At 38.9% G+C, this 248,061-nt stretch overlaps 2 protein-coding genes and 1 non-coding gene across 4 annotated transcripts; 2 read left to right on the forward strand and 1 right to left on the reverse strand.

The window, feature by feature from the left end:
* Positions 1-23,381: 23,381 nt before the first annotated feature.
* Positions 23,382-58,129, forward strand: RAB39A (RAB39A, member RAS oncogene family). The gene is made up of 2 exons (XM_069554945.1): positions 23,382-23,769; positions 55,375-58,129. The coding sequence occupies exons 1-2, from the start codon at positions 23,543-23,545 to the stop codon at positions 55,799-55,801; spliced, it is 654 nt and encodes a 217-aa protein (XP_069411046.1). The 5' UTR covers positions 23,382-23,542; the 3' UTR covers positions 55,802-58,129.
* TRNAY-GUA (transfer RNA tyrosine (anticodon GUA)) lies at positions 54,586-54,657 on the reverse strand. Its single transcript has one exon. It is a non-coding gene; the product is annotated as a tRNA-Tyr (tRNA).
* Positions 58,130-116,990: 58,861 nt separating the features above from the next.
* CUL5 (cullin 5) lies at positions 116,991-243,334 on the forward strand. 2 transcript variants are annotated; one of them, XM_069554946.1, is made up of 19 exons: positions 116,991-117,522; positions 136,747-136,856; positions 169,374-169,473; positions 182,591-182,767; positions 184,026-184,167; positions 185,695-185,840; positions 185,923-186,003; positions 202,554-202,647; positions 203,899-204,029; positions 204,239-204,346; positions 207,110-207,174; positions 221,689-221,821; positions 223,698-223,829; positions 232,498-232,621; positions 232,925-233,100; positions 233,654-233,815; positions 234,547-234,665; positions 236,111-236,234; positions 240,007-243,334. In XM_069554946.1, the coding sequence occupies exons 1-19, from the start codon at positions 117,499-117,501 to the stop codon at positions 240,199-240,201; spliced, it is 2,343 nt and encodes a 780-aa protein (XP_069411047.1). In that variant the 5' UTR covers positions 116,991-117,498; the 3' UTR covers positions 240,202-243,334. The 2 variants fall into 2 exon arrangements, with proteins under 2 accessions (XP_069411047.1, XP_069411048.1); XM_069554947.1 differs by lacking the exon at positions 136,747-136,856 and having other exon boundaries at positions 117,070-117,522.
* Positions 243,335-248,061: the final 4,727 nt, after the last annotated feature.

A 248,061-nucleotide genomic window follows, 5' to 3' on the forward strand; every position in this document is an offset into this window, starting at 1 on the left:
GTCCAAGAATACTGGAGCAGATAACCCATCCCTTCTCCAGGGGACCTTCCCAAACCATTAATCAAACTGGGGTCTCCTATATTGCAGGTGGATTCTTTAACAGCTGAGCCACAGGGAAGCCCGAAGATTTATAATCATTCATGTCAGTTAAAAACCCAATGGTACATCTTGCTTTAGCTATAGCTTGATGTTGGGGATCAGATTGACAAAAGAGCTGTTTCTTTTCTGAGTTTAAGAGGCTCTGTTTCCTCAAGATTGGTTCCTACTCTCAGACAGGATCTCTCCTCTTGATGGCAAGAAGGCTGCAGTAATTAGCTTCAAAAATCCACATCTAACTGAAACAAAAACTCTCTTTATTAGTAGCTTTCAATAAAGTCCTGGGACTCACTTAAAGTCATTTGGAGTATGCACATTCTACTTCTCCCTCTTCTGGCTTGCTACAGCTTAGATATGATGGCTGGTACTTAAGCAGCCGTTTTGAAGGTGAAAGCCAAATGTAGAGGATGGCAGCACAGCAGTAGAGACAGAGCCTGGGTCCTTACCTTTGTAAAACTGCTCTAATAGTTCTGGAGAATCCAACTACATATTTCTTTTACACAAAGATAAATAAATTTCTACCATATTTAAGGAAATGTTATTTTATTGTTTTTCTTTTTTATATCACTCACAACCTAATCTAATCCTCATCCATGCAAAAACCATGGTGCTGAAATAAACCGTGGCATTTCAGGAGCCACATATAGTACAATAAATGAAAAAGCAAATATAAAGAAATAGGAAAAAAAAAATAGGAAGTGAAAGAAAATCCAAAGGTGACCAAAGTATGTATTTTCTATCATAATCCAGTTTAGTTCGGTCACTCAGTCGTGTCTGACTCCTTGAGACCCTGTGGACTGCAGCACGACAGGCTTCCCGGTCCATCATCAACTCCCAAAGCTTGCTCAAACTCATGTCCATCGAGTCAGTGATGCCATCCAAATATCTCATCCTGTCGCCCCCTTCTCCTCCTGCCTTCGATCTTTCCAAACATCATGGTCTTTTTCAATGAGTCAGCCCTTCGCATCAGGTGGCCAAAGTATTGGAGTTTCAGCTTCAGCATCAATCCTTCCAATGAATATTCAGGACTGATTTCCTTTAGGAGGGACTGATTTGATCTCTTTGCAGTCCAAGGGACTCTCAAGACTCTTCTCCAACACTACAGTTCAAAAGCACCAATTCTTCAGTGCTCAGCTTTCTTTATAGTCCAATTCTCACATCCATACTTGACTACTGGAAAAACCATAGCTTTGACTAGATGGACCTTTGTTGGCAAAGTAATGTCTCTGCTTTTTAATATGCTGTCTAGGTTGGTCATAACTTTTCTTCCAAGGAGCAAGCATCCTTTAATTTCATGGCTGCAGTCACCATCTGCAGTGATTTTGGAGCCCCCAAAATAAAGTCTGTCACTGTTTCCACTGTTCCCCCATCTATTTCCCATGAAGTGATGTGACCAGATGCCATGATCTTAGATTTCTGAATGCTAAGTTTTAAGCCAATATTTTCATTCTCCCCTTTCACTTTCATCAACAGGCTCTTTAGTTCTTTGCTTTCTGTCATAGGGTGGTGGTCAACTGCATATCTGAGGTTATTGATATTTCTCCCAGCAATCTTAATTCCAGCTTGTGCTTCATCCAGCCCAGCATTTCACATGATGTACTCTGCATATAAGTTAAATAAGCAGGGTGACAATATACAGCAGTGACTTACCCCTTTCCCTATGTGGAACCAGTCTGTTGTTCCATGTCCAGTTTTAACTGCTGTTTCTTGACCTGCATACAAATTTCTCAGGAGGCTGGTCAGGTAGTTTGGTATTCTCATCTCTTTGAGAATTTTCCACAGTTTATTGTGATCCACAAATTCAAAGACTTTGGCATAGTCAATAAAGCAGATGTTTTTCTGGAGCTCTCTTGCTTTTTCAATGATCGGCAATTTGATCTCTGGTTCCTCTGCCTTTTCTAATCCTGCTTGAACATCTGGAAGTTCAGCATTCATGTACTGTTGAAGCCTGACTTGGAGAATTTTGAGCATTACTTTGCTAGTGTGTGAGTTGAGTACAAATGTGTGGTAGTTTGAACATTCTTTGGCATTGCCTTTCTCTGGGATTGGAATGAAAACTGATCTTCCAGTCCGGTGGCCACTGCTGAGTTTTCCAATTTTGCTGACATATAGAGTGCAGCACTTTCACAGCATCATCTTTGAGGATTTGAAATAGCTCAACTGGAATTGCATTGCCTTCACTAACTTTATTTGTAGTGATGCTTCTTAAGGCCCTGTTGACATTGCATTCCAGGATGTCTGGCTCTAGGTGGGTGGTCACACCATTGTAATTATCTGGATGATGAAGATCTTTTTTGTATAGTTCTTCTGTGTATTCTTGCCACCTCTTCTCAATATCTTCTGCTTCAGTTAGGCCTACACGGTTTCTGTCCTTTATTGTCCTTTGCTTGAAATGTTCCCTTGGTATCTCTAATCTTCTTGAAGAGATCTCTAGTCTTTCCCATTCTATTGTTTTCCTCTTTTTCTTTGCATTGATCACTGAGGGAGGCTTTCTTATATCTCCTTGCTAGTTTTTGGAACTCTGCATTCAGATGCGTATATCTTTCCTTTTCTCCTTTGCCTTTAGCTTCTCTTCTTTTCTCAGCTATTTGTAAGGCTTCCTCGGACAACAATTTTGCCTTTTTGAATTTGTTTTTCTTGGGGATGTTTTTGATCACTGCCTCCTGTACGATGTCACGAACCTCCATCCATAGTTCAGGCACTCTATCGGATCTAATCCTTTGAATTTATTTGTCATTTCCACTGTATAATCGAAAGGGATTTGATTTAGGTCATACCTGAATTGTCTTGTGGTTTTCCCTACTTTTTTCAATTTAAGTCTGATTTTGCAGTATGGGGATCATGATCTGAGCCACAGTCAGTTCCCGGTCTTCTTTTTGCTGACTGTATAGAGCTTCTCCATCTTTGGCTGCAAAGAATATAATCAGTCTGATTTCAGTATTGACCATCTGGTGAGGTCAATGTGTATAGTCTTCTCGTGTTGTTGGAAGAAGGGGTTTGCTATGACTAGTGGGTTCTCTTGGCAAAACTCTGTTAGCATTTGCCCTGGACCATTCTGTACTCCTTGGCCAAATGTGCCTGTTATTCCAGGTACTTCTTGACTTCTTACTTTTGCATTCTAGTCCCCTATAGTGAAAAGGAAGTCTTTTTTGCCTGTTAGTTCTAGAAGGTCTTTTACATCTTCATAGAGCCATTGAACTTCAGCAATTTTCAAATTCAACTTTTGTATCATAAGAATAAATTTAAAATGTATTCTTTAAGCTGTGTGTGTGTGTGTAAATAAAGAGGGGATATGAAATAGTTTGGGCTAGGCATAATATGATAAGATTATAGTATATGTTAGAAAGATTCTTTAAGTGACATGGCGGACATTTCGGAGGTGGACAAGATCAGAGGAACTGAACTTGTAGCAACTCTAGTGAGAGATTAGGATTAAAACAAGGGCAACAACATTGGGGATAGCAAAGAGGAGACAGATTTGAAAAATGTTTAATATATACAAGAAGGAATTGACCAAGTCTAGTCAACCTGAATAACTTCTAAAGCTCTAGAAGCAAATTTTGTTGTTGTTGATTTAGTCACTACATCATGTCTGAGTCTTTTGTGACTGTGTAGACCGTAGCTGGTCAGGCTCCTCTGTCCATGGCATTTTCTATCAAGAATATTGGAGTGGGTTTCCATTTCCTTCTCCAGGGGATCTTGCCAACGCAGGGATCAAATTTGCGGTTTCCTGCACTGGCAAGTGGATTCTTTACCACTGAGCCACCTGGGAAGCCCCACTAGAGGCAAATAGACTCTAATATAAGACCACAATCAGCTAATATGAGATTCAAAATGAGCATTTCAGAGAGATGGCATGAAAAAAAAAAAAAAGCAGTTCTTCATGTCGTAGATTTTTCACTCCTCACATATTTACCACTCACAAAAGCCCTTAGAGTCACACGCATGTTGTGTCTGAATGAATGTGCCTAGGTGTTGGAATGCACACTTATTTAAACCACTATTATTTGTCAGTTTTTATTTGGATCAGTTCTTCCTCTTTTAGCAAACAAGATGTCTTCAATTTATTGCCTCAGGCATGCAAGTAACTTTATCTTTCTGCAACTCAACTTAGTCTTTATCTTAAGCTTCCATTCCACCTAATAACCTAATGTAGTTATTTAAGGTTTTTTCTTTGTCCCAGTCATTGCAGACTTAAACTCTTGTCAATTCACAATTTTTTCCTCCCTCCCTATTTTAGTTCTGCTGCTGCTGCTACTAAGTTGCTTCAGTCGTGTCCGACTCTGTGCGACCCCATAGATGGCAGCCCACCAGGCTCCCCCATCCCTGGGATTCTCCAGGCAAGAATACTGGAGTGGGTTGCCATTTCCTTCTCCAATGCATGAAAGTGAAAAGTGAAATTGAAGTCGCTCAGCCGTGTCCGACTCTTCGCAACCCCATGGACTGCAGCCCACCAGGCTCCTCCGTCCATGGGATTTTCCATGCAAGAGTACTGGAGTGGGGTGCCATTGCCTTCAGGGCATTTAAACTACCAGATGCTTGTATGAGCTCTTTGTACTGTAGACGGGGAGTAGAATTGGTCATTGGTCCAACTGGGAGATAACATAGTGAAGGTCTTCACATTGCAGTTTTATCTCTTAAATACAGAGCAGCACACAGAGGAAATTCTAACACTCAGATGCCCCCCACTGCAAATATAACAAAATTAAAATAATACCTACACAAGTTAGAAAATTTTTATTCTATTTTTCAAGTGTAAGTTGACTTGTGCTTCACTTTGGAGAGACTGTCATATTCAGAAAATAATTGTAAAGACAAAAATAATTTTAAGTATTGAGAATGGCATGAACATACATTCCAAGCTGACTTCTAATTTTATGCAATTATTTTTATCCACACTATTCATACTCTGGGAAAACTTCACTTGATTCAGTCTCTAGATAGTTAAAGGAGAGTTTAAACGAGACTGGTTAACTATTTCAAATCAGAACTTTGGTTCCAGTTTAATCAGTCCCTGACTGTGATCAGGATATTGAGGATACTGAATATCTTACTCACTTCATACATACTCCTCAATGGTATATTTCATGACTTTATGGTGAAACCACTAGGAAAAGATCCAGTTTTCACGTCAAAATTAATCATTTATCAACTTAATCCTTGGTAGTAAAAGGTTATGAAACAGTTCATAAAACAAAATTAAAAGTGATAATACAGTCTGTACTCTCCATATCTAGAATTTTCTTCCTTTAATTTCCACCCGAAGTCTTCAGTCTCCATGTCTAAAATTAAATATCATTATCTGTTTAAAGGCCCCTATCAGTTATCCTGATTTTGTCTTTTAGACAAAAGTTATGGAGACCTTAAATTTACTAACAAATATTTATTGACTGTCTACCATATTCCAGGTATTATGCCAGGCACTGGGATACTGCTGTGAATAAACAACAACAAAAAATCCATACTCATGGAGCTTGCGTTTTCCTGTGCATGCTAAGTCACTTCTGTGGTGTCCGACTGTTTGCATCCCTATGGACAGTGGCCCACCATGGGATTCTCCAGGCAAGAATACTGGGTGGGTTACCACGCCTTCCTCCAAGGGATCTTCCTGACCCAGGGGTTGAAAATGCATCTCTTTGTCTCCTGCATTGGCAAGCAGGTTCTTAGATAGCATTTTCATGTGGGATGTGGACAAAGTAAAAAATGCCATATTTTATTACATGCTGATAAGTACTATGGAGAAAAATAAAGCAGAGGGGGTAGTTTTACACTGTAAGGAAGGAAAGCCTCATGGAAACATTTTAGTGAAAACTGAATAAAGTAAAGGAGCAAGCCGTGCAAGACAAAGGGGAAAAGTTATTCCAGAGGAAATGGCAAATTGAAAGGTTCTGAGGTGGCAGCCTGCCTTGCATATCTGAGAAATACTGAGTACATTTGTTTCCAGTATGTTTGTTGTGGAGATATTAAAAGGACAGTAGAAGGTGAGAGCTAAGAGGTAAAGACTGAGGACTTTGACTTTTGCTGTGAGATTTGAAGCCATTTAGACATTCTTGAGTAAAGAAGTCACACGATCTGACTTATAATTTAACAAGATCATTCTAGCTGCTAGGTTGAAAATAGCAATGGCAATGCCTAGTAAGACACTTTTACAGTAACCCAGACTACAGATGATGGTAGTTTGGATCATGTTGGTAAAGGTAAAGGTGGTAAGAAGTGGTTAGAATCTGGATATATTTTGAATATAGCCTATCAAATTTCTTCAGTTCAGCCACTCAGTCATGTCTGGTTCTTTGCGACACCAAGGACTGCAGCATGCCAGGCTTTCCTATACATCACCAACTCCTGGAGCTTGCAAAAAACGCATGTCCATAGAGTCATGCCATCCAACCATCTCATCATCTGTGGCCACCTTCTCCTTCTGCCTCCACTCTTTCCCGGCATCAGGGTCTTTTCCAATGAATCAGTTCTTTGCATCAGGTGACCAAAGTATTGGAGTTTCAGCTTCAGCATCAGTCCTTCCAATGAAAATTCAGGATTGATTTCCTTTAGGATTGACTGGTTTGATCTCCTTGCAGTCCAAGGGATTCTCAAGAGTCTTCTCCAACACCACATTTCAAAACTATCAATGTTTCAGCTTTCCTTATGGTCCAACTCTGACATCTATGCATAACTACTGGAAAAAACAGCTTTGACTAAGTGGGCCTTTGTTTGCAAAGTAACATCTCTGCTTTTAAATATGCTGTCTAAGTTGGTCATAGTTTTTCTTCCAAGGAGCAAGCACCTTTTAATTTCATGGCTGCAGTCACCATCTGCAGTGATTTTGGAGCCCTCCCGAAATAAAGTCTGCCACTGTTTCAACTGTTTCCCCATCTATTTGCCATGAAGTGATGGTACTGGATGCCATGATCTTAGTTTTCTGAATGTTGAGTTTTAAAAGCCAACTTTTTCACTCTCCTCTTTCACTTTCATTGAGAAGCTCTTTAGTTCCACTTTGCTTTCTGTCATAAGGGAGGTGTAATCTGCATATCTGAGGTTATTGATATTTCTCCTGGCAATCTTAATTCCAGCTTGTGCTTCACCCAGCCTGGCATTTCACATGATGTACCTTGCATAAAAGTTAAATAAGCAGGGTGACAATACACAGCCTTGACGTACTCCTTTTCCTATTTGGAACCAGTCTGTTGTTCCATGTCCAGTTCTAACTGTTGCTTCTTGACCTGCATACAGATTTCTCAGGAGGCAGGTCAGGTGGTCTGGTATTCCCATCTCTTTCAGAATTTTCCACAATTTGTTGTCATCCACACAATCAAAGGCTTTAGCATAGTCAGTGAAGCAGAAGTAGATGTATTTCTGGAATTCTCTTGCTTTTTCAATGATCCAGTGGATGTTGGCAATTTGATTTCTTGTTCCTCTGCCTTTTTAAAATCCAGCTTGAACATATGGAATTCATGGTTCATGTACTGTTGAAGCCTGGCTTGGAGAATTTTGAGCATTATTTTGCTAGTGTGTGAGACGAGTGCAAATGTGTGGTAGTTTGAACATTCTTTGGTATTGCCTTTCTTTGGGATTGAAGTGAAAACTGACTTTTTCCAGTCTTGTGGCCACTGTTGAGTTTTCCAAATTTGGTGGCATATTGAGTGCAGCACTTTTACAACATCATTTTTTAGGACCGAAATTCTAGCTGGAATTCTATCACCTTCACTAGCTTTGTTCATAGTGATGCTTCCTAAGGTCCACTTGACTTTGCACTCCAGGATGTCAGGTTCTAGGTAAATGATCACACCATCATGTTTATCTGGGTCATGAAGATCTTTTTTGTATAGCTCTTCTGTGTCTTCTTGCTATTTCTTCTTAATATCTTCTTCTGTAAGGTCCATGCATTTTCTGTCCTTTATTGTGCCCATTTTTGCATGAAATGTTCCCTTGGTATCTAATTTTCTTGAAGAGATCTCTAGTCTTTGCCATTCTATTTTTTTCCTCTGTTTCTTTGCATTGATCTCTGAGGAAGGCTTTCTTATCTCTCCTTGCTATTTTTTGGAACTCTGCATTCAAATGGGTATATCTTTCCTTTTCTCCTTTGCCTTTTGCTTCTCTTCTTTTGCCAGCTATTTGTAAGGCCTCCTCAGACAACCATTTTGCCTTTTTGCATTTGTGTTTCTTGGGCATGGTTTTGATCACCGCCTCCTGTACAATGTCAGAATAAACTTTACTCTACCTTAAATGTTATTCAATTTTTTCAGCTTTACCCAGAAATTTGAAAGTTGACTGGTCATGCTAGTTTCCATGTAAGGACGCTATAGGCCATGTGATGAGGAAGGTCACAGGTCCTTTTACCCACACCCAGAGTCTCTACACAAAGGGGTAAATTGTCATGTTTTTACTGACTCAAACACCACCATTCCTGATTAGCATATTTTTGCTTGTTATTTTATCCCAGCAGTCAACTTATTTAAAACATTACCCTTCTCATTTTTTAAAACATACTGAGAATGTATCTAATCACTGGGGGGAAATGTCAGAATATCTAATATATCCTCACAGGATATACATTTTCCAAGAAAAGTGGAGGAATGAACTCACAGACAACCATTTTGCCTTTTTGCATTTCTTTTTCTTGGGGATGGTCTTGATCATCACCTTCTGTACAATGTCATGAACCTCTGTCCATAGTTCTTCAGCACTCTATCAGATCTAATCTCTTGAATCTGTCATTTCCACTGTAAATCACAAGGAATTTGATTTTGGTCATACCTGAATGGTCTAATAATTTTCTCACTTTCTTCAATTTAAGTCTGAATTTTGCAATAAGGAGTTTATGATCTCAGCCACAGTCAGCTCCTGGTCTTGTTTTTGCTGACTGTATAGAGAATATAATCTATACTATCTTCAGCTGCAAAGAATATAATCAATTTGAGTTTGGTACTGACCATCTGGTGACATTCATGTGTACAGTCTTCTCTTGTGTTGTTGGAAGAGGGAATACGTTGCTATGACCAATACTTTCTCATGGCAAAACTCTGTTAGCCTTTGCCCTGCTTCATTTTGTATTCCAAGGACAAACTTGCCTGTTACTCCAGGTATCTCTTGACTTCCTACTTTTGCATTCCAGTTCCCTATGATGAATCGGACATCTTTCTTTGATGTTAGTTCTAGAAGGTCTTGTAGGTCATCATGGAACCATTCAACTTCAGCTTCTTTGGTATCACTGATTGGGGCATAGATTTAGATTACTGTGATATTGAATGGTTTGCCTTGGAAAGAAACAGAGATCATTCTGTCATTTTTGAGACTGCACCCAAATACTGCATTTCAGACTCTTTTGTTGACTATGAAGGCTACTCCATTTCTTCTAAGGGATTCTTGCCCATAGTAGAAGATATAATGGTCATCTAAAATTAAATTCACCCATTCTGGTTCATTTTAGTTCACTGATTCCTAAAAAATCGATGTTCAGTCTTGCCATCTTCTGTTTGACCACTTCCAATTTACCTTGATTCATGAATCTAACATTCCAGGTTCCCAAGTAATAGTATCCTTTACAGCAATATTTTTCTTTCTATCACCAGTCACATCACAACTGGGTGTAATTTTCACTTTGGCTCAGCCTCTTCATTCTTTTTGAATCTATTTCTCCACTCTTCTCCAGTATCATATTGGCCACCTACTGACCTAGGGATTTCATCTCTCAGTGTCATATCTTTTTGCTTTTTCATACTGTTCATGGGGTTCTCAAGGTAAGAATACTGAAGTGGTTTGCCATTCCCATTCTCCCTCCAATGGACCATGTGTTGTCAGAAATTTCCACCATGGCCCATGCATCTTGGGTGGCCCTACATGGCATGGCTCATAGTTTCATTGAATTAGATAAGGCTGTGATATATGTGGTCAGTTTGGTTAGTTTTCTGTGTTTGTGGTTTCCTTTCTGTTTGCCCTCTGATGGGTGAGGATAAGAGGCTTGTGGAAGTTTCCTGATGCGAGGGACTGGCTGTGGGGGAATCTGGGTCTTCCTCTGATGGGCAGGGCCATGCTCAGTAAATCTGTAATCCAATTTTCTGTTGATGGGTAACTCCCTGTAGTTCCCTCCCTGAGGTCAAACTGTGGTAGGTGTAATGGCAGTGATGGCTACCTCCTTCAAGGTCTTATGCCAGCACACCATCCACAGCTCCCAGGACTGTTGTATTCAGTGTGCCTGACCCCGCAGCAGGCCACTGTCCACCCACACCTCCACTGGATACTCCTGGACACTCACAGGCAACTCTGGCTCTGTCTCTTGTGGGGTCACTGCTCCTTTCTCCTGGGTCCTGGTGGGCACAAAGTTTTGTTTGTGCCCTCCAAGAGTCTGTTTCCCCAGTTCTGTGGAAGCTCTATAATCAAACCCCACTGGTCTTCAACATCAAATTCCCTAGGGGTTCTCAGTCCCTTTGCCGGATCCCCAGGTTGAGGAAACTTTTGTGGGCCCTAGAATTTTGCAACAGTGCAACTTCTTTGGTGTAATTGTTCTCCAGTTTGTGGGTCATCTGCTTGGTGGCCCTTTGGTGGGGCTAATGGCGACCTCCTCCAAGAGGATTTATGCCACACACAGCACCTCCCAGGTCTACTGCAGCCAGAGCCACTGTCCTATCAAACTTGTTAGTGGAACACTTATGGGAGACATAAAAAGTGTGGCATCAAGCTGAGATTTCTGAACTGAGCAACTAAAAAAAATGGTGTTTCCCTTTACTTAGGTGGTGAAGACTGAAAGAAGAGCAAAATTTTTGTTGTCTTCTCACTTGTAAATCACAGCACATGTGTATAGATTTAATGTAGCAAACATGGATACTGCATGGAGAATTCCTGAGCATTTTAAGAGAATCTCAAAGTCAGAAGCTGCATTAAAAATCACCTAGCTTTAAAAATTTTTTACTTTGACCCAAAAGAAATAAATTTTACATCTTGACCCAGTACAGACAAGTATGAAAATACACATACAAACACACACACACAACACACTCACACACACACACATCACTGAAAGAAAAGTTTCATGCAACAAACATCCCTATTATGTATGATGGACTCTGGAGTTTTGTTTTGAATTCTGGTAGTTTCCCACCAGGTTGATTTTACAACCCCTAGCTTGAAAAATACTAATGCAACTCAACTCTTTTAGTGTCAGATGAGGACACAAAGATCCAGAGAGAGTAAGTGATTTATAAAAAGTCCCCCAAACTTAGTGGCAATGCTGGGATCAGAACACAAGTCTCTTAACTCTTGGTTAATAAACAACAGAGTATTCTCCTTTCCAGCATTTTCCATTTTTTCTCAGCAGAATGCCCTGAGTAGCAGCTTAAGAAGTTTTCTTAAATTAAATTTTCCCTACTATCTGCCTTATTTTCTAAGCTTAAATGTCTACAAATACAAACATAACAATGTATTTTATTAAAGTATTAAAGTATTTTTACTCAGCTTACGTAATTCAAATGTACTTTAAAGTTATTCATGAATTATTCAAAGACAAATTTTAGCAATTATGAAATTAATCAATTCTAATTCATTATGAACCTCATCGTATTGTGTGCACACTGCATATGTTTAAAAGTTCAGGTTCATGATAATTATGGCTGACAATTAATTTTCACTCAATGAGCATTTATAGAGTACTACTATGTGCCAGCTCTGTGTGTGCTGGGGAAATAGCATAAAATTAAGGAGTCCCTCTGGCCTTAAGGAACTTACAATCTAGCAAGAAATAGTCAAACTATAGCCATGATTCAATGAGATATTTTATAGAAGATATAAGAGATATTGTATAAGCACAGAATACTCTCTGCTTACCTGCTTTAGTAACACAGATGAGAGACAAATTGATTCTCTTTGAAGGGCATAGATGGTTTAGAAAGACTACAAATGAGCCTTGGAAGATAAATAGAAATTTGCTAACCATATTTTCATCTGGTAAAAAAGATATAAGGAAAGAGAGAACAGCAGGGGCGGGGCGGAAACTAGTATAATACAAATTGCATGTCATGTAGAGGAATTACTGATTAGATTATAGACATCACATTATTGTTGGTCATACATGATGCTATTAGGTATTTAGATTTTACCCTAGGAAGAATAAGTCATTCAGTTCAGTACAGTCGCTCAGTCATGTCCTACTCTTTGCGACCCCATGAATCACAGCACGCCAGGCCTCCCTGTCCATCACCAACTCCCAGAGTTAGTCACTCAAACTCACGTCCATTGAGTCAGTGATGCCATCCAGCCATCTCATCCTCCGTTGTCCTTTCTCCTCCTGCCCCCAATCCCTTCCAGCATCAGAGTCTTTTCCAATGAGTCAACTCTTCGCATCAGGTGGCCAAAGTACTGGAGTTTCAGCTTTAGCATCATTCCTTCCAAAGAAATCCCAGGGCTGATCTCCTTCAGAATGGACTGGTTGGATCTCCTTGCAGTCCAAGGGACTATCAACATTCTTTTCCAACACCACAGTTCAAAAGCATCAATTCTTCAGCGCTCAGCCTTCTTCACAGTCCAACTTTCACATCCATACATGACCACTGGAAAAAACATAGCCTTGACTAGACAGACCTTAGTTGGCAAAGTAATGTCTCTGCTTTTGAATATGCTATCAAGGTTGGTTATAACTTTTCTTCCAAGGAGTAAGTGTCTTTTAATTTCATGGCTGCAGCCACCATCTGCAGTGATTTTGGAGCCCAAAAAAATAAAGTCTGACACTGTTTCCACTGTTTCCCCACCTATTTGCCATGAAGTGATGGGACCAGATGCCATGATCTTGGTTTTCTGAATGTTGAGCTTTAAGCCAACTTTTTCACTCCCCTCTTTCACTTTCATCAAGAGGCTTTTTAGTTCCTCTTCACTTTCTGCCATAAGGGTGGTGTCATCTGCATATCTGAGGTTATTGATATTTCTCCTGGCAATCTTGATTCCACCTTGTGTTTCTTCCAGTCCAGCGTTTCTCATGATGTACTCTGCATATAAGTTAAATAAGCAGGGTGACAATACACAGCCTTGACGTACTCCTTTTCCTATTTGGAACCAGTCTGTTGTTCCATGTCCAGTTCTAACTGTTGCTTCCTGACCTGCATACAGATTTCTCAAGAGGCATTCCCATCTCTCTCAGAATTTTCCACAGTTGATTGTGATCCACACAGTCAAAGGCTTTGGCATAGTCAATGAAGCAGAAGTAGATGTTTTTCATTGGAGGTGTTTAATAAAATGGAGCCATCAGGGAAGCCCCAATAAAATAATTTTGGAAGAAATGTAGACACAAAATGGGGGCCTGCTAAGGAATAATTTGTTTTGAAGTTCTAACTTCCAGTACTTTAGATGTATATCTTATTTGTAAACAATCTTTACAGATGATCAAATTAAGATGAGGTCTTTCAGTCCAGATGGTGCTAGCGGTGAAAAACTTGCCTGTCAATGCAGGTTTGATCCATAGGTTGGAAATATCCCCTAAAGGAAGGCACAGAAGCCCACTCCAGTATTCTTGCCTGGAGAATCCCATGGACAGAGGAGCTTGGTGGGCTATGGTCCATAGGATCAGAAAGAGTCAGATACAACTGAAGTGACAGCACACATTCAGTCATAATGCAATATGACTAGCGTCCTTATAAAATAGGAGAAATTTGGAAACAGACACAGGCATGTACAGAGGGAAGATTATGTGAAGAGATAAGGGGGCAATGACCTGTGAAGGTGGAGAATTGGAGTGACACATCCACAGTCCAAGTAACTCCAAACAAAGATCACCAGTAAACCACCAGAAGTTAAGAAGGATGGAATATAGTCTTGTTCACAACCCTAAGAAGGAATCAAGCTGGGACTTCCCTGGTGTCGAGTGATTGAGAACCCACCTTTTAATGCAGGAGACGTAGGTTCCATCCCTGGTCAGGGAACTAAGATCCCATATGTTGTGGGGCAACTACTTAGACCACTCCCTGAAATGAAAGATCCCACATATGTCAATTAAGACCCAACACGGCCAAATAAATAAATAAAAATTTTTTAAGGAAGCAACCAATTCTACTGATATCCTGATTTTTTATTTCTAGCACTAGAACTATAAGCCCATAAATTTCTGTTATTTTGTTGTTGTTCAGTTGCTCAGACATGTCCAACTCTTTGCAATCCCGTGGACTGCAGCACCCCACTCTTCCTTGCCCTTCATAATCTTGCAGAACTTGCTTAAACTCATGACCACTGAGTTGGTGATGCCATCCAACCATCTCATCCTCTGTCGTCCTTTCTCCTCCTGCTTTTTATCTTTCCCAGCATCAGGGTCTTTTTCAATGAGTCAGCTCTTTGCATCTGGAGCTTCAGCTTCAGCATCTGTCCTTCCAGTGAATACTCAGGATTGATTTCCTTTAGGATTGACTGGATTGATTTCCTTGCAGTCCCAGGGATTCTCAAGAGTCTTCTCCAACACCACAGTTCAAAAACATCAATTCTTCCATGCTCAACTTTCTTTATAGTCCAACTCTCACATCCATACATGACTACTGGAAAAACCATAGCTTTGACAATACAGACCTTTGTCGGCAAAGTAATGTTTCTGCTTTTTAATACACTGTGTAGGTTTGTCATAGCTTTTCTTCCAAGGAGCAAGTGTCTTTTAATTTCTGGCTGCAGTCACCATCCACAGGGATTTTGGAACCCAAGAAAATAAAGTTTGTCACTATTTCCATCATTTCCCCATCTATTTGCAATGAGGTAATGGGACCCAGTGCCATGATCTTTGTTTCTTGAAAGTTGAGTTTTAAGTCAGTTTTCCACTCTCCTCTTTCACCTTCATCAAGAGCTCTTTAGTTTCTCTTCACTTTCTGCCATAAGGGTGGTATCATCTGCATATCTGAGGTTATTGATATTTCTCCTGGCAATCTTGATTCCAGCTTGTGATTTATCCAGCCCAGCATTTTAAACCATTCCTTTTGTGTTATTTTAAGCCACTCCTTTTGTGGTATTCTTTTACTTCAGGCCTAGGAAACTAATAGAGATGCCTTTGAGCAGTGTAGCCTAAAGTGATAAGAGAATGAAATGAACCGACAGTGATAGTGGGGAGTTCAGAAATGTCATAAATCTATAAGATACTGTTGAAGTAAATGCAACAAGACTTAATGATTGGCAGAATACAACAAAGAAGAGTGAAGATTCCAAGATAGATGAAGTTTCTATTCTATCTTAATCAACTGAATGTAGTGTCTAAATCCTTAGTGTCCTCATTAGATCTCTCCTGAGGTTGAGGACCTTATAAAAAGTCCTATGCTTTTCCTCTGGCTTGTGGTGTCTAACCAAGCCATATTCTGATATTTCATACAAACCTTTCTTTGGGATGGATTCCCCAGTTTTCACTCTGGTAGCTTACAGCTATATCTGCTCCTTCTACCCATTTTTTTCTAAGGCCTGCCTAAATTCCTTTCTGTTTTACTTTTGTTCTGGATACTATCTATCAGATTATTAGCTAATAATTAGCTCTACATTCTGCCACCTTTAGACCAATTTCACCTCTCCCCTTTATGCAACACAAACTCCCAGCCTCCCAATTCAGTACCAAAAACTTTCATGTGTCTTAGGAGCTAGGGTAGATACTAACGCCATTAACCAAATTGTAATACACAGCAAAAGAAAACAGCAAGAAAGCCACTGAATTCATCTTCATCAGCAAATATGGAAAACTCAGCAATGGCCATAGGACTGGAAAAGGTCAGTTTTCATCCAAATCCCAAACAAGGGCAATGACAAAGAATGTTCAAACTACCGCACAATTGCCCTCATTTCACATGTTAGCAAAGTAATGCTCAAAATTCTCCAAGCCAGGTTTCGACAGTACATGAACCAAGAACTTCCAGATGTTCAAGCTGGATTTAGAAAAGGCAGAGGGACCAGACATCAAATTGCCAACATCCACTGGATCACAGAAAAAGCAAGAGAATTCCAGAAACACATCTACTTCTGCTTCATTGACTACACTAAAGCCTTTGACTGTGTGGATCACAACAAATTATAGAAAATTCTTGAAGAGATGGGAACACCAGACCACCTTACCTGCCTTTTGAGAAATCTGTATGCAGGTCAAGAAGCAACAGTTAGAACTGGACATGGAATAACAGACTGGTTCAAAATTGGGAATAGAGTACGTCATGACTATATATTGTCACCCAGCTTATTTAAATTATATGCAGAGTACATCATGAGAAATGCCAGTCTGGAGGAAGCACAAGCTGGAATCAAGATTGCCAGGAGAAATACCAATAACCTCAGATATGCAGATGACACCACCCTTATGGCAGAAAGTGAAGAAGAACTAAAGAGCCTCTTAATGAAAGTGAAAGGGAAGAGTGAAAATGCTGGCTCAAAACTCAACATTCAAATAAATAAGATCATGGCATCTGGTCCCATCAATTCATGGGAAATAGATGGGCAAAAAATGGAAACAGTGATAGACTTTATTTTCTTGGGCTTCAAAATCACTACAGATGGTGGCTGAAGCCATGAAATTAAAAGACGTTTGCTCCTTGGAAGAAAAGTTATGATTAATCTGGATAGTGTATTAAAGAGCAGAGACATTACTTTGATGACAATGGTCCATCTAGTGAAAGCTATGGTTTTTCCAGTGGTCATGTATAGATGTGAGAGCTGGACCATAAAGAAAGCTGAGCACCAAAGAATTAATACTTTTGAACTGTGGTGTTGGAGAGGATTCTTGAGAGTCCCTTGGACTGCGAGGAGATCAATCCAGTCAACCTTGTTTTGGCTGCAAAGGAAATCAATCCTGAATATTCATTAGAAGGACAAATGCTAAAGTTGAAGCTCCAATACTTTGGCCACCTTATGTGAAGAGCTGACTCACTGGAAAAGACCCTGATGCTGGAAAAAATTGAAGGCAGGAGGAGAAGGGGACAACAGAGGATGAGATGTTTGGATGGCATCACTGAGTCAATGGACAAACTCCAGGAGATGGTGATGGACAGGGAAGCATGGTGAGCTGCAGTCCATGGGTTTGCAAAGAGTCAGATATGACTGAGCAACTGAACAGCAACAACAAGAGTACTCTGTAATGGCCTATATGGGAAAAGAATATTTTAAAAAATAGTGGATACATGTATATATATATTATAAATATATACATGTATATGTATAACTGATTCACTTTGCTGTACATCTGATACTAATACAACATTGTAAATCAACTATACTCCAATAAAAATTAGAAAAAAATTTTTTTAGCTACTGAGTTCATTATTGGACATTATAGAGAATATATTTTGAGACAAAAGGAAGGCACTGACCCATCCTTTCTCCAGGACTGCTAATATCCCACACACCCCATACAAAGTGATTGACCTGCTGCATGTTCCTCTTCCCCTGACCATATCTCTTTGGTATGAACACGTATTCTGAACTGGGTCAACCAGACTGTCTCTACAGAAAAATGGAAATTGGTTTCCATATGTGTCTAAATATATATCTTGGAAACTGAAGCAACTACAGTCTTCCATATGGACTAAATAGCAGGGAAAGCTGATTTGCAGGGAGATAAGGATTAAGCAGATGTCAGACAGAAAGAAATATAAGAGAGACAGGGACACATGCTGCCTGGGTTCTTCAGATCTTTCCCTTTCCCAGTTCCAACCCCTTCCTGATAACAGCTGCACACCAGCCTGTGGACTCTGTGAAAATACCTCTGTACTCTTGTGATAAGCACACTTATCTTTTTATATCACCCTAACTAAAACTTCCAAGGCCAAATTTGCCTGTTACTCCAGGTGTTTCTCGACTAATAGCGTTTTGCCAAGAAAATGCATTGCTCTTAGCAAACACTCTCTTCCAACAACATAAGAGAAGACTCTACACATGGACATGACCAGATGGTCAACACCGAAATCAGATTGATTATATTCTTTGCAGCCAAAGATGGAGAAGCTCTATACAGTCAGCAAAAACAAGCCCAGGAGCTGACTGTGGCTCAGATCATAAACTCCTTATTGCCAAATTCAGACTGAAATTGAAGAAAGTAGGGAAAACCGCTAGACCATTGGGTATGACCTAAATCAAATCCCTTATGATTATACAGTGGAAGTGAGAAATAGATTTAAGGGCCTAGATCTGATAGATAGAATGCCTGATGAACTATGGAATGAGGTTTGTGACATTGTACAGGAGACAGGGATTAAGAACATCCCCATGGAAAAGAAATGCAAAAAAGCAAAATGGCTGTCTGGGGAAGCCTTACAAATAGCTGTGAAAAGAAGAGAAGCGAAAAGCAAAGGAGAAAAGGAAAGATATAAGCATCTGAATGCAGAGTTCCAAAGAATAGCAAGAAGGGATAAAAAAGCCTTCTTCAGCGATCACTGCAAAGAAATAGAAGAAAAGAACAGAATGGGACAGACTAGAGATCACTTTAAGAAAATTAAAGATACCAAGGGAACATTTCATGCAAAGATGGACTCGATAAAGGACAGAAATGGTATGGACCTAACAGAAGCAGAAGATACTAAGAAGAGGTGGCAAGAATACACAGAAGAACTGTACAAAAAAGATCTTCATGACCAAGATAATCACGATGGTGTGATCACTCACCTAGAGCCAGACATCCTGGAATGTGAAGTCAAGTGGGCCTTAGAAAGCATCACTACAAACAAAGCTAGTGGAGGTGATGGAATTCCAGTGGAGCTGTTTTGAATCCTGAAAGATGATGCTGTGAAAGTGCTGCACTCAATATGCCAGCAAATCTGGAAAACTCAGCAGTGGCCACAGGACTGGAAAAGGTCAGTTTTCATTCCAATCCCAAAGAAAGGCAATGACAAAGAATGCTCAAACTACTGCACAATTGCACTCATCTTACACGCTAGTAAAGTAATGCTCAAAATTCTCCAAGCCATGCTTCAACAATATGTGAACCGTGAACTTCCTGATGTTCAAGCTGGTTTTAGAAAAGGCAGAGGAATCAGAGATCAAATTGCCAACATCTGCTGGGTCATCGAAAAAGCAAGAGAGTTTCAGAAAAACATCTATTTCTGCTTTACTGACTATGCCAAAGCTTTTGACTGTGTGGATCACAGTAAACTGTGGAAAATTCTGAGAGAGATGGGAATACCAGACCACCTGACCTGCCTCTTGAGAAATCTGTATGCAGGTCAGGAAGCAACAATTAGAACTGGACATGGAGCAACAGACTGGTTCCAAATAGGAAAAGGAGTACGTCAAGGCTGTATATTGTCACCCTGCTTATTTAACTTCTATGCAGAGTACATCATGAGAAACGCTGGACTGGAAGAAACACAAGCTGGAATCAAGATTGCCAGGAGAAATATCAATAACCTCAGATATGCAGATGACACCACCCTTATGGCAGAAAGTGAAGAGGAGCTAAAAAGCCTCTTGATGAAAGTGAAAGAGAGTGAAAAAGTTGGCTTAAAGCTCAACATTCAGAAAATGAAGATCATGGCATCTGGTCCCATCACTTCATGGCAAATAGATGGGGAAACAGTGGAAATAGTGTTAGACTTTATTTGGGGGGGGGGGGCCCAAAATCACTGCAGACAGTGACTGCAGCCATGAAATTAAAAGACACTTACTCCTTGGAAGGAAAGTTATGACCAACCTAGATAGCATATTCAAAAGCAGAGACATTACTTTGCCAACTAAGGTCCGTCTAGTCAAGGCTATGGTTTTTCCAGTGGTCATGTATGGATGTGAGAGTTGGACTGTGAAGAAGGCTGAACACCAAAGAATTGATGCTTTTTTTTTTTTTTTTTGAATTGATGCTTTTGAACTGTGGTGTTGGAGAAGACTCTTGAGGGTCCCTTGGACTGCAAGGAGATCCAACCAATCCATTCTGAAGGAGATCAGCCCTGGGATTTCTTTGGAAATGATGCTAAAGCTGAAACTCCAGTACTTTGGCCACCTCATGCGTAGAGTTGACTCATTGGAAAAGACTCTGATGCTGGTAGCGACTCGGGGCAGGAGGAGAAGGGGACGACAGAGGATGAGATGGCTGGATGGCATCACTGACTCGATGGACGTGAGTCTAAGTGAACTCCGGGAGTTCGTGATGGACAGGGAGGCCTGGCGTGCTGCAATTCATGGGGTTGCAGAGTCGGACATGACTGAGAGAACATGACTGAACTGAACTGAACTAAAACTTTTTTCAAAGAATCCTAATCAACACAGAGTGAACTGTGAAATGTCTATATGACATCTTAGAGGAGAGGTAGTTTGAAATATGAATCTGAATACAGAGCAAGCATTGGGGGAGGACATTTGATTTTGGTAAGGGAGTAACTGAAGTCACTAGATTAGATTAAGTCATGAGTAACAGCCTAAAGTGAAGGAAAACAGGGGAAAAGGGTAAAGGAAAGACAGACCTCTAATGAACTTTAATATGTAAGATATGGTTCAAAGGAACAAGAAACTAAGAGAGAATGCTTCTGTAGAAACCAAGAAATAAAAGTATTTAGGCTATACTTATGGCTTTCCTTGGTGGCTCAGAGGTTAAAGCGTCTGCCTCCAATGCGGGAAACCTGGGTTCAATCCCTGGGTTGGGAAGATCCCCTGGAGAAGGAAATGGCAACCCACTCCAGTATTCTTGCCTGGAGAATCCTATGGATGGAGGAGCTTGGTAGGCTGCAGTCCACGGGGTCGCAAAGAGTCGGACACGACTGGATGACTTCACTTTCACTTTCATAGAAAATTCAATCACCACTGGCTTAAACAGGTATTGATTAATTTATCTCAAACAAGAAGATGTCCAGAACTGGTACCACAGATCAACAAGCCCATCAGGGTCTCAGGTTGTTCCTCTCTCTCCTACCACCATCTGAAGCATCTAGCCTTCACCTCTACGGTCACACATGGCTGTTACATCTTCCAGGTAGGAAGGAAAAAGAAAGGCAACAAAGTGATGGCCAGTAAGGGTTTTGTTATCAGGAAAACAAAAGCTTTATGTCTCATTGATTACACCTCTGTCATTTGGCCATCCCTAACTGGAGAAAGACTAGAAGAAAGAAGACTATGGTTTTAAGAGTTGAGTCAGCCAATTAGCTTTCAGCCAAAGAGTTTAATCAACAAAAACTACAGAGGGGTCAAGAATAACTAAAGACAAACGATGGGGTTGTTACCAAAAGGGTGTGGTGGGGTGGGGAGGCATCAGGTCTGGCTGATGCTCAACAGCTCAAACGCCGAGAAATAGGCCAGCTTGGTGGAAAGGAAAGTTTGCTTTATTTCAGACGCCGGCAACTGGACTGGTGGAGGGTGGTGGACACATCTGTCCAAAGGTTGACTATCCTCCCCACTCCCGACAAGTAGTGGGTGAGAGCTTTTATAGAGAGATAAGTGTCTAAGGCAGAAACAGCACAGTCATCTCTAACAGTTATCTTCAAATCGGTCATCAGTGGTCTGACTAGCATCATCTTGGTTGTTTTAGATACAGTTAATCTTTAGTTCCGGGTTCATTTGTTCCCATTTCTTTGCGGCCAGTTCTTGGAATTGTGGCAGGTCATGTCCTGGGTACAGGCTGGTCATCATGTAGCTAACTTCTCCATCTGGAGAAGTATCTATAAGACAGCTCACAGGATATGGCTCATAATATTATCTATAGCCCTTGAGAAAGAGCTAAAAGTCCTTGACTATGCTTAATGACTACATTATTATTATTTAGTTTCCTTTGTTTTCCTTTGTTTCAGCATTTCTCACTTCTCTGATTAAACTTACTCCTTGGCTAAAGTTTTCCACAGACAACAGGCAGGCAGAGGACTTGATGCGGCAGGCACAAGGACCACAGAGTCCTGCTCCCTTTCAGGGTGAGGAGGATTTGGTAGTTGGAAAGTCCTTGGCAACCTTATCAAAAGCAATGGTCAGGTACATATTGGTCATGGAGAGGGCTGGAGACTAACTGGTGGCTGAGAAATGGGAATAGATAGTTCTTTTTTAGCGTTTGAAAAGGAGAAAATGGACACAGCAAAAATCTAAAGAAAAGACAATAGAAAGATATTTAGCTTGGTTTCAGGATTGTGATTGCTCAGATGGTAAAGTGTCTGTCTACAATGTGAGAGACCTGGGTTCCATCCCTGGTTTGGGCAGATTCCCTGGAGAGGGAAATGGCAACCCACTCCAGTCCTCTTGCCTTGCAAATCCCATGGACAGAGGAGCTTGGTGCAGGTTACTGTCCATGGGGTCGCAAAGAGTGGGGCACGACTGAGCGACTTCACTTTGGAAGTACAAACAATTGGAAAGGGGGAGATTTGAGGGATAAATGGCATGAAATAAAGACTACTTTCAAAACAAAAGTTTTAAAAAGAGGATTAAACATATCCTTGAAAACAAAACTTATTCCTCCTAAATAAGAAAGGAAGTAAAGCTGAATAACAAAAGTATAAGTTTGGATGTGGACAAGAAAAAAGTTGAATTGTTAAAATTCTATTTTAACAAAAATTCACTTTAAAACTGCTTAACTTTTAAAAGAATTCATTATTAACCAGTTTGAAGAAAGGCATGAGAATCTCGCCAGAATTCAGGTGTGCTTTGTTTACTCAGATTCCTGACCAGAAACAAGCTAAGTAGAGACCACTATGGGATTTTTTCCGACATATAGAAGAGACTGAGAATAGGAGCTTTTATGAACATCTCACCGTTTCATTTTCTTTCCTTCTCTCCTTCCCCAAACAAAAGGGCCCTAGAGACGATGGAGGCGATTGGCATTTTTCTCATTCTTCCGTAGTAATGAAGGCAGTGAGGAAGAGACGGTGGTGGCATGAGCAATGGCCAAAGTCCTTGCTTGAAGCATCCAGAACTTGCTCTGCAAATTTATTTCAACCTTGCTCTCAACTCCTTCATCTTAGAACACCTGGGAGGTGGCAGTCAACAAGGATGGAGAGCAGAAAGCCGCGAAAAGATATCTGGTTCAGCAACAGTGGTCACAGAGCTGGTCAAACCCGATGAAAGTGGAAACCACATTTTCAAAAATCAGAGCCGGAATCTGACGAGCCCGCCCTGACGCCTGTAAAAGAAAATGATTTTCACTTTTCATTGGCTGACCCTCCCAGAGTTGAGACCTTTTTTCATTTTCATTGGTCATTGCCTCTGTCACGTCCTTTCACCACACCCAAAGCGCCCAGTGAGCTTTGGGGAAAACTGATTTACAGAGGTCGGGGGCGGGAGTTCTCAAGCAGCTAGACTATACCGCGCCCCCCGCCCCAGTCCGCCCCGCCGCTTCCTCCTCACGGCCCTACCCCGCCCCCTGGCCTGAAGCCACGCCCCTTCCCCGGCCGGGCCCCGCCTCTCCCTCCAGAGAGGGCGGGGACCTGGTGGCGGCCGCAGCCGCAGGAATATGCTGGAAGCCGACTGGCGGGCGCTGGGGAGGTGCTGAACGGACAGTTCCCGCCGCTTTATTTGCCCGGCGGCGGGTAGGAGGGTGGGGCGGCCTTAGAGTCCGCTGGGCACGTGAGCGATGGAGACCATCTGGATCTACCAGTTCCGCCTCATCGTCATCGGGGACTCCACCGTGGGAAAGTCGTGCCTCCTGCACCGCTTCACTCAGGGCCGCTTTCCTGGCCTGCGCTCCCCCGCCTGCGACCCCACCGTCGGCGTAGACTTCTTCTCCCGCCTGCTGGAGATCGAGCCCGGCAAGAGGATAAAGCTGCAGCTCTGGGACACGGCGGGACAGGAGCGGTTCAGGTAGGACCCCGGGCGCTGGGACCCTCCCCAGGGACCGCACCGCCCCCTCCGTCCTCCTGGGGCCCCCTCCCTAAGCGTTGGCCGCACCGGCCCGAGTCGGGAGCAGCTCTGGCCCTTCCCTCTCGAAAGTGCAAACACTCCATTCTCGCTTCCCCTTTGCCCCTCCTCTTCCAGGGACGACTTCCTCCTCCGCAATTTCTCACTTCTTTCTTTGGCTTCTATTTCCTGCGCCCCCTTTCCGTTTTTCCTTTCCCGCCTGAACCCAGGTCACCCTCACCAGCTCCTCTTACCCAGCGCTCTGGCCCTGCTGGCATTTTAATCCCCAACTCTTCGGCTCTCCTGCTGCCTACTCCCCAAACTCAGCGTCCCTCGCTGCGCACGCCCTGACCTGGCCACCCTTCTCCAAGCTCCGCTTTTCCTCCTCTGACCGAGCAGCTTCCCATCTATGCGGCCCCGGAGAACTGCATAGAAGGATTCCCAGATTCATGATTGATCCGTTTAGCTTCACAGCAAGCAGTGCTCCAGCCCAGATTACAGCATGAGCTCATTGGGCACCGTGCAGACGGAGATGAATGCGGTAATGGTCTGAACATCTCACAGCACCGAATGTGGTCATCAGAAATACAGGGCCAGGACCCGTGAGAGTGTGTCTTGCACAGCAACCAAGGACATAGACACAACTGAGGAGTTTTTGTTTCATTGATATTGTTTTTTAAGGATTGAGTTGTCTTTAGAAGTTTGTCATCACTGGTGCTTTGATGGAGAAAAGAGAGATGTACATACTGAGATTTGTTAGGAACTTTTCCTTTAATTTATTCATAATAAGTACTTAACGTTCCAGGGTGATAATAGATCAGAAAATACTTTTCTACTTGGAGGAGGAATACAAATAAATAGTCTCATTCTACATGCTCATTGAAACCCTGAAGGATTTCACAAAAGTGACTGCCAAATAAAAACTAAATGTAAATTGTATGCATTTCCTAGATATTTAAGATGGAATCAGATATGAGGCACATTTAAAATTTTTAGGATTCAAGAACTTTTTTTTTAGAGAAGGGTAAGGGATCTGATATACTGTAGTGTTTGGGACTCTTGTAAGGTTCTGTTATCCAATGGAACTCATTAAAGCAAACATTTGGTAGTCTTCTGCTTTTGGAATTGGTACTTCTTAACCATACTTCCCAAACATGGCTCCCCCTCACCCCATCCAACACCCATTCTGAGTGAGATCAGCGTACTTCGCTGAGAAAAAGAGAAAAAGCCTCCTTTAAAATAATTTGTCAAAATCTAATTCCTCATCTGTAAAATGGAGTCATTATGATCTCTAAGATTCATTACAGTTTTACCATTGTAAGGTTGACAGCAAATTCATTCACTTGTGATCTCAGTCAGAGATGAACGTTAAGATATTTCATGGTCAGTAAAAAGCATTTACTATAGCTCTTGCTCTACCCTCTAAAGTGAAGTGAAGTTGCTCAGTCATGTCCTACTCTTAGTGACCCCATGGACTGCAGCCCGCCAGGCTCCTCCATCCATGGGATTTTCCAGGCAAGAATACTGGAGTGGGTTGCCATTTCCTTCTCCAGGGGATCTTCCTGACCCAGGGATCGAACCCAGGTCTCCCACATTGCAGGCAGACTCCTTACCCTCTGAGCCACTAAAGTGAATATAGTGAAAACATGTTCTTTATACTTTAACTTCTATACCGTAACTTTATATCTTAAACTTCTAGCAACTACTGATAATTAAGAAGTATAGGTAGTAAAATCTTCTTGAGTCTAAAACACTTTCCTTAAAAGTAACTTTTTAAAAAAATTAATTAATTTATTTTGTGTTGTTGTGTTAGTCGCTCAGTCGTGCCCAACTCTTTGCAACCCCATGAACTGCAGCCCTCCAGGCCCCTCTGTCCATGAGATTTTCCAGGCAAGGATACTGGAGTGGGTTGCCATTTCCGTCTCCAAGGGATCTTCCCAACCCAGGAATCAAACCTGGGTCTCCTGCACTTCAGGCAGATTCTTTACCAACTGAGCTACAAGGGAAGCCCCTAATTTATTTTATTTTAACTGGAGGCTAATTATTTTAAAATACTGTGACAGTTTTTGCCATACATTGAATCAGCCATGGGCGTACATGTGTCCCCCCATCCTGAACCTTCCTCCCACCTCCCTCCCCACCCCATCCCTATGGGTTGTCCCAGAGCATCGGCTTTGAGTGCCCTGCTTCATGCATCGGACTTGCACTGGTCATCTATTTCATATATGGTAATATACATGTTTCAGTGCTATTCTCTCAAAACATCCCACCCTCACCTCCTTCCACATAGTGCAAAAGTCTGTTCTTTACATCTGTGTCTCTTTTGCTGCCTTCCACATAGGATTGTCATTACTGTCTAAATACCATATATATATGTTAATATACTGTGTTGGCGTTTCTCTTTCCAACTTACTTCACTCTGTATAATAGGCTCCAGTTTCATCTGCCTCATTAGAACTAACTCAAATGTGTTCTTTTTTTATAGCTGAGCAATATTCCATTGTGTATATGTACCATAACTTCTTTATCCATTCATTTGCTGATGGACATCTACGTTGTTTCCATGTCTTATTTATTGTAAAGAGTGCTGCAATGAACAGTGGGGTACATGTGTCTCTTTCAATTCTGGTTTCCTCAGTGTGTATACCCAGTGGTGGGACTGCTGAGTCCTATGGCAATTCTCGGAGAAGGCAGTGGCAGCCCACTCCAGTATTCTTGCCTGGCAAATCCCATGGACAGAGGAGACTGGTGGGCTGCTGTCAATGGGGTCACAAAGAGTTGGACACAACTGAGCGACTTCACTTTCACTTTTCACTTTCATGCACTGGAGAAGGAAATGGCAACCCACTCCAGTGTTCTTGCCTGGAGAATCCCAGGGACGGGGGAGCCTGGTGGGCTGCCGTCTATGGGGTTGCACAGAGTCAGACATGACTGAAGCAACTTAGCAGCAGCAGCAGCATGGCAGTTCTATTCCCAGTTATTTAAGGAATCTCCACACTTTTCTCCATAGTGGCTGTACCAGTTTGCATTCCCACCAACAGTGTAAGAGGGTTGCCTTTTCTCCATACCCTCTCCAGCATTTATTGTTTGTAGACTTTTTGATGGTGGCCATTCTGACCTGTGTGAAATGATACCTCATTGTGGTTTTGCTTTGCATTTTTCTAATAATGAGTGATGTTGAGCATCTTATCGTGTTTTTATTAGCCATCTCTATGTCTTCTTTGGAGAAATGTCTATTTAGTTCCTTGGCCCACTTTTTGATTGGGTCATTTTTCCAGTATTGAGCTTTATGAGCTGCTTGTATATTTTGGAGATTAATTCTTTGTCAGTTGTTTTGTTTGCTGCTATTTTCTTCTATTCTGGAGGCTGCCTTTTTACCTTGCTTATAGTTTCCTTCATTGTACAAAAGCTTTTAAATTTAACTGGGCCCCATTTGTTTATTTTTGTTTTTATTTCTGTTACTCTGGGAGGTGGATCATAGAGGATCTTGTTGTGATTTACATCAGAGAGTGTTCTGCCCTTGTTTTCCTCTAAGAGTTTTATAGTTTCTGGTCTTCCATTTAGGTCTTTAATCCATAAAAGCAGCTCTTATTGTAAGGGATGGTTAAATTGTTAGATTTTAAAGATCTTTTCTGCTAAATACATCATTGTTTTTTATTGCCTTAAGAAAAATGTACATTTATTTTATATATACTATTTAAACTGGCTTCCCAGGTAGTCCAGTGGTAAAGAATCCACCTGCCAATTCAGGAGACAAGGTTTCGATCCCTGGGTAGAGAAGATTCCCCTGGAGTAAGAAATGGCAACTCACTCCAGTATTCTTGCCTGGAAAATTCCATGGACACAGGAGGCTAGTGGGCTATAGTCCATGGGGTCACAAGGAGTCGGACATGACTGAGCACACACACACATTTAAATCAGACAGTAACACTCATAATAATGCAAGGACATTTAGGGAACACTTACTGACAGTGAGTCATACTATATTTTGTTTGGCTCTTTACCAAAGATGTATTCCTAAATTCACATATATATCAGTAGCTGCCTCCAAATACTTGCTTTTCTCTCATTTAGCAGAACAATTTCTCCATAAAATTGCATTAAAGTTATTGTTAAATCATTCTGTACCTTCCTCTAAGAAAATACAGATACTTATTTTGAGTAAGTGCATGTACTATTTAGTTCATGAATGTATACTCCTGTCATTAGTTATAATCATACTGTTTAACTGTAATCAAGAATTTGTGGGAAACATTCCATTTACATTCTATTTGAAGGTTGATTGGTGATCAGATATAAACAAAAACAAATTGGTTTTAGACAGTTCAGAAGATAGCTTAAAAGCATAAACAAATGTGTTAGAGGACAACAAAATAGTGAGCTGATGATTATGATATAAATAGCTTTAAGTTATCTTTTTCATGTTGGGGGGGTGGGGCGGGGGCGGGCTTCCCCCGTGGTTCAGCTGGTAAAGAATATGCCTGCAATGTGGAAGACCTGAGTTCAATCCCTTGGTTGGGAAGATCCCCTGGAGAAGGGAGAGGCTACCCACTCCAGTTTTCTGGCCTGGAGAATTTCAGTCCATGGGATTGCAAACAGTCAGAACAGGACTGAGCAACTTTCACTTTCACTCTAGGTCATTTTTTTAACCCCGGTTTATTAAAGTAATAATTGATAAAGCCTTAGTGTTTAAAGTTCAGAGCATATATTAATATGCTTGTAGCCAGTAACTAGTCACAAAAAATAAAAGAGAACAAAATCAATGTGAAGAAAGTTTAGAAAAATGATGAATATGTGAGCATCTTTAAATTGTAGCATAATACTCAGTTGTTACAGTTTTTGTTATTAACACTGTGTTTTAGTCAGAATAAATGTTAAATTACTGTATTCAGTTCAGTTCAGTTGCTCAGTCGTGTCCGACTCTTTGCAACCCCATGAATCGCAGCATGCCAGGCCTTCCTGTCCATCACCATCTACCAGAGTTCACTCAAACTCACGTCCATTGAGTCTGTGATGCCATCCAGCCATCTCATCCTCTGTCGTCCCCTTTTCCTCCTGCCTCCAATCCCTCCCAGCATCAGAGTCTTTTCCAATGAGTCAACTCTTTGCATGAGGTGGCCAAAGTATCAGACTTTCAGCTTTAGCATCATTCCTTCCAAAGAACACCCAGGACTGATCTTCTTTAGAATGGACTGGTTGGATCTCCTTGCAGTCCAAGGGACTCTCAAGAGTCTTCTCCAACACCACAGTCCAAAAGCATCAATTCTTCGGTGTTCAGCTTTCTTCACAGTCCAAGTCTCACATCCATACATGACCACTGGAAAACCCATAGCCTTGACTAGATGGACCTTTGCTGGCAAAGTAATGTCTCTGCTTTTCAATATGCTATCTAGGTTGCTCATAACTTTTCTTCCAAGGAATAAGCGTCTTTTAGTTTCATGGCTGCAGTCACCATCTGCAGTGATTTTGGAGCCCAGAAAAATAAAGTCTGACACTGTTTCCACCCATCAGTGCCTTATTTAACGATAGTTCATTTCTCTCCTGTTTAACAGTCTCAAGGTAAGTGGTCCGTCATTCAGGACCATCATTCAGATGCCTTCTCTCTTACTTTCCTACCATCCCTAGAACATTACCATCATCTCTGTGGACAAAGCTGGGTTGTAGGCACACTTTGTGCCTGTTCAGGGAGAGGGGAAAGAAAGGATCTACATCAAGGAATGTTTCCTTTAAGCAGGTGAGGCCAGTGTGGTGCAGATTACTTCAGCTCTCAATTCACTGAGGAGAAAGAGGTCATAAGGCCACACTTCCACAGGGCTACCACACTTATGCAGCACTTCCCCAGCACTCGGGGAAAGGGGAAGATTGATTCAGCATTGCAGGCACTGGGTGAAACTAACAATCACCACTTCTATTTTTTAATCATCATAGTGGAAGAAGTTTAGCAGGAATGGAAATAAAAATATTGTTTAACAGTATTAATAGGGATAAATAAGTGTAAATATGACTAGACATATAGAGAGCACCAAATGTAAGAACATAAATTTTGAATTTTTCTCATGAAAAGCATATAAGGCAATCTGAAGATAAAATGAGTTATAGCAACATTAGCTGTGGGGATAGAAAATCTGAAGCTTCAAGCCAAATTTGGCCTTTTATTTCATGTTGTCTGGCCTTTGGGGTATTACAATTACAGCCAGAGGTTGTAAAACGTGACTGAAGTGAACTGAACTGAATGCAGTGCTTCTCGAAGTGTGTTCTGCAGAACACTCAGACCATGTGATTCTTTTTAAAGGATGGGTTCTCTAATCAAATAAGTTTGAAAATCCTTGTATTCCATTTCTCTCTTACAAAATTCATATCAAAGACGCCAAGAAGTCTTGAGTAAAGAAACCTATTTACCTTTGATTAAACTAGCATTTTCACCATTTATTTGAAGGGCTATTCTTAAAATATGAAAATCTATGATTGGTAGTGTTCTAACTAGTATAATTTGGGGGAAACTCCTTTGATGAATTGCTTTAGTCACATTCTTTGAGCAGAACCAAGTAAACTTTTGAAGTTTGGAACAATGGAAAACCTGCAGATATTAGTTAACCTTTTCCTCTAGCTCCTCTTCTACTGTGTATCTTTCTCTTCCTTATGTGTCTTACCCTTCCTTAAACTCCTTATTTTTTAATTTTCCTTTAACCTCTTCATCTGTCAGTTTCTACTCGTAGTTTCCTCCCACCTTCTCGTTTCATTTTAATGTGTCTTTTTTGATCTCATTTCTTTTTAGCTTATTTCTCCTTATTTATCCCTCTGCCTCCCTTATGTCTCTGTTTCCTCCTTTCTCACTTCAAAACATTCATATGAAGTAAATATTTAAAAGTGGTTTGTTTTCTGTTCATAATTTTAAAAGTAAGCATCATGAACATTTTTATTTTTCCTTAAGAGATCATTTAAGATTTCTAAGCTAAATGGGTCTTTCTTTTGTTTTTAATTAATTGTTTAGTTTTGGCTGCACTGGGTCTTCACTGCTTTGTGCAGGCTTTCTCTCATTGCAGCAAGTGGGGGCTACTCTTCATTGCAGCGGACTTGCTTCTCATTGTGGTGGCTTCTCTTGTCGGCAGGAGCATAGGCCCTAGGTGCATGGGCTTCAGTAGTTGTACCACTCCAGGCCAGAAGTTGCCGCATGCAGGCTATAGGGTGTGTAGGCTCTGGGGTGCATGGACTCAGTAGTTGTGGCGGCATGGGCTTAGTTGCTCCGGAGCATGTGGAATCTTCCTGGACCAGGGATCAAACCCATGTCCCCTGCATTGGCAAGCAGATTCTTTACCACTGCACCACCCTGGAAGTCCTGTTTTTGTTTTTTAAGGAAACTTTATTTGATCTCCACCCTCCTTACTGTGGTTCATGATTGTCAATAGAGATTTTCTGATAGTGGATTGGTGGGCTCATAATTACATAGGTAACAGAACAAAGATTGCTTGCAGTTAAGTGCTATAATCATTGCAGTTTGCTGTAGTTTCGAGTTATTAGAAGCAATAGAAAGCTGGGCTTTATTTGTATTGCGTGATCAGATAATACAGTGTTTTGATTAAGATTATTTGTGTTGTAAATAACAGAAATAAAGCCATATTAGATTAGATATAAAGGATAAATTATAAATGATACCGATTTCGTGAGAAGCAAAATCTCAGTGAACATACAGGTGTTCTAACATGTGTTTGTGGATTTTCTCTCTAGTCTATTTCCATTATCCAGTGCTGTAAGCTCCCGACTGTGTCAGTCCCTGAGCCTCTTATTCAAATTCTTAAAAGAAAAAATATCATTGATTTTTGATTGGCCAGTGAGTCAGCTCCCCTAGGGTTGGGTTTATTAAGATAATATCCACATAAAATACAAGGAATTATACAAATATTGAGATATGTTTTATGAGTCATACAAAGCAAATGAATCTGTAGGAGTCTACTTTTTGGGAAAGAGAAATTCACAGAAGAAAAAAGTGAGCAGTCACCCCAAAATGTATACTTTCTCATGTTTCAGAGTAAAATGATATGTAAAAAGAAGCCAGCATCATTTCTAACAAGTATAGCAGAATGTGGAAAGATGACCCTTGTAGCCAAGTGTATTTTTATATGCTGAAATTTATTTTCGCTGTCCATTCAGAACATTCAGACCATTTTGAGTGACTGCATACTCAGCACAGTTAAGAAGCTAGCCATTAAAAAATAAAAGAAGCTAGCCATTAATTTCAAAAACCTGTGATTAGTTTTCTTAATTTCCTTTTTCTTCAGTGAATCAATTGATTTCTCCTATGTAGCCATAACCTCAATGACATATTGGTATATGAAGGTAATTATACATCCTCTTTAGTAACTAAATATTGTAAATAAAGTAGACTAAATATTGTACTTCAGTGTTTGAAGACCCTAGGCAAGCAGTAGGCAAAATTGCAAAGTAGAATGCATTCTTGGGGCCGTTGGTGCTTGCCTACTTTTTCTTTCCTACTGTTTTTGAATAGTAAGATCTTGACCAACTCTTCTATTTTCCCTCACATCTCAGTTGAAAAGCCATTCCTTACTTCTCCATCCTAGCTTCAGAGAGAAGTAGCTGGAAGATCAAGAGATACAAAAATATTAAAAGAATAAGGGTTCTTCTAGGGGTATTTCTGTTCTAAAAGAGAATGACCACCTTGTATCATCTTGAGGTAATGTTTCCCTGTTGGTGGAGTTGTGAATCTGTGGCTGAAGGGTATTGGAGCTTCCTCTCATCATGCTGTGTCAATGACCACCTATTCTGACACGCTGGCCCCACATTTAGCTTTCAAGGAAACGGCTAGAAAAAAAATTAGTAGTGTTGTCAGTATATGGATCACTCAGTAAAGTTTTCCCATGAAGAAAAGTGCTTTGCTTAGTCTCAGAGAAAGAGAGAGAATAAATTTCTACCTATTGTTGGTCAGTTTTGATAGCATATAAAGATCTCTTAACAACTTATCCTCCATAGCCATTTTACTTAAACTTCAAAGAGCAACTTCTTGGAATGATCTGAGATTATTTATTTTGATGTTTCAAAGAGCCAGTTATTCTCATCCTAACTGAGTTAGAAGAAATCTGCATTCTTCCAGTCTGTTCTGTGAAGTAGTGGAAAAGAAAGGTGAACCACTCAAATAATACTGAGGTACACACACACACACACCAGAGAACATCAGATTTTACTTCAATAAAATATTTTCATTCTTTCTGAAGTGAAATTCTACAAAGCCTATACTTTATGATACTAATAACTCTGCCTCCAAATGTCAGTAACTTTTATTCAATTCTGACAATATGTAATTCAGAGTTCATTTAAAAAATTATTACCCAACACAGTCTACCTCACTTATCATGAAACAAATATCATTAAAAACCCATTGTTTTCTGAAAGGAATCACTTCATGTAATGAAGTACTATTCTGAGCTATAGGAGTTCCAGAAAATTGTGAAACAGAGGTCCAGTACACTTCAAAGTTAAAAGTATATTTTTAGTTTAAGCTGTGAAAATAGCTTAGTATTCTTACCTGGAGATATTTCCATGAACAGAGGAGTCTGGTAGGCTACATTGTCTAGGGTCACAAAGAGTTGGACACAGTTGAAGCTATTTAGCATGCATGCATATGCCTGTTTCTTCCCCCTCCTTTTTATGTAATTGGTCAGAATCTCTGTCTAAATTATCTTCCTGTATCAAAAGTGGTTTTTCATCTGATTCTTCAGCCTTTCCAAATGTATCTCTGTTTTGTAGGACATAGTATGATATGGCTTGAAACAGATAAGGCTAAAGAACAGCCTTAATAACAGACTCCTGCCTCAGAAATACAAAAGAATAGTGTGTGGCCCGAACTGAACCCTCTTCTCTGAGGAGAGATCAAGAGAGAATACTGCAAATGGGAGTTAATAGATATTATGAACTTCTTGGCTATAAGAGAAGACATTAAAAAAATAAGAGTATAGATTATCAAATTCTAGGCATTGCATATCATTTTTCTTCCGAGTAGCATTTTTCAAAGTAATAAGTATAATTTAAGTAAAAGTTTCCTTGATCAAATACTGTTAAAAATGCTGGGATTGTGCAAGATTTTTCAGAGCTTTAATATAATATTAATATTCTAATATACTTTGTAAACACCCAAGATACACATGGTGTTTCCCAACCCAGAGTCCCATTACATAGAATGGGAAAGACTAGCGATCTCTTCAAGAAAATCAGAGACAACAAAGGAACATTTCATGCAAAGATTAGCACAATTAAGGATAGAAATAAAAATATGGACCTAACAGAAGCAGAAGATATTAAGAAGAGGTGGCAAGAATACATAGAAGAACTATACAAAAAAGATCTTCATGACCCAGATAACCAGGATGATGTGATCACTCACGTAGAGCCAGACATCCTGGAATGTGAAGTCAAATGAGCCTTACTTAGGAAACATCACTACGAACAAAGCTAGTGGAGGTGATGGAATTCCAGCTGAGCTATTTCAAATCCTAAGATGATGCTGTGAAAATGCTGCACTCAACATGCCAGCAAATCTGGAAAACTCAGCAGTGGCCACAGGACTGAAACAGGTCAGTTTTCATTCCAACCCCAAAGAAAGGCAATGCCAAAGAATGTTCAAACTATCATACAAGTGCCCTCATTTCACACACTAGCAAAGTAATGCTTAAAATTCTCCAAGCCAGGTTTCAATAGTATGTGAACCGTGAACTTCCGGATGTTCAAGCTAGATTTAGAAAAGGCAGAGGAACCAGAGATCAAATTGCCAGCATCCACTGGATCATTGAAAAAGCAAGAGAGTGCCAGAAAAACATCTACTTTTGCTTTATTGACTACACCAAAGCCTTTGACTGTGTGGATCACAACTGTGGAAAATTCTGACAGAGATGGGAATACCAGACCACCTGACCTGTGTCCTGAGAAATCTGTATGCAGATCAGGAAGCAGCAGTTAGAGCTGGACATGGAACAACAGACTGGTTCTAAATAGGGAAAGGAGTACGTCAAGGCTGTATATTGTCACCCTGCTTATTTAACTTCTGTGCAGAGTATATCATGTGAAATGCCTGGCTAGATTAAGCACAAGCTGGAATCAAGATTGCTGGGAGAAATATCAATGACCTCAGATATGCAGATGACACCACCCTTATGGCAGAAAGTGAAGAGGAACTAAAAAGCCTCTTGATGAAAGTAAAAGAGGAGAGTGAAAAAGTTGGCTTAAAGCTCAACATTCAGAAAACGAAGATCATGGCATCTGGTCCCATCACTTCATGGCAATAGATGGGGGGGGGAATGGAAACAGTGTCAGACTTTATTTTGGGGGGGCTCCAAAATCACTGCAGATGGTGAGTGCAGCCATGAAATTAAAAGACGTTTGCTCCTTGGAAGAAAAACTATGACCAACCTAGATAGCATATTCAAAAGCAGAGGCATTACTTTGCCAACAAAGGTCCATCTAGTCAAGGCTATGGTTTTTCCAGTGGTCATGTATCGATATGAGAGTTGTACCGTAAAGAAAGCTGAGTGCCGAAGAATTGATGCTTTCGAACTGTGGTGTTGGAGAAAACTCTTGAGAGTCCCTTGGACTGCCAGGAGATCCAACCAGTCCATCCTAAAGGAGATCAGTCCTGGTTGTTCATTGGAAGGACTGATGCTGAAGCTGAAACTCCAATACTTTGGCCACCTGACGGGAAGAACTGACTCTTTGGAAAAGACTGCAATGCTGAGAAAGATTGAAGGCGGGAGGAGAAGGGAACAACAGAGGATGAGATGGTTGGATGGCATCACTGACATGATGGACATGAGTTTGAGTAAGCTCCGGGAAGTTGGTGATGGGAAGGGAGGCCTAGCATGCTGCAGTCCATGGGGTCGTAAAGAGTCAGACATGACTGATCGACTGAACTGAATTGAACTGAATTAATAGAGAGAACACTTCAAAGAAAAAGTGTAGGCAATTCCTTAAATTTTAGAATATATTTGAGAACGTCTCATGGTTTCTTCTCTCATTTGATTCTCTCTTTGTAAAAATTATTTATAATTTTAGTTTTGACTGTGCTAGGTCTTTGTTGCTGCACAGGTTTTCCTCTAATTGCAGTGAGCAGTGGCTGCTCTGTGGTTGTGGTGCCCAGGCTTCTCATTGCGGTGGATTCTCTTGTTGCAGAGCACACGGTCTCGGGTGTGCAGACTTTAGTAGCACCTGGGCTCAGTAGTTGTGGCTCCCAAGCTCTGGAGCACAGGCTCAGTAGTTGTGGCACACGGGCTTAGTTGTTCCATGGCATGTGGGATCTTCCTGGGTCAGGGATTGATCCCATGTCTCTTGCACTGACAGGCGAATTCTTTAGCTGAGCCACCAGGGAAGCCCTCTCTCTCTTTTGCTAGTGCTTCTGGATGACTTCGTCAGGTCTCTGTTTCAAAATTAAAAGGTTCCTTCACTTGTTTTGAGGGCTACAGAAAGGTTTGGGGAGTAGGAAATAAAAGGTTAATGAAGCAAATATGAGATGAAATTTAAGACATATTTGATAGGACTGGAGGATAGACTCTGAAAAGAGAATTAGAAGTGGAAGAGAAGGTATAACTAATTGTATAGGAGAGATCTATTGGAGGCAAGGTAAATTAGTGAGAGTTGAATTGAAAATAAAATCCAAGAAAATTCCATGGACTGTATAGTCCATGGGGAGGCAAAGAGTCAGACATGGCTGAGCGACTTTCACTTTCACTTTTCGGCTTCCCGGATAGCTAGCTGGTAAAGAATTCGCCTGCAACGCAGGAGACCCTGGTTCGATCCCTGGGTTGAGAATATCCCCTGGAGCAGGGAAAGGCTATCCACTCCAGTATTCTGGCCTGGAGACTTCCAGGGACTGTTTGGCCATGGGTCGCCAAGAGTCGGTCATGAGTGAGTGACGTTCACCTCAGCTCCATGTAGTTTCTCCCCTGAAAAATATTTTGTGTACAACCCCACCCCACTCCCATCTCTATAGATCCAAGTTAATTACTGTGTCTACTCAAACTGTTATTTTTCTGCTATATTCAGAAACAAAAGGAGAAATAGCTTTACATAATAGAAGTGGTACTGATAACTGACAGCAAACACTTGTGGCCGCAACAGCAAATCAACTCTCCCCTGCATGCTGTGCTCAGTGTCTGCACTGCCACACTTAGAAACAGGAATGAACCCAACCCACTGCAACAGAAGAATATATATAAAGTTTTTTGCCTTGATAAACAAGGAAAGATACTGGGTATTAAGCAAAGCCAAAAGCAAATACTGGCTATGGTGTCCTAAAATCTCAAAAGTACTATGAACTAGCTTTCTATTTTTTTTTTTTTTGAGAGAAACTGAAATCCATCAGGATGATGGTCTCCTGTGGAAATCTATGCATCTATTTATATTAACTGGATACAAGGCACTATACAAAAATAGATGTAAAAATAAATAAGATGTAGTCTCACGTTCAAGGTCCATGTTGTCTCTATCCTGGATAGAGTACAAACTACATTGCAATCCAGAAACTGGCCAAATATGGTACCTTAAATGATACAGAATTTTGTTTCTCTCTCCCCTGTGTTAATGGTCCAGCATGAGCAGTTCTGGACTATCTAGGTGACTCTTCCTCAATATCAGTTTCCAGAGTTTTCCAGTCATTGCCATTCCTAACAAGCAAGAAGGAAAAAGAAGCAGCCTAGGGCAAATGGCTTCTTTAAGCAGATGAACCTCAGACTGCACATGTAATTTATCATGTTCCATTAGTCCAAACTTAGTGATATGCCAAAACTAACTGTAAGAAAACTGGGGAAATATAGTTTCTATATGAGTTGCTGTGTGCAAGCAAAAACTCATGGAGTTCTGTTACTAAAAGAAGACAGGGAGAATAGACCCTGGAGGGACAATTAGAGATCTTTCTCACAGACTCATAGCAAAGAAAGATAAATAATTGGAATAAAGGCTGCTAAGTACTAAAATAAGTTCTGGTGGCAGAACAAAGGGAGAAATTGTCTTCTGTGTGTAGGGTGAGGGCTTGTTTCAGAGGATGCATCTGAAAGAATGTGGTCCTTGCTGCTGGGACATGAAGGATATGTCAGTAGTAAGAGAAATAACAATAGGAAGCAATGACAATAAACTGGAAGAAGTGGCTTCCAGTAATGACAGCAGATTGAGTAATTATGCCTTTTTTAGCTTTTTTTCTGAAACCTCACTAAAGTGACAGTTTTGGTTTTTAACCATAGATTCTAGCAAGAATAGGTAACAAGACAACAGGAAAAAAAAAAATTGAAGTAAGGAAGCAGATGGAGGAATGATACATGAATTAGCAATTTAAAGAAAATTAGCTTCTAAGCCAGGGGGTGGGAAAAGTGAAAAACCAAACCAGTATATATCATTGAGTCCTCTAAAGACCCAGGAACTGGTGATACCAGATACTTCTGAATTAGGGATACTTCTGAATAGGGATCATTGATTGTCAATCTGTTTAAGAAAGATTGGGTCCTCACATCCCCACCACCATTCCGTGCAACAGTTGACTTCCTCTTCCTGCATATTGGCAAAAAACTAGAAATTTATTCTTTGAAAAAGTTAAACATAGAATCTCTTACTGAAATGATCAGGCATAATTGAGGTTGAGATCCCTTATTAAAAGTAAGGACTTTAAGTGAATATATGCATGTTCCATGCTAAGACTGTCTAGCTTCCTTCCCTGTCTTAGCTTCCAGAATGCTGACAATCAGACCTTCACCCTTCAAACAGAACATTGGTGAAATCATTTCAGAAGAATTTGACCAGGCCAAGAAGAAAGACTTAAGATACCAGCATTAGCAGTTCCTCAACTAAATGATCCATCCTGATCATCTTATGAGTTAGGCTTTTAGTCTCAATGAAAGATTACAAGAAATATTAGGAAATCCAAAATATGAAATCTAGAAACTGAAATAAACAGAAGCCAAAAGCAACCAGAAAAACAAATTTGATAAGGGAGAAAGGAATGTTTCAGAAGTACAACCCCTCTGCCCCCCAAAAACCCTGTCTTTAATTTTCTCAGAGGGAAAATAGGAAAATATTGAAATCATAAAAGAAGAATAGATACTGTTTTTTCAAAAGAATATTCTGAGAAAAAAGCTTTTGGAAACACAATAGAAAAAAGTAAAACACTCAATATAAGATTGGGGAATTCTCTCAAAAAATAGGACAAAAGGAAAAAGACTTAGAAAATAGGAAAAAGAATATATATATATATATATATATATATACACACACACATTTTTTTTTTCCTTAGAGGACTGTTCCAATAGGTTCAGTAAAAACGCAACAGGCATTCCAGAAAAATGGAGCAGAAAAAAACAGGAAAGAAATGATCAGTGAAGCAATTTTAAAAATATTTCCAAGATGTAGGGACCTGAGTTTTCAGATTAGAAGAGTCCAGCACAATAGATGAAAGTAGACACATTCTAAGGAACATTGTCATGAAATTCTAGACCCTGGGGCCACAGAAAAGTTCCTACAAACTTCTGGAGTAGGGCAGGGAAGGGATATGGATAATAGGTAATAGGTCACATAAAAAAGATCAGGAATCAGATTGACTTCATATTTCCTATAAACAACAATTGAACCTTGAAGGCAATGGAAAGCCTTCAAAATGCTGAAAGAGTTCTGTGTCTGACCATTCAACTGTGAAAACAGAATAAAAACATGCAAAACTTCAAAATACTACCTCATGCATCTTTTTTTCCTCATGTATCTTTTTTTTTTTTTAAGCTTTTTATTTTGTTTTAGGGTATAGCCAATTAACAATGTTGTGATTCAGGTAAACAGGAAAGTGACTCAGCCATACATATATATGTATCCATTCTTCCTGAAACTCCTCTCCCTTCCAGGCTACCACATAACACTGAGCAGAGTTCCCTGTACTGTACACTATGTCCCTGTTGGTAATCCATTTTAAATATAGTGTGTGCACATGTCCATCCCAAACTCCCTAATTATCCCTTCCTCTCATCCTTTCCCCTGGCAACCATAGTTCGTTCTCTAAGTCTGTGAGTCTGTTTGCGTTTTGTAAGTTCATTTGTGTTATTTCTTTTTAGATTCTACATTAAGGGATATCATATGATATTTCTCCTTCTCTATCTGACTTAATTCACTCAGTATGACAATCTCTAGGTCCACCCATGTTGCTGCAAATAGCATTATTTCATTCTTTTTAATGGCTGAGTAATATTCCATTTTTTATATGTACCAAATCTTTATCTATTCCTCTGTTGTTGGGCATTTAGGTTGCTTCCATGTTTTGGCTATTGTAAACAATGCTGCAATGATCATTGGGGTGCATGTATCCTTTTGGACCATGTTTTCTCCAGATACATGCCCAGGAGTGGGATTCTTTGGTTATAGGTTGCTAAAGTATTGTAGCTTTAGCATCAGTCCTTCTATTTCTAATTTCATAACATTGTGATCAGAAAAGATGCCTGACATGATTTCAGTTTTCTTAAAGGCTCACTTTGTGGCCCAGCATGTGGTGAATCCTGGAGAACCTTTCTTGTGCACTTGAGAAAAATGTGTAGCCTGCTATTTTTGGATGGAATGCTCTGTAAATACCAGTTAAGTTCATCAGGTGTAAAGTGTGTTTCCCTATTAATTTTCTGTCTGGATGATGTGTCCATTGATGAAAGTGATCCACTATTATTGTATTACTGTTGATTTCTCCTTTTATGGTTGTTAGTATTTGCCTTACATATTGAAATGCTCCTGTGTTGGATGCATATATATTTATAATGGTTATATCTTCTTGGATTGATCCCTTGATCGTTATGTAGTGTCCTTCAATTCTCTTATAACAGTCTTTGTTTTAAAGTCTATTTTGTCTGATATGAGTATTGCTATTCTAGCTTTCTTTCGATTTCCATTTGCATCAAATACTTTCTCCCATCCCCTTACTTTCAGTCTGTAAATGACCCTAGGTCTGAGGTGGATATCTTGTAGACAGCATATATAGGGTCTTGTTTTTGTATCCACTCAGCCAGTCTATGTCTTTTGGCTGGTGCATTTAATCCATTTACATTTAAGGTTCAGTTCAGTTCAGTTCAGTCACTCAGTCGTGTCCGACTCTTTGCGACCCCATGAATAGCAGCACGGCAGGCCTCCCTATCCATCACCAACTCCCGGAGTCCACCCAAGCTCATGACCATCGAGTCGGTGATGCCATCCAGCCATCTCATCTTCTGTCGTCCTCTTCTCCTCCTGCCCCCAGTCCCTCCCAGCATCAGAGTCTTTTCCAATGAGTCAACTCTTCGCATGAGGCATCAGTCCTTCCAATGAACACCCAGTACTGATCTCCTTTAGGATGGACTGGTTGGATCTCCTTGCAGTCCAAGGGACTCTCAAGAGTCTTCTCCAACACCACAGTTCGAAAGCATCAATTCTTCGGCGCTCTGCTTTCTTCACAGTCCAACTCTCACATCCATACATGACCACTGGAAAAACCATAGCCTTGACTAGATGGACCTTTGTTGGCAAAGTAATGTCTCTGCTTTTTAATATGCTGTCTAGGTTGGTCATAACTTTCCTGCTAAGGAGTAAGTAAGTAAGTAAGTAAGTAAAGTCACTCAGTCATGTCTGACTCTTTGTGACCCTGTGGACTGCAGCCCACCAGGCTCCTCAGTCCATGGGATTCTCCAGGCAAGAATACTGGAGTGGGTTGCCAAGGAGTAAGCATCTTTTAATTTCATGACTGCAGTCACCATCTGCAGTGAGTTTGGAGCCCCCCAAAATAAAGTCTGACACTCTTTCCACTGTTTCCCCACCTATTTCCCAAGAAGTGATGGGACCAGATGCCATGATCTTCGTTTTCTGAATGTTGAGCTTTAAGCCAACTTTTTCACTCTCTTTTACTTTCATCAAGAGTCTTTTTAGTTCCTCTTCACTTTCTGCCATAAGGGTGGTGTCATCTGCATATCTGAGATGATTGATATTTCTCCCAGCAATCTTGATTCCAGCTTGTGCTTCTTCCAGTCCAGCGTTTCTCATGATGTACTCTGCATAGAAGTTAAATAAGCAGGGTGACAATATACAGCCTTGATGTACTCCTTTTCCTATTTGGAACCAGTCTGTTGTTCCATGCCCAGTTCTAACTGTTGCTTCCTGACCTGCATACAGGTTTCTCAAGAGGCAAGTCAGGTGGTCTGGTATTCCCATCTCTTTCAGAATTTTCCACAGTGTATTGTGATCCACACAGTCAAAGGCTTTGGCATGGTCAATAAAGCAGAAACAGATGTTTTTCTGGAACTCTCTTGCTTTTTCCATGATCCAGCGGATGTTGGCAATTTGATCTCTGGTTCCTTTGCCTTTTCTAAAACCAGCTTGAATATCTGGAAGTTCATGGTTCACATATTTCTGAAGCCTGGCTTGGAGAATTTTGAGCACTAGTTTACTAGCATGTGAGATGAGTGCAATTGTGCGGTAGTTTGAGCATTCTTTGGCATTGCCTTTCTTTGGGATTGGAATGAAAACTGACTTTTTTCAGTCCTATGGCCACTGCTGAGTTTTCCAAATTTGCTGGCATATTGAGTGCAGCACTTCCACAGCATCATCTTTCAGGATTTGAAATAGCTCCATTGGAATTCCATCACCTCCACTAGCTTTGTTTGTAGTGATGCTTTCTAAGGCCCACTTGACTTCACATTCCAGGATGTCTGGCTCTAGATGAGTGATCACACCATCGCGGTTATACATTTAAGGTAATTATTGATATATATGATCCTATTACCCTTTTCTTAACTGTTTGGAGTTTATTTTTTCTTTCCTTCTTTGTGTTTCCTGCCTGGAGAAGTGCCTTTAGCATTTATTGTAAAGCTGGTTTGGTGGTGCTGAATTCTCTTAATTTTTGCTTGTCTGGAAAGCTTTTAATTTCTTCATCAAATCTGAAGGTGAGTGTTGCTGGGTAGTGTATTCTTGATTGTAGGTTCTTTCCTTTTATCACTGTAAATATATCATCCTATTCCTTTCTGGCTTAGAGAGTTTCTATTGAAAAATCAGCTGAAAGTTATGGGAGTTGGCTTATATGCTATTTGTCATTTTTCCCTTATTTCTTTTAATAGTTTATCTTTGTCTTTAATTTTTATCAGCTTGATCACTATGTGTCTCAGCATGTTCCTTCTTGGGTCTGTCTTTCCTGGTACTCTCTTCACTTCCTGGTCTTGGCTGACTATTTCTTTTCCCATGCTGGGGGAGTTTTCAGCTAATTATCTCATCAAATATTTTCTCAGGTCCTTTCTCTCTCTCTCTCTTCTCCTTCTGGGACCCCTATAAATATGAATGTTGGTGCATTTAATGTTGTCTCAGAGGTCTCTTACGCTGTCTTCATCTCTTTTTTGGTTGTTGTTGTTGTTTATTTTGTAATATTCTGTTTTGTGGCTGTGATTTCTTCATTTTATCTTCCAGGTCACTTATCTGTTCCTCTGCCTCAGTTATTATGCTATTGATTCCTTCTAGTATTATGCATCTCTGTTCTTGATAGTTCTTCTGGGTTTTTGGCAAACATTTCTTGCATCCTTTGCATTCTTTTCCTGAGATCATGGGTCATCTTCACTATCATTATTCTGAATTCTTTTTCTGGAAGATTGCTTATCGCCATTTCATTTAGTTGTTTTGTTGCTTCATGTGGGACATAACTCTCTGCTTTTTCATCCTGATTAACTTTCTTTAATGCAGTTTTTGTTCTAACCATTGTGGGATCATGGTTCTTCTGGCTTCTTCTGTCTGCCCTCTGGTGGATGAGGCTAAGGCTGGTGTAAGCTTCCTGATGGGAGGTACTGATTGTGGGAAAAACTGGGTCTTGCTGTAGTGGACAGGGCTGTGCTCTTAATCCAATTATCTGCTAATGGGTGGGGCTGCACTCCCTCCTTATTAGTTTGCCCTGAGATTATCCAGCCCTGGAGTCTAAAAGCCCTTCATGCTAAGTCACTTCACTTATGTCCTACTCTTTGCAGCCCCATGGACTGTAGCCCGCCAGGCTCCTCTGTCCATGGGATTCTCCAGGAAAGAAAACGAGTGGGTTGCCATATCCTCCTCCAGGTGATCTTCCCAACCCAGGGATCAAACCCATGTCTCTTCTGTCTCTCTCATTGGCAGGCAGGCTCTTTACCAGTAGAGCCACCTGAGAAGCTGCCATGGTAGGACTAATGGCAGCCTACAAGAGGGCTCACACCAAGGGGCACCTCCTAGGACTACTGCTGCCAGTGCCCCCATCCGTGCAGCGAGCCACTGCTGATCCACAACTTTGCAGGAGACCCTCAAACACTAACAAGTAGATGTGGTTCAGTCTCCTGTGGGGTCACTGCCCCTTTCCCCTGGGTCCTGGGGCATGCAAGATTTGTGTGTGTGTGTGTGCCCTCCTAGAGTGGAGTCTCTGTTTCCCCTGGTCCTGTGGGAGTCCTGTCATCAAATCCTGCTGGCCTTCAAAATCAGCTTCACTGGAGACTTCTAGTCCCTTTGCTGGATACCCAGGCTGGGAAGCCTGACATAGGGCTCAGAACCTTCACAACAGTGGCAGAACTTCTTTGGTAATATTCTCTAATTTGTGGGTTTCCCACCTGGTGGGTATGGGATTTGATTTGATCATGATTGTGCCCCTCCTACCATCTTGTTGTGGTTTCTCCTTTGTCTTTGGTTATGGGGTCTTTTTTTGGTGGGTGCCAGCATCTTCCTGTTGATGGTTGGTCAACAGCTAGTTGCAATTTTGGTGCACTCACAGGAGGACTTGAGCACCCATCCTTCTACTCCGCCATCTTAAACCAGTCTCCCTCATGCATCTTTTTTAGGAAGGTGCTTGAAGATGTGCTCTATCTCTCTCAATGTATATAAACACAGACAAGCACACACTTGCATGTAAAAGAATGAACTATGAATGAAGACATGGGCTACAAGGCCCAGGAGATTTATTTCTAAAGAAAAGCAAAGGAAATGCCCTAGAAAATGGTGAAGGGAGATCAGGATGCTTTCTCTGCCCCAGATACCAAGGACAACCAGGCCAGATTGATTGAAGCAGGGCAGAAGATTGTAGGAGAGAATCCTCAAGAAGGTGAAATTGACAGATAAGCTAACAGGAATGAACTTTCTAAAAGATGGAAACTGGCAGAGTTTGGGGTTGGATTATTGAGGCCTGCATGGAAGTTTTAGCAAAAAAAAAAAAAAAAAGAAGAAGAAGGGGAAAAAATGTGGTAGAGAGGGCTCACTCATTATCTGATGTGTCTTTCCCTCTGGACACATGGGAGGAATATATTTCCTTTCCCTCTTGCACTTAGAATCATATGACTATTTCTGGCCAATAAATTTGAGCAGAACTCACATATGATAGTTTTAAAATACAGCCTAGATTTTTTTTTTAATCTTCTTCCTATCAAGAGGTGGGTTATTTCTTACTGTAGCATAGTCTGGTCTATCTTGATTAATATGCAAGGTAATTATTGGGAAAAGAAATCATAGTTTGTTTCGGGGCTCAGCATTGAAAAGTTTACATGGTCAGAATAACCAAATGCCAAGAAATGATCTTTCTATAATTATGATATAATGATACAGTATTGGCGGGTTTGGGGAATAGGAAAAATAAGGATGTTCTATAAGTATGCAGTTAACTTTGATGAAAACATGAATTTAGAAAAAGAATAGAAAAGAACAACCTATTCTAATTTCTTGAAAATAAAAGCTGCATAATTTCAGATATAGAATGAAATGAGAAAAGGATAAACACCAACATAAATTATAAAATGTGGAGAGATATACAAAGTCACATGAAATGAAGCAATATTGAGAGAGTCGTATGGAAACAGAAGTCACAAAATGGTAGGAGGATTATAACCCAAGAGAAAATGTTCTTTACTTACATTAAATCACATAATGCATTATGTTACACGGAAGATCAAACATCACGAGACGCTGTCATCATCTCATTTTTGTTCTGCAAAAGGATGCCAGAAAGTTTCAGAATAAGTGCTAGTCTTTTCTACACTTTCTGGTACCGTACCAAATGGAAAATAAGCATCTTTCATTATTACCTTATAGACACATGGTGAAGCTAAAACATTCCTCATTAATTTCTAAATAAATTATTTGGATTTTCACATGACATGTCTACCATCTAGAATCCATTACAGAGGACAATTTGAATTACTACCAATTTAAATACAGTAATTCTTTAGAAAAGGTGAATTATTTCACCTATATGTTTATAGTGTGTGCTGTTATTCAGCCCTCTTCTCCTCTGTTATTTGGCCTATTTCATGAATCCCCACTATAAATATCAAAAGGAGATAAGCTCTTTTATATTTGCCTCTGTTAGTCTCCCATTTGCTTATTATTTGCATGCCGCCTGGGGATAGCCTTACAGAGTCTGAACTTACTAATTCAGTTGTTTATTTATTTTCAACTCGCAATAGGCCTCACACATGCCCATTTTTGTTTTAGACACTAGGATACAATGTACCAAAGACTGAAAAAAATCTTTGCTCTTGTGCAGCTTATTTTCTAATGAGGGGAGATAGGCTATAACCAAATAAGTTGGAAAAATTATATAGACATTAGAATGGGTTAATTACTACAGAGGAAAATAGAGGATACAAGGTGAACAGACCATTCTGGGGGGGAGGGTGATAAGAAAACCTCACTATCATAAAATGATGATCTGTGGTAAAAGGGGGAAAAAAAAAAAGATGGTCACAGGGGAATTAATTCCTATATTCAAAGAGAGAATGTGGCCATTGGGTATTGTCAATATTACATATAGCCTCCAACCACAAATTTGATTTTTGATGAAAAGACCTTGGAATTATACAAAGAAAGAGAATTTTAATATTTATATGTATGAAAAAAGATATCCTAAGTTATAAGCCCCAAGTTTCAGAAGTCATCCCTGGTAACTCAGACGGTAAAGAATCTTCCTGTAATGCAGGAGAACCTGGTTCAATCCCTAGGTCAGGAAGATCCCATGGAGAAGGGAACGGCAACCCACTCCAGTATTCTTGCCTGGAGAATTCCATGGACAGAGGAGCCTGGCGGGCTACAGTCCATGGGGTTGCAAAGAGTTAGACGCTACTGAAGCAACTTAACACATTTCAGGAGGCAAGAGCAGGGACGATTAAAGTCAGTAATAATAAGAGGAGAGGGGGAGATGTGTTTTGGTCTCTTGAAAGCAGTCCTAAGGGCCTGGATTACAAGGCAAGTGAAGCAGGTAAATAAAGCATCAACACAATGACTATTCCCAGAAGGGCAATAGGAATGTAATGTCATGGTGAAAAAGGCACTCCCAAAGCTATTGCATTTGTAGGCTGCTTGCTGCCAACAGTCTTTTGACATCAAAGTACTTCCATCTTCCAAATGCCTGTTCGGCAGTTGGCAAAGCCGCAGGAAGGGCCTTTCCAGAATGGAACAACTGGCTCATTTTACCCAAGTAAAGTCAGCAAGTGTTCTATGTTTTGTTGCTTTTGCACAAATAGAATGAGGCTAGTGCACATCCTATAAAGTTCATAATAATAAAATATAAGATCTCATTTACACTTGGTTGCATTGCCCATATATTAAGTAACTCTATAAATGTAAGCAAACTCCAGTGCTCTCAATTTAATTTGTCTATATATATTTCAGGAAAAGAAATTAGAGAGAATGATTAAACACTTTAAAATGTTTACATAAACAAGACAACCTTTTTCCTTTTCTATTCTAAAGTAAATATACATGTAGGAATAAATTTTGAGATGAATGGATAAAGAAAATGTGGTATATACATACAATTGAAAATCATTCAGCCATAAAAAAGAAAAAGAAACCTTGTCATATGCTACAATAAGGATGAATCTTGGGAGCATTGTGTATTAATATATGAAATTGAGACAGGAGAGAAGTAGGCAGGTCACAATCTTTAAAAGAATGACATAGTCATTGAGGAGATGACATAAACTGGTTAGAACCAGCTAGGCCCAAGATTGCAGAAGATTTTACTCCAGTTGACTTTAAGCCTCATTTTATGCTCATTGTTATATAGTAGCATGCTAAATCGGAGAAGGCGATGGCACCCTACTCGCCTGGAAAATCCCATGGACGGAGGAGCCTGGTAGGCTGCAGGCCATGGGGTCTTTGAGGGTCGGACACAACTGAGCGATTTCACTTTCACTTTTCACTTCCATGCATTGGAGAAGGAAATGGCAACCCACTCCAGTGTTCTTGCCTGGAGAATCCCAGGGACGGGGGAGCCTGGTGGGCTGCTGTCTATGGGGTCGCACAGAGTCGGACACGACTGAAACGACTTAGCAGCAGCAGCAGGAGCAGCAGCATGCTAAATGACATACCCACAGGTGCCATGAAAATTCCCAAACTGATCATAAAAGACCAAAAAGTGGGCAGTGGTCCAACTCCTGGAAATCCTTGTCCCTTCCCTGAAAGAATTGGAATAATCCTCCTACTTGTTAGCATATGTAATTACCCAGCCCATAAAAACTAACCACCCCATTTATACAGGGCCTCTTGACTTTTTAGATGGCCCACACTTCATCTCTGTAGTGTGTATCTCCCAGAAAAACTTGTTTTCACTTTATTATGGCTTACTCTTGAATTCTTCCCTGCCAAGGACACTTACTTGGTGGCCTGTCTCAGGGGCTCACCTGAGACCTGGGACATGACTGACCTCTTGCTCCCCATTTTCCTGCAGCAAAATAAGCCAGTCACACAGGGACAAATACTGCATGATTCCACTTATATGAGGTATTTGCAGAAGTCAGACTCACAAATGCAGAAAGCAGAATGGTGGTTGTTAGGGCTGGGCATGGGGGAGAGAGTAGGAAATAAGAAATAGCTATTCAATGAGAATGGAAGTATCAGTCATGCAAGATGAAAAAGTTCTAGAGAATCTGTTGTACAACATTGTGCTTAGAGTTAACAATACTGTATACTTTAAAGTTGTTAAGAGAGTAAATCTCATGTGTTTTTTACCAAAATTGTTTTTAATGAATGAATTTTGGCTTCATAAAGCTATGTTGAAAGTTTATGTTTGTAACTTTGTTTTGCATCATTCTTTCCTACAAAATATCTGTGGTATCTATCAATCAGATCTTTGGTTGCCAGCAGCAAATCAATTTGAGGACTTTAATAAAAAACAAAAGCTACTGGAAGCATGTCTGAGTCACAGAGCCTTGACAGGATAGCTGGGGACCAGGCTTGGAATGAACCCAAAGATCCCAGGGCGAGAACCATAAGAGGCCAGTGTGGTCCCCATGATACTGTTGCCGCTTTTTTTGCCTTTTCACCCATTGCCATAAGAAACCCTGAATGGACAGTTGGCAGTCTCAGCTACAAATTCAATAGAAGTGTCACGAGGTTCTCTAGCGAAAGCGTTTCTCCCTTGGATACTAAAACCTTTATATCAGCAGAGTTCAGAGTCACAGAGATTAGAAGCAACAAAAAATGTTAGTGACTCATTAAGTGTAATTGTAAAAGGTACCGTCACCCCACTTTTACCCTTTGTTTCCCACACCACAGCATCTTTTTATGGGGAAAAAATCACTACCTACTGTATTCCTCACTAGCTTAGAACATATACATCCTGAAGGATCATGCTAAAATTTTACAGGGTGTCAACTCCTGGGCATGAGCATAACTGAATCTTTTTTTTAATTAAAGTTGATTTACAGTGTTAGTTTCAGGTGTACAGCAAGTTGATTCAGTTTTTTTATGTGTGTGTGTCGGAAGGGGGTGGGTTGGGGGTTGTGTATGTGTTCTTTTTCAGATTCTTTTCCACTTAGATTATGGTAATGCATATTGAATATTTTGTTTACTTTTGGCTGTGCTGGGCCTTTGTTGCTTTGCCCAGGCTTTCTCTAGTCGTGGCAAGCAGAGGCTACCCTTTGTTGCAGCACACAGGCTCCTCATTGCAGTGGCTTCTCTTGTTGCCGAGCACAGGCTCTAGGTACATGGGCTTCAGTAGCTGTAGCATGTGGGCTCAGTAATTGTGGCACATGGGCTTGGTTGCTCCTCGGCTTGTGGAATTTTCCTGGACCAGGGATTGAATCCATGTCCCCTGCATAGCAGGCAGATTCTTATCCACTGTGCCACCAGGGAAGTTTATCTAAACAAATAGATAAACTTTTTATTTATCTATTATATATATGTGTGTGTGTATATCTGTTAACATAATTGGGTCTTAATAATCCATTCCACAGTTTTATAGGTGTATGCCTCTAGGCGATAGTGACATAAGATCATCAAATCTTGTGGAATCAGCCCATTTCTTCCTCTGTTAACTGAAACCTTTTGGTCTGTAGCAAAGTGTGAGATATCATGACTTTGTATAAGGCATTCCATAAGTTCATGGATGGTGGTGCTAGCAAGGCTTGAGTCCATGTTAAATGTCTTTTACAGTGAGAACATATCAGTGTCCCCTTTTTGATGGTTTTCCCAGGAAAGGTACCATATTCAAGATACCATTAACTGCTAGAAAATTGAGTATTAAGCTATTAAAGTTGAGATACAAGAAAGTCTGTGTTGAGCCCAGTCAGCCTGCTACCACGATCACTTTGAGTCCAAAATAGGATAAAAATACTGACTGATGAGTGCAGGACAGGACATTTTGTTTAGCCGATTATTAAGAACTCCTTCACAGAGGAGGCTTTTGGTAAATATTCACATTGGATACAGTATTTGCATACTCAAAACCCATCCACACTTCCCAAATATCCTTATTATCAATCTTCTGATTTTGTTTTTTCCAACATACCTAACCCTTAGCCTCTGCTCATGAATTGATGTAGGTCCTTAACATACACCTCTCCATCTCTTCCTCTGGTAAAAGTTCCTCTTTATGGAGGATTTCTCCTTTGGAAGAAATGGAAGGATTTCTTCTTTCCAGTATTGAGTGGAATTGACTGATGCGAACATATTATTTAGAGCCATCTGTAAGGCAGACTTGAATTTTTTTCCCTCTGATTATAGGGGAAGTCCACATAAGCCCATAGGTTGAGAGGGTGTTGCAGAAGTAGACATGCTGGATGTGTGAGCCGTGTTGCTCCAGGTCCCCTCAGGTTCCACCTCTATTCCTGCCTGTATATATGACTTGGGTTTGATGACATAGTTCCTGCCTATGAATCAGAACACCTGGCTCTTGATGAGCACTCGGATTGCACAGACACCTGTTGTTTGTTAATCTCTATCAAAGCCAGGTTTTAAGCCAAGAACTATTTCTCAAAAGCATAATTGCTCTTGACAAAGAGGACATGTCTGTATTCTAAAATGTCATGCCTGTAATTGTCCAGTGAAACCTTCCTCAGGCTTTCTTTAAATCATTTATTCATTCAATGAGACTTTCAAAGCTCAGAAGGAAATAGATATAAAATAACATGCAAAAGATGTTGCTTAAAAAAAATTGTTACTCTTCATTCCTTACAACTCTTGGATTCTTTACAGGAAGACCTATCTACCTAGTTCTTTTAGGGTTTATTCCCTGCCTCCTTAAAACACCTTTAAGACATTCTGAAGACCTATGTGTCTCAACCTAAGAGAGGAACTTCCAGAGAAAGATAGATGCCCCCTCATCATCTCTGTAAGACCTGGTTCTCAAGTTCTGTTTTTCAGTCTTGAGGCTTGTCTCTTCCCCTAAATAATTGACAGCAGGGATACCCAATTATTTTAAGGAAAACCCTACTTCTCAGGACAACTAATTCTGAATTTGAAGCCTAACTGTATCAGAATTCTAAAACTAATATCCAGATACAAACTGGAGATCAAGTTAGTATATTGAAAAAGGCAGATGTCCTATTGAGGCCTTTTATTTCAACTAATTATTAATAAGGGCTGTTTTATAGAATATGTTACATATATTTTGCTATTATTTTATTCTATGGAATGATTTGCCAGCTAGTATTCCAAATATGTTTTCAAAATTAAATACAGAGTGCTAGAATATATAGCATTTCCTACAGTGTAAGACATGCCTCTGCCTAATAGACAAGAATTTCAGTGTTGAGTTTTTTTAATTAATTTATTTATTTTAATTGGAGGCTAATTACTTTACAATATTGTGGTGGTTTTTGCCATACATCAACATGAATCAGCCACGGGTGCACGTATCCTCCAATCCTAAACAGTGTTGAGTTTTTAACCACAAAAGCATGTTGGTTTGGGCTTCCCTGGTGGCTCAAAGAATCCACCTGCTCACTGAAGAGACATAGGTTTGATCCCTGACCCAGGAAGATCCCACATGCTGTAAAGCAACTAAGCCTACGTGCCACAACTATTGAGCCTGTGCTGTGGAGCCCAAGAGCTGCAGCTTCGGAACTCACATGCCTCAACTACTGAAGCCCATGTACCCTAGAGTCCATGCTCAGCAACGAGATAAAACACCACAGCAAGGAGCCCATGCACCGCTCCAGTCCCGACCTGCTGCAACTAGAGAAAGCCACATGCAGGAACAAAAACCCAGCAGAGTCAAAAGTAAACAATAAAAATAAATAAATAAAATTGTTTTTAAAAGACATATTGTTTTAAATTATACTGGTAGTAAATTAATTGGCAAATGGAGAGTAATACAGACTTGGTTCTGAGTAAGTGAAAGCTTTCAGTCTAATATCAGCCTTATTTAGGTTTCCCTTAAGATACTACGTGCTAAGTCACTTCAGTTGTGTTCGACTCTTTGCAACCCTATGGACCTTGACCTGCCAGGCTCCACTGTCCGTGGGATTCTCCAGGCAAGAATACTGGAGTAGATAGCCATTCCCTCCTCCAGGAGATCTTCCAGACCCAGAGATCAAACCCCTGTCTCTTAGGTATCCTGCATTGGCAGGTGGGTTCTTTACCACTAGCGCCACCTGGGGAGCCCTGCACATCTGCCTAAAGTCCAGTGTATATAGATGAGCAGCAAAACAATAACAAATTCGTTATCCCTCAAAATTAAAAAAAGAACAGCACCAACTTAAATGAACTGCATTATTTATAGCCTGCCAGTGGTAATAGGAGTGTGCTTCCCAGGTCGTGCTAGTGGTAAAGAGCTCACCTACAAATGCAGAAGTTGCAGCTTCAGTCCTTGAGTCTGGAAGATCCCCTGGAGAAGGGTATGGCAACCTACCCCAGTATTCTTGCCTGGAGAATCCAATGAACAGAGCAGCCAGGTGGACTGCAGTCCATAGGGTTACAAAGAATTGAACATGACTGAAGCAACTTAGCACTCACACAATGATAGGGGAAGTTTTTTCTTACTGTTTCCAACTGTATGGTACAGTAATCCTTGAAAGAGGTTTTTTTAAGGAGTCACTTAAGAGCCTCTCTATTAGGAATTCCAAGGAGAAGGGCAGGCAGGAGATATGCAGAGGGGAGGTAATCTTTCTTCAACAAATTGTGCTTGTGGTATCCAGACTCTGAACTGAGCTGTGATTTCAGCAATAAGGATAAAGAAGGTATGTAAAATTACTGACCCTTCACAAATATCTTTGGTGCCTCAGGCAAGTAATGGGAACACTTGCTTAAGGATGATCTGAATGCTTAAGATCACTGACAACTTGGGTAATTCCCTAACGGTGCAGTGTTTAGGACTCCATGCTTCCACTACAGGAGTCCCAGGTTTGATCCCTGGTCAGGGAACTAAGGACTTTCCAGGTGGCTCAATGGTAAAGAATCTACCTGCCAAGCAGGAGATACAGGCTCAATCCCTGGATTGGGAAGATCCCCTGGAGAAGGAAATGGCAACCCACTCCAGTGTTCTTGCCTGGGAAATCCCATGGACAGAGGAGCCTGGCCCAGCCACAGTTTGTGAGGTTGCAGAGTCAGACACAAGTTAACAACTAAACCACCACCACCACGAGGGAACTAAGATTCTGCAAGCCATGTGGCTTGACCAAAAAAAAAAAAAAAAAAATCACTGACAACTTGGAAGCTGAGACACTTATGTGATCTCTAGCTCATACAACATTTAACATGTTCCCTCTCCAATAAGATTAATTAATCCAGTAAAACAAATATTAAAGTACATCTATCACTTGTTAGGCAATTAGATACATAGATGGAATATGTTTAGCCCTCAGGAAAACATATTTGTTGTTATGTCTTCATTAAGTAGAAGACATACCAACAAATCCAATCAATACATTATGAAAATTGATAAATAATGGCAGTGTGCCAAAGGTTCAATGGAGTTATTAGACAAATACCTAAGAGAGGTAGAGGAGGAGAAGACAGTGACAAGGAAGGCTTTTTATATGATAGGATTTTTTAACTGACTCTCTAAAGAAGAAATGGGAGTTTGCTAGGCAAAGAAAAGTGTAAAAGACATTCTAGGTAGAGAAAACAACATACATAAAGGCAAAAAATATAAAATGTATGGCCTTGCCATCTTGCCTCTTGATTTAGTTAGGAAACAAATGGCACACTTGAAAGGTTAACTGCAAAGAGTTTAATGAAGATGACTATTTCCAGAAATGTGGGCCAAGTCAAGGGCACCAGCAAAGAATGGTGAAGCATTCAGTGGGAAGCTATAATGACCTGGCCAGAGGGGCAGGGAAAGGGAATGAGACTGCCAGAACCTGCTGAGAGGCAGAGCCGTGGGAGAGGGACTACCCAACAGCGACCTCAACCAGAAGCAGAAGAAAACAGCCACTACCAAATCACAGCCTGGCAGAGACAGAGTGAAAGTGAAGTCGCTCAGTCGTGTCTGACTCTTGGCGACCCCGTGGACTGTAGCCCACCAGGCTCCTGCGTCCATGGGATTCTCCAGGCAAGAATACTGGAGTGGGTTGCCATTGTCTTTTCCAGGGGATCTTCCCAACCCAGGGATTGAACCCAGGACTCCTGCATTACAGGCAGATGCTTTAACCTCTGAGCCACCAGGGAATCCTGACAGAGACAAAGGGAGGGGTAAAGACCCTGTCCTCCCTTTCCTCCAGTCTCCAGCAGATCCCCCCTCCTGCTAGCTGAAACCCACTGCAGCCCAGAGGGCACAGGGTTTTGAGAAAGCTTCTGTAAAGGTTGGCCTTCTGAGGCCGGGAGAGCAGAGACTAGATCTGTAGAGGCCAATAATCATTAGTACATACATCTCAGATTCATATCCCGTGTCTGAACAATTTCCTGCTTCTTGAACAGGTATGGCTAACCCAGGACTAAACCTCTAACTGACATGACGAGTTTGCCCTCGTTTCTTCTTCCTTGACTGATATAAGGAGTAGCTTGTTGACCTAAATGATAGGAAAAGATTCTTAAGATCATTGCAACCTCTGCCCTGAACCAAAACTTTCTGTATACATCCTTTTAATCATGGTAATGTAATAATTATCCTATCAGATATTTAAAAATAAGTAATCCTGAGTGTGAGATGACATATAAGTGCTTATTTGTCTGTCTAAAAATATCTACTTTCATATTGTCAGTGGATGAAACTGGCTTGCATATTAGTTTCATAGAGTTTTTTTGTTCACTTGAGACACTGCATATTTGATTTATAAACTCTAGTTAAATCACATTTAAAGTATCTTCAGATTTTGTTATGGTGCTACATTGTTTGAAATAGAACAAGTTGTCCTTTTACAACCTTTTTTTCTATTTATTTTTCAGATCAATAACTCGATCTTATTACCGCAACTCGGTTGGTGGATTTTTAGTATTTGACATTACTAACCGACGATCTTTTGAACATGTGAAAGATTGGCTGGAAGAAGCAAAAATGCACGTACAGCCATTTCAGATTGTATTTCTGCTAGTGGGACATAAATGTGATTTAGCTTCACAACGTCAAGTTACAAGGGAAGAAGCTGAAAAACTGTCAGCAGACTGTGGTATGAAGTATATAGAAACCTCAGCAAAAGATGCTACGAATGTTGAGGAATCCTTCACTATCTTGACAAGAGACATATATGAACTTATTAAAAGGGGAGAGATTTGTATTCAGGATGGCTGGGAAGGGGTTAAAAGTGGTTTCGTTCCAAATACTGTGCATTCTTCTGAGGAAGCAGTAAAGCCCAGGAAAGAGTGCTTCTGCTGACTTCAAACATGCCAAAGAATTAAGAACAGATTGGGTGTCATTTCAGGATAAATACCAACATTAACAACAGAATGATATGATGAAAGCATTTTAAAAAGTTATAAACCCATGCTAATGCTGTTTTGTAAGGTATTTAATTCAGAGCAATATGCTAACTTGTTAAACTACCAGATTGGTATTTTGCTAAATTATCAAGCAAAGCAGACAACATTTTCTGGAAACTGGAGTGTCTACATAATTGCCTTCATTCTCATTTTGTTAGCATATAACTGACCATAATATCCAAATATGTCAATATTACTCGTGTTTCTTGATAGTTTGAAATGGATGTTTTATGCACACATATAATCTATTGAAAAGATTTTATCAGGAATTACATTCTCTAGCATTAATTAATATTAAATAGTAAAGTGGATTTAAAAGTGCACTGTTCATTTACAAAGTAAACAATCTCAGAGTTATTAACTAGGCCTAAAATAACAATTTCTTGCTTAAAGTGGCAGGTTTTTAACCATTCTCTGAAATATTCTCCCTTAATTTTGCTTGAACATGAAAAGATAAGTTTTATATTAATTTTTGTTCTCTCATTTATTGCTCCTGAAAATTTTATGTTTTATAGAGACATCTAAGAATCTCAGCAAAATATTTTATTATAAATATTTGTAAAAATCAAAATGAAGGCTCACTATCAGCAAATGTTTTGTTTTTGTAGTATACTGTCCTTAATAAGATAAGAAAAATGAATTTATATACTGATGACATTTTCAAAGAAAGTAAATCCAGTCTACCTTGAGCTATTGTGAAAATTATCAATATAGGTAAGTGTAGAATATTTTTAATAATTGCTTTTTATGTTCAAATGAATTTCCAAATTTCCCCATTTTCAATACAAGGAAAGTGTAGAAAATATTTTAGGGGGCAAGAAAAATTGACTAGATGTTTGAAATAACATTCATCATCAGTAAAAGTAAAAATAAAATAATGAGTTAAGGCTATAAGATAATGTTTGAGCTTCCTAATTTTTAACTTGTTAATTAAATCCCCCTCCTGAAAGGGACATTTTTATGACAATGTCAAATATTTTATAGTATATGTTTCTATTCTGTTCTGTAAACCATTCTTGATCACAAACTGCTTTTTGGGATCATAAGGTCTTTACTGTTTAACTGTAGTTGCTTCATTTGTTTGAAAACCAAATTTGTATAGTAGAAAGAATATTTAATGAGAAATCAGAAAACCTGGTTCTAAGCTTGCCTTTGCTTTCCAGCATTCATACATAAGTAAGTAACAACTTCTGTTAGTTTTCTCATCTGTAAAACAAGGCTAATGACCTCATTAATTGTATTTCATGGAATTATTATGGGAATCCAGTGAATCATGCAAAAAAGTTTTGTGAGTGGAGAAAGAATTATACAAATGTGAGATCAATATCAACTGCTGATGGGCATACTATTATATTTACAATGGATGAGAATTTTTCCCATGTTATCTTCCTTCCCTCCCACACAGAAGGAGCAAAGAAGGTGTATGCTTTCATGGACCTGGCGCAGTTCTTGGCTTGATATATTTCTGTAGACTGTTACCCTGAAACTCCGCTCCTCTAAAGTGGAAATGTTAGGCAAGAAAATCCCACGAGACTTAATTCAGTCAAAAGTCATGTTTGAATGTGGTTTTGGTGCCTCTTTGAATGTTTAAATACTAGTACCTTTCTAGATTAATGTAAGTATTTTTATAGTGCCTGTAGAGACTATGAATTATACCATTGCTATAATTTTTTTAATATATTGTAAATGTTTTCTTGGTATCCTTGGATTAATTTTACCTGAGTAAGTTCAAACTATAAGTGGGCAGATAAGACAATACTGTCACCCCAAAAGTGAAGTAGTCTCGTTTTATTGTTATAATTTAAAATCTTATAATTTTCATCAGTTCAAAGTAGCATAAACTCACATAGTGAATACTTAACAGTAAAGTACAGTTATTTGTGGCTATTTGTAAAGTTAAACAACTAAAATATAAAATGTGATTTAACTTTCAGTGGATACCCTTTGTAATACTAATGTTGGCACAGCACTTATGTTTGCTCAAAGCATATGATGTGTTCCAAGATTTAGAATCAAATTAAGAAATCAAAAGAAACAAATGGGAATGCAGGGCCCCATAAAGCTGATACTTAGCAGAATCACATATAAGCAGAAGCAAGCATCAAAGTGTAATTCTTATATCTTGGTTGATATTCTTTCCATAATCATGCTGTGTCAGGGGGTGTGTGTGTATGTGTTGAATAAAAGGGGAAATGTCATCTAACGGAATCTACAAAGTCTAAAATTGGGCTAAATCGTTATATTATAGAGGAGCTGAAATTTTTGAGTTCTTATACCAGATTGCCAAATATCTTTATAACCTTAGCCAGATATCTTTATCTATTTATCTGCCTATCTCCCTATACATATAAGTAACTGACCTATTTTCTTACACATCATTATGTAGCATATGGATAATAATGCCAATGTAGTAAAGATATTAGCTCCAGGCAAAATACTTTGAGTAAGGTTCTTATAAATCAAAAATACTCGATTTTACATTAGAATTATATAATTTAATACTTAATTTAAACCTTACTTAAATTAAAATCTTTAAAGTGAACAATGTAGCTAATTTAATAATTAGCTAATTATTAAATATTTTAAATGTGATTAAAAAGAAATGAAAAACTATCCAATCATATAGCAAATTTGTCCCTGACAGAAATTGCTCATCTTGAGTATTATTAACACTTTCAGGCATGTAGTGATATGTTTCATTAAATGGTAAGCTTAAGCCAAAATGATTATGTAATTGGAGTGTGGAGTGTGTAAATGTGGCCTTTATATACACGGTAGTAGCAAACAAGAGTTTTTGAGCCTGGAAACTTGGGAGTTTACTCTAGGTTTCCCAAAGCTTCAAAGCAGTTTCGGTTTGTTTGTTTGGTTGGTTAGTTGGTTTGATTTGGTAGCAATCAAAGCAGTCATTTCTATTATTGTTAAGATAACTTTGGCAGTCTTTTTATCCAACTTTACATCATGAAAAAACTGAATCTGTGAATTAATAAAATCATCTTAGTGCTGCTTTTGTCAGATTTTATATTGCCATTGGTTAAATTAAGAACAAAGCTTCAGGCTTCCTTGGTGGTCTAGTTGGGTTAAAAGTCTGCCTTGCGCTGCAAGGGACACTGATTCCATCCCTGATCCAGGAAGATCCCACATGCCGCAGGGCAACTAAGCCCATGTGCCACAACTACTGAACCCACACTCTAGAACCTGCGAGATGCAATTACTGAGCGCAAGCTCCTCAACTTCTGAAGCCCTTGCTTCCCAGAGCCTGTGCTCCACAAGAGAGCTACCAAAATGAGAAGCCCACACACAACAGCTAGAGAGTAGCCCCTGCTCACCTCAACTAGAGAAGGCTTCATGCATGGTAATGAAGACCTAGCAAAGCCAAAAATAAATACGTAAATGAAATTATAAAAAGAAGAACACAGTTTCCTTTGACTTTGTGAAATAAAATTCACAGATAAGGCAAGATAAGAAAAATCTAAACAAAAGAATTCTCTGCCCTTTGGCCTCCTCTGTCCCCCACTGTGCATCAACCAAATCTCTTTCATCAGCAGGAATACCTGCTCAATCATTAAGAGCACCATTGGCCAAGCATCAAAAAGACAACTCCTTAAAAGATAACATTCCTTCTTGGTCTTGTAAAGGATCACATTACCTACCATGATGACACTTAGACCTGGATTATGTAAACTGTCACTAATGATATGTCATTTGATGTACAGCCTTCTGTCTCAAAAAACTATATAAACTGTGCCTTGACTTATGACAAGTAGAATAGTTCTCAGAGCTTTCTGAGATATACTTCCCAGGTTTTATTTCTCAAATTCGGCTCAAATAAAAATTTCCAATTCTTTCTTAGGTCGACTGAATAGTGTTTCTTCTACAACTTAAAAGAGTACACTCTATTTCCTTAGTTATGACATAGAAGCATTCAAAAGACTAAAGACCTGTTTGATAAGCTAACTCATTTGTTCCCCAATAACTGCCTGAAGAGATTCAGTTGGAAATGCAAAGGAAATCATTAAGAAAAAATAAACACTATTAAGGCTTTAAAGTTAGATTCTTAGTATTTTAAAATAGTAGAATACATTCCCAATCAGAACCTACTTTTGGATATTCCACAGCTGATAAACAGCCATCTCTGCTTCAGAATCTTTCTAAATTCGTTTTCTCACTAAACTTTCCTGAGCAACTGATCTTAAAATAACTAACAAACTGTTCTCCTGAACCTGAATGAACTGCTACATGACTTGGTATTTCCAAAATCTTAATAACGCATGAGTGATGAGCTATGACAATCTAATCAATTACTATACAATCTAATTCACATCATTATGATATAGAATAAATATTTTTTAAAAAATTTAAAGATATTAAAAAACTGGTGTTCCTTGTTGGTATGTCTCTGGGTACATTTTTCATCATTTTTTTAATAGTGCCTAAAACATTATCTATGTGACATTCAGTGACTATTAATTGATGATTATTATGCTGAGTTAATCCTATTTAATGTGGGATCCGTATACTTAGTTTTAGTTTATATATTCCATGGAGGAACAAACATGTTTTGCTACAATTTCTCTTGCAATTTTTTCAGAATGACAGCCAATGGAAGAAAGATATGGCATAAAGTTTTTGAAGTATGTTATTTGATTTTAAATAATGAATAAAAAGAATGAGAATGAGAACTCATTGTCACGATTGTTACATTATCTATTTTTCATGCGCCATCTTTAGCAGTGCTTTTAAAGCAGAAGCAACTACTAAATACATGTGTGTATTTATTCACAAGTGAAGTATGAATAAGAATCTGAGATCTGAAGTCTCTAATATATTACAGAATACCTTGATGGAGTGTGGGGTAGAACAGTATAATCAAGCATTAATATATATGCAGCAAGATGTATGAATATTCACACTAAAAAGTCAAGTTTATCAATAACCAGGTCAGGTCAAATTTTTGTTGCCAAATGAGTTATCAAAAGAATTTATGATTTTCAGCGTGTTTTGGATTTCAGAATTGCAGAAAAGGGATCATGATCATCCACCTCACTTTAACAGATATTTCAGAATTTGTGACTTTTTTGTAGTTGGTTCATCTTTGTCATGCTTCAGCCTCTCACGTAGTAGGAACTTATTAGATTTTGAATTGAGCTGTTAAACCACACAAAATTTTCTTAACTTCAGCATACATAAACAGTTTTACATGTAAAATATTTACAACAATGATTGGTACATAGTAAGCACTTGATAAATGTCACCTGTAATTTTTATTTTATTTTTAGGATAATTCTTTTAACTACAAACTTGCCATGAAGCCAGTTTTAATCCCTGTGATGTGCCAGGAACTAATTGTTAATAATGGCTATCTTACTGGTCTGATTCTTGGAGTCAGGGAAGAACGCTCTAACAAGGATTGTTGGCGATCCCAGCATCTGACCAGATGGACAGGTGCTTGAATGATCAGAGGCCGTCATGTCTCTAAAGCAGTTCTGGGAAGTCATCACCAGGAACAGTACACATGCACTCTGTGCTAAGAGCTGTAGGTCAAAGGATTGGACTTCTTAGTTATATATAAAATGGTTATCAGCATTGTTTTTTAAAAGATATTTTGGTAACAGCTTTACTGACATAGTTTACATACAAAACCCACTTAAGATGTACAGTTAAATGGTTTTTAGTACACTCAAAATTGTGCGGTCATCACTGCAATCAGTTTCAAACATTTGTGTCACCTGAAAAAGGAAATTCTGTACTCTCTAGCTGTCACTCCCAATACCCTCCCCACCCCACACTACCAGAGTCCTAAACAAACACTAATCTACTTTGTGTCCCTATATTTGGCTATAGTGTACATTTCATATAGATGGAATAGTATCATATGTGGTCTTCGATGACTGACTTCTTTCAATTAGCATAATATTTCTAAGGTAGTACCATCATTTTGGGCTTCCCTGATGGCTCAGACTGTAAAGAATCTGCCTGCAATGTAGGAAACCTGGGTTTGATCCCTGGATCAGGAAGATGCCCTGGAGAAGGAAATGGCAACCCACTCCAGTATTCCTGCCTGAAGAATTCCATGGACAGAGGAGCCTGGCAGGCTGTGGGTTTGCAGACAGTCAGACAGATTTGACTGAGCGACAAACACACACACATTTTAACAGAAGTGTTCCCATTATGTAATGAATACTAGCTAATTGTACAAAATTTGGAAAATATAGAAAAATAGAGTGGTGACAGAAGAATCACTGTTAGACTCATTTCTGAAAATAATTACATCAATATTTAATTTATTTCCTCTTAGTAATGTAAAAAGAAATATATATATATAAGAAGGGAGATAAATAAAGTAGAAAATGAAAGACTCCTTTTATCCTAGGTCAATTCCATTCTTGAAGAGAAAATAACTGTTCACAATTTTATGTGTATCCTTCATGTCATTTTCTTATGTATTTACACATGCTATACACACATATACAGTGGAGGAGGGACTACATAAATGAAATTCACTTAAATTATTCTGTTACTTGCTTTTTACACATAATAAGGATCTTGGAAATCTCTTTCTGTTGACATACATTGATTTTTCTCTTTGACAGCTTCATAGAGTACCACAATATAAAGGGAATTATATCTACTTTTAATAGAAATTTATATTACTTCCAATTTTTCTTCTATAAATAATGTTACAATGAACATATCAGTGAACATATTTTGGTGCAAATGTGTGGGTAGTTTATATGATAGATTCCTAAAAGTGTCCTTGCTCGGTCAAAGGGCATTGCACATTTTTCAGTAGCTGTTGCCAAATTTCATTTAAAAAGAAGTCAATGATAGTCTCAAAAAAGAAAGTAAAACAACATCTGTTGGTAATTCCCTGGAAGTCCAGCGGTTAGGACTCAGCACTTCTGCTGCAAGGGCCTAGGTTCAGTCCCTGGTTGGGGAACTAAGCTACATGGCACAAGCTGCATGACACAGCCAAAAAAATTTGTTCCCCTCACATCTTTATTAATACTAAATAGTGGAAAAAAAATTTTTCTCATTTTAATTTGCATTTTTCTGTCCTGAGGCTGAGCAGCCTTCATAAATTTATTGATCATTGATTTTTTCTTTGGTGAATTACCTACTGATATTCTTTTTCAATTGGATTATTAGAATTTTTCTTACTGTTTTTTAAGTAAAGCTTTCTTTAGAAAAGAAATTATAGGAATAGAAAATTAGAAAAAATAGAAATTATTTGTTTTTAATTGATTTTGGCTGCTCTGGGTCTTCATTGTGGCACACAAACTTCTCTAGTTGCAGGGCACGGGCTTATCTACAGTATGTGGAATCTTAGTTCCCCAACCAGGGATGGAACCCAAACCCCCTGCATTGGGAGCACAGACCCTTATCCTGAACCACCAGGGAAGTCTTCTGTTTTGTATGTTAAAGTTACTTTCTTCCAACCAGTTACTACTTGCTTGTGGTATCTTTGGAGAAGGAAATGGCAACCCACTCCAGTACTCTTGCCTGGAAAATCCCATGAACGGAGAAGCCTGGTAGGCTGCAGTCCATGGGGTCACTAAGAGTCAGACACAACTGAGTGCCTTCACTTTCATGCATTGGAGAAGGAAATGGCAACCCACTCCAGTGTTCTTGCCTGGAGAATCCCAGGGACGGGGGAGCCTGGTGGGCTGCCGTCTGTGGGGTCACACAGAGTCGGACACGACTGATGCGACTTAGCAGCAGCATGGTATCTTTTGTTGTAAAATTTTTGTTTTCTTTTGTGTTTTCTAGAATTTCTGTCTTGGGTAGGAATTTCTTCCCTGACCCCAAGTTATAAAATACTCTCCTACATTTTGCTTTTGATGTTTATTCTTTTACATATCTGAACTTAACCTATACATGATGGTATGACATAGGAATTTATTTCTGAATATTTAGTCTAAATAATCCATTGTTCCAATGTCATTCCTTCCTTTGTCCAAACATCTGAATTGCCATCTTTATCACATAGATTTATATTTCTGTATTTTAGCACTGTCTATGTCTATATAAAAGTTGTTTCCAGACTTCAGTTTCATTGATTATTGTTCTATTGTTGAGCTTACCACATTTTCATTTACTGAATTTTTAAAATATAGGTGTCACAATGACTAAATCAGTTGCTCTCAGTCCTTCCCACACCCACCAACATCCAGAATCTGGTGTCTAAGTACTATTTTGCACTGAAACGAGCCAGGGCTCTCTTATGACATGCCTGATTCTTGGTCTGGAGCCGAAAATGAACAAAATGACCCTGGGTTGTTGTCACATCAGAAAGTAAAAAAGCTATCAAAGAATACTGTGGACATAGCAAAGAGACTTGGAAGCAAATCTGAAGAGGCTAAAACTAGGACAATATGAGTGTCACCATGAATAATAGTGTAAGTGAGTAAGTGAAGTCACTCAGTAGTATCCGACTCTCTGCGACCCCGTGGACTGTAGCCTACCAGGCTCCTCCGTCCGTGGGATTCTCCAGGCAAGAATACTGGAGTGGGTTACCATTTCCTTCTCCAGGGGATCTTCCTGACCCAGGGATTGAAGCTGGGTCTCCTGCATTGGAGGCAGACGCTTTAACCTCTGAGCCACCAGGGAAGAATAATAGTGTAGTAAAATATTTTAAAATCTGTGAGTTAAATTGATAGAAAAACTCAATGTATAATGAAAGGAGTCACTCATGCTTCTATTTTGTGATTCCCAGACCCATGTATTCCAGATATAGGGAAACTATAGCATATAATTGTCTCTGATTCAGTGTGCTGTAGTCCATGGGGTTGCAAAGAGTCAGACACAACTGAGCAACTGAACTGAACTGAACTGATTCAAAGCATATACTTCATTCTTTAATATTGAACCTCATCCTTAGATTTTATCTCCTGTATGACTCTGTAACAGTCTTCAGCAAGCCATTTTACCTTTCAGGTAGGCCAACTGCTTCTGGGTAATGAGGTGTTCAGGAAGACCAAATAATTCTATAAGCATGAACCCAGTGCTGGACTTTGCTGTGAAGTTAGTTCCTTGATCAGACCCAAAGCTATAAGGGAATCTTTTGAGTTCAAGTATGGCCATGAAGCCAAAAGCATTGCAGACAGTGAAGGTAAAACCATGCTCAATATGTACCTATTCCGATGTGGACAAATCTCCATACCTTTCATGACTGTAAAGGTCCAATGTGATTATCCTTCAATGAGTGATCAGTCCCTGTCAAAGGGGACCTCCAAGACCACACCCAGTTTCAGTAATTCACAGAAAGATTCGGAGAACTCAGCAGATAATCTCACTCATGGCTGTGATTTATTACAGCAAATGATATAAAGCGGGAAAAAGGTGCATGGAACAAAGCCTGGGGAAAAACAGTCACGAGACTCCAAGGGTCCTTTCCAGGTGAAATCACATAGGATGCGCTTAATCCCCACAGCAAAAACTTGTGACAACACTTAGGAAATGTTGTCCATGATGGGAGCTCATTGAGACTCAGCTCCCAGAGTTTTTATTGGGGCTGATCACATCAGCAGCCTCTACCTGGCACATATTCAGCATAAACCACTTATTTGAACAGTTTTGGCATCATAAGCTGCTCCTATCAGTTCTGGGGATAATGAGAACCTTCCTGAAATCCAAGTTTCCAGATGCCAACCAAGGCCAACCTTGTAAGCAGATCTTTCAAAGCACAGTAGTCAGGCCTGCTATGTTACGTCCCCCATGGCCAATGGTCTTGAAATATATAAGTATTCCCTTTTCCCCAGGTCATAGTCACCCAAACAAACAGCGTATGTTTTGAGGAGGATGGGAAGGAGAAGCCATTACTATGTACATTTGCTGAGATGCTGCAGAGTGTGGTGTGGAAAACTGCCTCTGTGAATTGGTGCCAAATCGAATCTCAGGGACAGACAGAGTTTTGGGTGAAGTAGAAAAGAATAGCTTCATTGCTTTTTCAGGCAAAGGGGGACAGTGGTATACTCTCATCCCTATTCCTGTTGGGAACCCTAGTTCTGTAATGACCTCCCTACCATAAGCCCTAGCCTGCAGAGAAGAGCTAAAACTGAACTTAGTGACAGGTTCCCGTCTTACCAGGACATTCCCTACCATAAGCCCTAGCCTGCAGAGAAGAGCTAAAACTGAACTTAGTGACAGGTTCCCTTCTTACCAGGACATTCATCTGGAGAATTTTCCCCTTTACAAAGTATATCCACTTCAGCATGCTCTTTTTTCTGAGACTTTTATCCCTTTCTCTACCATCAGTCATGGCATAGGTTGGATGTTACCTTTTCTATTTTTCTAGAAGGCATCCTTGGAGAAAGTTGGCACCACCTCCTGAGGTCTTTGCCAGAGTATTCAATACAATATCTGTGACAGTGTTCCCAAATCAATAAAATTTCCTTATCCAACCTTATATTCTGGCTTGCTGATCAAGCACCTTTAGACATTGATAGTATGTCTAATCCCTGAGACTCTGACAGCACATCCTGGAAGTCCTGCAGTTCCTTTTGGAATATAGTCTCTTTTTTCCATTATCAGACTCACCACATTCTTGACTAGGCTATATTGTGACTTAACCCTAGTTAAGGCTAAGAAGGGAGGCACATGTTGCCTTGTGAGAAAAAATAAATAAAATCGATATCATCAACAAGCCAAGGGAGATGTGTGAGTTCTTAATAGGGGTGTGTGGACTTAGCCTCAGAAGGTTCGGGGAAATCTGGTAATTCAAGATGTTTTAAGTCATCAGACTAGATGACTTCACTCCATGTGTCCTTTCTTTCTCATTCAGGGCCTGACCTTGGCATAAAAGACCTGGCTTACAGGGAATTTAACTCTCTCGAAGCCCATTTACCTTAATGATTAAAGTCTTGGCTTTCTCTATCCTCCAACTGTAAGTGATATAAGCCTCTTTGTAAGGTATCAGAGAACCTTCTAGATTTCAGACTTACTTTCCAATTGGCAATTAATGCTCTCAGCTTTGCATTTTCATACTTTTGTGCTAAATGATAGCCACCCAATACCACTGTCCTTATACTTAACTATAATTACCCATACATTAGCACATATTACTCAAGTGCCTTATATATCACACCAGCTGTTCTGTTCTGGCATGTATTCATCACTGGGGAAAGTTTTAACCTTTGATGGTGTACTTATCATACTAGTAAGAAGTGATTCCATTTCAAAAGCTCATTTTAGTTGCTCTTCTATTGAAAATTTCCTGGTAGCAACTATCACAGGATGTATGACTGTGAAGCTGTCTGTGAGACAGGAAGGAAGCTGACTGTGTGTTAAGCTGAGATGCTGAGGCGTTTATTCCTTTTTGTTGAAAAGTTGCCAGAGATGGGCCTTCCAGAGGAGGTGTGGCCTTGGGTATGGCTTTGGGTGAGGTGGTTCTGCATCTGAGGCAATTCCTGAGGGAAGTAACAGCTGAATGTAGTCTGCTGGAATGTTGGATAGCAGAGCTGGTGCAAAAGTCCTTCACAAGAGGGGATCAGGATGGGATATCTCAATGTCCACCATAAAAACTTGTAAGTTAAAACAGATTTAAGGGATATATTGATCATATGTGTTATATTGATCATGTGAGCCTGTTTTAACTAAAGAAGCATTTTGTGACAATCGAAGAAAGGTGAATGTGAAACAGTGATATTAATACATTATGTTGAGTTTCAGGTGTGATAATGGTATTGTTAGTAGAACCACTGACTGAAACCACCCACCCTGGCCAGGCATCATAGTAACCACTTGCATGAGTCATCTTCTAATAGGAGGTCCTGGTAAGGAAGAGGAACTAACAAGCTACCACCAACCAGAAGAATTTGGGAAAGATCCAAAGGAGAGAGGCATCTTCAGTCAATATGTCCTACCAACCTTCCAGAATCCTACTCACTGGAATTCATCTTGGCTGAGAGATGTGTGTACCAGCAGATAGGACACTGAGTCAGGATGATTGGCCAGAGACCGACTGGAAACTAACCCCACTACCATAACACCTGGGACTGTGAGTCACATGGCAGAGCAGTTCTCCTGCATTTCCTTATCCTGCTGCTGTCTGCCTGGGCACCTCTTCCCAATAAAGTCTCTAGCTTTGTCAGAACGGGTGTCTCCTCAAACAATTATCTTCTGAATATTAGACAAGAGCCCCCTCCCAGGCCCTGGGAAAGGGTCCCCCTTCCTGCCACAGTATTATAATGGTTTTTAAATGAGCTCTTAATGTTTTAGAGATACATACTTAAATGCTTATGTGTGAGATAATAGGCTGTCAGGAATTTGCTTCAAAGTAATAGATTAGAAGTGGACTGGAATATACATGGGAAAAGAGTGACTATGAGTTGTTGCTGTGAACTGAAGACAAAATAATGCCTCAGATGTTCAAGTCCTAACTTTGATAGGGTTAGACTAAGATAGTTATACAGGTAGTTGTAGAAGTCCCAGTGGGAAACTGTGAACAGAGGGGAGCAGGAAAATTTGCAGACCACTGTAAGTTATGATTGCTCAAAAAAGCTATCAGAATGTCGTGGAACAAAGCAGACTTGTTTAACTATAAAACTATAAATAAAAGTACAAGATATTCTGTGGGTCATCAGGTGAAAGAAATATGTTGCCACCCTTCAACTAATTTGAATAAGTACTAGGATAATCCTTGTAACATCTACTCAAAGAAGGCAACCTTTTCCCCCTTTCCCACTTTCCTTTGATTATCAAATTCAGCTGTCTTCATTTCTTTTCATCCTTTTTTCTATATTCTGTTCTGCAGCAGTGATTCCCACCATTTTTGTCGTCCAGGTCGTTTATTCATTCTTCTGCCTGCTATTGATTCCTTCTAGTGTATTATTCCTGGAGAATCCCAGGGACGAGGGATCCTGGTGGACTGCCGTCTATGGGGTCGCACAGAGTCAGACATGACTGAAGTGACTTAGCAGCAGCAGCAGCAGTGTATTATTCATCTCTGTTTGTTTGTTCTTTAGTTCTTCTAGTTCTTTGGTAAACATTTCTTGCATCTTCTCTATCTTTGTCTCCATTCTTTTTCCAAGATCCTGAATCATCTTCACTATCATTATTCTGAATTTTTTTCTGGAATGTTGCCTATCTCTACTTCATTTAGTTGTTTTTCTGGGGTTTTATCTTGTCCCTTCATCTGGGACATAGCTTCCTCTTTTTTCATGCTGATTAACTCTCTGTAATGTGGTTTTTGTTTTAGTCACTATGGGATTGTGGTTCTTGCTTCTTCTGTCTGCCCTCTGATGGAGGAGGCTAAGAGGCTTGTGTAACCTTCCTGATGGGAGGGACTGGTAATAGGAAAAACAGGATCTTGCTCTGATGGGCAGGGCCTTGCTCAATAAATTTTTAATCCAATTATCTGCTGATGGTTCCATGGTCGGATTAACGCCAACCTCCAAGAGGGTTTATGCCAAAGGGGACCTTCCCAGACTGCTGCTGCCAGTGCCTCCATCCCTGCGGTGAGCCTCTGCAGACCCAATCCTCCATAGAAGACCCTCCAACACTTGCTGGTAGTTTTAGTTCAGTCTCCTGTGGGGTCACTTCTCCTTTCCCCTGAGTCTTGGTGCGTGCAAGGTTTTGTTTGTGCCCTCCAAGACGAGTCTCTGTTTCCCCCAGTCCTGTGGAAGTTCTATAATCAAATCCCTCTGGCCTTCAAGGTCAGATTCCCTGGGGATTCTCAGCCCCATTGTCAGAACCCCAGGCTGGAAGCCTGATGTGGGGTTCAGAATCTTCACAACAGTGGGAGAACTTCTTTGGTATTATTGCTTTCCAGTTTGTGGGTCACCTACCTGGCAGGTATGGGATTTGTTTTTATTGTGATTGTGCCCCTCTTACCACCTTTCTGTGGCTTGTTCTTTGTCTTTGTACATGGGCTATGTTTTTTGGTGGGTTCCAGTGTCCTCCTATTGATGGTTGTTCAACACCTAGTTGTGATTTTGGAGCTCTCACAGGAGCAGATGAGCTCATATCCTTCAACTCTGACATCTTGAACCAGAAGCCTTTTTTTTTCCCCTTTGTGCTTAGTCGGGTTTCATGTGCTCACAGAGGGCCACGTGCAGAGGCCTCACACCCTGCTCTTCAGACTGGAGTTCTTCCTGTGGAATGGCTGTTCCAGCACCACAGCTAAGTGGTTTTGCAATCCAAGATGGCGGCTGGGGCTGTGCTGTTTCTTTGTGACAACTCTTTGGGCACTAACACCTGAATGGGAGACTACATTGGAAGGGATAAATCTAAAATCAAAGGCACAAATCTTGACCAAATTGTGTGGATTTTGACTTAAGAGTGGAATTTTGGATAATATGGGAGTTAGAGACATCATCTCAGGTTTGGGTCTGAAGTGAGTCACGCTGCATCAGCCCCAACCAATACCCTTCTGGGCCGTATCCTCCAGATGAGGAGAAGTTCAGACAATAGAAATTAAAAAGAAAAAAAAGAGAAAGAAACGTATTAGATTATGTAGGCTTCCCTGGTGGCTCAGATGGTAAAGAATCTGCCTGCAATGCAAGAGACCCAGGTTTGATCCCTCAGTCAGGATGATCCCCTGGAGAAGGGAATAGCTACCCACTCCAGTATTCTTGCCTGGAGAATTCCATAGACAGAGGAGCCTGGCAGGCTACAGTCCATGAGGTTATGTAATCAGGTTTGGCCACAATATGAGTTACAAAGCCAAGAAAAGTGGCCACTAAACACGTCCCTGAGTTATGACACTGTATTGCAGTGATGGCTCAGACAGCAAAGGATCTGCTTGCAATGCAGGAGACCTGGATTCAACCCCTGGGTCAGGAAGACTCCCTGGAAAAGGAAACGGCAACCCACTCCAGTATTCTTGCCTGGAGAATCCCATGGACAGGCCACCATCCATGGGGTTGCAAAGAGTCAGACATGACTGAGCAACTAACACTTTCTTTTATATTATAGAAGGAAATTTAACTGAAATGAGCTTCTGAGTGTTCAAATTTTCATGGCCTTGTATTTAGACATTGAGACTGAAAAGGAATTTAAGGCACATGTATCTTGAGGGGTAATTTGAGTAAGGACATAGAAGACATTTTAACTGATCTACACCACAGGGCCATCGGATAATCAAACCCTCCACAAGGAGGAGCTGCTCCTCCAGCTAGAGCTACTCCGAAATCACCAGATGGTAGCCGCTATACCAGAAGCAGCTGTGGCTCCAACAAGGGCCACACCTCAGATGGGAGCCCCACCTCCAGCCAGGGCTGTTGCCCTAGGGGAAGACACAGCTAGGAATGAAAAGATATTTCCCCATATTCGGGATCCTCTTCTTTTTACCCTGAGTTTCCCAATGGGCCCATCCTTAGCCTAGCTAGCACTTGCAGCAGTGTAAGTTACCAACTGACTGCTCCTACCCTTTTGCCTCTGAGAGAAGTTCCTGATGAAAATCAAGGAACAGCAAGAATCCCTGTACCTTTCTCAATTCATGTTCTAAGTATGGCAGAGGACAGGTTGGGAAGTTTTTCTGAGGATCCTGAACCTCTTACAAAGGGGTTTACCTGACTAGTGAGATATTTTGATCTCACCTTGGGGGATTTACAGATCTTACTATCCCACTGCTGCACCCCTGAGGAAAAGCATCATGTAATACTAGCAGCCGGAGAAGGCAATGGCACCCCATGCCAGTACTCTTGCCTGGAAAATCCCATGGACGGAGGAGCCTGGTGGGCTGCAATCCATGGGGTCACTAAGAGTCGGACACAACTGAGCAACGTCACTTTCACTTTTCACTTTCATGCATTGGAGAAGGAAATGACAACCCATTCCAGTGTTCTTGCCTGGAGAATCCCAGGGACGGGGGAGCCTGGTGGACTGCCACCTATGGTGTCGCACAGAGTCGGACACAACTGAAGCAACTTAGCAGCAGCAACAGCAATCCTAGCAGCCAGATCCCATGCAGACCAACTGGCAGCTCAAGCCCAATAAAACTATGCAGTGTATCCAGTGAGAAATGATGCTGTCCCTGAGGCAGATCCCCAGTGGAATTACCAGGTGAATTCTATTGACAGAGATAGACAGGACCATGATTATCTGTTTAATAGAGAACATGAAGACACTTAGAGTAAAACCTGTTAATCATGAAAGGGTGAAAGTGGTGCAATAGGGACAGGATGAAAATCCTGCAGTCTTCCAAATGAGACTAGTAGAAGCTTTTAAGAAGTATATAAACCTGGATCCCTCCTCCCTCAAGGGACAGGCTATTTTGGCTATGCATTTCATATCCCAGTCTATCCCAGACATCACATGCAAAATTCAGAAAGCAACCACTGGTCCTCAGATTCCAATGAACAGTTTGCTTCAATGGACTTATTCGGTTTTCAATAATAGGGATATGGCCGAAAAGGTCTAATGCACCCAAAGAAATATGCAAAAGGCCCAAACAATTGCAATAGCTTTGTCTACTCAGAGACCACCAACTGGGAGGCTAGCTTTTCCAGGCCAGTCTGGCCCTTGCAGACCACAAGGCCCATGGGTACCTATACAAGGCCAGTGTACTCTGTGTGGACAGAGGGGCACTGGAGGGAGGATTGTGATTGATGCACCCCTTGCAAACAGCCAGGGCATTGGCAGAGGGAAAGCCCCAGATGCCAGAGAGTGACAGGGACTCCTCAGCCATTGATGGTTTTGCAATCAGAAGACTTACAGGGCCTATGGTTGAGAGTGGCTCTATCTAAAGATACCATCTACATAACTAATGTCAAGCCTCAGGTGGTCATCAACGTGGCAGGCCATTTAATAGAATTTCTGATAGACCCTGGTGCAACCTTCTCAGCCTTAACCCAAAGGATTGGAAACTTTAGCAGTCATAAGGAATAGTTAATGGCGTTGTCAGGCAAGAGACAAGGGCACACTTTCCTGGAGCCCCTTTGTAACATCAATGGTTAGCTGTTTTTACATTCCTTTATGTTTGGTGCCTAATTGTCCCATCTCTTTAATGAGAAAAGACTTATTGACTAAGCTAGGGGCCACTCTGTTTCTCAAGGGGCAAAGGAACAACCCTCATCACCAAATCATTCTAACAGAAAGAAAGGAATAGATGGAATCTGAAGCTGAGATGGAAGCCTCAGTAGACCCTGGAACGGTTTACTGGTTTAGCGTGTTTTATTGGTACTCTGTCAGTCACCATGTGATACATTGATATTGCGTGTGTGTGCATGCACTTAGTCACTCAATCATGTCTGAGTGGACTGTACCTGTGGACTGTAACCTACCAGGCTCCTCTATCCATGGAATTTTCCAGGCAAGAATACTTATGGAATGGGTTGCCATTTCCTTCTCCAGGGGATCTTCCTAACCCAGGGATCAAACCCACATTTCTTTCATCTCCTGCATTGGCAGGCAGATTCTTTACCTATGGGACACCTGAGAAGCCCCAATACGTTGATATTACCCATTCTTAGACCTACTGAGGAATATCTGTTTGTACAAGATCTAAGGTTGTTAATGAAGCAGTGGAACCCCTCTATCCTGTTGTGCCTAGCCCTTATACTGTCCTGATTTAGATCCCAGAAGAAACCAATTGCTTTACTGCACTAGACTTAAAGGATGATTTCTGCATTCCATTATCCAGAGAATCTTAGTTTCTTTTTGCCCTGCAATGGACAGACCCAGATAAAAAGAAACTTTGCAATATCCTTGGACTTGACTCCCCCAAGGATTTAGGAATAAGATAGCCCACATATTTTGGGGAGTGCCTTGGCACAAGACCTGAGAGAATTAAAATTAACAGATGGTGTTATTCTGCAATATGTAAATGATCTTTTTTTTTTTTGCTATGTTTTATTTGTTGTTTTCAAACAGGATAACCAAAGATCCAGAAAGTATTCAATAAAATAAAATAGATGAAATATAGACTGTGATGCCCTATGCTACAGTTAACCTAATTTTTTTTCATGCTTTCCTTGGGATGCGGAATAGATCATTCAGTAAAAACACAGAGTAAAAACAAAATATGGCTTATCATGTACAACTTTGAAACTATAATAATGTTGTACCTTAATTACTTCCATGAACACAAGTCTAACATTACAGTATTTTTTTTTTTAATAAACACAAGGCTTTTAGGGAAAGACTCTAGACGTATTCTATAACAAAGTAATTCCTAATTTTTCTTTGTATATATATCAAGTACCTCCAAAATATGAATTCCTATACACTGTGAGCACATTACTTACAATGAATTCTTAAGTAAATTAAGGACAGCCTTAGGATAAGCTGACATTATATATTCAGCTAAGTAGGCAACAAACCATAGGCCAAATGGAAAAAGCGTATTTGCAAATAAACTTCAAAAACTAAGTTAACATTTTATAATTAAATACAGAAAATAAACTGATTTGCTAAAATAAATAAGACATAATATAGTAATCCTTCACTATAAAGAATGCATACCTTTATTGTAAACTATTCTTAATAAGATTCACTCACCATTTATAAATATTCTGTAGATGATATTTTAATAGCAGATTTTTCAAAGAAGGCATTAGATGAGAACACTGTTAAGATTCTAACTCATTTATGGAAAAAAGGGTTATGGAATGTCTAAGATGCAAATTTCTAAACACAGCCTTCATTATCTGGAATGCATGCTTACCCCAGGGAAGAGGTCTATATCTGCTGATAGAATGGTGTTAATTCAGAGATTAAGGTCTCCAGAAACAGTAAAACTGCTTAGGGCCTTTTTGAGGGGTAACTGAATATTGCTGGATTTGGATTGCTGGTTATGGACTAGCTGCCAAACCATTATATGAGCTCCTAAACTATATGACCACTAAACTGGGGAGCTATAGAACAGGTCTTCCAAACTCTAAAATGAAAATTATTAGATCCCTCTGCTCTGGGATTGTCTAATTTAGAAAAAAAAAAAACAACAAACATATTTTCTCTTGTGACTGAAGGAGGGGGTATGGCCCTTGGTGTGTTAACTCAGCATTTAGGACCCACATATCAGCCTGTTGCATATCTATCTAAGAGCCTGGACCACACAACAACAAGATGGCCACCTTGCCTATGAGCAGTGGCAGCAACTGCCTTATTAGTTATTAGAGACTGCTAAGCTGAATCTGGGCCAAAGGATGACAGTGCTCACACCCCATCAGGTGGTTTCTGTTTTACAAGCAAAGGGAAACCATTGGATGACCAGAGGAGTCATCATTAAGTATCAGGCCCTTCTTCTAGATACCCAGAAGTAGATTTGAATGTATATCAAGCCTTAAACCCTGCAACTTTTCTGCCCAATTTGCATGTATGAGGAGATCAGGAAGAGGAAGTTTTGCTTTGTGATTGTGTACAGGCTATCGAACAAGTATATTCTAGTAGGCCTGACCCAAAGGAGATTCCCCTTGAAAACCCTGATGTTGAATGGAATACAGATGGAAATAGTTTCATAGAAGGAAAAAGAAAGGCAGAAAGAAAAAAAAGAAAAGAAAGGCAGGAAATGCAATAATAAGTGCTTATGATACCATCGACTCAGGACCTCTACCAATGGGACTTCGGCTCAAAGGGCTGAGCTTATAGAATTGACCAGGGCACTTAAACTAGCAAAAGGAAAATGAGCCATAATTTATACTGATTCTCAGTATGCTTTCTTGATCCTCCATGCTCATGCCACCACCTGGAAAGAAAGAGGCATTCTGAGCTCAAAAAATTCCCCTATTAAATATGGCAGAGAGATTCTTGAATTGTTGGGGTAGGACAAGATCCTCAAGAAATAGCTGTAGTTCCATGTGTGGTTCAGCTGGTAAAGAATCCACCTCCAGTGTGGGAGACCTGGGTTCAATCCCTGGGTTGGGAAGATCCCCTGGAGAAGGGAAAGGCTACCCACTCCAGTATCTTGCCTAGAGAATTCCATGGACTAGTCTATGGAGTCACAAAGAGTCAGACACAACTGAGCAGCTTTCACTTTCACTTTTTTCACTGTAGGGGACATCAGGCTTAGATTCTGGGTCTGAAATTGAAAAGGGAAATCCCCAAGTTGACCAGGAAGCAAAGAAAGCAGCTCGCATGCCAGCAGATAGAATAGAGGCAGTTTTAGAAGTCCCAGGCTTGATAGAGGAAATGACACAACCTTGCTATACCAAGGAAAAAGAGGATTGGGCTAAAAATAGAGGGTTAATACATCAAACGGGATGTTACATGTTAAATGAAAAAATTATGATTCCACATGCTCAGCAATGGAAACCAACCAAGGCTTTACATGAAACCATCCACTATGAATGCGAAGCTCTTTGGAATTTACTGCAAAGTTTGTTCATGGGTAAAGGAATAAAAATGGTGGTGGCCCAGTTTACCAAGTCATGCGACACATGTTTACAAAATAATCCTAAAACAGCACCACTCCCTCCTCTATTGATTAAACCTGTTCAATGCCAGGGAAGCTACCCAGGGGAGAATTGGCAAATTTATTTTATGCAGATGCCCAAGTCCAGAGGATACAAATATTTATTTGTAATGGTAGACACATGTACTGGATGGGTAGAGGCTTTCCCCACATGGACAGAAGAGGTAACAAAGAACTTGATTAAGGAGATAGTCCCACACTTCAGAATATTTCAATCTATACAAAGTGATAATGGACCAGGCTTTCTAAAATTACCCTTCAAGTAGCTAAAACCTTGGGCATAAACTATTCCCTTCATGCAGCATGGAGACCCCAGTCCTCAGGGAAAGTGGAAAAAATGAACGATACTCTGAAGCAAACTACAGTAGGGGCTTCCCTGGTCGCTCAGAGGTTAAAGCATCTGCCTGCAATGCAGGAGACCTGGGTTTGAACCCTGGGTAAGGAAGATCCCCTGGAGAAGGAAATGGCAACCCACTCCAGTATTCTTGCCTGGAGAATCCCATGGACGGAGGAGCCTGGTGGACCACAGTCCACGGGGTCACAAAGAGTCAGATTCGACTGAGTGACTTAACTAACTATAGTCATAGTATGCCAAGAGACTCAGGAAAACTGGGTCCAAATACTACTGACTGCTCTAATGAGAATAAGGGCATGCCCCCAAACAAAAACTAAGACTCAGTCCCTATGAATTAATGTATCGGAAACCCTTCTTAATGAATGACTTTTTATTAGATAAAGAAATAGCTGTTATTAGAGATTATGCTGCAAACTTAGGACAAGTACAACTGACTCTCATAGATTATGGGTAAAGCGACTCAGCAAAATACTGTTAGTAAGAACCCTGGAGATTGGGTTTTAATCAAAAGCTGGAAAGAGGGGGTCACTAGATGATCAGTTAGAACCAAGAAGGAAGGGTTCTTACAAAGTGATATTATCAACTCCCACTACAATGAAAATAGAGGGGCATCCCACTTGAATCCACATCTCAAGGGTTAAACCATATAACTCTTTTGAAATGAACCCTCTTACTCTTGTAAACCTAAGATTTTAAATTCTTGTTCAAAGACAGCCTTAGATAGGATATGCAGATTACTTCTGGAATACCAATATGGATGGGAAAGATTCTCCTGCTCCTTGGTCTGTAATCCCTTCACTTACCTGGATATACTGATTTATGACAATTGCTGGAAGAGAACAAGAAGAGACCACATTACCGGCTTCAAAACAGATAAGTGTTCAGCAAGAATTTCTATATCAAAAGCTATACTATGCTGCATGGTTGTTTATACAGTGTTCCTTTGGCAAGGGCCAAGGCAAGTTCTAATGTTTTCCTGACTTTGGCTAAAGCTTATGTGAATTTTACTAATAATCCAGTTGTTGGCTATATGGTCAACTTCCCCTCTCCAGTGACTCTGAATTGCCATGGTGGATTTCCCCATTCCAGGGGGCTGATTGGCTGGGATTAAGAGGTTTAATCATAGAAGAGAGAAATGCAAGCATGACTTTGAAGGAGAGGTCCATTACTATGCAAGACCCCCCTTAATTGGCATATATCCTCTGTTGTACAAAATCATGGGCATTCTTCGAAATTCTCCCATGATAAAATGGTCACCCAAACCCATCAGATAGCATATTCCATGGTCAAGGATAAAAACACAAAATTGTGGGAATACAATTTGATTCAAGTTTGGGATGGATTCATTTGGTTCACTCCAGGATATGGTCGACCAAGTAGCAGAGCTCCCTTATGTTGGAACAGAGAAACCATTCTTGAGTGCTTCGGGCAAACAGGACTAGAGACATGGAATGGTTATCTAGGGTCTCTTGTCACCACATTAGGATCCTTAGAGACACTGGTTAGGAATATAACCAATGAGTGAGGAGACCAGGAATATACTGGATAGCTCCTAGTCCCACCCAGTGAATATATGGCAGAAATATCTTGCTGTGGCTTCCACTAGGATGATTTATTCCAGACGAATCTGCTAATATATCTCAATTACTGAGTCACATGCACAGATAGAGGCCCTAAATGACCCGCTCCCAAATTTAGGAACTATTTTGGGAAAATAGTTTGAGTCCCCAAATCATGATTACAATCTCTCTTAATGACTCTTTTGATGCTCATTACTGTATTTCTCTTGACCTGTGTTTTTTATAGACTTATTCTACACTATTTATCCTCTATGATGGCTGTAAGCGCAGGCAGCTGTGGCCGGTGCACTAAGTGCAGCCAAGAGGAGCTACCCCATGTCTGAGGTCAGGGGCAGCGGCCTAGAGTGCCAGGCTGCAATGGCACAGGAAGGGCCAAGAGGAGCCACCCCGCATCCGAGGTCAGGAGCGGCGCCCGAGGCCAGGGGCGGCGGCGGGGAGGAGCAACCCCACATCCAAAGAACAGTGGCTGCACGGGCACAGGAGGGCCTAGAGGAGCCATCCCACATTGAAGGTCAGGAAGGGCGGCGGTGAGGAGGTACCCCTCATCCAAGGTAAGGAGCGGTGGCTGCTCTTTGCTTGAGCAGCTGTGAAGAGATACCCCACGCCCAAGGTAAGAGAAACCCAAGTAAGATGGTAGGTGTTGCAAGAGGGCATCAGAGGGCAGACACACTGAAACCATACTCACAGAAAACTAGTCAATATAATCACACTAGGACCACAGCATTGTCTAATTCAATGAAACTAAGCCTTGCCCACAGGGCAACCCAAGACGGGTGGGTCATGGTGGAGAGGTCTGACAGATTGTGGTTCACTGGAGAAGGAAATGGCAAACCACTTCAGTATTCTTGCCTTGAGAACCCCATGAACAGTATGAAAAGGCAAAATGATAGGATACTGAAAGAGGAATTCCCCAGGACAGTAGGTGCCCAATATGCTACTGGAGATCAGTGGAGAAAGAACTCCAGAAAGAATGAAGGGATGGAGCCAAAGCAAAAACAATACCCAGCTGTGGATGTGACTGGATACAAGCAGGGTCCGATGTTGTAAAGAGCAATATTGCATAGGAACCTGGAATGTCAGGTCCATGAATCAAGGCAAATTGGAAGTGGTCAAATAAGAGATGGCAAGAGTGAACATCGACATTCTAGGAATCAGCGAACTAAAATGGACTGGAATCGGTGAATTTAACTCAGATGACCATTATATCTACTACTGTGGGCAGGAATCCCTTAGAAGAAATGGAGTAGCCATCATGGTCAACAAAAGAGTCCGAAATGCAGTACTTGGACGTGATCTCAAAAATGACAGAATGATTTCTGTTTGTCTCCAAGGCAAACCATTCAATATCACAGTTATCCAAGTCTATGCCCCAACCAGTAACGCTGAAGAAACTGAAGTTAAATGGTTCTATGAAGACCTACAAGATCTTTTAGAACTAACACCCAAAAAAGATGCCCTTTTCATTGTAGGGACTGGAATGCAAAAGTAGGAAGTCAAGAAACACCTGGAGTAACAGATAAATTTGGCCTTGGAATGAGGATTGAAGCAGGGCAAACACTAATAGAGTTTTGCCAAGAAAATGCACTGGTCATAGCAAACACCCTCTTCCAAAAACACAAGAGAAGACTCTACACATGGACATCACCAGATGGTCCACACCGAAATCAGATTGATTATATTCTTTGCAGCCAAAGATGGAGAAGCTCTATACAGTCAACAAAAACAAGACTAGGAGCTGACTGTGGCTCAGATCATGAACTCCTTATTACCAAATTCAGACTTAAATTGAAGAAAGTAGGGAAAACTGCTAGACCATTCAGGTATGACCTAAATCAAATCCTTTATGATTACACAGTGGAAGTGAGAAATAGATTTAAGGGCCTAGATCTGATAGATAGAATGCCTGATGAACTATGGACTGATTTCATGACATTGTACAGGAGACAGGGATCAAGACCATCCCCATGGAAAAGAAATGCAAAAAAGCAAAATGGCTGTCTGAGGAGGCCTTACAAATAGCTGTGAAAAGAAGAGAAGTGAAAAGCAAAGGAGAAAAGGAAAGATATAAGCATCTGAATGCAGAGTTCCAAAGAATAGCAACAAGAGATAAGAAAGTCTTCTTCAGTGATCAGCGCAAAGAAAGAGAGGAAAAGAACAGAATGGGAAAGACTAGAAATCCCTTCAAGAAAATTAGAGATACCAAGGAAATATTTCATGGAAAGGAAAGGGCTCGATAAAGGACAGAAATGGTATGGACCTAACAGAAGCAGAAGATATTAAGAAGAGGTGGCAAGAACACACAGAAGAAGTGTACAAAAAAGATCTTCACGACCCAGATAATCATGATGATGTGATCACTCATCTAGAGCCAGACATCCTGGAATGTAAAGTCAAGTGGGCCTTAGAAAGTGTCACTACGAACAAAGCTAGTGGAGGCGATAGAATTCCAGTTGAGCTATTTCAAATCCTGAAAGATGATGCTGTGAAAGTGCTGCACTCAATATGCCAGCAAATTTGGAAAACTCAGCAGTGGCCACAGGACTGGAAAAGGTCAGTTTTCATTCCAATCCCAAAGAAAGGCAATGCCAAAGAATGCTCAAACTACCTCACAATTGCACTCATCTCACATGCTAGTAAAGTAATGCTCAAAATTCTCCAAGCCAGGCTTCAGCAATACGTGAACCGTGAACTCCCTGATGTTCAAGCTGGTTTTAGAAAAGGCAGAGGAACCAGAGATCAAATCACCAACCTCCACTGGATCATGGAAAAAGCAAGAGTTCCAGAAAAACATCTATTTCTGCTTTACTGACTATGCCAAAGCCTTTGACTGTGTGAATCACAATAAACTGTGCAAAATTCTGAGAGATGGGAATACCAGACCACCTGATCTGCCTCTTGAGAAATCTGTATGCAGGTCAGGAAGCAATAGTCAGAACTGGACATGGAACAACAGACTGGTTCGAAATAGGAAAAGGAGTACGTCAAGGCTGTATATTGTCACCCTGCTTATTTAACTTCTATGCAGAGTACATCATGAGAAACACTGGACTGGAAGAAACACAAGCTGGAATCAAGATTGCCAGGAGAAATACCAATAACCTCAGATATGCAGATGACACCACCCTTATGGCAGAAAGTGAAGAGGAGCTAAAAAGCCTCTTGATGAAAGTGAAAGAGCAGAGTGAAAAAGTTGGCTTAAAGCTCAACATTCAGAAAATGAAGATCATGGCATCTGGTCCCATCACTTCATGGGAAATAGATGGGAAACAGTGGAAACAGTGTCAGACTTTATTTTTGGGGGCTCCAAAATCACTGAGATGATGATTGCAGCCATGAAATTAAAAGACACTTACTCCATGGAAGAAAAGTTATGACCAACCTAGATAGCATATTCAAAAGCAGAGACATTACTTTGCCGACTAAGGTCCATCTAGTCAAGGCTATGGTTTTTCTAGTAGTCATGTATGGATGAGAGAGTTGGACTGTGAAGAAGGCTGAGCACCGAAGTATTGATGCTTTTGAACTGTGGTGTTGAAGAAGACTCTTAAGAGTCCCTTGGACTGCAAGGAGATCCAACCAGTCCATTCTGAAGGAGATCAGCCCTGGGATTTTTTTTGGAAGGAATGATGCTAAAGCTGAAACTCCAGTACTTTGGCCACCTCATGCGTAGAGTTGACTCATTGGAAAAGACTCTGATGCTGGGAGGGATTGGGGGGCAGGAGGAGAAAAGGGCCATAGAGGATGAGATGGCTGGATGGCATCACGGACTCAATGGACGTGAGTCTGAGTGAACTCCGGGAGTTGGTGATGGACAGGGAGGCCTGGCGTGCTGCGATTCATGGGGTCGCAAAGAGTTGGACACGACTGAGCAACTGAACTGAACTGACCTGAACTGATCAACATTGCCTTGCGAGTGTGCTAAGTTGCCTCAGTCATATCTAACTCTTTGCAACCTTACAGACTATAGTCCACCAGGCTCCTTTGTCCCTGGGATTCTCCAGGAAAAATGCTGGAGTGGGTTGCCAAGCCCTCCTCCAAGGAATTTTCCTAACCCATGGACTGGACCTGTGTCTCTAATGTCTCCTGCATTGGCAGGCAGGTTCTTTACCACTAGTGCCACCTATGGCCCTCCCAAAAGAGAAGCAACAGTTAGCCAGGTGTTTTTCTGCTTTCCTAGTCAGGCCAACGTCCAGTCTCAGCAGAAAGTAGTTAATGAATGGTCATCATCCCATTTTCCCCTTTAAGCATAAAGGGGGAAAAACACCTGGCAGGCAGGGAGTGGGGAAATGATAGGGATGGAATAAGATAGGGATACAGGTAATTGTAGAAGTCCCAGTAGGGAACTGCGGATAGAGAGGGAAACCTAAGAAACTTTGGAAGCCCACTATAAGTTATGATTGCTCAAGAAAGCTATCCAAACATTGTGGAACAAAGGAGGGTTGCTTAATATAAAACCATAAATAAAAGCACAAGATATGCCCCAGATCATCAAGTGAAAGAAAAATGTTACCACCCTTCTACTATAGTTCAGTTCAGTTCAGTTCAGTAGCTCAGTCGTGTCCGGCTCTTTGTGACCCCATGAATTACAGCACGCCAGTCCTCTGTGTCCATCACCAACTCCCAGAGTTCACTCAGACTCATGTCCATCGAGTCCGTGATGCCATCCAGCCATCTCATCCTCTGTCATCCCCTTCTCCTCCTGCCCCCAATCCCTCCCAGCATCACAGTCTTTTCCAATGAGTTAACTCTTCACATGAGGTGGCCAAAGTACTGGAGTTTCAGCTTTAGCATCATTCCTTCCAAAGAAATCCCAGGGCTGATCTCCTTCAGAATGGACTGGTTGGATCTCCTTGCAGTCCAAGGGACTCGCAAGAGTCTTCTTCAACACCACAGTTCAAAAGCATCAATTCTTTGGCGCTCAGCCTTCTTCACAGTCCAGCTCTCACATCCATACATGACCACAGGAAAAACCATAGCCTTGACTAGACGGACCTTAGTCGGCAAAGTAATGTCTCTGCTTTTGAATATGCTATCTAGGTTGGTCATAACTTTTCTTCCAAGGAGTAAGCGTCTTTTAATTTCATGGCTGCAATCACCATCTGTAGTGATTTTGGAGCCCCCCAAAATAAAGTCTGACACTGTTTCCACTGTTTCCCCATCTATTTCCCATGAAGTGATGGGATCGGATGCCATGATCTTCATTTTCTGAATGTTGAGCTTTAAGCCAACTTTTTCACTCTCCTCCTTCACTTTCATCAAGAGGCTTTTGAGTTCCTCTTCACTTTCTGTCATAAGGGTGGTGTCATCTGCATATCTGAGGTTATTGATATTTCTACTATAAGCACTATGATATCCTAGTTTGATCTCATAGGGTTAGACAATTTCCTGCCCGATACAAAGGAGGAGCTAGTGATATAAGCCTGACATCTACCCAAAGAAGGTGGTCTTTTCCCCCTTCCCCACTTTCCTTTGATTATAAAATTGTGGCCCACTTACTCTTCAGGGCAGAGCCCCTTCACCTGTCAGCTTGCATCTCTCACAAATGTGTTCATCCCTCAGTCGTGTCCGACTCTTTGCGATGTGATGGACTGCAGCCAGCCAGGCTCCTCTATCCACAGAATTCTCCAGATAAGATACTGGAGGGGGTAGCCAGTTCCTTCTCCAGGGGATCTTCCTGACCAAGGGATCAAACCTGGGTCTTCTGCATTGCAGGCAGATTATTTACCATCTGAACAACCAGGGAAACCCATCTCTCACATGTGTCCTATATTAAGAAATCTACTTCTTGCCTATCACTTTGCCTCTTGCTGAATTCCTTTTGTACTGAGACACAAAGAACGTGAGCCTCAGTAAGTCCAGACACCAGGTGAGTGATTCTAATCAAGACTGTGGCTTCAGGTCCCAATCACAATTTTGGCCAGGTTCAAGTCCCCAGGTTCAAGTCCCCAGGCTCAAGTGCATGGTTTCAATCTCCAGAACCTGTGAATATACTATCTTACTTGGCAAGCAGAATTTTTCAGGCCAAGGATTAAAGATCTTGAGAAGGAAAGAGTATCCTGCACTATCCGTGTAAGGCTCCATTATAATCACAAGAGTCATAAGAGGAAAGCAAGAGGGTCAAAGTCAAAACCAAAAGAAGAGCATGAGGTCATGGAAGCAGAGAGAGGAGAGTCAAAGGGAGAAGATGCCATGTTGCTGGCTTGGAAGATGGATGGAGCAAAGAGCCACCAGCCAGGAAAGGTGAACAGCCACTAGAAGAAGGAAAAGCTAAGAGAAGCTGAGTAAGACCCTATGGTACAAATAGTAGGACCTCCCTGGTACGAATCCTTTCTGCATCCCCCATTTCGTGTTGTAAGAAATAGGCTTCATTCAGCTTCCTTGACCTTCTCTGAGTTCCAAAGGACAGAGTCAAACAGTTGCTAATCAGGGAAGGGAGGGAATGCAGAAACAAGGGAAGAGTGGTCAAAAAACAATAGTGGTGGTCTAGTGGTTAGGAATCCACCTTCCATTGCAGGGGATACAGGTTCAGTCCCTGGGTGGGGAGCTAAGATCCTACATGCTACAGGACAACCAAGCCTGCACACCGCAACTAGAGAAGCCCACGTGCTGCAATGAAAGGTCCCATAAGCTGCAACTAAACCTCAACACAGCTAAATAAATAAATATTTTTTAACAAATCGCCAGTCTATGTTCGATATAGGATACAGGATACTTGGGGCTGGTACACAGGGATGATCCAGAGAGATGATATGGGGTGGGAGGCTGGAGGGGGGTTCAGGATTGGGAACTCATGTACACCTATGGCGGATTCATGTCAATGTACGGCAAAACCAATACAGTATTGTAAAGTAAAACAAAGTAAAAATAAAAATTAAATAAATAAATAATATTTGCCAAAATACAAAAAATAATAATAATAAAATCTGTTGAATTACAAAAAAAAAATAAAAGACTTTATAGAAAAGAAACAATAGTGCAACTTTGGGGAAAGGTCTCGGTTCCTCCTCAAGTAATACTGTATACGTAACAATGTCTTTGAGTTCTTTTGCAGGAACTAAGGCCCCCATCTAGGTGGAAGATGGCAACTTCAGACTGAGCAAAAGATTCCTGGGGCACTGCTCACCACCAACCAATTAGAAGAAAGTCACACACTCTGAAGCCTTCACTCTACATTTTGCCTATAAAAACTCTTCCCCTGAAAATCATCAGGGAGTTCGGGGCTTTTGAGCATGAACAAACTGTTCTCCTTGCTTGGCCTAGCAAGGAACCTTTCTCTGCTCCAATCTCTGACATTTTGGCTGGTCTCACTGTGTGTCAGGCACACAAACTTGTGTTCAGTAATATAAGGAACTGTTTCTTCCTTGAAAACTTTAGAAGAAACTCAGCCTTTCTAACACCTGGATTTTAGACTTCTGACCTCCAGAACTGTAAGAAAATAAATTTGTATTGTTTTAAGCCACTATAAGCCACTAAATTCATGGTAATTTGTTACAACAGCAATAGGAATCTAATAAAGTATACACACAGAGTTTCATTGTGCTTTCTCCTAATCTTATGATATTTTCTTTTTATTTATTTGGCTGCGCCAGGTCTTAGTTGTGGCACACAGAGTCATCTGTCTTCATTGCAGCATGCAAAATCTTTAGTTGCATCATGCAGGACCTTTTAGTTGCAGCAGGCAGGACCTTTTAGTTGCAGCATGCAAACAGTTGCAGCATGTGGGATCTAATTACCTCACCAAGGGTTGAATCTGCCCACCCCCCATTGGGCCCATCGAGTCTTAGTTGTCACTGGGCCACAAGGGGAGGTCCGGAAATTTTCTTTAATAAAAAGCTTTTTTAAAAAAAGAAAAACCAGTATTGAAAAAACAACACATCATATGATATATAGTTGGACAAGTCCTCTTTTGCTTTTTAAAATTATTTTTTGTTGTTCTTTCACATTTTTATCTCTCAAACACATTTTAATTGGCTTGTCAAATTTCTATAAAAATTATGTATTATAATTTTATTGAATATAGAAATTAACTTGTGGAAAATCACATAAAAGATAGATGTAACAGGATGTCCCTGCTAATACAAACTGATTCTTACATATTCCAGGCCATCATCACTTCTAAGTTGCACGAGTTAAGGGAGGTCTGGAATTCTCTAACTGCCCCACCTACAACTAAGTGGGCAAGTTCTATTCAGAGAGAAGAGAGAGAAAAATAAAATAGTACTTAGCTTCCTTTCAAGACTCATTTTCCTGTATAGCTTTACCACCATGATTTAAATATTTCAAGATCTGTTTGTCCCCTTATATTTGTTCTCAGTTGGCTCCTAATTAGCATTTCTAAGTACATATATTCTCTGAAATCACCAATACATTGTGAGTAGTCAACTAAATGATGGACCTGAATGGACCTGAAGAACACAAGCAGAATTGATTCCGAACATTTTGAACCAAAACAAAATAAACAAACAAAACTGAGGGGGAAGAAGTGAAGGCCAGTGGAAGAAATGGCAAAATTTTTAGGTATTAATATTAACGTGTTCTCATTGCTTAGACGTGTGATGCCTGAGAATATTTTAGTTTTTGAGAAATAAGTTACTAACAAAAAATACAGCAGGACCCATCTATTATATTGTAATTACTAGGTTGCTTTGGCACAGCAAAAATACTCTGAAATTCATATATAATTCAACTAAAAATTTGAGTTTCATATAGAAGGTAACTTTCTAATTTTGATTACTAAAATATTATTTTCATAGTCCATTCTTATCTTGTAAATTGTCTAAACTGAGAATTTAAAAATAAGGATTTTAAAAGATAGTTGCTTGAATTAAAAGTATTATATAATTAAAAAATAAAATTCTGGGACTTCCCTGGCAGTCCAGTAGTTGAGACTCCTGTGTAGGGGTTACAGGTTGAATCCCTGTTCAGGGAACTAGAATTCTGCGTGCCACATGGCATGGCCAAAGGCATTTTTTAAATAAAACTTAAAAAAATAAAATTCAGGTTAGATTAAGTCTCCAAGTGATAGCATTAATAAAGTGTTATAACTGGCCAACATCTGCTAATTTTTGTTCTACCTAACATGTGATTAGACAACATAAAGTTTTTTCCTGGTATTGGTTAAGTGAATAACTGTGTAATGATAACTGTCTAATGAAACAAGTATTAGAAGGGCTAGGATGCAGTGAGTGTTTCTTCCAGAGTCTTTTACAGATCGCTTAAGATGAAAAGTTAACGTGACCTCTTATGGCAGCTCCTGCCACTGTAGCTAACTGACATACCACTAGTGGAGAGATAGTGAGATGCTGTTTGTTTCAGGCTTGTTTGTTTGTGCCACACTACATGGCATGTGGGATCTTAGTTCCCCACCCAGGGTTAGAATACATGACCCCTGTATTGAAAGCATAAAGTCTTAACCACTGGAGCACAAATAGCTGGAGATGCTATTTGGAACACTTTCATCACAGCTGCCACAAGCCCAACAGTGGTTTCTGGAGGCCTCCAGAAGGCAAGGTTAGGCAAGGTTAAGGATTCCAGAGTTAAAATCTCTGACTTGTCTTCTCTTTTCATGGAGGAGAATTTGCAGCTACTAGTGCATCTATTGGGAGGATAAGAGAGAATGGATAAGCTTGACCTGTGCACTGGAATAAAGAGGTCCAGAGGATAAGAAAACATGTCCAGCAAAAAAGTTCAATATCTTGCAGCCATCTCTGCATTAGCCCCTCCTCTCCTATGTGAAGAGAGTTAGGGTACACTATTAAAATAGGGCAGGGGAGACTCACTGCTGTGGACAGAGGGCAAAGAGGAACTAGAGTTCGAGCCTTCTGTGAAGCAACTGCAGAGGAGCTAAGAATCAGGTCCAGGAGTGAAAGTTCAGCTTCACAGGACAAGCAAAACATGCCTTGAGTATTTGTCTGTTTTGTTTTTTACTGAAATCATCCTTCAGACAAGAAAAACATTAAATCACAAATCTGAAGCCTTGGATCTAGTCCCAGTTCTGTCAATCAACAAAACCAGCTGATATGGTGGTTCATGCGAAATGCCAGGCTAGATGAAGCACAAGCTGGAATCAAGATTGCCAGGGGAAATATCAGCAACTTTAGATACGTAGATAACACCAACCTTATGACAGAAAGCAAAGAACTAAAGAGCCTCTGGATGAAAGTGAAAGAGGAGAGTGAAAAAGTTGGCTTAAAACTCAACATTCAGAAAACTAAGATCATGGCATCTGGTCCCATCACTTCATGGCAAATAGACGGGGAAGCAATGGAAACAATGACAGACTTTATTTTGGGGGGTTCCAAAATCACTGCAGATAGTGACTGAAACCATGAAATTAAAAGACACTTGCTCCTTCGAAGAAAAGTTATGACCAACCTAGACAACATATTAAAAAGCAGAGACATTGCTGACAAAGGTCCATCTAGTCAAAGCTATGCTTTTTCCAGTAGTCATGTATGGATGTGAGATTTGGACTATAAAGAAAGCTGAGAGCCGAAGAACTGATGCTTTTGAACTGTGGTGTTGGAGAAGACTCTTGAGAGTCCCTTGGACTGCAAGGAGATCCAACCAGTCAATCCTAAAGAAAATCAGTACTGAATATTCATTGGAAGGACAGATGTTGAAGCTGAAACTCCAATATTTTGGCCACCTGTTGTGAAGAACCAACTCATTTGAAAAGACACTGATGCTGGGAAAGATTGAAGGTGGGAAGAGAAGGGGACGACAGACGATAAGAAGTTTGGATGGCATCACTGACTTGATGGACATGAGTTTGAGTAAACTCCGGGTGTTGATGATGGACAGGGAGGCCTGGCGGGCTGCAGTCCATGGGGTCACAAAGAGTCAGACATGACTGAGTGACTGAAATGAACTGAACTGAACTGAATGTGACCCCAAGCAAGTTCATAGGAAACAAGTTAGTCAACAGAACAAAGTTGGTTAAAATATCTGTTTATTCTAGAAATTATATATCTGACTGCTGGTTTTTAAAGAATTGATAATTGTGAAGACTTACAGTATTTTTTAAACAATATTTTTAACCTTTGTATGCTTTTGCTATTTTTCAACATTCGGTGAATTTTTGGTTACATAAACAGACTATTATAAACCCCATGTTATTTTTTAAACTTTTTATTTTATGTTAGAGTATAGCCAATTAATAATGTTGCAATAGTTTCAGGTGGACAGCAAAAGGACTCAATCATACACATATATGTATCCATTCTCCCCTAAACGTCTCTCCCATCCAGGCTGCCACATAACATTGAACAGAATTCCCTGTGCTATACAGTAGGTCCTTGCTGGTTTTTAAATATAGCAGTGTATATACGTTTTCCATCCCAGATTCCCTAAATATCCCTTCCCCTCATTCTCCACCCTACCCCACCCCCGGTGACCATAATTTTGTTCTAAGTCTGTGAGTCTGTTTCTGTTTTGTAAACAAGTTCATTTGTATCATTTCTTTTTAGATTCCACATATAAAGGATGTCATAGGATATATCTCCTTCTCTGTCTGACTTACTTCAGTCAATGTGACGATCTCTGTGTCCATCCATGTTGCTGAAAATGATAAATCCCAGATAATTTAATCATTTAAGTATGAATATAATTGAGGCATAAGCTTTAGGCATTAGTTAGCAATTGTTAATGAAGCACCTTGAAAGAACAGGTGACTATTCACCAGTTGCTTTGAGAAAACTAGCCCCAAACTAGTCATTAAAATTTGTTCTTCAGGGAATTTCTTGGCTGTTCTGTGGTATTCGTCTATGCAAAGTGCACAGAGCAGTGTCTGACATATAGTAAGCATTATACATGTATTAGGTCTTATTACATTTATTGAGTGCTTACATGTGCAATATAATACATTATACTTTACACATATTGTCATATTTGATCTCTGCAATAACTATGATGCAGATGCTACTATTTCTATCCTAATTTTACAGATAAGGAAACTAAGACTCATCAAGGTTAGTAATGCACCCAAAGTCTCTCACAGCTCATACATGGTCAGACCTGTTGGGTTCTAAAGCACATGTTCTTAAGCATATGTTTGTCATTAGTACATATGAAAATCACCTGGGATACTTGGAATAGGCAGATTTGGGGCCTAATTCCTGGCCTATGAAATCAGAATCTTCATAGGATGAAGCCTGGAGGTCTGCCTTTTTAATAAACACTCTAGGTTATTTTCCAGCAAATTTGGAAAACTCAGCAGTGGCCACAGGGCTAGAAAAGGTGAGTTTTCATTCCAACCGCAAAGAAAGGCAAAGCCTAAGAATGTTCAAACTACCACACAATTGTACTCATCTTACACGCTAGTAAAGTAATGCTCAAAATTCTCCAAGCCAGGCTTCAACAGTACCTGAACTGAGCACTTCCTAAACTGAGATGTTCAAGCTGGATTTAGAAAAGGCAGAGGAATCAGAGAGAGATCAAATTGCCAATATCTGTTGGATCATAGAAAAAGCAAGAGAATTCCAGAAAAACATCCACTTCTGCTTTATTGACTACGCCAAAGCCTTTGACTGTGTGGATCACAACAAACTGTGGAAAATTCTTAAAGAGACGTGAATACCAGACCACCTTACCTGCCTCCTGAGAAATCTGTATGCAGGTCAAGAAGCAACAGTTAGAACAGGACAGGGAACAACAGACTGGTTCCAACTTGGGAAAGGAGTACAACAAGGCTGTATATTGTCACCCTGCTTATTTAAGTTATATGCAGAGTACATCATGTGATATGCCAGGCTGGATGAATCACAAACTGGAATCAAGATTTCCAGGAGAAATATCAATAACCTCAGATATGCAGATGATACTACCCTTACAGCAGAAAGCAAAGAGGAACTAAAGAACCTCTTGATGAAAGTGAAAGAGGAGAGTGAAAAAGCTGGCTTAAAATTCAACGTTCAAAAAACTCAGATCATATCATCAGGTCCCATCACTTCATGGCAAATAGATGGAGAAACAGTGGAAACAGTGTCAGACTTTATTTTCCTGGGCTCCAAAATCACTGCAGATGGTGCACTGCAGCCATGAAATTAATAATTAAAGACATTTGCTCCTTGGAAGAAAAGCCATGACCAATCTAGACAGCATATTAAAAAGCAGAGACTACTTTGCTGACAAAGGCCCGTATAGTCAAAGCTATGGTTTTTCCAGTAGTCATGTATGGATGTGAGAGTTGAACCATAAAGAAAGCTGAGCACTAAAGAACTGATACTTTTGAACTGTGGTGTTGGAGAAGACTCTTGAGAGTCCCTTGGACTGCAAGGAGATCCAACCAGTCCATTCTGAAGGAAATCAGTCCTGAATATTCATTGGAAGGACTGATGCTGAAGCTCCAGTAATTTGACCACCTGATGCGAAGAACTGACTCTGAAAAGACCCCGATGCTGGGAAGGATTGAGGGCACAAAGAGAAGGAGATGACAGAGGATGAGATAGTTGGATGGCATCACGGACTCAATAGACATGAGTTTGCTCAAACTCATGAGTTGGTGATGGACCTTCTCTAAGCCTGGCATGCTGCAGTCCACTGGGTCACAAAGAGTTGGACATGACTGAACGACTGAATGGAACCAGGTTATTTTTATTAACTGATATATTCACCATATTTAAGAAACTCCTTCATATATACTTAATGAATACACAGAAAACAAATGAGAATAAAACAAAAAGTTGACAGTGGATTGATTTCTTAGGAGGTGGGAGAGAGAGGAGATTATAAAAAACTTTCATTTTCTAACCTAGGCAGCATATCAAAAAGCAGAGACATAAATTTGCCAGCAAAGGTCTGTCTAATCAAAGCTACGATTTTTCCAGTAGTCATGTATGGATGTGAGAATTGGACCATAAAGAAAGCTGAGAATTGAATAATTGATGCTTTTTAACTGTAGTACTAGAGAAGCCTCTTGAGAGTCCATTGGACTGCAAGGAGATCAAACCAGTCAATCTTAAAGGAAATCGACCCTGAATATTCACTGGAAGGACTGATGCTAAATCTAAAGCTTTAATACATTGGCCACCTGCTGCAAAGAGCCAACTCACTGGGAAAGACCCTGATGCTGGGAAAAATTGAAGGCTAAAAGAGAAGAGTGTGGCAGAGGATGAGATGGTTAGGTAATATCATTGACTCAATATACATGAGTTTGAGTAAACTCCAGGAGATAGTGAAGGGCAGGGAAGCTTGGCAGTACTGCAGTTCATGCAGTCACAAAGCATTAGATACTGAACAACAAGTTAGTTACTGAATAACAACAACAACAATTAGATCTTCAATGAGCAGGTTATTTTCAAAATATTTTCAATGAACAAAACATAAAAATTATTTCATTTCCTACCAAACACATCTAAGCATTGATAACATATTTAAGATATTCTTACAGTTTCCCCCTATTCAGAGTAGGAAATAAAATTATAGTCCTTTTTATGTTAGAATCATAGTACATATGTGGAATTTTGCATCTTCTATTTTCATGTATAGTTTGAGTATTTTCTCATGTAATCAGCCTTCTATGAGTTTTAAAATTTTATTTTTAATTGGAGTATAAATGCTTTACAATGTTGTGTTAGTTTCCGCTGTACAACAAAGTGAATCAGCTATATGTATACATACATCTGCTCTCTTTTGAACCTCTTTCCTATCCCACCCCTACATCCCACCCATCTAAGCCATCACAGAGCACCAAGCTGAGCTACCTGTGCTATATAGCAGCTTCACACTAGCTGTCTATTTTGCACATGGTAGTGTATATGTGTCAATGCTATTCTCTCAGTTCATCCCACCCATGTCCACAAGTCCATTCTCTGTGTCTGTGCCTCCATTCCTGCCCTGGAATTAGGTTCATCAGTACCATTTTCCTAGATTCCATATATGTGTGTGTATATATATATGTATTAATATACAATATTTGCTTTTCTCTTTCTGACTTACTTCACTCTGTAAAACAGACTCCAGGTTCATCCAAATCACTACAAATGACACAATTTTTTAATATATATATATGTACCACTTCTTCATCCATTCATCTGTTGATGGGCATCTAGGTTGCTTCCATGTCCTGGTTATTTCAATGAACACTGGGGTACATGTGTCTTTTTGAATTATCATTTTCTCAGGGTATAAGGATGACACAAACATTGAGAGATATACAATGTTCTTAGATTGGAAGATTCAATGTTTTGAAAAATGACTTTACTACCCAAAGCAATCTGCAGATTCGATACAATCCTTATCAAATTACCAATGGCATTTTTCACAAAACTAGAACAAAAAAAGTTACAATTTGAATGGAAACACAAAAGATCCCAAATAGCCAATGCAATCTTAAGAGAGAAAAATGGAGCTAGGGGATCAATCTTCCTGACTTCAGACTATACTACAAATCTACATTAATCATGACAGTATGGTACTGACACAAAAACAGAAATATAGATCAATATAACAGGATAGAAAGCCCAAAGATAAACCCATGCACCTATGGGCATCTTATCTTTGAAAAAGGAGGCAAGAATATACAATGGAAAAAAAGACATCTTCAGTAAGTGGTGCTGGAAAAACTGGACAGCTCCATGTAAAAGAATGAAATTAAAACACCTCCTAACACCATACACAAAAATACTCTCAAAATGGATTAAATACCATTTTTGATTATTACTGGATTAAGACCAGACACTATAAAATTCTTAGAGGAGAACATTCTTTCACTTAAATCGCAGCAATATCCTCTTTGACCAACCTCCTAGAGTAATGGAAATAAAAAAAAATAATAAACAAATGGGACCTAATTAAACTTAAAAGCTTTTGCACAGTGAAGGAAACTATAAACAAGATGAAAAGACAACCCTCAGAACGGGAGAGAATAATAAAAAATGGAGCAACTGACAAAGGATTAATCTCCAAAATACACAAGCAGCTCAGGTAACTCAATATCAGAAAAGCAAACAATCCAATCAACAAATGGGTGGAAGACCTAAACAGACATTTCTCCAAAGAAGACATTCAGATGGCCAATAAACACTTGAAAAGATGCTCAACTTTGTTCATTATTAGAGAATGCAAACCAAAGTACAATGAGGTAACACTTCACACCAGTCAAAATGCCCATCATCCAAAAATCTATAAACAATAAATGCTGATGAGGATGTGGAGAAAAGGGACTTTTCTTGTTGATGGGAATATAAATTGATACAGCCACTATGGTAAACAGTATGGCGATTCCTGAAGAAATAAGGAATAAATCTGCCATATGACCCAGCATTCCCACTACTGGGCATATAACCTGGAAAATCATAATTCAAAAAGACACATGTACCTCCAATGTTCATTGCAACACTATTTACAATAGTTAAAACATGGAAGCAACCTAGGTGTCTATCAATAGATGAATAGATAAAGAAGCTGTGGTACACATATACAACGGAATATTCAGTTCAGTTCAGTTCAGTCGCTCAGTCGTGTCCGACTCTTTGCAACCCCATGAATCGCAGCATGCCAGGCCTCCCTGTCCATCACCAACTCCCGGAGTTCACTCAGACTCATGTCCATCAAGTCAGTGATGCCATCCAGCCATCTCATCCTCTGTCGTCCCCTTCTCCTCCTGCCCCCAATCCCTCCCAGCATCACAGTCTTTTCCAATGAGTCAACTCTTCTCATGAGGTGGCCAAAGTACTGGAGTTTCAGCTTCAGTATCATTCCCTCCAAAGAAATCCCAGGGCTGATCTCCTTCAGAATGGACTGGTTGGATCTCCTTGCAGTCCAAGGGACTCTCAAGAGCCTTCTCCAACACCACAGTTCAAAAGCATCAATTCTTCGGCGCTCAGCTTTCTTCACAGTCCAACTCTCACATGCATACATGACCACTGGAAAAACCATAGCCTTAACTAGATGGACCTTTGTTGGCAAAGTAATGTCTCTACTTTTCAATATGGTATCTAGGTTGGTCACTCAGCCATAAAAGGGAACCAATCTGTGTCATTTGAACTGAGGTTGATGAACCTAGAGTCTATTTTACAGAGTGAAGTAAGTCAGAAAGAAAAAAACAAATATTGTATATTATCACATATATATGAAATCTAGAAAAATGATACTGATGAACCTATTTCCAGGGCAAGAATAGAGGCACAGACATAGAGAATGGACTTGTGAATACAGCAAGGGAAGGATGAAGGGGACAAACTGAGGGAGTAACATTGACATATATGCTGCTGCTGCTACTAAGTCACTTCAGTCGTGTCTGACTCTGTGCGATCCTATAGATGGCAGCCCACCAGGCTCCACTGTCCCTGGGATTCTCCAGGCAAGAACACTGGAGTGGGTTGCCATTTCCTTTTCCAACATATATGCTACCATATGTAAAATAGCTACCTGGAAGCAGCTGAATAGCACAAGGAACTTAGCTCAGTGCTCTGTGATGACCTAGGGGAGTGAGGTGGGCAGGTGGGAGGTGTATATGTATACTTACAGCTGATTCATATTGTTGTAAAACATAAACCAATATAACATTGTAAAATAATTATTCTTCAATTGAAAAAAATAAAAATAAATAAATTGAGATGGGAAAGTCTTGGGGAGATGAAAGACAAACATAAATGGACCAGTAAAAGTTATAGTAATGGCTGTTAGAGAAGAAAGAAGATTAGAAGTTACATTTTCCATATTGTCAAGGTGAAAAGACCGTGTAAGGTAGTTGATTTTACTGGGGCCACTGCAATGCAGGGAGCACTGCAAACCCGAAGATTAAAGGTAGTTTCTTAGGTTGATTTTGCCTGGAAGAGCAGGCAAACTATAGGTGAGGTGATTTTGTAACTAAGCAGAATCCTATCAGACCTTCCCAGAAGAGACCTCTCCCCCATATCCTCTGCTTTAGCTCCTCTCTGAAGCACATAGATAATAGTGTCTGATGCATATTTCCTGAGTTGTTTAACAGATGCTAAACCGTCACCACGTGGAAGAAGTTAACTATTTGATGACTATGAGACTGTAGCCTCCAGACCAACTGGCGGCTATGGATTGATAATATTAACCCCTCACCACCCCATTACCATCAACCAATGAGAGAACTGTGCATAAACTGATCACGTACCCTGGGATTCCCCTCCCTCACTTTGTCTTTGAAAGTGCTTTGGTGAAACTCATCCAGGAGTTTGGGCTTTTTGAGCACTAGCTGTCCCTAACACTTTGCTTGGTGCCCTGAAATACTGAGTTGGCCAAAAAGTTCTTTTGGAAAGCCCAAATGAAATATTTGGCCAACCCAATAAATGCTGTTCTTTCTTTCATCACAACCTGGTGTTAAGTAGGTTGCCTTTACTGTATGCAAGTGAGCACACCCAAGTTTGGTTCAGTAACTATTTTACAGTTAGAGTTATTTCTATAATCTGAGAATCTCTGCCAGTCAGCTAAACAAAAAATGTTTATCTCTGTGTCTAGAGACAGTTTCAACAGAGGACTATTAGTTCAGCTTATCATTTATGAGACCAAGAATGTGAATTTTGAGTGTCTATGTCTGGCCTTATCACAGGTAAATGAGGCAGCCACTTGTGAGTCTTCAGGGAGTCATGAAAAAAGAATGCACACTGCTGGTCCAGTGGTTAAGAATCCCCCTGCCAATGCAGGGGACATGGCTTCTGTTACAGGGAAGAACAAAATCTGACTCCATGTTGGATCTGTTTCTTTTACTTTAACCTTTACTTGCCATTGCTTTTGTTCACTAAAAGGATACTGTCCATACATAATGTCCTGCCTCAGAGAACCCTTTTCCTCTGTTTGAATGTTAAACCAAAGTGCCTTTGTTCAGGAACCTGTCCACCTGTGGATGGCTACAGGAAGAAATTAACGCATTCTCTCCCTGAGGCTGGTCATTGCAGGAGATATTTGCAAGACATATGATCTTTTTGGGCTTCACCAGTGGCTCAGCTGGTAAAGAATATGGCTGCCAATGCAGGAGATGCAAGAGACCTGGGTTTGATCCCTGGGACAGGAAGATTCCCTGGAGAAGAAAATGGCAACCCAATCCAATATTCTTGCCTGGAAAATTCTATGGACAGAGGAGCATCTCCTTCCCCTCTCTGTTCTGTAAGAGAATCTGGCATCCAGACCCCAGTAAGGTGGGTTTTTTCTGAGACACTACTTGGCCATTCTCTTGGACTGCTGGCTTTCCAGATAAAGTTGTATTCCTTGCCTCAACACATCATTTTTTATTTACTGGCCTGTTGTGCAGCAAGCAGAGCAAGCTTGAAATTGGTAACAAATCTGATGAGCCAACCAGGAGACTTGCTGCTTGTGGCTAGTCAGCCCCAGTCAGGGAATATTAGGACAAGGCTCTAGTAGGTACTGGGACCATTTGTCCTGTGGCTCTCCCCTTCAAAATTCCCTAAAGCAGCACTGTCTCCCCCAGCACTTGGTAATTGAAGCAAAACACCGACAAACTTCGCTAAATCAATGGACTTGATTTTGTAGGGTATGTCTACCCATTTCAGCAACCAGTTTGTTGGTGTTATGTCTTGGTTTGTGAATCAATGGGCCCAATTTTGTAGCATAAGTCACTCCAGCTCATGTGAAGAGTTGACTCATTGGAAAAGACCCTGATGCTGAGAGGGATTAGGGGCAGGAGGAGAAGGGGACGACAGAGGATGAGATGGCTAGATGGCATCACCAACTCGATGGACATGAGTTTGCGTAAACTCCAGGAGTTGGTGATGGACAGGGAGGCCTGGCGTGCTGCGATTCATGGGGTCGCAAAGAGTTAGACACGACTGAGCGACTGAACTGAACTGAAGTCACTCCAGTGGATACTGGGAACATATTCATCCCTCAGTTTAGACTTTTTCTTTACAGGACAAGCCAGTTTAGTTGTAGTACCCTGTTGGAGGGGCTTTCCTTGTGGCTCAGCTGGTAAAGAATCCATATGCAATGCAGGAGACCTGGGTTCAATCCCTGGGTTAAGAAGATTCCCTGGAGAAAGGAAAGGCTACCCATTCCAGTATTCTGGCCTGGAGAATTCCAAGGACTGTATAGCCCATGGGGCCACAAAGAGTTGGACACAACCGACTGAGCGACTTTCACTCACACACTCACTCACCCTGTTGGAGAGTGGAATTGTTGTTGGACTCTGCCTGAGTTGGAACCAGTTCACTGGGAACTAATTCATTGTTTTTTATAGGGTAAGCCTACAAAACTGATTTGGGAACTGGTTCATTGGTTTTTGTCTTGGTTTTGTTTGCATCAGTGCTGAAATTTGTACCTTTGGTATTGGAATTTCTTTGTGTCTTTTGTATTTTGGTGTTACCAAACTTATAAAAATGGGAAATATTTAATCTTTCCTGAAGGAAAGCTCTTTGGGCATATGTTAGATATGTTAAGATCAGAAGAACAATGGCCCTTGAATGGTTTACCCAGTTATACAATCTTGCAGTTAGAAGTGTTTTGCAAAAGAACAGGAAAAGGAAACAAGATCTCATACATAGAAACATTTATGCTATTACATCTGGAGGAAAAGAAGTCAGAGGGCAACCACTTTGCACCAGAAGCCACTTCCATGGTAGGACAATTTCTCTGTGCTGATTTCCTGCATGAGGCCAGGTGTCTCTCCTGGACTTGAGGTGTCTGATTTTAATTTCACCACAGGAGCCCCAGATCACTTTGACAGTGGGGAATAAGATGACTGACTCTCTGACACCACTCTCCTTTGTAAATTAAATGCTCAAGTAACGTTTTTGCCAGAAGAGTTTGACATCAATGTCCCACCAGGGCATTTTTGACTTTGTCTGATTTGGAGAACTGTTGCTCCAATTTGGGGGAACTTCAGTTCCATTTGGGGAGCTTTGCTTCCAATTTGGGGAGTTATCCTCTGAAGGGAAACCCCATTTATTTGGCACTTTGGACAAAGGTCACAGGACTAATGTGACTAGGAAGTCATGTTTGAGGCCTTTTTGCCATTTGACTTTGAGTGTGACTTTCTGATGATGGGGTTTTAGTTTGATCTGGTTACTTTGGTAATGTACAGATGTCTGGTACTAACTGCTCAAGCTAAAATGGGAAATGCTTCCTCCAAGATTCCATCCTGACCTGGGAGCCCCTTGGAAAATTTTAAATGACTGATTGCCTCAAAAGTATTTGTAGGGTTTGGTTGGGTCTAATAAAAATTTATCTATATATATATATATAAAAAGTATTTGTAAATAGTTTACCAAAATGGGCTAAATGAAGAAAAATAAAATTTTCCAACATAGATAAATATGACTGAGGTAGCCACTCAATTATTTTAAAAAAAGAAAAGAAAAACAAAACTGTCCTTGTTTTACAGTGGTAGTCTTTACAGGACCAGAAGTATGGTTCCAAAATAATCCTAAACCCATCAATCCTTTTACCACTCCCCAACCCTTCCATGTTTATCTTAAAAGGCTTGTAAGTATTAAACAAAGGGGAAACAAAGTCATCCTAGGAGAAACTTGCCCATATTTTTGAGATGCAAATGTCCCATCTGGCCTTCTCAGGAACTCTAATTTCTCTCTTTTTAAAATGCAAATTTTATTTTATTTTTTATTTTTTTCAAGGGATCTAATTTTTATTTTATTTTTTAATTAATTTATTTATTTTACTTTACAATATTGTATTGTTTTTGCCATACATTGACTTGAATCCGCCATGAGTGTACATGTGTTCCCCATCCTGAACCCCCCTCCCACCTCCCTCCGCATCCCTTCCCTCTGGGTCATCCCAGTGCACCAGCCCTGAGCACCCTGTATCATGCATCAAACCTGCACTGGCAATTCATTTCACATATTGTATTTTACATGTTTCAATGCCATTCTCCCAAATCATCCCACCCTCGCCCTCTCCCACAGAGTCCAAAAGTCTGTTCTAAACACCTGTGTCTTTTTGCTGCCTCACATACAGGATTATCGTTACCTTCTTTCTAAATTCCATATATATGCCTTAGAATACTGTATTGGTGTTTTTCTTTCTGGCTTACTTCACTCTGTACAGTAGGCTCCAGTTTCATCCACCTCATTAGAACTGATTCAAATGTATTCTTTTTAATGGCTGAGTAATACTCCACTGTGTATATGTACCACTGCTTTCTTATCTATTCATCTGATGATGGACATCTAGGTTGCTTCCATGTCCTGGCTATTAAAAACAGTCCTGCGATGAACTCTGGGGTACAGGTGTCTCTTTCAATTCTGGTTTCCTCCGTGTGTATGCCCAGCAGTGTGATTGCTGGGTCATATGGCAGTCCTATTTCCAGTTTTTTAAGGAATCTTCCTGCCCTTGCTGGTGGGAGACCAAATTCCTAACACCCATTGATGTGGAGCTCCTAAAGCATGGAATGCTGAGATCAAACCCTGAACTTTGAAGTGGGAGCACTGACTCCAAGACCCTAAACTACCAGAGAACTAACCCTAGGGAGTATCACATAGTGAGAACTCACACAAAGGAAACCACTTGAATACAAGACTTGGCATCACCCAACCACCCTGTGCAGGATGCCTCATCTAAACAACAAACAAAACAAAAATATAAGTCCAGTCATCATCAGACAGGATTACCACCTCACTCAGCCTTGCCCATCTGAGGAAAAACAAACAAACAAGCAAACAAAAACTCAGCATAAATCTTACCCTATACAAAGTTTACACAAACCACTGGACCAACCTTAGGAGGGGAGAAACCAAAAGGAAGAACAAATTCAACCTTGAAGCCTGGGAAAATGAGACCTCAAATACAATAAGTTAAAATAATGAAAAGGCAGAGAAATACTACACAAACGAAGGAACAAACTAGAAACACAGAAGTCCAAATTAATAAAGAAGAAATAGGCAAACTACCTGAAAAAGAATGCAGAATAATGATAGTAAAGATAATAAAAAAACTTGAAAGTAAAATGAAGAAAAAGCAAGACTCAATTGCCAAAGACCTAGAAGAATTAAAGAATAAACATACAGAGACAAACAATACAATTACTGAAAGGAATCAATCTATAAGGAATCAATAGCAGAATATCTGAAGCAGAAGAATGAACCAGTGAGCTGGAAGATGATAGAATGGTGGAAATAAGTTCTGAAGAGCAGACTAAAGTAAAAAGAATGAAAAGAATTGATAGTCTCAGAGACCTCTAAGACAATATCAAATGCACCAACATTCGAATTATAGGGGTTCCAGAAGAAGAGAAAAAGAAAGAGTATGAGAAAATTTGTGAAGAGATTATAGTTGAAAATTTTCCCAACATGGAAAAGGAAATAGTCAATCAAGTCCAAGAGGTGCAAAGAGTCCCATATAGGACAAACCCAAGAAGAAACATGCCAAGACACGTACTAATCAAACTAACAAAGACTAAACACAAAGAAAGAATATTAAAAGCAGCAAGGGGAAAGCAACAAGTAACATGCAAGGGAAACCCCATACATGTAACAGTTGATCTTTCAGAAGAAATTCTGCAGGCCAGAAGGGAATGGCAGGATACATTTAAAGTACTGAAAGAGAAAAATCTACAAGCAAGATTACTGTACCCAGCAAGGATCTCATTCAAAACTGATGGAGAAATAAAAAGCTTTTCAGACAAGCAAAAGTTAAGAGAATTCAGTACCACAAAACCAGCTTTATAACAAATGTTAAAGGGACTTATATAGTCAAGAAACACAAGAGAAGAAACGATCTACAAAAATCAACCCCAAACAATTAAGAAAATGGCAATAGGAACATATATATCAATAATTACTTTAAATGTAAATGGATTAAATGCTCCAATGCAAAAGGCACAGACTGGCTGAATGGGTACAAAAACGAGACCCATATATGTGCTGTCTGCAAGAACCGCACTTCAGACCTCAAGACACATATAGACTGAAAGTGAGAGAATGGAAAAATATATTCCATGCAAATGGCAAGCCAAAGAAAGCTGGAGTAGCAATCCTCATATCAGACAAAGTCGACCTTAAAATAAAGAATATTACAAGAGATAAAGAAGGACACTACATAATGATCAAGGAATCAATCCAAGAGGAAGACATAGCAATTATAAGTATCTATGCACGCAACATGGGAGCACCTCAATATATAAGACAAACACTGATAGACATAAAAGGAGAAATTGACAGTAACACAATAATAGTAGGAGACTTTAACACTCCACTCACACTAATGGATAGATCATCAAAGCAGAAAATTAATAAGGAAACACAAGTCTTTAATTATACAGTAGATGAGATGGATCCCATTGATATCCTCAGGACATTCCATTCATATGCAGAAGCATACAGCTTCTTCTCAAGTTCACATGGAACATTCTCCAGGATAGACCACATCTTGGATCACAAATCAAACCTCAGTAAATTTAAGAAAATTGAAATCATATCAAGCATTTTCTCTGACCACAATGCTATGAGACTAGATATCAATTACAAGAAAAAAAACTGTAAAAAACACAAACACATGGAGATTAAACAACACATTTCTAGATAACCAACAGGTTACTAAGAAATCAAAAGGGAAATTTAAAAATTTCTAAAAACAAATGACAATGAAAACATGACAACCCAAAACCTATGGGATACAGCAAAAGCAGTTCTAAGAGGGAAGTTTATAACAATACAATCCTACCTCAAGAAACAAGAAAAACATTGAATAGACAACCTAACTTTACACCTAAAACAACTGGAAAAAGAAGAAGAACAACAACAACAACAAAAAATTAGTAGAAGGAAAGAAATCATTAAGATAAGAGAAGAAATAAGTGAAAAAGAAATGAAAGAAACCATAGTAAAGATTAATAAAACTAAAAGCTGGTTCTTTGAGAAGATAAAATTGACAAACATTTAGCCAGACTCATCATGAAAAAAAGAGAGAAGAATCAAATCAACAAAATTAGAAATGAAAAAGGAGAGGTTACAATAGACAATGCAGGAATACAAACAATTATAAGAGACTATTATGAACAACTATATGGCAATAAAATGGATAACCTGGAAGAAATGGACAGATTCTTAGAAAAGTTTATTCTTCCCAGACTGAACCAGGAAGAAATAGAAATTATGAACAACCCAATTACAAGCACTGAAATTGAAGCTGTGATCAAAAATCTTCCAAAAAACAAAAGCCCAGGACCAGATACTTCACAGGAGAATTCTATCAAACATTTAGAGAAGAGTTAATGCCTATCCTTCTAAAAGTCTTTCAAAAATTACAGAGAAAGGAACACTTCCAAACTCATTCTACGAGGCCACCACCACCCTGATAACAAAACCAAAGACAACACCAAAAAAGAGAACTACAGGCCAATATCACTGATGAACATAAATGCAAAAATCCTCAACAAAATTTTAGCAAACAGAATTCAGCAGCACATCAAAAAGCTCACACACCATGATCAAGTTGGGTTTATTCCAGGAATGCAAGCATTCTTCAATATATGCAAATCAGTCAATGTGATACACTCCATTAACAAACTGAAAGATAAAAACCATGTGATAGTTTCAATAGATGCAGAAAAAAGCCTTTGACAAAATTCAGCACCCACTTATGATTAAAACTCTTCAAAAAATGGGCATAGAGGGAATCTATGTCAACATAGTAAAGGCCATATATCATAAGCCTATAGCAAACATTATTGTCAATGGTGGAAAACTGAAAGCATTCTCCCTAAGATCAGGAACAAGACAAAGGTGTTCACTCTCACCACTATTATTCAACGAAGTTTTGGAAGTCCTAGCTACAGCAATCAGAGAAGAAAAAGAAATAAAAGGAATCCAGATCAGAAAAGAAGTAAAGTCTCACTGTTTGCGTATGACATGATATTGTACATAGAAAACCCTAAATATACTATCAGAAAATTACTAGAGCTAATCAGTGAATTTAGCAAACTTGCAGAATACAAAATCAGTACACATAAATCACTTGCACCTCTATATACTACAATGAAAAACCAGAAAGAGAAATTAAGGAATCAATCCCATTCACCATTGTAACAAAAATAATTAAATATCTAGGAATAAACTTACATAAGGAGACAAAAGAACTGTACACAGAAAGTTGTAAGACACTAATGAAAGAAATCAAAGACAACATAAACAGATCGAGAGATATTCCATGTTCCTGGGGAGGAAGAATCAATATTGTGAAAATGACTACACTACCAAATGCAATCTACAGATTCAATGTGATCCCTATCAAATTAGCAATGGCATTTTTCACAGAACTAGAACAAAAATTTCGCAATTCATATGAAAACACAAAAGCCCCCAAATAGCCAAAGCAGTCTTGAGAAAGAAGAATGGAGCTGGAGGAATCAACCTTCCTGACTTCAGATTATAATACAAAGCTACAGTCATTAATACAGTACGGTACTGGCCCAAAAACAGAAATATAGACCAATCAAACAAGATAGAAAGCCCAGAAATAAACCCATACACCTATGGGTACCTTATTTTTGAGAAAGGAGGCAAGAATATACAATGGGGCAAAGACAGTCTCTTCAATAACTGGTGCTGGGAAAACTGGACAGCTAGGTTAAATGAAATTTGAACACTTCCTAACACCATACATAAAGATAAACTCAAGATGGATTAAAGACATAAATGTAAGACCAGAAACTATAAACCTCTTAGAAGAAAACATAGGCAGAACTCTCAATGACATAAATCAAAGCAAGATCCTCTATGACCCACCTCCAACAGCAACAGAAATAAAAACAAAAGTAAACAAGTCGGACCTGATTAAATTTAAAAGTTTTTGCACAGCTAAGGAAACTATAAGCAAGGTGAAAAGACAACCCTCAGAATGGGAGAAAATAATAGCAAATGAAACAACTGACAAAGGATTAATTTCCAAAATATGCAGGCAGCTCATACAACTCAATACCAGGAAAACAAACAACCCAATCAAAAAGTGGGAAAAAGACCTAAACAGACATTTCTCCAAAGAAGACATACAGATGGCTAACAAACATATGAAAAGATGCTCAACATCACTCATTATTAGAGAAATGGAAATCAAAACTATAATGAGATATCACCTCACACTGGTCAGAATGGCCATCATCAAAAGTCTACAAACAATAAATGCTGGAGAGGGTGTGGAGAAAGGGGGACACTCTTGCACTGTTGGTGGGAATGTAAATTGATACAGCCACTATAGAAGATGGTATGCAGATGACTTAAAAAGCTAGGAATAAAACCACCACATGACCCAGCAATATACCCTAGTATATCCCACTCCTAGGCATATACCCTGAAGAAACCAAAATTGAAAAAGACATATGTACCCCATTGTTCATTGCAGCACTATTTGCAATAGCTGGAACATAGAAGCAACCTAAATGTCCATCGACAGATGAATGGATAAAGAAGTTGTGGTACATATGCACAATGGAATATTACTCAGTCATAAAAAGGAATGCATCTGAGTCAGTTCTAATAGGTGGATGAACCTAGAACCTATTATAAAGACTAAAGTAAGTCAGGAAGAGAAATGGTACTGAAAATGGTACTGAAGAATTTATTTACAGGGCAGCAATGAAGAAACAGACATAAAGAATAGACTTATAGACATGGGGAGAGGGGAGGAGAGGATGCGATGTAGGGAAAGAGTAACATGGAAACTTACACTACCATATAGATAGATAGCCAATGGGAATTTGCTGTATGGCTCAGGAAACTCAAACAGGGGCTCTGTATCAACCAAGAGGGATGGGATTGGGAGGGAGATGAGAAGAAGTTTCAAAAGAGAGGGGATATATGTATATCTATGACTGATTCATGTTGAGGTCTGACAGAAAAGAACAAAATTCTATAAAGCCATTATCCTTCACTTAAAATATAAATAAAAAAAATTTTTAAAGTACTTGCAAACCAAACAATTGTAAACACAAGATAAATTAAGCTAAATGAACTAGGAAATAATTTAATACCAGGTATTAATGTTTGTTTATTGATACAAAGTTGTCAACAAGAAAAATAACTTGATGTGAAGAAATTTTAATGAAAAAATGCAAATGAGATAAGCGATTCAGGTGAACTTTCAGAAATAATTATATTTTAGGGTCTCTCCAGATATTCGACAACTTGAAAGTTAGAATTGCGCTAAAGTAAGTTAAGTGATGTAAAGTTTAAACAGATTTTAAATTTCTTTTTCTTTTAAGTGATCTATTCTAATTTGCCTCTGAAATCTTTATTACCACTTTGGCTAAGTAAACAACCATTGTTTCACAGTCATGATCCTGTTGTGTTTTAAAACCCTTTTGATTTCTTTCTAGTCAAATTATAATGAAGTTCCTTTGACTTCTAGCTAACTTTGGGATGCTTCAAAGAGCCCCTAAAACACCCACAAAGGGAGATATTAAACTAATTAGGTCTACATGGTATGTTAAATTACATACCAAGTGTTGTCAAATGAGTAATAAATCTTTTTTGATTATATTGTATGGTAAATGTTAGATATTCTTGAGATTACATGGAGCTCCTAAAATCTGATATGTCCTAGTAAAATAATATTTGAAGTGTGTTGTATGTAACAGCAGTAACTGAGTTATTAATACTTTGTCAATTGTGTTGTAATCAGATTTAAATATGACTTCTTAAGTCTTTTATCATTATAGACAGTTATGGTTTCACTTCGATGCCTTTGTTCAAGAAGGCATCAAATGCCTCCTGTTCAAGAAGATTTATAAAAAGGACTTTTGGGTAATACAAGTTTCTGACTTTCACATCATAATGCTGAACTGGGTAAGAAATTGAAGCATTCTAACAGAAAAATCTGATGGCTTCATAAAGTTGTTAACAAAAGATCAGTTACATAGCACTTAGTCAACTGGTAAATATGGTTATAACTTTTATGATTTCTATCTAAAAAAAAATTTACTGGTTTAAATTTGTGTTTTCCATGTATAAGGAAAACCCTCCCCTTTAATTATAAGTTAACACTAATTGAGTAAATTATACCTTTGTAAGCAGAATTGAAACATTTATATTTTTCTCTCTACCTGGTTGATTCTGCCAGTAGCACATGCTTGTCTCAAAGATTAAGCCACACATATCTAAGTATGCACTCCCAGTACAGTGAATCTGTGGATAACTCATTAAATCAGTTATGGCTCATTTGGTCACTCAATTATTGCAACTGGATTACTACTAGTCATACTAAACATTGTCTTAATTTGTTCTTTATTTTCAAATTGTTTGTGCTTTTGTCTCCCTGCTGTACTGTCTTTGTCAATGTTACTAGCTGCATTACTTACATCCTCCTAATTTATGAGATCATTGTCTCTTATAGTACCCAGTATGTAATAAGGCCTCCAACAAAACTTTTATAACTAAGCATTTTGAGGAAATGGATCACATTTATAACATAAAATAATGGTAATAGTGTGATTCTATGTATGGGAAGAAGCAACAAGAGAAAATGTTTCCTGGGTCATAATTAGACATAGGATCCAGAGGTGAAAGTGAAGTCGCTCAGTCGTGTCCAGCTCTTTGCGACCCCATGGACTGTCGCCTACCAGGCTCCTCCATTCATGGAATTTTCCAGGCAAGAGTACTGGAGTGGGTAGCCATTTCCTTCTCCAAATCCAAAAATTAACACTTGGGTTAATATATCAAGAATTTTCACCTGATCTGGGATGAGCCTGCCAGTGCTATGGGACAAAATTTGATCACAAAATGTCTCCCAAATATTGGTCAAATTCCTTATCAAGAGGGGAGGATCTGAGAAATGGAATGTTTTCTGCCACTATAAGCCATCAGCGATTGCAGCCTTCTAATGTGAGCTGGTGAAACCTGAGGAAACTCAGGAAGGAGAATAATACCTGCCATCTAGCAGCCATCAGACTGCAGCCACTACATACAGTGAACCCTGAGTAAACTCAGGATATGAGAATACAGGCCTCTAGATAGCTGAGGTGCATATCAAGGGAATGATTTCAGTGATCCCTGACACTCGCTTCTGTATGGGATACAGAAAGGTGCTACATTCTTTAACTTGAAATGCTGCCTCCTGGGTCTGAAGTCCTCAAAATTCCCACTGAATAAAACATAACTCTTAACTTTTAGGCTGTGAATATTTTTAAAGTCTACAGATATAAAGTACATACTCACCGCACAGGAGCAAAAAATGCAACATTTGGAACACTGGCATGGATGGTGGGACATTCCCAGAGAGAGCCATCTGACAAGATACAATAGGAAGCAGTTAGAATGGTCATTTCTCCCCTTTCCACAAGATTGTAGAATAGACATTGACAGTGGGGAACTGTTACAGGGAAGAACTGACTCCATGTTGAGTCTGTTTCTCCTACTTTAACTTTTGCCTCCCATTGGTTTTGTTCACTAAAAGGATACTTGTCCATACATAATGGCCTGCCTTGAGGAACCCTTAAAAATTAAACAAAAGTATGTTTGTTTAGGATTCTATCTTCTAGTAGACGGCTATGCTACTGCTAAGTCGCTTCAGTCGTGTCCGACTCTGTGCGACCCCATAGATGGCTATAGGGTGAAAGAAATTAACACATTCCCTCCCCAAGGCTGGTCATTCCAGGAAATATTTGCAAGACTTATGACCTTTTTACTTTCTCACCTCCTCTCCCTCTCTATTCTATAAAAGAACCTGGCATTCAGACCGTGATAAGATGGTTTTCTGGAAACACTAGTATGCCATCTTCTAGGTCTATTAGCTTTCCAAATAAAGTCATATGCCTTGCCTTAACACCCTGTGTCTGATTCACTGACCTGTTGTATGGTGAGCAGAGTGAACTTGGACTCAGTAATAGTTCAATCCCTGGTCCAGGAAGATTCCACATCCTTTGGGACAACTAAGCCCACGCTCCACAGCTACTGAAGCCTCTACACCCTATAGCCCATGCTCTGCAACAAGAGACCCCACCACATGAGAAGCCCACACACCACAACTAGGGAGTAGTCCCTGCTCATTGCAACTGGAGAAAACCCACGTGTAGCAACAAAGACCCAGCACAACCAAAAATAAATAAATAAATAAAAGAAATATAATTAGACATACAAAAAGAAAGAATGGATAATGTAAGCCATATGCAGATGAGTCTTTCTTTGTAGTAAGCTGTCTCTGGAAAACAAAGTTTGGTAGGAGGATTACCTGCTACTGTTTTCTAGGAGCACAGGGCTCATGTAAAGATCAATGGTGTCAGTATGTTATACCTGAGATGTTTGTGAGATCCCAAGTGACCTGCTTCTTGAGAAATCTGTATGCAGGTCAGGAATCAACAGTTAGAACTGGACATGGAACAACAGACTGGTTCCAAATAGGAAAAGGAGTACATCAAGGCTGACTATTGTCACCCTACTTATTTAACTTCTATGCAGAGTACATCATGAGAAACGCTGGGCTGGAAGAAACACAAGCTGGAATCAAGATTGCCGGGAGAAATATCAATAACCTCAGATATGCAGATGACACCACCCTTATGGCAGAAAGTGAAGAGGAACTAAAAAGCCTCTTGATGAAAGTAAAAGAGGAGAGTGAAAAAGTTGGCTTAAAGCTCAACATTCAGAAAACGAAGATCATGGCATCCGGTCCCATCACTTCATGGGAAATAGATGGGGAAACAGTGGAAACAGTGTCAGACTTTATTTTGGGGGGCTCCAAAATCACTGCAGATAGTCACTGCAGCCATGAAATTAAAAGACGCTTACCCCTTGGAAGAAAAGTTATGACCCACCTAGATAGCATATTAAAAAGCAGAGACATTACTTTGCTGACTAAGGTCCGTCTAGTCAAGTCTATGGTTTTTCCTGTGGTCATGTATGGATGTGAGAGTTGGACTGTGAAGAAGGCTGGGCACCAAAGAACTGATGCTTTTGAACTGTGGTGTTGGAGAAGACTCTTGCGAGTCCCTTGGACTGCAAGGAGATCCAACCAGTCCATTCTAAAGGAGATCAGCCCTGGGTGTTCTTTGGAAGGAATGATGCTACAGCTGAAACCCCAGTACTTTGGCCACCTCATGTGAAGAGTTGACTCATTGGAAAAGACTGTGATGCTGGGAGAGATTGGGGGCAGGAGGAAAAAAGGACGACAGAGGATGAGATGGCTGGATGGCATCACGGACTCGATGGACATGAGTCTGTGAACTCCGGGAGTTGGTGATGGACAGGGAGGCCTGGCGTGCTGCGATTCATGGGGTTGCGAAGAGTCAGACACGACTAGCGACTGAACTGAACTGAACTGAACTGAACTGAATTAGAGAAGACAAGCATGTGACTGGATATACGAGTCAGGAATCCAGGAGAGAGGTTCAAGTCTGGAAATACATATTTGAAAGTTCTCAGTGTTACAGCTGACATTAAATATTATGGGAATTGGTATGATCACTAAAGGAGAAATTGTATATAGAGAAAAGAGGGACCAAGATAGAGCTCCAAAGAACTGTAACAATAAAGGTTAAGTGGAGGAGAAGGGCACAATACGAAAGAGACATAACCATAATGTAGGAAACAGGAGAGTTTGGTAACACGCAGGCCGAGAGAGGAAAGTGTTTCAGGAAAGGGAAAGTGGAAAACTGCCCTAAAGGATGTTGAGAATTAAAATCAGGGCAGTGACAACTAGAATGATGAGGGAGTTAAAGGAAGGATTCTTTTCTTTGGAGATGAAAGATGCTTCTGAACTTTTTAAAACTATATATAAGAATGAAATAAAATAGGAGAGAGGGGGGAAAAACTGAAAGTACAAAAAAGGTGAGGGATGGATGGTTCTTGAGATAGGATCCTGAATACAAGTAGAAGTACCGGACTGGAGAGGGGCCCTGGCCAATAGCACAGTAAGAGAAAGGGATTAAAAGCAGGAAGGACAGAAGTTTTTATCTTGGAGAGACTGCAGCGAGCAGTGGTTTGAAGTGAGATCTTAGTTCTTCCCTGTCCAGGAGTAGGATCTAGGTAACCTGGATAAAAACCAGGAGTCCTAACCGCCAGTCCAGCAGAGGCTAGAGGCTGGAAGTAAAATTCCTCTGGCCTTTGTCTCCATTGAAAAATGCATTTCTCAAGAAGGCAAGAATGTAAAAGTAGGTACAAAGGCTATTACTAGAGACACAGCACAAGTGGGAAAGCACACAGACAAACAGTATAGTCAAGACAGAAGCAAGGCAAAGAGCAAGGATGGGGCACCCTCACTAACGAGAAGTGCAACTAACAGGCAGTTAAACCATTTATATAGGGCAGTTCTTCTGGGTCTTTGTTTACTTTTGGCTAGTTGTCTGTTTCTTTTTTCCACACCTGACCCACCCTAGAAGAACCCTCCTCAACATGCATGCACAAATTTTTTCCAAGAAGGATTCCAGCCCGGAGGTCTACCATGGCGTGATGCTCCCTCCTTTTTGACCCTCAGAGGGCCTTCCTGGGCATGTGAAATGTCTCCCTTGACTCATGGAGGGGAAATACGTGACCTCTTGATCTTTTACTCAAACAGGGATTAGCCCCTCTCTGTCCCTGCCGTAAGTATTATCTCAAAGTGTCCAAAGAAAACAAAGCCTGGTTTTTCACCCTGTTTCTGTTGTTCTTTCTATTTCAAAGTGCAAACAGGAGGCTGACTGTAAATGTCTAACCTGGAACTCACCTACCTCCTGTCTCAGGAAATGCAAACAGGGGGCTAGTTTTAAGCATCTTGCCTGAAGCCCATCTATCTCCTGCCTCAAACTGAAGATTTCATGGGAGAAAAGAAAGATGCCATTTATATTTGCAATGAAGTAGAGATGGAGGTAATTCACTGTGGAGGAAGAAGGGGAGTAAGTGCTTATAAAATGAAGTAGGCCTACTAGGAAATGGAATGGACGAGCAAGCCCACTAGAGAAAAATAGGAGAGGATTGTTGAGTAGTGTTAAGTTCCCATCTGAGCTCTGAAGTTTGAGTCTAAAGTAAAATCACTCAACTAAGTTTTGAGCTTTCTCTAGTAATGTTCAGCTACTTGGGTGTAGGCATGAAGAAGATAGACAGGATTTATTGAAAGGTTCTGTTTTTACTTCTTACGGATGACAGAGGAGAAAAGGGACTAGGCTGTTGCAGATATTTTTAAGAAAGTGATTATTTAACATGTATAAATTAGACTGTGAGAATTTCACCTGGCCATTGTCACATGGGTGAAAATCTTAGGATGGTTCTCTTCAGTTTTATAAGCTGCTAGTAGGGATTTCATTTCCTTACCTCTCCATTCTCCAGCTACACATCTTGTCCAGGGCCCCACTTTCTGAAAATAGGAATGGAGCTTAGGAATGTTTGGGGCCATGGAAGAGGAAGTCATCCAAACAAAGTAGTCCTGTGGGCTGAGCAGACTTAAGGTACAGGTGATTGCCAACAGGCAATATGGAGAAGGCAGCTGCCTCTGGAATATTCTCTCCCAACAAAGACAACTAATACACCTGTCCACACTGGCAATGTGTGGCATCCTCTGGCACAGCAAAGAAGGAGTTTCTGGTTTAGGAATAAGGATAGAAATTGATATAGGAATACAGTTAGATTCCAGTTACTGTTAGGCTTACAGTTGGCTTTAGGGTTGGCTTTGTGGGTCTTCCTGGTGCCAAGTGGTCATACAGTTTTTTAGGGTGAACTCTTCTTTTTCTCCATGTAGTACCCAGAGGTCTAGGAAGCCCCAGTAGCTATCTTTCTCCCTCTCCCACTCCAAAATCTTGAAAACACTTGATGCTCCATCTAGCGTTTTATCAGTTATTAATAGATTTTTTTTAAAATAATTATTTATTTTTGGTTGTGTTGGATCCTAGTTGTGGCATGCAGGATCTTTGTGGCATGAGAGCCTCTCTCTAGTTGTGGCTCGTGAGCTCCAAAGCAAGTGCACTCAGCAGGTGCAGCATGAGGGCTTAGTTGCCAGGCAGCATGTGCAATCTTAGTTCCCCAACTAGGGATTGAACCCACATCATGTGCACTGGAAGATGGACTCAACCACTGGACCACCAGGGAAGTCCTTAACTCAGAGTTTATTGATTAAGGTTCATACACCACCTTTATATGTACAAAGCTTTTTCTTCTTACAAATGCAAAGCTTTGAATTTATTATTGTGCTAAAAATAGACTTCAAGAGCCTATTTTGGAAGTAACAATCCCAAACTTCTTGGTAGTAACAGGTGCTTTATGGTCTGCCAGTCTTGCTTGGATTTCTATAAGGAAGTGTGAAAAAATAAACACAAATATATTTTTCAGATTTATATCATACAGCTGAGTGGGAAAAAAGATGTTAAGTGTATAAGTGGTATGCCATTGTTTGTGGGAAGAGAAAAGAAATACATATATGAATGTTTATATATGCAGCAAATATCCTAGGGATTCACAAGAAATTTATAATTATTATTTCTGAGTAAGGGACAATGGTTGCTTGAGGGACTGTGGAGGAAGCAAGGTCTATTAAAAAAATTTCCCACAACATTTAATTATGAAAAATGTTAAACATATAGACAAACTGAAAGATTTTACATAGAGGACACTAGTTAATCCATCCCAGATTCTGCCATTAACATTTTTTACTATAATTGCTTTGTCAACTTTTCTATGCAACCATCAATCCATCTTATTTTTTGATACATTTCAAAGCAAATGGTAAACATAACTTCAGTTATCCCCAAATTCTTCAGTCTGAATATCATTAACTAAACTCTATTGTTGTTTCTGCTTTTTCTTTTGAATGAGATGCAAAAATCTTAATGGTACACTGGCTGGGTTTTGACAAATAAACAGTGGTAAAAATCTGCCTGCCAAGCAGGAGACATGGGTTTGATCCCTGAGTTGGGAAGATCCCCTGGAGGAGGAAGCGGCAATCCACTCCAGTATTCTTGCCTGGGAAATCCCATGGACAGAGGAGCCTAACAGGCTACAGACTGTGGGGTCACAAAGGGTCGAACATGGCTCAGTGCTTAAACAACAACACAATAACAATACACCTGAATAAACCAAATACCTACCACAATATAGAACAATACCCTAGGAAAAGGAAGGAGGCTTACTCTTAACTGTATTCCTTCCATCTGAATCTTATGTTATATGATTGTGTTCTCTATCTTTAAATAAATAAAATATTTAAATGTTTTAATAATGATGGTTTACAGAAGCTAAACTGGGTGAGGAAGAAAGTGAAAAAGGAGGGAATGATAGAGAACAAGGAAATAGTGGGGTCAGTGGAATGAAGAACTCATTTGAGGTCAGACTGTAGCAGTGGGGTTGCCAGAGCAAGCAAGTTTGGAGAAAGGAATGTCTTGTTAGACAGTGGAATATTTGAAACTGAAAATTCAGAAGTAGTCATAAGGTTCAGAGTGCGATCGTAGGAACAGTACAGGATAGTAGTCCCTTCCAAACTATATGCTCGGAACTGCACATTGTATTTTACCCTTGTGGTATTTATCACAACTCCATTTCAGAAACATTTGATTCGTGTAACTATGCTTAATATCTAGCTCCCTTATTAGACTATAAGCTCCAAGAGGACAGAGGTCTTATCTGTCTCATTTAATCCTAGATTTCCAGTGCTTAGTACATAACAAGACACTTGAACAGGCATTTAGATACTTAATTACTTAATAATGAATTCTTTAAGAAGGGTCATTAATTTATGAACAAAACTGTTACAGTTTGTTGCCTAACTTCTTAACGGGTACATAGTTACAAATTAATCAACTGACAGTTTTCAAATAAAGCAGTAGAGTTGGACTGGGGTTGAAGACAACCCAGTGTCACTGGAAAAGGGATCCATAATTATACAAAGTTTATTCTGGACCAGACTTTTTGCCCCACCCAGTTGTGACCTTGACCAGAAAGAAGTTTCCATTTTCTCATCTGTAGAACAAAGATGATCTCTAAGAGTCATCTCCATGTTGACAGGACATTACAGGCCTGCTGCTGCTGCTGCTGCTAAGTCGCTTCAGTCGTGTCTGACTCTGTGAGACCCCATAGACAGCAGCCCATGAGGCTCCCCTGTCCCTGGGATTCTCCAGGCAAGAACACTGGAGTAAGTTGCCATTTCCTTCTCCAGTGCATGAAAGTGAAAAGTGAAAGTGAAGGCACTCAGTCGTGTCCGACTCTTAGCGACCCCATGGACTGCAGCCCACCAGGCTCTTCCGTCCATGGGATTTTCCAGGCAAGAGTGCTGGAGTGGGGTGCCATTGCCTAGTGGCTCTGAATCCTTGTTCTACCATGTAGTCATTGTTTAATCATGCCTAGATTACTCTCTAATAAATCACTGTAAAATGTAGGCCACCTAGGTGGCATGATTGTGTCGATCTAATGAAATACAAAAGCTTTCTAAATCCCCTTCTCATTGGATTCACCACAGAGTAGTTAGACCAATCACGTTGAAATGGGAGTCTGATCATACCACTCCTCTGTTCAGAAACCTGCAATGATTGCCCATCTCACTGAGAATAAGAGCCAGTCTTTGCTGTGGTCTACAAGGCCCGAAAAGGCCTTCTGCTCTTCTTACTCTCTCTCTACTCTAAACACACTAACCTTCTAACTAACTGTTCCTCTGAAACTCTGGGCAACTTGCCACCTGTGCTCCCCCCATTGCTGTCCTCCCAAATATGTCCTGGCATTCTCCTTCACCGCTTTCAAGTCTTTTTGCTCAAATGCCATCTTCTCAGTGAGATCTACTTGGATCCCTCTGTTTAAAACTGCATTCCTCTTCTCTGCTTTATTTTACTCTATTCAGTTCAGTTCAGTCGCTCAGTCGTGTCTGACTCTTTGCGACCCCATGAATTGCAGCACGCCAGGCCTCCCTGTTCATCACCATCTCCTGGAGTTCACTCAGACTCACGCCCATCGAGTCCGTGATGCCATCCAGCCATCTCATCCTCTGTCGTCCCCTTCTCCTCCTGCCCCCAATCCCTCCCAGCATCAGAGTCTTTTCCAATGAGTCAACTCTTCTCATGAGGTGGCCAAAGTAGTGGAGTTTCAGCTTTAGCATCATTCCTTCCAAAGAAATCCCAGGGTTGATCTCCTTCAGAATGGACTGGTTGGATCTTGCAGTCCAAGGGACTCTATAGCTCTAACTTATTTCTCACATTTTATGTATGAATGAACAGTTCGGAAATGTGTAGAATACAATACTGGGTATATTGTTCAATTCAGTTCAGTCGCTCAGTTGTGTCCGACTCTTTGCGACCCTGTGAATTGCAGCACGCCAGGCCTCCCTGTCCATCACCAACTCCTGGAGTTCACTCAAAATCACGTCCATCCAGTCGGTGAGGCCATCCAGCCATCTCATCCTCTGTCATCCCCTTTTCCTCCTGCCCCCAATCCCTCCCAGCATCAGAGTCTTTTACAGTGAGTCAACTCTTCACATGAGGTGGCCAAAGTACTGGGGTTTCAGCTTTAGCATCATTCCTTCCAAAGAACACCCAGGGCTGATCTCCTTTAGAATGGACTGGTTGGATCTCCTTGCAGTCCAAGGGACTCTCAAGAGTCTTCTCCAATGCCACAGTTCAAAAGCACACACAGGTATATTGTAGATTCTACATATAAATTATATTCCCTTTATTTGGCCAGTGGTTTGAGGTCTGAAGTGATAAAGCGTAGGGGTCTTAGGGTATAGGATGTGCTGGTATACCTGATCAACCTCTTAGAGGTTATTTCAGTGCCAGGCCCTCTTGAGTAGAAATATTAATAGTTAACACGTTCGTGCATGGATTCATTGATTCATGCAAACAAATATTTCTTGGGGCCCTTCTATGCGCCAGTTCTTGAAAACAGCTATTACAAGCATTTCACTCAGGATAACGTCTTTTTCGTAACCTCCCCACAGCACGCGGCGGTGGAAGACACATACTCCTGCCAGCAGAGGGCGTCCCCTCGCCCTCGCGGCGTGTTCTGGGCCCACGACGCTTTCAGGCTCCCACGCTCGCTCCCGAGCGCGGCCCCGCCTGCCGCGTCACGTGACGCGGCCGCCGAACCAGAGCGGCCGGTCCCAAACCGAGCTAAATTCGTTGCCAGTGGCCTCTGCGGGTGCCACCACAGAGGCTCATCTGAAGGAGTGGGGAGGCTCGTGGAGCCGATGCTTCCTCTTCCGATTTCAGGTCGGCTCCTGTTCCCTCTCACCTTTCGCCGCTGCCGTCTCCCCGAGTGTTTGCATGAGCTCTCTCGTACGGGGAGGCCCCGGTGACCATGTAGGGAGGGAAGAGCGAGGAAGCTCCGGGAGTGAGGGACGAGGTCAGCGCTGTGTGCACGCCGGCGCCCACCACATCCACAGTGCGGGCCGGGGGGCCCCTCGGCCCAGGTGGGACACTCGGGCCTGCAGTAGTGGCCTGGCACGGAGCTCCACGAAATCTCGCGCGGTCTCGCGAGAGTCTAAGTTGAAGGAATATGGCGACGTCTAATCTGTTAAAGGTAAGACCCTCAGTCCGTCTTGGATTTCTACTCCGGGAGCGGTGGGTTCAGCTCTCGGGGAATGGCTCGGTTCTGGTTCAGCGGCGAAATGGGGGAGTGTTCAGGGGTTGTCTACCGGAAGGGAAGCCGGGGAGGCAGCCGCCGAGGAGTGGAACGCGATTCTCCGGCCTTGGGGTCGAGAGGCCCTGGTTGTCCCTGGTGCCGGTTGCCTGGTGTATGAAAGGCCCGGCCGAGGGCCGACGGCGGGCAGTGGTCTCAAGGGGCCAGCGCTGGCTCGGGACCCCGGAAGAAAGGTGGTGCAGCGTCCTGACGGATCGGTCAGTTAGTGTCCTTAGGGTCTCAGTTTCTTCTGAAGCGGGAGTCTTGAGACGCATTAAAAAAAAAAAAAAAAAAGAAAATCCCAGAAAATGTTGCTAACAGGTTTTAATGACTTGGATCCCCACCTCCTCAGTTTCTCTTCTCATTCTGTCTGCGCGGAATTCCAAGTCAGACGGCAGCGCCTGAAGCCCCAACTCCCTCCCTTAACTGCGGGCTACACCTTCTCTTCTGTTCTTCCTTTCTTGAGTTCGTATGTTTACCCTTTTTAACTTAGGAAACTGTTCCTCAACCCCATTACAGCACGCAACCAGATGACTACAGTGGAAGCACTGCCGTTGTCTTAGGGCTTAGGAAAGTTGCCTTATCAAAGACAACCGTTAAAGTTAGTTTTATGTATTTGGGATAGCAAGGGGGATCTAGGCCTAGAGAAGCGGATTCTTTACCATCAGTTACAAAGTTGAGAGGAGAAGGAGGAAGACCTGACACTAGTTTCGTCTGTGGTATGTTTGTAGTAGGCAATACTTTATACCTTAAAAGTACTACTGAAATGGGGGTAGTGGATGAACTACTTCTCCCTCAAAAACCCTGTCAATTAGGCCTTCAGACAGTGTTGATAGAGAATAGAAAATATATTAAAACTTACTGTAACCTCACTCTTGTCTTCTTTAGACTACTGATACTAACTGTATTAGTCCCTCTAATTTTACTAATTTTAGAGGCAGTGTGTCTTCTTTTGGAGAAGGGAATGGCAACCCACTCCAGTGTTCTTGCCTGGAGAATTCCATGGGTAGAGGAGCCTGGTCGGCTACAGTTCAGAGGGTCACAAAGAGTGACACTACTGAGCAACTAACAAACATATATACACCGCCCCCGCCCCTCCCCGCCCCGCCCCTCCCCTCCTACCCAACCCCGTGTCTTCTTTTAAAAGAGGGAGGGACCTAGAACTAGACCTAATTTCTGCTACTTAGAATTTCTGCTCCATGACTTTGGGCAAGTTTCTCTCCGTTCCTGAGTTTCCTCATCAATATAGTGAAATTATCAATAGCACTTACTTCATAGGAACTTTGTGAAGATTGAGTTAGTATATGTATAATCTTAAAACAGCGACTGGATCTTAACTGGCATGCAATACACATAAATTGCTACAGTTACTACTGCTGTTTCTCTAAGAAGACAAGTTCATGGGAGTTGAGTAACTCACTTCTTTTATAGCAGTATAGCAAAGTTCTAATATATTAATTCAGAAAGAAAACTAACTTGCAAAGACTCCTGTTAATGTATCCATGTATTTACATAACCAATAGTGTATGTTATTAATTGAAATGTGTTGAAGAAGTAATTGTGAATTTTTGACTTACTGATAATGTGGATGTAAAGCAAAGTCTTTTTTTCCTCCCAGATTTGTGTCTCAGAAAAGAGTGAGTCACTTTATTCTACTCCATACAAAGCCTTACAAAGCATTGTTTGGAGGAGATAAAAGTCTGAAGCTCCTTCGTTCAATACTCTTAAGTCGTTACCTTGTAGAGATTATGAATCTGTATGTATAGCACACACCCACCTATAAACTGAAAACACCTGAATGTATAGAAATAGGTGCTTAAGACTTAGGTTAAAAAGATCATAATTCGAGCAGTTCTGTAACTCAACTTTTATAAATAAAAGGAAAGTGATAATGTTCTGACAAAACTGGTAAAAGTCACAGTCTCTAGGGAATACAAAAAGATGACAGATACACTGGAAAATTTTCAATAAAATTATTTAATGAGATGTTGAAAAGGGGGTAAAAGAATTTCTCAATATTTTATGTAGTATGTGATTTTTAAATACATACAACTAACAGTGGATATTATAAGTAGACATTTGATTCTTTTATCTGTATCACCAAAAGTTTCCTTATTTACATTGGTCAGAAAAGTTTTTTTTCCTTTTTTTCTCTCCTCATTGAAGTGTGTGGATGGGGGGGATGGCGGGGGTTGTCTTGTATTTATGCCTTTAGAAATAGTTAATGAAAAAGTAGGAAGTTTGTCTTGGAGAAATGGCAGGGAGACCCTTACCAGAATTCATAGGGTCATTTGAATTAAAGTCTGGAGGAGGTTGAGGGGAAGGGATGGACTGGGAGTTTGGGATTAGCAGATGCAAACTACTGTACATATAGAAAATAGAACGGATAAACAACAAGGTGCTACTTACTATATAGCACAAGGAACTATATTTAATATACTGTGATAAACCACAGTGGAAAAGAACATTGGAAAGATTGTATATATTTATGTGTGTGTGTGTATAACTGAATCACTTTGCTATAAAGCAGAAATTAACACAGCATTGTAAATCAACTGTACTTCAATTAAAATATAAATAGATCAGTAAATAAATTCAAGTTTGGTAATACCTTGAATAGTCATAGATCTGGCTAGGGAATGGCCAAGTTAGCTTCATTTCCTTTTTTGACAGGTTTAATAGGCTGGTTCACTACACAGATGCCTTGGACATGGTGCAATTAGATTTCATCAGAGCATATTTGACAGAATTACCATGTCTTATGCGGTTCATGGGGTCGCAAAGAGTCAGACACGACTGAGTGACTGAACTGAACTGATGGTCAAAATTGAGAAGTGTGGCCTAGAAGAGAATACAGTTAGAATTTGACTATTGGTTAAACAGCTGTATCTGAAGAATGATGAGTAATGTCATCAACCCTGAAGGGAGGCCTTTAGTGTTCTGCTGAAAAATAATGCCCTCTTCCTGTGTACCAGTAAGAAGTTAAGTGTATTGAATTTGTGGATGAAGAGTTTGGAGGGATAGCTAATATGTTTTGAAAGATAACATGATTCAGAACTTCATTAAGAAACTTAAAAGTAAAAACCTAATGCAATAGAAACCACCACCTTTTTTCATATTGGAATTTGATTGTATTAATGATGTATTCACTGAAGCAAGTAGACCTTTGCTGGATAATAGAACTCTTTTGGATACACAAAGATTTTGTGTTGTGTATTTTGACATATGCAATTACCAGTTGCTTATGGGCTTGCCTGGTGGCTCAGACGGTAAAGCGTCTGTCTACAATGCGGGAGACCTGGGTTCGATCCCTGGGTTGGGAAGGTTCCCTGGAGAAGGAAATGGCAACCCACAGTACTCTTGCTTAGAAAATCCCATGGATAGAGGAGCCTGCTGTCCATAGGGTTGCAAAGAGTTGGACACAACTGAGTGACTTCACTTTTTATGGGCTTGCCAGGTGGCTCAGTGGTAAAGAATCTGCCTGCCAACGCAGAAGACACAAGTGCCTTGTGTTCAGTCCCTGCGTCGGGAAGATACCCTGGAGGAGGAAATAGCAACCCATTCCAATGTTATTGCCTGAACAATCCCATGGACAGAAGAGCCTGGTGGGCTACAGTCCATGTGGTCACAAAGAGTCGGAACTGACTGAAGCAACTGGGCATGCATCATGCATCTTACTCCAAATAGCCGTTCAAATATTTTTTGTTGAATCTAACCCTATTCAGTTCTTAGCACATTGTCTAGCTATTTGAGTGGCCTTAACTTCCTTGGTCAATATCACAACGTTTTCTAGTTTCCCCTATGTTCTCCTCTTTTCCAAGGCACCTGCTCCATTGCCTCCTTCTGCTTGTTCTTGTTCAGCTTACATTTTCCCACCAGGACTTAGCAGCCAGTCCCCTGTTATTTTGTTTCAGTCTTCTTTATCCTCACCTCGCTTGTGTTTTTCACCGACCTCCCTTCTCTCCTTTCCCAATGTAATTATTTCTTGGGATTTAATCTCCATCATTTCTCTATTTTTGTACCTTCCTCCCCACCCTCCCCACCCCCCTGCAAGTCTTAACTCCCGTGATTTCACTATTTTTATCTCTTAACTCTGATCTGAGAGCTAGGCCAGAGCACAGTGCTGACTGTATCAGTTTCCTGCTCATATACCTTTGATAGTTCACATTCTTTGAGATCTTTCTAGTGAGGTCTTCTCCCTAATATCTCTCTCCTTCTCCTTCCCCTCTCTCCCCCTTCCTCCCACATGTGCATGAGCTTGCAGGCCACACACATACACATACATTCCTTCCCTCCCTCCTTGCTGGTTACTTTTTGGTTTATTATTGTACCAGAGTCCTCAAGACTTTTTATGTTTGCTGTTTCTTGTGTTAGGAATATCCACCCCCCCACCCCCCCAGCCTGTTAAAATCCTATTTAGGTCATCAAGACTCAGCCCAGATAGCTCCTTTTTTCTGAAAGCTCTCATTTGGAATTAGTTGTTGCCTACTCTGCACGACCATAGCGCTGCATCAGTATCTTCAAGCACTTACGTTTTGCCTTTTATGTTAGTTAACAGGATCTGTTTGTGTATCTAAACTCCCTTTCTGGATTGTAAGCACTATTAGTTTAGGGACTTTATAATTTGTTGATGCTTTAACCATTTAATGTGGTGATTATTCATGGTTCATTTCAGTTCAGTTGTGTCTGACTCTTTGCGACTCCATGGACTGCAGCACACCAGGCCTCCCTGTCTATCACCATACCCGGAGTTTACTCAAACTCATGTCCATTGAGTCGGCGATGCCATCCAATCATCTCATCCTCTGTCGTCCCTTTCTCCTCTCACCTTCAATCTTTCCCAGCCTCAGGGTCTTTTCAGATGAGTCAGCTCTTTGCATCAGGTGGCCAAAGTATTGGAGTTTCAGCTTCAGAATCAGTCCTTCCAATGAATATTCAGGACTGATTTCCTTTAGGATGGACTGGTTGGATCTCCTTGCAGTCCCAGGGACTCTCAAGAGTCTTTTCCAACACCATAGTTCAAAAGCATCAATTCTTTGGCACTCAGCTTTCTTTAGGAGAAGGCAATGGCATCCCACTCCAGTACTGTTGCCTGGAAAATCCCATGGATGGAGGAACCTGGTGGGCTGCGGCCCATGGGGTCGCTGAGGGTCGGACATGACTGAGCGACTTCACTTTCACTTCACTTTCATGCATTGGAGAAGAAAATGGCAACCCACTCCAGCGTTCTTGCTTGGAGAATCCCAGGGGCGGAGGAGCCTGGTGGGCTGCCATCTATGGGGTTGCACAGAGTCGGACATGACTGAAGCGACTTAGCAGCAGTAGCAGCAGCAGCTTTCTTTATAGTCCAACTCTAACATCCAAACATGACTAGTGGAAAAACCATAGCCTTGACCTTTGTTGACAAAGTAATGTCTCTGCTTTATAATATGCTGCCTAGGTTGGTCATAACTTTCCTTCCAAGGAGTAAGTGTCTTTTTATTTCATGGCTGCAGTCACCATCTGCAGTGATTTTGGAGCCCAGAAAAATAAAGTCTTCCACTGTTTCCTCATCTATTTGCCAGGAAGTCATGGGACCGGATGCCATGATCTTAATTTTCTGAATGTTAAGCTTTAAGCCAACTTACTCATGGTAGGTGCTCCATAAGTGAGTGATAGTTGACTGAAAAGAGAAGTCCAGTGCAGTATCCATGCATTGTAGATGCTCAGTAAATGAGCGTTGGTTGCTTAAAGGGAGGAATTTCTGGCTTTATTTCCTTCTAATTAGATCTAGAGAGAAGGGGAGAGAAAGGAGTAGAAGTGTAAAAGCAGCCCACAAGACTGTCCAAACTTACAAGTGAAATGTGAAGCACTACTTTTCTCAGTGGAAACTGTTTTACTCTTTGAGAGGAAAGAAAATGGAAATACAAAGGAGTGGTTCAAAGTGTGTATAGAATTAATTTTTATTAAAATAATTTTATAGACTCATGTGCAAGGCACCAAGATATAAAGATAATGGAAAACAATGTCCATGGTCTTAGGGAATTAACCAGATATTAAAGGTTTTAAGGCAAGAACTTTAGAAGTGTTACTATGTGTTGGATTGGTCTCTCATAGACAGAGGGGATCATTTCTGGAGTGATGATCAAGAAAAGTTTTATTTAGAAAGCATTGGAACTGGATTTTGAAGAAAGGTAGACCTTTTGTTGGTAATGATCAGGGGAAACTTTGGTAGAACATGCTTGGCAAAGAATATGAGTGTGATACCCAGATTTGAATAATGTCAGTGAATGTGATTAAGATACACAACTGGAATTATTTTTTAATGTCTATTTAAACATAAACAAGAGCCTTATTTAGAATCTAACTTTTCATTGGGTTGATGGAAATTGCCCTTTTGGATGAGCATCTAAGGGGAATGTGATCCTTAGGGCTACTGTCCTTCACTCCAGTGGGCTGACCTAGAGACCTGGTTATATTTGACACTCACAGCTGAGGGAGAAAACCAATTCAAGGGTGCATATATTGGCCAAGGGTAGGGGTGGGAGTGGGAATAGAAGACTAAATCGCATTATATGTGATACTTACTATAAAACTGATTATAAGTGTGAAAATCTTTCATGTTTTGTGAAAATAAGTGAGTGAGCAGTTACCATAATCTGGAGGTGATATATTACTTAAAGCTACTCACGGGAAATGACAGTTTAAGATAACCTGTGAGAGATCCATCATTTATCAATGGATTAGAAGAGGGGAATTTTAGGTTGCAGTGAGATTTCAAGAGGATGTTAGGCATCCAGCTGGTGGACAGAGAAAAATGAGACAAAGACAGGTGTTTCTTATTAGGTATTTTGCAAGGGTCCTAATGAATGTAGTTATATTATAGAAAGTCACGGCTCCTGCCTTGGTGTAGTGTATACAGTAAGTTCGTGCCTAATCAGTTCTGTTCACTTCAGTTCTTGTCTGACTCTTTGTGACCCCATGGCCTGCAGCACTCGAGGCTTCCCATTACCATCTCTGGGAATTTGCTCAGACTCATGACCATTGAGTTAGTGATGCCATCCAAACCATCTCATCCTCAGTCATCCCCTTCTACTCCTGCCTTCAATTTTTCCCAGCATCAGGGTCTTTTCCAATGCATCAGTTCTGGCTCTGCTTTTTAATATGCTGTCTAGGTTGGTCATAACTTTTCTTCTAAGGAGCGAGCATATTTTAATTTCATGGCTGCAGTCACCATCTGCAGTGATTTTGGAGCCCAAGAAGATAAAATCTGTCCCTGTTTCCATCGTTTCCCCATCTATTTGCCATGAAATGATGGGACTGGATGCCATGATCTTAGTTTTCTGAATGTTGAGTTTTAAGCCAGTTTTTTTTCACTCTCCTCTTTCACTTTCATCAAGAGGCTCTTGATTTACTCTTCACTTTCTTCTGTAAGGGTGGTATCATCTGTATATCTGAAGTTATTTATATTTCTCCCAGCAATCTTGATTCCAGCTTGTATTTCTTCCAGTCTAGCGTTTCTCATGATGTACTCTACATATAAGTTAAATAAGCAGGGTGATGATATACAGCCTTGTTGTGTATTCCTTGTCCAAATTCCATTCGCAATTTGGAACCAATCCATTGTTCCATGTCTGGTTCTAACTGTTGCTTCTTGACCTGCATACAGATTTCTCAGGAGGCGGGTAAGGTGGTCTGGTATTCCCATCTCTTTAAGAATTTTCCATAGTTTGTTGTGTTCTACACAGTCAAAGGCTTTGGCGTAGTCAGAGTTCTGACAAAACGTAGTCCACTGGAGAAGGGAATGGCAAACCACTTCAGTATTCTTGCCTTGAAAAACCTATGAACAGTATGAGAAGGCAAAAAGATATAGCACTGAAAAATGAACTCCCCAGGTGGATAGGTGCCCACATGCTACTGGAGAAGAGTGGAGAAAAAAACTCCAGAAAGAATGAAAGGACAGAGCCAAAGAGAAAACAGTGCCCAGTTGTGGTTGTGACTGGTGCCTGATAGGCTCTGTAAAGGAACAAGTTACAGCTCAGGTTAAAACATCGGGCATTATACTTGGAGTACATAAAGGTAATATCAAGGATATTTGATCCGTTTAACTGGGCCTGTTCATTCCACAAATACATTAGTATCCCCTCTCTGTTGGATTCTATTTTCAGTGTCAGTAACACAGTAGTGAATATGATAGACAAGGTCCCAAGTTCTTTGGAGCTTATATTTATAATGTTTAAATACTGACACTAAAGGAATAAGTAACACTTTGGGTGGTTTTTATAGTAATGAGGTCTGTGATAAAAACAGTATAATCAAGAGTGCTCAGAAGATGGTGCCACTATTTTGCTTCCTTATTTACAACAGAAAGTCATTTTTCCTGTAAGTATAGCTTTCAGTTACATTCTATTGAATTGTTCTTCCCTGCTATTTAATGACATTTCAGCCAGATCCCAGAGCTTTCTGGTTCCACCCCCCCCCCCTCAAGTATTGTTTAGGGAATTCCCTGGTGGTCCAGTGGTTAGAACCCTGTGCTTCCACTGTGGGCAGGGCCGGGGGGCGGTGGGGGCAGTGCTGGGTTTGACACCTGGTCAGAGAACTAAGATCCCATAAGACAAGTAATGTGGCCAAAAAAAAAAGTACTGTTTAATCTGAATTAAAATTTCATTCTCATAGCTAATCAAAGTAGCTGTTTTACTGGCTTTAGATCTTGGCTCTGGATTTGCAGAAAGAAAAAGGGAAGGGCATTTTCCTTCGGGTGGCTTGAGAAGGCCTCTCTGAGGTGACACTGACCCTGAGACCTGAATGATCTGCTTTCTAGGCAAAGGTCTGAGGTGCGGTGGTGAGCTTGGCATATTTGAGTAACGTCTTTAAAAGGGTGATGTGGCTGGAACATAGTGAGAATTGCTAGTATTCAAATACGTACTGTAGTTTTGTGGTTCTTTTGGTTAATGGGGATTGCAAATGTGGTTTCAGATCACATAACTGAGAGCAATAGTGGCTTGTAAACGTTATGGGAACCCACACATTCAAATAGCTAGCCTCATAATTTACACAAAAACCCTAAAATACACAGATTTGTTTCCTTTTGAAAGTTATTAGAAGGCCATCATTGGATATAATCCACATTCAATAAACTGGGAACTTTTTTTTTTGGCCACACTGTGTGGCATACAGGATCTTAGTTTCCTGACCTGGGATCAAATCCATGGCCTTTTACAGTGGAAGCAGCGAGTCCTAACCACTGGACCGCCAAGGAATTCTAAACTAGGAACTTCAAAGAGGGAACAAATACAGACATTAAACAACTAAGCTCCTTGTATTGTGGTAAAAATGTTATAGGCGTGAAAGAATACAGGTGACAAAAAATAATTGCTATCAGTTGTGTGACTGTTATTTCTTGTCTTGCCTTGCTTACAACTTCTCCTTAACTTTTCTTATATTTTTGTCATCCATGAAAATGTAGCAAGAAGACCTATAGCAATAATAATTACATTCTTTGTTTCCTTCTAAATATGCAACATTTGACATCATTATAAAATATTGTTGTGATATTGTTGCACAATTTGGTAGGGGTATGTATGTTTTGTCTTATATGTTGTATTAGGATTTTTGGACATTTTCAGGGCAAACTAATAGGTCAGTGTGTGGATTATTTTATTGGAAAGTAAGTGAGTAATTTAAAAATGACTCTGTTGGGACTTCCCTGGTGATCCAGTGACCAAGACTGTGCTCCCAGTACAGGGGGCTTGAATTCAGTCCCTGGTTAGGGAACTAAATCCCGTATGCTGCAGCTAAGAGTTCGCATGCTACAGCTAAGGAACCTGAATGCCACAACAAAGATGGAAGATCCTGTGTGCCGCAACTAAAAACCTCGCATAGCCAACTAGATTTTTTTAAATGACTCTGTTACTTTTAAAACATTTTGCAAGCCAGCGGGTTTTCTTTTTTTCTTGTGTTTACCGAAGCACTCCTACTTCCTTAGCATGATACAAATTTTATATTTGTGTATAAGCAGTTACACATCTACTCTTTGTTGGGATTAAATAACATGGGATTGTAGTTGAACTCATTGCTTGAAAAAGCAGTTGTGAATTTCAGTGGGAGGTGTGCAGATTTTTAAAGCAATGATATATTCTAGACAGATCTTTAAAGCAGCTTTCATTTCTGACCTGTAACACCTCCACCCACTACAGGGCATTACAAAAATTTATTTTTTCTGTAATTTATTTTCTGATGCTTGCTTGTTTGTTTGAAACAAACAACAGGGCTATAAATATGAGATTGTGGAACTTCATTGTCAGTCTGTTTTAGAACTGATTATTCTACTAGGCAGTATTTTTCAGGTAAAGCTGAATGTATTTAATTTGAGTCTGGGCAGCCAACATGCTGTATTAAGAGATCCTGATTCTTTGTACTGATTAGAGCTGGGAAACGGAGCTGAACCTTTGCTCGCCTGTTTTATTTTTCATCTTTATTTTGAGTGTTTTTATTCTCTGTCTTCTAATTGTGAGAAACTTTACACTGATTTTTTTCCCTCCTTAGCCCTCAGAGAGAGATCTTAAGTAAAAAGCAGTTCAGTAATAGATAAGCTTTTATCTTATTTAAAATAAAGAAGGGAGAACACAGAAAAAAAGAACATGAGGAGTTATAACTTCAGCATTTGCTTTTATTGGACAACATCCAAAATGCATCGCCACTTACAAACCTTCCAACTCAAATGCATTATTCTCCTGCCATGTCTTCTGTGATCAGTGATCCCACCAGCCATTCATTAAAGTCAGAGACACTGTGCTAACAAGTGAATTACTTGAGAACCTTTTATTTGTGTGTCCCAGTGACTAGCATAATTCTTCTACAGTAAGCACTCAGATGTTTGTTGAATGAATTAAGTGTAATAATAAATGATAAAGAACCCCGTTAAGTTCAAACTCTTTCATTCGTAGTTATTTTTTCCTCCTTAAAATTAGTTGTTTGGGTTTTTAAAAATACAGGCATCATCAGAATTTGTGTAAACATTTTTTTTTGCCTTTAAAGAAAACCTGAAAGCCTTTTTTCTTTTTTTTGACTCCCCATTTATGGGTCAAAAGAAATGTAAAAGTTTTAAAGGGAAGCATAAGGTGAAGTTTTTCATTTCAGTGGAAAAAAAATTTAGAACTTTTTGGAAAATAGTGTCCTACTCCTCCACCAGGTTTAAAGAGAAATATGTGTTTTATGTATTGATGCTTTCACTTTGTGACTTCTAGATAATTGCTACTAAATTTTTATAATCATAGATTTTTTTCCCTTCAATTTATAAGCCTGATGAGATGAAGCCAAGGGCTGAAGCTGGTCCATAGTTTAGAAGTCCTACCAGTCCTCTTCCAGGAAGGATCCAGGGAGTGTTTAAGAATGTGACAGGACTAAACTGCTTGGACTTGACCCCTTGCTCTGCACTTAATGCTTGTAACCTGAGGGAAGTGATCTAACCCAATCTCAGGTTGACTTGTGTAGTTTTCTCACCTCTAAGTGTCACCTAACACATAGGGTAGTTGTAACAATTAAATGAATTAATATTTGTAAGTATTCAGAATCTGACACATGATTAGCAATCAGATATTTAAAGTAAAATCACAGTGATGAGAGTGATCTATATTGAAGTTAAATGATAGAGGCTAAAAATAGCTGAACTCATATTTTTTTCCACAGATCTTAAATATTTGAGCTACCCATGGAAATGTAAAGGAGACTATTTGAAGGTAAAAGGAAACACTCTTCTGTACCACATTTATCACAAATACAAGATTTATTGGCTTATATAGCCATATGCCTTATATTTGTTTTTTTTATTTATTTGGTTGTGCCAGGTCTTAGTTGTGGCATGAGGGATCTAGATCCCTGAGCAGCGATCAAGCCCAGGCCCCTGCAATTGGGAGTATGGGGTCTTGGCTACTGGACCAACAGGGAAATTTTTTTCATTAGTTTCAAGCATCGTACGTACTCTTACCTTCTTCTGTTTTTCTAACTCAGTCTAGTGCTCCCATTCTGATAATTCAGCTCCACTAGAGTCTCCAACTCACTGATTGTACTTATCGTTTAATGTCTTAAGTCTGTGGGTTTATAGTTTTCACCAAATTAGGAAACATTTTGGCCTTTTATTTCTTCAAATATTCTCTGTACCCCAAGATTCTGGTTATATGTAGGTGAGGTCATTTGAGGTTGTCTCACTGCTCACTGATATTCTTTTCATTTTAAATTTTATGTATTTATTGAAGTATAGTTGGTTTACCATGTTGCTTTAGTTACAGGTGATTCAGTTATTCACACACACACACACATACTCTTTTTCAGATTCTTTTCCCTTATAGGTTACAAAATATTCAGTATAATTCCTTGTACTGTAAAGTAGGTCCTTGTTGGTATCTGTTTTATTTATAGTAAGTATGTATATATTAATCCCAGATTCCTAATTTATCTTCCCTGATACTTGTTTGAAAACATCTTTTGTTTCTGTGATGTTTACGCTTTCTACTATCTTCTTGTAAATGTGTGGAGTACATGTATAATAGCTGGTTTAACATTACTGTCTACTAAAACTGTCATCCACGTCATTTCTGGATCAGGTTCTGTGGTTTGGTTTTTCTCCTGATCGTGGGTTTATATTTCCCTGCTTCTTTGTCTGCTTGATAATTTTTTTAAAACTTTTTTTTTTATATCGGAGTAGGTGGCTCAGTGGTAAAGAGTCGCCTGCCAGTGCAGGAGAAACAGGAGATGTAGGTTCAGTCCCTGAGTTGGGAAGATCCCCTGGAGGAAGAAATGGCAACCCACTCCAGTATTCTTGCCTGGACAGTTCCATGGACAGAGGAGCCTGGTAGGCTACAGTCCATGCATAGCCAGTTAATGATGTTGTGACAGTTATAGCAGCAAAGGGACTCGGCCATATGTATACATGTATCCATCCCCCCCTAAACTCCCCTCCCATCCGGGCTGCCACATAACATTGACCTGCTTAATTATTTTTCATTGGATTTCAGACATTGTGAGCTTTATGTTTTAGGAACTGGAGTTTTAAAATTTCCTTTAAATATTTTTAGATTTGGCTATGACAAAGTTAAGTTACTTGAAATCAGTTTGATCTTTCTAAAGCTTGCTTTTACTGAGTTTTGTTAGAGTGGGTCTGAACAACACTGAAGGTAGGGGTACGTTGGTATCATTATAGATGCAGTACTTTTCTGAAGACTGCTGGATACCTAGCATGTTAAGGAGTGTTTCCACTCTGGCTGGGGGAAATGTGACCCATTACTAGGCCTGTGTGGACTCTGGCGATTGTTCTGTTTCTTTCAAACAGTTGTGTCCCCAGGCTCCGATAATTTTCTCACTTACATGTATGGGTCAATATTTAATAGTCAGAGGCTTGAAGGGACTCCTCTGCACATCTCCAGAGCCCCCTGCTTGTACAGTTCCTTTTTCTGATACTCTGTGCCACATATTTTCATCACTTTGGCCTCCCGAAACTCTGAACTCTGTCTCCTAATCTTAGTAAAACCACCAGGCTATTTGGGTTCCCTCTGGTTATGCTCAGTCCTGAAAACTCTACTCATAGGTAGCATACTTGGGCATTTGTAAGGCTCACCCCCATTTGTGTACCTTTTCAGGAAATACTGTCCTGTACTGCCCTTTGGCTTTCCAGTCGTTTAGGCAGGAGGGGAAGTCTGGCACTTGTTATTGCATCCTGGTTGGAAGCACAGGTCTCTGTCTTTCATCATCTTGTCCTTTCTCTTCCCCTTACCTTCCCAGCCTAAGTTTTTCATTCAGTAATTATAATCACTCCCCGAAATACACTTTGACCCCTTTGCTTCTCTCCTGTTTCACTGGGGAAACCACACCCGGGTTCAATCCGTCTCTTCACCTTTCAGTGCCAGCTTCTATGCAGTTGAATGTTGCAGGAGAAAAAGATCCACATCTGCTACTTTCACTTTAAATTCATAACCACAAACTATAATAGAGCCCAATCACACTACACTTCCATAGTCATTTATTCTTCCACTTTCCTAGATGTCTATTTCGTATCTTTCCTGTCAAACCTTTGGCACCTCCCTCATCTTTCAAATTGTGGTGCTGGAAAAGTCTTGAGAGTTCCTTGGACTGCAAGGAGATCAAAACTGTCAATCCTAAAGGAAACCAGCCCTGAATATTCATTGGAAGACTGTTGCTGAAGCTGAAGCTCCAGTAGTTTGGCCACCTGCTGCAAAGAGCCGACTCATTGGAAAAGACCATGATGCTGGGAAAGATTGAAAGCGAAAGGTGAAGGGGGTGGCAGAGGATGAGATGGTTATATAGCATCACTGACTCAATGGACATGAATTTGAGCAAACTCAGGGAGATTGTAAAGGACAGAGGAGCCTGGCATGCTGCAGTCCATGTGATCGCAAACAGTCAGACACAGCTTAGTGACTGAACAATAAAAAGTCAGTTTACGGAATACTACCCTCTTTATTTTCTTGCCACCTCTCTTGTTGCTTTCTCTTTCCTTTCCTAGTTCTTATTCTTCTCAACTGTTAATACTAAGTACATAAGGACTGAGGCCTGATTCTTTATATTTACTCCCTTTGTGATCTCATCGAGTAGCAAATTTTAAAAACTTTCTGCTTTTAAATGTACTCTGATGACTTTCAATTTTATTTGCTGGTCTAATCTTTCTTTTAAATTCTAGATTTACTTATTGAGCTGCCTAGTCAACATCTTCAAAAGACTGTTTGATAGACATGTCAAATGTAACTGAACTCCTGAGCTTTCCTTCTTAAGCCTGTTATATCTGCAGTCTTTTCCACTTCAGTTGATGGCAATGCCATACTTCTTGGACACATCAAATCACAAAACTAAAACAGTTTACTAAAGAGTTTGATGTCCTTCAGTCAAAGGAAAATAATCAGTGGATTAGAATAGTAGAGTTCCTAACAAGCAGTGGAGTACTCTTACTGAAGGATTTTTATGGAGGAGCAAGTTTTATATAACGTTAGAAGAGGCAATACAGAAACAAGGCAGTCAGGGATTTCATTTTGAGGTAAGTGAAAGTGAAAAGTGAAGTCGCTCAGTCGTGTCCGACTTTGCGACCCTGTTCCCGCCAGGCTCCTCTGTCCATGGGATTCTCTAGACGAGAATACTGGAGTGGGTTGCCATTTCCTTCTCCATTTTGAGGTAAGCTGGTGCTTTTTTTTAAGATAAGGTTAGCTAGATAAAGCTGTGTTGAAGGATTGTGATTGGTATTATATTTTCTTGACTATGCGATGTTTACCATATGTGCAGGCTGATTTAGGTTTAGATTTTTGATGTGGTCTGGGCCAATAGGGTGGCCTCCCATTTTGTGGGTCTCAGTATACAAATTTATCAGGCAAAAACCTGAGTCATGCTTTATTTCTTTCTCTCATCTCAGATACCTGTGGTCAGGAAATCTTGTTAGCACTACCTTTAAAACATATACAAATTTAACTGCTACTCCCCACCTCCCTTGCTGCCACCCTGGTCTGTATCACTGATATTTCTAACTTTGCCTCCTATACACAGCTGTAACACTTGCCCCTTATAATGTATTCTCAACATAGCAATCAGGAGATTTAAAACTATAAATCAATTCATGTCACTTCTTGCTCCGAATCTTTAATGGTTCCCCGTCTCACTTACAAAAGAAGCCAAACTTTTTACAATGGCCTTCAAGACCCTATAAGATCCAGCTCTGTGTTGCTTCTCTGACCTCGTCCACTCTCTCCTCTGTCCTTACTTTTCTATACCTTGAATATATCAGACATGCTTCTACTGTGGGATCTTTGCAATGGTTGCTTTCTCTGCCTGGAAAATCGGCTTCTCCATGACCCATCTGTGTGTTTGAGAAGAAGAGTGAATTCTGAGGGAATTAGTTATGTTGTAAGAAAAGAAGGATAGAGGGACTGGGTTTTGGCAAATGTTGAAATCCTGTTGGTGTAAAAGAGCCAGTACGTGAGAGAATCCTACACTTAATAGCTATTCTGAGTGTAATGAAAGAATTAAAGCAGAATAGACTTGTAGCACATCAGTAAAGGTGAGGCAGCCTTTAGTTAGCCATTGGAAACATTCATAAATCAGAGTTTGTAGTTTGAAGGTGTCTTTGCTTATTAATCGGAAAAGGCAATGGCAACCCACTCCAGTACTCTTGCCTGGAAAATCCCATGGACGGAGTAGCCTGGAAGGCTGCAGTCCATAGGGTCGCTGAGGGTCAGACACGACTGAGCGACTTCACTTTCACTTTTCACTTTCCTGCATTGGAGAAGGAAATGGTAACCCACTCCAGTGTTCTTGCCTGGAGAATCCCAGGGATGGGGGAGCCTGGTGGGCTGCTGTCTATGGGGTCGCACAGAGTCGAACACGACTGAAGTGACTTAGCAGTAGCAGTTGCTTATTAATATCTTTTGTAGATAGTAGGTTTGGTGTCTGATATTTAGCTATGATTTAATGATGTGCTCTTCAGTTTGACAGAGAATAGGTCAAGGAACTACTTGAGCATCGTTTTTGGAATCTACTATAAAAAGCTTCCCTGGTGGCGCAGAGGTTAAAGCCTGGAATGCAGGAGACCCGGGTTCGATCCCTGAGTCGGGAAGATCCCCTGGAGAAGGAAATGGCAGCCCACTCCAGTACTCTTGCTTGGAGAATCCCATGGGGGAGGAGCCTGGTGGGCTACAGTCCATGGGGTCGCAAAGAGTCAGACATGAGTGAGTGAAGTCGATCGCTCGACTTCACTCACTCACTCATAAAAGCTTGATAGAAAATTCTATTATTTAATTCCTCCTTTAACTGAGTATTAGAAGAAAATTTTTCTGTAGTTAATCTTGTATGTTTCATCAAATAGGAGACTGTTTCCTGTCTTTTTGATGAAAGATTTTCCTGTCATTTTGCCATAGCTGATAGGTTCAAGAGCCTAACCAGTGTTTATCTCAGATACCTGTTTAGTCTTTTGTACCTTTTTGATTTTTAATTGCAGGATTTATACCATGTTTCATTTTATCAGTTGGCAGAATTGCCTATGGAAATAGACTTAGTTGACATTATAAAATACTCTTTTTTTAAGAGGGTATTATGAGTCTTCATGTCATAGTCAAGAAAAGATTTACATGTCCTTTCTGTGGTTCTTCCATATTTGTTCATTTGCCCACCCTTCCCTCAGAGGGAAGAGTAAATGAAGAAGATGGTAATAGGAAACTAATAACAGAAAAAATGAAGCCGGCCATAAGATTAGTTCACAAAGTATATACCATAGCATCACAAATCTGACTGAATTTCTCATTAACCAGTACAAAGAAGAGCAAAGTTACCTACATGATTCACTGAAGTCCATAAGGTAAAAACAAAGTAGTTGTTCAGGGAAGCACAGCTAATCCCAGTACTAATTTTTTAGTATCTCCTGGGTCTTCATAAGAAGATTATTTTGTGATAAAAGTAGGTACATAGGGTGAGACAGTACAGTTACTTTTAGGATCAACTGTGTAGATGTAAGAAGAAGTATGATTTGCTTTCACAAAACTTAAATGTTAGTTAGGAGTTCTTAATCTTCTTGGGGTTATAGACTTTGTAATATTTTCATGTAGTTTTATCATGAATTTGCTAACATGTAAATTCTGAACTCAAGAGATTTCCGATCCAGCAAGTCTGTAATAGGTTTTATAAATATTTGTGTAATTACCATTCTAGGTGATCCTGGTGTAGATTTTTGTTAGACCGTATGTTTAAAAACTGCTTCTGAAATATAATTTCAGGGCGTTCGAAGATTCCATTCAGTGCATGGATCTTATCTGATACAAGGGAGCAACATTCTTAACAAATATGTAGTAAAATCAGTAGTGAAATTCGTAAGGGTGTTTGGTGCTGCCATATTAGAAAAGTAATGATTTTTGTTGAAATTTATTGATTAAGCCAAGTCATATGGCCATAGTTAACTTGAAAATGAAAAGTATTCATGACTAACACATATGGAGTGCCGCCCCATTTTAATAATGAATTTTTTCCCCTTAATATTGAACCACTTTCACATTACTGGAATAAACATGTATAATTATGAAGTATTATTTTTTTGATATGCCACTTAATTTAATTTACTAATATTTTTAAGGGTTTTGCATCTATATTTTTAAATTAGATAGGTCTAGAATTACCATTCCTTGTTCTTGTCTCACAGTTTGGTATCAAGGTTTTATAAGCATTATAAAATGAGATGGGTATCTTTCTGTTTTTTTTTCCTTCCTCAGCTATCAGAGTTTATTTGGATTTTCAATGTACTTTTTGTGAGGAGTTAGGGCACAGTCTCTAAACACAAGACCACCCTCACTTCTGACACTAGCTGCAAATTTGGGAGGTTCCCAAAATACTGAGACTCAATAATTTGTTAGAGATATTCATAAATCTGTGAAAATACTCCGTAAGGTCTTACTGAAAACTGCTCTGCTGATGGTTATGGTTTATTAAGGGCCTTTTTTCAGCTAAAGGAAAAAACATATAGGTTGGTGTCCAGGAGGGTCAAAAACAGAGCTTCCCTTGTCCTCTCTGGTGTTGTCAGGTCTTCTCTCTTTCCCTCATTAAATGCAGGGCATATAAGTACTGCCAGCCAGAGAAGCTCACACAAACTTCGGTGTCCAAAATTTTTATTAAGGCTTCATCATGTAGGCATTGCTCATGTGGGTAATCTCTGTCTCCACGTTGACCCCAAATCGCAAATGACCCCAAATTGCAATGACCCCAGAATCTCATTGTTGGTATTTCTGGATTGACCAGCTCCCACCCTAAAACTATATGGGTTTACCAGTCCCCTCCCTAAATCACATTGTTAGATTATCCAGTATGACCCAAGGCCCCCAGGGACTCTCTTATCACAACATTCCCAGGACTCAGGGATACTGCTTACTGGAAGCCAAGGGCAAAGGCCAGACATGCTCTTTGGAGAAGGCTAAATTTAACTTTTTTTTTTTTCCTCTTATGGTGAGTTCTTCCTGTGATTCCTTGATACCAGATTAAGTTATAGGGATTCCATTATGGGAATCTGATTCTTTTAAATTTCTCTGGTTGTCTCTTATGAAATAAAAATAACCCACTTCTGATTTAACTGCCCTTGAAACTACTCTGTCCTTTTTTTTTTTTTTTTTTTAGAATAAAGGTTCTCTTCAGTTTGAAGACAAATGGGATTTCATGCGTCCAATTGTTCTGAAGCTTTTACGCCAGGAATCTGTTACAAAACAGCAGTGGTTTGATCTGTTTTCGTAAGTAATTGATTCATTCTAACTTTTTGCTAACATAAAGGAAATTTTGGTGGCTGTATTCAGATGGAATATTGGCTCCAGATTGGACAGCCTACCTGTTTGAAGTAATTACTGGCATTGAAAGTGAAAATGTTAGTCATTCAGTGGAGTTCAACTCTTTGTGAGCTGTAGACTGTAGCCCACCAGGCTCCTCTGTCCATGGATTTCCCAGGTAAGGATACTGGAGTAGGTTGCCATTTCCTTCTCCCGGGATCTTCCCGACCCAGGGATCGAACCTGTGTTTCCTGCCTTGCAGGCAGATTCTTTACTGTCTGAGCCACCAGGGAAGCCCATTACTGGTATTGGGGTACCCCCAATCACTGAACCATTCCTAGGCTTCCCTGATAGCTCAGCTGGTAAAGAATTCACCTGCAGTGCAGGAGACCTGGTTCAATTCCTGGTTCGGGAAGATCCCCTGAAGAAGGGAAGGGTTACCCACTCCAGTATTCTGGCCTGCAGAATTCCATGGATTGTATAGTCAGTGGGGTTGTGAAGAGTTGGACTCAACTAAGCGACTTTCATTCATTAATATTTCATTGTATTTATGAACCACAACTTCTTTATTCATTCATCTGTCAGTGGACACATCTAGGTTGCTTCTGTTTCCTGGCTAATGTAAATAGTGCTGCTTTGAAGGTTGGGGTACATGTGTCTTTTTGAATTACTATTTTCTCAGGGTATATACCCAGAGTGGGGTGGCTGGGTCATTTGGTGGTGGTTTTATTTTTCCTAGTTTTTAAAGGAATCTCCATACTGTTTTTCATCATGGCTATATCAATTTATATTCCCACAAATGATGTAAGAGGGTTTCCTTCTCTCCACATCCTCTCCAGCACTTACTCTTTGTAGATTTTTTTTTTATGATGGCCATTCTGACTTATATGAGATGGTACCTCATTGTAATTTAATTTTCGTTTCTCTAATAATGAGAGATGTTGAGTATCTTTTCATGTATTTGTTGGCTATCTGTGTATCGTCTTTGGAGAAATGACTGTTTCAATCTTCCACTAGTTTTTTTGATTAGGTTGTTTGTTTTTCTGATGTTGGCTATATGAACTACTTGTGTATTTTGGGGATTAAGCTTTTGACAGTTGCTTCTTTTTTGATTATTTTCTCCCATTCTGAGTGTTGTCTTTTCATCTTGTTTAAAGTTTCCTTTGCTGTGCAAAAGCTTTTAAATTTAATTAGGCCCCATTTCTTTATTTTTGTTTTTATTTTCATTACTCTAGGAGGTAGATCAAAGAGGATCATGCTGGGGTTTATGTCAAAGAGTGTTTTACCTGTAGTTTCCTCTAAGAGTTTTATAGTTTCTGGCCTTACATTTAGGTCTTTAATCTATCTTGAGTTTATTTTTGTGTATGGTATTAAAAAGTGTTCTAATTTCATTCTTTTACACATAGCTGTCCGGTTTTCCCAGCACTGCTTATTGAAATGGTTGTCTTTTCTCCATTGCCCTCTTTGTCAAAGATAAGGTGTCCATAGATGTGTGGGTTTATCTCTGGGCCTTGTATCTTGTTCCATTGGTCTATATTTCTGGTTTTGTACCAGTACCATACTGTCTTGATTACTGCAGCTTTGTAGCATAGTCTGAAGTCAGGAAGGTTGATTTCTTCCAGTTTCATTTTTCTTTCTCAAGATTGCATTGGCTATTTTGGGTCTTTGGTATTTCCATACAAATTGTAAAGTCTTTTGTTCTAGTTCTGTGAAAAATGCCACTAGTAATTTGATAGGGATTGCACTGAATCTGTAGATTGCTTTAGATAGTATAGTAATTTTCACAATATTGATTCATCCAATCCAACTTTGTGTCCTCTTTTATTTGTTTCATCAGTGTTCTGTAGTTTTCTAAATACTGGTCTTTAATGTCTTTAGATAGGTTTACTCCTCGGTATTTTATTTTTGTTTCAGTGGTGAGTGGGATTGTTCCCTGCATTTTTCTTTCTGATTTTTCACTGTTAGTGTGTAGGAATGCAAGGGATGTCTGTGTATTGATTTTGTATTCTGTGACTTCACTAAATTCACTGATGAGCTCCAGTAATTTTCTGAGGGTATCTTTAGGGTTTTCTATGTGTAGTAGTATGTCATCGGCAGACAGAGTTTTAGGACTTCTTTTCCGTTCTTGATTCCTTTTATTTCTTTTTCTTCTCTAATTGCCATGGCTAGGACTTCCAAAACTGTGTTGAAATAATAGTGGCAAGTGTTACCTTGTTCCTGATCTTAGAGGAAATGCTTTCAGTTTTTCTCCATTAAGAAAAATGTTTGTTGTGGGTTTGTCATATATGACCTTTCTTATGTTGATAGGTTCCTTCTATGACCATTTTCCAGAGAGGTTGTCATCAGAAATCAGTGTTGAATTTTTTCAAAAGCCTTTTTTGCATCTATTGAGATTATCATATGGTTTTTATCTTTTACTTTGTTAATGTGGTGTAACACCAAAAAAAAGATGTCCTTTTCATCATAGGGGGCTGGAATGCAAAAGTAGGAAGTCAAGAGATACCGAGAGTAGCAGTCAAGTTTGGACATGGAGTACAAAATGAAGCAGGGCAAAGGTCAAACACTTCTGCCAAGAGAATACCCTGGTCATAGTATACACCCTCTTCCAACAACACAAGAGACAACTCAACCTGTGGACATCAGTTCAGTTCAGTTCAGTTGCTCAGTCGTGTCCAACTCTTGGCGACCCCATGAATTGCAGCACACCAGGCCTCCCTGTCCATCACCAACTCCCGGAGTTCAGTCAGACTCACATCCATCGAGTCAGTGATGCCATCCAGCCATCTCATCCTCGGTCGTCCCCTTCTCCTCCTGCCCCCAATCCCTCCCAGCATCACAGTGTTTTCCAGTGAGTCAACTTTTCGCATGAGGTGGCCAAAGTACTGGAGCTTCAGCTTTAGCATCATCCCTTCCAAAGAAATCCCAGGGCTGATCTCCTTCAGAATGGACTGGTTGGATCTCCTTGCAGTCCAAGGGACTCTCAAGAGTCTTCTCCAACACCACAGTTCAAAAGCATCAATTCTTCGGCGCTCAGCCTTCTTCACAGTCCAACTCTCACATCCATACATAACCACAGGAGAAATCATAGCCTTGACTAGATGGACCTTAGTCGGCAAAGTAATGTCTCTGCTTTTGAATATGCTATCTAGGTTGGTCATAACTTTTCTTCCAAGGAGCAAGCGTCTTTTAATTTCATGGCTGCAGTCACCATCTGCAGTGATTTTGGAGCCCCCAAAAATAAAGTCTGACACTGTTTCCACTGTTTCCCCATCTATTTCCCATGAAGTGATGGGACCGGATGCCATGATCTTCGTTTGCTGAATGTTGAGTTTTAAGCCAACTTTTTCACTCTGCTTTTTCACTTTCATCAAGAGGCCTTTTAGTTCCTCTTCACTTTCTGCCATAAGGGTGGTGTCATCTGCATATCTGAGGTTACTGATATTTCTCCCAGCAATCTTGATTCCAGCTTGTGTTTCTTCCAGTCCAGCATTTCTCAAATGTACTCTGTATATAAGTTAACCAGATGCAATCAGATAAATTATATTCTTTGTAACCAAAGATGGAGAAACACTATACAGTCAGCAAAAACGAGACCTGAAGATGACTGTGGTTCATATCATCACCTCCTTATTGTGAAATTTAGACTTAAATTGAAAGTAGGGAAAACCACTAGGCCATTCAGGTATGACCTAAATAAAATCCCTTATGATTATACAGTGGAAGTGACAAATAGATTCAAGGGATTAGATCTGATAAATGCCTGAAGAACCATGGACAGAAGTGTGTGACATTGTACAGGAGTTAGTGATCAAAACCATCCTCAAGAAAAAGAAATGCAGCAAGGCAAAATGGTTGTCTGAGGAGGCCTTACAGATAGCTGAGAAAAGAAGAAAAAGAACGGCAAAGGAGAAAAGGAAAGATACACCCATGTGAATGCAGAGTTCCAAAGAATAGCAAGGAAAGATAAGATGCCTTCTTAGGTGAACAATGCAAGGAAATAGAGGAAAACAATGGGAGGGAAAGAGGAAGAATGGGATGGACTAGTGATTTCTTCAAGAAAATTAGAGATACCAAGGGAACATTTCCTGCAAAGATGGGCTCAATAAAGGACAGAAACAGTGAGGCCCTAACAGAAGCAGAAAAGATTAAGAAGAGGTGGCAAGAATACACAGAAGAACTACACAAAAAGGCCCTGGATAACCACAGTAGTATGATCACTCACCTAGAGCCAGACATCCTGGATTGTGAAGTTAAGTGGGGCTTCAGAAGCATTACTATGAACAAAGCTAGTGGAGGTGATGAAATTCCAGCTGAGCTATTTCAGATCCTTAAAGATGATGCTGTGAAAGTGCTGCACTCAATATGCCAGCAAATTTGGACAACTCAGCAGTGGCCACAGGACTGAAAAAGGTTAGATTTCATTTTAGTCCCAAAGAAAGGCAATGCCAAAGAATGTTTAGACTACTACATAATAGCACTCATTTCACATGCTAGCAAGGTAATGCTCAAAATCCCTTAAGCTAGGCTTTAACAGTACATGAACTGACAACTTGCAGGTGTGCAAGCTGGATTTAGAAAAGGCAGAGGAACCAGAGATCAAATTGCCAACATCCACTGGATCAGAGAGAGCAAGGACATTTCAGAAAACACCTATTCTCTGCTTTGTTGATTATGCTAAAGCCTTTGTGTAGATCACAACAGACTGTGGAAAATTCTGAAAGAGATGGGAATACCAGACTACCTAACCTGCCTGCTGAGAAACCTGTATGCAGGCCGAGAAGCAGCAGTTAGAACTGGACGTGAACAATGGACTGGCTCAAAATTGGGAAATGAGTACTTCAAGGCTGTATGTTGTCACCCTGATTATTTAATTTATATGTAGAGTACATCGTGCGAAATGTTGGGCTGGAGGAATCACAAGCTGGAATCAAGACTGCCGGGAAAAAGATCAATAACCTCACATATGCAGATGACATCACCCTAATGGCAGAAAGTAAAGAGGAACTAAAGAGCCTCTTGATGAACATGAAAGAGGAAAGTGAAAAAGCTGGCTTAAAACTCAACGTTTAGAAAACTGAGATCATGGCATTTGGTCCCATCACTTCATGACAAATAGATGGGATAAAATATGGAAATAGTGACAGACATTATTTTCTTGGGCTCCAGAATCACTGTGTTCAGTGACTGCAGCCATAAAATTAAAAGATGCTTGGTCCTTGAAAGAAATGTTGTGACAAACCTAGATAGTGTATTAAAGAGCAGGCATTACTTTGCTGACAAAGGTCTGTATAGTCAAAGGTATGTTTTTTCCTATAGTTACGTGCGTCGGTCGCAGCCACCTGGGCTTAGTGTGCCAGTTGCGCACTAAGAGGAGCCACCCTGCGTCCCAGGTCAGGGGCAGCGGCCAAGAGGAGCCACCCGGCTCCCGAGGTCGGGGTGGCGGCCGGGAGGGGCCACCCCACCCCTGAGGCCAGGGGCAGTGGCTGGGAGGAGCAACCCCATGTCCAAGGAGTGGTGCCTGCACAGGTGCAGGAGGGACTAGAGGAGCCATCCCACGTTGAAGGTCAGGAAGGGCGGCGGTGAGGAGATAGCCCTCATCCAAGGTAAGGAGCGGCATCTGCGCTTTGCTGGAGCAACTGTGAAGAGATACCCCACGCCCAAGGTAAGAGAAACCCAAGTAAGATGGTAGGTGTTGCAAGAGGGCATCAGAGGGCAGACATACTGACACCATACTCACAGAAAACTAGTCAGTCTAATCACACTAGGACCACAGCCTTGTCTAACTCAATGAAACTAAGCCATGCCCACGGGGCAACCCAAGACGGGAGGGTCATGGTGGAGAGGTCTGACAGAATGTGGTCCACTGGAGAAGGGAATGGCAAACCACTTCAGTATTCTTGCCTTGAGAACCCCATGAACAGTATGAAAAGGCAAAATGATAGGATACTGAAAGAGGAACTCCCCACGTCAGTAGGTGCCCAATATGCTACTGGAGATCAGTGGAGAAATAACTCCAGAAAGAATGAAGAGATGGAGCCAAAGCAAAAACAATACCCAGCTGTGGATGTGAATGGTGATAGAAGCAAGGTCCGATGCTATGAAGAGAAATATTGCATAGGAACTGGGATGTCAGGTCCATGAATCAGGGCAAATTGGAAATGGTCAAACGAGATGGCAAGAGTGAATGTCGACATTCTAGGAATCAGCCAACTAAAATGGACTGGAATGGGTGAATTTACCTCAGATGACATTATATCTACTACTGTGGGCAGGAATCTCTCAGAATAAATGGAGTAGCCATCATGGTCAACAAAAGAGTCTTAAATGCAGTACTTGGATGCAGTCTCAAAAATGACAGAATGATCTTTGTTCGTCTCCAAGGCAAACCATTCAATATCACGGTAATCCAAGTCTATGCCCCAACCAGTAACGCTGAAGAAGCTGAAGTTGAACAGTTCTATGAAGACCTACAAGACCTTGTAGAACTAACACCCAAAAAAGATGTCCTTTTCATTATAGGGGACTGGAATGCAAAAGTAGGAAGTCAGGAAATACCTGGAGTAACAGGCAAATTTGACCTTGGAGTGCGGAATGAAGCAGAGCAAAGACTAATAGAGTTTTGCCAAGAAAATGCACTGGTCATAGCAAACACCCTCTTCCAACAATACAAGAGAAGACTCTATACATGGACATTACCAGGTGGTCAACACCGAAGTCAGATTGATTATATTCTCTGCAGCCAAAGATGGAGAAGCTCTATACAGTCAACAAAAACAAGACCGGGAGCTGACTGTGGCTCAGATCATGAACTCCTTATTGCCAAATTCAGACTTAAATTGAAGAAAGTAGGGAAAACCACTAGACCATTCAGGTATGACCTAAATCAAATCCCTTATGATTATACAGTGGAAGTGAGAAATAGATTTAAGGGCCTAGATCTGATAGATAGAATGCCTGATGAACTATGGAATGAGATTTGTGATATTGTACAGGAGACAGGGATCAAGGCCATCCCCATGGAAAAGAAATGCAAAAAAGCAAAATGGCTGTGTGGGGAGGCCTTACAAATAGCTGTGAAAAGAAGCGAAGTGAAAAGCCAAGGAGAAAAGGAAAGATAAAAGCATCTGAATGCAGAGTTCCAAAGAATAGCAAGAAGAGATAAGAAAGCCTTCTTCAGCGATCAATGCAAAGAAATAGAGGAAAAGAACAGAATGGGAAAGACTAGAGATCTCTTCAAGAAAATCAGAGATACCAAGGGAACATTTCATGCAAAGATGGGCTCAATAAAGGACAGAAATGGTAGGGACCTAACAGAAGCAGAAGATATTAAGAAGAGGTGGCAAGAATACACAGAGTGAAGTGAAGTTGCTCAGTTGTGTCTGACTCTTTACGACCCCATGGACTATAGCCTACCAGGCTCCTTTGTCCATGGGATTTTCCAAGCAATAATACTGCAGTAGATTGCCATTTCCTTCTCCAGGGGATCTTCCCCACCCAGGGATCAAACCCAGGTGTCCCGCATTGTAGACAGACGCTTTACCGTCTAAGCCACCAGGGAAGTCCTGTACAAAAGACATCTTCACGACCCGGATAATCACGATGGTGTGATCACTCATCTAGAGCCAGACATCCTGGAATGTGAAGTCAAGTGGGCCTTAGAAAGCATCACTATGAACAAAAGCTAGTGGAGGTGATGGAATTCCAGTTGAGCTATTTCAGATCCTGAAAGATGATGCTGTGAAAGTGCTGCACTCAATATGCCAACAAATTTGGACAACTCAGCAGTGGCCACAGGACTGGAAAAGGTTAGTTTTCATTCCAGTCTGAAAGAAAGGCAATGCCAAAGAATTCTCAAACTACCGCACAATGGCACTTATCTCATATGCTAATAAAGTAATGCTCAAAATTCTCCAAGCCAGGCTTCAGCAATATGTGAACCATGAACTTCCTGATGTTCAAGCTGGTTTTCGAAAAGGCAGAGGAACCAGAGATCAAATCACCAACATCCGCTGGATCATGGAAAAGGCAAGAGAGTTCCAGAAAAACATCTATTTCTGCTTTATTGACTATGCCAAAGCCTTTGACGGTGTGGATCACAATAAACTGCGGAAAATTCTGAAGAGATCGGAATATCAGACCACCTGACTTGCCTCCTGAGAAATCTGTATGCAGGTCAGGAAGCAACAGAACTGGACATGGAACAACAGACTGGTTCCAAATAGGAAAAGGAGTACGTCAAGGCTGTATATTGTCACCCTGCTTATTAACTTTTATGCAGAGTACATCATGAGAAATGCTGGGCTGGAAGAAACACAAGCTGGAATAAAAATTGCCGGGAGAAATCTCAATAACCTCAGATATGCAGATAACACCACCCTTACGGCAGAAAGTGAAGAGGAACTTAAAAGCCTCTTGATGAAAGTGAAAGAGGAGAGTGAAAAAGTTGGCTTAAAGCTCAACATTCAGAAAACGAAGATCATGGCATCTGGTCCCATCACTTCATGGGAAATAGATGGGGAAACAGTGGAAACAGTGTCAGAGTTTATTATGGGGGGCTCCAATATCACTGCAGATGGTGATTGCAGCCATGAAATTAAAAGACGCTTACTCCTTGGAAGAAAAGTTATGACCAACCTAGATAGCATATTCAAAAGCAGAGACATTACTTTGCCGACTAAGGTCCGTCTAGTCAAGGCTATGGTTTTTCCTGTTGTCATGTATGGATGTGAGAGTTGGACTGTGAAGAAGGCAGAGTGCCAAAGAATTGATGGGTTTGAACTGTGGTGTTGGAGAAGACTCTTGAGAGTCCCTTGAACTGCAAGGAGATCCAACCAATCCATTCTAAAGGAGATCAGCCCTGGGCTTTCTTTGGAAGGGACGATGCTGCAGCTGAAACTCCAGTACTTTGGCCACCTCATGAGAAGAGTTGACTCATTGGAAAAGACTGTGATGCTGGGAGGGATTGGGGCCAGGAGGCAAAGGGGACGACAGAGGATGAGATGGCTGGGTGGCATCACTGACTCGATGGATGTGAGTCTGAGTGAACTCCAGGTGTTGGTGATGGACAAGGAGGCCTGGCGTGCTGTGAATCATGGGGTCTCAAAGAGTCCGACACGACTGAGCAACTGAACTGAACTGAACTGATGTATGAATGTGAGAGTGGGACCATAAAAAATGCTGAGTGTAGAAGAATTGATGCTTTCAAACTGCGGTGCTTGAAGAAAACTCTTGGGAGTCCCTTGGACAGCAAGGAGATCTAACTAGTTATTCCTAAAGGAAGAGTCAATGGAAGGACTGATGCTGAAGCTCCAATACTTCGGCCTCCTAATGCAAAGAGCCAACTCATTGGGAAAAAAACCCTGATGCTGGGAAAGATTGAGAGCAGGAAAAGGGGATGACAGAGGATTAAATGGTTTAATGGCATCACTGACTCAGTGGTCATGAGTGTTAGCAAACTCCGGAAGATAGTGAAGGACAGGGAAGCTGGCGTGCTGCAGTCCATGTGGTCACAAAGAGTTGGACATGACTGAGAGGCTGAACAACAACAGATCACATTAATTTATGTATATTGAGGAATCATTGCGTGCTTGGGATAAATCCCACTTGGTCATGGTATGTGATCCTTTGACATGTTATTGGATTCATTTGTTAGTTTTTTGTTGATGATATTTGCATATGTACATCAGTGGTACTGGCCCATAATATTGTGTGTGTTGTAGACTAAAAAAGAAAATACCAGCAACCTGACCGTTGAGAATTAGGGTTTGTTCGGTGGGAATGTTAGGGTGGTGGGAGACATCATCTCAGGTGACCCCAAGATAGTTGACTCAGAGGAGGCGGGGGAGGAGCCAGGCTGTATATAAGTTTTCAGCAAGGGGTAGGTAATCTGAATATTAAAAGATTACTGTTAATTAAGAGAAAACTAAATTTATCACATAAAGAGATTTAGTGATATTCTAGGTATGGGAAAATAGAAGCGTCTGGGCTTGCTGAAATCATTTCTTTCATATGCATCTAGGTATTTGGGGTCAATCCTGTTTCCTTATTTTTCACATACTAATTCCTTGTTTCTGGTAAGAAATAGCATACATGGTGGATGGCTGCCTCTCACGTTCCCCCAGCTCCTTAGTTGCTCACAGGGGAGGAAGTAGCTGGTAGCTTCCAAGTAGCTGGCTTTGTTTCACCTGGGCTCAGAAATTGTATTTGGGAAAGGCTTGTGTACATTTCATATCACAGTGTGTGTGTGTGTGTGTGTGTGTGTGTGTGTGTAAGTTATCTTTGTGTGGTTTTGCTATCAAGGTGATGATGGCCTTGTAGAATGAGTTTCAGAGTGTTCCTCCCCCTGTGCTGTTTTGAAAGAGTTTTAGAAAGATAGCTGTTATTTGTTCTCTAAACATTTAATGGAATTCACCTGTGAAGCCATCTAGCCCTGGACTTTTGTTTTTTGGGAAATTTTTTGCTCACAGGTTTGATTTCAGTGCTGTACCTATTTTCAGTTGGTCTGTACATATTTTCGGTTTCTTCTTGATTAAGTCTTAGAAGCACAGACTTTTTTAAGAGGCTGTCCATTTTATTGGTATATACAATCTTGCTCATAATAGTCTCTTAATGATCCTTCATATATCTGTGTTGCGTGTTGTAACATCTCCTGTTTCATTTCTAATTTTATTGATTTGAGTCTTTTCCCATTTTTTCTTGAGGAGGCTGGCTAATGGTTTGTCAATTTTGTTTATCTTTTCAAAGAAGCAGGTTTTAGTTTTATTGATCTTTGCTATTGTTTCCTTCAAAGGCATAAATTTACCTAGTTAAAATTAATTCCTCCTAACCATGACATTTATCTTAGAAAAATAGCTGTCTTTCTCCCTCAGTTTCTGTTGTTTGTTGTATTGTTTAGTCACTAAGTTGTGTCTGACTCTTTTGGGACCCCATGGTCTCTTGCCTCTTAGGCAAAAACTTTGGAGTGGGTTGCCATTTCTTTCTCCAGGAAATCTTACCTACCCAGGGATGGAACCCACATCTCCTGCATTGGCAAGCGGATTCTTTACCCCTGAGCCACGAGGGAAGCCCTGGACAGTTTTTACATGCTTGAGGCGTAGAGTCAAGCAAAGCACAACTATGGCCATAAAGTTCAATTTGACCTGAAAAATTTTCAGGGTTGAAGGTAGTGTCTTGATAGTCAGGTACACAGGAAAAGAAATACAGTTTCAGAGGATCCACATGGTACCCCTGAAAAGAAAGAGTTTGCATTTCTGGGTTCTCCAGGTAAGACATAAATTAGATATTGGATTGGCCAAAAATTTCCTCAGTTTTTAAAGTAAAAATTGTTGTTTAGTCGCTTAGTCATATCTAACTCTTTACGACCCCATGGACTGCAGCATGCCAGATTTCCCTGGCCTTTGCCATCTCCCAGAGCTTGCTCAAACTCACGTCCATTGAGTCAGTGATCCCATCCAACCATTTTGTCCTCTGTCGTCCCCTTCTTTTCGTACCGTTAGTCTTTCCCAGCATCAGGGTCTTTTCTGATGAGTCAGCTCTTCGCATCAGGTGGCCAAAGCATTGGAGTGTCAGCTTCAGCGTCAGCTGTTCCAGTGAATATTCAGGACTGGTTTCCATTAGGATTGACTGGTTGGACCCCCTTGCCTTCCAAGGGATCCTCAAGAGTCTTCTCCAACACCTCAGTTCAAAAGCATCAATTTTCTTCAGTGCTCAGCCTTCTTTATGGTCCAGCTCTCACAACCATACATGACTACTGGAAAAAACCATAGCTTTGATTAGATGGACCTTTGTTGGCAAAGTAATGTCTCTGCTTTTTAATACACTGTCTGGGTGTATCATAGCTTTTCTTTGAAGGAGCAAGCTTCATTAAACTTCATGGCTGCAGTTATCATCTGCAGTGATTTTGGAGCCCAAGAAAATAAAGTCTGTCACTGTTTCCATTTTTTCCCCCATCTATTTGCCATGAAGTGATGGGACCAGATGCCATGATTTTAGGTATTTGAATGTTGAATTTTAAGCCAGGTTTTTTCACTCTCCTCTTTCACTTTATCAAGAGGCTCTTTAGTTCTTCTTCACTTTCTGCCGTAAGGGTGATGTCATCTGCATATCTGAGATTACTGATATTTCTCCCAGCAATCTTGATTCCAGCTTGTGCTTCATCCAGCCCGGCATTTTGCATGATGTACTCTACATATAAGTTAAATAAGCAGGGTGACAGTATACAACCTTGAAGTACCCTTTTCCCAATTTTGAACCAGTTTATTGTTCCATGTCCACTTCTAACTGTTGCTCCTTGATCTGCATGCAGATATTTCAGGAAGCAGGTAAGGTGTTCTGGTATTCCCATCTCTTGAAGAATTTTCCATAGTTTGTTGTGATCCACACAGTCAAAAGCTTTAGTGTATCAATGAAGCAGAAAGTATATGTTTTTCTGGAATTCTCTTTCTTTTTCTATGATCTGACAGATGTTGGCAATTTGATCTCTGGTTCCTCTGCCTTTTCTAAATCCAGCTTGAACATCTGCAAGTTCTCGGTTCACGTACTTTTGTAACCTATCTAGAAGAATTTTGAGCATTACTTTGCTAGTGTGTTGAGATGAGTGCAACTGTGCGGTAGTTTGAACAGTCTTTGGCATTGCCTTTCTTTGGGATTGGAATGAAAACTGACCTTTTCCTGTAAAAATAAGAAAGGTATAAGTAAAAATAGAAGACATATTTTTCATTTCTGCCAAGAGCTTTATTGAACAGCGTAGTCATTGTTTTATTCTACTACCTTCTGCCATTTTTTGGGCAATATCATAATTTCTATCCTTTTTGAGCAAAGAACTTTTGCAAGTGCCTTTCACAGTCTCCTAGGGAATTGAAAGTTTTTCCATCAGAATTTTGTAAAGACCAAAATAAATGCACTTCCGAAGGTGGGATATCTGGTGTATATGATGGATGAATCAGACCTTCCCAGCCAAGCTGTAACAGTTTGAGGGAAGATAATGCATCTTCTGTTGACTAACTAAGGGTACTTTAAGTTGAGTGCTGCTTTCAGTTGATTTTATTTGGATCAGTACTTGTTGGACTAATCATTTGTTTTTCTGGAAAGAGCTCATAAGACAGGATTCCCTCCCTTAGCAAACCACTTTGACATGTTGGATCAGTCACAGCACTTTCTCCATATAATGCACAAGTCATTTTTTTCATTTCAGTTGTGTTTTTAACTTTCTTAAAATGATAAAGCATAGTATCCTGAAAATGTAGCTTTTTTCCTTCCATCTTCATTATTAAAATGGGTACACGAAAATTCACCAGTTTTGGTGAAATTTTTAAAAAATCCTTGCTGATATGACAGCTGTCACAAAATTGTGTCAAATGAAGTTAAAGATAACTAAGCACTACTCAAGCCATCTGACAGAAAAAAATGGAACGAATATTTTGGCCAACTTGATAGTGTAAGCTAACAGGCCCCTCAGTATGTCATCCCATGGGGCCATTCACTTTAGCATTTTAAGTTTGTCCATTTAATTTAGTTCATGACTTGTTTTCAGATGGACTGCCTGAAGGCAATTAGTTCCAATCAGTTTCTTTATCCATGACACCATCTCATTGGCTTCATAGTGTGGACATCGTTTAGAGGTGTTCATTGTGAAAGGTGTAGGAATTGGGGCTGCTTCCTGCTATCTCAGAGCACTGGTAGGTGTGATGGAAACGTGGCATTCAGTTTGAATTGAAAGGACTCACAGCGGTGTAGGAAGCCAACCCCCAGAGTTTTCCTTCAGGAAGAAGGAAAAGCTTTCAAGAATACTTACGAAAAGCAAACATCAATGTCCTCCTCTCTGTACTTCACCAGGTCCTGTGTTTTATTTTTTGCTCCCTTGTAGAATCTGTGTGTCCCATTCAGCAATGAAAACTTTTCATTTTTCTCCCAATCACCCAGACCTGGAGGATGAACAGAAACATTTTTACAAAAAAATTTTTTTATACAACTAGAAAGATGTGTGATTTGGGATTAGTCTGGATGAAATCCCCAAATTTTCAAAAATTTTCAAAATAAGTTTATGTCACCTCCTACACCTTTTTTGTCCTGGATATTTACCTAGTACAGTGTGTATATTATGCTGGCTAAGTTACTTCAGCTGTGTCCAGATTCTTTGAAACCCAATGACTGAAGCCTGCCAGGTTTCTCTGTCCATGGGATTCTCTAGGCAAGAATACTGGAGTGGGTTGTCATTTCCTTCTCCAGGGGATCTTCCTGACCCAGGGATCAAATCTGGGTCTCTTACATCTCCTGCATTGGCAGCTGTGTTCTTTACCACTAGTGCCACCTGGGGAAAGATCAGTTCCTTTCTGGAGATAGCTGTGGTTAAAAATGAAGCTGCCTTAATACATATGTGTGTGCAAGGAATGGTAAGGTGAATGTGAGGGAAATAAAATCAAGTTATTTATTCATTCTTGAAAGCTGCAGCTAATCTAGAAAGCTGGATACAAGTCCATAGCAGTGAGACTTCCCTGAAAGGGAATCGTGACTCCAGTCTGTAACAAGTGAGTAGAGGGCATTCTCCCAACTTAGAAATTTTAGCAATAGTCATAAGTTAGGAATGTACTTTAGGCCTGTGTAACTGACAGCTTGATGAAGATGGCCCTGTCAGAGAATGAGCCCTTTCCTATGGGCATCTGCAAGTGATTCAGATGGTCCAGCCAGAATCCATGATGTTTTCAATTTATGGCTTCAGAGAGGGTGTCTTAAATCTTCTACAGTCCTTAAGTCAAAGTCCTGTTCACTGACCATATGCTTGCTTTAGTTCAGCACAGCTTGTGTTGAGGTTTAAATAGCCAGTATCAGACTATTGTCAGTTTTAGCTTAGACTCAGATCCAAGTAGTTAGGATTTGTGAATTCAGGATTCTGAAAAAGCCAGTGACTTTTCTTCAGCAGCGGCTGAGCCAAGATGCGGCAGAGCAGATAGTTATGTTCTAAGTCCAAGTGACAAGCAAGACTTTTCTAATCCCTTTTCATTTTCTTAGTCTCAGAGTTCAAATTAATCACTCAAAAATCATGCATATCACACTGGAAAATCATCAGCCTTTCAGGCTTAGATATCTGACTTAACAAGAGCTCAGTAGCAACTAAAAACTGCTTTTTAAAACTTCAAAGGTATATTTCTGCTTGGAAATTTCCTTTGTTTACATGTTGTCTCCCTTTTCTCTGAGATGGCAATAAATAAAAATAATACTGGGTTGGCCAGAAGTTCATTTGGTTTTTCTATAAGGTGACTCTCAGTTCAGTCAGTTCAGTTGCTCAGTCGTGTCCGACTCTTTGCGACCCCATGAATCGCAGCACGCCAGGCCTCCCTGTCCATCAGCAACTCCTGGAGATCACTCAGACTCACGTCCATCGGGTCAGTGATGCCATCCAGCCATCTCATCTTTAGTTGTCCCCTTCTCCTCCTGCCCCCAATCCCTCCCAGCATCACAGTCTTTTTCCAGTGAGTCAGCTCTTCGCATAAGGTGGCCAAAGTACTGGAGTTTCAGCCTCAACATCAGTCCTTCCAAAGAAATCCCAGGGCTGATCTCCTTCAGAATGGACTGGTTGGATCTCCTTGCAGTCCAAGGGACTCTCAAGAGTCTTCTCCAACACCACAGTTCAAAGGCATCAGTTCTTCAGCGCTCGGCTTTCTTCACAGTCCAACTCTCACATCCACACATGACTACTAGAAAAACCATAGCCTAGATTAGACGGACCTTTGTTGGCAAAGTAATGTCTCTGCTTTTGAATATGCTATCTAGGTTGGTCATAACTTTTCTTCCAAGGAGCAAGCGTCTTTTAATTTCATGGCTGCAGTCACCATCTGCAGTGATTTTGGAGCCCAGAAAAATAAAGTCTGACACTGTTTCCACTGTTTCCCCGTCTATTTCCCATGAAGTGATGGGACCGGATGCCATGATCTTTGTTTTCTGAATGTTGAGCTTTAAGCCAACTTTTTCACGCTCCTCTTTCACTTTCATCAAGAGGCTTTTTAGTTCCTCTTCACTTTCTGCCATAAGGGTGGTATCATCTGCATATCTGAGTTTATTGATATTTCTCCCAGCAATCTTGATTCCAGCTTGTGTTTCTTCCAGCTCTAGTAGTGCTTATTTAGTTGTCTTTAATGTCATTTGAAACAATTTTGTTAAGATTGTATTATAACAGCTGTCATTATCAGTGTGCATTTTAAAACACACTTATCAAAACTGATGAATTTTTGTATATCCATTTTATTATCGAAGAAGGAAAAAGATGCAACATTTTTGGCATATTGTGCTTTATTTTTTCAAGAAATGTAAAAACGCAACTGAAACCCTGAAAAAGATTTGTGCGTTACATTGAAAAGGTGCTGTGACTGATCCGACATGTCAGAAGTGGCTGGCAAAGTTCCATGCTGGAGATTTCTCACTGGATGATGGTCCAGTTGAAGTTGATAGTACTCAAATCAAGACATTAATTGAGAACAGTCATGCTGTATGATGACAGAGATAGCTGCCGTACTCAGAATACCCAAATGAAGCATTGAAAATCATTTGCACCAGCTTGGTTTATGTTAATGACTTTGATGTTTGGGTTCCGCATACGTTAAGAAAAAAAACCTTTTTTTTTAAACCTTATTTCCACATGCAGTTCTCTACTTAAATGTAACAAAAATGTTCCATTTTTAAAACAAACTGTGATGGGCAATGAAAAGTAAATAGTGTACAATAATGTGGAGTTGAAGAGGTCATGGGGCAAAAGAAAGAAACTACCACCAACCACACCAGAGGCAGATCTTCATCCAAAAGGTGATTTTGTATATATGGTGAGATTGGAAGGGATTCCTCTATTATGAGCTCCTTCAGGAAAACCAAATGATTTAATTCCAACAGATATTGCTCCCAGTGAGACTAAAAAGCAGCACTTTATGAAAAGCATTCAGAATTAGTCAACAGAGAAGTAATAATCTTCCATCAGGATAACGCAAGACAGCATGCTTGATGACTGAACAAAAATTGTTACAGCTTGGCTGAAAAGTTCAGATTCACCTGCTGTATTCATCAAACATTGTACCTGTGGATGTCCATTTATTTGTTGTTTTCATTTTGTTTTCTGCTGTGCCACGTAGCTTGTGGGATCATAGTTTCCTGACCAGGGATTGAACCCTGGCCCTCTGCAGTTAATGTGAAATCCTAACAAGTAGACTGCCAGGAAGTGCTGTGTTTTGGTCTTTACAAAATTCTCTTAATGGAAAATATTTCAATTCTCTGAGAGACTGTAAAAGGCACCTGCAGCAATTCTTTGCTCAAAGTATAAAAAGTTTTAGGAAGATGGAGTTATGAAGTTGCCTGAAAAGGGGCTGAAGATAGTGAAACAAAACAGTGAATACAATATTCAATCACATTCTTGGTAAAAATAAAAATTGCATTTTTAATTTTTCTTAAAATTGAAGGAAGTTTTTGGCCAACCTAATAGTATCCATTATGGAGATTTATTTATTCTGTTTCTTATACTCAGACAGTTTAAGTTTCTAATCCACTCACCAGCAGTGAAAAGCAAGCAAGTTATGTCTCATCTAACTTATTGTTTTGCAACTTGCCCTGTTTGATATGATGCGTCTAGCGTTTATGAGAGTGCGAGCATATAATACTTTATATTTTTATTTCTCATACCTCCAGATGCAATAGCCACAAAATACAACGGCATCTTTTAAACTTTCCCTGCCTCTTTTTTCTTATTGTATATTTATTCAAACTCCTAGTGATAAATTTAACATTTACAATGTTAACATTATAGTTGTTGGAAGTTCCTGACTGGAAAGTAGGAGGTATGGAGGGGTTGCTAAAGCAGCAGTAGTTAGGCTGAAGAAACAGCTGAAATAGTTTCCTTTCCTTTTGTTATCTAAAGCCTTCTCCAGCCCTGAGACCTAATATAACTTTTAATTTCTCATGCTTGTAAGAGAGACCAACACAAGCGTTTAACAATTTTGGTCCAGCCAAAGCTTACCTTTGAGAACTTTGGACCTTTTCTCCTGCGGTTCGGAGGTGAGAACAGAAACCAGAGGTATCACCTGTACTGTACTTTTTCTCTTCTCACTTCAGTCATCATGGCCAAAGCAGATTGAAGATTGAATGAGCCAACTCTCTTAGAGTTAGGTCTGTCATTTTCAAATTTCATATCACTTTTACCTCTCTCAGCAGATAGCGGCTCAGCTGCTGATTCATCGTGGGTGATTTCATAGCCATGCAAGTAGCAGAGTTTCATCATCCTACCACTTCATCCTTCCTTTTCTCAAACAGTGCTTTCACCATGTTTAATGAATCCCATTTCTGACATCAGCCCTGTCAGTGGTCTTTAAGAGCACTCCCAGGTTCAGTGATTGTTAGGAAGACTCATAGGACTCAGCATATAGTTGTGTTCATGGCTATCAGTTATACAGTAAAGGGTACAAAGCAAAGTGCAACAAAGGTGCCTTTGGTAAAGGCCAGGAGAAACCAGATTCAAGTTTCCAAGCATCTTCTTCCAGTGGAACATATCCACTTAATTCCTATAGCAACTAATTGTGACAACACATATGAAATGCTGTCTACCAGGGCAGCTTCTTAAAAATTCACTGCCCAGGGCTTTTAATAGAGATGGTTACAAAGGCAGGTTCTGCCTAAGATGAACCAGAATTCTAGACTTCTAGACAAAAAGCAAGTGTTTGACAAAAATAAAATTTTTATGCAGCAGTTTAGGCACAGTGAGTGATTTTTTTTCAGGAAGTGGTAAGAGCTCTTGCAAAACTCAAGTCCTGCCAGTCAAGAACTAATCTTGCAACCGTTGTCTTCTTAAGGATAGTAGTTTCACACCTGGTATAATGTGTGTGTGTGTGTGCATGTGCACACACTAGTAAAATACTATATCAGTGAGTTGTAGATGTGTGACTGAATAATCTATACACATTAAGCTGTTCTCATTTTTTTTCTTTCCCTCATGAGAAAATAATTTAATCTTAAATATAGAACTCCTTGCATTATATTATCCTATATCCATGATTTGGCCTTTTGAGAAGTTAGAATTTAGTAAGAAGCAGCTGAGACGTTTAAAAACTTCGTAGCATTCCTGTTTATGTGTATTTTTCTTAAATTATTTAATCAAATATATTTTATAAACAATATATTGAATGTGGTGGGTTTTTCTATTTTGTTTTATTTTTGCCACTTTGTTTGATAATTTGATTTATCATGTAGTATAATGCTTGATCTCTGTGCACTTCTGACTGGGAAAGTTAGCATAGTGTGGTGGTGATTCCTGCTTAAACTATACATCTCAGCAGAAATAGTACTTGCTATAGTTAGTGGCCTCAGCACATTGTTTCTAAAAATCCTTGATTTCCTTGGAGTTATCCAAGGCTGCTCAATATGTGTAATCCTTTTAGGTTAAAAGATTCCTGTAGGGGACTTCTCTGGTGGTCCAGTGGCTAAAACTCAGTGCTCCCAATGCAGGGAGCCTGGGCTTGATCCCTGGTCAGGGAACTAGATCCCACATGCCACAACTAAAGACCATGATCGAAGGTCCTACATCCTGTAACTAAGACCCCTTGCAGCCTCACAAATAATGAATATATATATATTTTAAAAAGATTCCTGTATATGTTACCGTGTCATCGCCAACTGTAAGACCTACATTAATTAAAACCTTTCCAAATTTTAGCCTATTTAGCCTTGTTAGTTAATAACCTTTAGGTTACTTATATCTTTCTAAATTTGAGGTACTAAAATAATATGTTTGTATTGGACTGCATTGACTGTTTTCTCATAACTTGAATCATTTTTCAGTAGAGATGCTATTAGTATTCTGGGTCGTTATAAAAGATTGTTCTGCATATTGTGACATGTTTATCATCTCTGGCCTTCAGCCTCATAAACTCTAGTAGTGGATACTTTTTGTGTATGCTTCTCCCCACCCCTCGTTTATTGGAACAAAAAAAAATCTCTTATTTCCAAGTGTCTGAGGGAACAGTACCATCCTCAGTTGAGAGCTGCTGCTTTAGATGTATATTGTTTGGTTTGACTCTGGTTTATGACATTGAGGCCAAAATGGAAAAATAAATTATTTTTAATTTGTGAGACTTTATTTTTAATATTTTATTTTAAAATTCATCTTTAATTTTGAAATGTTTTTCTTGTTCCTAAGTTGGTTTTTATGATACCACTTTTTCCTGTTTTTTCTCCTATCTCTTGTCTGCCTCATCCTGTCATGTTAGCTGATTCATCCCTTTTGTGCCTCTTAAATGTTGGTTTTCTCCAGAGTTCTGCTTTTTTTACTCTTTTGTCTGAGTTCTCATATCTGTATAAGCAATCCAGATCATCTTCAAAGTTGAACTTCCATATCTATGTGGCCTGTTGTTTCCTGCATATGTCTGTCCCTTTAGTTCTGTAAGTACTCCAGATACAGAATGATGAAAATCTGTCATTTGTAGTCTGAAATAAAGAATCTGGAAGCTTCTGTCAACCTCCTGTTTTCTCTTTTTACTCCTTCTTATTCATCTGATTACTAGATTTTGTAGATTTTTATTATCTCTTGGCTTTCTTTCCATCCCATTTGTACCCCGCCCCCCCCCCACTATCTTGCCTAAATGATTACAGTAGTCCCTTGCCTTCTTTGTTGTTTCTATTAGTTATCTACTGCCACAAAACAAATTACCCTGAAGTGTAGCAGCTTAAAATAACAAACATTTATTATCTCACAGTTTCTGAGAGTCAGGAATCTGATTGCAGCTTAATTGAGTTACTCTAACTCAGGATCTCTTACGAGGTTGCAGTCAAGCTCCAGGCAAAGATCTAGGCCTATATGCAGCTGGGAGTGGATGATCTTCTTCAGAGCTTACCCACATGAGTATTGTCAGGCCTCAGTTCTTCACTAGCTGCTCAGTTTCTCACTTTGTGGAACCCTCCATAAAGCTGCTTACTGTTACGCAGCTTGCTTTCCCCAGAGCAGGAGTGTTCCCAAGACAGAAGTCATAGTGGTTTTTTCTTGGCTCTGCTGGGTCTTCGTTGCTGCTTGGTTTTTTTCTCTAGCTGCAGTGAGTGGCCTTCTCATTGTGGTGGCTTCTTCTTCAGTGCCGCATGGGTGCCAAGGCACTTGGGCTTCAGTAGTTGCGGCTCTTGGGCTCCAGAGCAGGGGCTCAGTAGTTGTGGCACACTGGCTTAGCTGCTTCGTGTCATGTGGAATCTTCCTGGACAGGGATCAAACCGGTGTCCTCTGCATCGTAGGGCAGATTCTTAACTGCTAAACCACCAGGGAAGCCCATTTTATAAATCTTGGAAATTACAAACCACCATCTTTCTCTCTCATTCACTCTCTTTTAATTATAGTTGATCTATAACGTTGTGCTAGTTTCAGATGTATAGCACAGTGAATCAGTTATATGAATACGTATATCCACTCTTTTTTTTTCTTTTTAGTTCTTTTCCCATATAGGCAATTACAGAATATTGAGTAGAATTCCCTATACTACACAGCAGGTTCTTTAGACCATCATATCTCTTGTATGCCATTGATCACACAGACAAATGCTTGGACACTGTTGGAAGGAACTTATATGTGGGTACAGATACCAACCAGGAGACAGGGATCATTGGGGGCCATCCTCAAGACTGTACCTCAGAGTAAGTAGATGATGAAAGGTTTAGAAGATAGCTCAAAAAACATTCTAGTTTATATCACTAGAGAGAAGTAAAATGAGAAGAGACAACTTTGAAAATGAAATAGTCAAGATAAAGAAGAGATCTTTATAATACAAAATAAAAGTTAATTAATTTAAAAATACCAAATTAGTAGAAAAATAAAAAGAGTTCTCTTTGAATGTAGACCAGAGTGTGGAAAATTAAATAAAAAAGAAGAAGTACGAGAATGTCTTTAGAATTTGGCTAACTTACACTTAAAAGAGAAAGAGAAGAAAATGGCAGCCCACTCCAGTATTCTGGCCCAGGAAATTCCATGGACACAGGAGCCTGGTGGGCTACAGTCCATGGGATCGCAGGAGTCAGACACGACTTAGCAACTAAGCCACCACATACTTAAAAGAGGTTCCAGAAGGAGAGGACAGAGATAGTAGAGGAGAGGATATAGTCCCCAAGGATAAGAGGACATTTCCTGGGGCTGAAATCTTGTATCTCCCTACCTAGCCCTACAGATCTTCCTCCTCCTCTTATTTTTTTTCTCCTGTTTCTTCTTCTATCTTTTTGACTGTTATATATATATATATATATATACACACACACAGACATGTATTTAAACAGCTTTACAGTGCTGTGTTAGTTTCTGCTGTACAGCAAAGTGCATCAGCCACACATATACATGTATCCCCTCTTTTGCGGTTTCCTTCCCTTTTAGGTCACCACAGAGCACTGAGTAGAGTTTCCTGTGCTGTACAGTTGGTTCTCATTAGTTATTTATTTTATAAGTAGTGTAAATATTGCCAATCCCAATCTCCCAATTCATCCCACTTCCCATCTTCATATTGAAAGTGCTAAAAAAATCATGCCTACACATGCCTTTAATTTCAGAATTCCAAGGATAAAGAAAATAATCTAATTCTTAGAAATTAAAAAAAAAAAAGTTAACCTTTCAAGCAAAACAGACTGTCTGTGCACCTCATTGGCCAAATTGAAAGCAGGAGGTTGACACGTTTTTCTTTAAATATTTAAAGGGAAATTATTTTGAACTTCGTGTTCTTTACCTAGTCGAGTTTTCAGTCATGTTCAAGGCAAGATGAACATACTTTCAGACAACAAAATATTTAGAAGATTTAAGGATTCTGCAGAAATGGAACCCTTTTCTCCACTATTATCAACACTGGCCATAAAAGAAACTGGGCTTTACTACCCTAAACTGAAGGAGGTGCTCTTAAACTAGGAATCCTGACCATGAAAGTGAAAGTTGCTCACTTGTATCCTACTCTTTGCGACTCCACGGACTGTACAGTCCATGGAATTCTTCAGGCCAGAATACTGGAGTGGGTAGCCTTTCCCTTCTCCAGAGGATCTTCCCAACCCAGGGATCGAACCTAGGTCCTCCCGCATTGCAGGCAGCATTCTTTACCAGCTGAGCCACAAGGGAAGCCCAAGAATACTGGAGTGGGTAGCCTATTCCTGTTCCAGGGGATCTTCCTGACCCAGGAATCAAACTGGGGTCTTCTGCACTGCAGATGGATTCTTTACCAGCTGAGCCACAGGGAAGCTAAAGAATATTGGAGTGGGTAGCCTATCCCTTCTCCACCAGATCTTCCCAACTCAGGAATCAACTGGGGTCTCCTGCATTGCAGGTGGATTCTTTACCAACTGAGCTATCAGGGAAGCCCTGACCATGAAATGAATGTAAATAGAAAAAAGCAGACATTACCTATCCAAAACTATTTTTTAAAGTACATAAATTATAACATTTTAGGTGATAAAAATTGTCCCACAGAAACCAGCTATGAAGTAGAACACAAATACAGCACTTCAGACTGTGTTCTCACACAACCATGTGGGGTTATAAAACAAACTTGAACTGAAAATTTAAGAGCTGAGGAGAGAAATCAACAAAAGTTGAGGAAATAATGAAATGAAGATTGAACTCAGAAAACAAATAGAACAAGGCAGAATCATATCAGAAATCAGTCATCTTAGTAGATGGAGAAAAGACATAGGATCTTTCCAAAATGAAATATAAAAAATGAAAATATTATTCTTTAAATTGGTAAAGATCATCTATAAGTCTCTTAGCAGCTATATCCCAGTAATAGTATGTTGGAAGCATTCCATTTAAAATTGGGACTAAGTATCTGTTTGCATGCCTCATTTCAGTTTCCGGTAGGTTTAGAAATTTGTTGCCTTAGAATTACAAGTAGTATACTTATATTGTATATATGATTATATCTCACTTTTTATCCCCAATCCTACATATTTTTCTTCCATGTGGATATTAAGGAGTTGATCCATTTTATAGGTCTTTTCACATAATCAAGCTATAAAAATTACTTGGATATGATTTATCAAAATATATTATAACCAACTGTGCGATACAAATTCATAGCCTTCGATTCATATATTACACAGAAAATGCTAAAAGTACACAGTCTTAAGTTTTTATTTCAAGAAATGAGGAAAAAACTGGCCAACTAAACTTAAAGAAAGAAGGAAGGAAAGACAAAAGACAAAATTAATGAAATACAAAATAACTGAAAATAGAAAAAGAAAACGGAAAAATTAGTTACTCAGAAAAAATAATATTCCTTTTTTTGTTTTCTTCTTGGACTCCAGTTTATTTTGTTCTTTGGTTTCTTAGTTCTTTTATTAGATTCTTAGTTTTAAACCTCTTTTCACTATTTTTCTTTACAATCAAAGCTTTCAAGTAATATTTTTTTCTTTAGTTCAGTTGCTTAGTTGTGTCCAATTGTTTGCAACCCTATGAACTGCAGCACACCAGGCCTCCCTGTCCACCACCAGCTCCTAGAGTTTACTCAGACTCATGTCCGTTGAGTCGGTGATGCCATCCAACCATCTCATCCTCTGTCGTTCCCTTCTCCTACCTTCAGTCTTTCCCAGCATCAGGTCTTTTCAGATGAGTCGGCTCTTCGCATCACGTGGCCAAAGTATTCAGGACTGATTTCCTTTAGGATGAACTGGTTGGATCTCCTTGTAGTCCAAGGGACTCTCAAAAGTCTTCTCCAGTACCACAGTTCACAAGCATTAATTCTTCAGTGCTCAGCTTTCTTTATAGTCTAACTCTCACATCCATACATGACTACTGGAAAAACCATAGCTTTGACTAGACAGACCTTTGTTGGTAAAGTAATATCTCTGCTTTTTAATATGCTGTCTGGGTTGGTCATAACTTTTTTCCCATTGAGCAAGTGTCTTTATTAATTTCATGGCTGCAATCACCATCTACAAATCTACAGTGATTTTGGAGCCCAAGAAAATAAAGTCAGCCACTGTTTCCACTGTTTCCCCATCTATTTGTCATGAAGTGATGGGATCAGATGCCATGATCTTAGTTTTCTGAATGTTGAGCTTTAAGCCAACTTTTTCACTCTCCTCTTTCACTTTCATCAAGAGGCTCTTTAGTTCTTCACTTTCTGCCATAAGGGTGGTGTCATCTGCATATTTGAGGTTATTTGTATTTCTCCCAGCAATCTTGATTCCAGCTTGTGCTTCATCCAGCCCAATGTTTCTCATGATGTACTCTGCATACAAGTTAAATAAGCAGAGTGACAATATACAGCCTTGACGTACTCCTCTTCCTATTTCGAACCAATCTGTTGTTCCATGTCCAGTTCTAACTGTTGGCTCCTGACCTGAATACAGATTTTTCAAGAGGCAGGTCAGGTGGTCTGTCATTCCCATCTCTTTCAGAATTTTCCACAGTTTATTGTGATTCACACAGTCAAAGGCTTTGGCACAGTCTTTCCCATTCTGTTGTTTTTCTCTGTTTCTTTGCATTGATCGCTGAGGAAGGCTTTCTTGTCTCTCTTTGATATTCTTTGGAACTCTGCATTCAAATGGGTATATCTTTCCTTTTCTCCTTTGCCTTTTGCTTCTCTTCTATTCACAGCTGTTTGTAAGGGCTCCTCAGACAACCATTTTGCCTTTTTGCATTTCTTTTCCTGGGGGATGATCTTGATCCCTGCCTCCTGTATTTTTTTCTTAATACTACTTGTATGGTCACCATAGGTTTTGTGGTATGAAATGTTCTTCTTTCTCTTTCTTGTTAGTAATTTTTGTTTTTTCTTTAATCCATGCATTATCTAGGAACTGAAATTCTATATAGTGAAGTTTTAATTTATTTGTTTATGGATTATAATCAGTGAAACAACCTATAAAATTATTTTTAAAAAATTTTGTGTGTTTGCCTGAGCTCTTAGGAAAAATTAATCTTTTTGTGAGTTGCAAGAATCTCTGCCTAGTAAGTCATAGACATTAACTTTTTTTTATTTTTTGGTCTGTGCCCCTTGGTTTATGGGATTTAAGTTCCCCAACCAGGGATTGAACCCAAGGCTTCTGTAGTGAGAGCACAGAGACTGCCAGGGAATTCCTCCATTAATTGTATTTTTAAATTCCTGCATGTCTTTAATTTTTTTCTTCTAGATTTTAAATGTTGAGAAAGTCTCTGGCAGACACTGTTGATTGGCTAGGCCTTATGCCTTTGCCTTGCCTTCCTCCCACTATGGAGGCTGGATAATTTAATATTCACTTCTTGCTGCTAAGGTGGCTGGGCACAATACACCTTCTGGCAAATACACCTATCGGAGGGCATCTAGGAAGATTTTGCTTTCCAGATGAATTTAACTAATGTGCCTGGCACCCTCTTCCCTTTCCGCCTTTGACCTAATGTGCTAGCACGTTCTGCCTAAAGTGACAAAAGTGGAGAGAGAAAGGTCTTGATGAGTCTCTGAACAAAACACCAGCCTCTTCCTACTTCTAAATTTCTTGTTATATGAGAAAAAGAATCTAGTAATCTAAGCCATTGTTGATTGAGCCTGATGTTTTCATCCTGATAACAGGATGTTTTAAAGCGTTCAAATATGTCATTTTTACATTTCTATTTGTTTTGCTTTTTACTATGTATATTTTTGGTGTAAATAAATGGACATACATTAATAAATGATGCTTTTTTATCATTACATGATGTTCCTGTCACCAATCCTTATAACTTTAAATTCTTCTTTGGAGGATGCTAATATTGCCACTCTGCTTCCTTTCAGTTTATACTCACCTAGTATCTCTTAAGCCATTAAATTTTTTTTTTTGTAAAATTGTACATTGCACAAAATTTATCATTTTAGACATTTTCAAGTGTATGATTCAGTGGCATTGAGTTCATTCATAATGTTGTACAAACACCAACACTCTCCATTTTTAGAACATTCACATCTCAAGCAGAGGCTCTGTACCAATTAAACAATATCTGTACCTCTTTCCCCCAGCCTTTGGTAACCTTCATTCTACTTTTTGTCTCTGAATTTATCTATTCTAGGTACCTCACAAAGTAGAATCATAGTATCTGTCCTTTTGAAAGGTATATTCTCTTCTAATGGGATGGTTTATTTAGGTTTAATATTATAACTGATACACTTTTTATTCCTTCTATAGTTTACCACTTATTAAATACTATTGTTTCTTTATTTTTCCTTTTCCTTTTTTTGTTAATCTGAAAGTTTACTTCCATTAGTGGTTCCTTTCTGCTTTTACTCTCAGTCAGAAGTATATGATATTGGACCTTCCCTCATGGTTAAGAGTCCATGCTTTCACTACAAAAGGCACCGGTTCAATGGTTCAATCCCTGGTCAGAGAAGTAAGATCCCACATGTCCTGCCATGTGACAAAAAAAAAAAAAAAAAAAGTAGTATATGGTACTACTGTTAATTAAAAGCAGAATACCTATTTTTTTGCATCACGGTCACACTATTTCTCTTTTCTTTTTAACCTAAAGAAGTTGAAACCTTTGAAATAATTCTTACCTCTTGCTTCTTTTCTCATCCTTTCTGTCTCTCCACTTAAAACCTTAAAAAAAGTTTTTACTTCATCATTCTCCCATTTCCCAGCTCCTTGACTTTTTTTAATATACTTAAGTATTTAAAAACAATTTCCTTTACTTAAAAAAAATATTTATTTTTTGTTACATTGGGTCTTCGTTGCTGTGCATGAGCTTTCTCTAGTTGTGGCAAGTGGAGGATACTTTGTTGTGATGTGGTGGCTTCTCTTGTTGTGGAGCATGGGCTCTAGGCGCAGGCTCATTAGTTACAGATCAAGGGATCATTAGTTGTGGATTGTGAGCTCTAGAGAATAGGCTCAGTGGTGTGGCACATGGAATTAATTGTTCCGCGGCAAGTGGGATATTCCCAAGTCAGGGATTGAACCCATGTCTCCTACATTGGCAAGCGGATTCTTAACCATTGGACCACCTCGGAAGTCCTTTTTAAAAGCACTTTGATTATATGTTCCAAGAGAGTGTGTTCTTATTCATTCAGACTTAATTTCAGATGTTTATTGCTCATCCATTCCTTCCCTTTTATGTTGAAGTGCCGCTTGATGTAACAGATGAATCAACTACATGCACTTTCGTGGGTAAATATCAGAAACACGTTGAGTAAAAAAATTATTTGAAAATATTACTTGATATATTTCTGTAATCAGAAACCCTCATAGTATGGTGTAAAACTTGAAAACCCAAAACAGCAAATTCAGACTTAGTTACTTTTGGGGAGGAATGAGAGAGTAGGATTAGAGAGACGAACATAAAGGGCTTTAAGGGTATTATCATATACTTAATTGGATTAGCCAAAAATTCTTCTGGGTTTTTCCATAACATCTTACAGAAAAAACCCAATGAACTTCTTGGCCAGCACAATATATATTATATTCCTCAAAATGTGTATGAGAATTGGCCAGGAGCCTCAACATGTTCTGTCGTGTGGTGGTGAGAAGTATTGTGTTTCAAATAGGAAAGAGTGTATTGACGATCTTCTTCCATGACGTAACAACATGCAGAAGTTCCTGGAAGTTGAGGAAAGGGAGCTGGAGAAGACATGTGGATCACAAGTTTGGCTCTTTCTTGGGGACCCAGTGCCACACCATTCTCTCTTGCCCTAACGAGACTCAAGTCACATTTGAGCCTTTCCAGCATGTGTCACAGTGGGTCTGAGTAAGCAGGGATACTAATCCCACTTGTTCTTTGAGATAAACTTAGAAATCATCTCTTCCAGGGAGTCTGCCCCTTTACCCTGCCTTCTTTACCTCTCATTTCCACCCTTTCCTTTGCCTTGGGTTCCTAAACCATCTTGTGTTTATAGCCTTAGTAGTTGTAAACTTATTGAAATATAATCAATCTATTTTTGTATCAGTTTTTTCTTTTAAACCCTAGATTTCTTTAGCCATGAGGTGAGATCGCAGAGGTATTACAGAGGTCAGTTAACTATTTTGTACTTTATTCAAAGAACAATAGGAAACCATTGGAAGATTTTAAATATAGAGGTGGGCATGCTTGCTAAGCCGCTTCAGTTTGTCTGACTCGTTGTGACCCCGTGGACTGTAGCTTGACAGACTCCTCTGTCCATGGAATTTTCCAGGCAAGAATACTGGAATGAGTTGCCATTTCCTCCTCCAGGGGATCTTCCTGACCCAGGAATCAAACCCTGAGTCTCTTAAGTCTCTTGCATTGGCAGGCAGGTTCTTTACCTCTGGTGCCTCCTGGAAAGCCACAAATACAGAGGCAAAAAGATGTAATTTGAATTTTATGAAGATCATTCTAGCTACTGTTGGACTGTTGGATGGATTGGAGAGGTGTAAGAGTAAATTAAGAGAAAACAGTTTGATAGTGGGCTCTGGAGCCCAGTTGCCTGTGTTCACTGTATACTAGCTGTGTAATCTTGGGAATGTTACATAACTTTTCTCTGCCTCAGTTTCCCCATCTCTAAGATAGCAATAAAACTGTACTATGTCAGCGTTGCTGTGAAGGTTGAGTTAAAACAGCTTAGAATAGTATTTAGCATATAGTAAGCAGTTGGGAGGAAAAGGCAATGGCACCCCACTCCAGTACTCTTGCCTGGAAAATCCCATGGACGGAGGAGCCTGGTAGGCTGCAGTCCATTGGGTCGCTAAGAGTTTGGCACTACTGAGCAACTTCACTTTCACTTTTCACTTTCATGCATTGGAGAAGGAAATGGCACCCCACTCCAGTATTCTTGCCTGGAGAATCCCAGGGATGGGGGAGCCTAGTGGGCTGCCGTCTATGGGGTCGCACAGAGTCGGACACGACTGAAGTGACTTAGCAGCAGCAGCAGCAGAAAGCAGTTGGGAAATAAATGGGGAAACAGTGGAAACAGTGTCAGACTCTATTTTCGGGGGCTCCAAAATCACTGCAGATGCTGACTGCAGCCATGAAGTTAAAAGACGCTTACTCCTCGGAAGAAAGTTATGACTGACCTAGATGGCATATTCAAAAGCAGAGACATTACTTTGCCAACAAAGGTCTGTCTAGTCAAGGCTGTGATTTTTCCAGTGGTCATGTATGGATGTGAGAGTTGGACTGTGAAGAAAGCTGAGTGCCGGAGAATTGATGCTTTTGAACTGTGGTGTTGGAGAATACTCTTGAGAGTCCCTTGGACTGCAAGGGGATCCAACCAGTCCATTCTAAAGGAGATCAGTCCTGGGTGTTCTTTGGAAGGAATGATGCTAAAGCTGAAACTCCAGTACCTTGGCCACCTCATGGGAAGAGTTGACTCATTGGAAAAGACTCTGATGCTGGGAGGGATTGGGGGCAGGAGGAGAAGGGGACGACAGAGGATGAGATGGCTGGATGGCATCACTGGATGGACGTGAGTCTGAGTGAACTCCAGGAGTTGGTGATGGACAGGGAGGCCTGGCGTGCTGCGATTCATGGGGTCGCAAGTTGGACACGACTGAGTGACTGAACTGAACTGAAGCAGTTGGAGGGCTTTCCCTGGTGGTTCAGATGGTAAAGAATCTGCCTGCAATGCAGGAGACCTGTGTTTGATCCCTGGGTTGGGAAGATCCCCTGGAAAAGGGAATGGCAACCCACTCAAGTATTCTTGCCTGGGAATCCCATGGACAGAGGAGCCTGGCAGGCCCCAATCCATGATGTTGTAAAGAATCTGACACAGCTGAGCAGCTGACACACAGCAGTTGGATGAGGCTTCTCAGGTGGTGCTAGTGGTAAAAAAAAAAAAACCTGTCTGCCAGTGCAGGAGATGTAAGAGACGTGGGTTCGATCCTTGGGTTGGGAAGATCCCTTGGAGGAGGGCATGGCAACCCACTCCAGTGTTCTTGCCTGGAGAGTTCCATGGAAGAGGAGCCTGACTGGCTACAGTCCTTAGGGTCGCAAAGAGTCAGACATGACTGAAGTGATTTAGCACAGCATGAGCAGTTGGATGTTACCTATTATGTTATTTAACAAATATTTGTGTGCTTAACTACATCTACTCTGGACCAGATGCCACTATTAAGCTGAATTTAACAAATGATGAAAACAAATTCAAATTAATATATAGACAAAATTTTGGGTTATGATTACACCCCTAAAAATCTGAATATAAAACAAACTATTTGGCCATTATTATATGTTAGGATTCTAGAGATAATTTTTTTGGCCTTTTTTTCCTGCTTTTTAAAAAATCATAATGTAGATTTTTTAAAGTGTATATAGGCCTCTATAAAGTACTGGGGAACATTTTTTGAGTAAGAGAATCCCCAGTATAAGACTATATTCCCTGGTGGCTCAGCTGGTAAAGAACCTGCCTGTCAGTGCAGGAGACACAAGAGACTGGGGTTCAGTGCCTGAGTGGGGAAGATCCCCTGAAGAAGGAAATGGCAACTTTTCCAGGCAATTTTTGCCTAGAAAATTCTGCAGAGGAGACTGTGGGGCCCCAGTCAATGGGGTTGCAAAGAGTCAGACCAAGTGCTTGTGTGTGAGCGCACACACGTACACACAGTATAAGACTCTAGCTTTTGTTATGTTTCCCTGCTGTACTATGTAGTAATTAAAAAACTCATTCTGTGAACATGTGTTAATATTAAATATGTTTCTATAATGAATGACCTTTTGGGTAAAATATGTCAGCTTTAGAGTTTATAGAGCTTTTCTTTCTGTTTATTTTGTTGTTGCTTAGTCGCTAAGTCATGTTTGACTCTTTTGCGACCCCAGACTGTAGTCCATCAGGCTCCTGTGTCCATGGGATTTCTCAGGCAAAAATACTGAAGTGGGATGCCATTTCCTTCTCCAGGGGAATCTTCCCGACCTAGTGATCAGACACAGGCAGATTCTTTACCACCAAGCTGCCAGAGAAGCCCTCTATTTATTTTTTTATTTCAATCGATTATAGTTTTTTTTTCTGAAAAGTTAAATTTTATATTTTGTTGCATTAGAAAGTTGAAATAGTCACTCTTTTTTTCTCTTAAATTTTTTAGATTTATCTTTTAAATGGACTGTAATTGCTTTACAATGTTGTGTTAGTTTCTGCTGTACAGTAACGTGAATCAGCAGTGAGTATATGTATATTCTAAATAAAGGATGCACAGTGATAATTGATGTGTAAATGTGATGAATATTTGGGAGAAATTTGGAGTTTTGTTGTAATAGTATTTAAATTACTTTCTAAAAACGGATAGTTTATATGTATATATATATATTGTGTTACATATTAAAGAATTTATAGTTGTCTTTGCACAAGAAAATTTTGGTAGTATTTAACTTTGGAAGTCTGATTCGGAGATACTTTTAAAATTTATAAATGTAATCAAAAAAGTGGCAAAGATGTAAGGAAAACAGTAACAAAGAAAATAAAAATAGAAGCAAGTGTACCTGTATGAGAAACCTTACAAAGAATGCTTGGTTCATATGAATCAATTCAAGCACTCTTAGCATGATCCATGTTTGTATTGAAACAAAACAGTTTTGTGTTTGTTCTTGTTCCAGTGTTAATGTTTGTTTACCTGCTTTATTTTTTACAGGGATGTACATGCAGTCTGTCTCTGGGATGATAAAGGCCCAGCAAAAATTCATCAGGCTTTAAAAGAAGATATTCTTGAGTTTATTAAGCAAGCACAGGCAGTAAGTTTTGCGTCTTTATATTGTTTAAGACTTTACTCAGTATCATCCTGAAGTAATTTTAAAATATCACATAAACTTTGACACACTTGCTAGTTAAAATTTTTTAATGAAATGATGGTCATTTATTGTTTTCTCCTCCCATAGTGGCATTTCTTTCAAACAAATATTTAGTTACCTCAATTAAAAGACGCTATAAAGAATTTCATTCTTATACATTCTTTAGAATGCCCCACCATTATTATTGGCCATACATCAGTCCACATAAATCTTTTTTTTTCTTCACAATTAATACCTTTTTTCAGGCTGACAGTAGTTTTTTTCAGTTCTGAATAATTGTCTGACTGTATAATTCTTGGACTGTCTTTCGCATTGCTCCTGCTGAGCTGAAATTCAGTATTCTTGGGTTGGTACTGTGTACACATGTTTAATTTTAAAATGAAGGCAGAGTTCATTTAGGTGTTTGTTTGTTTTGTCTTTACTGACACTTTTGTCTTTTGGGAAAAATTAATGCAGAGGTAAAGTGTTATTTCAGATCAACTCTGGCATCACTGATGCATTGTTTATCACTTTGAAGAAAGGCCTAAGAACGTAAGGTTATTTTCCTTTCTATAAAATAAAGTTTGAAAAATAGAGTTAGAATTTCTTACTCTTTATTTGAATTTTTGCATCGTTATCTTGTACAACATTAGTAAAAGTCTGTTAGAAATTTTGTTGAATATTAATGTGTTAGCAGTTGGAAATTAAAAATGAATATATGACTTGACTGAAATTGAATATATGATTGGTATATATTTCATTCTGATGAAATAAGGATGATGTCACATTGGATATTACTTACAAAATGAAACGTCTTATTGTTGATAGATACCATTAATTCTGCCATGTTGATCAGTGATTTTTTAAAAATTAGAGTTTTATACGAAAATTATCTTTTAATGAAAATAAATCATCTCAACTTTGCTTAGAAAAATTAAATCTTTCAATATCACAATTTAATCGAAAGATACATTTTTCTAGAACTGTTTAAGGAAAAATTGTTTCTTCTTGAATTGGAAAGCATATCAGCTTATCCGTTAATGACTTTTGTTGAAGATAAATCATGTTTATTTCAAATCGACAAAGTATTATTCTTTAGTTTCTGGAAATGGGCTCAGAAAGAATCATCTTAGAAATATATTTCATACTAGAAAACAAAATATCTTCAGTGTTTCACTGTAACTTGATCCGAAAAGTTTGGAATGCAGACCTTAGCAAGAACTTGAAGCTAGGATTTAGCGCCAGTAATTCAGAGCAGTTAAATTTTAGGACCAGCAGTGCCAGACATAAGTATATAATTTTAAAACATTTTTAAGAAGATCTAGCTTTGTGAGTTTAGTAAACTCAATTACTAGACTAATTGAGCTTATCTTGTTGCTGCTGCTGCTGCTGCGTTGCTTCAATTGTGTCCGACTTTGTGCGACCCCATAGACGGTAGCCCACCAGGCTCCCCCATCCCTGGGATTCTCCGGGCAAGAACACTGGAGTGGGTTGCCATTTCCTTCTCCAATACATGAAAGTGAAAAGTGAAAGTGAAGTTGCTCAGTCGTGTCTGACTCTTAGCGACGCCGTGGACTGTAGCCTACCAGGCTCCTCCGTCCATGGGATTTTCCAGGCAAGAGTACTGGACTGGGGTGCCATCGCCTTCTCTGGCTTATCTGGTCAGGAAGGACCAAATCTCCCAAATGGGGCAGGTAGTGAGCATTAAAATGTTGATTATAACATTATTTTAAATGACAAAAAAGGGAAGTAAAAGTAAATGTGCAGTGCTTAGAAAGTTATTAGTATATTGAATTTTTTTCTTTTTTAAAGATTAACATGCTGCTAAGTCACTTCTGTTGTGTCTGACTATGTGTGAACCCATAGACGGCAGCCCACCACGCTTCCCCGTGGAGTGGGTTGCCATTTCCTTTTCCAATGCATGAAAGTGAAAAGTGAAAGTGAAGTCACTCAGTCATGTCCGACTCTTAGCAATCCCATGGACTGTAGCCTACTAGGCTTCTCTGTCCATGGGATGTTCCAGACAAGAGTACTGGAGTGGGGTGCCATTGCCTTCTCCGAAAGATTAACATAACTCTCCTATTTGTACATAATTCTGTGACTTAGCATTTTGGGCTAGGCTCGCCTGATTTTGCCTAAGCTTATTAATGTGGCAGCAGTAAGGTGGTGGATCTGCAAGGACTGGATGGCCTAAGAGAGCTTTTTTTTTTATTTCTGGTGTTTGGCACTGTACTGGCTTCCTTCTGGGGCTTTTTCCCCCTCATGTGGTTTTTCGTTCTCAAGGAAACCAGTCTTTGAGGTGATAATGGAGTCTTGCAAACCTCTTGAGATCTTGGCTCAGAAGTATCAGAGTCACATCTGCAGCATTCTGTTGGTCATAGTTAATCACAGGACCTGCTAAAGTCCAGTGGAGAAATAGATTAGGATCTTTTTTAAAAAAAATTGAGATAAATTTGCATACCAGAAAATTCCTTTTAAAACTTTATAATTTTGTGTGTTTATTGCCTAATTTTAGAATATTTTTATCAGCCTAGATTGGAGAAGGAAATGGTAACCCACTCCAATATTCTTGCCTGGAGAATTCCATGAACAGAAGAGCCTGGTAGGCTACAGTCCGTGGGGTTACGAAGAGTCTGGCAAGACTGAGTGACTAACACATACATCAGCCCAGATATTAATAGAAACTCTGTACCCATTAGCAGTTACTCCCCCATAAACTCCCCCTTCCCTTTGGCAAACAGTAATCTACTTTCTGTTCCTGTGGATTTATTTATCCTAGACATTTCCTATAAATGGAATCCTATAATATTCGGCCTTTTATGACTAGCATCTTTTGCTTGGAGTAATGTTTTTCAAGTTTCATCTATGTTGTACCATTTAGCACTATTTCATTCCTTCTTATGGGTGAGTAATACTCCATTGAATGAAAGTGAAAGTGTTAGTCACTTAGTTGTGTCTGACTCTTTGTGATCCCATGGACTGGAGCCCACCAGGTTCCTCTCTGTCCATGGAATTCTCCAAGCAAGAATACTGGAGTGGGTTGCCATTTCCTTCTACAGGGGATCTTCCTGACCCAGGGATTGCATCCAGGTCTCCCACATTGCAGGCAGACTCTTTACCAACTGAGTCATCAGGAAAGACCTATTCCATTGTATGACTATGCTGTATTTTGTTTACCTATTTGTCATTGATAGACATTGGAGTGTTACTACTTTTTGTCTATTTTGAATAATGGTGCTGTGAACATTTGTGCACAAGTTTTGTTTTAGGTATAATTGACATATAACGTTATGCTAGTTTCAGGTATACAACAGAGTTATTTGATATTTGTATATTTTGTAAAATGATATGTACGTATTGCAAAATGATTACCACAATAAGTCTACTTCATATCCGTCACCACACATAGTTACAAAATTTTTTTCTTATGATGAGAACTTTCAAGATTTACTTTTCTTAGCAACTTTCAAATGTGTGCTATTCTGTTACTAACTGTAGTCACCATGCTGTATTGAGTTGGCCAAAAGGTTCCTTTTATTTTTAAGTAAAAATGAGACACATTTTTCATTTTCACCAAAAACTTTATTGAACAACGTATTCACTTTGTTCCATTTGTTGTTGTTGTTTAGTCGGTAAGTGATGCTCAACTCTTTGTAACACTGTTGATTGGCAGGAGAATTTTTTATTGCTGAGCCACCAGGGAAGACCCTTTTATGCCAGTACCATACTGTTTTAATTCTAGCTTTGTAAAGTAATTTGCAGTCAGGAAGCATGATGCCTCCAGCTTTGTTATTTCTCAGGACTACTTTGGCTATCCAGGGTCTTTTATAGTTCTACAAATTTTAGTATTCTTGGTACTATTTCTGTGAAAAATGTCATTAAAATTCTGATAGATATTATAACAAACCTATACTACTTTGAGTAGAGGGGACATTTTAACAATAGAATTTTAACAGTCTGTAAGCACAGAATATCTTTGCATTTATTTGTGTCTTAGTTTCTTTTATCAGTGTTTCAGTGTAGGTCTTTTACCTCTTAAATTTATTAATGTTTTTAGATATTTTGTTCTTTCAGATGAGATTTTAACTGGGATATTTTCCCCCTAATATCTTTTTGATAGTTTGTTATTAGTTTATAAAAACTCAGGAGATTTTTATATATTGATTTTTCCATCCTATAATTTTACTGAATTTATTTATTTCTTAATGGAGTCTCTAGTGTTTCCTATATATAGTATCATGTCATCTACAAGTAGTGACAGTTTTACTTCTTTCTTTCCAATTAGGGTGCCTTTTATTTCTTTTTCCTAACTAATTGCTCTGGATAAGACTTCCAGTAGTGTTGGATAGGAATGGTAAGAGTAGGCATCCTTGTCTTATTCCTGATCTTAGAAGAATAGCTTTCAACTTTTTACCATTGAATGTAATGTTAGCTTTGGGCTTGTTCTTTATTAAGTTGAGGTACATTCCCCTCTATACCTACTTTGTTGAAAGTTTTTAATCATAAATATATGTTGAGTTTTGTCAGATGCTTTTTTCTGTATCCATTGAGATGATCATGGTTTTAATTCATTTTGTTAATGTGGTGTATCACATTCATTAATTTTTAAGTGTGGACCCATTCTTAAATGCCTGAAATAAAATCCTACTTGATCATGGTGTATGATGCTGTGGAATTTGGCTTGCTGATTTTTTTTCAGAATTCCTTATATCGACATTCATCAGCGATTCTGATTTGTAATTTTCTTTTGGCTTCCTTGTTTGATTTTGGGATTTGGGTAATGCTAGGCTAATAAATGAGTTTGGAAGTGTTCCCTCCTATTCTGTTTTCTAAAAGAGTTTGAGAAGGATTAGTATTAGTTCTACTTTTTTTTTTTCGTGTATTGGTTTTGCCATACATCAACATGAATCCGCCACAGGTACACACGGGTTCCCCATCCTGAACCCCCCCCCTCCCTCCCCGTACCATCCCTCTGGGTCGTCCTAGTGCACCAGCCCCAAACATCCAGTATCATACATCGAACCTGGACTGGCGATTCATTTCATATATGATAGTATACATGTTTCAATGCCATTCTCCCAAATCATCCCACCCTCTCCCTCTCCCACAGAGTCCAAAAGACTGTTCTATACATCTGTGTCTCTTCTGCTGTCTCTCATACAGGGTTATCGTTACCATCTTTCTAAATTCCATATATATGCGTTAGTATAGTGTATTGGTGTTTTTCTTTCCGGCTTGCTTCACTCTGTATAATAGGCTCCAGTTTAGTTCTACTTTAAATGTTTGATAAATTCAGCAGTGAAACCATCTGATCTTGGACTTTATTTGTTGGCAATATTTTTTTCTACAAAACGCATTTGTAATTGGTGGATTAGAATGAAAACTTTCTTTTCCATTTGGATCTGTGTTTGTGAGCTTTTTTTTTTAAAAAAACTTTTTATTTTTTGTTGTGATATAGCCAGTTAACACTGTTACAATAGTTTCAGGGGAACTGAGAGGGACTCAGCCATACATATACATGTATCTGTCTCCTGCAGAGTCCCCTCCCACCCAGGCTTCCACATAACATTGAGGAGAATTATGCAGTGCTTTTTAGTAGGCCCTTGTTGGTTATCCATTTTATTATTTTTTAAAGTGTATTAATTTTTAATTGAAGTATAATCGCTTTATAATATTATGTGGGTTTCTACCATACATCAATACTATTTTAAATATAGCAATGTGTATATGTCAATCTCGAACTACCTACTTATCCTTTCCCCCACTGCTGCTACTGCTGCTAAGTCACTTCAGTCGTGTCCGACTCTGTGTGACCCCATAGACGGCAGCCCACCAGGCTCCCCAGTCCCTGGGATTCTCTAGGCAAGAACACTGGAGTGGATTGCCATTTCCTTCTCCAATGCATGAAAGTGAAAAGTGAAAGTGACATCACTCAGTCATGTCTGACTCTTAGTGACCCCATGGACTGCAGCCTACCAGGCCCTTCTGTCCATGGGATTTTCCAGGCAGGAGTACTGGAGTGGGGTGCGATTGCTTTCTCCATTCTTCCCCTACCCCCTTGCAACTTTTAAGTTTGTTCTCTTAGTCTGTGAGTCTGTTTCTGTTTTGTAAGTAAGTTTATTTGTATCATTTCTTTTATTTTTTTTTAACATTTAGATTATAAATCTTTATTAATCTTTTTAATGGTATCTTCCACCTTTCTTGTTTTGTTTGTCATGGATTTCTCCATCCAGAAACTGATTAGCCAGTTCTTTTTATTTTGGACACTTAGTTTATTTGGACTTTATTTTGAATTATACTTTGGAGTAAGGATCTAACTTCATTCTTTTTCCAAAAAGCTAACCAGTTTTCTCAAGATCATTTTTTTAAACTTTTTGTTTTGTATTGGAGTATAGCTGATTAACAGTGTGGTAGTTTCAGGTGAACAGCAAAGGGACTTAGCCACATATATACATGTATCTGTTCTTCCCCAATCTCCCCTCCCATCCAGACTGCCACATAGTATTGAACAGAGTTCCATGTGTTATATAGCAGGTATTTTTTGGTTATCCATTTTAAATATAGCAGTGTGTACAGGTAACCATAAGTTTGTCCTTTTAAGTCTATGAGTCTTTCTGTTTTATAAGTAAATTCATTTGTATCATTTCTTTTTAGAGTCCATATAGAAGGGACGTGCTATGATATTTCTCCTTCTCTGCCTTCCTTCACTCGGTGTGACAATCTCTCGGTCCATTCATGTTGCTGCAAATGGCATTATTTTGCTCTTTCTAATGGCTGAGTAATATTCCATTACATATATGTCCACATCTTCTTTATCCATTCCTCTGTTGACTGGCATTTAGGTTGGTTCCATGTCTTGGCTATTAAACAGTGCTTCAGTGAGCACAGTTGCTTGTATCTTTTTGGATCATTTTTTTCTCCAGATACATGCTCAGGAATGGGACTGCAGGGTCATATGGTAGCTTTATTTTTATTCTTTTTAAGGAACCTCCATACTGGTCTTTATAGTGTATCTACCTGTTTACATTCCCACCAACAGTGTAGGAGGGTTACCTTCTCTACAAACCCTCTCCAGCATTTATGTTTATGGATTTTTTGATGATAGCCATTTTGACTGGTGTGAAGTGATATTTCATTGTAGTTCTGGTTTGCATTTCTCTGTAAATTAGTGATGTTGAACATCTTTTTATATTCTCTTGGCCATCTGTATGTCTTCTTTGGAGAAATGCCTATTTAATGCTTCTGCCCAATATTTGATTGGGTTGTTTGTTTTGATGTTGTTAAGCATCATGAGGTATTTGTAAATTCTGGAGACCCTTGTTTTCCACATCATTTCCCAGTTTGTGGGCTCTCTTTTTGTTTTCTGTGGTTCCCTTTGCTGTGTGAACCCTTTTGCTTTAAGTACATCCTGTTTGTTTATTCTTGCTTTTATTTCCATTATTCTGTGAGATGGATCAAAAAAGATATAGCTGCCATTTATGTCAGAGAGTGTTCTACCTGTTTTCCTCTAGGAGTTTTATAGTGTCCAGTCTCACATTTAGGTCTCCAATCCATTTTGAGCTTATTTTTGTGTATGGTATTAAAGAATTATCTTTTTTTTTTTTTTTTACACATAGCTGTCCAGTTTCCCAGCACCATTTGTTGAACGGTGTCTTTCCAACATGTAGTCTTGCCTCTTTTGCCATAGATTAATTGACCGTAAGTGCATGGATTTATTTCTGGGTTTTCTATTCTGTTCCATTGATTTATATTTCTGTTTTTTGTGCCAGGACCATACTGTTTTGATGACTGTAGCTTGTAGTATAGTCTGAAGTTAGGAAGTCTGATTTCCTCTAGCTCTGTTTTTCTTTCCCAAGGTTGCCCGGCTGTTCGGTATCTTATGTGTCTTTATATAGATTTTAAGATTTTTTTGTTCTAGTTCTATGAAAAATATCATTGGTAATTTGATAGAGATTGCATTGGATCTGTAGATTGCCTTAGGCAGTATAGTTATTTTGACTATATTGATTCTTCCAACACATGAACATGGTATGACTTTCCATCTGTTTGTCTTTTTCTTTCAACAGTGTCTTGCAGTTTTGGGGGTACAAGTCTTTTGTCCATTTAGGTAGGTTTATTTGTAGGTATTTTTATTCTTTTTGATGTGATGGTAAATGTAATTGTTTCTTGAATTTTTCTTTCCAGTCTTTCATTGTTAGTGTATAGAAATGCAACAGATTACTGTGTATTAATTTTGTAACCTGCACCTTTACTAAACTCAGTGATGAGCACTAGTAGTTTTTTGTTGGCATCTTTAGGATCTTCAATGTATAGTATTACTTTCTGCAAACAGTGACAGTTTAACTTCTTTTCCAATTTAGATTCCCTTTACTTTCTTTTCTTCTCTGATTGCTGTAGCAAGGACTTTGAAAACTATGTTGAATAAAGGTGAGAGTAGACATCCTAGTCTTTTTCCTGATCTTAGAGGAAATACTTTCAGCTTTTCACATTGAATATGATGTTACTTATAGGTTTGTCGTATATGGCCTTTATTCTGTTCAAGTTATGTTCCCTCTGTGTCCACTCTCTGGAGAGTTTTTATCATAAATGGGTTCTGAATTTTGTGAAAATTTTCTGCATCTATTGAGATGATCATACTGTTTTTATTCTTCAACGTGTTGATGTGACGTGTCATATAGATTGATGTGCGGATATTGAAAAATCCTGTATCCCTGGGATGAATCCCTCTTGATCATGGTGAATGATCTTTTTAATGTATTGTTGGATGCAGATTGCTAGTGTTTTGTTGAGGGTTTTTGAATCTGTGTTCATCAGTGTTATTGGCCTGTAATTTTCTTTTTTGTGTGTGGTATCTTTGTCTGATTTTGTATCAGGGCAATGGGAGCCTCATAGAATGAGTTTGGAAGTTGGAAGTTTTCCTTCCTCATCAATTTTTTGGGAACAGTTTCAGAAGCATAGATGTGAACTCTTCTCTAAATGTTAATCTTCTCTAAATGACAGTCACGGTTGGAATTTCAGTGCTTGTGATTGGTCTGTTCATACTTTCTGTTTCTTCCCTATTCAGTCTAGGGATACAGTACCTTTCTAAGAATTTGTCCATTTCTTCCAGGTTGTCCATTTTATTAGCATACAGTTGCTCATAGTAGTCTCATATGATCCTTGGTTTCTTTGGAGTCAGTTGTAACTTCTTTTTCATTTATAATTTTATTGCTTTGAGTCTTCACCCTTTTTATATTGCTAAGTCTGGCTAAAGGCTTATCAATTTTGTTTATTTTTTCAAAGAGCCAGCTTTCAGTTCATTGACCTTTGTGATTGTTTTGTCTCTATTTTACTTATTTCTGCCAAGATCTTTATAATTTGTTTCCTTCTACTACCTTTAGGTTTTGTTTGTCCTCCTTTCTCTTGTTTCTTTAGGTGTAAGCTTAGGTTCTTTGAGATTTTTCTTGTTTCTTGATTGTATTGCTGTAAACTTCTTTCTTAGAACTGCTTTTGCTTCATCCCATAGGTTTTGGACCATTGTGCTTTCATCATTATTGTCCCTAGTTATTTTTTAATTTTCGCTTTCATTTCTTCAGTGATCAATTGGTTGTTTAGTAACATATTGTTTAGCTGGCACATGTTTGTGTTTTTTACAGTTTTTTTCCCCTTGTTTATTTCTAGTCTCAGTGTTATGATCAGACTAGATACTGGATATGATTTCAGTTTTCTTAAATTTACCAAGGTTCACCTTGTGACCCAGCATGTGATCAGTTCTGGAGGATGTTCTGTGTGCACTGAGAAGAATGTATAGTCTGCTGCTTTTCGGTGGAGGGCTCTATAAATATCACTTAAGTCTGTCATATCTAATGTGTCATTTATTTAAGGCCTGTGTTTCCTTATAAATTTTCTGTGGATGATCTGTGCATTAATGAAAGTGGGATGTTTAAGCCCCCCACTATTATTGTGTTGCTGTCAATTTCTTCCTTTATAGTTATTAGTATTTGCTTTATATGTTGAGTGCTTATTTACTTATAATTGTTATATCTTCTTCTTGGATTGATCCCTTGATCATTATGTACTGTCCTACTTTGTCTCCTACAACAGTCTGTGTTTTAAAGTCTGTTTTGTCTGCTATGAATATTGCTACTCTGGCTTTTGATTTCCATTTATATGGACTACCTTCTCCCATTTGTTTACTTTCAGTCTGTAAGTATCCCTAGATCTGAGGTAGGTCTCTTGTAGATATGGGTCTTATTTTTCTATTCGCCCAGCCAGTCTGTGTCTTTCGCTTCTTCATTTAATACATTTACATTTAACGTAACTATGAATATGTATGATCCTATTGGGCTCCCTTGGTGGCACCACTTTCTTAATTGTTTTAGGCTTATTTTTATATGTTTTTCTTTCTCTTATGTTTCCTTCCTAGAGAAATTTCTTTAGCATTTGTTGTAAAGCTGGTTTTGTGGTGCTGAATGCTCTTAACTTTTGCTTGTTTGTAAAGCTTTGGATTTTTCTATCAAATCTAAACAAGATCCTTGCTGGGTAGAGTTTTCTTGCTTATAGTTTCTTTCCTTCCATCACTTTAAATATACTGTGCCACTCTCTTCTGACTTGCAGAGTTTCTGTTGAGAAATCAGCTGATAATCATATGGGAGTTCCTTTGTATGTCTTGTGTGTGTGTGTCATTTTTCCCTTATTGCTTTTAATATTTTATGTTTATCTTTAATTTTTGGCAGTTTGATTGCTATGTGTCTCAGTGTCTTCATCTTTGGGTTTATCCTATCTGGGACTCTCTGCTTCCTAGACTTTGTTGACTATTTCTTTTCCCATGTTAGGGAGGTTTTCATCTGTTATCTCTTCAAATACTTTCCTGAGTCCTTTCTCTCTCTTCTCCTTCTGGGACCCCTATAATACAAAAGTTGGTGTGTTTTAGGTTGTCCCAGGGGTCTTTAGGCTGTCCTTTTTTTCTTTTTTTATTCTTTTTATATTCTGTTTTGAAGCAATGATTTCAGCCATTCCATCTTCCAGGTCACTTATCCATTCTCTTAGCACAATTATTTTGTTATTCTTTCTAGTGTGTTGTCTATCTCTGTTGGTTCTTACTTTAGTTCTTCTAGGTCTTTGGTGAACATTTCTTATATCCTCTCCATTCTTTTTTGAAGATTCTGGATCATCTTCACTGTTATTATTCTGAATTCTTTTTCTGGAAGGTTGCTTATCTCCATATGGTTTAATTGCTTTTCTGGATTTTATCTTGTTCCTTCATCTGGGATGTAATCCTCTGCCTTTTCATTTTATTTAACTTTTTGTGATTGTTGTTCTTATTCTAGAGGCTGCAGAATTGTAGTTCTTCTTGGTTCTTCTGTCTGCCGTCTGGTGGATGAGGCTATCTAAGAGGACTGCGCAAGCTTCCTCATGGGAGGGACTGTCATTGAGAAAAACTGGATCTTGCTCTGGTGGGCAGCACCATGATCAATAAAAATTTAATCCCATTTTATGCTAATGGATGGGCTGTGCTCCCTCCTTGTTAGTTGTTTAGCCTGAAGCAACCCAGCCCTGGAGTCTGTAGGCTCTATTGTAGGGCAGACGGCATCCTCCAGTGTCAGTGGCACTTCCTAGAATTGCTGCTGTCAGTGTCATGGTGAGCCACTGCCACCTCACACCTCTGCAGGAGACCTCCAACAGTAGCAGGTAAGTCTGGCTCAATCTCCTGTGGGATCACTACTCCTTTCTTGTGGTTCTTTATGCACACAAGATTTTGTGTATGCCCTCCAGGAGTGCAAAGTCTGTTTTCCACAATCCTGTGGAAGTTCTATTATCAAATCCCACTGGCCTTCAGTTTCCCTGGGATTTCCTTGTCCCTTTGCCAGAATCTCCAGGCTGGGAAGCTTGATGTGGAGCTCAGAACCTTTGCAATAGTGAGAAAACTTTTTTGATATTATTGTTCTCCAGTTTGTGGGCCGCCCACCTCATAGGTATAGAGTTTGATTTTATTGCGATTGTGCCCCTCCTGGCATCTCGTTGCAACTTTTCCTGTGTCTTGTGTATCTTTCTTTGGTGAGTTCCAGCATCCTCTTGTTGACGGTTGTTCAACAGTTAGTTGTGATTTCAGTGCTCTTGCAGGAGGAGATGAGCAAGCGTCCTTCTACTCTACCATCTTGAACCAATCTCCCTTGTTGGGAATTTTTAAATTGTGAATGAAGTATTAATAACTTACAGGTAATCTGTTTACATTTCTTTTTCTTCAGAAAAAGGTTTTGGTTGATTGTATGTTTCTAGAAATTTATCCATTTCTAGTAGGTTGTCAAGTTTGTTGGCATTCAGTAGTTCATAGTAGTCTCTTATGATCCTTTTTATATCTGTGGTATCAGTTGCAGTGTCTCCTCTTACAGCTCTGAATTGAGATATTTGAATCCTCTCTCTTTTTTTGGTAAGTGTGCGTAAGTTTTTGGTGAACATTTTCTTATTTTGGTAGACAGACATTTATAGTAGCATTGTACATGATAGCCAAAAGTTGGAAATGATCCACATGTTCACTATTGAACAAGTAGATAAATAAAATGTTACGTCCATAAAATGGAATAGTATTTAGGAATAAAGTACTGACCTATAATACTACGTGGATGAGCCCTGAAAACACTGTGGCATGTAAAAGAAGTCAGTCATAAAAGTCTACATATTATATAGTTTCATCCATATGAAAGCCCAGAACAGGCAAATATATAGACACAGAAAATAAATTAGTGATTACTTAGGGCTAGGTGAGGAGGGCACAGCCAAGAAAGGAGAAGGGTAGGAAGGTAATAGCTAAAGGATATAGGATTTTTTTTTAAATTAAAATATAATTGACATGTAACATTTTATTAGTATACAATGTAGTGATTCAACATCTGTATATATTGTAAAATGTTAATTATAATAATGAACATTATTATATGTTCACTATATGTGAACATGTTTTTTTTTCTTGTGTATATACATATGTTTTAATTTCTTTTAAGTATAATTTAGAGTATACAGTAACTTAAATTTGTGGCATGAATATGTTTTATTTTTCTTTTAGCACTTGTGTTTATTTAAAATTTATTCTTTTTTTTTCCAGCGAGTACTGAGCCATCAAGATGATACAGCTTTGCTAAAAGCTTACATTGTTGAATGGCGAAAATTTTTTACACAGTGTGATATTTTACCGAAGCCTTTCTGTCAACTAGAGATTACTTTAATGGGTAAACAGGGCAGCAATAAAAAATCAAATGTAGAAGACAGTATTGTTCGAAAGGTAAGTTAGTTTCCTCAGTTTTCCCTAATATTCTTCAGAAATAGGGTGAGTTGAAGACTTTCAAAATTTGCACTGAAATGGGTTTTTCTACTTCACATGTAAACAAACTCTTGTTCAGCTTTTGCTGCGTTTTATTGAATAATATTGCTTCTTTTTTATTTAGTTTTGGTTCTGTTTTCTTTAATATGGTCTTAAGCTGTAGATCTGTGTTTAGACATTACCTCCTTTGCTTTTCCTTTTCACTTTCTCCTTTTCCTAGTTTTATCTTCAGAATTTTATTTCCTTCTTTTTTATACTTTTACTTTTTTATAAATTAAATTACTTTTTTGTCTGTTCAAAAAACCCTTCCATTAATATATTACCTTCTGGAATTTTTGTGTTTAATTGTGGCTAAACTGCCGTAAAAACTCTGTGCCCAGTGACAACTCATGAATTAATAGAAAGAACTCAGCTCTGAAATTGCAGAATCCCAGATTTCCCTTTCAGTTCTTCAATCAGTTACAACCTAACTTTGCTGTCCTTGTTTTTCATATGTATTTAATACATATGTATTTCTACCTGTGAGAATCAAATGGAACCACAGATTTTAAAAGTAAAAAATTGGCCATTTGAACATTGAACAACTCACTGGTTATAGCAACCAACATAGGCATTCAAATAGTGGCCTGTACTTTGTTGCCTTTTCCCAGCCTTAAAGTTTGTGCTAATACTGACAGCATGTTCATGAGTATGTGTGTGCTCTTTCCATAAATAGAAAATTTATAAGGTGAATTTGTATATTCTTTTGAGATTTGTTATCAAACATATTTTCAATATATCCTTTTCCCACTTATCATATATTTATACAAATATGCATATGAACGTCCCAAACACATATCATTATTTCTGAAATTCAACCTTCAAACTATGTAGAGAAAGTAACATTTTCCGTGTATTACCATGTTTAATTTTGCAGCAAATACTTGAAATTTATACTGTTATTTTCACTATTTTCCAGTTGAGAAGCAGATATATAAGTAACAGCTGGAATTCAAATCCAGTTGTGTTTGACTCTAACAAACACTTGTTCTTTGCTGTTGTTTGCCAGATGATATTTACCGAATTTAAATATATTGGTTTCCTATAGTATTCAAGTGAATGTAGGACTAAGAGTTTGCTTTCCTTTATTAGCATTTGTACTTAAAATTTTTTTGTGTGTATATGGTACTTGGTATATTAATAATTGAAATGATTGCCTATTTTGTTCTTTTTTTCCTAGCTTATGCTTGATACATGGAATGAATCAATCTTTTCAAATATAAAAAACAGACTTCAAGATAGTGCAATGAAGCTGGTCCATGCTGAAAGGTTAGGAGAAGCTTTTGATTCTCAGCTTGTCATTGGAGTAAGAGAATCCTATGGTATGTTCTGAACTTTATGATCAAATATCCTTTTCATGGAAATGCTAAGACAATTATAGAATAGTACTATCACAGTTACATTTGTTAGCATATAGTGACATCTGCTTTTAGTGCCCTATGCTTTAAGAGTACAGAAAAGATATTCTTCAATGAAACCTGGAAAAATTCATATTTGTGTAGTTAATATTTATTTTCTCCATTTCACTCATCTCTTAGCTAGTTAATCTTTGTAGCTATGTAAATTAGAGAAACATAGTCTTAAAACTCTAACTTATAAAAGGTAACCATTTTTTTAACTTATATTTTTAGGGCATCAGTTAATTTCATGTGTATATATTCCTTTCCAGACTTTTCTTAGTCATTCAGTCAAATCCTCTGTTTCCTCATGGAGGGCTTTCCTAATTCCCAGACTAGGTTAGGTGCTTCTTAGTACCTATGCTTTCCTGTCATAATACTTTAGCATTTTTAACTGTGTTCTTGACAGTGTATCTTTACTGATCATAGAATGTCTGACACAAACAAGTTTTCAATAAGAAGATTTTATATTAATGAACCTTTGGTTATCTTTGACTTGCTTTCTGTGTTGCCCTTGTATTTCTTTAGATATAAAGTCTAGATTTTCTTTAGCCATGTCCCTGAAATTTCTTCCTTTTTATTTCAATTGCCACCAGGTTAGACTTCTTTAATTTCTGCTTCTCATGGATAGAGGAGCCTGGTAGGTTGCAGTCCATGGGGTTGCTAGGAGTCAGACATGACTGAGCAACCTCACTTTCACTTTTCACTTTCATGCATTGGAGAAGGAAATGGCAACCTTCTCCAGTGTTCTTGCCTGGAGAATCCCAGGGATGGGGGAGCCTGGTGGGCTGCCGTCTCTGGGGTTGCAGAGAGTTGGACACGACTGAAGCAACTTAGCAGCAGCAGCAGCAGACTTTTGAAACAGTCTTCTTATAGTGAGACTGTTGCTATCACTTAACCCATATACTTTCACAAGATTAATTTTTAAGTACTGTTGTATTGGTATTACCCATGTAATGGTATGCCATGCTAAATTTAGGTTACTTAGCCAGAGAGTTGAGATTCTCCATAACCATTCCCAGCTTGCCATTCTGCCTTATCTTCTATTAACCTTACAGTCCATTCAGACAACCTTGTTGTATCTTGATTTAATCTAGTATTGTTCTACTTCTGAGTATTTACTAACCAGTGTAAATGCTAATTTGTTCCAAAAGACTGAATTCAAATCCCATCTTTTCTGTGAGTGGTTTCTTGATCATCCAGTCATTAATCAGTCTCATTCCTATTCAAAAATAGTTCACATTTTCTGTACTATGTGTCACTTTACTCCTTTATGTTGTTACCTTTTCAAGTCTTTTATAGAGAAGGATTTTGTCTTATATGACTATACGTTCTTATGGGCATGGTCACAGTCCCTTGAACATGACTCCTCAATATTTGTTTTTCATTTATTGTACTCAGAATACTGATTTCAATCATAATTAGAGTAAAATTTTATTTTTTGTTTTTCAGTTAACCTTTGTTCTAATCCAGAGGATAAGCTCCAAATTTATAGGGACAATTTTGAGAAGGCATACTTGGATTCAACAGAGAGATTTTATAGAACACAGGCACCCTCGTATTTACAACAAAATGGTGTACAGAATTATATGAAATATGTAAGTCAGAACCTAGTATATGTGATCATTTGAGCTGTTTTCTTGATGTTCTTAAAATGATTGCTATTTTGCTTCTGGACAGGCAGATGCTAAATTGAAAGAAGAAGAAAAACGAGCCCTACGTTATTTAGAAACAAGACGAGAATGTAACTCTGTTGAAGCAGTAAGTAATTTTGTAGTTTGTTTTTTGAGATTATTGAAGGCAGTGGTACCCCACTCCAGTACTCTTGCGTGGAAAGTCTCATGGACGGAGGAGCCTGGTGGGCTGCAGTCCATGGGGTTGCTAAGAGTCGCACACGACTGAGTGACTTCACTTTCACTTTTCACTTTCCTGCATCAGAGAAGGAAACGGCAACCCACTCCAGTGTTCTTGCCTAGAGAATCCCAGGGATGGGGGAGCCTGGTGGGCTGCCATCTGTGGGGTCGCACAGAGTTGGACACGACTGAAGCGACTTAGCAGCTGCAGCAAAGTGCAATAGCACAGGGGTGGCAAATACGTGATGCAAGTAACATTATTTATCATTTCTCACTCCTGTGACCAATATTACTAATTGATTATAGTATTCTTTCCCAGTGAGCCAAAGCACAGCTTCAGAAGGCACCTTATTCAGAACTCATTGTTTTCCACAGAGGTGATGTGCAAGATAAAATCTGTTTGCCATCCCTGCTCTAGACTTTTCTATATTTATTTAGTTTTTAATCAGTCACCTTTTATTATGTTTTGTGCATACCTAAAGTTAATCATAGTATGGATTTTCAGGTGGCAAGTAAAATATGCTCCTGAGAGATACAGTTGATTCTCAATATTCATGGTAATTACATTTTATAAAATAGTGGCTGCAAACATCAAATGAGTGAGCACCAAATCATTACTACAAGGGGATATTTCTTCTTACTATGGGAAGGTGTTTTCATACTTCTCTTGTAGGAAATAAAATATTAATGACTTGGTAAGAGAACATCAGTCTTCTATATAGTTTTTGTTTTATGTTGTAAGTTCCTCAGTTTAAAAAAATGACCAGAGGTACTTGCCATGCTACAGTATATATTCTGGTGTTTTCTTTTACAGGGAGGGTGACAGTGTGCTTTGTTAAGGAATTTAAGAATCAAATTTAATGTAGAAGTAATATTTCCTCTAGTTCCTTTCAGTCTTTGGAGCCTACAAACTAAATTTAGATTTACATTCAAAAATGTAACATTCAAGTTTGCTTACAACCAGACTTTTCAACTACAGTTGGGATTTCTTTTTTCTTCTGATTTTTCTTTGGCTTCTTCCATCTTGAGTGATAGTGATGTTTTATTTGTTCAGTAATTGGACTGAGTTGGACCTTTTTTCTCTTGTTTGTTTTGCTTTTTATTATGTGCAGTACATTTCCTCTTTCAAATAACTCTGGTACTGGCAGAAAAGGAAGCATTTATAATGGTTGTTTTTAGAAGTTCCCTGTAGAGATTTAAAACCAGTCTTGGTAGTTCCTGGTAGCTCAGCTGGTTAAGAATCCACCTGCAATGCAGGAGACCTTGGTTTGATTCCCAGGTTGGGAAGATCCGCTGGAGAAGGGATAGGCTACCCACTCCAGTATTCTGGCCTGGAGATTTCCATTGCGTTGCAGAGTCGGACACGACTGAGTGACTTTCACTTGAGCTTCATTTAGAAGTTAGGGAAGGCCATTGAATATTTTTAAAACAAGTATGCCATGTTCAAAATTATCCCTCAGAAAGATTAATCTAGTGACAATATGAAAGATTAATTGGAGTGGGTAATAGCTTGGGTTAGAAGTGGGAGGTTTTTGCAATAATTCAAGCTGGGTATTTGGAGTACCAAATAGGTTATAGCAATGGGAATGGAAAGATAGAGGGTAGAAACAGACTTCCCAGAGATGGAACATTATGTCTTATGAATTGGGATGAAATAGTGAAAGTCAACAATGTTTCTGAGGTTTTGGCTTAGGAGAATCATGCTGCTGCAAAGAGACTTGGTGTAATAATATATCTTGGTAGTGAGGGAGAAAGATGAGTTTAGTTAGAGGGATTTGAATATTTTGGGTTGATTGGTCTGAATATATGACTTGATGGGGATGTTGTAATTTTGTAAGGTAGAATTGTTCTTATACTATAGTTTATACATCTTAGTTGTATCATATTTATACTAAACTGAACAGAAATTCAACTATAGAGGTCTAATTAATAGGGTGATAAGAGAGAGGAAGAAAAAGAGAATGAGGAAGGTGGAGATAAACAAATACACATGAAAGCTTATATAGAGCAGTTAATTCTCCCTCTCTTAAAATACACATATATACATTTTGGGAAAAAACTTGAGATAGAAGATGTGAACTTGCTCTTTCAAAGAATCCCAAGTAGTATGAACATCTTACCACACTGAATGATTTTAGAGTCTAAAGATAAGTTTTTGTTTTGTTTCAAGAAAGATCCTAAGTGCAATATAATATGCTTGCAAAGAAATGGTGCTTTACTGGGGAGATGAGAAGTCTGTCTGTATGATTTGTTTTTATTTTCTGTTTATTTTTATAAATTAACTATTCTGATTGAAATATAACATATATACAGAAAAGTGTACAAAAATCTCAGGTTAATAAGTGAATTATCACGAAGTGAACGTACCTGTGAAATCACCAGAACAAGAATTATCAGCAATTAAGAGCCTTCCGTCATGCTCCTCCAAATTATTATTACCATCTTTTTTCCCAAAGGTTATCACTTTTCTAACTTTTAGGAACATAGATTAATATTAATCAGTGACCATTATATAGTTTGTACAGCAAAATTTGGTGCAGAGAAAACATTAAGCATGAAAACTGTGGACTTAACTGTAACATTGGGAATTTAAGGCTTAATGCAGGTACATTATTATATATCTCATTGAGCTAAGGCTATTATACTACATACATAATATTTGTTATATATTTGTTAATTTACAGTTTCTGTTTCCAAGAGAAATGACATGTTAAGATGAAATAAGTTCTAATAGAAGGAACAGTAAACCAAAAAATCACCAAGTCCTGGGTTCTAATTTAAAATTCCACAAAGTATGAACAGTATTATTTGAATAGTTACTAAGAAAAGAATTACTGCCATCCCTGAAAATTATTTAGACCAAATTTACTACCCTAAACTCTGTTTTAGAGGAATTATCAGCCATCAGAAAATGGTATGCTATATCTTAATGCTTTATTGATACTGATTTTAATCAATACTTACCTGTTAAGCTATTCTTACTAGTGGAGGACAGTTGTCTATCAGTTCATATGGGGATACAGATATGCACGATGCATACACAACAGTGCACACCAAAGTTTAATTTTAAAATATGTACATTTTTGACATTTGTGTTTTCTCTGAAAATTAGGAAATTATTATGATATATCAGTTACCTTGTTTGAAAGTTGTAAGACTTACTCTTCAAAACCTGATTATTTTCCAGTATATGCAAGAAAACAAATTTCTGGACTAGTATTCTGTGTAACAAAGCAAGTCTTACCTAAGTAGTACCCAGTTATGAGGCCAGGCCTAATAAAGACCAAATACACATTTCAAGTAATATTCATATAGTGCTTAGTTTACTGAATTCCTTCCTTGTTTATAAGAGTTTTATTTTGTTGTTTGGGGGTATTCCAAACATCTGATTGTATCTTTCTAGTATAAATATCTCATTTTTCCTTCAGTAGATTAAATCTGCTAGTGGTTTATTTTAGAAAAATGTTAATAATATTGGAATCTTTGTCTTTCAGTCTTTGAAAGGAGTGCTTCTAAATTTTCACCATTAAGCATGATGCTTCTTTTTGGCATGATGTATGCATTTTATGATGCTAATAAAGTATTCAGTTTATTGTTATTTTATTAAGAGTATTAGCAGGAATGTATTTACCTTAGCCCTAAAGCCAGTATCTTATCTTATGGAGAATCATAAGAGGCATTTCCATGAAGATCATGAACAAGGCAACTGTATCCATTATTTCTGTTGCTATTTAACATTGTGTTAGAAGTGTTAGCCCATGAGACTAAATTACACAAATCAATTAGAGGCAAAAGAATGGGTAAGCCAGAAGGAAAACTCTCACTTTGTCTGGAAAAACTTCAGTTGATGATAAAACTAACTCAAATTGTAAAGTAATTCAGGAAAGTGATAGGATATAAAATTAACATGCAAATATCAGTCTTCATATACACAAATAATAAACAGAGGCTATAGCATTAGGACAAACCTTACTTATAGCAACAACAATGAAAATTAAATACTTGTGAAAAATTTAATAAATTTGTGAAACCTGTAAGAGGAAAAGCTTAGACACTCCAAAGACACAAAAATAGATTTGAAAAAATGGAAAGATACCTCTTATTCTTAAATTCTGTTACTCTAAATGATACAGATGTCAGTTCTTCCTTAAATTAATTTATATATTTCCTGTAATTCCAGTAGAATGCCACAACTATTTCATGAAATTAGACAAGATAAAAAAATTCACATGGAAAAATAAACATGTAAGAATAGCCAGGAAAACACTGAGAAAGAAAAACTTTGAATAGAACTAGCACTATCAGACATTAAAACATAAATTCTCTGTAATTAAGTAGTGTGGTATTACAATGAAAGAAACAAAAAGGTGAACAGAGAACTACAAAAACAACTGAAAAACAGGTAATAAAAGGGTCAGTAAGTACATGAAAGTGTTAGTTGCTCAGTCATATCTGACTCTTTGTAGCCCCATGGACTGTAGCCTCCCAGGCTTCTCTGTGGAATTCTCCAGGCAAGAAGACTGGAATGGGTAGCCATTCCCTTCTCCAGGGGATTTTCCTGACCCAGGGGTTGAACCCAGGTCTCTTGCATTATAGGCAAATTCTTTACCATATGAGCCACTAGGGAAGCCCCAGTAAGTGTATGCTGCTGCTGCTGCTGCTAAGTCGCTTCAGTCGTGTCCAACTCTGTACAATCCCATAGATGGAAGCCAACCAGGCTTCCCTGTTCCTGGGATTCTCCAGGCAAGAGTATTGGAGTGGGTTGCCATTTCCTTCTCCAGTGCATGAAAGTGAAAAGTGAAAGTGAAGTCGCTCAGCCGTGTCCAACTCTTAGCGACGAATAAGTGTATACATATCAATAATTACTTTATATGTCAGTGGACTAAATGCTCTGATCAAAAGACATAGGAGGCTGATGGGATAAAAAACAAGACCCATCAATATGCTGCCTACAAAAGACTCCCTTTAAAAGGGGACTGAAAGGGAGCGGTTGGGTTAAGTATTTCATGCAAACAGAAATGACAAGAAAACAAGAGTAGCAATACTCATTTCAGAAAAAATAAGCTTTATAACAAGGGCCATGATGAAAGACAAAGACTGGCATTATATAAGGTATGATACAAGAAGGATATTGTACTTGTTAACATATATGCACCCAATCCAGAAACATCTATATATAAAGCAAATAATAACAGATACAAAGGGAGAAATTGCCAGTAATATGGTAATAGTAGAAGACTTTAACACCCCACTGACATGCGTGGATATGTCATCCAGACAGAAAATCAGTAAGGCAACAGAGATCTGAAGAAAGAACAGATGAGTTGGATTTGTTATCTACAGGATATTCCATGGGGGAAAAAAAGGCAGAATACATTTTTTTTAAGTGCACATGGGATGTTCTCTAGGACAGATCACATACTAGGTCACAAGATAAACACCTTAATTTGTAAGGATAGAAATTCTATCAAGAGGTTTTTGGTTTTTTTCAATGACAATAGTGTGTAACTAGTATAACTATAGAAAGAAAAGTGGGAAAATAACCAATGTGAAGACTAAACAGCATACTCCTAAAACTTCAAAGAGTAAATGATGAAAATCAGAGAGGAAATCATAAAATACCTCTAGACAAGTGAAAATGGAGATACAATTTTCCAGAATCTGTGGGATGCAGCAAAAGCAGTTCTAAGAGGGAAATTGATGGCAATTAAAGGCTTTCTCAAGAAATAAGAAAAATTTCAAACCGCCTAATCCACCACCTAAAAGAAATTTAAAAAGAACAAGCAAAGCCAAAAGTCAGCAGAAGGAAGGAAATGTAATAATAAAGGGCATGGAAAAAATAAACAAAGATCAAAAAAAAATAAAAGATCGTTGAATCCAAGAGCTAATTTTTTGAAAAGATAAACAAAATTGATAAATCTTTAACTGGGTTCACAAAGAAGAAAAGAGATAGGGCCCAAATAAAATAATAAAAGAGGAGAAAGAACAGCTAAAACCATGGAAATAAAAATAAAATAAGTTGAATAGGAGGCACTACTCCCAGATTCATTCTGTGAGTCCTCATAGCAAAGACATTTCAAGAAAAGAAAATCACAGGCCAATGTATTTGATGAATACAAATGCAGAAATTCTCAGCAAAATATTAGCAAACCAAATACAGTAATTCATAAAAAGGATCATATACCATGATCAAGTTGGATTTATTCCAGGATTACAGTGATGGTTCAGTGTATACAAATCAATGTGATACACCACATTAAAGAAAGGAAAGATAAAAATCACAGTATTATCTCCATAGATACAGAGGAGGCATTTGAAAAAGAATGAACATTTGTTCATGGTAAACTCTTACTAAAGTGAGTATAGAGGGAGCATAACAAATGCCATTTACAGTAAACCTGCAGATACCATAGTAATTCATGGTTAAAGCTGAAAGCCTTCCCATTAAATTTAGGAACAAGATAAGGATGGCTATTCTAGCTGTTTGTTTGATATGATATTGGAAGTCCTAGCCACAGCAGTAAGATAAGAAAAAAAGATATTCAAATTGAAGGGAAGAGGTAAAATTGTCACTATTTGTAAATGACATGATAGTTGATATAGAGAACCCTAATGTCTCTACCCCCAAATTGTTAGAACTAAGAGATGAATTCAGCAAGGTTGCAAAATACAAGGTTAATGTATAGAAATCTGTTCCTTTCTATACAGTAATAATGAAATATCAGAAAGAGAAAGTAAAAACCCATTTGAAATTATCAAAGAAAGTTTTAATTGTTAGGAATAAACTTAACCAAGGAAGTGAAAGACATATACTCTGAAAACTATAAGCCGTTGGTAAAGGAATTTGAAGATGATTCAAGAAAATGGAAAGATATATCCCATGCTGGCTTGGATTGGAAGAATTAATATTATGAAAATGGCCATACTACCCAAAGAAATCTATGCAATCCCTATCAAAATACCCATGACATTTTTCTCAGAATTAGAAGAAATACTCCTAAGACTTATATGGAACTGCAAAAGACCCTGGATTTCCAAAGCAGTCTTTTCAACAAGTGATGTCTGGTGAAACTATATTACCATGTTAAACCAATGAGATTAGAACATTCCCTCACGCCACATAACAAAAATAAACTCAAAGTCATTTTAAAATATAAATGTAATACCTGAAACCATCAAACTCCTAGAAGACAATATATTCAAGACATTTTGTCATAAATCATAGCAGTGTTTTCTTGGATCAGTCTCCCAAGGCAAAAGAAAGCAAAAATAAACAAATAGGGCCTAATTAAACTTAAAATATTTTGTACAGCAAAATAAAGATTACAGTGCTGTACCACCTCACACCTATAAAAACGGCTATCATCAAAAAGTTTACAGATCACACATGTTGGCGAGTATGTGTAGAAAAGGTACTCTTATACACTGTTGGTGAGAATGCAAATTAGTACAGTCACTATGGAGAACACATGGAGGTTCCTGAAAACACTAAAAATAAAGTTACAGTACCATTTAGTAGCTCCACTCCTGAGCATGTGTCTTGAGAAGACAAAAACTTTATTTGAAAACATACATGCATCCCAGTGTTCATTAGCCAAGACATGGAAGCCATCCAGGTACCCATCAACAGATAACTGGATTAAGAAGATTCAGGAGGGAGGATGTGTGTGTCTGCACACACGCACACACCCACAGTGGAATGTTACTTAGCCATAAAGGACAAAATACTGCTATTTGCAGCAACATGGTTGGACTTGGTGTTAAGTGTTTGGTAATGAAAAAATAGTTACTATGATGGGCTTCCCTGGTGGCTTAGACAGAAAGAATATGCCTGCAATGCAGGGGACCTGGGTTCGATCCCTGAGTCAGAAGATCTCCCAGAGAAGGGAATGGCTTATCCACTCCAGTATTCTTGCCTGAAAATCCCATGGACAGAGGAGCCTGGTGTCCTTGGGGTCACGATAAGTCGGACATGACTGAGCGACTTTCACTTACTCAAGATGGAGAAACCCAAAAAACACTATGTTAATCAAGTGATCAAGATTAGCATCACAAGTAATAGGACATAGTGATATTAAGGTGAAGTCATTCAGTCGTGTCCGACTCTTTGTGACCCCGTGGACTGTAACCTACTAGGCGTCTCCGTCCATGGGATTCTCCAGCAAGAATACTGGAGTGGGTTGCCATTTCCTTCTCCAGGGGATCTTCCCGACCCAGGGATCGAACCCGGGTCTCCCACATTGGAGGCAGACGCTTTAACCTCTGAGCCACCAGGGAAGATATTATGTACGCCTTAATATGATACATTTAAGAAGAGTACAAAAATCAGTTCTATGGAATTGTCAAAAATTAATAACTGAATAACTTATTCAAATGAGAAAATTCTAGACAATCCCTATTTGAGGGGCAGTCTACAAATAACTGGCTACTATTCTTTAAAAGTATCAAGATCATAATACACACACACAGACCTAGGAATTGTCACAGATTGAAGGAGACTAGCAAAACTAACAACCAAAAACAGCATGGGCTTATAGATAAGATCCTGGAACAGGAAAGAGACAGTGGAAAAACTGGAGAATTTCTAATAAGGTCTGTAGTTAATTCATAGCAGTAAATCAATAATGTTTTCCTGGTTTTGATAGTTATGCTATAGTTATATAAAAAGTTACCATTTTAGGAAATGGGATGATGTATATTTGGGCATGCTCTGTTATTTTTACTTTTATGTGCTAAAATGAAAGTAAACTGTAAAAAAAAAAAGGATATTATGAAGAATGCCTTTTTGGGGGGGAAGGGGAAGCATCAGTGGAGATGATCATATGGCATTTTCCTCCATTAAACTAATCAGGAAATTGAATTAACAGGGTTTCTAACATTATACCATTCTTTCATTTTAGGAATGAACACAAAGCCCCATTTTTAATGGATAAAAATTTATATCCCAAAGGGATTTTGACATATATAGCCAATAAAAGTTACTCTCAAGATTTTTCTGTAACAGTTTTTTATATATTAAGTGTTTAAATTTTATGTTTAGTACATAATCACAAAAATATTTTTAGGATCCCCTCATAGATTTATCCTAATGTAACTTTCATTTTAATCTCTTTGTTATCAGTACAGCAGATTTTAATAGATGAATCAAAGAAAAGTGAGTTATGCTGTGAATTGTTTAAATAGTTGTTTTAGATATTTTGAACTGGAATCTCTAGGCTAAAAGTTTTCAGTGAAGGTAGTATCTGCTTCTAGCAAGTGTGAATTTGTAGAGGCATTTTAATGTTCAGTGGTCCCACTGGCCACTCATGCAAGAGAAAATCTTCTTTATACTTATTGAATCTAGAATTTTATTTTATTTTACTTATAAACCAAAACACTTTTGCATGATACTAGTAATACACCTCATTTCTAGATGTGATATGTTATAAATTAAAGAATGGTAATATATATTTTGTTTGAAATCTTAAATTTTTTTCACCGTTGGATATTTATCTCATCTATAGTAATAGCGCTCATGTTATTTGAGTCACCAAAGCACCTGTGTTGAATTGAAGTTGGGATCATGTATGCTGCCAGTTTGTCCCTCTGGTTTGTGACCTGAGAGGAGTCTTGCCCCACTGGTTTTAATTAGCCTCACGCTAATTGGCCTAGTTTGGGTTGAGTGCCCAAACTTGGGTCATACGCTTGGTGTGTAAGTGTGTCTCTGTACACATGTTGCAAGCATGCTTGAGTCATCAGTATATATGTTTGTAGTAAGTATTATATAGTGATAACTTGACTCATCTAGGAGATAACCCATTTAGCAACTTTACCTACTTGCACTTCAGTGGAGAACCTAGAAAGTATGTTAGGCCAAGAGTTCTGAGCAGCTGCATTGTATTAGATGTCTGATAGGCCTACTTCAGCTTTTACTTATAGGAGAGCAACTTAGTCCCACCTAGATCCAATTATACACACAGTTCTAGTAAGATTGATTATCACTGGATAGGCCTGTGGCAGATGAGCAAAACTGAGTAAAAGGCTTCAGAGCTCTGCTGCTTCAAGAGGCACTATTGACCGCGAAAAGTGACACTTAACAGTAAGAAAAGAAGGAGAAAAAAACAGTCCCTCTAAACTGATGTTGCCATTCCTTCAAAAAATTTTCACACTGTTGGATTAAAAGTGTGGCTAATATTGTAACATTTTCCATTTTCTCCAAATTTAGAAATTTTATGGCAAATTTACTGATTATTAAGTAGATTAGAGGGCCTGGGACAAACTGTTAACAAAAGCGTGGCATTTGCCTACATTGTAGCAAATGTAGCAGTGAGATTATTCTCCTTTTATGTAAAGTATACAAAGTATTTCCTTTTATATATCAATCAATGCCCAAAAGAATGAGAAAAAATATAAAAGAAAATAACTTGAAAGAAATTTTTTCTAAGGCTACTAGTATTTTAGGTGATAGTCTTATATACCTCATATGTTTATTATTTATTATGCACCTGAACTATGTCAAGCCTTGTGCTAGCAAGGATAAGAAGATAGAACTGATTCCTGACTTCAAAGTAACACTAGAATTAAATGGAATGATGGAATAGAGAGAGTGAAATGGTGATGGCTAGTCTTCATTTCTTCACAGTGACCAAAGTTCTGAAAGGGAGGCAGCGTGTTACACTGATTAGGGGCATACATGTTGGAAGAAGGTGAGGAGTTTAATTCCATTGTCATTTTACCACCTGTGTGCCCATTATCAATTTCTTCAAATTGTAAAGTAGGGTAATACCTACTTGTGTTTAATGCACTACCATATCAAAACATTTAAGTGCTGTGCCTAGCATGGTAGTTTTTACTTTTAGTGCTGTGGTTTACAGAAGTTGCTTACTTATTCTCAGACAGAAACTATTTTACTACATATGCAAAACATTGAGTAAAAAACTGAATTAGCAACAAGGTCACAAGTCATAAGTTATTAGCATTAAAGTACTTGTTAACCTTCAAGTATTTAAGTATATTAAGGGTGGTATTTAAGTATATTAAGGGTGGTATTTAAAAAGTCAAGGTGAGTCTAATTGGCTTCATTGGTCTATAGAGAGTTACTTGTATAACTAGTTTAGAAATGAAGCAACTTAACACTGGTTATAAAGGTTTAAAAAAAAAAAGTTAATTTTGAGAATAGCCATACATGGAATAAATGAATTCTTAAATACATAATAGATATATTTGTATGGTTAAAGACCTGATAATGATAAAGTAGAATCTTAAGGTGGAGTAATCTAGAATAATTTTTAATTTGATGACTATTTTATAGCTCAGGGAAAAGCAAATTATTACTTATATGGAATTACATAACAAAAGTCAGAACTGTTCCTATTGCTTTCATTAAACTTCAGTGAAGTAGCATTAATTGTGCAAATTGAATACCACTAAAAAAGACTCTACTATGTCAGTTAGCCTACCTATCCAAACTTTCATCTTCACAGACCTATGCATTCATTCATTCAACAAATACTGAGTGCCTGCTGTGTTTTATGGCAGGCATCATCTTTGAAGAGTTTTGCTATAAAGGAAGGTAAAACATCAAGCACATTGATAGTTAAAGTGTTTCACCTTGCAGACCTCTGGGGAGATTGCTATGGATTTAGAAGTTGTGCTCATCTCAGGCAAAATACAGGAATTGATGACATATGGCAAAAAGTTTTTTTCTTCACGGAAGCTAGCAAAAGGAGACAGAAAGGGAATACAAGGTGAGAGAGATGGTTTATCACTATCCTTTCCATTCAAGATGTATTTTTCAAATAACCAGTATATACTCAGGGTTGATTCTGTTTGTAGGACTTTGGTAAATGATGGGGAGAAAAATACAAAAGAGCAGTAACATGGTCCCTGCCCTCAAGGATCTGACCCTCTTGTGATGGCAAGACTCTTTGGAAATAAGCAACTGCCCTTTCTTCTTTTTGCCTATATAAAGTAGTTTTCTAAAGAATTTTTCAGTACACAGGGATCTATACCATAATTCTTCTCTCTCTTTTTTTAAAAATTGTTAAAATTTTTAACAATTTAATTGTTTTTTTAAAAATTTTTCAAATATTTACAAAAGTAGAGAAAATAGTGGAATGAACCCTACTCCAAACTCAGCCAGCAGATTCAACAATGATCACTGTTTTGTAATACTTACTTGGTTAAGATCCCTTTTTTCATTTCTTTCCTTTTCTCTTTTCCTTTTTCTCCTTTCTTACTCTTTCTTTTCCTCCCCCACCTTCCTTTCTTTTTAGCATGCAGGATCTTAATTCCCTGACCAGGGATCAAACCCAGGCCCTCAGAGTGAAAATACAAAGTCCTAACCATTGGACCACCAGAGAATTCCCTTTTTTCTTTCTTCTCTTTTTTTCCAAAGTTTAAAAAAATTATGATGTACATTGCTACACTAAACACGTCTGTATTATAACATTATTTTTAGTGCCTGTATGTGTTTCATCATATTATGCACTATAGAAACCAGTTCTCTACTGGTGGGAATTTTCATTATTATTCATTATTATTATAGTTTATTTTTTATGAATAGTTCTTCCTGGAATATATTTACATGCTTATATCTTACATCCTTCTATATTTTTGACATCTTTATGCATACATCTTTTTTACATGTGGCATTCTCTTGGAATGGAATTTCCGGGAAATGAGATTGCTGAAGCAAAGAGTATGCACCTTTTACAGATTGCTATATAATACCAAACTGATTTTCAGAAATATTGTTGTTCTTATTTCCATTAACAGTATGCTTATTTTTGCTGATCTGAGTTTTGTCAGTCTATTAATTTTTCTAATTTCCTGGTAGTGTAGATTTTAAGATTTTTTTATGTGCATTTAAAAATTACTGGGGGACTTGCCTGCCAGTCCAGTGGTTAAGACTCTGTGCTTCTAGTGCAGAGGGCATGGGTTCCATCCCTGGTTGGGGAATTAAAATCCCACATGGTGTATGGCATGACTAAGAAAATAAGAAGAAGAAAAATCACCAATGAGGCTGAGCGTGTTTATTCTTATTATGAACCATTTGTATTTCTTCTTTTGTGAGTTCAGGCTACTCTTTTATAAGCATCACTTTCATTTTTTACTTATTCAGAAACCATAATATCGTTATTTTCAAGGCCCTTCATAATTTGGTCCTAAGTTCTTTTTCCAACTTAATATTGTCCAAGAAGTCGTTCTACCCACTAAGCAATAATTCCCGATTCATATACTTCATTCTGTTCTTTTTTTTTCTTGGATTCATGTTTTTGTTTGTTTTTTTTTTTTTGATTCATGTTTTTAAGTATTGTTTTACTATTCTTTTCTGCCTATTCAAATCCTTCAGAATTCTTAAAGCCCATCTTGCAGTAGTCTCTCCAAATACTCTAGCCTTCATCCATTTTCTCTTATTTGAATTCCCACTGTATCTATTGTTTCTACAACTTGATTTAGTAGCAGATTATAGGCTGCTTTATGTTATTTATCAAGCACTGTGGAGTGGACAGAGCACAATCTATCCTTGTGAAGTTTATAGTGTAATAATAGTGTGTTTATTTCCACTTCTTTGCTTTATTGCAGTTGAACTTTTCATATACCTCTGTTACGTATGAAGAATACATACATATAGTACATACACTACATACAACTATATACTATAGTTGCATAACCCCAACTGTATTGTGAGAGTATTGAGCATATAAACCATGCCTTATCTTCTCTATTTCTTACAACACTTAACTAATTTCTGAGCACATAGGCATTACTAAGTATATACTTGCTCTCTAATATAGTATCAAAAGTCATAGGCTTAGAGTCACGTACCTGACCTCATATTACAGCTCAAGATCTTATGAACTGTATAACATTTGAAAGTAACTTAGCCTCTCTAAGTGTATTTGCTCATATGTTAAATACCTGCTTCATAAGGTTGTCATGGGTTAAATGACATATTGGTGTTAATCAGATGATGTATGTAAAGGATTTAGCACAATCTTTGGGACAGCATAGGTTCTCATTAAAAGATATTAGTTATTTTAATAGTTTGTTTAACTTTTCAAGCTAGAAAGTGCTTCAGTAGCCTTTCTGTTTTTTTATCAGTAACCTGTTATATCCCTAATTCCTTTCATCTAAGCAGTTACCAAATTCTGCTCAATTTACTTCAGCTATCTTGTCAATGTAGCCTCTCTTTATTTTATTTATTAATTCATTTATTTTTTTGGTTGTACCAAATGGCTTGCAGGATCTTGGTTTCTTGATTAGGAACTGAACCCAGGCCCTTAGCAGTGAACGGCTGAGTCATAACCATTGGACCACCTAGCCTCCCTCTCCTTCTAATCCTCACTGAAACCTATAGTAAGAAATACATGTTTTATTATAACTTAGTATGTTCTTTGTTTATTTACTCATATCTGAACCAAAATTATACGAAATAATATTCATTGTTATTATATATGAAGCACTCTGATATTTTTGTTGTAGTTCTGTTCTGTATTATTTTTAAAAGAAAAGCTGGTCACAGTCACTAGAATATTTCACAGCAAACAGGTTGAAACACATAACTAGATTTTTTGGTGTCTGCAGACTTTGGACTACTCCAGGACACGACTGAGCGACTCAACTGAGCTGAACTGAGAGCTAGATTATGTTCAAGTGTAAATTTTCAGTGAAATAGAAAACAGATGATTTTAGAAAATAGAGTTTATTTTAGAAAACAGAGCTTGTTTTGGTTGCACTTTTTTATTCATTATAAGAATAAGTTATATATAGTTGGATGTATCTATTCTCTGTTGAAGGTGGGAGTGTCCTGTTGTACATATTCCAGAGCCAGTGTAGAATGAAATTACTCAGTAATTGGGTCAGAGCTTCCCACCTTGGCAGAAATTTCTCAACCACTTCATATATCTATTGCTTTTCTTAGGATAGAATTGACATACATGGACTTTAAAGTTATTAGCATAATTCTCAAAGAAGGAGGGACCTAAAAATTTTATTGCAGAACTTTTTTTAACATTTTAAGAAATAGAAACAGTGGTATAATGAATCTCCATTCCCAAATTCAACTTCAGTAATTAGCAACATTAAGTCAGTTCTAAGAGGAATTTTTAGCAAAGAACTTGTAAGGCACATATAATTCCCTTTCCTTAATACAGATAGCTGATCTGTTTTAAGAAGAAGAGATACATCAGCCTTAGTGTACCTTGTATAGGTAATCACAACCTATTCATTTTGGTACCTGCAAGGAGAGTAAAAATATATGACACAGAGGAGCAGTGATGGAGTGGGATGGATTTTCCTGAGACCCAGCCAGAACGTTAGACCCTGATCATCTTACTTAGAATCTTTCAACAGCCTTGTTTGTTAGTCTCCCTACTACCACTCAGTACTACCTACCTTGCTGCTGTTAGACTGATCTTTTAAAAATGACTTGGTGGGGGAATAGAAGTTCATTACATTTATCTTCTGTTTAAAACCTTTCATACCTATAGAATGGGCTTCCCTGGTGCCTCAGTGGTATAGAATCTGCCTGGCAATTCAGGAGACACGGGTTCATTCCCTGGGTGGGAAAGATCCCCTGGAGAAGGAAATGGCAATTCACTCCAATATTCTTGCCTGAAAAATCCCATGGACAGAGGTGCCTGGCGGGCTACAGTCAAGGGGTTGCAAAAGTCAGAAGCAGCTTAGCAACTAAGCAGCAACAACAACCTTTGAAGTCCCAAACCTTAGATCTTTATTCGTAATCTCGCTCCAGTCTACCTTTCTAGCTTTCTCTCCTATTATCTCTTCACTGCCATATTCAGTTTCATATTCTTAGAATAACCAATCCATTTTAAGACTTATATTCACTTTTCAGGATCCAATTTAAATTTCATCAGGTGGATGAGACCTTTTTAACTACTCAGAAAAAAATGATAGTTCCTTTGTTTGTATGTGTGTGTTTTGCCACTTAACTGAGTTTATTTATTAAAGTTTGCCCTTTATAAGATAGTGATCTTCTCCAAATCTGAGGTCATAGCTTTCTTTTCTTGGTATCCTAACACTTCTTTGGTGCCCACAGCAGTGATACCTACTATGAGTTGAATTGAATGTTCATACTTTTAGAATTTTAGCATCTAACTTCAACACAGGTTCTCTCCAGATAAGAGTTCATTAAAGTTTGTTTGTTTTTTAATTTAATTTTGTAGATTAAATTTTTTTTTCCTTCCCTCACTGGGGACTTTTACTGAAATTTCTATAGAGAACCTGAGTTCCTAGGCTTTTGCTTAAGGGGGAGTATATTTGGTAAATGAATATAGAGTATCCATCTTCAGCAATCCTCTAATAAAGGTAAGTAAAATCTACTTTCAGTATACTTAGTTTTTTGCTGTTGTTGAATAATGTGGTTTTACGGAACTGTAAAGCAAAATAGAGTGGAGTAGATTTGTGCCTTATTTGTGCTTACAATAGCCTTGACCAATTTTTGATATATTTCAGCTCATGGAATGCTGTGTAAATGCCCTGGTGACATCCTTTAAAGAGACTATCTTAGCAGAGTGCCAAGGCATGATCAAGCGAAACGAAACTGAAAGTAGGTAAAACACTACATGAAGTTATCATACTCTTTTAATAGGATATCTTTGAAGCACATCACTTTAAATACATTACAGTTAGATCATTCTTTTGTACATAGGTACTTTCATTATGGCAAACTGTGTAAAGAAAAGGATCAAAATATTTAGCATAGTTAGAAATGCTGTAAAGAAGATTATGAACTTGTATTTTAAGCATTTTTTTTCTCCTTGGGTATCAGTATGTTTGTATGTGCTCATGTACATTTCAATTTGTTCTCAAAAGTAAAACTCTGCTTTTAAAGGCTAATTTAAATGATAAATGTACAGTATAGGATAGAACTAGGTAATTTGACTTTTGTGTGGAACTGTATGACAAATATTTTTAGAAAGCAATAAAACTCCCTGTGTTGGTAATCTTGATCCCTCTCCCCCATAAAGTTATATTTGGGGATGTAGAAAGTACATTAATACCAAAAGAAATACATACCAAAAAGAAAAAATACCCATATCCTTACTGCTCAGAGACAACCACTTTTAACATTTTGATGTATTGCTCTCTAGATTTCATGTTATAAAATTTCAAGGTCCTATTTAATCTAGTTGCATTTGAAGTATGTACTTCAGTTCACTTAAATCTATACATTCTTCAGAAGTATTTTTGTAGTAAAAGCAAGTTTCTCACTTGGTACAAATGAAATATTTGAATTTCTGTATGCCAAACTAAGTAGCGTCCACTGATCCAAGGTGGGGGTTAACAAGAGAAAGTTTTATAAACTGAAAAATTCTTTATGAATACAGTTTTATATTATCTTATTACTCTGAATAATCTGAGGACATGATTATTTTACCCCTTGATGTTGCTGTGTATCATGTGTTTAATATTACATCTAACTTATGAAATGTACTTATCTTCTGTGTAAACTTCTGTGTTTCTTAGAATAAATATTTTCCATTTTATTGAAAGTCAGATGACTCACCTTTTAAGAGGAGTTGGGTTTTACAGTATGTGATCACTTTTAGAGTTTCTTTTAAAAATAATTTGTGTCAGACTGAGAAGGTAGGTCAGGCAGTTATAGTATTATGCTTATGCTTATTATAACAACTCCTAAACTAATTGTACTCGCAGAATACTGTTAAAGCTGTCAACTTCCAACTAATATTTCCCCACACTCTTATTATCATAGGCATTCTAGATCCATGATACAAATCAAAGAGAAAATCTATTCTGATGGATGAAATGATTACATGAGTATGTCCTATCCTTTCAGAATTACATTTAATGTTTTCATTGATGGACAAAGTTCCTAATGGGATAGAACCAATGTTAAAAGACTTGGAGGAGCATATCATCAGTGCGGGCCTGGCAGATATGGTAGCAGCTGCTGAAACTATTACTACTGTAAGTTTTCCTCAATGATAATAATAGGTGTATATCATGGTTATTTTGTAAATGCAGGATCAGGTATTTAAACTAGTAATTGATGGTAAAACAGTGATGTTGGAACACCTTTCCTAAGAAAAAAATATTTCAGAAAATTTTCCAAATTTTAAAGCTATAATGATTTATTAAAATTATGTTTATATTTTCTTATTTTATTTATTTTTTAGGACTCTGAGAAGTATGTTGAGCAGTTACTTACACTATTTAATAGATTCAGTAAACTTGTCAAAGAAGCTTTTCAAGATGACCCACGATTTCTTACTGCAAGAGACAAGGTAATATTCCTGTATGTTAACACTGTTGTCTTAAGTTAATTGTAGTAAGAAACTTTCATCATTATGCTATTAAACTATAAAGTAAAAAACCTAGCAACTCTTATTTTTCAACAGTGGAGAGCAACCATATTACATATGATTTCTTATATGCTTTTGCAAGGATTGGGTATGGTTGTGAACCAGAATTTAGCTAGAAATTAGCTCTCTTCCTCATTTTTTCAAGAATGTTTTCCTCTTTAGAATATTACTGATTATTGAATTCCTACTCATCCTTCCTTAAGACTCAGCTCAAAGTACACTTCTCTGGGAATTTCCTTGATACTCTGCCTCCTCCCACATCCTATCCCAAGCAGAGTTGATTTCTTTGTCCTACTTCCTTTCCTACGGCTCTTATGAGAGTTATATCACATTTATCCCTGTTTTCCATACCTTATTTCCCATCATTATAGTCTAGGATAATGATAATGAAACATAATATTATCCTTAAAGTTGTATCTTTTTAAATGTCATAAACCTATCACTGGAAATTACCATTAGTTTTTCCACTCTTAAACTACCTTTCCTTACTTCCCAAGTGAAATATTTTTCTAGACTCTAAAAAGACAATCAGCTTTCTCCAGTAGCTTTTTAAAAATCACTGTTTAGATAGATAAATGGATAGAAAGGTACATAGGTAAATAAAATATGAAAGGGATTTAAGGGAGTGTGGAGGTAATAAGGTGGTTGGAAATATTAAATTGAATGGCCTGCAAAGGCTATATTTCTTTATTTTTTTATTTTTTATTTTTACTTTATTTTGCTTTAAATACTGTATTGGTTTTGCCATACATTGACATGAATCAGCCACGGGTATACATGAGTTCCCAATCCTGAACCCCCCCCCCCACCTCCCACCCCATATCATCTCTCTGGATCATCCCCGTGCACCAGCCCCAAGCATCCTGTATCCTGTATCGAACATAGACTGGCGATTCGTTTCTTACCTGATAGTATACGTGTTTCAATGCCATTCTCCCATATCATCCCACCCTCACCCTCTCCCACAAAGGCTTTATTGAGGTGACATTCAGATTAAGATTGAAGTTGATTAAGAAATAAGTCACCTGGTTGTCTGAGGGAATAATGCTTTAGCCAGAAGGGACAGCACTTGTAAAGACTCTAAGGCAAGACTGTGCCTGTCATATTCCAGAACCAGAAAAGAAGGAAATCATTGTGGCCAGAGTGAATTGAGTGAGGGGGAGAATAGTAAGAAATCAGAAATGAGTAGTCAGGGATAACAGGAGACCAAATCATCATAAGACTGTGAGAGCCATGGTAAGGAGTTTTAGTTCTATTCTGAGTAGTGTAGAAACTCATAGAAAGATCTTAAACTAAATGACAGGATCTGACTTAACATTTTATCAGAATCACCTGTCTTGCTACAAAAAGAAGAGGCTGAAGGACGAAGCAAGAATATGGGTTAAGAACCAATTTAAGGAATTCAGTTAAGTAATGATGGAAACGCGGCCCAAAAGGATAGTAGGTGGAGGTAGTCAAAAGTTGTTGGATTTTTAATGTGTTGTGAAAATAGCATATACAGGACTTGATACTGGAATCAGATGTGGAATGTGAGCAAAAGAGATCAGTCAAGGATGACACTCAGAGTTTCTGATCAGTTAAAAGTATATGCTTGCTGAGATGAGGGAAGATGAAGACTTTGGAAGAAGCAGGTTTCGGGGAGATGGTTAGAGACTAGAAACTCTGTTCTGGACAAAGTTAACTTTGAAATGTTTATTAAACATCCATATGGCAACATCAGATCTGGAGCTTAATGGAGGGGGTGGGCCTGCAAAAATAAATTTAGGACCTTCAGCATATAGATGGTTTTTAAAGCTCTGACACTGGCTATATATAGTCTTCAAATTAAGAGTGAGGGTAGCAAAGAAAGAAACCCAAGGATTGACCTGGGGCATTCTAAAGTTAGTTATTGGAAAAATAGGAGCCATCTTTCCTGAGGAGAGAGGAGAATGCTATGCTAGAAAACAAGTGGGAAACACTCTTTGCAGGAGGAGGTAATGGTTTACTGTTTTCAAATCCTGCTGACTGGTCAGGTAAAATAAGGATCTAACCGACTGTGGTCTACATGGAGGTTGTGAATGACTTTGACAAGAATGATTGATTGGAGTAGAAGTGTTGAAAGCCTGATTAAAACAGTTTCAAATAAGAATGGTAGTAGTGAAATTAATGACAGTGAGTTAGATAATTCTTCTAGAAGTTCAGCTTAATGAGAGACAGAGAAATACGGGGCAGTAGCTGAAGGTGGACAAAGCCAAGAGAGAATCTTTAAGATTTAAAATAATATATATGTATACTGAGGCTATAAAAATAATGGAGAAAGGGAAAATTGATGATGCTGGAAAAAGGAAATTCTGATTACTTTGGTTTTCTCAATGAAATAGGAGGTCATATCATCAGCTGAGAATATGCATAAGGGAGGAAATACTGGATATTTGAGGAAAAAGGTGATATGAAAATATTTTCTAGGAGACTGTGTGGACAAGAGAAAATGTTATGGTTATCAGGCTGCATTAAGACCTCACTTGAGAATAATGATAATCATAACATGACAAGACCATGTTGAAATCATTAACTTGAAAAATTCTATCAGGCCAGATACATCATTTAAAAAAAGCTAATTTGTATTTTTTAGAATTATAATAATTCTTTTAACTGTATTTTAAGTATTAAAAATAATGTTCATATCTTATTTTATATTATTTGCAGGCATATAAAGCAGTTGTTAATGATGCTACCATATTTAAACTTGAATTACCTTTGAAGCAGAAGGGGTAAGTGTTTTAAATCATGTTTATAATTCTTGCATTTTACAGAGTGTGTTATATGTTATTGGATATGCATATGCAAAGTGCCCTATTTCCCTAACCCTATGAGCCTTAGTTTTTGTTTTTTTAGCTGTTATGATTTTGCTGCCTTTGATTATTAAAAATTCTGTCTTTATTTTAAATTTTATATTATCTCCTCTTGTGACCAAAGAATGTTGACCTTATTTTTTTAAGTTAAAAAAAAACACTTTTGTACTTTCAGATTCTTTGCTTGTTTTCTCTTCCTCATTATTCACCAGTTACTTTATAACCTACAAAAGCATAGACTAGGACTCTCTTCACCATGATGATTAAAAAAAGAGAAATTGGAACTAGTCCAGTGGCTAAGCCTCCACACTTCCAATGCAGGAGACTCAGGTTTGATCCCCTGGTTAGGGAGCTAGATCCCACATGCTGAAACTGAGAGTTCGCATGCCGCAACTAAAGACTCTGCATGCTGCAACTAAGACCTGGCACATCCAAATAAATAAATAAATTTTTTCCAAAGGGATATAAATTTTAATGTAAATGTTACTATTTTTTTAAACTCACTGTTGGTGAGTTCTCATCTCAAGTAAGATGGATTTATTCATGCTAACTACTGTTATAAAAAATCTGAAAATGAAAATTAATGATCTATTAATTAATCTGAGCTAGTTATAGTATCTTTAGTACTAAGTAGCACTAAAAGTTAATTGGAAAAATGATCTTTTGTAATTTTAAATAAATTATACATAACTTTAAAATACTTGAAAATAGGGCTTTGTTTTTTGTTTTGTTTAAATCATTTTCATTTTGTCTTTTTTGTACCATATAAGTTATATAAGTACTAGTACAGTGGAAGACACCTGGGTCATACACTTTTATAGTAACTGGCATTGTTTAGAAGGGCATTTGTTGTGTTCTCTTTATAAATATGAAACATATAACCCTGCATCTTGGAGATTTCTTCATATAAATACATAAAGGTCTTCCTTATTCTCCCGTTTCCACCTTTTTTCAATGAAAATATTCAGACTTAAGAGTAAAGTCTCCTCTGTTGCTTTATTAAATAATGTATCTCCCTGTATATCCATCAGTTAACTTTTTAAGTGCATTTCAAAAGAAGTTGCAAACATCAATAACCATTACTCCCTAAACATTTTATCATGCAGTCATTAATTGAATATTATGTTTGTTTTGAGATAAAGTTGACCTACAGTCATATCCATAAATCTTATGTTTTTAATTTTGTGAGATCTGACAAATGCCTACATCCCTATTAAAATAAACATTATTTTCATCATCCTTGAGAGTTACTTCATGTCCATTCCAAATCAGTCCCACCCCTATCCCCACCTTCTTCCAGAAGGCAACTATTGTTCTGATTATTTCAACATAGGTTAGGTTTGCCTGATCTAGGCCTACATAGAAATTGAATTCATAAAATAGTGTATTATTTGTGTAAAACTTTTTTTCAACTCAGCATAGTGTTTTTAAGATTTATCCATGTTTTTGTATGTCACAGTGGTTGTACTATTTCACACTCCCACTAGCATATGATTTTTTCATGTATTTCCCACCAGTTTTTCATGTATTTTTTGGTATTCTTATATTTTTTGAGAATGAGGATTAAATGGTATTCTCATACATCCAGAATGACTGGATGTATGTTCCGTTATCTCAGTATAGTTTTGCTTTGTTTTATTAACTGTGTTGGGTCTTAGTTGAGGCCTGCGGAACCTTGTGTTGCAGCACACAGACTCCAGTTGTGTGTGGGCTGCAGCGTGCACAGCCTTCAGTAGTTGCGGCCGTGGGCTTAGGTGCTCCGAGGCTTGTGGGACCTTCGTTCCCTGACCAAGGATCAAACCCAGGTCCCCCCATCGCAAGGCAGCTTCTTAATAACTGGACCACCAGGGAAGTCCCCTAAGTATATTTTTGATTCCCATTTCCCTCATGACTATTGATATTGAACAGTTTTTCATGTTCAATTTTTCATGTTCAGTTTTTCATGTATTTTTTGGGTATTCTTACATTTTTCTTTATAAAGTGTTCAGATTTTTTGCCTGTTTATTAGTGAGCTATGAGTTCTCATATATTCTGTATATCGGTCCTTTGTTATATGTGTGCTTTTCTTTTGTGGATTCTGCTGTTTTATCTAGGAAACCTCTGTCTACATCTACCACTAGGACAAGAAGATAATCTGTTTTCTTTTAGAAGCTTTGTAATTTGTAGCTTTCACATTTAAGTCTAAGAGCCACCTTAAATTGATACTTGTATATAGTGTAAATTAGGGGTTAAATTTCATTTTTTTCTTTTCTGTATGGTGGCCAGTGGTTTCATCACCACTTATTGGAAATACTTTCCATTCCCCACTGCATTGTTTTGGTGCCCTTTATGAAGAATCAAGTGACTTAAAAATATGTATGTTTTTCTAGACTTTCTATTGTATTCCAGTGAATTAAATGAATATCCTTAGGCCATTTCAAATAGTTATGATTAATAAAGTTCTGCGAAAAGTCTAAGCCAGCTGGTGTAACTTTGTTCTTTTTTTTTCTTGAGTGCTTTTGATACTCTAGTATTTTGCTAGTATATAGAAATATGGTTGTTTTTTGTAAATTGGTCTTATATTGTTACCTTGTTAAAGTTACTAGTTCTAATAGTTCTTTTATAGATTTCCTAAAATTTTCTATGTAAAAAATCATGTAATCTCTGAATAAAAGAGTTATTTCTTTTTATGGTTTGACCCACTGGATAGGATCATAAGTACAGTGTTGAATAGAAATAGTGAGAGTGGGCGTCCTTACCTTTTTCGGCCAGCTTTGAGGAAAAGCCTTAATATTTTGTCTCTAAGTACAAAGTTAGGTAAGGATTTTTCATAGGGATGCTTTTTATTCATAATTTGCTGGAAAGTTTTGATGATGAATGGGTGTTGATTTACTATATGCCTTTTCTGTGTCAAATGACCATAAGGTTTTTCTTCCTTATTATTTTTTCTTTTAAGTATTTTTATTTATTTGGCTGTGTCAGGTCTTAAGTGGCAGCATGCGAGATCTTTCATTGCAGTGTGTGGGCTCAGTAGTTGCAGCACATAGGCATGTGGGATCTTAGATCCCCAACCAGGGGTCGAACCGGAGTCCCCTGCATTGGAAGGTAGATCTTAACCACTGGACTGCTGGGGAAGTCTCTTTCCTTACTCTTTTGATGTGGTGACATACATTGATGGGTGTTGGATTGCTGAGGATTGTTAAAGAAAGATTTATTTAAAGGAATTGGCGTATATAATTGAGTTGTCTTGTGCTTAGTTGCTCAGTTGTGACCAACTCTTTGCAACGCCATGGACTGCAGCTCACCAGGCTCCTGTGTCAGTGGGGATTCTCCAGGCAAAAATACTGGTTGCCATGCCCTCCTCCAAGGCATCTTCCCAACCCAAGGATCAAACCCAGTTCTCCCACATTGCAGGTGGATTCTTTACCATTCGAACCACCAGGGAAGCCCCTCATTACTGTGTAATTGTAAAAGTAAAGTATTAGTTGCTCAGTCGTGTCCAACTCTTTGAGACCCCATGGACTGTAGCCCACCAGGCTACTCTGTCCACGGGATTTTCCAGGCAAGAATACTGGAGTGGGTCACCATTTCCTTCTCCAGGGGATCTTCCCGACCCAGGGATTGAACTCCAGTTTTCTGCCTTGTGGGCAGACTCTGTATCTGGTAGTTCTGGGAGTTGGCAAATCTGAAGTTTGTCGGGCAGGCTAGCAGGCTGGAAATTCTTGGGCAGGAGTTGATTCTACTTGGGACAGAATTTCTTCCTAGAAAGAAACCTCAATTCTGCCTTTTTTTTTTTTTTTTGAAAATTCATATATATATATATATATTGGAATATAGTTGATTTACAACATGATAGTTTCAGATGTACAGCAAACTGATTAACTTATACATATATATATATACCGCACAATTGGACTCATCTCACATGCTAGTAAAGTAATGCTCAAAATTCTCCAAGCCAGGCTTCAGCAAATATGTGAACCGTGAACTTCCAGATGTTCAAGCTGGTTTTAGAAACAGCAAAGGAACCAGAGATCAAATTGCCAACATCCACTGGGTCATCAAAAAAGCAAGAGAGTTCCAGAAAAACATCTATTTCTGTTTTATGGACTATACCAAAGCTTTTGACTGTGTGGATCACAATAAACTGGAAAATCCCGAAAGAGAGAGGAATACCAGACTACCTGGCCTGCCTCTTGAGAAACCTGTATGTAGGTGAGGAAGCAACAGTTAGAACTGGACATGGAACAACAGACTGGTTCCAAATAGGAAAAGGAGTATGTCGAGGCTGTATATTGTCACCCTACTTATTTAACTTCTATGCAGAGTACATCATGAGAAACGCTGGGCTGGAAGAAACACAAGCTGGAATCAAGATTGCTGGGAGAAATATCAATAACCTCAGATATGCAGATGACACCACCTTTATGGCAGAAAGTGAAGAAGACCTAAAGAGCCTCTTGAGGAAAGTGAAAGAGGAAAGTGCAAAAGCTGGCTTAAAACTCAACATTCAGAAATCTAAGATCATGGCATCCGGTCCCATCACTTCATGGCTAATAGATTGGGAAACAGTAGCTGACTTTATTTTTTGGGGCCCCAAAATCACTGCAGATGGTAATTGCAGCCATGAAATTAAAAGATGCTTACTCCTTAGAAGGAAAGTTATGACCAATCTAGACAGCATACTAAAAAGCAGAGACATTACTTTGCCAACAAAAGTCCATCCAGTCATGGCTCAGGTTTGTCCAGCAGTTATGTATGGATGTGAGAGTTGGACTATAAAGAAAGCTGAATACCGAAGAATTGATGCTTTTGAACTGTGGTATTGGAGAAGACTCTTGAGAGCCCCTTGTACTGCCAGGGGAGAGCCAACCAGTCCATTGTAAAGGAGATCAGTTTCGGGTGTTCATTGGAAGGACTGATGCTGAAGCTGAAACTCCAATACTTTGGCCACCTGATGTGAAGAGCTGACTCATCTGAAAAGACCCTGATGCTGCGAAAGATTGAAGGCAGGAGGAGAAGGGGACGACAGAGGATAAGATGGCTGGATGGCATCACTGACTCGATGGACATGGGTTTGGGTGGACTCTGGGAGTTGGTGATGGACAGGGAGGCCTGGCGTGCTGCAGTTCATGGGGTTGCAGAGCTGGACACGACTGAGCGACTGAACTGAATGGATATATATATATATATATATCCATTCTTTCTCAAGACTTTTTCCCACTTTGCTTATTACAGAAGATTGAGTAGAGTTCCTTGTGCTTTAGAGTAGGTCTTTGTTGATTATCTATTTTCTATATGCATGTGTGCGTGCTAAGTCATAACCAACTCTTTGCAACCCTATGGACTGTAGCCTGCCAGGCTTCTCTATCCATGGGATACTCCAGGCAAGTGGGTTGCCATTTCCTCCTCTAGACAATCTTCCTGACTCAGGGATCAAATCCACATCTCTTATGTCTCTTGCATTGGCTGCTGGGTTCTTAACCACTATCACCACCTGGGAAGCCCCATTTTATATAGAGTAGTGTGTATATGTTTGTTCTATAATTTTGTCTGATTATTTTTGGCTGTGCTGGGTCTTTGTTGCTGTCTGGGCTTTTCTCTAGTTGCAGTGAGCACAAGCTACTCTCTAGTTGTGGTACATGGCCTTCTCATTGCAGTGGCTTCTCTTGTGGGAGGACGGGCTCTAGAGCGTGTGGGCTCAGTAGTGCAGCACGTGGGCTCAGTAGTTGTGGCTCTCTGGCTCTAGAGCACATGCTGATTAGTGGTCTTGCATGTGCTTAGTTGTTCTGTGGCATGTGTGATCTTACCAGACCATGAATCAAACCCATGTCTCCTGCATTGGCAGGTGGATTCTTTACACCTGAGCCACTAGGGAAGCCCAGTAGTGTATATATGTTAATCCTAAACTCCTGACTTATCCTTCCCCACCCACTTTTCCCCATTCATAACAATGTTTGTTTTCAAACTATGATTCTGTTTCTGCTTAGTGAATAAGTTCATTTGTATCATTTTTTTTTTTTTAGATTTTACTTGTAAGTGGATTCATATGATATTTGTCTTTCTCTGACTTGCTTCACTTATATGATAGGTTCTAGGTCCATCCATGCTGCTGCAAATGGCATTATTTTGTTCTTTTTATGGTTACGTAATATTCCATTGTATACATGTACCACATCTTAGTTATCCATTTTCCTGTCAGTTCAGTCACTCAGTCATGTCGGACTCTTTGCGACCCCATGGGCTCCAGCACGCCAGACCTCCCTGTCCTTCACCGACTCCCAGAGCCTACTCAAGCTCATGTCTGTCAAGTCGGTGATGCCGTCCAACCACCTCATCCTCTGTCATCCGCTTCTCTTCCTGCCCTCAATCTTTCCCAGCATCGGGGTCTTTTCAGATGAGTCAGCTCTTCACATCAGGTGGCCAAAGTATTGGAGTTTCAGCTTCAACATCAGTCCTTCCAATGAGTATTCAGGACTGATTTCCTTTAGGATGGACTGGGTTGGATCTCTTTGCAGTCCATTCCTCTGTCAATGGGCATTTACTTAGGTTCCTTTCATGTCCTATCTATTGTAAATAGTGCTGCAGTGAACGTTGGGTTGCCTATATCTATCAAGACCAGCTCGACAAGCAGGGTTTCTGAAAGCATGATGCAGTGAGAGAATGAGAAACAAGACACAAGAATTTAGAGAAAAGCGAGGATCAGGGGACCGACACCGCTCCAAGGTGAAGGTGCGGAAACTGAATCCAAGCCAGCTTGATTATACTTTCAACCGTGAATGAAAGAATAGGCAGGGAATTAAACTATAACTCATGTGGCCTTCAGGGCCAAAGAACAAAATGATCATTAACCATTGAGTAATTAGGAAACAGTAATCAATAACAAATCAGTAGCCAACACTCATATTCTTATCTATAGATTTTCCACCAGATACAGTAAACATGTGACTCTGAGATGCCACTTGAGAAACAGTCTGGGATCCGTTTTCCGACCCCAGGATCATATCTTGTTTTCAAGATTATGAACTGTTCCCTCTGGACTTGTTCCAAGAGTCTCATGCCTTATAGCATCCAGTTTATCAATAATTATAAATTTCTTTTGCGGCCCTTAACGGGGCCCTCTTTTCTTTTATTCTTCCTGTCTCCTACAGTATCTTTTTGAATTATGTTTTTTTCTGGATATATGCCCAGGAGTGGGATTACTGGATCACATACTAGTTTTATTTTTAGTTTTTTAAGGACCGTCCATAACAGTTGTACCAACTTACATTCTCACCAACAGTTTAGGAGGGTTCTCCATACCCTCTCCAGTATTTATTGTTTATAGACTTTTTAGACATTAAAAAAAAATCATTTTATTTATTTATTTGCTGTGCTGGATCTTTGTTGCTGCACAGGCTTTCCTCTAGTTGGAGCAAGCAGGGGCTGCTCTCTAGTTGCGGTGCACCAGCTTCTCACTGTGGTGGCTTCTCTTGTTGCAGAGCATGGACTCTAGGGCAGCTTGTGGGTTCAGTAGTTGCGGCTTCCAGGTTCTAGGGCACAGGCTCAAAAGTTGTGGCCCATGGGCTTAGTTGCTCCATGGGATGTGGGATCTTCCCAGATCAGGGGTTGAATCCATGTCTCCTGCAGTGGCAGACAGAGTCTTTACCACTGAGCCACCAGAGAAACCCTATTTGTAGACTTTTTGATGCTAACCCTTCTGACTGGTGGTGTGATACCTCATTGTATTTCGATTTGCATTTCTCTAATAATTGGCCATATTAAGCATCTTTTCATGTGCTTTTTGGCTATCTGTTGTTTTTCGAGAAGTGTCTGTTTAGATCTTCTGCCCATTGCTTGGGCTTCCTTGGTGGCTCAGACAGTAAAGAACCTGCCTGAAGTGCAGGAGATGCAAGTTCGATACCTGGATCAGGAGGATCCTTTGGAAAAGGGAATGGCTGCCCACTCCAATATTCTTGCCTATGAAATCCCATGGACAGAAGAGCCTGGTGGGCTACAGTCAGTCCATAGGGTCACAAAGAGTTGGACATGAATAAATGACTTTCATTTCACTTCAGTTCACTTCACTCTTTGGCTTCCCAGGTGGTGCTAGAGGTGAAGAACCCACCTGCCAATACAGGAAACATAAGAAACGTGGGTTTATTCCCTGAACTGGGAAGATCCCATGGAGAGGGCATGGCAACCCACTCCAGTATTCTTGCCTGGAGAATCCCATGGACAGACGAGCCTGTTAGGCTATAGTCCATAGGGTCACAAAGAGTCGGACACAACTGAAGCAACTTAGTACACATGCATGCCCATCATTTGATTAGGTTGTTTGTTGTTTTGATATTGAGCTGCATGAGCTATTTGTATATTTTGGAGATTAGTCCTTTGTCAGTCACTTCATTTGCAAATATTTTCTCCCATTTTGTAGGTTGTCGTTTCCTTTGCTATGCAAAAGCTTTTAAGTTTAATTAGGTTCCTTTTTTTTTCCCCCACAATTCTATGAGGTAGATCCAGAAAGACCTTAACTGCAGTTTATGTGGTTCTGCCTGTGTTTACGAGTTTAATAGTGGGCAGTCTTACATTTAGGTCTTTAATCCATTTGAGTTTATTTTTGTGTATAATGTTAGGAAGTGTTTCATTCTTTCGCGTGTAGCTGTCCAGTTTTTCTGGCATCATCTATTGAAGAGACTGTCTTTTCTCAATTGTATATTCTTGCCTCCTGTGTCATAGATTAATCAACCATAGATGCATGGATATATTTCTAGGCTTTCTACCCTGTTCCATTGATACATATTTCGGTGTGTGTATGTTTTTTTTAATATCAATATCATGCCAGTACAGTATTGTTTGATGACTGGACTTTGTAGTATGGTCCAAAGTTAGCAGGAAGCCTGATTCCTTCAGCTCTACTTTTCTTCCTCAGGAAACATTGAATTTTTTTAAGGAAACATTTAACCAAGGTTGAATTCTTGGCATAAATTCTACTTGGTGATGTTGTATTAATTCTTTTTGTATATTCCCTGGATTTAATTTGCTTATGTTCTGTTAAATATTTTTGTTTATTTTGGGGAATGATTTACCTCTTTCTGGCCTTTGTGCCTTGAATAATTTTCATTTTTGTGATATCTTTATTGTTTTCTGATTTTAGGATTATGTTGGCCTCATAAAAAGAGTCGAGAGTTATTCTTTCCTTTTGTATGATTTTAAAAGAAATAGGTTAATTGTTATTACTTCTTCCTTAAATGTTTGGTAGAATTCATTGGTAAAACCATTTGGGCTGATAGTTTTCTCTGTGGGCAGATACTGACTACAAGTTCAATTTCTTTAATAGATACAGGGCTCTTCAAATTTTTAAATTTAATCTCATTTTAGTTTTGGTTGTGCTTTTTAAGGCATATTTTTTCTCAGTTGTCAAAATAATATACACAAAGTTGGAAGTTTCATTATCTTTTTCTCTTTGAAAATATATTAAAACTTTTTTTCTAGAACTGTTTGAGAGTAAGTTGTTCATTATTCCAAGTACAGTTGTGTATATTTTCTACAAATATAATCCCAATACAGCTATCAAAATAATTAAAATTGACTTTGATGCATAATAACCATCTACTCAGATCACTAAGCTTAGTGACCATATTGTATTCTTTGTAGCAGAAGGATCCAGTACACAATTGTGTTTCACATTTAGTTGTTGTATTTCGATGGACATGAGTTTGAGTGAACTCCGGGAGTTGGTGATGGACAGGGAGCCCTGGCATTCTGCAATTCATGGGGTTGCAAAGAGTTGGACATGACTGAGCGACTGAACTGAACTGAACTGACCTTTTCCTTTGGTCTGGAACCGTCTCTCCTTTGACTCTTGTTACCTTGACATTTTTGAAGATTACAGTCCAGATTTTTTATGAGATGTTCGTTAGTGTGAGTTAATCTGATGGGTTGTTTTTTTTTGTTTGTTTGTTTGTTTTAGATTCAGGTTTGCATCTTTGGCAGAAGTGAAAGTCTATTATTCTTACTGCATTTTTTGGTTTTGTTTTAGCCATGCCACATGGCTTATGGAATCCTAGTTCCTCAACCAGGAATTGACCCTTGTCAGTGAAAGAGTGGAGCCCTAACCACTGGACAACCAGCAATTCCCTTACTGCATCTTATCTAAACGACAGTGCATGATTTTGATTTATTGCAGTATCAGTTTTATTTAGTTTGGTCACCTGATTAAGTTGTTGCCTGCCACACTTCTCCACTCAGTTATTTCCTTTTCTTTTTGTAATTAGGTATTTGTTGACAAGTACTTTACAACTGTGTAAAGATTCCATCAGTTCAGTTCAGTTCCGTTCAGTCACTCAGTTGTGTCCGACTGTTTGTGACCCCATGGATTGCAGCACGCCAGGCTTCCTATCCATCACCAACTCCCGGAGCTTGCTCAAACTTATGTCCATTGAGTTGGTGATGCCATCCAAACATCTCATCCTCTGTCATCCCCTTCTCCTCCTGCCTTCAATCTTTCCCAGCTTCAGGGTCTTTTCAAATGAGTCAGTTCATCACGTCAGATGGCCAAAGTGTTTGAGCTTCAGCTTCAGCATCAGTACTTGCAATGAATATTCAGAACTGATTTCCTTTAGATCCCATCATTGCTTGTGAAATTTTCAGTTTGTACATGGATATATCATCTCAGTATGGATTCAGTTTACTATTACTATATTTATTCAGTGGGTTCTCTTCTTTTTGTGGCAGGGTGCTGTGCCACACGGCTTACAGGATCTCAGTTCCCAGGCCATGGCAGTTAAAACCCTGAATCCTAACCACTAGACCACCAAGGAACTCTCATTTTGTTGTTGTTATTGTTCAGTTGCTAAGTCCTGTCAACCTTCTACAACTCCGTGGACTGAAGGATGCCAGGTTGCTCTGTCCTCCACTGTCTGCCAGAATTTGCTCAAATTTATGTCCATTGAGTTGGTGATGCAGTCTAACTATTTCATTCTCTGCCACCCTCTTCTCCTTTTGCCTTCAATCATTCCTAGCATCAAGGTCTTTTCTAGTGAGTCGGCTCTTCACCTCAGGTGGCCAAAGTATTGGGGCTTCAGCTTCAGCCTCAATCCCTCCGACGGATTATTCAGATTTGATTTTCTTTAGGATTGATTGGTTTGGTCTTCTTGCAGTCCAAAGGACTCTCAAGAGTCTTCTCCACACCATAATTCAAAAGCATCAATTCGTCAATGATCAGCCTTCTTTTTTGTTGTCCAGCTCTCACATCTGTACATGACTACTGGAAAAACCATAGTCTTGACCATACCGACCTTTGTCAGCAGTAATGTCTCTGCTTTTTAATTTGCTGTTTAGATTGGTCATAGCTTTAACTCCCAGGCACAAGTGTCTTTTAATTCATGGCTAGAGTCAGTGTCCTCAGTGATTTTGGGACCCAAGAAAACAAAATCTGTCACTGCTTCCACTTTTTCTCCATCTATTTGCCATGAAGTGGTAGGACCAGATGCCATGATTTTAATTTTATTCATGATGAGTTTCAGGCCAGCATTTTAACTCTCCTCTTTCACCCTCAACAAGAGACTCTTTAATTCCTCTTCTCTTTCTGTTTTTAGAGTGGTATCATCTGCATATGTGAGGTTGTTGATATTTCTCCCAGGAGTCTTAATTCCAGCTTGTAATTCATCCCAGCCTGACATTTTGCATGATGTGCTCTGCATAGAAGTTGAATAAGTAGGGTGACAATATACAGCCTTGCTGTACTCCTGTCCCAGTTTTGAACTAGTCAGTTCTTCCATGTCTGGTTCTAACTTTTACTTCTGACCCTTATACAGGTTTCTCAGAAAATGGGTAAGGTGCTCTGGTACTCTCATCTCTTTAAGATTTTTCCACAGTTTTTTGAGATCCACACAGTCAAAGGCTTTAGCATAGTCAGTGAATCAGAAGTAGATGTTTTTCTGGAACTCCCATAATTTACTTTTATTTTTTATTTTCATTTTCAAATTATCCTAGGTTTCACAGTGGCAACTAGTTTCTGAGTCCTTTTAACAGTAAATTCTTCCTTTCTTTTTGGCACATGAGGTTTCCAGATTCATTTTGCAATTTACGTTGTCTGGCCACAGGATTAGCCATTTTGACAACTCTGACAAAGTCCTAGTTGATTTTAGTGGATGTTGGTATTTAGAGAGCAAAATCTGGTGCTGGGTGTATTCATTGGTATTGTTGCTTCACTGGTCTAGTCCCCCTCAGTTGGCAAACTAGGGTAGGGATGCACAAAAGCATTTTAAACTATAGAACCTGGCCTTGTTTCTTTGTGGATACACGCTCCACCCTGCTAAGGCTCTGACTCCCCCAACTGGGCCATTCCCTACATGAATGCCTTCCTCATCCAGCTGGAGCCTTAACACTTCCCCTTTTGCCTTCCCTTTGCGTGGACACCCTCCTTTCTTATTTGTTCTCTCGTACTCCATGCCTGGCCACTCCTTCTCATCCATATACCCCTTGTCTGTTGGTTTTTTGCTTTTTTTAAAAAATTCATTTATTTAGCTGCACCAGGTCTTGGTTGCAGCATGTGGGATCTAGTTCCCTGACCAAGGATCGAACCTGGGCCCCCTGCATTGGGAGCTGAGAGTCTTAACCACAGGACCAGCAGGGAAGTACCTGTCTGTTGGTTTTTGACACCTGGATGCTACTCCTTTCTAGTGAACGTCTAATTTGCCAAGCTTAGGCTCTAACACCAGAGAAGGCAATGGCACCCCACTCCAGTACTCTTGCCTGGAAAATCCCATGGACAGAGGAGCCTGGTGGGCTGTAGTCCATGGGGTTGCAAAGAGTCGGACACTATTGAGCGACTTCATCTTCATGCATTGGAGAAGGAAATGGTAACCCACTCCAGTATTCTTGCCTGTAGAATCCCAGGGACGGCGGAGCCTGGTGGGCTGCCATCCACGGGATTGCACAGAGTCGGACACGACTGAAGCGACTCAACAGCAGCAGCAGCAGCAGCAGCAGGACTTCCAGGTGGTCCATTGGTTAAGAATCTGCCTGCCAATGCAGAGAGCACAGGTTCGGTCCCTGGTACAGGAAGATCTCCACATGCCATGGGGCAACTAAGCCAATGTAAAACAACTACTGAGCCCACATGCGTTAGAGCCCATGCTCTACAAGAGAAGCCACCACAATGAGATGCAGCTAGATAGTAGCCTCCACTCCTTGCAATTAGAAAAAGCCTGTGTGCAGCAGCAAAGACCCAGCACAGCCATAAATAATTTTTTTTAAGTAGAAGTAAAATTAATCATTCCTGAGTTTATAATTGGAAGGGGAAAAAAGTTACATCTACTTCATTAGACAAAAAAATTTTGCACATGCATGTTTTATACACATACACAATATAATTATGTTGTTTTGTTATGTTGTATACTTATAATTTCTGATAATGGTTAAATTTTATATATATATACACAATTTTTAAATGTTGAGTTTAAATATATTTACATATATAGCTTAGAGAAGTAGGGTAAAGAATAAAAGACTTTCAAGCATAAAATACAATACACTGTTTTTAAAGTTTTGTTGGGAAAGTGAAATAGTGATATAAGTTCATTGTCTAAGGAAAGTTTGTTTAAAGTTTTTTTTTTAATGGATAATGATAGATATATCACTGTGAAATTTAGGTTACATTTTATATGTTTCAAAGAGTAAAGTAACAGTTTTATTTTAATCTATTTTTAATTGATGTTCTGAGTCAGGTCAGTAAAAAGCAGAAGAGGATATTGTGTGACATCTTGCTGATAAGTTGAACACTGAGTGCTTTAAAAATTTTTTTTAATTGTTAACTTATAAGTATACAAGGCTTCCCTGATAGCTCAGTTGGTAAAGAATCCACCTGCAATGCAGGAGACCCTGGTTCTATTCCTGGTTCAGGAAGATCTGCTGGAGAAGGGATAGGCTACCCACTCCAGTCTTCTTGGGGTTCCCTTGTGGCTCAGCTAGTAAAGAATCTGCCTGCAATGTTGGAGACCTGGGTTTGCTCCCTGGGTTGGGAAGATTCCTTGGAGAAGGGAAAGGCTACTCACTCCAGTATTCTGGCCTGAAGAATTCCATGGACTGTATAGTCCATAGGGTCATAAAAAGTTGGACACGACTGAGCGACTTTTGCTGTGAGTATACAAGGATTTACACAGTTTTCAATACTGTTTTAGCAGCATCTGAATAAAATCTTTTAAAGATTATTGGCAAAGCTGCCTCTAGAATGAGACTAGGAAGCGTGTAGCTCACAAAATTCAAGGAGGTCTCTCTCAATATTCTGTAAGTGTACTTACAGGAACCCAAGAGTGAGTGCCTTCTTGAGCTATGCAACCTCAGTGTAGACTTCCTTACCCTAGTCCCACTGGATTTATAGAACATAACAAATCTGTGAAAAATTGGCTTTAGAAAAAATTTTTGCAGATTGAATCATTTTTAATCACCTGCTTTTAATTTGTTGTTTAGGGTGGGATTAAAAACTCAGCCTGAATCAAAATGCCCTGAGCTGCTTGCCAATTACTGTGACATGTTGCTAAGAAAAACGCCATTAAGCAAAAAGCTAACCTCTGAAGAGATTGAAGCAAAGCTTAAAGAAGTGGTACGTAATTTTTTCTAACTTCAAATTTGAATTATGTTTGAATTTATGATTATAAATAAAAATAAATTTTTAATTTTGATTATAAAGCTTTCTGTGATAGCATCAGTTTTTCTTTAAAGTATATACCTATAAGCAGCTAACATTATAAAATTTTGCCAGTAAAGACATCTTTGGTTTTTTTACTGAAAATTTTTACACTATAGCTGTCAGAAAAGGAAATAGCATTTAATTTTTCCCCTTTCTTGATTCTTTTTTAAAAGTCAATTAAATTCTAACTCCTATTAAAGGACAGCAAAAGGAAAGACAGAGCTAGCTGGTGGTGTTTGGATCCCCCAGTTGAGAGACTGGGAGTTTTTCACTTCTTTTTTGGGAGGGCCCAAAATAGATAACTATGGATGAATGAGTATAGATAAAAAGTTAGTTGCTTTCATATTTGTTTATCTCTGCTTGTTGTCGTAATATGATATAAGCCAAGGACATCAAAGAGGAAAAAATTAGTAAGTGAAGATGTAGAGAAAGTATAGACCAAAAGTGTTAGAAAGGGAATACCCTACCATTTCATGCCAGTCAGAATGGCTGCTGTCCAAAAGTCTACAAGCAATAAATGCTGGAGAGGGTGTGGAGAACAGGGAACCCTCTTATACTGTTGGTGGGAATGCAAATTAGTACAGCCACTATGGAGAACAGTGTGGAGATTCCTTAAGAAACTGGAAATAGAACTGCCTTATAACCCAGCAATCCCACTGCTGGGCATACACACCAAGGAAACCAGAATCAAAAGAGACACATGTACCCCAATGTTCATCGCAGCACTATTTAGAATAGCCAGGACATGGAAGCAACCTAGATGTCCATCAGCAGATGAATGGATAAGAAAGCAGTGGTACATATACACAATGGAGTATTACTCAGCCATTAAAAAGAATACATTTGAATCAGGTCTAATGAAGTGGATGAGACTAGAGCTTATTATACAGAGTGAAGTAAACCAGAAAGCAAAACACCAATGCAGTATATTAAGGCATATATATGGAATTTAGAAAGATGGTAATGATAACCCTGTATGCGAGACAGCAAAAGAGACAGAGATGTATAGAACAGTGTTTTGGACTCTGTGGGAGAGGGTGAGGGTGGGATGATCTCTGAGAATAACAATGAAACATGTATATTATCATATGTGAAACAGATCACCAGCCCAGGTTCAATGCATGATACAGGGTGCTTGGGGCTGGTGCACTGGGATGACCCAGAGGGATGGGATGGGGAGGAAGGTGGGAGGGGGGTTCAGGATGGGGAATACATGTACACCCATGGCAGATTCATGTCAATGTATGGCAAAACTAATACAATATTGTAAAAATAAATAAATAAATAAAAATAAAAAGGGAATACCCTGGTGGTTCAGTGGTTAGGACTTGCCACTTTCACTGTCTGGGCTGAGGTTCGATCTCTGGTCAGGGAACTAAGACCCCCCCGAAGCTGCACAGCACAGCCAAAAAGTGGGGTGGAGTGGTAGTTAGAGGGCAGATTAGTGTCAGAATAAAATGAAGAAGAAACATAGAAGAAAAAAATATAGGGGGGAACCACTGATTTTCATATAAAGTTTTGTCACATTTTATATAAAATCTCAAAAATTGATGTTTCTAGGAACTAAAATGTTATTCGGTTATAGTCTCAAGTTTGCTAACTTCTTGAAGAAGTATTAAAGTAGTCTATCAGGACTGGTTGTTTTTCAGAGATGGGCAATTTAGTAGGCCTCTATCTGTATATGCTTATATAAATCTCTGAATTTTGACAAGGGATATAGAAAGGTCCAAGTGAGAGAGGAATGGCTAAGAGTGTATGTATATTGAAAATAACTTTGTTTTCTATACAGCTCTTGGTACTTAAATATGTACAAAACAAAGATGTTTTTATGAGATATCACAAAGCTCATTTGACACGACGTCTTATATTAGACATCTCTGCTGATAGTGAAATTGAAGAGAATATGGTAGAGTGGCTAAGAGTAAGTAAAATTTTTAAAACTATTTGATTTTTTTAAAAAAAAACAAAAACTATTTTTTTTCTTAAGATAGCATATGGTTCATATGTATTTGTAAGTAATGTATTTTGGTGATATTTTCATATTGAAGAAATAGGGAATTGTTTTGTTAAAATACTGTACTATTATTAATCTGAATTTGCATTGACTATGTTTTTAGTGTATTTATAAATGGTGAACTCAGTTTCTGAAATTAAACTTTTTATTTGCAAAAAAAAAGAAATAGGGAATGTTTTATAAGAATATAGCATCAATTATATAAAAAATATTTTGTTAATAAAGAGCAACTTTGCTCTTCCTTTGCTTCTGTTGTTTCACTCTTTTGTATCTCCACCCTCATTGAACTGACCTTATTAAATAAGCTAAAGGACAAATCATTTCAGTTTTAAGATAAGTTTAGTACTAAGTATTTAGCCATTGAGAAGTTTGTAAATCACCTATAAAGGAAAAAGAGCCAGTACATAAAAGGTGATGGCTTATTTATGTTAATCAGTACTCATTATGGTCAAATTCCCGTATTAAAATGCTTTAAATCTGTTCCTTTCAGTTCATTTTAGTGGAATTTGAGTTATATTAGCATACCATAAGTGAATGTCTTTCATTTATACACATGGTGTTATATAATATTATATTAATATATGATAGTAAAATATGCATACAATTGTATGTTTGTATTATATATATATATGCTTTTCATTTATATGTGTATTTCACATTAAAGATTTGCAGATAGCCCTGCTTTGCATGGTAGTGTGGGATAGTAGAAATTACTGTGCAGGTTATCTTAATATAAACAATCACTGGGAAATTATTATTCCCAGTGTTTTATGACTTAGAAATTTTTGTCAAAATACTAGAAACTCTTACTATCTGTTATAAATTATAGGAAAAAGAAAAATTAGTAAAATTAATGTATTTAGTATACCATGTAAATATTTAAAACAAACTTTGTAATTTAAAGTGATTTTTTCTTTGTAAAAGTCTTAAAGAGTAGTTAGGAAAGTATTTGAAATTCACGTGTCTGATATTGTATCTAGAATATATAAAGAACTCTTACAACCCAACAGTGAAGACAATCAGTTAAAAATGGACAAAGTGTTAGAATAGACATTTCCTCACAAAGATATGCAAATGTCTAATAAGTGCATGCAAAGATGTTCAACATCATTAATCAGTAGAGAAATGCAAATCAAAGCCACAATAAGATGCCATTTTACTTTCACTGGGATAGCTGAAAATTCAGACCATGACAAATATTGGCGAGGAAGAGAAGAAATTGGAACCCTCATGCATTGCTGATAGGAGTGTAAAATGGTGCAACCACTTTGGAAAACTTACAGTTCCTCAGAAAGCCAAACATAGTGTTGACCTGGCAGTTCTACTCCTAGATAATTCCACTTACGAGAAATAAAAGCATATGAACACATAAAAACTCGTACATGAATGTTCATAGCATCATTATTCATAATAGCTAAAAAGTGAAAACCCAAAGGTCAATCAGCTGATAAATAGATAAAATATGGTTTAGTCTAATATAGTGGAATGGTCTAGTTGTTTTCTCCATTTTCTTCAATTTCAGTCTGAATTTGGCAATAAGGAGTTCATGATCTGAGCCACAGTCAGCCCCCGGTCTTGTTTTTGCTGACTGTATAGAGCTTCTCCATCGTCAACTGCAAAGAATATAATCAGTCTAATTTCGATGTTGACCATCTGGTTATGTCCATGTGTAGAGTCTTCTCGTGTTGTTGGAAGAGGGTGTTTGCTGTGACCAGTGCATTCTGTTGGCAGAATTCTATTAGCCTTTGCCCTGCATCATTCTGTAATCCAAGGCCAAATTTGTCTGTTACTCCCGGTGTTTCTTGACTTCCTACTTTTGCATTCCAGTCCCCTATAATGAAAAGGACATCTTTTTGGGGTGTTAGTTCTACAAGGTCTTGTAGGTCTTCATAGAACTGTTCAGCTTCTTCAGCATTACTGGTTGGGGCATAGACTTGGATTACTGTGATATTCAATGGTTTGCCTTGGAGACGAACAGAGATCATTCTGTCGTTTTTGAGATTGCATCCAAGTGCTGCATTTCGGACTCTTTTGTTGACCATGATGGCTACTCCATTTCTTCTGAGGGATTCCTGCCCACAGTAGTAGATATAATTGTTGTCTGAGTTAAATTCACCCATTCCAGTCCATCTTAGTTCACTGATGCTGAGAATGTTGACGTTCACTCTTGCCATCTCCTGTTTGACCACGTCCAGTTTGCTTTGATTCATGGACCTAACATTTCAGGTGCCTATGCAATATTGCTCTTTACAGTGTCAAACCTTGCTTCTATCACCAGTTCCATTCACAACTGGGTATTATTTTTGCTTTGGCTCTATCCCTTCATTCTTTGTGGAGCTATTTCTCCACTGATCTCCAGTAGCATATTGGGCACCTATCAACCTGGGAAGTTCATCTTTCAGTGTCCTATCTTTTTGCCTTTTCACACTGTTCGTGGGGTTTTCAAGGCAAGAATACTGAAGTGGTTTGCCATTCCCTTCTCCAGTGGACCACATTTTGTCAGACCTCTCTACCATGACCTGTCAGTCCTGGGTGGCCCCTATGGCATGGCTTAGTTTTATTGAGTTAGACAAGGCAGTGGTCCATGTGATCAGATTGGCTAGTTGTCTGTGATACTTAACATTCTCCAAGCCAGGCTTCAGCAATACATGAACCATGAACTCCCTGATGTTCAAGCTGGTTTTAGAAAAGGCAGAGGAACCAGAGATCAAATTGCCAACATCCACTGGGTCATCAAAAAAGCAAGAGAGTTCCAGAAAAACATCTATTTCTGCTTTATTGACTATGCCAAAGCCTTTGACTGTGTGGATCACAATAAACTGTGGAAAATCCTGAACAAGATGGGAATACCAGACCACCTGACCTGCCTCTTGAGAAACCTGTATGCAGGTCAGGAAGCAAAGTTAGAACTGGACATGGAACAACAGACTGGTTCCAAATAGGGAAAGGAGTACATCAAGGCTTTATATTGTCACCCTGCTTATTTAACTTATATGCAAAGTACATTGTGAGAAATGCTGGGCTGGAGGAAGCACAAGCTAGAATCAAGATTGCCGGGAGAAATATCAATAACCTCAGATATGCAGATGACACCACCATTATGGCAGAAAATGAAGAGGAACTAAAAAGCCTCTTGATGAAAGTAAAAGAGGAGAATGAAAAAGTTGGCTTAAAGCTCAACATTCAGAAAACTAAGATGGCATCTGGTCCCATCACTTCATGGCAAATAGATGTGGGAACAGTGGCTGACTTTATTTTCTTGGTCTCCAAAATCACTGTAGATGGTGATTGCAGCCATAAAATTAAAAGACGCTTACTCCTTGGAAGGAAAGTTATGACCAACCTAGACAACATATTAAAAAGCAGAGACATTGCTTTGCCAACAAAGGTACATCTAGTAAAGCCTATGGTTTTTCCACTGGTCATGTGTGGATGTGAGAGTTGGACTGTGAAGAAAGCTGATCACTGAAGAATTGATGCTTTTGAACTGTGGTGTTGGAGAAGACTCTTGAGAGTCCCATTGCCAGGAGCTAGCGTGAGGAACTCCGCCTGTGGCAAAGGTCACGATGAAGGAAGCTCGGCATATGCAAAGGTGGGATCAAGCCTCAGGAGACCCCCTGTTTCCGAGTATCTACCCCCAAAACCAAAGTCTGACTACTTTACTGTTTTATGCCCTCACCTACACCTCTGACTTTACAGGGGGCTGTCCCCCACCACCTCTCTTGGAGAAGGAGTTAACGTACAGCTCCAGTTAATAAAAATTCCTGGGCGTGACAAGAGTGTTTCAACTTACAAACTCCTCTGAAGGTTCTCTAGCCTGCCTGAGCAGGTTTGGCCGGCCACATGTGATTGTTCACAGCCTCCCAACCATGAGAGGCATGAGATGCTTTAAACTTTCTAAATACAGATTCTTTTGAGAAGTTAGAAAATTATTAGTATAGTGTAGTGAGTTGATTAGGAATTATATTGGTGAAGGGTTTTTCATTTGTTGAGCCAATATTTGCTGCTAAATCTCCATATTCCCTGCCCTTATAATGAATATAACTAGCTTATAGGAGAAATAAGTATTAACCTTTGATATTAATCATGTTAAACCTTAGGCTAAGTAAATTCCTTTCTTAATTGTAACCCACTACACCTTCACCCTATAGGAATGCAACTTTATCTGGTACATTCGGAGGGTGGCACCTGGTTTAAGAAAAAATCACCCCAGGAAAAAATAAGTTTTCTGGTTGACTGAACGTTATCAGAAAGAAAGGGTCATAAAATGTTAGCAGGCCCCCTGGCCAGAAGATGATGTAAAACCCCTAAGACCTTTTATATGAAGCACCTGATTTTGATAAAGGTCAGGTCTGCTGACCCCGCATGACTCTGTATTCTATCTCTATGTGTAACAAAAAGTATATAAGTGAACCTGAAAAATAAAGAAAACAGATCCGTTTCTGGAAAGACTGGTCTCCTCATGTCGTTCTTTCTCTCACTTTCTGGCTGAGTTCCCATCTGGAGCGTGGATGCTCGCCAAGCCTACTAATTTTGCCTGGGCTTCTAAGATCCGACCGGGGAGGCCTTAGTGTCTCCTCTCCTTTGGGAGAACGGGAGGACGCCTGCGGCCTACGTAGGTGGTGCAAACCTCTTGTCTTGAGGTTTTATTGGTATTCCACGTAAACCAAGTTATTCAGCCTCTTTTCTCCACTTATTTTCCTACTACACTATTCTTTCCTAATCTCTCTTTATATTTCTAATTAAATAGTTCTTTCTTAGGACGCCAACTCCATCTCCCCTTTGAAGTCCCTGGACGCACCTGGGCTGGACCCCGGCATCCCATGGACTGCAGGGAGATCTAACCAGTCCATCCTAAAGGAGATCAGTCCTGGGTGTTCATTGGTAGGACTGATGTTGAAGCTGAAACTCCAATACTTTGGTCACCTGATGCAAAGAGCTGACTCATTTGCAAAGACCCTGATGCTGGGAAAGATTGAGGGCAGAAGAGAGGGAGATGACAGAGGATGAGATGGTTGGATGGCATCACTGACTCGATGGACATGGGTTTGGGTGGACTCTGGGAGTTGGTGACAGACAGGGAGGCCTGGCCTTCATGGGGTCGTAAAGAGTTGGACACGACTGAGCAACTGAACTGAGTTGAATATCTTCGGCAATAAAAAGAAATTAAGTACTGATATATGCAACATGGATGAACTTTGAAAATCCTATGCTAAGCAAAAGAAGCCATTCACAGAACACCACATACAGTTGTTGTCTGTCACCCAGTCGTGTCTGACTGTTTGCAACACCATGGACTGCTTGATCCCAGGCTTCTATGGCCCTCACTATCTCCCAGAGTTTGCCCAACTTCGTGTCCACTGCATCAGTGATTCCATCTGGCCATCTCATCCTCTGTCACCCTCTTCTCCTTCTGCCTTTCCCAGTGAGTCTTTTTCAGTGAGTCCGCTGTTCACATGAGGTGGCCCAAGTGTTGAAACTTCAGCTTCAGTATCAGTCGTTCCAATGAGTATTCAGGGTTGGTTTCACATACAGTATGATTCCCCCAATATAAAGCAGCCAAATGTGTTGAGACAAAAAATAAACAATTAACAGGGAGAGCGTGGAGCTGAGTTCCCCAAGCAGCGCCTAAGCTTGCTTCTAGGATTCATTCCTTGCCTGAGAGCTTTCTTCCCTTCATCTCATACATTTGAAATTTTATTTGCCAAGATGGATGCTAGCAAGAGGGATTCTGGGACGTGGACAGACACTCGGTGTCTCCTTTCAACCTTTCCCGAACTCTTCAGTTAAAGTTGCAGGTATTGTCCCTTGGATCCATCATACAAGGGTGAAGAGAACATACCACGCAGACCCAAAAAACTCTTGAGTGGACTACACAGAGGGACCTCGCTGATCCTCGAGAGACTAAGACCATCCTTAAGAAGAAGGAAATAAGATCCTGGACAAGCCCCTTCAGGATGAAGCCTCACAATCAACTCCTGCTGCTTGGCCTCATCAACATGATTTTGAATTTAACTTCTGTTTCAACTCAGGACAATGTTTTCATCTAATGGGCACATTCCTATGCAGACTTCCACAACACTTCCAACTGCTGGGTATGTAGGGCTATGCCTTTGTCAGTGATGGATGGACTTCCTTGGTGGGTGTCACCGCTCTGCCAAGGAGATTTTAAACCACTCTGCTCTTTTCTGGGATGACAAAAAGAGACTTTCCTCTCTCTTGTCAATCATAACCTCTCCTTGCTGTCTTGGTGTAAGACCTACAGTCAATAGACTCAGGTCATGGGGTTACATTTGATGTAAATGCCAGTGTAACAAAAGCCTAACCTACAACAACCGGCAAATCTACCTTATGTACATGCTAGATGGACAAGATCCGTGTTTCAGTGGTATGAGTATGTTGCTGCCTTATTTGTACTCTCTATAGGGACAACAGATATCATGATTAAAGTAGAGGCCTTGACTAATTTCACAAAACAGGTCCTCCTAGATAGAACAAAAGCCATCCCAGCCTTAAATGAAGAGCAACTCCAAATGAGAAAAGCGGTAATTCATAATAGAATGGCTTTGAACATACTCACAACTGCTCAAGGAGGGACCTGTGCTATAATTAAGGCTGAATGTTGTGAATACATTCCTGACTTATCTGGCAATGTATTGACTGCTTTAGATGACATGAAAAACCAGGTGAAAACAATGTCAAATGAAAACATTCCTGTCTGGACTTTGGTTCTATCTTGGGTGAAAGGTGATTGGTGGAAAACTATATTTACCACTGTTATAGTTGCCTTGATAGTTCTGCTTTGTGGACCCTGAATTTTACAATGTATTAGGAACTTTGTAACCCTTTGTTGATGTCATTCTCCCAAATTGGTGGTCAGAGAGCCAGGGTGCAATATATCCCTATGAATGATGCTCATAAAATGAGTTAAGAGCATCAAGAGGGGGGAATGAAGAAGGAATTCATAGGGCCTGGACTCCATCTTAGGCCTGTTCATGCTGATCATGCTTGGCCACCTTTCCAATGGACTCTGAACTCTGTGTTTAGTGCCTATAAAAACAGCAACAGAAGGATAAGACCTCCACCAGACAGGGGAACCTTGAAGATTGTATCTAGGTTACTCATCGCCTAAGAGAAAACATACACTAGTCACCCCTTCCTCCAGACAGGCCATAAACTTTTCTGTATCTATTGGACTGTAGCCTCGGATTTATTGATTATTGGCTAATTGTTTGACTGTTTGAGCACATAGCACGTGAATGATGGGGTTATTGGGATTGTATTTTCCTTGGTTTATGTAAGTCTCAAGGAATTTGGAATGGTGGGTTCAGAAACATACACATGGGGTATAAAAGATTTTCACAAATGCTGGTCGGGGTCCTTGGCTAAGAGGAGACACTGCCTTGGGCCCACCGGTATAATAAACTGCACTCCACTAAAAAAAAAAAAAAAAAAAAGCCAATTTCCAGAAATGGAAGAGTGGAGGAATATGGTAGTGATCGCTAGTAAGTACCGAGTTTCTTTTTGCAATGATGAAAATGTTCTAAAGTTAGATACTGGTGATAGTTGCATAACTCTTTCAGTATACTAAAACCTGATTAATTGTATACTTTAAAAGGACAAATTTTGAGATAGATGATTTATATCTCAATACCAGTGTTACTAAAATGAAGAATAGTTTGACTAGTACTTACTTTCTTGTCATGTGAGTGACAATTTACTTAGTGAGCACCTTTTGTTTATTTTGAAGAGTTGTCATAACTCTTTGTACGTTTGAGTCACCTTCCAAATTTTGGTTTTACAAAGTTTTCTCTGGTATCACTTCCTCATATATATATATATTTTTTAGTCAATATCACTTTTCTCATTTATGTTGGTTATTTGCCTTCATTAAGTTTCTATACCTGCATAGTTAGAGTCTTTCACATTGGCATTATCAACAGACAGTACAGTCACCATCAGCTCTTTCTTCTAAAGCTCCATTTATGTTCTTCTTTATTTTCAGTACAATGTTATTTTCTCTCTTTTTTGTCTGTATTTTTATCATCTTTCTTGACTTCTCTCAGTTACGCATTTTTTTGTAAAATATGACATGATTTATCAGTTGAGGACATGGATGCAACAAAGCTACATCTTTGCTGTGTGTGGGTGAACTGAATAAACAGATGACTAACAGATTTTGAAAGAAATACTGTGATTGGTCATTGATGGATGTGCTCTGTTATTTGTTAGTGGTTTGTATGATGAAGAGCTAGAAGTAAAGTTTGAGCTTTATGCGTTATTCACATTTAATGTATAATGGTAATTGAAAGTTGAGCAGTATTGTTGAGGTACTGGTATTATTTCACTATACTGTGGTACCTGAAATTCATGCATTTTAGAATGGTGCACAAAAAGCCAGGATTGCCTGTATATTCTGTGTAGTCTCAAAGAATAAAATTTAATAGGTATTAGATTATAAATACTCGGTAAATAGAAGAAGAATTTTGTATTAAAGCATATAAAATTTAGTTTCCATTAAAATTTTTCCTAATAGTATATCATTTATTACTTCTTCTGTCTTTGGTTTTCATAGGAAGTTGGTATGCCAGCAGATTATGTAAACAAGCTTGCTAGAATGTTTCAGGACATAAAAGTATCTGAAGATTTGAACCAAGCTTTTAAGGAAATGCACAAAAACAATAAATTGGCATTACCAGGTATTATTTTATAATTACATACATTTTAAAAACTTTAAAAAAAATCTTTGTTTTCTAGTAAATTAAAAATAAACCTAAGCAGTAATCGATACAAGTATATTTCAAAGTCCACATTCCTTGAAGATATCCTACAAAGCAGAAATTAGATTTACTAACTCTTACTTTGAAACAAAAAGACACTTTTAACAAAATCTTTAGAGTATTGTTTCTTTTTCACCAAAGTTTACCCACTGTCTGTGTATTTTGAATTTTATCCATTGTTAAGATTATTTGCTTTATATTTTCTGACATACATTCCTATAGCTGATTCAGTTAATATAAAAATTCTGAATGCTGGTGCCTGGTCAAGAAGCTCTGAAAAAGTCTTTGTCTCACTTCCTACTGAACTGGAGGATTTGATACCTGAAGTAGAAGAATTCTACAAAAAGAACCATAGTGGAAGAAAATTACATTGGCATCATCTCATGTCAAATGGAATTGTAAGTAGATGGTGTGTTAGTTCAGATATTGGATTGGTTGTAGCAAGACTCCAAATAAGATTTGTTTAAACAAGGTAGATTTTTCCTTTTGTTGCAAGTGAAAGTTTGATCAGGTATAGTGGATCTGTTCCATGAATTTGTTAGGGACATAAAGTATTGGTTATAGCACCATCCTTAAGGTATTCCCTTGCCTGCAGAATCCAGTATGATCCTCTCACTATGTCTGTGTTCCAGCCCAACAGGAGAGGAAAGTTGTAATGGTATAATTTTCTTTAATAGCAACTTCTGGAAGATTCTATTATTTCTACTCAAATCTCATTGGCCAAAACTTAGTCACATGGTCACATTTTGCACAGGAAAGCTGAGAGATGAGCCTTTATTTTGGATAGTCATTAAGGTCTGCTGAAATTTTTATTACCATGTAAGAAAGGAAGAATGGATATTGGAAGATAACTACCAGTCTTCTATCATATAAGAGATATTATAGTAGATAAATGGTAATACTCATAAAATAAAGAGATTCTTATTTTTTAAATTATTTTATCTATTATAGATAACATTTAAGAATGAAGTAGGCCAATATGATTTGGAGGTAACAACGTTTCAGCTGGCTGTATTGTTTGCATGGAACCAAAGACCCAGAGAGAAAATCAGCTTTGAAAATCTAAAACTTGCAACTGAACTCCCTGATGCTGAGCTTAGGAGGACTCTATGGGTTGGTTTGTTTTTATGTTCTTTTTTTTTTATTTGTGTCCTCTCACATAGCAGGAAATAGGTATTGTCTTGTGTTATAATAAATTTATGAATTCATAACAATCAAATGACTTTTAACCAAGAAAAGCACACTAGTGAGTTACTTATGGAACAATAAGAAATTGAAAACGTGAAAGTTACTGAGCCTGAATGGCAAAAAAGAGAAAGATTCAGTTGTTATTTAAATGTTACCTGTGAAAAGCATGACCAAAGATTTCGTATTGAGAATGTTGTTCAGTGATTTTTTATGATAACCAAAACTCTTAAGAATTAGAAAACTTTGGTTCTTTTGAGGCTGAGGCCCTGTAAAATGTACTTACTAGCCCTCCTGTTCAGAACTAAATTTTACCCCTGCTCCATATGCCTCTTAATAGTTGCAAAATAAATTACTACCTAAAGAGAAACAGCTGGTTTATAACTGACAGTGGTGTTTGCTATGGTCATATATGATCAATCCCTTTAGTTTTATTTTGTTTTTGTCTGTCTTATTGTAAAGAGAGCATTTATTGTTTCCTCATAACCAACTATTTTTCTCCTCATTCTCTCTTTCCTCATTATGCATGTACATTGTTATGTTTATGAAGTAGCAAATAAAAATTTGAATTCTGAATTTGTGCTTATAATTTTTCTCATCTATATTGGTCATGTTTGAGAATTGATCTTAAAGCTATTTTTTTTCTTTATTCTTTACAGTCTTTAGTAGCTTTCCCAAAGCTCAAACGGCAAGTTTTATTGTATGAACCTCAAGTCAACTCACCCAAAGACTTTACAGAAGGTACCCTCTTTTCAGTGAACCAGGAGTTCAGTTTAATGTAAGGTTTATGTTCGTTGATCTAAAATAAAAATAGCATGTTTGAATTTTGATATTTTATTGTTAGGAAAATAGTAACTTTCTTTACATGATATTTAAAGCATATCTGTGTGCTGCCATCACTTTAGATTTCTGCCATTTAGTTGAATGAACTGGATACTTTCGGTGTCTGACTTTACACCATATTGCTTTCATCTTTAAAATAATTGTACTCTAAAGCAACTTTATCCACACAGAGAACTATTTCCTTGAGATCCAAGTTAGAAGATAATGCTGAATTATAACCAATACATCTTCAATTATCTAATGACTTTAATGACAATATAAATTATATTTACTTTGTTATTATAGGGAGTATAGTCATACTTAGGTATTAACAGAGCTTTTATATCATGTTTGAGGGAAAACATAGGGTTCATTTTAATAAAGCTATATGTTAGTTGTTATTTTTCTCTTAGTTCAGTTCAGTTCATTTGCTCAGTCGTGTCCAACTCTTTGTGACCCCATGAATCGCAGCACGCCAGACCTCCCTGTCCATCAGCAACTCCCAGAGTTCACTCAAGACTCACGTCCATCGAGTCAGTGATGCCATCCAGCCATCTCATCCTCTGTCGTCTCCTTCTCCTCCTGCCCCCAATCCCCCCCAGCATCAGAGTCTTTTCCAATGAGTCAACTCTTTGCATGAGGTGGCCAAAGTACTGGAGTTTCAGCTTCAGCATCATTCCCTCCAAAGAAATCCCAGGGTTGATCTCCTTCAGAATGGACTGTTTGGATCTCCTTGCAGTCCAAGGGACTCTCAAGAGTCTTCTCCAACACCACAGTTCAAACGCATCAATTCTTCGGCGCTCAGCTTTCTTCACAGTCTAACTCTCACATCCACACATGACCTCTGGAAAAACCATAGCCTTGACTAGACGGACCTTAGTCGGCAAAGTAATGTCTCTGCTTTTGAATATGCTATCTAGGTTGGTCATAACTTTTCTTCCAAGGAGTAAGCGTCTTTTAATTTCATGGCTGCAGTCACCATCTGCAGTGATTTTGGATCCCCCCAAAATAAAGTCTGACACTGATCAAGAGGCTTTTTAGTTCCTCTTCAATTTTTGCCATAAGGGCGGTGTCATCTGCATATCTGAGGTTATTGATATATCTCCCGGCAATCTTGATTCCAGCTTGTGTTTCCTCCAGCCCAGTGTTTCTCATGATATACTCTGCATATAAATTAAGTAAGCAGGGTGACAATATACAGCCTTGATGTACTCCTTTTCCTATTTGGAACCAGTCTATTGTTCCATGTCCAGTTCTAACTGTTGCTTCCTGACCTGCATATAGCAATGTTGAATATTAATTTTTAGAATATTTGTAAATATTTTCTCTTTGACATTGTTGCTATAAAATGATGTTTAAAAGACCTTTCACCGTAAAATATTTGATTTAATTTTTTTATAGAAAAAATGCAAAAGTTCAGAAAAGGGGTAAAATCAACTTGATTGGACGCTTGCAGCTCACTACAGAAAGAATGAGAGAGGAAGAGAATGAAGGAATAGTTCAACTAAGAATACTGAGAACCCAGGTTTGTAATGTTAAGATAGAATGTCTAAATTTTGAAGGAGTTGGTTGTTTTTTATTTTAAATCATCAAATCTTTTTTTTTTGTAATTAAAGAAAATGTAGGTACTCAAACCTTTTGTAACAGAAAAGCTACTTCATTTTCCTGAAATTTAAAAATCATATTAATAGAATTCTCCTATTTGCTGGTGAGGTGTTTATATGACTTGATGGTCTATGGTAGATTCTGTTGGTTGGGCCAAACCTTGGTTTTAGGTTATGCTTCTCTGACTGTATGTCAAAGAGGATATATGTATATTATCAGTGACAGGTTATAATTCTAGGATTGAGTATTTTCATTTTTATTTAATTTTAAGATTTCTGATTCCATTGTAATGGGAAATGAGGGATTATTTTAAACATATTTTAAAACTAGGATTATGATAACCTTGTGAACATGATAAGAATCCCTATTGCAAACTAATGAAAGACTGTTTTAACCTTAGAACTAATTAAAACCAAGTTGTCCCACTTTTACTATTTTCATTTAATATTGTTTGAAATTATTGGCCAATGTAATCAAGCATGAAACAAAAAAGAAAAGATTAAAATTTTAAAGTATTTGTAGATTATATGATATAATAAAGGAGCAGAGAAAAGAGAAGTAAAAATTAAATGCTTTTCTATTTAGTGATAAATAAGTGATTTTTAAGAAAATAAAGAAGAAACATAGAATTCACAGAAATTTCTTTAAAAAGTAGTTAGACCTATATGATGAAGAAGGCAGTGGCAACGCACTCCAGTGTTCTTGCCTGGAAAATCCCAGGGATGGGGGATCCTGGTGGTTGTCATCTGTGAGGTTGCACAGAGCCGGACACGACTGAAGCCACTTAGCAGCAGCAGCAGCCGCAGCAGCAGCTGCAGCAGCAGCAGCAGACCTATATAAAGAGAGGAGCCTTCACTTAAGAGATTCAAAAGGAGATTTGAATAAATAGATCATGTACCTTTTTACTTACTGTATATTTTTTATTGAGGTATAATTTACATACGATAGAATACATTTTCATAGTTTTCAATGTGTTTTGCTAAATATGTATAACTGTATGACCATCACCTCAATTAAAATATGCAACATTTCTATCACTTTCCTCATGTCTCTCATTCAGCCAGTCTCCCTCTTCAACCTACCTGATTCCTGTCACTATTGCTTAGTTTTGCTTGTTCTTGGTCTTCATATACATGGAAGCAGACAGCATACTCTTTTGTATCTGGCTTTTTTTTAACGTGAAATACCATATTTTTTAATGATAAGGCTGAATTAACCCCATACTAGTAATGAATCTGCTGAATATCATATAAAAATTCAACTGAGGTTTTCCTGGTGGCTCAGTGGTAAAGAATATGCCTGCCAGTGCAGGAAAGACAGATTTGATCTCTGGTCCAGGAAGATCCCACATGCCATGAGACAGCTAAGTCCGTGTACCACAACTATCAAGCTTGTGTCCAGAGCCTGGGAGCCCATGTGCAACAATCACTGAGGCTCACATGCCTAGAACCTGTGCTTGGCAACAGGAGAAACCACTGCTGTGAAAAGTCTGCACGCTGTAACAGAGAACAGCCCTAGCTTGCTGCAACTGGAGAAAAACTGCAGTCATCCAACAAAGCCAAAAATAAATAAGTTAATTAAATTTTAAAAATTTTCAACAAGGAATATTTTTGTAATTTTAAAAGTTGATTCACAGTTTTACCAGAATAAATAGATGAGAGTGATTAAGAATCTTAAAATATAAAGTGTTGGTGGTGGAACTTTGCCTTGCCAAATATTGAAACTTATTAAAGTATCTACAAATATGAAACAGTATAACAGATTAACTGAAGAAAATAACTCAGAATTAAACCTCCTCTATAAGTGTAGATGAACTTTGCAATAAAGGAAATGATTTCTATGTCCCATGAAAAGGGAATGTATTATTCAGTAAGAGATTTGGAAAATTTTACTTCTAGGAGGAAAAAGCATGACATAGTCCTAGTTTATGGCTACACTAGGATAAATCCAGATGGATTCTGTTGAGATATGAAACGGAATGGGCAAGTATAGTCATACTATTAATATAAGATATGCAGAGAAAATGTTTTTTTGTTTTGTCTAAAACTGATTCATAATTATGCTCAGTCTACTAATCCAAGCTGTCCCTTTAAGTTATAGTTGGACTTTCTTATTTCTCCCTGATTCTGCTCCACCCATCCCCATTCTTTGCTATTTTCGCAGAGGCATCTGGATGTACTGAAGTTGAGAAATTCACTTGACCTCATAGTGACAGTGAAGGGATTATCATATCTATATGGTTGTGACAGTGTTCTGTCAGCTATAGAGGGCTTTATCTGTCACCTATGGAAATTTAACTTTTTGTTACTATATATTGCTGATATCTGTAGCAAATGAACTATTATGCATTTTTTTTTTTCCAGCAGTAAGACCGCATGGCCTCTTTCCTGGTCTGGTTCACTGTTGTCTGCTCTTACTGAGCTCCTGAGCCCTCTAAGGCTGTTACATATTCTTTGTGGCCTTTGGCTTACATGGCACACTGTTATTATCATCTGCTGCTATAGGGTCATGTTTTCCTGCCACTGAAGGCGCTGTGCCAGGTCCATGAGCTCTAAACTTTATCTACATCATATGGGAATTGAGAAATTCAGAATTGCAAATTATTTCCATCATATCATGCCACTTTTCAAGTGACCTCCAACATATTAAATGAGACCAGGGCCAGAACTCTTGTGATCTCTGTTTTTCTCTTAACAGCTCTAACACAGCCATCATTTTCACCTCTACCAAAGCTAGAATAAGAGAAATTAGAATATTTACAATTGTTCTTTCCGCCTTACTGGTTTCTGTAAAGTACAAGTGCCTGAAGGAAGACAGACTTTTTCCCTCTTCCTTCTTTCTCCCTGAACCCTTGACATAAACCCTGTGATCCAGAGTGTGGATTTGGACATACTGTTAGGAGTAATTCTTCTGACCTGCTCGTGGCAGTGTAGGAATTCTCATGTCTGTGCAGAGGAAGTTGATGGTATACTTTTCTCATACTGAATACTGCCTGACTCCCAAGCCTATTGCCTTGTAGCAAATCTCTGTTTTTTAGTGTTTAAAAGCAAATATTAACACATTTCTGTTTTAAACTTCTTTTATAATGAATTTTAATCTCCAGTAAGGCAGATGAATGCCTTTTGTTGACTAAGAAGAGACCTTGTACTGGAAAAGACAAAAGAGAAAATATTTAGTAATTTTCTAATTATCTATATTATATAGATTAATAGTAATTAAATCATCAAGGAAATTATTAATAAAATTGACTTAAATGAAAAGTGCTTACTCCTCCAGAAAGTTGAACCATTTAGTCGAGTCATTATAAACTGAAGGTACTTGATAATAAGTACAGCTCATTAATCTGATAAGTATATAAAGAGTAGTGATTGTTAATTTTTAAAACAGAGCAACTAAAGCAACTGACTGCTACTACTATGCAAAGAAATAACTGTAAATACAAGGGGAAAAGTATGTAAAAAGGGATATGAGTAATTTTGCTTTTCTTTATTTTTCAGAATATCCATAATATGCAGATTTTGTTTTCCACAGTGAAAAGAAGATACTTTTGTTTGTTACAGGTCTCAAGGTTAATCCAGTGATTGCTAATCATTTGGATAGATGTTGGATAGAGGATAAAAAACATTAAAAGTCATTTTTCGTTTTGTTTTACTTAAAATAATTTAATACTTTATTTTTATTTTTTCTTTTAGGAAGCTATCATACAAATAATGAAGATGAGAAAGAAAATTAGTAATGCTCAGCTGCAGACTGAATTAGTAGAAATTTTGAAAAACATGTTCCTGCCACAAAAGAAAATGATAAAAGAGCAAATAGAATGGCTAATAGAGCACAAATACATCAGAAGAGATGAATCTGATATCAACACTTTCATATATATGGCGTAATTTTGAATATCATGGACAATATTAAGAACCCAAATTTTGGAGTGCTTCGGCAGAAAGTTCTTACAGTTTGTGCTAGGCGAAGGTTTAGTTGGACTTCGATTACATAAATATTAAAATCTCTGCCTTACCTAACAAAACAACTATATTTTGCCAATCACATTAGTTAGCATGGTGGCATTCCTTTCATGTTGCACCACTCTGTTTTAACAGCATGCTGTTTTGTGAGAAACTTGCATTCACAAAGAGCCCATTATGAGCTTTTAAAATCCTGGTTTATACCCACCAGAAGAAATAACAGTTGGGAGGGTGAAAGTGGGGTTCTTGTTGCTTTTTTTTTCCTTTTTTTTCTCCTGTCTTAGAAAAATGTATTTGCACAAGGAAGGATCTTCAGATGTTTGTGCACTGAAAAATGCTGTTATGTTTTGTTTTTGTTTTTAAATTCAATTAAAACTAGAAATAGCACTCTTGATTTCTTTTGATCAAAAGAGTGAGCTGGTCTACACAACATTGGGACAGGGCAGATATAGATGAACAGATAAGTATTTAGTATTATCATATGTTCAAACACTGCTTCAGTATAACAACTGGATTTTAGTGGGGACTTCAAAGTGATAGTAAATTTTTCCAACTAAGAAATGTTGGCTTTCGTTAAGCAGGAGACTACTGTTTTAGTTGTTCATTGTTAAATGGAGTGGTTTTTTTTTTTTTCTAATCTTATATGGCCAGAGAGTTTGTTTTGAAAAAGTGAAGCTCATATTATTATTTTAGTTGTTTAAAAAAATGTATGGAGATAGATCATTTCAACTTCAGAGTCAAAAATAGCAAAACTCGCATATTAAGTGTTTACTAAGACACTTAATATTATATACCTAATATTTATTATGCTACACTCAAATTCATTAAAAAATAAGGCAGAAATCTCCTGCTTTAATATAATACAATTATATAACTGACCTCTTAATCTGTAGCATAGAAATACTTTGAAGTTTTAAAGTCTCATTATTAGGGATTTGTAGCCTCAGGTTTCTGGAAAGGAAGATATTCTGTTTTAAAAAGTAATAATTATCAGTCACCTACGAGGTGAAGAAAAACCACAACATAGACCTGAAAAGCATAAGCAGAATTGTTGCAATCTTAATATGAACAATAAACTTGCCAAATAATATGTATATATATATATTTATATATTTTGAAAGTAAGCATTTAAATAATGTTCAGAACCAACACTTAAACTTCTTTCTTTCAGTCAATCCAAAGTAGCAACTTTTTAGTTGCTGGCAACTGAATACCCAGAGTAATGGAGATTTTAGGACTTGAAGACATGAACAACTTAAAAAAGGAAAACTTATTCCCCACTGGGAAAGAATGGCTCAACATGGATTTTATTCATTGTGGTGCCCATTTCAAAACTTTTCTTGCAAATTATATTTTATTTGACATTAAGTAATATTTTAAATGATTTTGATGATAGTAGAAAATGAAGTGCCAGAGTGTTGAACAGCATACAGTATTATTATTGCAGAGTGCTTTTAACAGCATTTCATGGAATCTGTCCCCAGTCCCAAGAGGCTTTGTGAGATGGCCTGATGAAGGAAAGCAAATTTAAAACATTTAAGGTTTTGCTGGTTATAGTCAAAGACCTATTCTGAAATTCACAGGAAAATCTTACACTTGAGCTCTTAGGTAGCATATGGCAATGACAAAGAATATTGTGAAGATTAGTCTAAATTAGTGCTTACTGTTTTCTTTGACTAGATGACTGTTAACAATGGAATAAATTTGGAATTTAAAAAAACTGATACTTTGGTAATAATTGTGGCCCTTATGTTTAACAAATAGTTTGGTATCAGCATATTTGCTTATCTAGTACAGGAACACCAAAGGAAGAAGCAATGGAAAGAAAAATTATAGTCCATTTCTTAAAGTTTAAAATTTGTTGATGTTTTAAACCAGAATTGTTCTCAAAACTTGTTTGGAATTTCTAATCTTTTTCAGTCATTTAAGAATGAGAGCTATGATGTTTTGATTTATAAAGGTAAATTTAATGCAAAAGTGGGTAACTCTAAATCCATAGCAAAGTTTTCTATAAAATTTTATAAATTTTTTAATAGCTTATTATGTCCTAGTTGTATATTGGGGAATAGAACAGCAGCAAATACTGTAGACTTACAGTTTTCATCATTTTTTCTTTATATATACAAACATTTATCTAACTACAATTTGGTGTTCATGAAAATCATTTAGTTGACAAGGTGCCTATTCCACTGTTGAATTTTCTTTAAATATATTTTGACAATAAATTTGCTAATTAAAAATTAAAAAAAAAAAAGGATCTGGAAACAAAAACCCACCAGCAATTTGCTACAGGTCCAGAATCACTGTTAGTATCCTTTAATAATAAGTCCCTTTTCTCTAATGTGAACTAAGAATTAGTGCTATCTGAGCAGGGATGAAATCTGATATAGTTAAGGGAAAATGTATACAAATGTATGTTTGTTTGTTTTTTTTTCTCATGAGCAGTATAGCAGTAGGACACTTCAGAATAAGATTTGAGCATTCATCTTCTAATATAAAGGTGAAGCCATCTTGCAAGTGCTAACCTTTATTACCATCTCATTGCCAGAGTAAGCAGATAGGAAGCAAAACTTTCCAAGTGAAAATATAGAACAATTTTAATGCTTAAAATGAGTTAAATATTTAGAATATTATTGTTCCAGTGATTTAATGAGGATCTTGAAATAAATTCTGAAGTCTTCCAATTTTTACATTTATTGGAGGGATCCCTGCATTCTGGCAAACTTTATTTAAATCTCTTTACTCTTATTTTGTGCATAAATGTTAAAATTTCCAAAAAGGAAATGTTAGCTTTCTTAAATTACCTTTTATTAAATTTAATACAAAATATGACTGGAGTAGTTTAAAAGTATTTTGCATTATTTGCAGTAGGATATCATTGGCCCTGCTCAAAGGGCAAATTTTAAAGATTCAATTTGTGTGAAAGATCTGCTAGTTTTCCAGAAAGATTTGCTATCTTAAACTCAAGCTTGTTTTTTCTATTTTCATGTAAATGACTGGGATGCTGTCTTATAAACTCTTCCAATGTTATGTTGGTGAAATAAACACTACAATGAGAGCTTTCCTGTCATCTACACTATATATGTTGTCTGGAGTGTTGAACAAATTTGAGTTCCTAAGTTGTAATCTATCCTCGTATGGTATAAACGATTTTGAATGTGTGCCACTACATACTGAGATGATAATGCTGTACAGTTTTAAATGGTAGCAGTTTCTGTATGTAGTAGGCTGAAATATTTTGATGAACTGCTTAATTTTTGGATTTTATTTTTTAAGTTGTATAATTTATTTTCTTGCAAAATAAAAATGTAATATAAAAGCTTTCACCTATCAAGAAAATGTTGATGTTCTACTGTAGAGCAGTTTCTCAGAGTTTAATTAAAATTTTTATAATAGATGCATTTACATATTTCATGGTGAAATGGTAAATTTTAGTCAGCCTTAGGAATCAGAAATACAAAAAGTAACCCACTTATTTCTTCTAAATTTCAAATTCAAGTTCAAAAGGAAAGCTAACAGGAATATATCTTTTCTTTTGATGATAGCATAGGACTGTCATGCCTGGAGGAGCTCAGAATTTTAAACCGGAAACTGCACTCATTCATCTGTTTCGATATGCCATGTCATTACCAAAATTTAAATCTTATATCAAAGTAAAAAATATAAAACAAATTATTTAGTGTTTTGTATGTATTTTGAAATGTTTGAAATATTTAAATTTCAAAGCTAGAGATAGTTTAGTAGTAAGTTTATGAAGACAGACTGTGTCTTAGTCTTGGTGGTTATAAAAAAGTACCATGAACTGGATGACTTATAAATCAATACAGATGTATTTCTCATAGTTCTCGAGGTTCAAAGTCTGAGATCAGGGTGCCAGCATGGTTGGTTCTGGTGAGGAACCGCTTTCAGGTTGCAGACTGCTGATATCTCACTGTGTCCTCACATGCAGAAAGAAAGTTTAGAGGCCTTTGGGTCTCCTTTATAAAGGCACTAGTCTCGTTCATAAGGATTCCGCTCTCATGACCTAATTACCTCCCAAAGTTAAAGTCCCCACCTCCCAGTAATGGCACATCGAGAGTTAGGTTTCAACATATGACCTTTGGAGAGAAACAGGCATTCAATCTTTAGCACTTTATAATGACCCTAAATGGAGAAGGAAATGGCAACCCACTCCAGTATTCTTGCCTAGAGAATGCTGTGGACGGAGGAGCCTGATGGGCTGCTGTCTGTAGGGTTGCGCAGAGTTGGACACGACTGATGCAACTTAGCATGCATGCATGCACTAGAGAAGGAAATGGCAACCCACTCCAATATTCTTGCCTGGAGAATCCCAGGGACAGAGGAGCCTGGTGGGCTGCCATCTATAGGGTCGCAGAGTCGGACACGACTGAAGCGACTTAGCAGCAGCAGCAATGACCCTAACATCAACCTTGGACTTTTAACTGGGATTTGGGCAGTGAGGGGAAATTGACTTGGAAATGAAGGCAGTAAAAATTGTGACTCCAGTTTAAGATTCACCAGAACCTACGAACAGATTAGGCATTAGCTTCTGGGCCCCTTAGGCCTCCCAAGGCCCTGGGAAGGGCCCTAAGAGCTTTGTTAGTTGTAATTTATATTTTGTTACTTGTAATTTATATTTTTCTCAAAGAGATACCCCTAAATATCCAAAGTTGGATCCACTTGCTAAAACAATGGATAAAGAAACAGTCTGGCTTTGAGATGTGAATTGAATGAATGAATGAGAGCATCTGTGCTTGAGAACAAAGAATTCAATACTTTTAAGTTTTAAATGGGAAGACTTTATTTTCTAATTCCTTATTCTTAGACAATAAAATCAAATATGGCCTTTGCATGTCACTAAACTTCTATTTTTAACCAATGGACAATCTGAAACAGGTGTCTTAAACTGTCGAGGAGTTACAGACTTTGGTGAGCATCTGATTAAAGAAAAAGACATAAAAATACAAACAATTCTGTGTAAATTTTAAGTATTCCAGATTAAAACATCTTTGATAGATCCATAGTGGGTAAAGAGAGTTAAGTAGCAGCTTGCTCTCCCAATTGGTAACATCCTAATTTTACAAGTGCTAATCCAAACTTGGGTGTACATCAGTTTTTGATGGTTTTTTATCTAAAGAACAACTCTACACATGGACATCATCAGATGGTTACTACTGAAATCAGATTGATTATATTCTTTGCAGCTGAAGATGGAGAAGCTCTTTACAGTCAGCAAAAATAAGACTGGGAGCTGACTGTGGCTCAGATTGTGAACTCTTTATTGTAAAATTCAGGCTTAAATTGCAAAGGGAAAAGCACTAGGCCATTCAGGTATAACCTAAATCAAATTCAAATCCTTTGTGATTATACAGTGGAGGTGACCAGTACATTCAAGGGATTAGATCTGGTAGACAGAGTGCCTGAACAACTATGGACTAATTGTCATGGATCTGGTACCACCTCTATGAACTGGAGAGAGGTTCATAATAGTGTACAGGAGGTGGTGACCAAAACCATCCCCAAGAAAAATGAAGGCAAAGTTGCCTGAGGTTGTCTGAGGAGGCCTTACAAACAGCTGAGGAAAGAGAAGTAAAAGGCAAGAGAAAAAGGGAAAGATAGACCCAAATGAATGCAGAGTTCCTGAGAATAGCAAGGAGAGATAAAGCCTTAAGTGAACAATACAAAGAAATAGAGGAAAACAATAGAATGGAAATGAATAGTGATCTCTTCAAGAAAATTGGAGATACCAAGGGAAAATTTCATGCAAAGATGAGCACAATAAAGGAGAGAAATGGCAAGAACCTAACAGATTAAGAAGAGGTGGCAGGAATAACACAGAACTGTGCAAAAACGGTCTTAATGGCCCATGTAACAACAGTGGTGTGGTAACTGACCTAAAGCCAGACATCCTGGACCCTGGGAAGCATTACTATGTATGAAGCCAATGGAGGTGACAGAATTCCAGCTAAACTATTTAAAATCCTAAAAGATGATGCTGCACTCAACATGCCAACAAATTTGGAAAACTGCAGTGGCCACAGGACTGGAAAAGATTAGTTTTCATTCCATTCCCTAAGAAAGAAAATGCCAAAGAATGTTCAAATTACTGTACAATTGCACTCATTTCACATGCTAGCAAGATTATGCTCAAAATCATTCAAGCTAGGCTTCAGCAGTATGTGAACCAAGAACTTTGAGATGTACAAGCTAGATTCAGAAAAGGCAGAGGAACCAGAGATCAAATTGCCAACATCCACTGGATCATAGATAAAGCAAGGGAATTCAAAAAAATATCTGCTTCATTGACTACACTAAAGCATTTTACTGTGTAGATCACAACAAACTGGAAAATTCTTCAAGAGTTGGGAATACCAGACCACCTTACTTGTCTCCTGAGAAACCTGTATGCATGTCAAGAAGCAACAGTTAGAACCTGACATGGAATAATGGACAGGTTCAAAACTGGGAAAGGAGTACATCAAGACTGTATATTTTCACTCTACTTATTTAACTTATATAAAGAGTACATCATGCAAGATGTGGAGCTGATTGACTCACAAGCTGGAATCAAGATTGTCTAGAGAAATAACAACCTCCGATATGCAGATGATACCACTTTAATGGCAGAAAGCAAAGAGCCACTAAAGAGCCTCCTGATGGAGGTGAAAAGAGTGCAAAACCTGGCTTCAAACTCAACATTCAGACAACTAAGATCATAGCATCCAGTCCCATCACTTCATGGCAGATGGGGAAGAAATGGAAACTGTAGCAGACATTTTCTTGGGCTCCAAAACTCTGGACGGTGACTGCAACCATGAAATTAAAGGGCGCTTGCTCCTTGGAAGAAAAGCTATGACAAACCTAGACAGGGTATGTTGGCAAAGGTCCATATTGTCAAGGCTATGGTTTTTCCAGTAGTCATATACAGATGTGAGAGTGGGACCATAAAGAAGGCTGAATGCTGAATAATTGATGCTTTTGAACTGTGGTGCTGGGGAAGATTCTTGAGAGTCCCTTGGACAACAAGGAAATCACACCAGTCAATCTTTAAGGAAATCAACCCTGAATATTCATTGGAAGGACTGATGCTGAAGTTCCAATACTTTGGCCACCTGATGCAAAGTGCCAACTCCTTGGAAAAGACTCTGATGCTGAGAAAGATTGAGGGCAAGAGAAGGGAGGACGAGAGGTTGGATGGCATCACTAACTGAATGGACATGAATTTGAGCAAACTCTGGGAGATAGTGAAGGACAGGGAAGTCTGGCATACTGCAGTTCATGGGGTTGCATAGAGTCAGACATGACTTAGAGATTAAACAACAATCTAAAAGAATGACAGGAAACCCCTGGGTGTACTGAGGTTTGCTATTTTCACTTAATGATAAGTGAGTTTTGTGTTTGTTTGTTTTTTTTTTAAATTGTGGTTGCTGAAACAGACTGATACTACTTACAAGTTTCTTCAACAGTGTTTGATGTTTGAAGGGTAGCAGTGAGAACTAGGAAGGCAGAGAATAAAGAGCCAACTTTCAATGAGCCAGATTTGAAAATTAACACTCCTGGTTAAGAGACTTTAATTCTCTACCTCTAAGAAAAGGTGGGGCATGGGACTATTTTTACAAGGACTTTTCCTATGGCTGCTAAGTGTAATTATCCTTCCCCCTACTCTACCTTGGCTCAGTGGTAAAGAATCCGCCTGCAATGCAGGAGACACAGGTTTGATCCCTGCATGGGGAAGATCACCTGAAGAAGGAAATGGCATCCCACTCCAATATTCTTACCTGGAGA

The sequence above is a fragment of the Ovis canadensis genome, chromosome 15, assembly GCF_042477335.2.
Source record: "Ovis canadensis isolate MfBH-ARS-UI-01 breed Bighorn chromosome 15, ARS-UI_OviCan_v2, whole genome shotgun sequence".
Taxonomy (NCBI): Eukaryota; Metazoa; Chordata; class Mammalia; order Artiodactyla; family Bovidae; genus Ovis; species Ovis canadensis.

Excerpts from the sequence above, each read along its gene's own strand:
- RAB39A (XM_069554945.1), top strand. The coding sequence starts at position 23,543 with ATGGAGACCATCTGGATCTACCAGTTCCGCCTCATCGTCATCGGGGAC. Across the intron at positions 23,770-55,374 it reads GCGGGACAGGAGCGGTTCAG|ATCAATAACTCGATCTTATT; the intron begins GTAGGACCCCGG and ends TTTATTTTTCAG.
- CUL5 (XM_069554946.1), top strand. The coding sequence starts at position 117,499 with ATGGCGACGTCTAATCTGTTAAAG. Across the intron at positions 185,841-185,922 it reads TACAGAATTATATGAAATAT|GCAGATGCTAAATTGAAAGA; the intron begins GTAAGTCAGAAC and ends GCTTCTGGACAG. Across the intron at positions 233,816-234,546 it reads AGCTTAGGAGGACTCTATGG|TCTTTAGTAGCTTTCCCAAA; the intron begins GTTGGTTTGTTT and ends TATTCTTTACAG.